General features: G+C 49.2%; 9 protein-coding genes across 13 annotated transcripts; 5 read left to right on the forward strand and 4 right to left on the reverse strand.

Moving 5' to 3' along the window:
- Positions 1–8,880: 8,880 nt before the first annotated feature.
- On the reverse strand, positions 8,881–18,511 carry GMFB (glia maturation factor beta). Its single transcript, XM_084270546.1, is given in 7 exon segments — positions 8,881–9,099; positions 11,512–11,585; positions 13,667–13,754; positions 14,705–14,755; positions 15,686–15,735; positions 16,290–16,386; positions 18,445–18,511. Coding segments are annotated over 7 exon segments (435 nt in total). The 5' UTR covers positions 18,448–18,511; the 3' UTR covers positions 8,881–9,027.
- Positions 18,512–20,834: 2,323 nt separating this feature from the next.
- CGRRF1 (cell growth regulator with ring finger domain 1) lies at positions 20,835–34,524 on the forward strand (the record flags this gene model as incomplete). Its single annotated transcript, XM_084270623.1, has 6 exons — positions 20,835–20,938; positions 26,046–26,185; positions 27,385–27,562; positions 27,755–27,902; positions 31,736–31,843; positions 33,180–34,524. 6 exons carry the CDS (start codon positions 20,835–20,837, stop codon positions 33,528–33,530), a joined length of 1,029 nt encoding a protein of 342 aa, XP_084126749.1. The 3' UTR covers positions 33,531–34,524.
- Positions 34,525–43,950: 9,426 nt separating this feature from the next.
- SAMD4A (sterile alpha motif domain containing 4A) lies at positions 43,951–139,364 on the forward strand. 5 transcript variants are annotated; one of them, XR_014617602.1, is made up of 13 exons: positions 43,951–44,068; positions 44,979–45,756; positions 102,823–103,341; positions 120,805–121,068; positions 126,608–126,717; positions 127,341–127,427; positions 128,642–128,939; positions 130,545–130,630; positions 132,498–132,616; positions 134,667–134,868; positions 135,163–135,289; positions 136,903–138,079; positions 139,125–139,364. XR_014617602.1 is itself a non-coding variant. In XM_084270406.1 (13 exons), the coding sequence occupies exons 2-13, from the start codon at positions 45,561–45,563 to the stop codon at positions 139,151–139,153; spliced, it is 2,121 nt and encodes a 706-aa protein (XP_084126532.1). In that variant the 5' UTR covers positions 43,951–44,068; positions 44,979–45,560; the 3' UTR covers positions 139,154–139,364. The 5 variants fall into 5 exon arrangements, 4 of the variants coding, with proteins under 4 accessions (XP_084126532.1, XP_084126534.1, XP_084126531.1 ...); XM_084270406.1 differs by having other exon boundaries at positions 136,903–136,986; XM_084270408.1 differs by lacking the exon at positions 120,805–121,068 and having other exon boundaries at positions 136,903–136,986.
- Positions 139,365–149,929: 10,565 nt separating this feature from the next.
- Positions 149,930–171,986, reverse strand: GCH1 (GTP cyclohydrolase 1). Its single transcript, XM_084270671.1, has 6 exons — positions 171,601–171,986; positions 159,284–159,393; positions 157,030–157,085; positions 153,989–154,020; positions 152,961–153,045; positions 149,930–152,401 (listed from the first exon to the last, which is right to left on the reverse strand). The coding sequence occupies exons 1-6, from the start codon at positions 171,911–171,913 to the stop codon at positions 152,275–152,277; spliced, it is 723 nt and encodes a 240-aa protein (XP_084126797.1). The 5' UTR covers positions 171,914–171,986; the 3' UTR covers positions 149,930–152,274.
- Positions 171,987–179,415: 7,429 nt separating this feature from the next.
- Positions 179,416–209,297, reverse strand: WDHD1 (WD repeat and HMG-box DNA binding protein 1; the record flags this gene model as incomplete). Its single annotated transcript, XM_084270642.1, has 25 exons — positions 179,416–179,616; positions 180,174–180,309; positions 181,409–181,542; positions 181,951–182,109; positions 182,258–182,301; positions 183,116–183,172; positions 183,971–184,101; positions 185,903–186,117; positions 186,464–186,595; positions 188,397–188,511; positions 190,246–190,402; positions 191,049–191,186; positions 191,767–192,008; positions 192,945–193,129; positions 193,728–193,921; positions 194,110–194,308; positions 194,472–194,607; positions 196,335–196,441; positions 197,274–197,366; positions 198,599–198,694; positions 200,384–200,434; positions 200,972–201,083; positions 203,321–203,472; positions 207,724–207,835; positions 209,221–209,297. 25 exons carry the CDS (start codon positions 209,295–209,297, stop codon positions 179,416–179,418), a joined length of 3,375 nt encoding a protein of 1,124 aa, XP_084126768.1.
- An 8,155-nt stretch (positions 209,298–217,452) lies between these two features.
- SOCS4 (suppressor of cytokine signaling 4) lies at positions 217,453–218,751 on the forward strand (the record flags this gene model as incomplete). Its single annotated transcript, XM_084270628.1, has 1 exon — positions 217,453–218,751. The coding sequence occupies one exon, from the start codon at positions 217,453–217,455 to the stop codon at positions 218,749–218,751; it is 1,299 nt and encodes a 432-aa protein (XP_084126754.1).
- Positions 218,752–236,675: 17,924 nt separating this feature from the next.
- On the forward strand, positions 236,676–248,755 carry MAPK1IP1L (mitogen-activated protein kinase 1 interacting protein 1 like). Its single transcript, XM_084270380.1, has 4 exons — positions 236,676–236,749; positions 244,305–244,332; positions 244,858–245,571; positions 246,052–248,755. The coding sequence occupies exons 2-4, from the start codon at positions 244,309–244,311 to the stop codon at positions 246,061–246,063; spliced, it is 750 nt and encodes a 249-aa protein (XP_084126506.1). The 5' UTR covers positions 236,676–236,749; positions 244,305–244,308; the 3' UTR covers positions 246,064–248,755.
- A 9,719-nt stretch (positions 248,756–258,474) lies between these two features.
- On the forward strand, positions 258,475–260,511 carry LGALS3 (galectin 3; the record flags this gene model as incomplete). Its single annotated transcript, XM_084270629.1, has 5 exons — positions 258,475–258,492; positions 258,745–259,104; positions 259,310–259,398; positions 259,672–259,840; positions 260,311–260,511. 5 exons carry the CDS (start codon positions 258,475–258,477, stop codon positions 260,464–260,466), a joined length of 792 nt encoding a protein of 263 aa, XP_084126755.1. The 3' UTR covers positions 260,467–260,511.
- A 2,068-nt stretch (positions 260,512–262,579) lies between these two features.
- On the reverse strand, positions 262,580–280,387 carry DLGAP5 (DLG associated protein 5; the record flags this gene model as incomplete). The annotated part of the gene is made up of 18 exons (XM_084270565.1): positions 262,580–262,702; positions 263,537–263,586; positions 263,971–264,139; positions 265,322–265,379; positions 265,747–265,996; positions 267,119–267,338; positions 268,498–268,590; positions 270,178–270,338; positions 271,188–271,273; positions 271,613–271,742; positions 271,838–271,959; positions 272,342–272,637; positions 274,174–274,244; positions 275,400–275,504; positions 277,573–277,657; positions 278,209–278,301; positions 278,761–278,969; positions 280,147–280,387. The coding sequence occupies 18 exons, from the start codon at positions 280,385–280,387 to the stop codon at positions 262,580–262,582; spliced, it is 2,562 nt and encodes an 853-aa protein (XP_084126691.1).
- Positions 280,388–283,471: the final 3,084 nt, after the last annotated feature.

The following is a 283,471-nucleotide window of genomic DNA, read 5'->3' on the forward strand; positions in this document are numbered from 1 at the left end:
TAAACAGCATATCCCTGGAAAAACAGTCATTTCAGTTCTAGGTATCAGGGAAGGGTCTCATACTACTGACCTCAGTAATAAAAACCCTGCTGACTTCAATAAAGACTTCACTCACTGGGTTTTCAGGAGAGGAAACCTGACTACAAATCAGAATAGACTCTCCAAGTGCCTCTTGTGTCATCCAGCAGACGTCACTTGCCACACACCTTTCAAGCACACGTTGGAAGCAGCAGACGCACACGCTCTCCTCTCCTGCTTACCTCCTTTATGAGCTCACTGCCATCAGGATGGAGGATGGCTGAGCAATCTTTGATCAGCAGGATGAAAAGATCCCTGGCCCTGTGACTGCACCAACTTCTCATCTTCACAATCCCTGTTTCGGCTCTATGTATGTGACCACATAAGTAATTTAATGTTATAAACTCCTTTGCACATGAAAGTCTGTCTCAGGAGAAACAAGAAGCTCATTTAAAACTCTGTTTCAAAACACAGGGGCTGCCAGGCATCTCACCACGTCTCATTATGGAATCCACTCGTGGCCTCAATCCCTCCAACATTTACTGTCAGATGGCAACAGTTTCCTTTTAATAGGCTGAACCCAATACTCAACCTGTCCTTTTAATACCAGGGCTTGTTTTTCTCTTGCTGTGTACAGCTCCTGTTGATGGCTGCCCATACAATCCCCAGCTTGTGACATCATACCAGTGTGTGATCTGGCAAAGGGACCAGTAATTGCTTTTTTCAAGAGCTACTTAAGAACAGGTTTCATTAACGAACTACGAGGAGTTTCCAAAACACTCTGCGATAGCCAAACTAGTGGTGATGACTCTGAAAATGCCAGCCTTAGTCCTTTGCTCTTCAAGGAATAACTGTAAATTCTGATCCAAACGTACACCAGAGTGGAGATACCAGCCTGAATAAACAGACTCACAGACTGGTTTGGGTGCGAAGGGACCTCAAACACCCCAATGCCACCCCTGCCACGGGCAGGGACACCCCAAGTCCAAGGCCACATCCAACCTGGCCTTGAATCCTGACAGGGATCCAGGACAGCCCCAGCTTCTCTGGAACCCCATGCCAGGGCCTCACCACCTCCCTGGGAAGGATTTCCCCTTGTCCCATCTCCTGTCCCCTGGCTGAAGAGACCATCGCCCACCTCTCTGCACCCTCCTGGCAGGGCAGGGGAGGTGGGGAGAAGGTCTCCCCTCAGCCTCCTCTTCTCCAGGCTCAACACCCCCAGCTCCCTCAGCTGCTCCTCAGAGGATTTGCCCTCCAGCCCCTTCCCCAGCCTGGTTGCCCTTCTCTGGACACACAGGGGCACAATCCCTGCCCTGGCCCTGCTGGCAGGCTGGGTCTGACACAAGCCAGGATGCCATTGGCCTCCTTGGCCACCTGGGCACACTGCTGGCTCACGTTCAGTCACACTAAGTAGGATTTCAAAAGTGTTCATCTGCCTCTAAATTCCTTCACGAATTTGGCTTTTGATCTCTGTGGACATATCTGTATCATCAAATCAGCTCAAGGCTCTACCAGTGCTAGAGATCCACCTCCCTGGATGTTCTGAAGATGTAAGTCCTGCCCCTCACTGGGTGCAGATCAATACCAGTTCCCCCAGTGATAAACCTCAGGCACAGGAGCAGGACACAGCATCTGGCTCACTCTCTGCAGCCACCTCTCCAGGCTACGTGGACAGTAGCTCCAAGACCTCAGGACTCAGCTGCAGCAAGGAGGGCAACAGCAGCATGGGCATAGGGTGTAAAGATGCAGAAGGTCTCTTCAGTGCTTCACCTCACAGACAGCAGCAGCCCACTTGCGTTAGGCTGAACTTACAGCCCTCAGAACGGGGCCAGCAAAGGAAAAAGGGGCTGTGGAGCTGGTGCATCTCTTTTCCTGAGTCTTCCAGTAGCACAGCTATATAATTTGTTTTGTACTTCAGAAGCAGGCGATTGCACACTCACAGTTGGAGGGAGGGTATGAATATTACTCCAGCTGATCCCTTGAGCCAGTCATCCTGGCTGAATTAATCACACTGGCGAATCAATCCAGGATTTGCTGCGGCGGCACAGATGGCCAGGCAGGCTGCCTCTGTGAGCAAGGCAGGAGCCTTCTCCTTCCAATTATCCAGCAGCATTTTCCAACGGCGGATATTCAAAACTAGACTCCCTTCTGAAGAAAGGCTCAATCTCTCTGGCCCCTGATTCAGCTCAGTAAGGGCACTGACCCCTAACTTTCTGCTCCACTTCTGCCCTGCGAGGCTGCAGGGAAAGCGTAGGATGGCTAATGCCCCTTTCCCTTTCAGTGGAACGTTTTCTGCCCCATTTTCTTCTGCAGAGAAGAGGTGACAACAGCAGATGCTGGTCAGCGTGGGGATTTCAGGGGTGCATTATATTAATTGTTGAGCTCAGTACTGCAGAAAGGGGAAGAGAAGCTGCATTCATGCAGGGAGCTGCCTGCTGCAGCTCGCAGTGGTTAACAGTGCCCCTTTCAAGGAGCCTTGCTGGGACTTCACCCGCTGCAGTAGTAAATTTGCCATGAAAGACAATCATACTGTTTTCCCAGCGTTCACATCTGTTCCCCATCCAGAGCCTTGCTGGCTGATAATCGCTCTCTTCTCCCCTCTGTCTCCTGCAGAGGAACTGCTGGAGCTGTCAGGGGAGTTTCAGCCCAGCTCCATAACATTCTGTGTGACACCATCTCGCCTCTGGCCACAGGTGAACCAGGTTAACCCAGAGTATGCTTTGCTGAAGGAACAAAACATGGCAAAACAGTCCAGAGACAACCCCCTCAACCTCTGCTGTGACAAAACGGACCACACTGATTAACTGCATCTATGCACATGTATTTAAAGCATCTGCTTTGCTTTATGGGCACATTAATGACATAATCAGCCCAAGGTGAGGCTGTACAAGAGGCCACACGTACACACTGTGGCTGTCAGACTGTTATCCTCACAAGATCATGTTATCTTAGGATCACCAAAAGGAACAGGAGACATAGAAGGCAGCCTGTGAGAGCTGGGAGGGGAACCGTGGCCAAGTTTACACAGATATGACTATAATTGTACATGGGAATAGTCACTGTTGAGCATTTCACTGTTGTCCTCTGCTGTTTCCCATAAAATGGAAATTTAATGCTAACAGAGGGAAGTGAGGTATGTGGCTGCTCAGCCTCGTGCTCAGCCTTTCAGTACAGAGCCCTAGAAACATCTATTAATTAGAGAAATGACAAGCTTGTGCTTCAGAATTGCTGTTCATTGCAACGTGGCTGGAAATGAAGCTCCCAGCAAGGCACACCCCAAACCAGTCCACTGCCTGGTACTGCTCAGAGGGAGGTTGCCAGTGCCCCCAGGTGCACTGCTGACCTGGAGAAGGATGGTTGAGAGCTACAGCTCCTTGCAAAGCACAGGAACCTATCTGCCTGTGTATCTGGCACTCCAAGATGGCTGTTTAGGAACAGCAGGGCATCCTCTCTCAGATCCCCACAAAACTCCCCCCTTCACAGTGGTTACAAGCACAACTCTGTGCCCAGATAAGCCCACAGGACCGATTCCCTGGGCTCAGCACCCTTCTGGAGGAGAAAGGGAAGCAGCAGTTATTCTACAGACCTGGTACCATCTCCACAGCTCTTCCTTTGCTGCTCAAGGCAGTTCCCTGCCCTAAGGGAAGCCCCTGCAGAGAATGACTATTACAAACTAGTCATACCTGTAGAAGCAAAATCCAAGAACTCCAGCAGTGCGACCTATAAACCCCTCTGCAGGGCCCTCCCACACGAAGTGCTTTGATCTTCCTAACCAGCCATGTTTTAGGACATGAAGTCTTGCTCTGTTTTCTACTGTAACACAGGAACAACCCTAGACCAGGCCAAAGGTTTGCTGGGTCTCTACAGCAGCCAACATGCCTGCAGCTATCAAGAGAGGTGCCTTAGCCAACACCCACAACATCCCCACACTGGAGAGGTCTCCCCTGCTGCTGCAGAAGGTGCAGGGGACATCACCAAAACTGCAGCTGATGTGACTGTGCAAACAAACAAGCACAGGGGATGACTCACTTGACACACACAAGGGCCACTTTAAATCATCCTTACCTTACAGGAACCTAGCAGGACAAACTACAACCACTCTTACACCCAGAGCCTTGGGTCTCTGTCCCACTGCCTCCCCACCAAAAGGCTGCTCACCATCCCCACCCTGCCTCTGAACAGCACAGTGTAACTGCCTTCCCTGCTCCTGCCTGACTTCTCCACCCTAACACACACCCAAACACAGCAGCACTTTCGGCTGTGAGGAGCAGGTAAGGAGCATGAGGGAGCCAACTTGTACTCCCCATGGGGGATAGAGCTACAGGCAGGCTCACCTAACCCTTGACTGGCATCCCCCTCCAGAGCCAACTCCAGTCCTCCTCTGCATCACCCCCAAGTCAAGGGCAAACGCCTCCAGCCCCAGGCAAGCTGCCTGTGCATACACCAGGAGGAGAAAGCTCCAGCTGTGTTACTCGGGCTACACACACCCCCACAGACACATGCTGCTGCACACAGGGTCTCAGTTTTGTTCCCCATTCCCTCCCCTAGCTCTAATGACCACTCAGCTGCCCTTTACATGACTATTACAAGCCAGTGACCTTTTCCGAGTGAAAGCAGCTGCCCTTCACAGCCCCAGATCTCCCTGCAATTCTCTTCAGCCAGCTCTTGGGTTTACTGTCCCCATGATCTAGCAGCAGTTAACAATGACCTCATTTGCTAGGTTAAGCACACTCAGTGAACAAGAGAATGCCACAGGACTCCACAGGGGACCTTCCTCTCTGATGTGAGAGCCATCCCTTCCTTCTTTCCCCTCTCCCTTTAGGCAGCTGTTCCCAAGAACCACTCTTCTCCCACAGCAGCTGAACTGGTTTGGATTTTTCCCCCCAGAGCTTGTGGCAACAGATTGTCACCACATACTCTGGGTGACCAAGACGCCATCCAAGAGCCAGATGTGCTGAAGCAGCTGTGCATTCTCTCCTTCACAGAGCCCCCTCACCTGAGGTGGGGGGGGTGGTGTTTACTTCATCCTGTCTAATCTGTGGCCCATTAATACCTCAGTTCAGCATTGTCAGAAACAAATCCTTGGATTATCTTTAGAAGGTTGGGGTTTTTTTCCCAACAATGTCGGAAAAAACATCTCCAAAGACCATGAAAGGAAGAAACACTCAGCAAGAATCAATGCACACTAGATGTGCTACTCTGCAATTAAAACAGGGCAACAGAACCTCTTAATTAAACGTTTTATTTAAACCAATACAAGCACCATGCTTAGCAAAAGAAAAAAGATTTGGTTTGAAGTAAACATGCAATGTGAACTAGCAGAGACTAAACAGCATGTGGAAGTTGGGCTGGTTACTGAGATTCTCATGGGATTGCCAAATTCTCAAAGCTGGTGGTGAAGCTCTGGCACCTTTTACCCCCCACAGCACCGGTGCCAAACCTGGTGTTACAAGACAGGTCACACCCAGTGTGGCTCATGTAACAGGAGCAAGAGCTTCACTGCACCCCTCTGGTGCCCCCTCACACTGCCAATTGGTCACTAGATGTACACACTGGAACAACAGTTGCACCACTCTTCCAGCTGCTAAGGCAAGGAACTCAACTCCCTTGGCTTTCCCATGGTTGGGTCAGACCCCATGCCAGTTTAACATTGTTTCTGCACTGTTTTACAGTTAAGGATAGAAAAAAATAAAGAATCCTGGTACAAACACATAAGATGTTCCTTTGGAGAAGTGAAAAGGTGTCAACACCTGCATTATTGCCTCCCAAAGATCAAATAGCATCCATGATACTAGCAACACTGAAACCCATCAAATACCAGTGTTCAGGCTTCTGTTAAAAACAGTCAAACAACACAAGTCCACTTTATGGGCTGATGTGCAGACTCATGCTTTAATTCAGCTTACCATCAATTAATAGGATGACAAGAACCATATCCCAGTCATTGATTCAATATTTAAAGCAAACCAGGTTAATTGTGGCACAAGTCTCCCTTTGAGACCTTAACTCCAGGCCAAGGTTTTTATGGCCAACTTACTAACTCCTGAAAAATAGGAGCTCCCAATGGAAAAAGCTGACTCAGACCTTTAGCTACAAAGGCTCCCATAAGCAGCATTCATTCGTTGAGTTTGAACCCTCTTTAGAGATCTGAAAACTCAAGACAAGTATGATGTACAGATGGGTAACTCACTAGGAAGCACAGTCAGAACATACTGGCCTTCTGGAGATGGATCTGCCTCCCACTGATCTTAAGAGGGCAGCAGCACAGAAAATACAGTTCTAAAGATAAGGTGGGGAAAGCACATTGTGAAAAGAAATCTTAGTTGTGCAGGAGATATTTTGACATAATTAACAGCATTGCTTGATCAAGTATTAGCACTACCTGTATCAAGGGCTGAGGACTGCAAGCAGCTGACAGTGATGTCAGAACTGCATTAAAACCAAGGAAACCACAAACAAGCAGAGAACAGCAAACATCCCCCACACATTCATTCTCCAGGTACCTGCAGCTGCTTCCTCACTTCCACAGCTCAGAGGGGGGAAGGAGGTACAGCTACCAAACAAAGCTGTTTGAAGGGTAATAATACTGGTGGGCTGAGCAGCATCCACATCACCTTTCACAAGGCAGTACGCTTTAGGGCTGTGAACCACATCAGGATCTGGTTGCTTGCTACAAGACCTGCAGGGCAGCACCAGAGGCAGCAGGTCCTTACATGGAAGCAACAACAGCATCCGGAGTGAACTGAACTCAGCCTGAAGATACAGCCACAAGTATTTTCTTGGCAGAAGGTGGAGTGATCCAGAGATGACAAATCAAAGGCAACCATCTGACTGCAGCAGCTCCTCCCCTGTCCTCCTGAGACAGGCAGGCCCTTTTTACAGCTATTTCTGTCAAGACCTGTGCAAGCAGCAGCTGGATGCTGGCAGCCCACCAGTGTACAAAGTACAGTGACAAAGATTAGTTATCCAGTTTCTCCCCACCACAAATCAAGCTGAGCTTTACAAGTGGCAGCTTCCCTCTGACCCAGGCTGTACTCTGACACACCTTACCTCTAGCACAACACCAACAAAACACGATCCACACTGTTTCAAGACTGATGCTTAGAATGAAACCGTTCTTTAGGCCAAAGTCTTATTTATGCATCATTTGTCACAAAAGACATTGTTTTTATTGATCTGTGGTACAGAACAATCAAGCAATAGTTTCATAATCCAAAGGGGTTTTTTTTGTCCAGGGAAATTAAATTGATTTTTCCAGTTCACTACGTTAACATAGAAATTTAATTTTAATTACAAACATTTCTTCCCCACACTGAGAGATCAATTTAATTGGATCATTCTAACATATATTCTGAAATGCTCCTCTCAAGACAGATTTGTATACAAATAAATGAGCAGTAACATCAAACTAAGAAGAGATTCACCAACACTGAGGACCTTTGCAAATGAATTCCTTGTGATCTTAGTGTTAAAACACTAATTCCTCTAACACAACGTATGTTTACAAATGAAACACAAACCTCCTTTCAGCAAAGGTTTCACAGCATGAAATACTGGCCTCCAAATTTAACACTGCATTCCTCCTTGTTAGGGCAGCTGCATTTTAAGGTACGTTATCAACAGGAAGCTGCTCTTACGCAGATACTTATTCAGCAGCACAGCAAACACTCATGGGTAAGATAATGAGATACCATCAATGAGCACTCCCTTTGCCACTGCATGGGCTGAACACGTCCCTTATCAGACAACTACTCTAGTCAATATAAAACAGACCTGTAAAAAGACTGGTCATTTATAAAAGTTAAATACTATTTTTCACATTAGAATATTTGCTGTTTCAAAGAGATGAACTGTAAGTAACTGAAAAAATCAAATTATCACTTATGCAAAAGCTTCATCTGGAATGTAATTTTGACCAACGAACAGTTAAGAAAGTTAAAGACTAATTAAAGTATTCAAAAGCTATGTGTGGCCAACTTTTATAACAAAAGATATAAATCATTCATCATCATGAAAAGCTTTAACCTCTTGACTCCTACAAATGGAGCAGGTGACTGGCATTTCAAAGAAAAGGAGGTTAGCCTCTTGTTTTTAAAGAGATGTCAACTGCAACACCAGGCACTAGGAAAAAGTGTCACGTGGATTCTTTAACAAAGTTTTTTTACCAAATTTGTAGTAAGTGGCAGTGTAAAATTCTCAAGTCTTTTTAAAGCTAACAAATTAAAGGCACACAGTATTAACAGGTGTTCATATAACAGGAAGTGAGCAGAGGTAAACTTCTTAACAGTGTAGTAAGTTATATACGCAAGACACCTGGTACGAGTAACCAGAGTTGTAATTCAGCCCTTAGTTATCATCTAGTTCCTGTAAGACTGTATTAGCATGAGAACAGACAGTCAAAGCTTTGCCCTGAAATTTAGTAAGACTGACTCAGTCATCTGAGGAATTACTGGAATGACAAAGATTAGTTTTAAGAATTTGAGGAAGTTCACACGGACTTGATGGGAAGATAAATGAATAGATCTGCTGTGCAAGGGGTTTGTCTTTGTAATACTAAGTGCTTCCAGGGAGCAGTTTTCAAAGTTGAGAAGATGTTTAAGTCAAAAAGTCTGAGGAGTAAGTGACAGTACGTTATTTCTGCATATAAATGGCTAGTATATGTCATAAGGATGCATTTGTAGCTCAGAAAAAGTTAGCATCAGCTTCCAAATTATGTTCATAGTTATAAATCCAGAACTGAACTAATTTAGTTATAGAAATATTAGTCACAAGAGTGCAAAAGGAGTCCCTGCAGAGGAGTATTCCCTTTTCAACAGGTACAAATAAGGAAACACCTGCAAAGATTTGTTACTTCGAGGAGACAGACCTGCTATTCTTTGCACAAACTTTGCACAAGAGATATACTGCAGGAAACAGATGTAAATACAGTGCATTCTTTCAGATGTAAGTATTCATGTCTGGTTCCAGTATTATCAGGATGGTACATAAATACTTGTCACAGAGGTTTTCTTAATGGAAGAAGCCCAGTTTCTCACGCAGCCATTCTTCAGTTAGGTCTTCTGTATTTCTTATTTCAAATACCTAAATAAAATTGCAGTGCATGAATTCTTGAGCTGACAGTACTTGCAAAGGTAAGCATACAATGCAGTCAATACCTTTCAATACAAGTAATCTGAGCTGTAACAACCCAGTATCCAACCTAGACCCTGAAATGATCATAGTCTAAAGAAACACCACTGGAAAATGCACAAGACTGAAGTGGTGAGGACTGTTACTAACTTGGTCAAGAAAGAACTCCCTAACTCCTATTTCTAGACTTCATTCTTCTTGAATAAAGAGAACAGCACAGGTACATTTTAAAGTTACTCCTAAATCAGCACCACCTCATGTGCATGATCTCAGCAAGAAGATCATCTATTTGAATACAAATTAATTTAAACCCTGGGCTGAATTAAGCCTGAAGTTCAAGAAGTTTTCCCAGCCCAAGACAGTTATTCCTTTGAACTGAAGCAAATTCATAGCATCTGGTGGCTTGTTTCTTACAAATGAAGAGCAACATGCCTGGGATACTTCAGAATAGAAAACTTGCCAAAAAAATTAATAATTAATAATCCCCAACCCAAAGCATTGCAGAAGCCTCAAACAAGCCCTTAACATAGCCTTGAGCCAGAAGACAAGACCAAAGAGAACATATTCTTTGCATTCCATATGGGCAAGTAACTCTTGGGTTTTTTTAAAAACCCTTGAAGAGGGACTAAGTTAATTCTGTATTGCTGACCACAGTCTCTGAGATGCCCACAAATGATCATCTGATCAGAAGCTGGGTAAATTTTACAAATCCACAGGCCAACAGAACAGATTTAGTAAGACCCACAGAACAAGCTTCTCAGTGAAACCACTCTTTGGAATGAACTTCCTATTTAGTGTTGTCCTCAGACATTTCAGCATTTTAATCTTCAGAAAACAATTCTTTAAGTTTTGTATCTTTCCTTCCTCACCTCCCACCTCTGGATTCTGCTGCTTGTATCCAGACAGCGATTCACTACTACCAACTAATCTTCATTTTTCTTTTTCAAGTAAAAATTTTCCAGGGAAAAGCAGAAAGCCAGCGTGATAAGAACAGAACAGCTTAGCAGAAGCCAAGCTAATACACAAGCTGCTTATAAAAAAAAAAAAAGACTCAGTTGAGTCACATGCAGAAAATGCACCAGGAGGAAGTCACAGCACAAGCTAAACCGAAACAGCTCAGTGAGTGGCAAGAATAAAGCACATCTGAAGAGCGAGTAAGCAACCTGAACTGGAGACAGGCTGTCTTCTCCAGCTTCAGAAGATGAACAAGGAACTCTATGTCCACACCTAGGCTTTCATTTCATTTCAGACTGAATTTCTCCTACTTGACAGGCGATAGTAACTCCAAGACATTACACAGGCTTTCACTTTCTCATCAACTCTTCTTCCACGCTTACTGCAAACTGCCTTCCCCAAGGAATTCTTCCTTCCTGACAAAGATTCTAGAGTGCTCAGGCCTCTAAGATGCAGATTGAACAGACCTCAAAACAGATTTCTTGGGGCTGTACTGATTGCTTCCACCATCTTATCTTCTGCTTTCCTCCTATTTACTCTTGTCAACTTGATGTCTAAATTAAAACAGAGAGGTCCTTTCTTACAGCTCGAAGAGGTAGAAGTTCACAGTTCTCTAACATCCCAGTGAAAAAGTGTGTCAGGCCAGTAAGAGTACTCAGAATAAGGAAGACCAAAAGGGAATGGTGCTCTCAGGAATGGGGAAGTTCCTGGGGACCGGGGGGGAGGCCCTGGCACAGGCTGCCCAGAGAAGCTGGGGCTGCTACTGGATGCCTGGCAGAGTTCAAGGCCAGGTTGGATGGGGCTTTGGGCACCCTGGACTGGTGGGGGATGTCCCTGCCCATGGCAGGGGTGGCACTGGGGGGCTTTAAGGTACCTTCCAAATAAAACCAGTGGCTATTTTAGCTTTACTGGTTGAAACTAAGCCTTTAAGAAATTTAAGTGCCAATTAAGCAGATATTTCAAAGGTCTCCAAAATGACAACTTTTTTCCCCCAACTGGTGCCTAGTGAATGCACCAACTTCTTCTAGTCTCAAGGAGGAAGCAAACACAGGAAGATTTAGAATTGTTCAGCATTTGGCACATACATTACTTAGTCTGAAGGCCACATTCTGCAATCATACACCACCATGCAGCAACACTAGTCTGCTCAACAAGACTTCAGTCGATTCTTCCCACCAATAAATTCATTCCCCAAAGTAAAGACATCCATCCTACTGATGGTAATTTAGAGAACACTGTTCTCCTTGTATCCTAAAACTCCAGAAATCTCTATATGGATCCCTCTCTTCAGCCTTCCTAAACCAGAATCTGCCCACTGCACCCTTCCTGCAATTGATGCAAGCACAACAAAACAGCTTCTGCAACCCAGTATTTAAGGAAGAGACAGTTATTTCAACTAGTGAATTATACCTTAGTGAGTTCAGCTGTCTGTACAAGCTTATTCTTGCTTCCAGCATACATCATCTGCTGTTCAGGCTTACATCCTGTAGTTGTGTGGGAAAAAAAAAAAAGAGGATTTGTTTAGTTATTTTGACTGCAACACTTCAAAAATAAGACTTTTTAAAAAAATAAGAATCCAAACTGAAAGCTGAAGTCTCCATTCAGAAAAGCGACCTATTTCTTTATGTACATTATCACCTTTGTTCTTACTCTCTTATCTAGTACCTGAAAAGCACTTCCAGAAGTAATAGTTGTGCAGCTTGAACTGGTGGTTTCAACATGCACCTCTTTCTGCTTAGAGCCAACATCCAGTGTTGCAAACTTGAATCACATCAGCCAACAACACAGAACCTCCCACCACTACAGCAGCGTGCTGATCACATTCACCTCTCTGCCCCTTGCTATTTCTGCAAGATCTCTGTGTCTTTGCTGCTTACACAGATCTTTACAGCATGTACCTTGGAGCTGGAGTGAAACTGAGAACAAGCCAAGCCAGTCTGAATTTGTCATTCTTTCTCCTAATCTCTCCCCAAATGAATTGGTAGCTCCAAATGAGTCCCTACCCCCAGTCCCAAACACAGAGCAACTTCAGTCCCAGTTGAAGTTAACTGCTGTTTAAAGTCACAGCTAATGGCTCATTGTTTCTGACTCCACTATCAGTCTAACCACTAACTCATGTCTGCAGAAATCCTCAAGAAAAAAGGGCTTTTGTTAAGAAGTTTCTAGATTGGAGTGTACTTTAAAATCTTACCAACCATGAAGAACGTTGTCTGACCTCTCTCCCCATCGAGTAGCACAAGTCTGCCTGCTTTGCTATTTCAAGGTCTCCCAGGAAGTTTGTTACTGCTGTTCTAACTCAGGAAATATCTAACCTTCCAGAAGAGGAGTAACACCCAGCACATTCATACAAAGATTTGCAGGCAACCACAGAAGAATATGCTTGCTAGTTGCTAAACAGTTTTGCCTACCTAGCTATTGTAGTTCTGAGCAATGGAGGGTAAAACAATGCTGTCAGTTTATCTTCTTCTAGAGGATAACAAGGATAATCCAGTAATACCAGCAAGCTACCCTATTACAACTCAGAACACAGATGGAAACCACAGAGGCAATTCAGCTCCCAGTCCAAATCAAGTCAGGTTATTTGCCTTCTAACAAAAATCACACAGCTCCCTGTGCAGGTATATTTATGGTGAGGGTTGCTGTGATACCAACAGAGGTAACCAGTGCTCTGCATAAACTTGAGATGGTCTCAGCCATTCTCCCTGAACATGCCTGTTCACCCAGCACTTTCACCTGCCCAGATCTGGGTGATGGAGTCCTTATTCCTCCTTTTCACTTGGAGTTGTGACAGCCCTTTAGACCTTCACAGCACTGTCTGGAGGCCAGACTCACTGCCCATTGCACACAGCCCCCCGGAAATCCCTCCTCTCTAACCCCATCCTAACCCTTCCATGGGTAGATATGGGTTCCCATGCCTCTCTGAGCAGGAGAGGAATTTCTCCCCACCCTTCACTAAGACCCTTGCTAGCAAGATGGGCAGAGGGGATCAGAACAGAGGTGGCACCTTCCAGCCTGCTCCTCCATCACTTCCTAAGCCTTACCTAAGTGCATTTTGAGGATTCCCTACGATCTGAAGAGGGTGACAGGAAACACATTTGGTTGAGCCTACAGGAATAGGTGCAGAGTGCTCCAGACCCCTTTCCTTTACAGGAGGGTGTTTCTGAGCACGCCACTGAGACATGGTGGGCAGGCACATTCAGAAAGATACACCTTTTGGCCAGCTGTGCAGGAAGCTAACACTTCTGTTCAACTTTCACAAACAGAATCTCTTTATCATACTTCCTAAGTGCTCTAAACATAAACCCCAGAGCAGGGAAAGCCTCCAGCAACTAGGGAGTGTTGACGTTTGTCACAAGCTGATGGCAAGGACAGAGCTAATACACTAGATTCCTCTCTGCCAAAGAAGGTGTCCAGATAATGCCACAGCTTTATAGTGGCATAAGCAAATCTATCCAGAAGCATCTGAAGTGCTATTTGAGCATTAAACATTCATGTCAGCTTCCACAGCAAAGAACATTCCCATATTTATAGCACATGCTAGCTACCATTCACAATGTTCACTCACCAACTGGACTGGAGAAGATAAAGCACAAGGGATAAGAAACTCTTCCATCATCGTGCTGATACTTGTAACTATACACAATAAATGTTTTTTCTGAGGTTAAAGAAGCAAAGAAATCAGTGATGTTGTTATGATCTAATCCTCAGTTATCAGAGGTTTATGCAGCCACAAATAAATCTTGCATTGTAGAAGATACTTTAGATTTACTAAGTCTCACTCTTTCCCTGTTTTCACTTCCATATTTGACTTTCAGAACCAACCCCTTGGGTCTACCAACCTCTACCACAGCTGGGTGTGACAGCTCAGCTGAAACATCACCTTTTCATCACAAAGATTCATAGAATCTCCTGAGTTGGAAGGGACCCATAAGGATCATCAAGTCCAACTCCACTCCCACCAAAATCTTTCTGGCTTAAGAGACACCTGCACTTCACTGTTGCAGATGTTTTGCTGAACTGAAGTTCCAACTAGCACTCCTGCTTTACAGCCTCCTACTGCACTAGGGTCACAAAAGGGAAGATTGGGAATGGCAGCTTTTGAGTACCCCTCTTATTTCACCTAAAGAACAATTTACTTCCCCTCTCTCCTTTTTAAATACAGGGATTCTTCCCTAGATCACATCTATACCACCCCCAGAACCAGTAACTGCAGCAAGACAGTGAGGGCCACATGCTGAGAAAGGACCAAAACAGACCCTAAGTTACACAGGCCCTTTTCCATATTTAGAAGCAGCCACATACAGTGTTGGTACATTTTACTCCTTTACATTAACAACATTGTGGCTTCACTTTACTTCCCCAAACATGATATAGTCTAAAAGGAAATGAAATCTCAGGAAAAGCTTAAACAGGGCAGTAATTTTTTCAACAAGCAGGACAACTGCTCATTGCACTGTGAGAACTGATCCCTAGGTTCTCTCACAAATAAAGTATCTGTAAAGTCACACAACAGGCAAGTATTGGCCTAAAAAGGTGAAGTCCAACTGTGAGCATTTGGAACAGCTTCCAGGAGTAAGAACAAACACCAGCAGCGAGAAGGATATCGAGGTTGTCTCTCGGGCAGCTCATCTTTTAGCTCATCAGGAGAAATACCCTGGTGACATTAAACACAAGGAATATTTGAACAAACCATCTCACACTTGAAGGCAATACTGTGAAGGCTAAAGCAGAAACAGCTCTAAGTCAGATGTACATCTACAGCTGAACTGAGAACAATCTCACAAATTACTAGAGTGGTTTAGGAAAACTTGTGTGCTAACAGATTCCAATGACTAAACACAGAATTAATGGTAGCATGAATAATCATCCCTATTTTAGGCATAATGAGCTTAGAAAACATGTCTGGCTCCAGTTGGATATGCTGGCAGCTACCATGCTTTTCTAACTCTACTACTAAACAGAATTAAGCAAGCACACACCAAAAAGCATGTTAAAATCAGCTACTCTTGAAAAGTTTAGTTCTTCCTCCTTGAGCATGCAGAAAAGAGAGTCCCCATTCCATTTGTTACATTAACTTCTACATTCTAGGGAATAAAACTACAGTCAATGCCCAAATCCTTGGGAAGGATTTAAGTTTTGCTCTATGTACCATTAAAGAGCCCTGCACACTGGGCTGACCTTGTTATGCCACCTATCAAATTTAGAGTCTGCAGAGGATTAGCAATCCTAGCTTCTAATTGATAGCAGATCAGCTCAGAGTCAAATATGCAGATCTACATGGAAACACAGCAGCAATCTCCTCCAAAAAGCCAGCAGGTGCCGAAGATGCATTGTACACAGCTGTATCATTAACAGCTTTAAACCAACTCTTTTTGGTGCAATTAATTAGTCAACTCAATTGCTTCTGCATAATTCCACTATTAATAGTGCTGCGCTTTACATGCAGAGTGACCATGCATTTAAATAAGCTCATGACCCAAATTAGATTAAGAGTTTGATAACAATTTGAAACTAAGGCAGTACCTTAGAGACAACAATACATTGCAGGCTGAAGATACTCTTATTTACAATTCATTTAACAAACCTCATGCTCCTCATCCAGCACCACCAGCTGCTTATCCTTGTCGATTTTCACTACAAATCAAAACAAGACACAGATCAATGGGTTTGGGGTTTTATTCCAATCAATGTACACAACGTATGCACAAAGCTTTTAAACATTTCCTCACAAGTATATTCCTTGTGCTTCCATTATGCTGCTTCAGTCTCTCTCATGACTTCACAAAGTCACTGAAGCCAGGAGAAGGCACAGTCCAAGTGCTGTCCACTGCAATACACTTTTCTCAATTTTCAAAGACAGGAACACCAAACTCCCCTATTTAAAGGCTACAAAACTTACAAACTCAAAATGACTGTGCCTTGACTTTTTTTTAACTATCATTTTACCAGCAGTGGTAAGGCTCTGAGCTGCAATTAAGTCTAAACACTCAAGAGCAGATGAAGCTTTGTATCATAAGAACAGCATTGCTTCACTGTTAAAATTACAGGTGGGATTAGAAGTGCTGAAGTTCATACCAGAAACAGCCTCCTGGCTCACATTTACCTGCCACAGCAGCAGCATTACATAGGAAAGGAGGAAAGATTTTCTGCAAGGCCTTGCAATTTGTCAGACATGTTTTAGAACTTACTTATAATGGCAGCATTGTTGGTTTCTTTACGAAACCGGAATTTTCTCAGTTTCTCCACCAGGTCTTCAGCAACATCACAAACCACCAGAGACTCACTCTGCAAAATGGGAAATGGCAGAGGGGAGGGAAAGATAAATCTTTCTAGTAAACCAGAAAAAAAACCCCACATCACACATGTACTCAAACTCTGCTAAAGTCCATACACACACACCAGAAAAGAAAGGAGGTTTTAAAAACAACTAAAAAGCCCTTATACCTATCAATGGAACACTATCCCTTTTATCATCCCTCCTCAAAGCCACAGTTAGCTGTAAGTATTCTATTAGCTCTTCCTGAAGTGGAATTATTCTCACACCTCTAAGTAGTAAACAAATTTTACAGTTCACTTGCCAAAACAAGTCCTACAGAGCAGCGGTAAACTGGCTAATTTAAGCATTTAAGATAACAGGAGCTACCACTAGTGTTTCAGAACAGAGGCAGTAATCACAGGTGCCTGTTTATTTTTACCCACAAAGGCATTAACTGAGCTTCTGATATTTAAACAGATTTTCATCATAAATCACATATCCTTTCCCCCAAGTGTTTCTAGATCACTAACTCCAACTTCTCAGAAGTGTCCAGATAGCATATTAGTCACTGCACTGAAGATGGGGAAGGAAATGATTATTTCACAAGCAGCCATGCAGGTTATCTTCCATTACACATTGAGTTTTCAAACTGTACCAAGCCAACCACTGCAACTTCCCGAGCAGCATTTTACACTCACAACCTCCACCACCACGGCTGAGAGGGACAAGCCAGCTAGAAGAAGCAAGTTTATTTTGCAGCTCCAGCTCATTCACATTACTGTGTTTGTCAGTTCCTGAGGCATCAAGGCTTTTGTACCAGAACAGCTGTATTTTAAGACTTCTTTAAAAGCAAATTTAGAAAATAGTTGCAAGACTACTTATTCCAAGCTTCACTAACAAGCTGTTCCATTGAGACAAATCACTGCCTACAAATATATAAACTCTGGGTTCTGTCTCCTCATGTTCAACACTGGCTCGTTTGTGAGATTCTCCTCAAAAAGCAGAGCAGTGTTTCTCCCTCTCTGCTTCCAAAATCACCTTGCAAATACCCTGTGTTTGTTGTTACTCCCAAAGAGATCTCCACCGTGACCAAACCCTGGCACGAAGCCTCGTGGCTCTGCTTCCTTTCAGCAGCTGGAGAGGCAGCCAGGCTCTGCGGTGACAGGACAGGTCAGGCACTGTGCGTGCAGCCTGCGCTGTTTTCCTTGTTTGCCCGATGCTTCAGTGACTGTTCCCGGCTCCCTTGGGTCCACAGACACTATCAACACCCACCCTCGTTATTTCAGGGGGTCTCTAGCTAGAAAAAAAATGAACCACCTGAAGGCTGGAATTCAGAGCTGCAGTTCCATTCCGTATCAGACGCTCTTTTAAGAGGGAAGCGTTCCCTCACAGCCCTCTGCCTGCTCGGGACGAGAGTCCAAGGCGGCTTCCTGCCGCCTCCCTGCTGAGTAAGCAGCGGTCTCGCTCACTCTCGGGCGGCCACACAAGTATGAGACCTACACGCTGACGGCTGCGGAACGCACGGCGGCGAGACGCAGCCCACCTGCCCGCGCTGAGCCGGCTCCCCAGTTTAATGAGAGCCCCAGAAAGCCAAAGCGAGAGGCGGGGGGAGCGCAGAGGCGGCGGGCAGCACCTGCCGAGCAGCGCAGCTGCCGCGGGCCGGCCCCAGCCCCAGCCCCAGCCCGCGCCACCCCGCGGGACCCCCAGAGCCATCCCGCCCGACGGCAGCGCAGCTCCCCTCCGAAACACCTGCCCCCTCGCCCAGCCGCCCAGCAGAACCCCCGGGGACAGCCCTGTCCCGGCGGGGCGGCGGGGGAGCCGCAGGAGCTCCTCACAGCCCAGGCAGCGCCGGGGAGCGCGGCGCCCACCCCCGCCCCTCCGCCTGCTCTCCCCTCAAACCTCCCCCCGAGCCCGGCCGCGCGGGGACACCGGCCTCCCGCCGCCCCTCCCGCCGCAACGGGGGAAGCCCCAAGCCGCGCAGGGGCGGCGGGACCCCGCCCGTACCCGCGGAGGCGGCCGAGCTCTCCCCAGCCCGGCGCGGCCCGGGCCCGACCCCCGCCCCCTCAGGCGGCGCGGGCTCCTCTCACCATCTTGCGCGCGCGCAACCGCCCAACCGCCGCCTCGCCGCTGCCGCCCGCCGCCTGCTCGCTGGGCTCCGCTCCGCACCCCACTGCGCCTGCGCGGCGGAGACCCCTTTTTTTTTTTCACCCCCCATCCCCGCCTTTTCCCCTCTGACCAATCAACAACACCGCCGGGCGGCATCACCCGCCTACGGGTAGCGAGGAGGATCAAGGGCCGCGGGGAACGGCTTCCACCCTCCCGCCTCCGCCCCCGCTCGCCGGGTGCGGCTCACGTGCCGGGGACGCCTGAGGGGAGGGCGGGCGGGAAGGAGGGCGCGTGCCGCGGCGTCACGTGACGCCCCCCGCCTCGCGCCGCGCTGTGCCCCGCCCAGCTGCCCTGACTCCCCCCCCCGAGGGGCGGGCGGGGCCGTGTGCAGAGGGGCGCGCGCGCTGCCTCAGGTACCGGCTGGCGGCCGTGGTGGAGGCGGGAGGGGGCCCCGGAGCCCGGGCGGGGGGGGGCTCTGTGTCCCTAGCGGGTGACATCCATTCAGAGTGGCAAGGGTTGGGGATAGGAAGCCCCGATCCGCCGGCCGTGCCCCTCCTGCCGAGGCCGGGCTGAGATATCAGCCCCTGGGCAGGGTCCGGACCAGAGCCGGGGAGGGTAAGGCCGGTAAGGCCTGTGGGTAACTGCATATCCTTGGCTAAAGCCCCTCAGACTACACGCAGTTGACAGTGAAAAAGGCCTCGGCTGGGACGTCTGCTCATTAAAGATGAGAAAACTGAAGTGTGAGACAGAAAGTGGGCTTAGTAAATCCTGCTGCACGTGGTACTACTTGTTCAAACAAGTTGAGTCTTCATGCTGGAAGTAAACCAGGATTCCGAGCTCACAGATCTCCTCTGTGAACAGCAGGCGTGAGGCAGGCGCTTCCTTTCCATAATAGGCTGTTGGTGGAGGGCTGCCTGGCTGCTGGGGGAACCGCCTGGCCTTTTTTGTGCTGCTGGGAATTCAACCTGCTCTAACAGAAAAGAAAGTGCCTTCCTGGCACTCCTGTACCAGTGAGCATTGAAAATACCATCGCTTTGCTCACTCACTGGAGGAAGGGATTGAATGTTCCCTCAGTAAGTTCACGGATGACACTAAGCTGGGAGGAAGTGTTGATATGCCTGAGGGTAGGGAGGATTGTCAAAGGGATCTGGGCAGGCTGGATCCATGGGCTGAGACCAACAGGGTGAGGTTCAACAAGGCTAAGTGCAGAGTCCTGAGCCTGGGACACAACAGTCCCATGCAGCGCTACAGGCTTGGGGCAGGGGGCTGGAAAGCTGCCTGGCAGAGAAGGACCTGGGGAGGTGGGTGTTGGTCTCTTTGTCCAAGCAACAGATGATGGGATGAGGGCAATGGGCTCAAGGTGCCCCAGGGCAGGTTCAGATCAGACATTAGGAAAAAGTTCCTCACTGAAAGGATTGTCGGGTGCTGGCACAGGCTGCCCAGGGAGGGGGCTGAGTCCCCACCCCTGGGTGTGTTTAACAGAGGGGAGATGAGGTGCTCAGGGATCTGGTTTAGCACAGGACAGGTACAGTTGGACTCGATGATCTCACAGGTCTTTTCCAACCTGCTGATTCTGTGATTCGAAGAGGAGGAAGCATAGAAGAAAACCTCCTGTCTCAGAGACAACATCTTGTGAATTAAAGACTTAAAATGCCAGATCCGTGAGAGAAAATTGCAGATCTCCAGCGAGAGCTTCGGCAAACACCGTGGGAGTGCAGGGCTGCCGGGCAGCTGCTGAAGCATCCCTTAGTCTCTGCGCGCTCAGGAGCGGTGCGGTGCCGCGTGGGTAGCTTGCTTGTGCATCTCCGGATGCAAAACGTGCTGGCGGCGTGCTCGATTGAGGCTGGAAGGTCACCCGGGGAATCTGGCAGCAGCCCGCCGTTACCCGAGGCCAGCTTTGCCGGGGCACGGTTGAGGCGCGGGGGTGCTCGGCGCGGGGGTGCTCGGTGGGGGGTGCTCGGTGCGGGGGTGCTCGGTGCGGGGGTGCTCGGTGCGGGGATGCTCGGCGCGGGGATGCTCGGTGCGGGGGTGCTCGGTGCGGGGATGCTCGGTGCGGGGGTGCTCGGTGCGGGGGTGCTCGGTGCGGGGGTGCTCGGCGCGGGGCTCGCCGCCGGGACGCAGCCGCGCCCCGCGTGACACCCGCGCTGCGTGCGAGCCCAGGCAGCGGGGAAACCCTCCGGCCGTCGCTAGGCAACACAGCCCCGCCCCCCCGTTCCCGGCACGCCCATCTCCGGGCAAGCTGAGGGCAGCGGCGTCACTCAGCTGCCGCGCATGCGTGTGGGGCCGGCAGCCGGTGTGTTGGGGGGGTTTGTGGTGGGGCGGGTGGCGCGGCCGGGCTCGGCCCCGCCGTGCGGCGGTGCGGGTCAGGCCCATGGCAGCCGTGTTTCTCGTGACGCTGTACGAGTACTCTCCGCTCTTCTACATCACCGTGGTGTTCGTCTGCTTCCTCGTCACGAGCGGCCTGGTGCTGGGCTGGTGAGTGCGGTGGGGCGGCCGGCGCCGGCTGCGAGGGGCAGGCGCGGGGTCGGCCGTGCCTGTGGAGCCCGGCGAGGGGCGATGGGCCTCGGCTGAGGGGCCTGGAGGCGTAGTGAGGCGGCACGGTGTGGGGACGGGGCAGTGAGGGCTGTCAGCCTGTTCCCGTCATCGAGAAGTGGTCTCTGGGGGGGTGGGCTGGGCCTGGGGTGGAACAACACCGGGGCTGGGTGTGCGAGGCCTGGCAGAAGCGTGATTGTGCTGGAGAGAGGAGGGTGAGAAGGGGCAGCGCTAGCGGGGGGGGAGAGGGGCTGCCCCCGGGGGAGGGTGAAAGCTGTGGAGGGAACGGTATTGTTGGAAGAGGGCCTGACCCTCGGTGGGGATGGGGTCAGGGAGGGCTGCTCCAAGGGACGAGTCTGGAATTGCTGGGTACAGGCGTTTCAGTGAGTAAGGGGCCTGTTGTTTGGCTGGGGAGCAGCTACATCAGCCAGGCTGAGTTATTACTGAGGTGTGAGACTACCCAGGACCACTGGTGGGGCACCAGTCTGTTCCGCTGATGAATCTCAGAGGAGAAAGGGGAGCTTCAGCTGAACCAAAGAGGGTGCTGGGGCTGGTGTGGGGAGAAACCTGAAGCAGCTGACCCCCTGAAGTGTCTATGGGGGTGACAAGCTGCTTTTTTCCTACCGACTCGGGAGTGTCTGTGAATGTAAATGCTGATACTTGCCAAGCAGAGAGCATTAATGAGCAATGAAAACATTTTACATAGAAATAGTGGATACACCACACTCATGTGGCTTCTGGGGAAAATGAAATTGAGTTATTGCATTTCATCCCATTGATGAAATTATTTAACACTAATATCTGTTGTGCTCTGTTTTTCCTTTGTCTTTGAATTACAGATGTTTCAGCTGTAGCTGTATGTTCTCATGGCAGTTTATAAATGCTTTGCTTGACTTTTCCTTTAGTGCAAAGTCTTCCCCTTGTCTACATCACTTTGTTAGCTGCCACTGGCTCACACATATGCCATCTATTGCTTTCAGTGGGCATGGAGCTATCTTTTGATCTTTCAGATAGGCTCTGTGGAAAGTTCTTGTTCTTGTTTTGCATTGCCTCCCCTAGCGCTGGGTAAGTGGTAGTGAAGGCAAGACTGGGTTTTGTTATCTTTCTGCTGGATGAAGCACCACCTTGTTATTTAGTTGGAGAGAGAGGTGGCAGAAGTCCTTTTTGTAATTCTCTCTGCCCCGTTGCACACTGGTGGTACTGAATTGCCATCGACTTCTCTCTGCTCTTCCTTGTTTGCTTCACTGGTTCTTTAACAAAAGCTTTACAAAAGACTATGCTCAAGTGTGATTCAAATAAATCTCCTGCATACATATCCCAAAGCAGTGATCCTCTATCAATTTAATGTTTTTTATCTGATTATGATACATGTTTTGCAATCCTTGTTGTCAAATGCCTGAAACAGGTGTTCCAGAAGATCCTCGTGGTTGCACATGTGTCCACTGATGGTTTCAGGGCTGCAGGCTGCGCAGAGGGATCTCCAGATGCATTTTTATTTCAGGATCAGAGATTCTAGGTGCCTCTGCACTAGATGTTATTGCAGTTTCTGTGAACATACACAAACTGTCTCTTTGAACCAGCTTAAGGAACTGTTAGTCAGGTGAAAACAATCACCAGGAGCTCAGTGCCTACAAGGACGTGAGCGTGTGTCCAGCTGCTCATAGGTATTCTCTGTTCCCTCTGAACTCTGCTGTGTCACCAAGAGCCCCCAAGCAACTTCAGTGTGTCTGCAACTGCAGTTACAATTGAAGTGCTCTTGAACTTACTCATGAAAACAACTTCACCCTTGATTTGCTCCACAGAGTACTCCACACGCACGTGGTGTCGTATGAGCACATAATACTTGATGTGTTGCTGCAATGACATTTTGGTTCTCCCATCATTTTCAGCATCAGCTGTCAGCTTGTTTTATGGGTGTGTGTACATCAGGGTGTCAGTCAGCCTGAAAAACACCAACTGTTTAGGAATGTTAATGTTTTCATTTTCCACAGTCATGCACTGATTTGATGAGCGTCTGTTTTTATGGCCAGCCCTGGACACCTGTGGCTCTGCTCAGAGACTCTAAGCAGGTTCCTGCCCAGGTAGCTTTCTAGAGCCAGCCCGTGAGGTGCCCTGGGCGTAGGAGTGAAGTGGAATTTAAATTAGCTGGATGTGTTCCTGTGCATCATCTATTTAGCTGGAGATGAATGTTTGTATTAGGAGGAGCTGTAGGCTCAGCATCTGTTTGAGGTCCAGACTGCTCTTTGAAGAAACTGTCTCATGAACAAAACCTTTGGAAAGTCCCACTGGACTGTTCTGAAGAAATTAATTCCCCCCTATATCAGCTGATAAGAATCACAAAATCAAAACTCTATCTTTATTCATCCTTCATACTCTGAATACCACTGTGCAGCTTCCAGATGCACTGTGCCTCCTTGTTGAACAGAAAGGCCTTTCTACCTCTGGCTGCTGCTAAAGCTGTACCAGTGGCATTCTTCTGTGCCTGCTTTTCATGGTGATTAATTACCCTGTTGCTTTTGACCAGCAAATAAAGTTTCCAAAGAACAGGGGGTTTCACTTTGGCATCGGCCAGATGGTGTAGAACAGGAGGCATCGTTATGTGTGGCTGCAGAGATTGGCTCTGCTGAGTTTTGGATACTGCATAAGTGAAACAGCTGCTGCACCTGGTTTCTTTGTAAGGTGCTCACTGGTGTACATCATTGCAGCCCTGGTGAAGTCAGCATGGCTGTGTTTACAGTAGGGGGAGGTATGTTCCTCCATGCCCACAGACTCTGCCTGAGTGTTCCATGGTATTGTATCATCCAAGAAATGCAAACATTTCCATCAAAGTCTAACAAACTGAAGAATTTTATCAAAGATGTAGTAATGAGTATAGAGCTTTTCCCACCAGATTAATCCCTCAGGCAGGCAGGGTGTTCGATGGTAAAGGCAAATACCTGTTAAAACCACCAGGAACAGGTTGTTGCTGTTGAGAAGGGCTTTGAGAATTGTTTTTTTTTTTTTCCTGAAGTAGTTTCCTCAACTTGAAAATCGCTTTTTCCCCCGATGTTTTCCCCTGTTGAACAGCACCCCTCCAACATGAATCAACAGAAAGGAGCCCAGTGTCAGTAGAAGCTCTCCTTTTAGTCTTCCTTTGACACACAGGAGTTGGGAAGGATTTTAAGAGCTGGAAAAAGTAGCAGTTAAGCCACTAAAATTGTCTGTTTGGCTCAGAGCTGTGAAATTGTATGTGAAATTACTTCAGCAATTTTCAACCTGATGTCACTGAAGTTGGAAGTGCCCTTCTCATCTGGAGTTATTGATACGAGACCCATCTCACTGTAGCAGCTGCGGTTTCAGCACACGGAATGGAAACGGTTGGTGCAGGGAAGAGCTGATGCTTCGTGCTGCTCAGAGTTTTCCAGCACCCAACATGCTGATGGCTGCATAAACCAAAATTCAAAGCCATTAACCAGGCCATCAGCTCCACAGTACGAGTGGCAGCGACCAAAGCACAAATTCAGGGGGATGCAGCCCGAGCCAATTAATAACTGTTCTCTCAAATGAGATTCCCACAGCCTCTCCCTGTGGCCTGACTGCTGAGAAAGGGCTGGATTAATGCAGCTAATAAAATCTCTTCAGTCTCTGAAGTAGTCTTCTAATTGTGTATCTGGGACAGTTTCTCTAATCAGCTTTTGGTTATTGAAAGTTATTGCTATCACCTTAAAAAGTGAATTATTTTTAGCCAAGTGTAAAAGGGAGGCTGTTGTGCAGCTTGCTTTGCAGATCCTCATCTTTGGTAGTGGTTCTTTTAAAAGCCCCAGGCAATATGAAAATCTTGGGGGGTTTAATTGGTGTAAGAAATTATCCCAAAATATTCTCCTTCCCTTTCTTTGATTTTTATTTTGATTCATAAAGAGTTTGAACTTCTAAGTCTTTGCTTCATTATCCTTTCAGGGTCAGTATCACTTGGAATAGCATGCTGGTTTTGGCTTTGAAGTGGTCTTAGTGTCTCAGCTTTGATTTTGAGTCTTGACTATTTTGCACTTGGTTTCTGTGTCAAGGCAGATGATTAAATATCAGGATATTATCATACTTGAGGTTTACATGGGAAATTGGGATCATATTCTCACATAAAAGCATCTTGTTGGTTCTTGTTACAGCTGGAACTATCCTAGGGCTGAATGATTTACTCCGAGGTCTTCCTCTGGAGCATGCAGCCCATTAAGGCTGATTCCATCTTTCCAAGCAGCGACTGGTTTATTTTTCAATATTATTTCATTAATTTTTGTCCTGTGGCAGGATGTGCAGAATGTCAGCAAGGATGAAGCTCTGGCTTAACCATTTACCACTAGAGGGCATTGACCATTCTCGTTAATTTTATCCTCCTGATAAAGTGCTCCCTTTTCCAGATCCTCCCTATCCCTGTGAAGATTTTACCTTATGCCATGGAAAGCTGGAGTCAGATTAGCAGGTTATATTTTGTATGCATCCTGCCAGATACTCTGCCCAGCCAAGCTGGCTCAGTGTGTTGTGCTGCTTGCTATTTAGAGCTGAATCCCAGACTGGTCTGGGTTGGGAGGGACCCCAAGGATCACAGAGCTCCAACCCCCTGCCACAGGCAGGGACACCAACCTCCAGGCCTGGAGCTACACAAGGTTGCCCAGGGCCACAGCCAACCTGGCCTTGAACACCCCCAGGGACGGGGCACCCACCCCCTCTCTGGGCAGCCCCTTCCAGCCCCTCACCACTCTCTCTGTAAAGAGCTTCCCCCTAATATCTCATCTCACCCTTCCCTCCTCCAGCTTCACTCCATCCCCCTTGTCCTGCCAGTCTCTGCCCTTTAACAAGCCCATTCCCCTCCTGTTCCTGGGGACTGGGAGGCTGCAGTGAGGTCCCCCCACAGCCTTCTCTTCTCCAGGCTGACCCAGCCCAGCTCCCTCAGCCTCTCTCCATAGGGGAGCTGCTCCAGCCCTCTGAGCATCTCCATGGCTCCTCTGAACCCTCTCCAAAACTTCAAACGTGTAAAGTCTAATGCTGAACCCACTTGTTCTTGTTTCTCCTCTCACAGGTTTGGGTTGGGTGTTCCTGTTATCCTGAGAAACTCGGAAGAAACAGAATCCAGCACAAGAGTGTTGAAAAAGCAGATGAGACAAGTGAAGAATCCTTTTGGCTTAGAAATCCCTCGACCCGATGCAGCTTCAGTAACAAGTCAGTGGATTGCTGATGTGCTTGATTTTTGTCAGTTTGGATTCCTGAACTTAGTAATTACTAACACTTTCTTGCTCTCACCCTTTTCCTTTATCAAAATCCCTTAGAAACATGAATAGTTTTTGCACAGCTTAAATACGTGGTGTTTTCAAAAGTGAAATGTTTGGGTATTTAAGTACAGTTTGATTCTTATTAATGAAACACTTACTGCTGTAACAGATTTTTAAGTAACAAAAACATTTGCAGATCACCAGCTACTGTGGGCGTTGTGGTAAACTTTACAGGGTGGTGGAATTCTATAGGATTCATTATAGAACATATGCCACCCACTTAAATCTAAGCCCAGATCTCCAGTGGTGATGGGAAGCACACTACTTCAAAAAAAATTTAAATCTTCCTCTTTGTGCTTCACTAGACACTGAATTTAAGTATCTGTTTGGATCAGAGTTCAGGTAGTTCCTAAGATACTTGAAATCATCCACACAGGAAGTGAAATTCATGCTCTTCTGCATCACTGGGGTGTGGTAAGCAAGGCTGAGCATCTTACCAACAGAGATATAGAGCCTTCCTGTGAATGAGGAAAGAGCTGCAGCAGTTTTGCACCTCCCCCAACATAAAAACAACCCCAAAACAAACCAATTAGTTGTCAGGTAGAATGGAGGTTTGAGCACTTTAATTTAGTGGGACTTTCAAAGTTCTGCTCCTGTTTGTGCAGTGAATGTTAGAAGCTGAGTAGCTGATTTTTAGAAAAGAAATGAAGCACATAGATCTTCCTATCCCCCCTGTGTGATCAGCAGGGCCTTATTCTTGAGACCAGAGAGGGTGTTGTAGGCCAATGACCAAATTAATACCATTATCTAAAGAGGGAATGGACTTTGGGCTAGGGGTTGTGCTCTTGGGTCTGCTGGTGAGTGTGTAAAATGTTACCAAAAGTTAAATTTCACCCTTCGTGAAGTGCACATGCTACTTCTGTTAGCTTAATCAGCCATTCTATCTCCTCTGCCCCACTCCCTCATCTCTGTTGACTTTCCTAAGCACTAAACCCAGTCTAAGTTCTTAGAAGATTTGATGCCAGTGATAAAAAAATTGGGAAACTGAAGTTGTTTTCTGCCAGTTGGCTTTTAAAGAACCTTCACTTAGCAGTTCCAGAACTCCTACGTGTGGGTGAGTTAATGAAATCCTTATCTTCTTTCTACCAGAGGGTGTAACGCTGACACCTGACTGCCTGGAAGACTGTCTGCTCACCTGCTACTGGGGCTGCAGTGTGCAAAAGCTCCACGAAGCCTTGCAGAAACATGTCTACTGCTTCAGAATAAAGACTCCTCAGGCCCTGGAGGACGCTCTGTACAGCGAATACCTCTATCGACAGCAGTACTCGTATCCTTTTTTAAACTGTTGTGACAAAATATGCTGATTTGTTGGCACGGGGAGAGCTCAGACTTGGGAACATTCAGCAGTTCTTGGCACGATGGATTTATGAACAAATAGGATGAAAAATACTCCTTGAGCAAACGTCACGTTTGTCTACAGTGGCACTGAGGCTGATTGTTTTCCTTGACACACAGAAAGCATTAAAAAAAATGACAAGGAGGAAAAATATTGCCAGTTACCAGAAGATGCTGGAGTGGTTGATTTTGGCCCAGTGCCCAGGTCTCGCTATCCCCTGATAGCATTGTTGACGTTAGCTGATGAAGAAGACAGAGAAATATATGACATTGTAAGTAAGAGAAGAATGTATTTTAGGGGTGTTGTATTTAAGGTCTGAATGTTTCAGAAGACAGGCTTGAATAAATGAGCTCCCTTTCCCTGTCCTCTAGAACGTGGTCCCTGATGACTAGAGGAGCACGGCAGGGTAATTGTTGCATAAAAATGATGCCTGCCATTCAACAGGTACCTGTGATTTCCACAGAGCTCCTGTCTGCAGAGGACTTTGTGCCAAGCCTTGTGGTCATAGAATCATAGGGTGGTCTGGGTTGGAAGGGATCCCAAGGATCACAGAGCTCCAACCTCCAGGGTTGGAGCTACACAAGGTTGCCCAGGGCCCCATCCAACCTGGCCTTGAACACCTCCAGGGATGGGGCACCCACCCCCTCTCTGGGCAGCCTGTTCCAGCCCCTCAGCACCCTATCCATAAAAAACTTCCCCCTAATATCTAATTTAAACCTTCCCTCCTTCAGCTTCACTCCATCCCCCTTGTCCTGCCATTATCTACCCTTTGAACAAGCTGATTCAGATCATCTTGGTCAGATGAACCAGGGTTGTGGCAGGTTAGTCAGGTATCACTCTGATTTTTCTGATCACATGAACCTGTGGTGGAGCTCTTGTGCTTTTATGGTCCTTTGGATTGCTGCTGGCAAGGTAGGAGGATATTCTTTTTAGTATCTGGCACAGATATTTGAGCTACTTGCTGACTTGAATGTTAGGAACATGGAAATTACCTTTCTGCAAGAGGTCTGAGTCTGTGTAATATGGTACATTGTGCCTCACAGCAGCCAACTCCAGGTCGTTTACAGGAAGGTGTGAAGGTCCTGCAGTAGAGTGATGAGAGATACTCAGACACTAGAGCATTTCCTCTTAATCTCTTACAGTTAAAGCAACTTCAGCCTTGTCCCATCCTTTTGAAATTCTTAACTCCTACTTTAAATTGACTGATACTTTTTGGAACAGCTTGGGACACGCTTTTATCTTCCGTCTCTTCATTTGTTTGATGATCTGATAGCTCTAACTGCTTGAACTATAATACAGGTAAACTCAGAAGCAAATTGTCTAAATCCACTCAATAGGAATGTTTCCTATACATCCATTTGGAAATGGTAATCACATCACTGCCTAAAAAATCTGCTCCCTTGTTCCCTTACCAAGTAATGCCTGTCCTCAGCTTCCTGTCACTTGACCTTAGGACTCCCTTCCTCCCTCCTGTCCCCACCTGAGATTCTGTTCCACCCCCCAGTTATTTTCCAGATCAGTACGTCTATGTATGTCTACAGCTCAGATTAGTTTAATATAAAGATACCGCAAATTTCATATTTAATGTGTTTGACATTAGCAGGGATGTGACTTAGAAACATCTCTCTTCTTCCTTAACACAGAAGAAAGGAATAGGAGAGTGGGGGAGGCATTTTTCCCTGGCTTTGGAGAAAGGAAATGCAACTGAAATCTCTTAATACAGTCAAAGGAGTAACTCCACCTGAACTCCTTGCCAGACAAATGTCAGAACAACTCCTGTTGTTGTTGAAATCAAACTTGTAAAATATAAGTGTAGTGTGGAAAGGGGTCTTTGCTACTGTGGCCAGCGGGTATTACCACCTTATCCTCACATCAGTGCATCAAGCTCCATCCTCAAGTATCTTTGTGTATGTGTGCATCCATCACTATGGGTGATGTTCCAGTATCTCTTTTCCAGGGAGCTCTAATTTTCATCTGAACTCTATTTGTGGCCAGATCATACCTATCTGGTTTTGCACCATAATTTTCCTCTCACTCCAGAAAATGATGACCCTGTGTAAGAGTTACAGAAATGGTTTGAAGACTGGCAGGGCTAAAGTGGAGGAAGAGCTAGACCTCAGGCCTGTGTATAGAACAGAAGGTTGAGACTTGATTATGGTATACATGTATTTACAGAGAGAGAAAATACCTGGTGCTCAAGGGAAAGGGATTCTGTAACCAAACAGCGTAACATTTCTGCTAGATAATAGCAGAATCTGTCTATTTCTGTACCACGGGAGAGCGTAACAGAGGAGACAACAGCTGGAAGATCAAGATGCTTGTGTGAGAAACTGGTCCTACTCAGAGTTTAAAAAATGTCTGAGCAAACTACAAATTGAGGACATGCATTGTCATTGAGAAAGCACTTACAGTGGGATGACATAATACAAACACACAGGAACCCATTAACTTTTAAACTGTTACTATCAGAACACAAAATCTGTCGTTTTAATGGAGATTTAATGGCTTTCACGTCCCAAACCAAAGTTAATAGTGGTGTGCAGTTGGGGATTTTTGTTGTTGTTTGGCTTTGGGTTTTTGAGGCATTGTGGTTTAGAGAAAAAACACCTTCTTGCCAAGGAATAGTAAGTTCAGTTAGTAGAAATGCATGTGTGTAGGTACCTGTGTATTTAAACTCTGCGTGTAATTATTCTTGTAGTGGATTTTGAAGTGCAAGTCTGATTTGCCTTTTACTCTTTTCTTTTTTAGAACAAATCAGCTTTCTTCTTTATTTCATTTCTCTTTTGACAATTTCTGGCAACTACAATAATATTGAATTTCACTTTCTTTTTTTCCCCCTGCTTTTTAGAGGCTATTACATAATTTGGAGAGGGTGAGGGGTATTAGGCACAGCATGCAAGCTTGGAGTGCTTTTATTTCCAGAGAAGTGACTCTGAAGTCAGCCCCTGGGCTCTTTTCATAATCCTTTCCAGTGAAATTTGTCTTTTGACTACTCTGTTTACAAGGCAATCAGCAACACTTCTAACTGCTTTTCAGAGTCTAAGAGTTGCAGTCTGTGTGTTTGTGAGGGAAGTGGAAGAAAGTAGAGAAGACTTTGCCTTTTGCATGTTCCCCTGTCGTTCTGCGCTCAGATTTCAGCTGACAGGCTCATTTCTCCTGCTGAAGACAGCCCAGGAAGCGGCTGCAGAAGTTGTGCAGGATGTGAGGACGTGAACTCTTGGGCCTCAGTTGCTGTATGAAACTCCTTATGGTTTGTCAACACCTAGGAGAAGCTCATCAGGAGTTAGTGGAGAGGAAGAAAGTGTGTAGGAGCTGCTGCTTCGGAGAAGAGGAGGCTGAGGGGAGACCTTCTCCCCACCTCCCCTGCCCTGTCAGGAAGGTGCAGAGAGGTGGGTGATGGTCTCTTCAGCCAGGGGACAGGAGATGGGACAAGGGGCAATGGGCTCAAGCTGCCCCAGGGCAGGGTCAGCTCAGCTGGGAGGGAAAAGTTCTTCCCTGGCAGAGTTGTCAGGGCCTGGCACAGGCTGCCCAGGGAGGGGGCTGAGTCCCCAGCCCTGGGTGTGTTTAACAGAGGGGAGATGAGGTGCTCAGGGATCTGGTTTAGCACAGGACAGGGACAGTTGGACCCAATGATCTTAAAGGGCTTTTCCAACCTGGTGATTCTGTCTGATCACTGTGCAGGTAGCCTCTCCGAGGCACACCCATGACTGCATATGTAAGCTCTACTTCATAAGCTGCACAAGCCCTTATTTAAGGGTTGACTGCACATATGTAGGTGCCTTTTTGATTCAGGACCTAATTCCATTAGGTGAGAGCAGATAAAGCAGGTCTCTGCTGTAAGCTGAGTGTGGAAGGGCTCCATGGAGAGCCAGGGCAGAAAGGTGTAATGCCACAAGGTGCTATTTTTGTGCCACATCTTGTTTTTACCTTGTCTGGCATATTTTTTGGATCTGTGCTTGAATTTAACATTGAAGTTCTGGCTGTCTAAGGAAATAAACAGGTCAGAGGTGGTAACAAAGCATTCAGTCTTTCAAACAAACTGTTCTACGTGAATCATATCATGAAAAGGAAAGTTATTAAACATAGTTTTGTTGTTGTTGTTAGATTTCAATGGTGGCTGTAATTCACATACCTGATGAGAGCTACAGACTTTCCTGCAGGGTATTGTATCAGTATCTACTTCTGGCTCAAGGTCAATACCATGATCTGAAGGTAAGCTACATACTGAGTCTTCTTTCACTTGGGTGACAGTGTTTAGTTTGTGTAGGCTTTCAGGAGCCTAAATTAGTATAAGACTGTTATTGTCATGCAGAGAACTGCACAATAGCTAGAATTAAGTAGCTCCAGCCAAAGTTAGTGTACAGAAATAATTTCTATTAAAATATTCAAGATTTTCTGGAGAAATTACTTGATTCTAGTCTAGGGAGCCTGGGTTCTGTCCACTTACTAGAGCAGGAGAAAGAAATTAACTATCTGTTGAGTGTTTCTTCTCTACAGAACATTTATTACCTCCTTGCTGGCCTCTTAAACCAGCACTTTCTCCTATCCTGCCCTTCAACTGGGAAAGCCTCAGAAGAAACTTCTAAAATTTATTTTTACTGCAGTACACACACAGAGGTTAGGAATCTGCCTAGCACATACCATTATAACTTAAACCAGTGCTCTCATTGCTCCATTCCAGTTTCCCTTACCTATGCATGTTGTGGGACCATCTTTGCCCTGTGTCTGTCAAGCAGTTGATGATGTGATTGTATGTGATTTGCTTCTCTATTGTTGTGATAATAATAACATATGGTATTGATAAACTAGAAACTGTGCCAAATTAATCCTGTTGACTCAGTGTTCATTCAGAAATAGATTTGTCCAAATAGATGTTTGTCCTGGCGATTTTTTGCTGACATAGCTGATCCAGGTAAACTTCCCTGTTGATCCCCTTCCTCTTCCTTTTAACGTATGGTTGCTGTTGTAAAACCACTGCTTAAACTGAGTGGAAATAACTGTGTGGCTGCATTTTGTGTAGTTGTGTGTTCTCTACAGGCATCTTTGGCTGCATGGTAGCTTACTGGCTTGGTTAAAAGATCATGCCCTGAAGAACTTGCACTTCACATAAAATAAGACAAAAAGGAGCAGGGGATTGTAATATGAGCAAGAGCAGAACAGGTTCAGTGAAGTAGATTTCACTGCTTGGTGGACACATGTTTGGTTGGAATGGATAGAAGCACCTCTAGACATGGAGAACAATACACCAGAAACAGAAACCAGAGTTGTTCAGAACCTGGGCAGTTCTGTTAAAGGTCCATGCATACACATTGATGTGATGCAGCTGGGACGTGACAGCTTATCCTGAATGCTTTCCCAATGCTCTCTGTAACTTCATGCTTCTGATCTACCTTTAACTGAAGGTCAGGCAGCTGTCGGGACTCAGACGAAGAACTGAGCCTGGCACTGTTCGACCCGGTGGAAACAAGTGAATCTGCATCACACGTGGGTGTGCTCAGGTATCAGGAGTTTGCTGACTTGTAAATGTTTGTGTACATGTGTATTTTAGCAACTCTTCATGTCTGCAAATAGTACTGCACCACCCTCAAGCGATACGTCCCCCGGTGAGAGAAGCGCCGACAGAAGCTTGCTAGAAAAGGCTGGGCTGGCTGAAGATGAACCAGAATTGCAGGAAGAGAACAGTAAAGACTGTGTTGTTTGCCAGAATGGCACGGTGAACTGGGTGCTCCTACCCTGCAGGCACGCATGCTTGTGTGATGGCTGCATTAAGTATTTCCAGCAGTGTCCCATGTGTAGGCAGTTTGTTCAAGAATCTTTCCCTCTCTGCAGTAAAAAGGAGCAAGATGAAGATGAAGCAACCCATGTCTTGCAAGACCTTCTTCCTGGAAGAGTTTTTTAATGGGGGGAAAAAACCCCTAAATAAATAGAACTGGGATGTATGCATCAAGACTAAATGCAGAAACCAGACTGTTTATGGGAGGATGTGTAGCATTAACTCATATGGTTTTGCTTTTTAATGTTAGGTAGTTCTCAGCTTCCTTATTTGTCTTCGCTCCATATGCTTGCAGGAACACTCTCTGTGCATGTGGACAGAAGAAGTGCGTAGGATATCTTTGAAGGATGTGATTTTATTTATAACTTCTCACTATTTTTTTGTGGAGTACTATTGGAGGCTATTTTGATTGCTAAAATTAGTTTGTCTACTAAAAAAAGAATAAAACTTGCAAGGGAAGTTGCACACAGCTCCTTCTATATTTATTGTATTTAAAATACTAGAGCAAAATACCATAACTCAATATAATTTAGAAACAGAGCACTTTACTGAGTGTATCAAATGAAGGGAAGTAAATATTCTTCGTTGTTAAACCCGTCTCTATTTATTTTGTAGATGAAGGTTACTCCATGGCAGGAGCTGGGAGTTGAAGGTGGGATTCAGGACACTGTTTCTGGCTGTTCTGAAAGATTTTTGTGTGTATGTGTGTGTGAAGGACTTTAGCCAGAGCCTCTTGGAATGGGTGGAAAGATCTTTGTTGATCATTATTGGCTTGAAAATGTTGCTGACACATTCAAGCTTGAGCCTCTGCTGTGTCGACTTGAGATACAGCTTCTCTGTCTTGTTAGCAATGGCTGTAAGAACTTGTTCTCCATGCAAATGTTCATTAATTACTTCACAGGGTGGTTATTTGGGCAGGTTTGTGGTGCCATTCTTATACAAGTAGCCTGCTCTGGGAAATTTCCAACTCTCTTTACTTGCATTGTCAGCTTGGATGCAAAGTTAGCCATTTACCTTTATCAGTAGTCCCAAGGAATTTACTTTTAATTAGGAAAGAAGCTAAAGAATAGCAGCAAATTATTTCTTTCTCCCTCCAGTGGTGTATTGTCAAAAGCAATAAAAATGGCTGTTGAGAAGAGAAAGTGTTGGTTTGCTTCTTCAGAGGGACAAAGTCTTCTAGAGACAGACAGGCAATGTTTCACATCTGCTCTTGTAAGAGAAGAATACAAATGCTCATTAGAACCTGCAGAAAACAGGGAGCAGCTGCTTTCTGTCCCTCTTGTTCCCTTGCAGCTTTGCCCCAGCCAGCTCCAGGACAGCTGCTCGGTCTCAGGGTGAGAAAGCCACACACCAAGCTCCTGGGGCAGCTTTAACAGTGCTGCTGGTACACGGTGCTGCACAGCTCCAAGCCAGGAAGGAAGCTTCCCCAGCTCAAAGGAATTCCATCTTTCTCTTTCCATCACTCGGTTGTGTGGGGTTTTATCTGTTTTGGCGTGACCCTGCTTCCAAACTCCTGGCAGTTACCTCTCAGGAAGAGATTTAGGTGGTGGAGGAAGAGTAATGCCTGATTGTGAAGACAGGTAGAGGTTGGGAATCGATGCACGTGGCCACGCGTTTCCAGCCAGTGATCGTTAGGCTGTTTGTACCTCAAGCTCTTTGGTTTACATAAAGTGACCTTCCTTTGCCAGGGACAACTTGAGGATAAACTGTGGGCCAAACCAGCCTTTCGTTTGCGCTGTGTATCCAACAGGAGTGAAATAGGTGTCTGCAGGGACTGATGAGAGCTTTGAAAGATGGATGGAAAGTCGTCATGGCAAAGAATGGTGACTGTGCTGCAATTCAGGAGGCTGGAAACAGCAGGAGGAGGGCAGAGAAGGATGCAACACCAGAAGGAGTGAGTGCTGGTGGCAGTGAAGCCCTGTAGCAGGTAAGAACACAGTGCAGACATGGAGCAACAACAGTGGGACACAACTCAAGCAGACACAGAGCTGCCAGTATTTGGAGAGATGATAAAGACTGTGAGTTTTGCGTGGTGGCTTCAGCACTCGGGATGAATCACAGAGGTGTGATGAGGACTTCTCCTTGGTGTCACCGGAGGCAGTCCTCACCGGGCCACTTGGACACATGTCTTGGTGCTAGTGACTGTGCAAGAATGAGCCCCAGGGCAGGGTCAGCTCAGCTGTGAGGGAAAAGTTCTTCCCTGGCAGAGTTGTGGGGCTGTGGCACAGGCTGCCCAGGGAGGGGCTGAGTCCCCACCCCTGGGTGTGTTTAACAGAGGGGAGATGAGGTGCTCAGGGAGCTGGTTTAGCACAGGACAGGGATGGTTGGACTCGATCTTAAAGGTCTTTTCCAGCCTGGTGATTCTGTGATTCCATGTGTCACTGTGGTGAAGCAGAGAGCTGATGTAAGTTGTTCTTATGCCTCTTTGGGCTCTTGGAAAAAGAAACCGCCTGAGCCATGACAGCAGTGGTTTTCACACGAACAGCTTGTCCCACCATCATGTGGGACAGTTGCTGTACAGGTTACTACTCCAGAGGAGCACGTTAATGCTGCCCTGGTTCTGGCCTGGAGTTGGGTACCACTTGTAAGTTAGCTGAGACCTGGCTTGTCCACACAGGTGACCGAGGAGGTGGTGAGTACCGCTTGGCCGCTGCAGTCCCCAGTGTTAAATCAATTAATTAATAGTTCCCAAAAAGATGGTGTGATCCAAGCCTGTGGGCTGGTTTAATCTCAAAGTGAAATGGTGTTCAAGTAAACCCCACAGAGAATTGCCTGGCCTGTCTCATCCTTCAACCAATCGATGCCAGTATTAAATAATAATGGCACACAGGATGTAGCTGTGCTGAGCTGCCAGGCTGGGTATTTACCATTAAGTCTGTCCCAGCTTTTCATTTGTTTCATGTTCTTTTAATAGCATTTTCCAGGGATGCTTAGTTGCTTTATCAGATCTAACAAGCTTCCTTGCTGGCCCAAATCAGAGACCAGAGTTATAAAAAGTACAGTAGCTGGATTATTGCATTTGCCCTTCTTCTAGAAGCCTCAAAATACAGGGGAGAAGTAAAAAGAGCAGCTCTGAAGTTGCCTTGTGTGTGCCTTGATTGTCTTAAAGCAGGGATTCCAGACTCAGAGAGAAGTAAAACCTTCCCATGACCCAAAAGAAGACAGTTTACTGTCAGTTGCTGTTTTGCTCTGTCATCCTGTATACAGGTAGTACAGCATTCCTCTTCCACTCATTGTAGATAAGGCCTATGGGTTTGGTGACATCTAGGAACATGTGAAGGTTTCTGGCAACACCACTTGCTTCCATTCAGCAGTGTTGGGGTATTAGGAATTGGTTTTGTCACAGGAGAGAGGTGGGAGGTACCTCACCACTTGATTTGGTTCATCAACTGTGATCAGAGCTGAGGCTTTGACACTAGTTGCTCAAGCTGAGTAGTGTTACTTAGGGATGTCCCAGGGTGCCTTTCTGAATCCTGATGGACTGAGAGGGACATCTTCCCTCTGCAGGGAAGGTTGTTCTGTTGGATCTTTCTCCCTTCCTCGCTGCCTCCTCCAAGTAGAGGGCAAGTCACAGAATGGTAGGGGTTGGAAGAGACCTTGAACAATCATCCTGCCAACCCCCCTGCCAGAGCAGGATCACCCAGACTGAATCCCACAGAACACATCCAGGCAGGTTTGGATGTCTCCAGAGAAGGAGACTCCATAGCCTCTCTGGGCAGCCTGTCCCAGGGCTCTGTCACCCTCACAGTGACAAAGTTCCTCCTGCCATTCCCATGGAGCTTCCTCTGCTCCAGCTGCACCCGCTGCCCCTTGTCCTGTCACTGCCATCCCTGAGCAGAGCCTGGCTCCAGCCTCCTGACTCTCACCCTTTACATATCTATAAACATTAATAAGGTCACCCCTCAGTCTCCTCTTCTCCAGGCTAAAGAGGCCCAGCTCCCTCAGCCTCTCCTCATAAGGAAGATGTTCCACTCCATCACCTTGATGGCCCTGCACTGGGCTCTTTCAAGCAGTTCTGTGTCCTCCTTAAGTGGTAGGAGGGAGAACAACTCAGGTCAATTCATCTTAAAACAGTCTTCCAATTTCCATAGGGAATTCAGAATTCCCGTGAGGCACTTTGAAAACTGGTAACATCAGCCCTGACCTCTCCTCCTCAGGGGCTGAAGTGGTGCTGTGTGCTGCTCCAGACCCTACAACGTCCCACCACCACAGTTAATGGTGACCATTGATGCTGATGCTGCCAGCCTGGCACAGTGCTGAACCCCATCAAGGAATGATGGGAGGGGGATTTCAGCACCTCGTGTTCTGGTGGGTCTGAGCAGCTGAGAGCTCATGTGCACCTTCTGTCCAGCTTTAAGACAAGCTTCTGTGTCAGTCACTGATTAAGGTGATTCATTTACTTGCCAACATCAAACTTATACTGTAAGTTGTGCTGTGGTAAAAGGAGTCAGGAACTGGAGTCTGGGTGTCTGGCAAGTCTACGTGTTGCTCCGTCCCACCCCCATGCTGGGTGAAGGAGGTCTGGGGCTGACCTGTGTGGCAGGGAGGTCCCTGCAGTGACTGGACACCCGTCCCAATTTACCCAGAGTAAACAAGGAGCAGCCTCTGTCGCTGCTGCGGACGTGCAGCCCCTGCGAGGCTGTCCCTGCTGTCCCTGCTGTCCCCACTGTCCCTGCTGCCCCTGCTGTCCCCACTGTCCCCACTGTCCCCGCTGTCCCCTGTGCTCACAGCTCCTGTAATTAACGCCAGGAATAGCTGGATTTTATCTGATCCAGCACAAGTCCTCTGAACTGAGCCGTGAGAAAGGCTGGGCTGGAATGTTGAACAGAAAACAAGGATTAGGGCTCTATTTCTGGATAAATTCACTATTCCTGACATTTTCACCTTTCTCTGACACGTGCTGACTTTGGGATGTGAACACAGACCCGAGCACAGCTCCCTGGCCATGGCCAGGCATCAGGAGTCCTGTGCTTTGCAGGGTCCTCCCCCAAAACCAGCCAGATCACGTTCCCTGCCTTGCCTCTGCTTTCCACAGCAGCTCTGGCCATGATCCCCTGGGATGTTTGCCCAGCTGGTGCCCACAGAGGAGCTCAGATAACCTCTGCTGCACAGCTCGGAGTCGCTCGGGCGGCTCTACATCTTGTTTCTGTATTGCTTTCACTTCCTCGTGTCTGTGAGCAATGTGGGGAGAGAGAGAGGAGCTTGCCCTGCTGTTAGACCTGTTACACCCCCTCTAAAAAGGGGCTTCTACAGGTCTGGTTCCATAAATTTGTTGGAATGTGCAACACCTACATAAAGGCACCTCTGTCCGGGTGCTGCTGCATCTGAGCTGGCAGAGTTCCTGCTTTAACTCTGTGTCCTGGGTTTCAGCTGGGATGGAGTTAATTTTTACATGGAGCTGGGAGGGGACACAGGACAGCTGCTCCAACCCAGCCCAAGGGATATTCCATACCATATAGCATCGTGCTCCATATGTAAGGGGGAGCTGGCTGGGTTGCTGCTCAACGTTGAGTGTCCCCCAAGGCTGGGCATGGGGTTCAGGCAGTGGGTTCGTTGCATTTTGTATCACCTGCTCTGTATATTCTAAATACTGTTGTTATGTCCCTCTCCTTTTGCTGTCTCCTTGTCCCAACCCACAGGTTTTACCTTTTCCTCCAGTTCTCTCCCCATCCCACCAGGGAGGAGGAATGAGTGAGCAGCTGCAGGGTGCTCAGCTGCCAGCTGGGGCAAACCCACAGTGTTATGCCACCTCATATTGGGAATGACTCAAACCAGTAAAAACACTGTGTGTGAACAGCATCTTAGGACTGACTAGATGAAGTCTAGTCCTAGAACTGGAGCACCTCTGCTGTGGAGCCAGGCTGAGAGTTGGGCTGGTTCAGCCTGGAGAAGAGAAGGCTCTGGGGGGACCTTATAGCCCCTTCCAGTCCCTGAAAGGTGCCTGTAGGAAGCTGGGGAAGAACTGTTCCTGAGGGCATGGAGTGATAAGATGAGGGGAAATGGTTTTAGAGTAGAAATGGGAGATTTAGGTTGGATATTAGGAAAAAGCTCTTCCCTCTGAGGGTGGTGGATCCCTGGCACAGGTTGCCCAGAGAGGTGGTGGAGGCCCCATCCCTGGAGACATCCAAGGTCAGGCTTGATGGGGCTCTGAGCGACCTGCTCTAGTGAAGATGTCCCTGCTCACTGCAGGGTGGGACTAGATGGGCTTTGAAGGTCCCTTCCCACCTAACACATCCTGTGATTCTATGACCTGGAGGACCTGAGTAGCTGTAGGAACCTCTTTGAACTGGGAGGTCCCAAAGTTTTTCTTTCCCGGTCTGAAACTGGGATATTGACAAGATATTCCTACTGAAGATGGAGGCTGCAGGCAGACCACTGAGCAGGATGATGCTATAAATTATGTGGACAGTTAGTTGCTACCTGTGTTTTATAGCCTCAGTCTGCAGCATCCTTCTATGAGCAGAAGACTTGTGCCTAGAAAGCTTTTGGAGGTTTCAGATGCCTTCTCCAGCTTTTTGTCTTCATCAAGTGAGGGGTTTTAGCAGCTCCTAGTATGTTTTTACTCCCCCATTACAGAGCCACTTCACATCTAATATTTCCTGGCAGATCGTTCAACAGTAGCTGTAGTCAGGGGACTGGTGAGAAGGCTCATGCATCACTTATCTCTCATGGTGCTATTTATTTTGGTGTCTATCAGCTCCTTGTGAGCAATATTTTAGCAAACAGGCTGCAGGGAGGCTCGTGAACTTGTGAATTATTTTGATAGTTGCTACTCTTGGGTTTCTTCTCTTCTCTGCAGCTGCTGTCGCGTTGGGAGGCAGCGAGACCCCTTGGATCCAGTGGGGTCATCACACATCAGTCTCCTGCCCCAGAACTGACTGTGAGACACAGATCACAGAATCACAGAACCACAGACTGGGCTGGGTTGGGAGGGACCCCAAGGGTCACAGAGCTCCAACCCCCTGCCACAGGCAGGGACACCAACCTCCAGCCTGGAGCTACACAAGGGTGCCCAGGGCCCCAGCCAACCTGGCCTTGAACACCCCCAGGGATGGGGCACCCACCCCCTCTCTGGGCAGCCCCTTCCAGCCCCTCACCACTCTCTCTGCAAAGAACTTCCCCCTAATATCTCATCTCACCCTTCCCTCCTCCAGCTTCACTCCATCCCCCTTGTCCTGCCAGTCTCTGCCCTTTAACAAGCTGATTCCCCTCCTGTTCCTCTGCTCCCTTCAGGGACGGGGAGGCTGCAGTGAGGTCCCCCCACAGCCTTCTCTTCTCCAGGCTGACCCAGCCCAGCTCCCTCAGCCTCTCTCCATGGGGAGCTGCTCCAGCCCCCTGAGCATCTTTGTGGCTCCTCTGACCCCTCTCCACCAGCCCCACATCTTCCTTGTGTTGGGACCCAGCATCATCCACACCCTCCTCTGCTGGGACAGCTTGCTCCAAGGCCACCCATTAGATGCTTTTTTCACAGCACCTCAGGGACTTGGGAGTCTCCAGGCTCTGCAGAGCTCTGCCCTCAGCAGTTCTCTGCCTCTCCTTTTGCTGGGCTTGACAGACAGGTCTCTGTTAGGCCACATTTCCAATAGTGTCTGAGCATGTTCCTGGTTGCTGCACATTGTTTTGGGAGCAAGCCCTGAGGGGAAGGACTTGGGGTGCTGGGAGATGAGAAGCTCAACGTGACCCAGCAACGTGCACTTGCAGCCCAGAAAGTCACCTGTGTCCTGGGCTGCATCCCCAGCAGTGGGACCAGCAGGTCAAGGGAGGGGATTCTGCCCCTCTGCTCCACTCTGGGGAGACCCCCCTGCAGTGCTGCATCCAGCTTGGGGGTCCCCAGGACAAGATGGACATAGAGCTGTTGGAATGAGTCCTGAGGAGGCCATACTGGTGCTAGAGCACCTCTGTTCTGGAGCCGGGCTGGGAGAGCTGGGCTGGCTCAGCCTGGAGAAGAGAAGCTGCTGCTGGGGAGAGCTCCAAGCCCCTTCCCATCCCTCAAGAGGCTCCAGGAGAGCTGGAGAGGGGCTGGTGCCCAGGGCAGGGAGGGCCAGGCCCAGGGGAACGGCCTCCAGCTGCAGGAGGGCAGCTGGAGAGGGGCTGGGAGGCAGAAATCCTTCCCAGGGAGGGGGGAGACCCTGGCACAGGGTGCCCAGAGAACCTGGGGCTGCCCCTGGATCCCTGGCAGGGCTCAAGGCCGGGTTGGATGGGGCTTGGGGCTGGTGGGGTGGTGTAGGGTGTCCCTGCCCACAGCAGTGGTGACAATGGTGAGGTCTGAGGTCCCTTCCCACCCAAACCAGTCTGTGATTCTGTGATTCTGTGATCTGCACTGGAACATAATGTATGATCTCGTATTTTAACTATGTGGTTGTCTCTGCTGCAGAGAGCAGGACCAATCCATACAAGGGCAAGGCAAACCCAAAGATGTATCCACTGATTCTTCATCAAGAGCCTTGTTTCTCCAAATGAGCCTCTGGCAGCACCAGGGTAGGAATAATTTGTGGTCTTCTGTATGTCTCTTCTTTGGAGGAACATAATCCCTTGTAGCAAGACTTGCAGAGTGACCTGGCAGGACTGAAAGTCTAGATGTGTAGGAGCTGCTGGAAGCCACTTAGTGATGCTCATCTCGTGGTCCTATCATAGAATCACAGAATGGTCAGGGCTGGAAGGGACCTTAAGGATCACCTAGTTCCAACCCCCTGCCATGGGCAGGGACACCTCTCACCAGCCCAAGCTGCTCAAGGCTCCATCCAAACTGACCTTGAACACCTCCAGGGAGGGGGCAGCCACTGCCCATCCTATCACTCCAGGCCCTTCTAAAAGTCCCTCCCCAGCTTTTCTGTAGATCCCCTTCAGGGACTGGAAGGCCATTATAAGGTCTCCTTGGAGCCTTCTCTTCTCCAGACTGAAGCAGTCCAACTCTCTCAGCGTGTCCTGCTGTGGGATCAATGCTCCTGCACATGGGACTGGGCATTCCCAATGCCTTCAGGCAGCCTTTACCTCCCCACTACATTTTGATCCCCCCAAAGGGCCGGGTTCAGCCACGTGTGATGGTTTTGAAGCAGAAGGGCTCACAAACCCAGAGCTTTCCTTTCTCCAGCACCTACCAGAGCACACAGTGGCTTTGGGAGGGGTTCAGCCCCTTGTTTGCCAGGATCCCATGGCATCTCCTGACCCCTCAGCACAGCTCTCCACTCCTCAGCGCGGTGGGGCCGGGGAAGCGCTGCAGAGGCGCCGGCGTCACTCACCCCCGGAGCACGAACTGCGCCCGGATCAGGCTCCGGACATCCTTCTCCCCAGGCAGAGATCACACATCTGACACCTTCTTGCTGTGCCACAGCGAGACACACACACACCACACCTTTCTCTGTGCTTTACAGAGCGTTACATTCCGCTGGTATTCGCTGTCTTCTGGCAAACACTCGTGCTTATGGGGTTCTCCCCCCTCCCTTCCCCCCATTTCCCTCCCTGGATGTACCTGTATCCCTGTATTGCTCTTTCCAGGAGTACCAGGGAAACAAACTCCTGCAGAGGAAAGCGATAGGCTGAAACAAACCTTGCCCAGCTTCACACCCTGCCAGTGCTCACAGGGTTCAATCCCCCCAGCCCTACCGACTGCAGGGCAGCATCAGCCCCTGAGTGTGCAAAATGCCCCTTCTCACCGACGTGGCTTTATCCGAGCAGAAAGTAGCAGCCCCCCGACCCAACCCAACCCCGACACAACCCCAACCCAACCCCAATCCAACCCTAACCCAACCCCAACCCCAACACAACCCCAACCCAACCCCAACCCAAATCCAACCCAATCCAACCCCAACCCACTCCAACCCCAACACAACCCCAACCCAAATCCAACCCAATCCAACCCCAACCCACTCCAACCCCAACACAACCCAATCCAACTCAATCCAACCCCAACCCAATCCAACCCCAACACAACCCAATCCAACCCCAATCCAACCCCAACCCACTCCAACCCCAACCCAACCCAATCTAACCCAACCCAACCCCAATCCAACCCAATCCAACCCCAACCCCAGCCCAACCCCAATCCAACCCCAACCCCAACCCCAATCCAACCCCAACCCCAATCCAACCCAACCCCAACCGCAGCGCTCCCCACCGCACCCCACTCCAGCGCACCCCGCCCCCAGCCCCTGCCATTACCCCGCAGACCACTAGATGGAGGTTTCCTCCAGCGGGAAACCCGCAGCTGGGGGCCGGGGGAGTGACTGCGGGGAACGGGCTCTGCTCCAGCTGCCGCGCCGCTCCCCGCACCGCAGCCGCACCCCGCCTTTCCCCGGGGGGCGCTGGGCACCGCGGGGAGGTACAGGGGGTTTGCGTGGCTCCGGGATCGGCGGGGGGAGAGAGGGAGGAGGAGGAGGAGGAGGCGGCGGAGGCGGCTCCCCCGGAGGCGCTTCCCCCCCCCTCCCGCCCGCCTCGCTTCCCCGCGCGCCCCGCCCCGCCCCCGCCCCCATGACGTCACCGCTATGCAAATGAGCGGCATGTGGGGAGCGGGGGCTCGGCGCGCCGCTGGGCTCAGTCTCGCGCCGCGGAGCCGCCGCCGCTGCTCGCGTCCCCCTTTCCCCCCCCCTCCCCTTGTCCCCGCCATGGCACGGCCCCCCCCGGCGCCGCGCCGCCCCCCCCCGCTCCCCGGGGCCGGTATGAGTCAGGTGAGTGTTTCAGTGCGGAGGGGGGGGGGGGGGTAACTTTTTTCGGGGGGAGGGGGAGGAATGTGGGGGGAAATACTTCACTCCCCTTCTCACCCCCCCCCCCCCCATCCCCCTTTAGCTTTGCTGCAGTGGGGGCACCCACCGGCTGCTGGATGCACTGGGGAGGGGGTTGCTTATCACCCCCCTAAATGGGGGTGTTGGGGCCATGGGGGTTGTTGATTAACGCCCCCCCCCCCTCCCCCCCATGCGGTTGTGGATGCATGGGGGGGAGTCGCTTATTTCGGGTGCTGGGCGCATTGCGGGGAGTTCCTTATCCCCCCCCACCCCCCCCCGGCGGCGCTGGATGCATGGGGGGTGCTTATCCCGAGGTGCTGGATGCATTGCGGGGGGTGCTGCATGTACAGAGGGGGGACTTTACCCCCCTGCCTGCGTGCCGGGGGTGGGGGGGAGTTCCCTCCCTCCCCCGGAGTGCGGGATTCATCGGGGTGCGGGGGGGCAGGTTGCTTATTCCCCCGCTATTGGGGTGCTCGATGCATTGGGGGGGGTGGTGTTGCTTGTGTCCCCTCCGGTGTGTGCTGCGTTGCATGGGGGCTGCTTCCATCCCCCGCGCTGCCGGGGGGTGCTGGGAGGGGTGCTCCCCCCCCCCTCCCGCGCTGGGTGCAGTGGGAAGGGGCGCTTCTCCCACCTCCCCAAACCGCGCTTGGAATGGGGGGGGGGGTGGGGGGAAGACTGCTCCCAGCGTGGAGGCTGCTGGCTCCAAGAGGAGGAGGAGGAGGAGGGGGAGGAAGGCAGCGGGGCTGCGGTGCCCGGGCCGCCGTTTGCCAAGGCCGAGGGCGAGCCTTCCCCCATCCCCTCCACCTCCTCCTCCCGCCCTCCTCGCCCCCCTGACGCCCCCCCCTCTCTCTTCCAGGTGTGAGGCCCCGGCGCCCCGCCGCGCCCCGCCGGGAGGAGGCAGCCCCCGCCGCTCCCGCCCGCCGCCGCCGCAGCCTCGCCGGGGGCAGCCCTGACGCTGGGGGGTTCCTTTTTTTTTCCTGTTTCTTTTTTTTTTTTTTCTTTTTTCCCTTTCTTGGGGGCTTTTTTCCCCTTTTTTTTGGCCGCCCCACATCCCCTTCTACCTCCCCCCTCTCCTTCCTTCCCTCCCTCCCTCCCGCGTCGCCGTCAGGGAATCCATCACCGCACCGAAAGCCAGAAGAGAGGGAGCAAAAAACGCCCAACCCCGGCCGAAAGCTGCGTCCAGAACCAAAACCCACCCTTTTTTGTTTTTTTTTCCTCGCGAAAGGAGTTCTTGTTTGGGTTTGTTCTGGGGTGGGTTTTTTTGTTGCTTTCCCCCCCACACCCCCCGGCCCCTTTTTAACGTTTTTTATCGTTATTATTATTATTTTTTAACCCCGACCCGAGCCGTAGGTGAGGAGGCAGCGTCGGGGCAGGGAGGCCGTCCCTGTTATTTATTCTCTCCCTCCGCAGAGGTGTCTCCTCCGGCCCCCAGCTCACCATGATGTTTCGAGACCAGGTCGGCGTGTTGGCCGGTTGGTTCAAGGGCTGGAACGAGTGTGAGCAGACTGTTGCGCTGCTCTCGCTGCTGAAGCGCGTCAGCCGGACCCAAGCTCGATTCCTCCAGCTCTGCCTGGAGCACTCCCTGGCAGACTGCACCGAGCTCCACATCCTCGAAGGGGAGGCCAACAACCCCGGTGAGTGGAGGGGTTTTTTTGGGCTGCTTTGCTTGCTTGGTTGGCGTTTTGGTGGGGGTTTTTTTGCTGCAACCCTCCTGGGACGATGCTCTAACGCAGGAAAAATTTAAAAAAATACAATAATCCTTAAAAAAAACATCAGAAAACCCCCAAAACAAGAGGGAGCCGAGGGGCTCCCCAGCCTGGTCGCGTTAACAGCTTCTGCTCTCATGTGTTACGTTTTTCCAAGGGGTGATGGCTTCTTGCAGTTGGATTTATTATTATTTTTTTCACAGCAAACTACTCGGGTCTGTGGCGTGGTGTAACTACGGTAGCAGGGATGATTGGTGGGTTTTTTCCTCTCCCCCCCTCCCCTTCTCCCCCCCTCCCTCCCCTTCCTCCTTCCATGCAGTTTCCTGTGAAATAAGTAAGTCAGGTCACGTAGAGTCTGGATTTTCTAGGCTTCTTTTGGCCAACGTGGCTCCCTTTGCTTTCTGCAACACACAGGAGAAGCCCATCGCTACCTTAGACGAACTGTTAATTTTCCAAAGGTCCGGCTGGCTGCATTAGCCTAATTATTTCCTTTATTATTTTCTTTATTATATATATATATATATATTTTAATGTGGCAATTCCTATTTCATCATTTGGATCCTGGTTGGATGCGTGTGTGTTTATTTTATTATTTATTTTCCCCCAGCCCTGTGGCTCTGAATTACCCCCTTGTGTTTCGGTGGGAGCTCGGAGAAAATCCGAGTGGGCTGCTTTATGTTACCAGGGGGAAAGAAAAAATGCCTGGGGCTGCAGGGAAAGGATGTTTTGGGTCCTGGTTTTATACCCGGGGTGCGAGTTCCCCGACTCCCCTGAAGTGAAGGGAGTTCTAGAGTGGCAGGGCGCAGATTGCGCTGCGGGCGTAACGTGTTTATTTGCGAACGGGATGTTCCTGAGCGTGGATGAGGCAGATGCGTGCAGGGATGCGGGGTGCTTTGAAGCAGAGTTTGTGTTTTTGCTTTGAAACGTGGAGTATGAGTAGGGGGAAGGCAAAATCTGGCTTTAATGTGGTTCTGTATCCCCAACCGCTCTAAAAAAAACCCCTAAATCAACCCCAAAACAGCAAATAACCTCCCCCCCAGCCGTTGCAGAGCATCCCTTTTGTTTTAAATGCTGGAGGGGGGTCCTGGGAGTGCTTGCTTTTTGGGCTGTGCCTGTTGGAGCGGTGCTGGCGAGCAACCATCCGTGTTTTGCGATGGGTGGAAGGGAAACCTCAGGGGCTTGGCGGCCGGATCCCGAACAGAGCCCCCAGTGTGGCCGGGGTGGGAGGAATGCGGGGCTCCTTTTCCAGCTGCTCCCTGTTAGAGCACCGAGCCGGCAGGCTTTGGCAGCTGCCATTTGATGACAAGGTCCAGCTCAACGTCGTCTACGACCCCGGGATGGATTTAAATCCTCCTGCAGGAAACTGGAGCTTGTTCCGCCGCGAAGGGATCGGGGCTGGCTATGGGGGAGCCAGGCCGGACTTGGCCCGTTCCCTTATATAGCTCGCGGGGACGAGAGGGAGGAATGCTGCCGAGTGCGCCCGGGTGCAACGCTGCTGGTTTTATAAACAGCTCAAGGGCTGAACCTCATCCATTTGGGTGGGGAGGCCCCAGGGTGGAGACACGGAGGGGGGGACGTGCTCTCTAAACTCGCCTGCCCCGGGATAAATGCGCAGCCTCTTCCCTGCCAGCTTTACCTCTGATGTGCTGCGGCCCTGGCTGTGAGTGAGCAATATATATATATGTATACTTTTATTATCATTTTTTATTTTATTTCTTTTTCTTTCTGCCCCCATTTGAATTGTGGGATTGGCAATCGTCACGTCCCCCCGCTCGGTGAGGTAATTAGAGGGGGTGATTTACCTCCAGGCAGCAGAAAAGGCGAATTCTGAAGGGAAACGGCGCTCGGACGTCTTCCCAGACACCAAGTCACGTCTGGCTGGCTGTGTGGTGGCATTCGCTCGGTGGAAGCTGGGGGTTGGATCCTTCCCATCTCCGCTCCTGTGAGCAATCCCTGCTCCGTCCCCGTTATCCCGCTGACCTTGCTTGGCGCAAGGATTTGTCCCGCGAGCGAAGCTCGGCATCCGTCCTCCTGCCCATCCCTCAGGCTGTCCCGCCTTAGGTGCTTTCCCTGCCATTCCTTCCCCAAACCAGCTGTTCCTCCAGGACCTGTGCAGTGCCCACAGCGAGCCCAGGACCCATTGAGTTCCTCTTCCTTACCCTTTGTAGAGCCTTTCCCATGGGATGGACGTCTCCGTGCGCCCCGTGGGGCATGACAAGTGTATTTTCCAAGGTGTTGTGGTGGAGGGAAGGGCACCTGAGGTTTGCGACCAAGGGCTGTTGAGACCCAGGTTTAGACTCTGGTGTTGACGCTGCCTCCTTTGTAAACCATCTCTGTGTCTTTGGTAGCTCTTCCTCGTTGCCTGGTTCACCCAGTTTGTCACTTGGCTGACTATGGAATTGCACCACGTTCTTCTGAAGAGCAGCAGCATCAGCTAACCTTGCATTACTCTCTTGTTGTTCGTTTCCCGTTGTTTGTACAGTTAATTTGGGCTTGGTTCCCTCCCAGGCTGGGAGGATGAGGTGACTCCTTGTATGTTTTCTTGGTGTTCTGTGACTTGGAGGTGGTGGCTCCTTGTTTGTAGGTGCCCCACTGGTATTCTCATGGATGTTGGGGATGTAGCGATGGTGATGTGCGTGGTTGAACGGGGTGTAGGGACTGGTTGTAAGATGTGGTGTGGTCACCTTCAGTGAAGCACAGGAGAAATCCTCTCTGTGGGGTAAAGGGGCGTTGCTGTGGCGTCAGCGACGTCAGTCTGAATGCAACAGGCTGATCTAACCTGAGGGACCAGCAAGTGTCCGAATTGACTTAAACGGTGGCTCCTCTTGGGAAGCAAGTTGTTCTGTACATGTGGGACCTGTTGCTTGCCCCAGACTCGTTGGGGAGATGGGAAGGCTTGATCGTGCCTCTAGCTCAGGATGGTTAGAAGGTCGTGGCAGCCCTGCTGCATTACCTGGTGGATGGGCACCGTTTTAGAGAATATAAGCACCAACAACTGAGATCAAGAGGGGGGCTCAAAGGGAGACCAGAGCACTAAATCCTCCTTGGCTGGTGCAGCTGGCTCATGAGCCCTTGGGCATGTGGATCAGGAACGGAGGAAAACCTCTTTCTACAGAGGTGTCCAGGTTGTTCCTTGCCTGGTAGGCTCCAAAAGAGATGTCTGCCAGGGAAACCTCAAGGAAGAAAAACACCTCCTTTATCTAGTTAATTGACATGGAGAAGCAAGTCTATTGATTTTGAAGGAGTTCTAGCTGATTTTTTTTTCCAAGTGTAAGGGTATTTTTGGTAGTGACAGCCAAGCCCTCCTCGTTAGGACTGCGAGCCCGATGTGCCTTTGCCGTGTAGAGCCACGGACAACCCTCAGAGCGGCTGGAGGAGCATTCTGCTTCTGTGGCTCTTTGGGGTACACAGGTGGAACGGTGGAGGGGCGGCTGTAGCCACATCAGGAGGTGTCTTGCGGGATGCTGTCACTGGGGCTGTGACTCCGTGTGGCACAGGGGCTGTGATCCATAGTGCACTTAAAGGTATGGCTTAATTATGCAGATGATGCAGGTAAAATGGAGGTGGGAAGCAATTTTACCTGTAGGCTTCTTCATTAGGTGAAGCATAGAGCTTGTGGATAGAGCTTGTGGCTATCCTGCGTGGAGGCTACGAGGAGCCTTGCTGAGCTTAAGTGGTTTAACTGGTGAAGAAGGTGGCTTTGAGTGCAGGTGGCTTGGGCTGCTGTGCACGGCGGAGAATATAGAAACCATGCTACCCGTGTGCAGGAATAGAAGGTTCAGGTATTCCGTGGGGCTATTTAAAAGCCTGCTATAACTTCCTTCCTTCCTTCCAGCCTGGCCTCGCTGGGCGGCTCTGGTCCCAGCTGCTCGGAGCCGTCAGGACGCGGTGACCTCCTCCGAGCCGCCAGTAAAGGTCAGGCAGGAGTGTAACGTGCCCGTGGAGGGAATGAGACCTGTGCTCCCCCTGTGCCTGCTGGTGGGGCTGAGGCACCCGGGGGTGCTGGGGGTAGCTGCTCTATGGGGTATAGACCCGGCGAGGCGATGCGATGCAGGCTGCTGTATCCGAAAACCTGATCCGTAGGCTTTTGGCGTGGAGCACAGGGAGTGCTCCTGGTCCCATCTGCTGGGGCATGCCCTCTCTGATGGCCAGGGGGTGTGGCAGGGCTTTTCTTAGGACTTCCTGCATCCCATCCCACTGTCTTCAGAGGTGCCAAGGTCCCCCCCTCCTGCTGTCTCTGTTGGCCGATGTAGGTGGCCGAAAGTCTCCCGTGGGTCCTCCAGGCATCCGCACCACCCTGATGGTGGCAGGGTGACACCTTTAAGCTCTTGGTTTTGAAGGGCAGCAAGTTTTCTTTGCCCTGTGTGCAGGACATTACCTGTTTCCCCTGTTAAGGCCAAAATCTTCCGTTCTGTTTTGCCAGGCTGCCAGGCATCACCACGGGAGCATCAAAGCGACCTCTGTTTCTCCTCCTGGGAAGGACTGGCTGGAGGGGAGACAGGGGTTGCAGCCACCAGTAGTGTCTTTAATTAGACCAAGTGATGCGGCTGGAAAAAATGGGCCAAGCACGAAGGTGCAGCAGCTCAAAGGAGGGCTTGTGTGGGTCAGGGTGGGGTTTTTTTCCCCTCCTCAACTGTACCAGCTGGTCTATTAAAAGGTATTACGTGTTCCTGCAGAGCTTGCTGCTGTGGCTCCAGCCCTGGGACTCCAGGCTGCTGCCTCACTGGGAAGCTGCTACCCCTCTGCTATGTGAATTTTCCAGTTTGCCTCCCACCCCCCAGTAACCCTTGCTGATGGGGAAACCACCTCAGCACCCCATGTGAAGCTGATTCTCTATTTTATTTTGGTTTGGTTGTCATTTTTCTTGTCATTTTCCCAAGCATCATGCTAGTGCAAGGGGTCTGCCCCCAAAGAGACTCTTCCATATTTTGCAAGGTCCTGTTGTCTGTCATGCAATGCTGATACCAGGGTGAATTCCCCCAGTGACTGCTGTTGGGGGAAAAATCTCACCATTGAAGCACACATGAGCGATGCAAAGCAGCATGTCATGCGTTACCACAGGCTTGAGTGGGAGTTTTCTGCCTGGACCAGACTCTTGTCCTTGGTTTCTATCCAAAGGCTGCCCTTCTGGGCCAGGTACCTTGCTTGGAAAAGTCCCTGAGAGTATGTTCTGCTGGGATGCTGCACGTGAAGGGACTGCACCATGCGGGGCATCGCTGATGGCGTACGGCGTCTTCAGCCCATCATGATGTGGATTGATGGGAGAGGCTGGGGATAGCTGTGGACAGGGAGCTGAGTAAGAACCAAGGGCAGAGCCATCAATTAAAATAATCTAGTTTGGGAATACACTTAGCCCTGAATGGGATTGCATGGGTGAATGGGGACAGCGCTCTGCTCGTAGCCTGCGCCGTCGCCAGTGGATGATCCTCAGTGCGGTTGCTGCGTCCTTTGGCGTGCGAGACCGCAGCCTCTGAGCAAAGACGCCACGTGCCTGTCCTGCTGCTTGTCCTACACACTGGAGGTTGGGCTGGCTGCTTTTAAAACAGTGGGTTCTCAGGTTGGCCAGAGTCTTCTGCAAACTTTCCCTGGGGCTGTTGGTGGAGGTTTCTTCGCACCAGGTGGGTCACGGTGTGAATTCCCACCTTCCTGCAGTCTTGCAAGCCCTGGTCTGTCGTCTTCTTGTCTTCCACCAAAACAAGTTATTACTATTTATTTAATTTGTGGCTTATAAAAGCAATTTTATTTTGCTTGCTTGGAGTTTTGCTTGCGATCGGCGTGAGTAACTAAAATAGCAATTAGTGTGGACGCCGCTTTATTTTAAGATGCGTCCGTCAGTGCTTCAGCTCTCTGGCTTCGTGCTCATGTCTAATGTTACCACAGATAACTGTATGGAGAAAGGGCAGCCCCGCTGCATCCCAACCCCAGCGTCAGAGCCGATGGCTCCTCAGGGCGTGGAGACATCAGAGGGTGCCCTTTGCCCCTTGGGTTTATTCAGTGAAAAGTAGAGAAAGCAAGAGCGTTACTCTCAGGTTTTTTGGTAACTCTTGGCTACACAAGAGTGGCCAAGGAACCTAAGAGATGCTGGGAGGCTGCAGGCCCTGATGCTGGGAGGCTGCAGGCCCTGATGCAGGGGATGCGCAGCCGGTCCCGCTCACGCCACGTTGGGTCCTAAGGAAGAGAGTCCCAGAGATGTGCGGAGGTCACCTCTGGGCCTGCCTGTGGGGTGGCAGGCAGCCAAGCCCTGGCTTTCCATGTGGCCCCAGTCATTACAAATAAAGTTGAGGTCGGAGCGAGCGGATCCGTTCCCGACTTTCCGCCTGCGCCGCTTCCTCTTCCGCAGCAGATGCGTTAAGTGGAGGGGCAGGATCTGGTCAAAACAAGGTGGGGATTGTTTCTTGGTCAGGGAACGTGGCGCTGGCATCTCTGCATCTCTGCAGAAGGGGTTCTGTGGGCAGGGAGTTGTGTTTCTGTGGGTTGGGGGGGTATTGCAAGGGGGGTGCCCTCTCCCTGAGCAGAGGGCTTGGGACAGTCGCCCATCATATGGTGACTGTGCGATTCGATCTGGTCTGATTTCTGTCTTCATGGGTACTGAGCAGAAAACGAGCCCTGTTGGGATGGAGGGGTGATGGGGACATGGTTTGCTTTGTGCTGGGTGAGGCTGGTGCATGGGCTTCCCACCCAGGAGGCAAACGTGTGGAAGGCATGAGGAGACACAAGCGAAGGCTTTTTCAGTGCAGGTTCACCCAGCTGATAACTGGTTCGCTGTGTGGCTGGTCTGTGTGCAGTGAAGGTGCCTGCAGTTTGCATATTTGAACATGGTGACTCCTGGATTTTTGGTGAAGGCGTCAGCGTTGTTGTGTGTTCAGCCCCGTCCTGGCGAGCTGTGCCAGGCTCTGGTGCAGCACCTCGTCTGAGGCTTCCCAGGCTGGTGTAAGACACAGCTCTGCTTCCTGATGCAGGCTGGAGGCTTCTGATCTCTGTTGTGGCCAGTGTGTGCAAGGAAGGGATTGTGCCCCTGCACTCAGCGTTGGTGAGGCTGCACCTCGAGTGCTGGGTCCAGTTCTGGGCCCCTCACTACAAGAAGGACATTGAGGTCCTGGAGTGTGTCCAGAGAAGGGCAACCAGGCTGGGGAAGGGGCTGGAGGGCAAATCCTCTGAGGAGCAGCTGAGGGAGCTGGGGGTGTTCAGCCTGGAGAAGAGGAGGCTGAGGGGAGACCTTCTCCCCACCTCCCCTGCCCTGCCAGGAGGGTGCAGGGAGGTGGGCGATGGTCTCTGCAGCCAGGGGACAGGAGATGGGACAAGGGGCAATGGGCTCAACTGCCCCAGGGCAGGGTCAGCTCAGCTGGGAGGGAAAAGTTCTTCCCTGGCAGAGTTGTCAGGGCCTGGCACAGGCTGCCCAGGGAGGGGGCTGAGTCCCCAGCCCTGGGTGTGTTTAACAGAGGGGAGATGAGGTGCTCAGGGATCTGGTTTAGCACAGGACAGGAATGGTTGGACTCGATGAGCTTAAAGGGCTTTTCCAACCTGGTGACTCTGTGAAACCGGGGTGGCAACCATGTACTTTGCTGCTGTTAATTCTGGCTCCTGCCCTGTGCTCACTTCTCAAAGGCATTTGTAGCACTTGAGCTGTAGCTCAAAAAACTTCCTTGTATCCTGTAAAAAACTAATCCCTGGGGCAGAACAAGCCTTTTCTCCCACGTGCACACCCGTGCTGGAACAAACTCACCGCCCTTGGGTGTCAGGAGCACGGGACTTTCCCTTGCTGAAGACAGGGGTGGCTGGTGCTGGTGGCTCTGTGCTGTGCCAGGGGCTGAGATACAAGCTCCCTGATGTTCACAGGGGCTGGATGAGGCCCAACCTGTTGAACTATCGTGCCCAAAGATGTTACTGAACTTCAGGTAACATTAATACCCTGAGTGTCATCTGTGGCTTTGCACTGCTCTTTGCTCACGAGCGAGGCAGCCCTGGGCTGGAAGCACTGGGCACTTTAAAAAGCTGCTTCCCTTTTTTCCTGTTACTGATCCCCGCGAGTAATTCACTCCAGATTTCAGGGGGTTTTGGTTTTTCTTTTCCTGGGTTTGTTTTTTTTCTTTTTTGGATGAAACCTATTTCAGACTGACTTTTAACCAGTTCTCCAGCCCCTTGCCTCTGCCGTTGCCTGGTGGGATATGGGTGCGTGTGGTGTTTGCAGTTTTAATTGTTCTTAGAAGTTGTTTGGCCTGGAGAAGAGAAGGCTGTGGGGGGACCTCACTGCAGCCTCCCAGTCCCTGAAGGGACCCCAGGAACAGGAGGGGAATCAGCTTGTTAAAGGGCAGAGACTGGCAGGACAAGGGGGATGGAGTGAAGCTGGAGGAGGGAAGGGGGAGATGAGATGTTAGGGGGAAGTTCTTTGCAGAGAGAGTGGTGAGGGGCTGGAAGGGGCTGCCCAGAGAGGGGGTGGGTGCCCCATCCCTGGGGGTGTTCAGGGCCAGGTTGGCTGTGGCCCTGGGCAACCTTGTGTAGCTCCAGGGCTGGAGGTTGGTGTCGCTGCCTGTGGCAGGGGGTTGGAGCTCTGGGATCCTTGGGGACTCTTCTAACCCAGACCAGTCTGGGATTCAAAGTAATTGATAAAATGGGGTTTGGCTTGAAATGTTTTAAAGCTCACTGTCCATGCCACTGTGGAGTTTTTTGGGGTATTTTTTCTTCTTTTCTGTCTTGTTTTTGTGTTTTGAAAGATGAAAAACTCCTGAGCATCCCAGCTGGGTTCCTCTAACCCTCGGGTTTTTATCCTTGCCCCCTTCTCTCTGTCTCACCCGCAGTGGGAAGTGAAGAAGGAAACGAAGTAGGAGAAATGCAGAGGGGAAAAATCCAGGACTCTTGTTGCAGCAAGACTTGGCTGCTCTGCCTTTTTGCAGGCAGAACACGGCGCTTCTGCAGCAGCTGTGCTTTACGGTCCTGCCTTTCCTGGGTTCTGTAGTTTTCCTGGTGGATATTCCCCTTGTTTCTCATGTGGCAAAAACATCAGTGTGTGATTTTTCTCTCTCTTTTTCTCTCTGTTCCCCTGTGTACTCAAAGTGCCCTCGGGTCAGCTTGGTAGTTTGCTGGGGTTTTTAAATCCTGGGATTTTTAAATCTCAGGGTTCCAGAGAAGTGGTTTATTACAAAAAAACCCAACAAAGTCCTCAGGCTGTTTCCCTCCAGATAATGTGGATGTAGATGAAAAGTTGAGTTATAACTACCTGAGTGACCTTTCAAGATAAGAATTGTTGTTGGCTTGCAGTATTATGTTAAACTGATAAGAATTCTTTTCAAAAGAGGAGGGGAAAAAGAAACCCAACCAACAAACCCTTTGGTGACCATAAAAACACGGGCAGCACATAGCTCCTCCCTGATGCTGGGGTCTCGAGGGCATCCCTGTGGGGATCCCATCCAGTATCCCTTTGGGGGGGCCTTGGGAAACTTTTCCAGGGCTTCAGGTTGGTGGTGTCAGGGATGCCCGAGGTCATTCAGCTGCTCATGTTGCTGCTGACCCCTGAATTTGCATCATCAGTAGGGAATTTCAGCCTGAGAGTTGTGCTGGGGGTTCGATTATGGTGGGATGGATGGGTGCTGGGAGCAGGGAGGATGCTTTTGGCGGTCATAGAATCATAGACTGGTCTGGGTTGGGAGGGACCCCAAGGATCACAGAGCTCCACCCCCCTGCCACAGGCAGGGACACCAACCTCCAGGCCTGTAGCTACACCAGGTTGCCCAGGGCCCCATCCAGCCTGGCCTTGAACCGAGCCTTGGTCCTCACCTTTGAACTGAGCATCCAGGCAGGAACGTCTCATCTTCCCCATTGCTGTGCTGGTGGACACACCGCGGCCCGTGGAGCCCCGTCGGGATCTGACCCCCATGTCTGCACCCCGGCAGAGGTACCAGCCCCTGGTTTGGGTTGTTAGAGCAGAATTAAGAGTCTGAAGACGTACTTATAGCCTTCCTTTTGCTGGGCTGGGCCCTGTTAGGTGTGTTTGCACGTGCTGCTCCTGGGGATGCTGTCGATTCAAAGCAGAAATCACTTCTGCCGTGGGCTCGGTTACCTCCTGCTGCCAGCGGCTGCCACTGAGACTGGTAGAGCTGAAGAGAGCCAACTGAGAGCGATTGATTCTCCTTAGGACCTGCTCTTTGCACACGTGTAACCCATGTGTCACAGGCTCCTGTGTCTCATGGGAAGCGTGTGTGCACGCTCATGGCCTGAAAAACTGGTGAGAGGCTCAGAAAGCACAGGGACCCAGGAGGTCTCAAAGGAGGTGGGATAGACCCAATAAAACAAACCCAAAAGGGACTCTAAATGCCTTAGAATTAGGTCTAAGGGGAAAAAAAATACCCCAACCACCAAACAATCTGTTTGAATCCATCCCAGCACCAAAGGTGTGCATGGATTCTGGTACCAGTAGCTCTTAAAGGTGTCTTTGCTCCCTGACCTTTCACACATGGTCCTGAAGCAGTTGGTTGGCTGCTGGATGCTTTTTGTAGCCGATGGTCAAATCTCAGTCAGCCAGAGAGCCTTTATAAACAAAGGTGTCTGCTTGTACTGGGATGTGTGTGGGTAAGAGCTGCTGTGGTTCAGCTGTCCATTTCAGCCACCCAGCTTCTATAACCCACCAACCAGAGAATCCACCAAGAAGGACTGTTGAGAGGGGTGGAGCAGGTAAAAGCAGGCTCAGTATGGATAAGCATAGCCTGTCCCTATCTGAGGACAGGTGCCTGGCGTCCCCGTCCTTCCACCACCGTCCCCAGTTTGTACTTTACACACAGTGAGTGTTGCATTAATAAAAGTTCCATGTTGTAGTTGCAGTGTGGGGCTTGGCATTGAGTTTTTTGCAAGCTGCACTCGAATCTTTTAGTTTGTCATCTCTTTTCTCCCTTTTTTTGTTCTTTTTTTTTTCTTATGGGCGCGGGGTGAGCACTCGGAGATCTCTCTGGACAAGCCCCAGCAGCTGGAGGATACTGCTTTCTCTATGGAGTGGAGGAATTTCATCAGAGGACCTATTGTTCAGCCGTGTTCTCAGCGTTTTGGCAACTGTTCTTTAGATTAACCCTACAGAAAAGGGGAGGGTGCTCTGAAATAATTGCAAAAATGTGGGCAGATGCTTTTGCATTGTTAGAAGTCGATACGGGCTGGTAGCAGGGAAGCGTGGTGTGGGATTAAGGAACCAAGGAGCCCGAGTTCTTTAAATCCCTCCTAAAGCCAAACTGGATGTTCAGCGTTCATGTTCAGTTGTTTTCTGGTTTTAAAATAGACATAGTTGATGTTTTCTACCCCCGTTGCTCATCTCAGTGTGTGATACCCAAGGAGGGGATGTGGAGCCTGGCTGATGCTGCAGCCTGACCCTGACACCCTGGATCTGGTGCTTTGGTGGTGTAACACCCCTGATTTTGGCAAATTCCCTCAGCAGAACGTGCCCCTTCTCTGGGGTGACTTGTGCTTGCTTGAAAAAGGCTTCTAAAGCTTTTCCCAGCAGACAGGCAGCACTTCTGGCCACTTCTGGTATTCCCAGGCTGTTGTCCCTGTCCTGGGTGGGAAAGCTGTCCCTGCACACGGCTGATGCTCGTGTTGGTTCCTTTTTGGTCGTCCCCAGCAGTGGTCAGGTTTGGACCTCTGTGCTGAACTGCAGTGTGAGCGAGTCCCACCTCAAGGATGGGAAGGAAGAAGGATGCAATCTGTGGCTTGAGGAACTGCCTTGTGATGCTCTCAGCTGGGCGAGCCCTGCTCACCAGTGAGTGGGTCAAAAATAGCTTCGCAGGGGGTAATTATGCTGAATTTATCCTGCTTATTTTGGCCCCTGGCACTGGTAAAACATGGGAACAACCTCCCTAATCCAGCTAGAGCCACCAAATCTGGCAGCAATCCCCCTGATCCACAGAAAACACTTTGCAATGCTGCTTGCCTTTCCACCAGCCACGTCAGGGTGTTCTGGAGTGAGGGAAGGGATGCTGGGGGCTCTGGAGACAGAGCTCCTCCCTGCAAACCTGCCTGCCTGCAGAAGCTCAGCACGTTCCCCTTCCTCCCCTGGACACGCAGCTCTTGGGCAGCCTGAGCTCCATAGAAATGGGGATGCCAGGCAGATGTCGAGCTCTGGATGGAGCTGCTGCCATACCTGGTCCTGCAGTGCTGGCTGTGAGCTGCACACTCAGGTTTGCTCCCCACCTCCCCATGCTCAGCCTGGTGTTTTGAAGGTGCCCACCTTAGCTGGGGGCGGGTTCCTGCGGTGGTCGGTGGCTCGTGATGAGTTCTGCTCTTTGAGTTGGTGGGTAGGGAAGGTTGGATGGGTGTGAGGATGCTGGTGGCTGGTTGTCCAGGGCAGTGAAATCTGGTGGTGGATTAGCAAAGAGCTGGTGCAGCGGGTTAGGAGGGGGCTCAGGATAGCTGGACAGGTGTAAATTTGGAGGGGTGAGTAGTTCCCATGCGCTGGGGGCCAACACGACGTCGCTGTGCACCAGCTGTTGCACAGCACCTGCTCGTGCTCTGCTCCGAGTGCAAGGACACGTCACCCACCCATGGTCTGGTGCAGTCCCTGGTAGGGGGCCTGGAGGAGAACTGGAGCCCGTGAGTGGTGGCTGAGGAGGGGGGACAGAGCTCCTTGCTCACCGTGAGCAGCTTCCTCCTCGGAAGGAGCCAACTCCAGCCCCCGGCTGTGCGAAACATAACTGAGGGTTTGGGGTTTGTTTAATCTGATGCAAATGTTTTGGTTCAGTTTACCTACACAATTACACTAATTTGCTTTATTATATGCAAAGAGATTAAAAAATTCATCTGGCAGAGAGGATTAAAAACTAGTAATAGCCCTGCTAACAAACAGGTGATGTTTTAGGATCTCCTTTCACCTGTGCCTAAGCAAATCCCAGCCTTTGTACTCCCAGTTTTCCTAGGGAGAGCTCATTAAATTTAGCCCCATTGTTCAAGTAAATGAGAAAGGAGCGAATTAGGAATGTAAGAGTAAATGCTACCACATTAAAGCAGCAGTCATGATTTAAGGGCTTGATTTGGGGCTTGATTTTTTTTGTTGTTGGTTGTTGTTGGTATGTGAACCTGGAGCAGTGGGGTTGCTTTACCCTTTAAAGGATTTAATGAGTTGCTCTAATTGTCTTTTAGCGTTGCAGTGCTTCAAAGCTACGCAAGGTCAGGCTGAGCATAACTAATTCCAGTGTGAAGGCAGAGAGCTGTCCGTTTCTCACCAGACTCACAATTAGTGTGGCAACCTCCTGCCTTTGAGAGGGATGTGGCAGGAAACGAGACCACTGGAATCTTGCTAAAGAAAAAAGCTTGGGAATTATTTTTTTCCTCTTTTTTTTTTTTTTAATAAGGGAACCTTGTAAGAGCCAAGGTTTCATTTAACTTCACTTGTGCTTTCTTGGGCACCTCTGGCTCAAGAGGACTCGGGCAGGAGGTCAAGACGTGGCAATGGTGTCCTTGCATCCTTTGTTGTGGGCTGGCAAACCCCTTCTAGGGTGCTGTCTTTTGAGTCCTCATTACTTGGTTTGTCTGGATTTACCCATAGCAGGGTGCCAGGGATGCTGAGAGGGGTTTTTTTCCTGGGGTCTGGTGCTGCTGTGGGAGCTCTGCAGTTTCATCCCAGCCAGGACCTGGGCTTTTGGGGGTGATCACCTTGCTATTTTGCAAAAATCTTCTCGTTGCACCGTTCAGGATTGTCATGATGAATATTGGCTTCATCATCTTGATGTCAAAACCCACCCCCTGGCCATTTTCACGTGCCTGTGCTCCCCGTTCTGACCTCTGCTCCCCGTTCTGACTTGTGTAGCAAGGAGCCCAAATCATCATCCCACTTCTCACAGCATGTCCTGCAGCGTGTGCGTGGCCAAAGCACATCTTCCTTCAGTCAGGTCATCTTTGGAGATCTGCAGCCTGTCCTGCTGCAGGGCTGCTCTGGTGGATGGGGGTAACAGCCAGTAGCTGTCAGTGTGGCACCTTGGTGTTGGGAGGTGATGCTCAGGACTCCCCACTGCCATCTTTACAGGACTGTTTTGCAGTCTGCCCCTCACTGCATGTGTTAATTTTGCTTTTGAGGTCCGGGCTGCTGCCACGACCCATGAGTGTCCCTTTCTTCCCTACATCGTGGTCTCCTGCCGTTGGCAGTGGCCGGGACCCTGGTGCCACCATGAGCGCAGATGGGAAAAGGGCAGCTCCTGTGCCCTCACTCCCACCTCCCTTGTCCAGAGAGCCTGTTACTATGATGTAGAGGTTGCTGGTGACTGCAGTGAGCTTTTGCTGCTGTGTGCCCAAGGGAGGACTCTGAGGCCACGTTCCACTTGCCACCAACCTTCCCACCGTGGCTGGGATGCAGATGCTGGTCCCTGGACTGCTCCGAGTTCCCAGCGTGGGATGCTGCCAGCAACCTCCCATCCCCTCGGTGCCAGCTGGAGCCCTGCCAGCTCCTCCAGACCTCTCTGGGCATCACCTTCCTGCTGGTGGAGAATGGCCAAATGAAAAACACTTCCTGTTCTCCATCGCCTACCTAAGCCTGACCACCCAGCCTCGGAGAAAGGAGATGGGGCACCTCTCCAGCCGTGCCTCAGTCTCTCCAGCCATGCCTCTGTCTGCTTTTATACCCTCTAAAATCTCTGCACACCCTGGTTTGCACATGCACCCAGGGCTGCCTGGCTCCCTTGAGGGTTTGGGGTTGGGTTTTTTGGTTTTCTTCTTTCTCTGTTACCTCCTGACGTGCCTCCAGCTGATAGAAGTTACCCCATTGCAGCAGAAATCCCAGCCTGTGCTCCGTGCTTCCTCTCCTCCTTTTCTTTTCCTGGAGCAAAGACCTCATGTCACAGCTCCCAGGAGAGAGGAAAACAGCCTTAACTCTTCATCTCTGTCCTTGCTGATTTAAGGAGTGAAAAAGTGGCCTGAGTCTGGGGGTTTTATTAACAACTAGCCAAGTCCTGGTAGTACCAGTGTCAGTACTGAAGGACTCAGTAAGCTGAGGCACGCAGCAATATCTGAAATGAAATCTGTTCTTAATTGCTGGGGTTATAAATGGCAGCATTTTCTCCAAATGGAATTAATTTATTATTTTTTTTTAAATTTCTGAAACAAGACTCAGCAGCATGAACACCCCCCCCCCACCCCCACCCCGTGCCATTAGTACAAAGCTTGGTAATCAGGCCCTTCCAAAAAGGTGCATTTGGCATTTGTACCACGTAATATCGTTGAACAAACCATAAACTATGTCAAAATACTGTTTGGGGTGGTAATTAAAGCTTTAAAAAAAAAAAAAAAGAAAGAGGGAGGAAAAAAAAAAGTAGAATAGATGAGTACATTCCAAATTGTGACTTTTCAATGAAGCTCTTTCATAAAAAACATTGTTTCTTGCCAAAACAAATTCAAAGGCATTTTTGTAATTTCTGTTGGGGGAAGGAGGAGTGTTTATCCAGCCTTTCGTGTTGGCTGGGCCTTTTCCCTTTGGAAAGAAAAGAAAAAAGTAAAAGCACTGCGAAAATGAGGTGTTTGGGGGAATGTGCAGTGAAGTGTCTTGCTCCTGTCCTCTCCAGTGTGATGTGCAGAGTGGGGTGAAGGCTGGTGGGGTTGGGGGTGCACCTTGGGGGGTTGTGGAGCCTTCCCTAGTGCCATAGACGAAATCTGGTGGTGATGGGATCCCCCTCCCACCCTCATGGTCACAGAATGACAAGGTTGGAAAAGACCTTTAAGCTCATCCAGTCCAACCATCCCTGTCCTGTGCTAAACCAGATCCCTGAGCACCTCATCTCCCCTCTGTTAAACACACCCAGGGCTGGGGACTCAGCCGCTCCCTGGGCAGCCTGTGCCAGGCCCTGACAACTCTTTCAGGTGTGGGGGGCCCGAAGTGGTTCCTAACAGCATGGGGGTGCCAGGGGTCCTGCCAGCATCAGTGGGTTGTGCTTTTGGAGCAGGAACACCCCCCCCCCCACCTCCATGGGTGCTCGGGATGGGGATGGGTTCCCCCCTTCACTTCCCAGGGCATCTTCTGCAGCAGCCGGCGTCCTCCCAGGGCACAAAGCAAAGCTGCTGGAGGTATTTATAGTTTTCCCTTCTGATTTATTTTCATGGGTTTTTTTTAATCCTTCCAATTTTGGATGTGTTTTTGACAGCTCTTACCTGCTGAGTCACCATTCATCCTCTTACATGGGAGCTACTCCTGCCATACTAATTCCCCAAGCAAGCTTGAGCAACCTCCAGTTAAAAATAACTCCTGTTGAGGAAGTGGGGGGTGGGTGGGGGTGTTCCCCCTCCCCCATTTTTTTTTCCCCACATCACCAACTGCTTTTCCTGCTGGGTGTTTGCTTCCTTACTGGAGATGGCTGGTTTGCAGGCGTGATGCCCTGGCGTTGCTGAGGAAGGCTTTGTGCTCTATCATGTCCCACCGCGGTGGGACCGTATGAGGAACTGTGTGTGGAAACCAGATAACGACACAGCTTCTGAAGATAACTCTATCTGATGCTGCACCAAGCCCTCTGCTTTTCCAAAGGTGGATTTTTAACCCCCCAACCCGGTCAGTAAACCACAATTTGGGCATAAACTGGTTGATTCTCATAGCTCTGTTTCATAAATAACTCCCCGTTGGCATCGTGTCGCCGTGGCCGTTGACTTCGGGTGGATGGGGGAGGTAAGGTTGGTTTTGCCAAGGGTAACTCTGATATCCAGGTCTGTTCTCCTTCCCACTTACCATGTTCAGGTGGCATGACCTGCAGTGCTTGCTTGCAGAGGGCCCGTTGGCAGCTGGACTGCAACAGCCTCTCTAGAAACCGCTCAGAAGGACTTCATAGAGTCAGCGGATGCATTAGGTGGGAAGGGACCTTCAGAGCCCGTCCAGTCCCACCCTGCAGTGAGCAGGGACATCACTAGATCAGGTCACTCAGAGCCCCATCAAGCCTGACCTTGGATGTCTCCAGGGATGGGGCCTCTACCACCTCTCTGGGCAACCTGTGCCAGTGTCTTACCACCCTCAGAGGGAAGAATTTCTTCCTAATGTCTCATCTAAACCTGCCCTGCTCTAGTTTAAACCATTGTGCCTCATCCTATCACTCCATGCCCTTACAAACAGTCCTTCCCAGCTTTTCTGTGGGTCCCTTGAGGGACTGGAAGGGGGTCAGAGGTCTCCCCACAGCCTTCTCTTCTCCAGGCTGAAGCAGCCCAGCTCTCTTAGTGTGTCTTCACAGGAGAGGTGCTCCAACCCTTGGATCATCTTTGTGGCCTCCTCTGGACCTGCTCCAAGAGGTCCATGTCCTTCTTGTGCTGAGGGCTCCAGAGCTGGACACAGCATTCCAGGTCAGGTCCCACCAGAGTGGAGCAGAGGGGCAGAATCCCCTCTCTTGTGGTGGCCACACTTGTGGTGATGCAGCCCAGGATGGGGTTGGCCGCCTGGGCTGCGAGTGCATGTTGCTGGTTCATGTCAGGCTTTGTGTCCATGGGTCCCTCCAAGCCCTTTTCCCAGGGCTGCTCTCCCATCACACCAGCCCAGCCTGTGTCGATAACACGGACTGTCCCGACCCAAGCGCAGCACCTGGTACTTGTCCTTGTGGAACTTGATGAGGTTTGCACAGACCCACCTCTCTATTGATTGCAGATACAGTGTTCATCAAGGATCCACCTTCCTTCCTGTTGCTTCAAGTGCTTTCTGCCCCTCCCAAAATTGATCTCAGATTTATTGTCTGTGGCTCTGCCCATCGGCTGGCACACGGCAGGAGGATTCTTTGCTCCTTCCTCTCTCTGCGTTCTCACCCGCTGCAGCCCAGGTGGCAGGTGAGGGGGGAAGGCTCTGTGCTGCGTGGCTGTTCTGCACCTTGTTTTGTGGGTGCTCCCATCTCCCTCCTTTTGGGGGAAAGCAATTAAATGTGTGGTCTGTGTATAAATCTCAGTCTGTCTATTAATCCATCGGTACGTCAATCATGGTTGAGTTCCACTGTCGTACAGCTGCCAGTGGGATGTTTGTCTGGTTTAGCTTCCTCCCAGCCTTTCAAAGCCTCCATAGGAGAATCAAGTTCTGATCTTGTACAACTAACCAGTACTTGACCATAAGGCATTGCAGTCTCTTGTGTTACAGCACTTGTCTTTGGAGAATTTAACTTCAAGCCCAGACACGTGGTGACACACTCCCAAGACTAGGAGCATGAAAAGTCTAAAAATGGCTTTTTGGGGGTTGGTTTGGGCTTTTTTTTTTTAAAGTTTCAAGGATGCTTTTGAGTACTTAGTGCTAGGAAGGAAGACAAAAAAGCCCACTGGCACCAAGAGTCTTCAGGAAAGGAGGTTTCTAATGAAGATTTTTTAAAAAGCATCTTCTTCTGGTGAGGAGATGCACAAACCTTGTCAACGTGGGTCACTCGGTTTTGGAAGGGCTTTGCTGAATTCTGGAAGGGCTTTGCTGAATTCTGGAAGGGTTTTTCAGTGCTGGGGAGTTTGTTGGGTTTGGAGGGTTTTTTAACAGTTGGGAAAAGCTCGTAAAAACGTGTGCAGTGATTTTCCCTCCTTTCTTTATCCCCCCTGCTTCTCACTGGGCTGTCCAGCTTGTGGGGATGCTCCAGCCCCCATCGCCTTTCTGGCCTTAGGTGCTTTAGGCTGGGTTGAAATGCTAAAGTTGCTGCTGGGATGGGGTTTTTGGGGGAAAGGGGGCTGTGATGGGTGAAAAAGGGGGTTTGATGGCAAGAAGAGAAACCCTTCGGTGCTGTGGGATGGTGCTGGGTGGTTGGGTTTGGATCTGGGGCTGCTGTGGTACTGCTCCCTCAGATCTCTCCTTCCCTGAAGGTTTCAGCTTCCTGATTCATATCAAAGGGCTGGTGAACAGGACCACACGGTATTGGAATTGGTTTGGGAAAAATTCAGTTGTTTTCCCCATTCTTCATCCCTCTGGCTGGTGATGTGCGATGAAGAGGAGAGGAAAAAGAAGGGAAAATCCCACTTAGGGATAAAGAAAAGGGGGGTTTGTGCCAGAGCCAGGCGGTGAAATGCAGGAAGGGCTCACGCAGGATTCGTTGCATCCACATTTCTCTGCTTCATCAAAGCAGAAGCTGCACAAATATCTCAATTTTTATTGTTGCTGTAACAGAGAAAGTGTTTTTCTGCCTGAAGTAATAGCTGTAGGAGATTTCTTGGGTGCTTTGGAGGAAGAGTGGGCCTTTTGACCCAAGCAGAGGCTGCAGGGGCTCTTGCAGTCACTGAGGAGGATGATGGTGTGATGGTGTGTTGTGAGGATGTCTGAACCTTGCTCAAGATGTGCTTGACTTTTGCGTGATTGTTCTTTTCATCTGGAGGCTCCCCACACAGCATTCCTTTTGCTCCCTTCTGTTTTCTTACATGGTTTGATCTGTGCTCAAGGTGAGAGACGATTCCTGGGGTAACATCCCTATCAGCATCCTGAGAGGAGCGGGATGCAGGCACACCAGTGCGGTGGGGTGCAGAGGGGATGCGTGGTGCCCTGTGTTTGAGGCACCCCTACCTCTCCTTCCCCTTGCACAGCAGAGTGGTCCTCTCTCCCTGTGCCCCAGACCCTCCCCCCAGGAAAGCATCACCCGGGGAGAGGTCGCGGGCTGGTGGGGATGGTCAGTTGGATGCCAGTTGCCATCCCTGGAGGTGTTTCAAGGCCATGTGGATGTGGTGCTTAGGGACATGCATTGGTGGTGGAGTTGGCACTGTTAGGCTTATGGTTGGACTTGGTGATTATAAAGGTGTTTTCCAACCTAAACAGATCTACAAATCCACTCTGGGAGGGGAGTGGATGGAAATCTGCCTGTGCCAGGGTGAGGGGTGCCCTGTGGTGGGAGCAAGGGGATCCTTTGGCTTCAGGGAAAACCCCTCCTTGGCTCCCATGGGCGGTGGGATGACTGTGAGAGCGATGCCCCTCATCCAGACCTCCTACAGCTGCCACTGTGCTGCTTTCGGCAGGGAGGCGGGAGAGGTGCGGGTACAGGCGCGGCATGGTGTGTGCCAGAGCTGCTCCCCCATCCGAGGCAGCCAGGTAAGCCGAAGGAAAGCGTGGGGAGGTGTTCCCTCCCTCCCTCCCTCCCTCCCTCCCTCCCTCCCTCCCTCCCTCCCTCCCTCCCTCCCTCCCTCCCTCCCTCCCTCCCTCCCTCCCTCCCTCCCTCCCTCCCTCCCCAGCACGCACCTAACCCCGAGGCTTGGCTGTTGTTTCAAAGCTGCTCTCTGGCAGGTTTGGGTTGAGCGCCAGCTCACGTAGGCACAGACTGCGCTGTGGGGCGGGATGGGGCGTCTGCAGTGACCGGAGCTGCTTCTCATCCTCTTTGCCGTTGGACCCGCCACCCTCCCTGGCCTAATCCAGTATCCCCACCTGCGACATCCCTCTCCCTGCTTCCCAGTTGAGTTACAGGGAACGAGGAGGCTTGGGAGGAGCTTTTGGTGTTGGGTGAAGAGAAGCGGTGGTGAGAGCAGCTCTGGGGGGGGTCTCGAGGTCTGTGCACCCACATCCCTGCCCCCCTGACATTCGACCTCATCCTGGAACTGCTGGGGCTGTGAAACACGCTCAGCTTGGCTGGAAACGCCGTGTTGGCTCGGACTTGCAGAGCACGCAAGCACGCAGCTCCTGCCTCTGCAGGCACGGATTGAGGTCGAAGTATCAACATCTGCCTTGAGGCTTGACCTTTTGTATGCTCTCTATTGCAAACACCCTTTTCTGTGTATTTTTTTTGGGGGGGGAATTAAAAATACATAAAGGTCTGTGCTAAAGGCAGTTCTGGTGGGATGGCTTCATCCCTGGTTTGTATCTTGGTGCTCTCCTCTCTCTGTGAGAGGGAGATAACTTACCTGGCAAGGGTACTGGGAGGCTAAATGAATTCACGCTGTGGTGAGCACAGAGCCTGGGTGTAGGCACGGGCTGTATCGCACTCGGAGGGCGCCCGTTAACGTACACATGGAAATGTGCTGATAGCTCTGAGTGGCCTAAAAAAACCCTGCCCCTACCATTCATGAAGCCTAAATATAGGAAGAATAATCAGCCCAGTGATGCTCTCCACAACCTCCAGCTTCTGAAGCAAAGCCTGATTTGTTTCCTTTCTCCCCCCAACCTTTATTTCTGTTCCTACATCCTCACCTTGCATCACAGGTCCCTGCTCAGGACCTTTATTGCAAGGGCTCTTTATTTTCCGCTGTCTGATGGGCATGGAGGGTTGCAGCTCTTCCTCAGGAGGCCAGAGTGTCCCCTCCTGGCATCAGGCAGTGTGGTGTAAATAAAGGAAGTTTTCTTTGGGTAGGGGAAAAAAAATAAATGAGCCTCCACCTGAATTTCCTGGGTTGGCTTTTTTGGTTTGTTTTTTTTTTTATTATTGTTATTAATTCAGTCAAGAATAGCCTGTAATGTTCCTTTCTAGAAACAAAGAAGAGCTGAGGTGTCTGGGCTGAGGATAATCATTTATCCTCATAGCCTTGTGATGCTTCATGTGAGTGAAGAGGGGAGAGATGGGGACGGGGGCTTCTGCTTTGTGAGGCAGTGTCTGCTTGTCTTCTGCTTGTCTTCTGCTTGGTGGTGGCCAAGAAGCATGTGGCCACATGCCACAACAACCTGTGAGATACCCCTCAGCCCCCATTCATGTGGCACACAAGGAGCATCGCCTTGCCCCATCACTTTGCCCCATCACCTTGCAGCAGGTGGGTAAAGGTGACGTTGCTCCACAAACCCCTCTGCTGCCCTTGCTCCGAGGTTTCCTTGCGTGAGGCTTGGTGGAGCTGCTCAGCAGAGCTGGGAGCTCACCTCTGATGGAATACAGGGCTTTCCTTAACAGAAGATCTCTGAAAATAAATAAGTACGAGTTTGGGTTTGGAAAATACTTTCAGATCCTTAGATCTTCCAGCCAGAAGGGAGCATGCTGATCCTCCGGTCTGGCCAGACAATTGCGCGCCGTCATTCCCTTAGCTGAGCTCCTGGCTTTTTGGGTGAGCTGGATTTGATTTCGGCATTTTCCATCATCCACTCTGCAAAATGGGGTCAGCTCTTGTTGCCTGTCACTCTCTCCAGCGGATGATGTGCTCCCCTGGCAGGAAATCCTCTGTCCCGTGCCTGCCCTTGCCGATGGTTCATGCCAGCACCATGTAGGGTGTTATATCGGGGGCCGAGAGTGGAGGGGAAGGTGGTTGATGTAGGTGCCCTCAATCGTCTCCTTGGGGTCTTAAAGCCCAGGCCGATGTTCTTGTAGTAACAGGGAAGCTTCTCCTTGCCGCCCTCACGCAGCAGCACCCGCTTCTTGTCCTGGAAGATGGTGGGCTGCTTCTGGTAGGCCCGGTCAGTCTGTGCGTCCGCCATCTTGGCCTCACGGCTCCTACGTGTTTGGCTCCCAAAATCCCTTCTTGTACCCTTGGAAGGGATGCGGATGGATAGCAGCATCCCTCCTCCTTGGCTTCCCCACTCTGATGAGTCCTACCTGTGCTGTGAGAGGCAAATAAAGCAGCCGGGAATGGCCCCGCTCGGAGTGACCGCCCGGCTCGCAGCCGATCGGATGCGCCAGTTGCACGGACGACTTCAGCCAGGGCCAGAGGGTTTTGGTCTGCCAGGAATAGCCAGGTCGAGCGATAAAGGCCCCCTTGTTAATGCCCATTGCCTCGAGCTATGTTTCCACAGCTTTCCCTCTGTTTACCAAGAGTATTCAGACATGTAATTCCACCGGATCTGGCTGCTTACGGAGAAGGCCGGATTATTTGTGTTTCATAAATAAGGCCAGAAAACGCAAAGCCCGGAGCACTGAAAGCCAGCTCTGCACCGCTCCGAATAGGGGTTCTTTTTTGGGTGCCTCTCTAATGCTTTTTGATGATTTTATAATATATTTTTTTAACCAGAGCCCCCCCTGCCCTCTAATCCATCCCACTGTTACCCACATTCTCTCCCAAAACTTAGCAAAACCCCACAAGCCAACTCTATTGCCACAGAAGGTGGGATTTCTATCCCCTTTGCACCCTTTCTGGCTTAGTCTCATGTGCTTTGAGCCCGGCAGGATGTGGCCCCCAGCACAGCGGAGCAAACCTGGCTGCTGGAAGGCTGGACTGGCTGGACTGGCGTGGGGCTGATTTTAGCATCAGTGTCAGCTCCTGCCTTCTGAAATGGTGTCTGGTTTGTGCCCCATCCGGAGGAGAGCCTTATATGGGCTCCCCTGTGTGACCAGAGGGGCTTTTTCTGGCTTAATCCTGGAAGGGTTTTGTTGTCGTTGTTGTTATTTGGTTGTTTGTCGTTGAGTTTGGGTTTTTTTCTGTACAGTAAAACTTTGTTTTGAGGAGCTAGGATCCTGTATGGTGAGACCTGGGTGCTCCTGGGGAAGGTAGGAGTGATCCATCAGGGTAAAACAGTCATGGTGCATCCCCTGACAAACCCCTTCCCAGAATGCTGGAGGGTTTGGCAGAGCTGCTGTTGCCTCCCTGAGCTTTTGTGCTCCCCACCGCTTCTTCCCACCTCTCCCAGTTGTCCTCCTGGTCATAAAACCAGCGAAGGGCAGAGGTTGGTTTACACCAGCCACCTGCATTTGCCGAGAGCTCTTGTGTCCATCTGCTTCCCCCACAGGGCACAGCATCCCTCTCTCCTCTCTCCAGTGGAGCCCATGGGGAGAGTGGGTTTGTAAAGGTAAACGAGCAGTTTGGTTAATTAGAGCTCTCTGGACCTTTTCCAGCTGGATGCCTGGCACCTGCACCACGGCTCTGGGGCTGGCACCTGGACCAGCGATGGTCAGGCTCTGCAGGGGTGGGATAAAAACCCATCGCTGAAGCGTATTTTCTTCTTTCATGAGAAGGTTTAGTGGTCCAGCCTGTCCTCAAAGCACCTTGTAGGAACGATGAAAGTAAAAGCAGTTCTGGTACAAACACAGCCATATGTTCATCAGAACAGGAGGGTGTCAGTTCAATTAGCAGAAGTATTTGGAGGAACATCTGTGAAGGGGTGGGAGAGATTTCCCATCCCGCCGGCCAGCACGGCAAGTCCTGTTCCTGTTGGACCCGTGCGTGGTCCCCAGAGCCGAGCCACGCTCCTCCCGTGAGACTGGCTGGCTGAGATGCTGCTGCCTCCCTCAAGAGAGAAAAATAGTATTCAAAAAATGGGTGGTTTTGCAATCTGTCCTTCTGCCTCAGCCTGAGGGAGCAGTTGGGCTGGGGACATACCGACGGGACATGTGGCTGAGCCCTGTTGGTGACTGATTTAGCATATGCTAAATCCCCCAGTAGCAAGGCCTAGAAAGTGATGTTCTCCCAGTATAAACTCTCATTTTCCAAAGCCCCAGTGTTTCTGGGACTGACTTAGGTTCCATCCAGACCCACTGGGCTGACATGTAAGTTTGGGAAACCAACCTGTAAGCGGTTGAGCAACAGGAAGTTGTTCTAGTTACTTCTTTCCTAATGGAAAACAGACTTAAGGGCTTTTTGGCTTCTTCTGGGGGAGGTAAATGAGGTTTTGAAGCTTTTCTCACCCACCATCGAACTCTTCAGCATAGTAATTAATATATTCCCCCACATTTGAAATGTATCCCCAGAGAAGAAGAGCATCCATGGTGTCAGACCGTTGATTTAGGGGTGGTGGATCATCATGACTGTAGGGGTTTTGGGATGACGCTGGTCAGGGCTGCAGCAGGGAGGAGATGCAGCTAATCAGTTTCATTGTCTAATACAAACAAAATAAGCTTCAAGCCCTCTGCTTCCCCTGTCTGTGCCAGAGCTACCTTGTCGTTCTGTTCTTCTCTGGAGTGAAGTTTAACACGTCGCTGGGAAGAATGAGCCTGTAGTAAATACAATGATTCATCATTCCCACCGTAGTGAAAGGAGGGAGGTGGAGAATGTCTGTCAAGTTCTCCTAAGTCCTCGAATTAAACCTGTAGGGATTTTGAATAACCTCCTGGTTAGCAAATAAATCCCTAATTTTAGCATCAGGATGATAGTTAATTGAAAAGCAACCGAAGGGACGTGCTCATTTTTAGGCAACCAACATAAACCAGTATAAATACAAAATACATTTTTCAAATAAAGGCATTGGAATTTAATTGAAATTTAATTTTAATTAGGTGCCCAGAATTGGGTCGTTTGGATCCCCGGGGGTCCAGTCTCTGTCTCATTCTTTTTTGATTTACTCCCCCCCTCCATAAGGCAAACGCCAATTAAGATTTTAAAAGTGCTTTAAATAACTTCATGCCTGCAACCTGTTGCAGGTCAGTGGGACTCAAATGTTCAGAGGTTTAGGAGCCTACGTGTGGTTGTAATTCTACAATACTTGTGAAGAGGAGAAGAAATCAGGTCTTGGATGTCTTTTATGGCCAGTTTTCCTTAAACGCAGCAGGAAAAAGCAAAAGCAGCAACAATTTTTGTTGTTCTGCTTTGAAATATCACATGTAAGTGGTTGTCTTCTCCTGGCTGGGGAGAAGAGGGTATGGTCTAGACCTCTTTGAGATGATCTGGCGTGTTTTTCTCTGGGGTACTAGATGTCTGGAGATGTGATGGCTTACTCTGCCTCTGGCTGCAGTAGTACCTTAAGGATGGGCAGTGGTACAGGATCCAGCCTTTGCCTTCAGTGGCTTGATTTCCATCTAGCTGGGGTCCTCCTGGACATCTAGCCAACCCTGATGTCCAAGGTGTCTCGCCAGGCACTGCCTGTCTGCAGAGAGCTCCCGGGGCTGGAGGAGATGCCTGAGCGTTTCCCTGCTGCTGTCTCTGTGGTCCAGGGAATGCAAGTGCCAAAACTTCTTCCTGAGGCATCATTGAGTTTCCTGGGAAGGTTGAGATGCTACTTCTGGCTGCCCTGAGGGATTTTTGCCATGCATCCTGTCCTTGAGAAGTGAGGACATCCGGGCTGGCAGTGGGGGTGAGGAATGTCCTCTGTTTAGATGGATGGGTCTCACTCAGGCAGAGCACGGTTTTGGGAACAGCCTCAGCGGCTCCCTTGGGGCAGGGCTCAGGTGCACCCAACCGCTGCTGGCTTTGCACCCATGGAGGGAAGGGATGCCCCTGGCTTATTTGGGCACCCCAGCAATGAGATGCTCCAAAAGATGAGCAGATCCCGGAGCTCTCCATTATGCTCAGGCCAAGCTGACCCCAGCTTTGGCATCCCCAGAGTGTTTTTGTTGGAGGAAGAAAGGCTAATGGGGCGCGGGCTGCAAGTCTGAGGGGTTTATCTGTGCTGGGTGCAGGGAGAGGGAATCATTCTGTGGGGAATACCTGCACCTTCTCCTTGTCAGGTACCTGTGGCTCAAGGGAGCTGGCGACACACTCTGCTTCCTCAGTGAGGATGTATCTTAATGCTCATCAACTCCAAGCACTGCAAAGCCCCTTGCTTTTGTGTGAAAAGAAGGGAAAATTCAAGAAAAGAAGGAAAACCAAGTTCCTTTGTCCTTGCATTGCATGTGCAGGACCGGAGCTGCTCTGCACGGCAGCCCGCGTGTGTCACGCGTGTGTGTGCCGGGGCGATGGGGACAGGGAACCATGGAGTGGGGCTCCGTCCCCCTCATCCAGGTGTTCTGGAGTTCACCCACTTGCCATGAGCCCCTGGAGTCGGTAGCGTTTCCTTCCTCCTCCAGCAGAGATGGGTTTTGCTCAGGAAGTCAGAGCGGCCGTGTTATTTATAGCAGAATTATTTGTTTGGACCCGAGTAACCTCGGCGGTTTGTTGGCAGCGAGGAGCAGATCAGCTTCCTCTTCCGCTGCCTCGCTGCACCTTTCCTGCCTGGGGAGACCCCAGGGATGCCGGGATCCCTCCCTGCCCATCCTGGGGTGTCCTCTCCACACTGGCCATCCCACACAGAATCACAGGGGTGGGAAGGGACCCCCAGAGCCCATCAGTCCAACCCCCTGCCCAAGCAGGGTCCCTGGGACAGGGCACACAGGTCGGTGTCCAGACGGGGCTGGAATCTCTCCAGAGAAGGAGACTCCACACCCCCTGGGCAGCCTGTCCCAGGGCTCCCTCACCCTCACTAGGGAAAAGTTCTTCCACATGTTGGTGTGGAACTCCCCGTGCTCCAACTTGCAGCCATCGCCCCTTGTCCTGTCCCCACAGACACTGAAAAGAGGCTGCCCATGTCCCCCTGCATCCCAAACTTCAGATATTTATAAACATTAATAAGGTCCCCCCCTTAGTCTTCTTTTCTGCAGGCTGAACAGTCCCACACCATCTGTGGTGATCCCTGATGGAAGTACATGGGCTGGCACAGAGCTCAGCAGTCCCCTTTAGAAGCGTCACAGGGAAATCTAGTCCATCTCCCCCCGCCTCCCCACCCAAAAAACCAGCTGTTAAACCCCGTTTTTCAGTGCAGGCTTAAGACATGAGCGTGTGTTTAGCTGCATCTTACTCATTTTGCTGGTTTCACCACTTCAGCTCTGAAGTGAAATCATCCTCCAGCCTCGAACTAATGGAAATTTGGTTTAGGTGCCAAGACAGAGGCACCAGAACCCAAAACTATTTTTCCAAAGCGCTGGAAACATTGTGCAGCGACGGCTACTATAGGGGAGGCAGGATGGAAACCCTCATGTCAGGTTTGGTACCTCTGATACCAGTTTTCCAGCAGTGATAAGGTTTAAGTCCCCTTGCATCGTTTGACAGTGAAGTGGATTTGTTTGTTGCTTTGATTATTTGGGGGTTTTGGGTTTAAGCTGAACTGTATTACTTTGGGTGGGCGAAGGACCATTGGGAGATGAGTGGATTCTTCTACCACGCTTCCCAGGGGCTCTTTTTCATCATCAGAGCAATGTAAGGACTCCTTGGAGTCATTTGGAATCTAGCCTTTTGTTTTCTTTTTCATAGACTGGTCTGGGTTGGGAGGGACCCCGAGGATCACAGAGCTCCAACCCCCTGCCACAGGCAGGGACACCAACCTCCAGGCCTGGAGCTACACAAGGCTGCCCAGGGCCCCAGCCAACCTGGCCTTTTATTATTTTCTTTAAAATTAGGGAAGAGGGCTCATTCCTCCTCTTCAGCCCTGAGTCCACGTGAAATAAAATCTCCCAGAGTGCGGTGTAGGGTTGAGTAATGTCATACGTAATGCTGACTCCAGCATCTGCCTCCCCTAACATGCGAATGGAGAAGAAAACACATCTATTTGCTTTTTTCTTTCCTTTTTTCCCCCTTTTTTTAAAAAAAAAGAAAAAAACACCGAGGTGTGTGGTTTGTTTGTGGAGGAGTTGGAAAAACCTCTGGAGCTCCTTTGGATGTATATGCAATCCTCAGGCATATTTGTCTTGCCTGTCCTAGCTGCTAATTTAAAGGTCAGAGTCTTGGAGGTTTCCCAGTGTATATCTTCTACCACGATTAGTTTTTCCATCTTAAAAAGAAAAAAAGATAAAAAAAATACAAAATTCCCCAGTAATGTTTAATTATTTTCCAATTAATTACTCACAGAGGGGTTTGTGTTTGGTACTGATGGGGTCTTGCCTGAGTGAGAGCCCTGCATGCTGCTGGATCTGCCTCCGGCGCGAGGGGAAGGGCGTTGATACTTTATTTTCTGATTTTATTTTGTTAATTCCCTAAACACGATTCGAATCTCAAGCACAAAAGTCAGATGAGGGGAAATACTGCACCAGAACATTTGCTTGTGGTTTTCACTCTTCTCTCCCTCCCTTTCCCTGTGCGTGCCTGCGAGAGAGGGAGAGCGAGGGTTTGTGCGGAGGGAGGGGGAGGCACCAGCCAAAACTTTCCAGTGGGGAAAGGCTGGGGCTTGGCACGCCCAGTGCGCCGGCTCCGTGTGAGGATATTTAGAGGGAGATGGAAGGGCTCAAACTGGGGTAACTGGGCTTTAACTTAACTGCTGTACAGACAGCAGCTTCTCAAGATGGGCGGCTCTCCCTGCCTCTTTTGTTCCCCTCGTTTTCCCTCTGCCCCCTTCTCTCCCCCCCATCAGCCTCTGTGCATTTAGGTTTGGTCCCCGATGGGTTTGTGTTTGGGACAGGTGAAGATGAAAAGGGATGAGGGAGTACACTGGCTCTGGGTGACAGCCCCCAGCTCCCAAGGTGGATGGTACTGCAGGCAGTTTAGCTGTGGCAAGATTGAAGGAGGGGCTGGTTATCTAATTACCCTGAAGGATAATTATAGCAAGGAGCAGAAGTTGAGGGAATGAACTTTTCTGGGTCTGACTCATCCACTTTGCTCCACTCTGGCCGAGCAGCGTGGGTGGGGATGTCCCCAGAGATGCTTCCCAAGCATCACGGATACGGGGTGATGGCTTCACCCGAGCTATCCGCCCCATCTCCAGCTATGGGACCCGTGGGGGTGTGGGTCCAAAGGGAGGCAGGGGCTTTGCCGGCGTGACCCCTCACGTACCGCAGAGCTGGAGATCTCTACTCTGCACTTCCCCAGCCCGTTCGAATTGGGCCATCTGCACCTAATTAGGGCAGAGTTTTCTTCCAAGAAACTGGTTCCTGAATGAACGATGTTGAGAGGTGCGTTCCTTACAGAAGTCCTCGTCCCCGCTCCTCCCGCGCCATCCGCGGGAAGAACAGGGGATGCCCCATCACCCGTGGGATCCTTTAATCTTTATTTCCTTCACTTATCCGCTGGGCTACACCTGCCTTCCCAGACCCTTTTGTTAAAAAGCCAGCTCCCCCCTCCCCAGCTCTGTCCCCAGCCTGGTTTCCGTTGCGTTGCCGTGCTCTATAACTGGCTAGGAGTGATGTACCCACGAAGGAATGCCGGGAACCGCTGCTGTTCGGGATCTTCTCCCCGGCCCACGGAAACTCCGCATTCTTCGGCCAGCCTGCGGCACGCCAGCGCATTCCTGTTCCATGAGGTGGAAGCAATACTGGTAGTGTGAGCTGTGATTTCTGTGGCCAGGGTGGGGAAGCGCCGCTTTAAAAAGCCTCTTAATTATATTCTTTCTCAGTGATGCATCAGCGCCGTTTTTAGCCCATTACGAACGCTGCGATTTTGTCTCTTAAATCACGCCTATTAGCTGATTGACCTAGTTCTTTTTCTTCCCTCTTTTTTCCTTCGTTTCCCATCACAAAATGTTCTATTTTCAGGCCCTTTACAGCCCTTGAAGAAGAAGGGGTGGGGTAGAGAGAAAATGAGGAGCCCGGCCGTGTTTTGTTCCCCGTCTCCTCCCTTGTCTGCTGATGGCAGCGTTGGGTTCTTCACCCTGTGCCGCCTGGGTGTCACTGCTCCTTCCTACTTCCTGATCCCTCAGTTTCCTCAGGCAGCGATGCCGCTGGCAGGATTTATCCCTAGTTGCTGTGTTTGTGTGCTGCATCCATCCCAGCGTCACAGCTGGGCTGCAGAGCAGCTCCTTTGCGGAAGGATGCTGCTCCCATCACCCAATGTGTAGGAAAAAGCAGGGAGACTGGGATGGGGAGGAGATCTGGGGGATGCTCATAGAAGCAGTGTGGGGCGATGTATAACCCTACACCAAAGGAGAAGAGTGGAAATGAATTTGCTGAGTGGGTGCAGAGGTGGGAGTGAGGCTTTTTTGCCTCTCCTCCTCGCAAGGTCTCCCTCCGCACCACTGCACCCTGCAGCTGTGGGTCATGTCTCCTCTGGGCTGCGTGGCTCAAGGAGGGAAGGATGGGAGAGCTCTTCACTCCAGTGTCTTCCAGTAAATTCCTTTGCAGCAAAACCAGGCTGGGGAAGGTGTGTTGGCTGCAGGCTAGGACAGGACTGTCTGCTGGAGACACTGATTGTGGAGTCAGATGCTTGTCGGGGTGATGGACCTGCTGGGTTTGCGATCAGTTTGGCTGAGAGAGTTGGGCTGGTTCAGCCTGGAGAAGAGAAGGCTCTGGGGGGACCTTATAGCAGCCTTCCAGTCCCTGAAAGGTGCCTATAGGAAAACTGGGGAAGAACCGTTCCTGAGGGCATGGAGCGATAGGGCGAGAAGGGATGGTTTAAAACTACAAAAAAGGAGATTTGGGTTGGATATTGAGAAAAGGCTCCTCAACGTGAGAGTAGTGGATCAGTGGCACGAGTTGCCCAGAGAGGTGGTGGAGGCCCCATCCCTGGAGACATCCAAGGTCAGGCTTGATGGGGCTCTGAGCAACCTGCTCTAGTGAAGATGTCCCTACTCACTGCAGGGTGGGACTGGATGGGCTTTGAAGGTCCCTTCCAACCTCACACATTCTATGACTCTATGACAATATGATGGAGATATTTATTACAACTCCTTCCCTTGTCCTTTGACCTGACAGGCTGGAGCCCTGCAGCGACCTGGCCTCATTTAAATGCTGATGAACTTGAACGGAAAGTTGGCTTGTCCCGTTTGCATATTAAACAGCGGGTCCTCCGAGGAAGCTGTTGAATGGAATTGTTACCAGCCAGGCGGGAGGTCGGGGCCTCTTGGGCCAGGGATAAATAAAGCCATGAATAAAAGATGCGCTGCCTGGGGGATAAATCTCTGTCTTAGTCCCGTGGCAGCAGATAGTGCACCTGGCTGAAGTATTTGTGGCAGCCGGTGATGGGGTGATGCTTAAGGAAACTCAGTCTATTTAGTTTATCCGGGAGGATGCGGAGGGTTGATCCCTCCGTGTGTAAATACCGACGCGGGCAGCGTCAGCGGCGGTTGGTAGCTGGTAGCAGAGGCTTGGAAGTGGATGCTGGAGACGGTCAGGATGGAGATGGGGGGTTGGGTTTTTAGCTCCTTGTGTAATTAACTTTTGCAGCAGCTTCACAGGAGCTCGGATGGATTCTGCCTGGGGTTCAGATTGGGGATGTCAGTTTCCTGCAGGGTAGCTGTGGAGATGCTGCTGGCCAAGGCGCAGGGCTCCCCAGCTGAAAAATTCCCTTTACTCCTTTATTTCAGCAAATCAGAGTAAATGACTGCAGTACAGCCCTTCCTGGCCCTCACATCAACCAGCTCAGCAGTCTGTGGCTAGCCTCGTAGCGTGTTTCTTGTTCGAGTTTCTCTCTTCAGGCTGGTGTGGGAGGTGTCTTTCCCCCACACCTGCTCCAGCCTTGTCTCAAAATCACAGAATCACAGAATTGTTGGAAGGGACCTCCAGAGATCATGGAGTCCAACCCCGTGCCCAAGCAGGGTCCCTAGAACAGGTCACACAGGTCGGTGTCCAGACGGGGCTGGAATATCTCCAGAGAAGGAGACTCCACACCCCCTGGGCAGCCTGTCCCAGGGCTCTGTCACTCTTGTGAAAACACTGGTGCCTTTCTAGGGAAAAGAGGGGATGCCATAACCTGGTGGCAGGCCCTTCGGTCACCCAGCAGCACCTCTGATCTCTCTTTTATTCTTCCCTACAAAGTTACCTTCCCACAGCCCCTGGCAGGACCTCTCTTCACTCTCTACATTCAGATGTGCATGCTCCAGACAGGTTTTACCTTCTTTTTCTGTGACAAGCAGATCAATGACTCTTTGCTTTCAGTCAGGTGTTTGATCCCTCTCTGACTCTGTTGCGAACTGGCTCCTCTCCCCGTGGGGAGAGCGACATCGCAGGAAACCTCCTGGCTGCAGCCACTGTGCTCAGTTTTCCTGTGCAAGGTGCCCCAAAGGAGCCTGATGCCCCAGGCAACCGGTCCCGCTGTGGGTGCTGAGGGGAAGCAGCAAGCTCATCCGGTGCTGCTGGCATCACCTCAGCGTTCTGTTCCCCAGGGGTTGCCCCGTGCGGATGATGGACGTCGCGCGGAGCCGAGCGCGTAGGTTCTTCGCACAGGGCTGGTCTTCTGCCTCTGGGAGGTGTGAAAAGAGAAAACAAAGAAAATCCTGTTGCAAGGGTTTCATCCACCCCTCCCCGGCCTATTCCTGGCCTCCTGCCATGCTGCAAATGTATTTTTAGATCTGCGGTCGCCTGTTTGCTGTATCTCGGGTGCTGCCGTGCCTCCTGCCCCGCCAGGCACAGCCGTGCGGGCTTCCCTCTCAGGTTGCTGGTCTTGGGGGTCCTTTCCCTGATCATGGATGGCTCATTAAAAAAAAAATTAATATATAAAAAAGCCTTAAAGGGCTCCTAGTGACCTGCAGAAATTTTTAATCGGCCTGTGAAGACCAAAAAATGCCATTTGTAATCATGCATCCTGTAGTAATGCATTGTAAGGGTCTGTTGCAGTACAGATGTGTGCTGGCTTTAGATGTTTAGAATGAGCTTTTCTTGGGAAATGTGCCTAATTTCCCAAATAATACATTTTTTTAATATATATACACATTCATTGGGACTTCACCTAGTGAACCTCTGTTTAACAATGTTGAGTCGTGGTGGTCTTGCATATTTACTCTGGCTATTCACAGATGACTGTCTGCCTGATGTAGCTATCAGAAAAAGGTATCCTTTTTATCCCTGTGCCCTGGAAACATGTGCTTTCCTTCCAAGGGTGCTGCCAATGGCAGCTCTGATTCCTTTCCCCTCGAATCCATGCAAATCCACTGAGGTGGGCACCCTTTTTTTACCTCCATGTAGGGTCTTAACCTGCAAGCTACCATCTTACCTGGGTGAACATGAAGATCTTAAGGGAAAGGGCAGTGTGATGCTAATAGTGTGTCAGTAAGATAGCTATAAACCAGAATGTATCTGCTCAGAGTGATGGGAAATCATTCATAAATCACCCAGGGGATCACACATGCTCCAGAGGAGCTGCTCTAGACAGGCTTCCCACATGCCAGACGGATAGATGGGAGTGTAACATTTGCTCAGGAATAAGAAATGGGGGAGAAAAAAAACCCCACCCAACCCCTCTCCCCAACCTTTTAATACTAACTCCTCTAAACCATGTTTTTATTGACTTGTTTAAAATCGGGCACAGGCGAAATCTGTTTCTCAAGAGCGACTTATGCTGGAGTTAAAAAACAGAAAGCAAATCTTGTCTGCCAGCCAAGTAAAACTTGGATTGGCTATTAAACCCAGGGTTCTGCTGGCTAGCCTTGGATCTGACTACATGAAAGTGTGGGAGCTAATGCTTTCTAAAGCTATTTTTCCAGCCTTTCAGATGTTCGGTCGTATCACCTACCGTAGCTGTTCAGCAAGACTCCCCTCCCCACCAACCCTGCGCCTTCTGCTCAGCCCACGTGCCTCGGGAAGCTCAGGAAAAGCACTTTTTGTCCTACATATTTATTTTTAAGTAAACGTAGCTGTCATTCCAGACAAAGGATCTTGAAAACAGTTTTGCTGAACTGCAAAGGAGGTGGAGAAGCGTGTTGGTTGTAACTATCCAGCCAGCTCACATGCTTTAACTTCCAGGGTTGAGAAACTCTCTCAGTGGGTGTAAATTACCCCATTTCTGTTGAACAATATAGAATCCCAGACTGGTCTGGGTTGGGAAGGACCCCAAGGGTCACAGAGCTCCAACCCCCCTGCCACAGGCAGGGACACCAACCTCCAGCCCTGGAGCTGCACAAGGTTGCCCAGGGCCCCATCCAACCTGGCCTTGAACACCCCCAGGGACGGGGCACCCACCCCCTCTCTGGGCAGCCCCTTCCAGCCCCTCACCACTCTCTCTGTAAGGAACTTCCCCCTAATATCTCATCTCACCCTTCCCTCCTCCAGCTTCACTCCATCCCCCTTGTCCTGCCATAATCTACCCTTTTAAACAGCTGGGTGGGGGGTCTTGGTGGAAGCATAGGTTTTGGTTGGCTACAGTACTGCAGTGAAGATGACAAAGGTGGTGTGATGCTTTGCTGGAGGACACCAGCATTCAAACGTCTGAGGTGGTGATAGCTGGGGAGGATGAGCAGATGAGCAGTTTGGGTTGATACTGTGAGTGTGCTGTTTATTTTAAGAAATTCAGTAGGAAGTTGAGATGCTTGATTACCCCCTTCATCCCTTGGGCTAGACTTTATGAAAAAGAGGTTTTATCAAAGAGATGCTCCAGGCATAACCTGAGATCAAAAGGAAGTTTCCGAATGCTGGTCGCTGAGGATATATGTGATCTTAGGCTGTGATGGAGGTATCTGCTGCCTTCTTCCCTGCTTCTTCCTCTGCTGGCACCAAGGGGATTGTTCAGCTCTGAATGCAGGAGATGTGACTCTCTGAGATGGAGCGAGGTTGGTGGCAAGTTTCTTTTAGTGTGACGTGTGTGGCCAGCATTGCCCAGGTCTAGATCTCAAGTGCCCCGCAGGACTCTGACCAGGGTTGAGGACCATGTGTTCTGGACTGAAAGGGTAACATTGACCTCCTGTTGGGCTTGGCTTGCACGTTCCTCAAGTAGGGGTCTATCAGATGGGTCCTGGCTCCCCACGTGGGCTTATCGAGCACAGCGTGTTGATAAGAACAGTGTATTTGAGGAGTGTACAGCATTGGGGCTCAGCTTCAAGCCTGCAGCGAGGTTGACTTTCCTGTTGATGGTTCTTGGATGAGGTCTTCTTTCTCCTTGGTGTTGGGAGTTTCAAGGGGGTTGGTGCCCACAGCTTTGATCTCTTCAATCATGCAGCCAGAGAGGGATTTTTTCCCTTCACCCCTTGTGCTGTGAAGGTGCCTGGGGCATAACAGTAGCTACAAAGCTTGTGAAATAGGCCAGGAAGAAATGACAAACATGTCATAGAATCATTGAATCATTTAGGTTGGAAAAAACCTTTTAAGAACATCAGCTCCAGACATTAACCTGGCACTGCCAAGCCCACTGCTAAACCGCGCCCTGAAGAGCCACATCTACACGGCTTTTGAATACCTTTAGGGATGGTGCCTCCACCACTTCCCTGGGCAGCCTGTTCCAGTGCTTGACAGCCCTGTCAGTGAAGAAATTTTTCCTAATCTCAAATCTAAACATCCCCTGGCCCAACTTGAGGCCTCTTGTCCTATTTCTTGTTATCTGGGAGAAGAGACCAACCCCCACCTAGCTACAAGCCCCTGGCAGGTGGTTGTAGAGGTTGATCAGGACTCCCCTCAGCCTCCTTTTCTCCAGGCTAAACACCCCCAGTTCCCTCAGCTGCTTCTCAGAAGACATGCTCTGTAGACTTTTCATGAGCTTCATTGCCCTTCTTTGGACATGCTCCAGCACCTCAGTGTCTTCCCTAGTCCTGCTGGCCACGCTGTGTCTGACACAAGCCAGGATGCCGTTGGCGTTCTTGGCCACCCAGGCACACTGCTGGCTCATGTTCAGCCGGCTGTCAACCAACACCCCCGGGTCCTTTTCCACCAGGCAACTTTCCAGCCATCTTCTCCAAGCCTGTAGTGTTGCCTGGGGTTGTTGTGGCCCAAGTGCAGGACCCAGCACCAAGCCTGGTTGAACCTCATAGACTTGGCCACACTCCATCCAGCCAGCCTGTCCAGATCCCTGTGTAGAGCCTTCGTATCCTGAAGCAGATCAGCTCTTCCACCCAACCTGGAGTCATCTGCAAACTTTGGAGGATGCACTCAATCCCCTCATGCAGATCACTGGTAATGTACTGAGCCCTGGGGAACATCACCTGTGACCAGCCACCAACTGGATTTATCTCCATTCACCACAACTCCAGCCAAGTTTTTTAGCCAGCAAAGCATACGCCATGAGCAGCCATTTTCAGGGAGTATAATGTGTGAAACAGTGTCAGAGGCTTTTTTTTTACTTTACTAAAGTCCAGATAGACATCCACAGCCCTTCCCTCACCCATCAAGAGGGTCACCTTGTCATAGGACATCAGGTTAGTCAAGCAGGTTTGGCCCAGAAAAACCATTAAGGAGGAGCCTGGAAGATACCCCCCCCCACTGTGAACATCCAGGCGACTTCTAAGAAAAGCTGTAGAGAAGTCCCAGACCCATTCATCTGGAGAATCCCAGAGAACTGAAACTGTCCTGTTCAGGAGAAGAACAGGCTGCCCTGAGAGGTGGTGGATGCCCCATCCCTGGGGGCGTTCAAGGCCAGGTTGGATGGGGCCCTGGGCAACCTTGTGTAGCTCCAGGGCTGGAGGTTGGTGTCCCTGCCTGTGGCAGGGGGTTGGAACTAGATGATCCTTGGGGTCCCTTCCAGCCCAGACCAGTCTGTGATTCTATTCTGTTCTATGATTCTGAGAAGATGGGTCTGAGCCTCCTTGTTCTGGCCTGGAGCCACCTGTTGTGGAGGGCCCTGCTAAAGGAAAGCCATTACAAGAGTAACTTCACATTGCAGATGAATAATGCAGAAACTCTGAACAAGCAATATGTGTACAGGAAGTATTTGGAAAGATGTTTTATCTTTAGAAGCAAGGATGCTTCATTAATCTCACTGAATAATGCCAGGTCATACATTATATTCATAACAGTCATATTTACATAATGAAAAGTGACTTCTCTTGGTGTTTGCATGGAGAGAGGTTAGAAACAACTGTGCTTTTCTTTGGATGCAGCCCCATCAGTCCATTAGAAATTGCGTGCTGAGAGGTCAGGTGATAGAAGGACCCTGCTGGTGTCAGAGATTCTCCAACAAAAGAAAGTGGTAGAAGGCTGAATGAAGTGGGGCTGTTCAGCCTGGAGAAAAGAAGCCTGAGAGGGGATCTGATCAATGGGGATCAATAGCTGAAGGGTGGGACACAGGGGGCCATGGGCAGCCTCTGCTCAGTGTCTGTGGGGACAGGACAAGGGGCAATGGGCTCAAGTTGGAGCACAGGGAGTTCCCCCCAATCTGGGGAAGAACTTCCTCCCAGTGAGGGTGAGGGAGCCCTGGGACAGGCTGCCCAGGGGGTGTGGAGTCTCCTTCTCTGGAGAGATTCCAGCCCCGTCTGGACACCAACCTGTGTGCCCTGTCCTAGGGACCCTGCTTGGGCAGGGGGTTGGACTGATGGGCTCTGGGGGTCCCTTCCCACCCCTGTGATTCTGTGAAGTGTTCTCAGAGGTTGGGTTGCTTCCCAACCCACCACTGTTTGAATGTTGTTTTCCTCTCTCAAAGCCCCAACCTCCCACATCCCCTTCCCACACTGGCAGTTCCACTCCTCTGGCAGGAGGGCAGGTGATTTTTAGGTCCCTGGCTGGAAGGGGTGAGTTGCCACAGGAGCATTTTTGGCTGATGGGCACCCTTGTTAACCTGTCAGGGAGGCTGCTTCCAATCCCATCAGCGTGCAGGGCCTGTGAACCACTCATGCTGTGTGATGCTGTGACTGGCGATGGTTGGGTCCTCCCAGATGTCACCCGTCCAGAGGCAGATCTGAGTCACAGGGAGATGATTCTCCACTCCCTTGTCAGGCTGTTACTAGCACTGGTGAACGGGATGGTTGAGGACAAGGGAATAGATTTTTAACCCAATTCTGCTCTTTTTTTTTGGTATAGTGATAAGTAAATGTGCTGGGGAGCAGTGGGAATGGCTCTGGGTGCTGAGGAGGACAGTGGGGGTTGAGGAGCTCTGACTTTGCCACTCATCTTCCATTGACACATCTCCTGTGCCACCACTCAAAGGCACAGGAAGCTTTAAACTCCTGTCAAAGTAGTTAAAAGAGAGGAAAGGCTGGGCTGAGGATGAAGGAGATGCTGGCAAGCTCTGGCCTTGCAGCTCCACAGCTTTCTGCAGGTACTTCCCCGAATGCTGATGAAGCAGCGAGATCAGTCCCTGTCAGCTCTTGCGAGCAGGAGCCCCCGCTGCTTGTGCCGGGCTCTCAGCGTGGTAGAGGGGAAAGGATGTTAGGAAGTCATGCAGGGGGAAAGTCCTGTGGGATCCCAAGTGGGAATAATCAATCTACTCTAGTTTACTGCACTCTGCTCTACTGTGCTCTGCTCTGCACTATCCTATCCTATCCTATCCTATCCTATCCTATCCTATCCTATCCTATCTTACCCTACTTCCAGCAGCCTGTTCCCATCCAGGTTGGAGTCAGCAACAGAGGTGTAGCAGAGGGGCAGCTGTTGAGGGGCAGGTAGTTCTGGAGCTGCAGTTCAGGCAGGTCTCTGGGTCCCAGGAGGAGCACTGAGGCACTTCTCCCATCCTTTGTGCCCCAAGACCTGATCAGGTTTCACTCCAAAATAACTTTCTTCTGCAATACTGGTGGCCATTGGAAGGGCTGAAACCTGAGTGTGGCCTCGTGTTGGTTGCTTTATCAAACCAAGGGTTTCTTGCAGGTGGTATCTCTCCCCAAAAACTGTTTTTCAGTGTTCCCCCAGTGATACTTGGTGGGACTGGGGAACCAGAGCTTCTCACCACCCTTCCCATCTCCTCCCTGTGCTGCTGCGGGCTGGTCCTGCTGAAGCTGGTGTGGTGTAATGCTCTGAACCAGTTGTCAGCATCTGATGGAGGAGCATCCCTGGGAACACCATTCCCTCCTGCTGCTTTTCCATATAAAGCTGCTCACTCCTTTGCAGCTTTTCCTAACACACTGCTTCATGTTGAGAGCTGCAGTTTGTTAGCTGGTGGCCATATGTGCATGCTCCACAGCAGCAAAGGGACCAAGGAAAGTGGCAGGTCAGGGAATTTGTTCCTGGTGTCCAATTTGCCGCCTTTAACAAGCCCCTTGCTGGGTTGCTGTGTGTGAAGTAGCCCAGAAAAGGAGCGGAGGCTGTGCAAGCATCACTCACCTGAGTGCTTTTCTTGATGGGCTTGCCAGTGTGCAGGAAAGCTGCGGCCTCCAATCCCACTCTGCTTAAGACATCTCTCCTCATGGAGTAAACCTGGGGTAGCCAGTGGAAGAGTGTTGTCAGCAGGCTTTAGTGAAGGGCTGCTGACTGCAAAAGCAGCCCTCAGCATGAAGTCCTGTACTGGGTTTATGGCAGCTGAGAAACACCACCTCCTTCTAGTACCAGGAGGAGACACCAGATGATAATGCAGAGTTGTATAAACCCCAGCCTGAAGTTTTATTAAGGGCATCAGCCACCTCTGTAGGAAGCCCCTTCCAGCATTTGAGCACCCTTCTGCTTCCTCACCCTGGCTCGTTTCTTCACACTGTTTGCAGGGACGTGGTTAGGGCTTGAGGTACCATGGCAGCAGCTTACAGTGACTGCCAGGAGTGGTGAGGCGCTGATTTACCCACCGCAGAAGCCCAGAGCCCGTTGTGTGTCTCTCCTGATGTTCTAGATACCTGTGTGCTTGTCCCAGCGTCACTGTAGATTACCTGGAGGAGCGTGGTTGCTGACCAGAAATGTAATCAATAGCCTAGAGGGTGAGAGAGGAGTCACTGGCTTCCAGAAGTCTTGTTGCTTCTCATGTTTGTCACCTCTGAGTAGTGTAGGTTGAACCTTTTGGGTTATTGCAGCGTGCTCTTCAGGGGAGAACAACAGGATGCAGGGGAGGGGATTTTTCCTCTGCTGGAAAAATCTGCTCCTCCTCTCCCTCCACAAAAATACCCACTTTCCATGTTGGTGGAAATTTGCTTCCCAAATATTACGGAATTCTGTTGAGAAAATGAAATCTCAAACACATCCTTGTGTTTCTGTGGTGGCTGGAAACAGATGTTTTCAGGGCGAGGAGGGAAGATACTGGTTTAACTGAGAACTTGGATTAACTGGTAAAAGCTTTGGAGGTTTCAGGCACTAAGATGTGTTGAAGTCATCGTTGCTTGGAGCTGGGAGAGCTGTTGGCTTTCTATGTTACCCTTAAGGCCCAAAAACGTGGGATTAAATGGCAAATTCACAGTCAAAGGGAGAGTGTTGTCCTGCCAGAGCCTTGCAGTACTTCCTGAGGTGTTCAAAGATGATCTTTGCTTTCTCTCCTCTTTTGCTGTCTGCCCTAATGCTGGGGGTCAGCATTGATAACACCAGTTGGAGCTACATCAGCTGCTGCCAAATGTCCCCAGTGTCCTTTAATACATAACAAGTGGCAAAATGGGGCTGTATATTTTTTGGGGAGGCTCCTTAATGTAATTTTGGGGGTTTCCATGGGTAGCAGCAGTTAGGGGAGAGGAACTGGTGCCTTCAGCACCGTGCATGGCCAAACCAACCAGCCAAGCAGTGGGAGTATGTAGTTTCAAGGACCAGCATTGCTTTTTTTGTTCTTTAACTCAAATGTCCACACTGACACAGAGAGAGTGGTGAGGGGCTGGAACAGGCTGCCCACAGAGGTGGTGGATGCCCCATCCCTGGAGTTGTTCAAGGCCAGGTTGGATGGGGCCCTGGGCAACCTTGTGTAGTGATTCAATGAAATGTAATCATGGTGAATAGGTTGATATAGGTGTAGCTTAAGAGACAATTAATATAACTCTAATATAAGAATTGTCATGGTTTTAAGAATAGATTAGTTTAAGAGAAAGCTGTAACTGTGTAAGCTGCTTGTGAGAGCAGCTGCAAAACTTAACCAGAACAATGCAATAGTAAAAGCCTTGAAGATAAAGAAGTAAGAATTTGTGTGTTTTTAGGAATAGATTAGTTTTGGATTTCAGCAGAATTTGGCTGTAATCACATAAGCTGTTTCACGAAAGCAGCGTAGCCACAATAGTGTAACAGCCTTGAAACTAGAGGAAGTAGAAGATAGGGGAGTCATAAATAATGAGACTAATGACCAATTAAGAGACAGAGTATATCTTGTTTTCAGTGAAAAACTAACTAGTTGGTGCAGGTATTCAGAGCCCAGATAACCATGGAGAAGAGACGTGGGGAGCGTGCGCTGAGAGCGAGGAGGAACACCAAGGGACCCCTGGGTGTCACTGGGCATGCCATACCTGTGGGGAACTAATATAAATGACTTCTTAGAAGCAATTTGCATAACTCTGCCTTTTCTTTGAAATGATAATGAATATGTATAGTTAATCTGTATCAATATGAGAAATTTGGCTTTAATGGGCACACACACTGGGAGGAGCGACCCCCTGTGTGCCCAGCGCTGCAACAAAGGATGTCTGCTTAAGAGTCACCAAGGCTGGTGAGTTTTGATTCCAGCTTCCCGAGGCATCAGTTTGGTGACCCAGATGGGACCCTCTCTGCTGGGCTGCAGGACCCGGTAAGGAACAGGACTCCCCAGGCGCGCCCCGGGATTTCCCGGAGGGACTCCTCGCCCTGCTTGGCTCACTGCGGCAGCAGACCAGGACCACCCTCCCACTGTTAAGGTATTCTTCTAGATTTATTTGAGCTCTTGGCTTGGTGGATACCTGTCTGTATCTGGTGTACTTGGGTATCTTGGTATTTGGTTTCTGGAGACCGGTCATTCCGGGATCATAGAATCATAGAATGGCATGGGTTGGGAGGGACCCCAGGGATCACAGAGTTCCAACTCCCCCTGCCACAGGCAGGGACACCAACCTCCAGCCTGGAGCTACACAAGGTTGCCCAGGGCCCCAGCCAACCTGGCGTTGAACACCCTCAGGATGGGGCATCCACCCCCTCTCTGGGCAGGCTGTTCCAGCCCCTCACCACTCTCTGTAAAGAACTTCCCCCTAATATCTCATCTAAACCTTCCTTCCTTTAGTTTTATTCCATTCCCCCTTGTCCTGCCATTGTCACCCTTTTAACAAGCTGATTCCCCTCCTGTTTCTCTGCTCCCTTTAGGGACTGGAAGGCTGCAGTGAGGTCCCCCCGCAGCCTTCTCAGTTAATATTGCAAGCTGCCTGGACTCATGTGCAGGCACAAATAAATGGGAGATCTTTGGACGGGCATGTAGATGACCATATTCCCCTCACAAATCCGTATTGGGAGCCAAGTACTACTAGAGATTATAAAAGACTAATACAATACTGAGAATGGATAAGGCTGGACATAGAGATTCCGGCTTTCTGGGGCATCAGTAGCTCCAGGCCTGGAGGTTGGTGGCCCTGCCTGTGGCAGGGGGGTTGGAGCTCTGTGATCCTTGGTGTCCTTTCCAACCCAGACCAGTCTGGGATTCTGTGATTCTATGAGCCATGTCATGTTGCATTCACGGTGTAAAGAGCATCACAGAACCCTCCTCAGTGAAACAGCTGTGATTGCGGCACCGCCGAGATCGTTTCATCTCCGTTGCCTTGCACAGCTCCTGGGATGTTTTCATGAAATACAAATGAAAAAAAAAACCTTGGGTGAACAGCAGTCTTCTTCTGAAAGGAACAATGTCGCTCTTTGTTTTGAAGTCCCGAAGCGTTTCGTGGGGATACGAGAAGCAAAGCGCGAAGCTGGTTATAAAGGGGAGACAAGCTGGCTGCCTTCACACGCCAGCGGCGGGCAGCTCTGCAACACAAGGAATTAATTCTCTGGTGAAAAGGTGTGTTTTAAGCCGGTGTTTCTGCCTTGCAAGTGCTTGTTACAGCTGGCAAAGATACAGGGAGTCAGCCAAGTGCTGGTACCGCTGCTCCGGTACAAGCTGTTAACTGGTGAGTCAGCTCTTCCAGGCTGCGTTGGGGTTGGGTTGGGTTTTTTTGGGGTTTGTAAAAAAAAAAAAAAAGAGGAGTCTTGCTTTGCTTTGAATGTGTCTCTTCTGGGTGCAGGGATCTTTCCTGTCCTCCCTGACTCAGCCCCCAGCTCCCTCCCTCTTTGACATGTTGGCAGTTCAGGACAGGATCAAAGTGGGTGAAATTAGAAAGTCTCCTCCTTACAGTGACTCATCCCTGGCTTTGGTCAAGGGCTTTGCTTTGCTGGGTGATGTGCATAGCAGAAAGGGGAAGGGATGGATGTCTGCGTTGCCTGGCTCTTCCTGGGGCTCCTGCATCCAGAGGGTACAGGCAGGGATGGAGCAGGGGACACACACATACCTGCTTGTCCTCACTTCACAGCCAAGCTATTGTTATTTTCTGAGCATCATACCTCAAAACCAAAGCCAAGTATGTCTGGTTTTACCCAGGGATGTTCAATCTGGGATCTGATCAGACCAATGAAGTTGGTTTTTGTTCGCTGCAAAGCATTTGAAGCAATGAGCAGCCAGGTGTTTCCCCAGGGCAGAGTTGGAGCCGGCCAAAGCCAGGGGTGGATTTTTACACCTTAAGCATTGCACACAGAACTTCTCTCATCCTGTATCCATTTCCCCTGGGAGGAGCTTGGTAGCATAGCAAGCTCTTGCTCTGCAGTGTGGGGGATACATCCAGCAAGAGGGGCTGCCCTGTATGCATGTTTTCTGGTGTCTAGTGCTGGTTTCCAGGAATAGACTCTGCCCCTGTAGCTCCTGAGGTTCGTAGGAGAGCTGAGAACCGAGCCAGATCTCAGACCAAACCACAACCTTCATCTTTTAAAAAAACCTGTGTTTGTGCAGGAAGCCAGTTTGTCATGGAAGGGATTAGCTGGAGGCCAGGATCACTCTTCCCACCAGCCCCAGATGCCTGCAAACATCTTATAACAAGAAAGGACAAGAATTATTTGAGGGTTGGCAGATGCACAAGTTCTGCCCACTACCCCACACTGACTTTAGTCCTCCTGAACAGTCCTGGGTGCTTTTGGCTGGGACACAGAGGAGGATCCAACCTTTGTCTCAAGAGGTGGGATGAACCCCCAGCATGGTGGGGGTTCCCCACTGCCTTGCTGTAATCTCAGGCTTTATCTGTGTGCAGTTGTGGTTTGGGGGGGGTCCATACAGTAGCCCCAACTAGGATTGTGTTGAGGCACACTCAGACCCATCTGAAGCTGAAGAAACCAAGCTGGAGCCACCAAGGAGGTTTCTTCCCCCCCACCTCGACTGCTGTCTGTTCCAGGGAGAAGTGGTGTTGGAAGGTGCACTCACCTGCTTCAGGTCCAAGATGCAGAGTTTTGAAACACCAGATTCAGAATCACAGACTCCTGGAACGTTATGAGTTGGAAGGGACCTCAAATGATCCTCTAGTCCAACCCCCTGCCAGAGCAGGATCACCCAGACTAAATCACATACGTGGGTTTGAATGTCTCCAGAGAAGGAGACTCCACAGCCTCTCTGGGCAGCCTGTCCCAGGGCTCTGGCACCCTCACAGTGGCACAGTTCCTCCTGACATTCCCATGGAGCTTCCTCTGCTCCCTGAAACCTCTGTTTTTCTCCAGGCTCATGTTTCCTCTTACTCCGTGGAAGTTCCGTGCTTCAGCCGGTGCAGTTCCAGGGCTTATTTTTATTTTGAGCATTTCCATGTCCACAGCAGGACAGGAAGGAACAGCAGCAGGTCCCAGAGATAGGAACCAGTTTGGTTTATCTTTACTTTGGCCGTGGGCAGGTTTGCTGAGCACGCCTAGGCCGAGCTGGGCCAAGCCCACCATATTCAGAGGGAAGTGTAGTAATTACTACTACGCGGTGGGAACGAAGAAGCTTTGGAGATAAATGACCCACACACTCCAGCAGCGTGCTTGAGATCGCTCGTTAGTGCTCATTGATGAGAAGACAGGACAAGACGCACCCCTGTTCCACACAGCGCCCGATTTGGACTTCCTTTAAGAAGGGAGTGGTGGAAAGGAGGGCTTAGCCAAAAATAAACGAGCATCTCAAAGGCAGATGGTCCTATTCACAGACCTAAAATTACACCAGCGCGGGGCCAGGCAGGATGAAAGGAATTAGCATCTGGTGGCGAAGGGACGGCAGTGTCACCGCGCGGGGTGGGTGGCCAGATGGCCTGGGCTCTGTCGGACGTCCTCTTGCCGGCAGTTTCAACCTTTCCCCCCTCTCCCCCTTGCAGACCTCTATATATTTATTTATTTATTTTTATCCCTGGGGAGGTGTGGATTCCTCTGGAGCAAATGTAGCCTCGCTGGCGGGAGGTTTGCAGCTCCCAGTTACCTTTTATGGACCTGTTAACACCCTGCTTCTGCAGCCACTTCAAGCTGGAGTGCCGAGGAGCCACTGGGCTCCGGCTGGGACCTTTCAGCAGCACGGCACTGCAGCTAACCCTGGGGATGGACACACCAACCTCAGTGGGGAGCAAACCCGTAAAGGTTCAAGCACCTGGGTTCTCCATAAACGTTCAGCCCCCATCACCTCGTTGCTGCAGGCTCCTTGTGTAACCCTGGCCGAAATTCAGTGCAGTGAGCTGGTGGTGGCGGCCACTCCTGATGCTTGGGGCACCGTCATCCTGCATCCCGGATGGATGCTCGCCTACTGTTCCCCAGAGCAGCATTTCGGGGTGCAGAGGGGTCAACACTTGCTTAAAGGATTGTTTTCCCTTAAAAGCCTTTTGTAGAGCCATGCTGTGAATCCCATCAGCAGCCTGATCTGGGTTAAAATGACCTTTTTTAGTTTATTACCCCCCTCTCCTCCCCCCCATCCCCCATGTTATTTTTAGCCTGGAGGAGGCCAATGACCTGGTTTGCTGCACAGCTGCATTTGGGGGTAGGGGCAGGTACCCAGGAACCCCTAGCACCCCATTCCCTGCCTTAACCCCATGCCACGAATGTGTTTCTACAGTGTGGCTTCAGATAATATCTGAAAACTCATAACATTTAAAAGCACTGTTGTGGCACAAGAGAAGAACTAAGATTTAAAACCCTCCCCCCTCCCCTTCCTCATGTATTTGGGGGATTTGGGGAGGGACTGGAGTCCGTCCAAGGTTTGTAAATGTTAATTCTACAGTATATCATCCCATTCTGCAGAGGATGGGGCAGAAATCTCTGGAAGAAGCTGCTGACTGGTGGGGGGTTTGCCTTCCTACGTAGCCACATTTATTTTTATTTTACTTTTGAGCTAGTATTCCAGGAAAGCCCATTAAAATCTGGCAGCCGCCTGCTAGCGAGCAGCTCGCTGGAGCTGAGCGCCGACGTGTGATGCCGGAGGAGCCGTGCCGACGGTTGGGGATGACTGATGGCTCGAGGTGTCGGTGGAAAGGAGGGGAAAAGGGGGATGTTCTCACTCTGCTGAACTTCCTTCCTTTGTGTTTCCTATTAAGCCAAGGGAACCGCGCTGATGCGGCTGCTTTTGCAGCCTTCCAAGCTCCGATCTAATTGTGGATGATTTCATCCTGGCCTTTTTTATGTTGAAGCCAGTGGCCTGCGTCATGCAGCAGTGAATTTAGGCAGATTTTATTTGCATGTGAGTCATTGAGCTTTTCCAGCTGAATGTCACCAACTTGGAATTTTTGGTCTGATTTTGTTGTTGTTTTTGTCTCTTGGTGTTTTTCCACCAGGCTTTTTCCCTACCCCTCGCTGCCAGCGCTCCCCCCCCATCCACATCCCTCTTCAATTCCCCACATCCCCCCAACTCCCCCCCCCCCCAAAAAAATAGGAAAAGGCTAAATGTGAGTTTGAGTCGGCAGCGTGAAAGGACGGGATTATGAATGTTGAAGGGGGTGATTGGGGCGGGGGGGGTTGGGAGGATGCTTTATGTCGCTGGGAGGGAAGGACCGAAGCCAAGTCAAATTGAGGGCTCTAATTTGGGAGTGGTGTTATTACAGGTCAGCGGGAGTCAGTTACTGGCTAAATTGGGAGAGCTGTCACATGCAGGAGCTGTAAATGCTGCTCACATGGCCGGGGCACACGGGCTGTCGGACGACTAACTCAGTTTGATTGGGTTGACAATGCTTTTAAAACAAAACCCCCAAAATAAAAAAAAAATTGAAAAAATTAAAATAACTAAAATCTGTTTATTTCCCCTCAAAATACAGGCTGCGTAGTAGTGACCCTCTGCCTCCTCTGCCTGCTCGTCCCAGCCCTCGCCTGCCCTTTGCACAGAGAAGTTTATAAATAGAGCAGCTCCTCCATTATGTGCAGCTTCAGTCTCTTTATTTTTATACTGGAATCTGTTCAATGATTAACAGTTTAAACCATGTGCTGTATATCAATACCTTACATACCCTTCATAACTTATTTTTAGGGGTTCTTCCCCCCCCATGACCCCCTTCTAAATCCTTTATCCATGTTAGGCAATGCAGTTATGACATTCAGAGCATTTTTTTATTAATTTCTTTTTATTCCTTCTTTTTTTTTTAAGCCTTTGAAGAAACTTGTTTGCATTTCAGGCGAGCTTTTGCTAAAAGCCTTTTTGCAGTGGAAATGAAGAAGGCAAAGAGCAGTGTTTCCTCCGTGCCTGTGGCTGTGCCTGGGGGTCTCCTCGCTGAAAGTGAGGGAGATTTGGGGTTTTTTTATGGATTAGGCACAAAGGAGATAGACTGGAATCGCATGGTTTATTTCTTTGGCTTCCTGTGTCCTAGGAAATTCCACCGAAAGCCTGGATTTGAGGGCGTGTGGAGGCCTATGAGCGATTTAACCCCAGCATAAGTGAAAGCAGGCAGGGAACTCGTTCCCCACCTGTATCCCGGTGTCCCAGTAGCAGCAAAACCAGCAGTGTTATGCTAAACTCCCAAAAAGTGATGGGATTAATCTGCAGTCCCCCCTTTTAATTCCACTTTTCATCCTGGCTGACCCGTCCCGCTGGTGTAGGCCAAGCCGCCTCTGCAGGCCTGCTCAGCTCGGCTAACTGCACAACAGCCAACAAAAGCCACCCGAGCCAGGACCTCGTCTGGATATCTTTGTCCCTTAGACCTGGCACGGCTGCTTCGGTATTTCTGTCTCTATGCAAGCACGAGGGCTGATGGATTCCCCTCTGCTCCTCCTGTTACGGCCCTGAGAGCGGCAGCAGTTTCCCCGGGGACAGCGTTTTGATGTCATTTCTGCAGCGATAGCTTTCTTCCACCCACCCTGTGTGAACGGCACTCCTGCTTTCTCCTGCTCTCCTGCACCAGTGAGTAGAGGCGGAGAAACACCTCACGTGGTGGTGTCCACACCATTGATGGTGCTTCTGTGGTTTTGTGTACTCTCTGTTATCTGGTGGGGCCCAGCTGCTGTTTTCTGGCACTGTTGAAAGATCATTCTCCCCATCTGAAGATGGGGAGCATGATACTCCTGATGCCCAGGAGCTTCTGTGCTCCAGCAAGTAAAGAGAAACTGGCTCTGTGCGTCCTTGCTTGATGTTAGAATCATAGAATGGTCTGGGTTGGGAGGGACCCCAAAGATCATCCAGTTCCAACCCCCCTGCCACAGGCAGGGCCACCAACCTCCAGACCTGGAGCTACACAAGGTTGCCCAGGGCCCCATCCAACCTGGCCTTGAACACCCCCAGGGATGGGGCACCCACCCCCTCTCTGGGCAGCCCCTTCCAGCCCCTCAGCACTCTCTCTATAAAGAACTTTCCCCTAACAATTGAAATCACTGAAGCAAATTCACCTTTCCCATGGTATTGTCCATGCCAGTGCCGGCCACCTCACGGCAAGAGCTCAGCCACCATCGCACATGCGCTGTAGGTTCCCTTGCACCTCGGAGGGGTTTTGATGAGGTCTCCCAGTCTTTGCTCTGAGTCAGCGAGATGCTCTCAAACATTGCAAAGCTCTGCACTCAATTAAAAGTCACGTTGCTAGGGAGTACTGGGATAATACATGGTATTATGCTCTGGAGCAAAAGTGTGCAACAGATCCAGCCTGGAAAACAAAGCCATAAAACCTCCCATCAGAAGCGTGGTATGAAAATTGAGTGTGCTTCAGCTTGGTATTAAATATGTCATGGAAAAAAGACTCCTGCTCCTTCTGAATTTCCTGAAAGTCTGCTTTGGGCTGAAAACCGTGGTGGCTGCAGCCAATTTAGAGAAGGAAAAATCCCAGCTCTTGTTGCTGTCTGCAGAAGCACGCTTAATGATCGTGCCATGCGATTCTCCAGTGCTAAAAATATATTGCTTCTGGGTTTGTACAAACAGCCTCCTAATAACTGGAGCTCTGGCAAGCTCATAAGGTAGAGGGGGAAATAGTGTCAAAAATGTGAAAATCCTTTTTCTACTCGCTCTGCAGCAGAGTCGAGATGGGTTCTTCTGTTCTTGTGGCTCTCGGCATGAATTAAGGGATGTTTTCATGAGGGATGTCCCGGTTTGTTCTGCTTTTTACCAAAATAATGAGTGTTTTGCCTCCTTTTGAGGATACAACTTGGATGGAGAGCGCTGAGGTGGCCCTGTTGCTCTATCTGCTAGTGGGGTTTCATCAGCCCATGTGGGGTGATGGGATGGGAAGAGCTGGGCAAGGGTTGTCTTTGAGGCTGCTGAAATTCCCAGCTCTTCCTGATGCTGTCCCCGCTCTGGGATCAAAAAATGTAGTCCCAGCTTGAGATGCTCAGCCTGAGGACATCCTTTTCAGTCATTTCTTCCACAGAAGAAAAGAGCTGATCATAGAGAACAGACCCGTGACGAGCCTGCCATTGTTTTGGAGACCTTGATGGAAAGGGGAGCTGCCAATAATAAACAGCTGAACTTGCTGCCCAAGGAGAACTGCCTTTAAAAGGGCAATGAGTTGAGTATGGCTCAGATCTTAACCCCTACAGATTGTTTTTTTTGTTGGGGAGAATGGCTTTTTATTCCCCCAGAAGCTACCCGTTGTGTGGTCACCTTCTCCTTAGCCTGGCTTCTCAAGAAGAGTTACAAGAAACTAGTTGTTCTTCAGAAGTGAAGTGCACTGAAGATGCAGCAGCCAGCTCCACAGGGCTCATCCACACCCCACCTGACCTCTGCATTGAGCTACCTTTGGTTCCAAGCGCTGCCCAGCAGGAACACACCTTGTATGAAGCACAGAAGATAAGGTCAGTGATGACCAACGTGGCTCTTGCAACCCAGCTGTGCCAGCAAACTGTCCATGCTGCCTTGGCAATGGGTGTTGAAGAACTTGCCCATTGCACACAGGAGGATGCTGGGAGCAGCAGCAGGAAGGTTGTGTCTTTCTGAAAGAATTGTTTTCAGTAACAAGTCAAAGGGATGTTGCCTGGTTAATTTACATGGAGCTTCTTCATTTTGGCCATTAAGGACAGACAGTATGCTCCTTTGTGAAGTCCTCAGAGCTGAATCCTGCAGTATAACCAGAAACACTTGGCTTCAGATGGCTGTGTGGCTCCTGCCTGTGTTTTTCCAAGGAACCCACAGTGAGGACTTCACTGGCCACCTCTTTTTGCTGTGCCTATTGCTCCATTTTTGTGGATCTGCACCAGTTTGTTCACCTCCACTCCATCTCAGAGCTTCTTTGTGGCAACCTCTTGGGTGGAAAAGAAACATTAGGAATGTACTTAAGGTATTTTTAGCCTCTTAGAATGTGATGTAGCTACTGGAAACACAGAGGAGAGCCAGCGCCGTGTGAATCGATAGGTTGCAATGCATCACCAGCAAGTTTTCCGTCTAGTGCTGGTAGTCCTTGTGGAGCAGGAGCATGAGGTGGGTCATGGGTGATGGAGAAGGGAGGTTCTGCAGGTGCCTTGCATGATACAAGGGTCAGATTGCCATCTGTCTGTCCTCTCCCTGCGGTTGCTGATGAATGAAAGGTCCTTCTGTCCTTCAAAGGGGTCATCTGCACTTCAATCAGCACAGAAGCCGACCAGTGAGGAATCAGGCCATCACCTTTTTATATCCTTTATGGTCTGAAGATGCTGGGGTAGCCCTGAGTCGTGCAACCACCTTGGAGCCAGAGATTCACAGCTGTTGGGGTGGGTGCACCAGAAGGGAAAACAGAGCGCTGATTGTCCCAAATATCAATCCTCAAACCCTCCTGGTGTCCAGGGCTTGTTTGCACATCTTCTGGATTTTCCCAGCTCCTAGCCAAGGCTTGTTATAGGGAAAGAGCTTGGCCACTACTCCTCAGAGTTCTCTCCAAGTCAAGCTGTCAGACCTACATGGGAGGGAGCAATAACAAAAAGCCACCTGAGAAGTTTTCATGGTTTTCCCTCTGTCAGACCCGGTGTTATCCACTGGGGTGAGTGGTTTTAGGGACCTGGGAAGAAGGCAGTCCCAGGATACAGAGCCTGGCCTCTCCCATCCACTGCAGCACAGAGATGCAGGAGATGCCAAGAAGCCACGGGTGCCAGGTCCAGCAGGCAGTGATGCTGTTTGGCATGGCTCCTGTTCCCTTCAGACGTATAGGATTGGGTCCTCCCACTCCGTGCTGAGGTCGGCTCTAGCACAGGCATAAATTCATACCCATTTGGGTGTAGCAGGGGGGGTAGCACACCGTGCTGCAGCCTCCCAGCCCGTTACCCATGCTTAGAGTCACCACTGATGTCTTCTTGGCTGCATTAGGTAGGGGGTTGGCATCGCTTTGGGTGAGATGGGGAGCGGGACTCAGGTTCACTGGCTTTTCAGCGTCAGCTCTCATCTCCCAGCTCGTGCAGTTGGCAGGTCTGCAGTAGCCTTTATCGTTGAGATTTTAATTTTATTCTCTTCTTTTAATTAGCATCAGTTGCAGTAACGGAGAGGCACATGCTGAAATCCTTCTGATTTGGCCTCTCATGGAAGGAGAAGGCTGCCAGGTTTAACGGTGAGGGTATTGAAGTGCTCTGGATGAGGTACAGAGAGGGTTTCCAACAGGGTTCCTTGCTTTGTTTTCTTTAAGGTGGGGTCTTTGTAAAATTCACCCAAACAAAAGCCTCCTGCAAAACCTTTCCCCAAACCCAGAAGTGGCCATGGCTTGCACGGCTCGCTTGAAGCAGCAGCCTAGGTGGGCACAAACTGTGTTTCTCTTCTGATGTTGGCCTCCAGAGGTACAAAAAACTCAACCTTGTCCATCCCTAGGAAGACTCGGTTGCTGGCCAGGAGCACACGATTCTTCCATCCCCAGTGCTGCACCATGTCACTTTGCAACATCAGGGGTCCCAGCCTAAATTTTTGGTACATATTCCTGGTGGTTTTTTCATCCCAGGTACATTTGAGGGTGCCAGCTCACCCAGCCCTGCTGTGGAGGTGCCGTTTGGTGGGTGCCTTGCAGATGCACACGTGATTTCTTGCTCAGTCAAATTATCTGAATGGGCTTTTGAGAAGTTTTTATGGGAAATGCTGTTAAACTGAAAACAGGGGCATGACAAACCAGTAATTTAAGATCAGTTTACTGACAACTGGAGCCCTTAAGTGCACTGACTGACCATTGTGGAGCAATGGTATCAAGCCTGCTATTTGAACGTACTCTTTGTCACTTGGAAAATCCTTGGGCCACGTTTAAAACACTCAGTCTTTAATTACTGTCCTTGTTACTCATCATAAGCTGTCGTCTGGTTCATGAATTACACATCATTCATCTCGCCCAGCTTCGTCAAAATCCCAATCAACGTATTTGTCTCCTTCACTCCTGAGAAGTCGTACGTGACAACAGGAGGATAACCCAGTTTCTGCTTTCAATGTAGAAAGGTTGAGCTGGGTGGGGGGTTGGGTGGTTTTGGGGTCTTCTTAAACACTTGAGAGGTATCCCACATGGCTGTTGTTCCTTGGAGACATCTCACCTGGTGGGGCACGTGCGTTCGGGTATGGGCAGGGGTGGTGATTCTGAGGTGAAGACCAGGGGTCTGCTGGCAGAAATCAAAAATAGTAGAAAACCCCAGGCAGTTAGCTACTTTGACATGTCTAAATGCAGACACTGGTGTGCTGCCTGCGGTGGTTTTTCCAGGCACCCACAGGAGCTGTGTGTATCCCTGCCTTTGTCCATGCAGGCTGGCTTTACCTTCGGAAAACTGCGACTGGTCTGGTTCCGTCATTCACAGGGTCAGGAGCTCCGCGTGCCTCGCTGCTGGTTGAAATAACCCAGTCATCTATCCGGTGGCATGTTCAAAGTCAAAGCAAGAAGGTCCTTCAAGGTGGATCCGTCACCACTGGACATAGAGGCAACTAACAGTTTGCAGGAATCCAGGAGAGATGAAGCAGATTTGTGACCCAGAAATCTGTTGGGTGCTTCATCTGTTGACTGACGTCTCCATCTCCTCTTTCTCAAGGCAGAAAGCCCCAGTTTCGGGGGTAGCACGGGACCTATTCATAGCACAAGCAGAGGCTTCAGCCTTGGAAGCAGGACCTGGCTATATTTGGTCCTGTATTTATATGCAGACACATGCATCAGCTGTGCTGTGTAGCAGCAAAATTAGGTAACCCTGCGTTAGAAAGTAGTTTCACGTCTCACCATCCTTCAGCTTCTCACCCAAGAAAGAAGCCTGGAATAAAAAACTGGGATTTTTCTGCTCCAAGGGTGCTGGCAGCTCCCATCCCTTCCCAGTACAGAGGGCACAGGGCTGGGACAGGAGCTGGCTGCTCAGGATGCTCATGGTCAGTTGTTACTTTAGCTTGTCTTCAAAAGGAGATGTTGGTGCCATGACAGCAGCGGCAGGACAGGGATTTGGGGGAGTTTCCAAGCACCAAGGTGGAGTTTCTAACTTTGGGACTTTCGCTGCACTCACATGTGCCCACTGTGGTCTTGCTGTCGAGCAGCAGCTGCCATGGGATGGAAAGCATCAGCCATCCTTGAAGCAGCACCCTGGGGGAACTAATGAGGCTGTAACATGATTAGTGCCTGTGCCCCCTGCACTGGGACCATGGGACATGGGAGCCCAAACCTGGGACATGTCCTAACTGTGGCTGACTGGGGTGGGGGGTGCTTGTTCTGGCAATAAAGGGGGAGACATCCCAGGTCTCCGGGAGTGCGTGGCAGTAGGTAGGGACCTGAAGTGGGGGCTCCAGTGTTTGGGGAGAGGGTAGAGAGGGGCTTGAGGGGTTTGCCAGCCCCTGTCTCCCTGCCCAGAGGCACCTCCAGCTTTCATCTTCGCGTGCCACCTGCTCCAGATCCTTGTGTCCCATCAGACAGGAATAAACCTGACCCCTTCTTTTCACAAATGGTACATACAATTAATTATTCTTTGAGAAGCAGCAGAGCTGCTCCATAATGTTTCCAGGTTCCTCCTGTCCAGAATGCACTCTGTGTAGAGCCTGGCTTGGGATGGAGAGGTTGTGTTTGCATCCCCTGAAGAGCAGCTTTGGCTCCACTGTGCTTGTGGCAAATAATGTTGGTGAGCTGGAAGGACTTGGGGTGGTGAATGATGACCCAAGGTAAAAGCTGCTGTGCATTGCATCAGAAGGTGTATGGCACGTACCTGCTGTGGAGAGGACCTTTCGTTCTGCTATACTCACATATTCTTTACAACTTCACTTAGGTTGAGTGTTGCTTTGCCAAGTCCCGTTCTTTAGAATCATGGAATCACAGAATGGTCTGGGTTGGACGGGACCCCAGGGATCTTAGAGTTACAACTCTATGTGCCAGCACCAAAACAACCTCCACAGCATCTCTGTGGGAATGGGAGCATAATCCAGCATGCTGAACCTCACTGCTGCTGCAGATGGAATGGTTCCTTCCCTACTAAAGGCGTGCCACGCCGTGTCCCCTCTGCCTCTCGGCTCGGGGACGCTGGCAGACGGGTCAGGAAAGAGCTCTGGAGGAGAGGTGGGTCTGCGGGGAAGTAAATACCTCCGCGGAAAGTTCCAGTGAGAGCCGTCGGCGTTTCCAGCAAGCCATCTAGTGGCTTCCTGCTAAAACGATTGCAAGCCTGAAAAGCAGGAAGGGGAAGCTGGAGAGGGGGTTGGGTTAGCTGCTGGACGGCAGCACGGGGCTTGCTGAGAGCGAACCTGATGGGTGATCTGGCAGATGGGTGTCCGGATCGTCATTTCACGGGTGTGGGTTGGTTACCCCAGCTCGAAAATATGATGATTTAATGCAGCTTCCTCTCCAGTATGGACAGGAGACAGTAGGCAAAGAGGGAGAAGGTAAGATTTGGGGGGTTTTTAGTGACGTGAGAACTCGGGGTGTTTCACTTGGTGAAGTTGTGGGCAGCATGTTGAAGGCAAATAGCAGAAGGTACTTTTTTCACCAGCCAGTTCGTTTGTGGCACCTTAGGCACAACCTGCTGTGGGGACTGGAAATTTGAAAGGTGTTTGGTGGGAACTGGAGAAGTGTATGACCTGGGCCTGCGAGCATCAGTCGGCTTGTGTAGGTAGACCCTGAGCTGTACTTGGCTGGTGTTTGTGTGAGCTGTGCAGAAAAACCTCCAGGGTTGGCAACGTCACAATGTCCAAAGGCGATCCCTCCCCGCATCACCTGTGGAACGTATTTGCTTCATGTCTGACCTCATTCAAACCTGTTACTACAGTGCCTGGGGAGACACAGAGAACAGCTTGTCCGCGTCAGTCTTCCACCTCGCAGACAGCCGGTGCCTGCCCAGTGCAGTTCCTCTGTGCCGTGTGGCATTTTGACTGATGTTCAGCCTGTGATGCTTCCTGACCCTGGGCACTTCTCCCCACGCTCCCTCCCCTCCTTCCCAGTTTGTTCCCACCTGCACACAGATGTTCACACCTCCTTCAGGTTGTTTTTTTTTCCCCTGGCTTTTCCTCAGGTTTCAACATCCTTTGACTTCTAATCCCATTTTTCTGGAGTGTTTTCATTTCTCCTTCCTTCATCCATCACATCACCCATATCACTGATGACATAGTGGGTAGCGTCACTGCCAGGACAGGTCTCCGTGCTCAGCACATCCTCCCAGTCTGGCTGTGAATCACCAGTAACGACTCTCTCCGTGTGGTTTTCCCCATGATTTGTGTGCCCACATCGGAGTAGTTTCGCCTGAGCATGTTTCTCTGGAAGCCCTGTGTGAGCACCTAATGAATATCAAGATATACAGCTCCGACCGCTCCTCCAGCTATTCACAGGCCGGTTGCTCTATCGCAGAGGGAAATTAAATTGCTCTTGACAAATCGGTGTCGGCAGTCACTTATCATCTTGTTATCTCCTAAGTGCTTTACAAATAGGTTGTTTCATTATTTGTTCCATCAGTTTTCCAGGAGTTTAAGGGACCAGTTTGTAATTCCCTGGCTTTTCCTTTCATGGTTTTTTAAAGCTAAATCTTATGTTTGCTTTGGGCTTTTTTGTTCCCTGGTCTTCTAAAACCTCTCATATCTACCCTGAGCTAACAGAGGAATGATGGCTCCATGGCTGAGCCCTTCCCTCAATGCCTTTGGGGCAGCGTATCCCTCCAGGTGGGTGGATCGACCAACACCCTGGTTTGGTTATCGTCCCCCCTCCTGAGATGTTTTCACAGAATCACAAGGTTGGAAAAGGCCTTTAAGATCATCAAGTCCAACCATTCCTGTCCTGTGCTAAACCAGATCCCTGAGCACCTCATCTCCCCTCTGTTAAACACACCTAGAATCAGTGACTCAATCTCCTCCCTGGGCAGCCTGTTCCAGGATTCTTCCCTTCCAGTTTTCTTCCCTTTGTCCTCTGTGGGTCCTGCTTGTGTTATCCCAGTTGAATCTTGACCTTTTCCAACCAGTGCTTTCAAAAGGGGGAATTTTTAAGAGGTGAAGTTTACCCACGTAGAGGTGTTGTGTCACGTTTTGGGTAACCCACAACAATACAGAAAATCTGGATGGAATCATGACCTTGGTTAACGTTAGGACAACAGCAGCAGAGCCACATGGCCAGAGAGGTGGTCATGATTGGCTTTTTGAGTGATTTTCAGGAGTGCTTGGCAACTCTTGGGTGTCCAATTCGGCACACCTTGCTGTGACCTGCGTTTCTGGAGATGCTCACACAGTGGCATCATGTGTGCAGGCATTCCTCTGGCATGTCATACCCTGTGAGAGCTTATTCCTTTCTTTATGCACTGTTTGCTGATTTCTCACTGATCTTTGTTTTGTTATCTATTCCTTCGACAGGAATCATTAACCAATGGCAACAGGAATCCAAGGATAAAGTGATTTCCCTATTGTTAACCCACCTGCCTTTACTGAAGCCCGGAAACATCGAGGCAAAAGTCGAATACATGAAACTCTTGCCTAAAATCCTGGCCCACTCGATCGAACACAACCAACACATCGAGGAGAGCAGGCAGCTGCTGTCCTACGCCTTGATACACCCTGCCACCTCCTTAGAGGACAGGAGCGCCCTGGCCATGTGGCTCAACCACCTGGAGGACCGTACGTCCGGCAGCTTCGGCAGCCAGAGCAGAGGACGCTCAGACTCGGTGGACTACGGGCAGACTCACTACTATCACCAAAGACAAAACTCCGACGACAAACTCAACGGATGGCAGAACTCTCGAGACTCGGGCATCAGTGTCAGCGCTTCCAGCTGGCAGGACAAAAACCTGGCGTGCGAGAACGGCCATCTGCCCCTCTACTCCTCCTCCTCCGTCCCCACAACCATCAACACCATCGGCACTAGCACAAGCACCAGTAAGTACCCACGGGGAGAGCTGGTGTCAGCCACCCATGGCCACTCTTCACGAGGTGTTCCCAGTATCCCACTAGGAAATACATAGCTGCTTTGCCGTGCTTGGCACCGGGGCTAGGATCATCTGGGCCATAAGAAAACTTCTAATTTTTAATTTTTTCCTTTTTTCTTTCTTTTTCTCTCCCTTCCCTGATTTTTTATTTCCTGACCACTTTCTTCTTTTATTAATTATTTATTTAATTTTTCCTCCCATCTGATGGGATTCTAACAACCTGGCAGCTGGAGAGGAGGGAAAAACAGCCGAGAAGCTGTAAGAACCAAAAAACATCTGTGAGTGGTAATCAGAGGCAGCCCCTTTCCTTTCACCTAGCTCCATCTAGATTTGTGGTTCGTTGTTTGGAAAGTTCCCAAAGCAAACGGGGAGCTGATGGCTTCACGTCCAAAAGTAAGCTGGGGGACTTGAGGCAAGTCCAGAAGTGACCTGGGGACTTTACTAGGAGGAACTGGGATTGGGGCCCCAAAGCACAGGCATTGTTTTTGGAAGCAGGGCGCTCGGATCCACAGTCTGCAGAGAGTATCTGAAAACGTTCCCTGCTTAGAGGTGTGAAGCTAATGGTGATCAGGGGGGTTGGATGGTCCTCAGTGTTCTCCAGGAGAGTTGGTAGCTCTTCCCCCATGGGGGTCCTGCCATGCTCTGATGGGGCATTGCCCAGCCCAAGGCTTGGACAGTCAGAGATACTGCAAAGCACCATGGCTGGAGGTTTATCACTGGTTTTGTGTGGAGGTGTAGTGCAGCTGTAACTGGTTTTTAAAGCAGCTGTTGATGCCTGTGAGGTGTCCTTGGGAGATGAGGAACAAAGCATCTTCCCAGCAGGGTTGGGGGCCCCCTCTGCCCACCCACTCCCTCCATGGAGGGCTATCACACCTGTCTTGCTGTCATCTTGGGTGACTGCCACCATCTCCCCTGCAAGGCTGGACGTCCTCCTTCGCTTTGGGGTGTCCAGAAGGTCTCTCAAAGATGTGTGGCATTTCCCTAGGCAGAAGGGTTGCAGAGAGCGCTTCGGGGAGGCGAGACATCTTGCGGCCGGGGTGCTGACTTCTCTATCAGCATGTGGGAAGCCACAATTAAGTAGCTGAAAGCTTTAAAATGGTCGTTTACGGCTTCTGGGGTTTTCCCTCTCCTGTAATAATCACTTGTTTTAGGTGATGTTTCAAAATGACAACAGTATGAAACGTGGCTCTGGGCTTATTGCTGTAGTGCCGTAGTCCCTGCCTCTCCGTTGTCCATCCTTGCAGGCAGTGCTGCCTGCACCGCTGCCTGGAGATTTCACAGGAGGGTCTTGGCTTCCCCATTGACTCCAAACACCATACCCATCCCTGTCCCCTGTCTGTGACGCTCCAGCTCCTGCTGCCGTGGGATTTTGTGAGGTTCAGCTTCTCCTAGAGCCAGGTCCTGTGGCGTTTGGGGTGACCACACTGTGTGGGAAGGGCTTCATGGGGATGTAGAGCAAGAAGAGTCACAAATGTATTTGCAATTGGTCTGTTAAAACTCTCCAGGGGTTGTTTGGGGGCGGGGCCCTTTGATGTGGTCTTTGCATGCCTGGCAGTTCAGAGGCTTTGCACGCCTCTTAGAAGGGAACTGCATCCTCACATCGAGAGGAGGAAGCAGGGAGGTGTGATGCGTGCAGCAGGTTGAGCATTGTCAGTGGCTGGAGCTCCACAAGAAGCACTGGGTCTTAAAGGATGCTTCTTACAAACCCCTTTGTGCCTCTTTGAGCCTTGTTTCATGGATTTCTCTCTTGGGAGAAGCAGTGACCCACTTCTCACCCAACAGGGCCCCTGAGTATTAGCACCAAACACCAGGCAACAGCCAAGTTACTCACCAGAGCTGCCACACCGAGGTTTTCCCTAACTTCTCCAGAATTAGGTGGGACAGCAGCAGTCACGGGGCCTACACTTTACCCTGGTCTTTTGCTGGAAGACCACATCCCTCCTTCATGCCACTCGCTTTGCCGCAGTGCTCCCTGCCTTAAGTCCCTGCACTGCAGCAGGGTCAGCTCCTACTTCTAAGGTGGAGGAGCTTTGCAGAGGCATCTGAACATAATCTTCAGCTTAGTCTGGTCCTAAATGTTAAGCTGTTGCAAATCTAATGGATGTATTTTGGTGGCAGCGTGTTCAAACTACCTGTGGGCTGAGCAGGGAGAATGTCTCCAGAGAAGGAGACTCCACAGCCTCTCTGGGCAGCCTGTCCCAGGGCTCTGTCACCCTCACAGTGAGAAAGTTCCTCCTGACATTGCCATGGAGCTTCCTCTGCTCCAGCTTGCACTGTTGAAGTGTTAGTTACCAGCTTCCTTAGGGTGGTGTTTGCTCGGACACGAGGCAGATGCTGAAAAATACACATGGCTGCCAGCCTTTGTCCCAGCCCCTCAAGTCAGTCAGTGTGTCCATCCACCTTTCCTTCCAGAGCCAAACCCTTGAACCGTTCCTGTTTAAGGTTTAGTTATTTTTAAATTCTCCCTGTTACTCAGAGGTGTTTATCTGGGAAGGGTTTTAATCCAGCATCACCCTGTGGGGCACGGCCTTCCCCAACCCACCCCCACTGCCTGTTCCTGACACCAAAATGGGGCAAAGTCTTTCCCAGAGGAGTAACATAGTGATCTTGCCCGAGGCACCTTCGTCTGGTTTGGTGGCATAATTAGGTGTAACACTGTTACAGCATCAGGTTAAATATGGGTGGCTGAAGCTCCCGTGACAGTTCCCAGTGTTGTGCTGTCCTTTGAGTCTTTGAAACTTGGTTCAGGCTTGGTTCACCTCCAGCTGGTGTCTTAACGGTGCTGGCTGGTGTTAGCCAAGGTTTGAGGAGATGTTGCTGGAGTTCTCCAGCCTGTACCCGCTGCCCCTGTGTCCTGTTGCTGGCCATCACTGAGAAGAGCCCAACTCCATAACTTTCCCCAGTTATGGACTCCCTAGGGAGAAAGCAGATGAAAACCATGGTGGAGTTCATCCCCATCAGGGGATGGAGGTGGAAGAAATGACACCAAGAAAGCACTTCTCATGGGCGGAGGATGAGTTTCCTGACTCTTCCTCCCCTACACTTGTGCCGTAGCTCACTGCCTACCACCGGAGACAACCCTGTCACTGTACCCACGAGCTTGGTAATGGGATAACTGTGTGTTTTCGTCCACGGGACCACCCTGATCTGTGCTGGGTGGGGTCAGCAAACATGCCATTTTGGGTGGTCAGAAATAAGGAGTGCAGAAAGTCTTAGTAAGGTTACAACCCTGCAGTAACCAAACATGCTGTTCTTGCTGGGGGATTAGGTCTGTACTCGGGAATTGCCTTCAGAACCTTGTTCGTGGTTGGATGTGCTGTGTACTGCGACTCTGCGCCCTGGCACTTGTCCTGCCAGCTGGAGACACCTCTGATGTTGTTTGCTTCTTCTCTGCTGATGGACTGAGAAAAGCTCACTGGCCTTTGTTACACTAGAGCTTCTCAGCCGCAGTAGACAGGGGCATGTGTTGTCTTGCTCATGCCCTCTAGTGTTGCACATAACTGTCAGAGGACATTTGGAGGGGTCACCCCCTTTGCCAGGGTCCCATCGCTACAGTATCTTGCTAGAATTCTGTAGAATCAAAAGATAACGTGTGAACAGAGTTGTTTCCTCAAATCCCCTCATAATATCCACAAATCCCACAACAGATGGTACCAGCAGTGAGGGCAACATTGAGTCATAGAATTATTTAGGTTGGAAAAGGCCTTTGAGATCATTGAGTCCAGCCATAATCTTCTACTCCAACTCTGATGTCCCTCAAAGCACTTGGTCCCTGGGAGATACAGTCTCCTTAGACCATCACTCAACAAGCAAGGAGATGAATGGTCACCTGCCCTCAGCCTGGAAGCCACGAAGCATTTGAGATGCTAGTGGCAGTGCAGGACAAGAGTGATGGCCTTTTGGGGTGGTCACCACAGAGCTGTGTTTTATAGCCAACAGTCCTTCCTGATGTTGAGGCTGGTCCGTGTCCTTCACCCTGTGGTTAGCAGGGAAGTGTCCAAAATCAAAACAGAGCAAGCTGTGCCCATTCTCCATGAGCTGGTGCTGGCCAGGATAGTTTTGGTTATTGGGCCAGCTACTTGTGCTCATCCCACCATCATCCCAGCTCCTGGTCTCCAAGCAGGGCAGCCAGATGAGTCATCCCACCTAGGGACCACATCAGACTCCCAAGGTGGGTGCAGGGAGGGAGACTGTTTCCCCTGGGTCTGTGGGATCCAGGTGTGCAGCAAGATACAGGCTGGGAAGATGGGTTTGTCCAAATGGAAGAGGTCAGGGCAGGTCCACCATAAGAGTCCAAGTGCCTGTGATGTGTTGAAGAAATGGCCTCAAGGTGCAGCAGGGGTTGTTTAGATCAGAGATTAGGGGAAAAATCGTCACTGAGAGTTGTCAGTCATTGGAACAGGCTGCCCAGAGAGGGGGTTGAGTCACCATCCCAGGAGGGACTTAAAAGGGTAGGTGTGGTGTTTGGGGATGTGGCTCAGTAGTAGGCTTGTTAGTTGTAGGTTTGTGGTTGGTGTTGATGAATGATTCTGTGATTGTGTGATCTCTGCTGGGTGCCTGCTCACAAGGGCTCAAGGTGAAGATGCTTTGAAGACATTTTGGGCAGGAAATCAGTCTTGCCCTACCTTGAGGTGCACAAGGTCCACCCTACACTTCAGCATCCACCTTGCTGTGTTCAGTGTTTCTCAACCCAGTGTACTGAAGTGTGCTGATGGACTCTGGTGCCTGGGCAGTGGTCAGAAACTGTTCTGTCCTTGAAACTTCAGGTTAGCTGCCCGAGAGCTTTTGGCACGGTCCCTTCACCTCTTTGCTCCCAGACAGTCTCTCTTCTCCATGTCTTTGGCCAAAGAGGGGGTGGCCAGTGGAGGACAACATGGTGCCAAGGTCCTACCTGCAAGACATGTCCGTGGGGGTCTTAGACTGACACTGAAGCTCATCAGCCTGCATCTTCCCTTGTATCACGCTCTGCACTGGAAGGTAAATAGGAGGGGATTCACGCCACATAACCCCTCAGCCCTTGCCGAGCACTTGGCTTTGGTCATTGTCCCTAGGCCAGCATTTGGGAGGGTGGCTCTCCAGTTCCCATTCAGCAGGGACTTGCTGGTCACAGGTAGCAACACTGTTGGGGGACACACAGCCACACAGCCTTTTGGGCAGAAGAAGAAGGTTCTTGCCTGTGGAGGATGGCTTGGGGGGGATGTGTTTGGCTGTGACAGCATGGTGATTGGCTTTGGGGAGACATGGTTGGCTTTGGGGAGACGGAGATTGGCTTTGAGGGGGATGTGGTTGTCTTCAGGGGGGACATGGTTGGCTTTGGGGGACACGTGGTTGGCAAGCAGGAGCTGTTGTGACACCAGGCATTGGACAGCACATAGACAAGAGACAGGGTCCTCCCCGCCGTGCCTGCTCTTGCTCTCACGTGGGAGATGGTGCTGACGGGGGGCATATGTGCAGCCCACAGTAGGCAGCGCTTTGGGCTGTGCGCCGATCCCGCTGTAGGCAGGGTGTCGAGCGAGTGATGGGTACCTGCTTGCCAAGCAGAGGGAGTAGGCAGGGAACCAAACATGTTTCCCACGGACATGCTGCAGCGAGTGGGCTTCCGCGTGGGCGGCGGGCTGGATCTTGTGGTCCTGCCTCTCTGCTCAGCCGCTCCTCAGCCACGATGCTCGGAGGTGAAGATGCTGCTGACAGCCGGGGAAGGGTCCTGCTGCGCTCCCAGGGGGAAAGAGAGGGGGTGACCTCGAGTCTGGGCTCAGCAGTGACTTGTACCTGAGTGTAAGTACGCGTGGATGTCACCGGTTGCTTTTGGCTGCTGGTAGATGCTCTTAAACCAGCCTTAGCATCACCAAACAGTGCTTTCGTTGTAAATACTCTGTGGAATCTGGCCTGCCACAGCCCTAGCGAACAGCTGTGTCCTTAGGGAAATGGTGAAGGGGTGATGGTTGGTCTGGGGGGGCGGTGAAGAGGAAGGGGAGCACTGGGCCATCCATCCCTGAAGAGGGCACGTCACATGTGCATCCTCTGGGACCGCTCCACTGCTTCCTCCAGACCTGGTCTGTGCACGGTTTGATCTTTGCATGTACCTACACACCTTCTTTACAGGTCACATTGCTCCACAGCTTCCCGGCTGCATTGAGGCCACCTAATTTGGGAACCTCTATTCCAGCAGCACCTGGGACACTCTCACCCTCTTGGCTTGTGAAATCCTGGTGCAGTCACCAGTGGTCAGTGCTCAGGGCAGACACTGCATGGTTTTGTACGGTGGTGGTCAGTTGGCATTGGAGGGGTTGGACACCATCCTTGAGTCAGGGTGGGGGAAGCTTGAAATTTGTGGCTCTATTACCACCTGCACTTCCCTTGCAGCAGCCTGGGTGTCTCAGGGAGGGATGTTAAGAAGCAGCAGTGATAGTTTTGTGCATTCTCCTGTGGTCCTTTGGATTCCTGTCATCCTGCTTCTGACCTGGAAGCGGTGCAGAAGCTGTCAGCGTGTCTGATTGATGCTCTCCAGGCTGTGGAGCAAAGTCAGACATCCCCAATAATTCTCTCAGACCCCTCTGCAGTCTTGCATGTCAGTTGGCTGGGAGGTTCTGTTGATGGATGGGCCTTCCTAGACCTGGATGTATTTCACCAGCTGTTCTGGTGCCTGTCAGATGCTGGCACAGACGACAGTAAGCTGTGGTTACTCATCACGTAGGAGCTTGTTACTCCCCTGAGGGAAGCTTTGCTTTTCATATTGCCCCATGAGTATCCTTGGGTCCCTGCCAGCAGCTTGCATCACCACCAAAGCCACCGGTGGTGTGTGGCTGGGGGTTCCAGCTGAGAGCTGGGTCCCCAAGGATGCTCCATTAACTTCTGTCCATACTATGCCTGGTGAATAGAGCCTCCAGCTAGGGATTGCTCTCACCAAATCACCCCTGGGCTCCTAGTTGCCTGAAGGCCCTTCTGGGGTGCCCAGCAGGCAGCTGCAGAAGAGGAGGAAAGATCTGTGCTGACAGAGGCATCCAGATGCCCCAAAACCCCCTGGTTTTGATCCACCACAACAGCCTCCCAAAAACACCTTCCTCCAGCCTTCTGCCATGTTTTCCTGAGCATCTTCACGGGGCGAGAAACCCATGGAGAGAATCACCTCTCCATCGCTCACCCTTCGAAACGGTGCCACTCCAGGCTTTGATGAGGAAAGAACCGGAGAGGGATGAGCTCCCCATCCCCCTGTGTCCTGGTTTAGGTCAGGATGGAGTTAACTTCTTTTGTAGCAGCGGATGGAATGCTGTGTTTGGGTGTTAAAATGAACGCAGTGCTGATAACACCCTGATGTTTTTAGTTGCTGTCAGACAGTCAAGGACTCTCTCACTTCTTCATATTTCTCTATTCATGAGAAAGGAGGGGCGAAGCCAGGACAGGTGACCCAAACAGGCCAAAGAGAGTATTCCATGCCAGTTACGTCCTGCCCAGTATAAAGGGGGCTGATGGGAGGAGGGGGCGGCGCTGGGACATGCGGTTCTTGGGGACGGTCGGGTTCCAGCCTGAGCTGTGGGTTCGGTGAGAAACTGCATTGTGTGTCAACACTTCCATGTATCTTTTGCTCTAAAGTCCTGTCAGCATTGTTATATTGTATCTTTCTGCTATTTTAGTCAACTATCCTTACCCCAACCCACGGGCTTTTGGTTTCTTGGTTTGGGGTTGTTATTTGCCCCCTCCTTTTCCCTTCCCTTGCCTCACCCCCCCTTCCCCTGCTCTTTGCCTTTAAGGAGCAGGCAGCTGCGTGGCTCTCGGCTCTCAGCCGGGGTAAACCCACGACACCCCGGCATCAAAGAGCAGCTGCAGAGGAATGGCAGGAGGACACTGCAGAGGGAAGGGAGCACTGGGGTTCGATTCATTCCGTCTGCTCTGCCCTCATGAGGCCCCAGCTGGAGTCCTGTGTCCAGATCTGGGGCCCCCATTACAAGAAAGATGTAGAACTGTTGGAGAGGGTTCAGAGGAGTCCACAAAGATGCTCGGAGGGCTGGAGCAGCAACTCTATGAAGAGAGGCTGAGGGAGCTGGGCTGGGTCAGCCTGGAGAAGAGAAGGCTGTGGGGGGACCTCACTGCAGCCTCCCAGTCCCTGAAGGGACCCCAGAATCAGGAGGGGAATCAGCTTGTTAAAGGGCAGAGACTGGCAGGACAAGGGGGCTGGAGTGAAGCTGGAGGAGGGAAGGGTGAGATGAGATATTAGGGGGAAGCTCTTTGCAGAGAGAGTGGTGAGGGGCTGGAAGGGGCTGCCCAGAGAGGGGGTGGGTGCCCCGTCCCTGGGGGTGTTCAAGGCCAGGTTGGATGGGGCCCTGGTCAACCTTGTGTAGCTCCAGGTCTGGAGGTTGGTGTCCCTGCCTGTGGCAGGGAGTTGGAGCTCTGTGACACTTGGGGTCCCTCCCAACCCAGACCATTCTATGATTCTATGATTCATCCAGAGCCACACCAGTCTCCCTCCCAACTGCTCTGTTCTCCTGACTCAGTAACATGCTGCTATTTAATTAACTTTTGACTTCTGGTTTAAAGGAGCAGCGCACAAAATAGTTATTTACTTCATTTGGAAATTCTTTTAATCGTTACCATAATTATAGCTTCCTCCTTTTTTTTTTTTCCTCTCTTTTTCTTTTTTTTTGGGGGGGATATTTTCCTCCTTGGCAGAGGAAGGGGAGGGAGGGGGAATATTTGCCTCTCTCCTTGTGGTTATCACATCCTTCAAATTACTAAAAGAGGCCGGGATAATAGGTCTGGTGATTATATATAGGCACCATCTGCTCCGTGGCTGCTTCCTATCAAAGTGCAGTTAGGAGGGTGCAAGAAGGATATCTTTTTTTTCCTCTCCAGCTATATTAAGACTCTGTTTCCATCTCGGCTCCCAAGCAAAGCTCTCCACATGCAAATGGATCTAAACGCGCTGTAATCAACGGCTCGGGTTTGGCAGCCTCCAAGCTGGTTTATTTATTCATATGATTTTGTTTCCCCTCAAGTTTGCTGTTCCCATTCCTTCTGCAATTTTATTCAAGGCTGGTTTCTTGTCACCAGAGCATGTCCCCATCCCCCTCCCTCCCAACTCCGTTGGGTGAGCAATAGAGTCTCGTGTCAGCCAGTGCGGAGATCTGTGCTGTAACTCGAATGCTGGGCAATATCTGAGCAATCAGGAACGGGTTTTGGAGGGTGCTGAGGGCAGATTTGTAGGATGGGTAAGCTGCCAGTGTGTAGAGGTGGTGGGAAGCTGAGCTGAGGTAATTTTGAACGGTGATGGAAGAGAATTGAGATGCGTTTTGCAGGAGCAGCTGTGGTTATCCCGTTCCTGCTCCAGGGAGTGTTGCAGAGCTCGGTATTTTGAGGAATATAAGGAGTCAGGAGGTGGTCGTGTTCAGCAGTCACCGTATCTTTTGCATATTCTCAATGGGGCACTGAGGGGCAGCAAGGGGACCTCACTGCAGCCTTCCAGTCCCTGAAGGGACCCCAGGAACAGGAGGGGAATCAGCTTGTTAAAGGGTAGATAATGTCAGGACAAGGGGGATGGAGTGAAGCTGGAGGAGGGAAGGGTGAGATGAGATATTAGGGGGAAGTTCTTTCCAGAGAGAGTGGTGAGGGGCTGGAAGGGGCTGCCCAGAGAGGGGGTGGATGCCCCATCCCTGGGGGTGTTCAAGGCCAGGTTGGCTGGGGCCCTGGGCAACCTTGTGTAGCTCCAGGTCTGGAGGTTGGTGTCCCTGCCTGTGGCAGGGGGTTGGAGCTCTGTGATCCTTGGGGTCCCTCCCAACCCAGACCAGTCTTGGATTCTGTGATTTACCCCTCAGAGACCCAACAGGCTTTTTCCTCCCTCACAGAGCTGGGGAGATTGTATATTCTTGGAAGAAGGTCGAGGAGAAGGAATAAGACATCCCCAGGCCAGAGGGAGGGTGCTGGGGATGGGGTGTGTGAGCCCACGGGGGCTGGAGGCCAGAAGAATTTGTCTTGCGAAATCCAGGCCAGGGTGCCTACAAGAGAGGAGGACTGAACAGCTTTTTTGAATGATCAAAAGTGGGTAAAAAGAGACGAGGGAGAAGAAAACCCCCAAATTAGGCGGTGAGGATGGACGAGGCTGCGGTGCTGCAGCAAAGTCCCATTTCTGGATGACATTTCCCTGGTGAAGACACTGTGGGACACCCAGCATGCCAGCTCTTTGTGCTCACTCCACAGCTTTGTAGTGCTTCAGTTGGATCGTGGGATCCTGATTTCTTGGAGCAGTTCTAGAGGTTTCACCCTTGACTGGCTTCAGAGCCTGATCTTTGCTCCCCCAGTTTCGCACGGGTTGCGTGTTGTTACGTAAAAGGATGATGTGCATCTTCCAGCTTGGCCTCCTGAAAGGATTGCAACTGACAGAGGGGCTTCTCCTTCTGAAACACAGCGTGGGGAAGAAGCTGATGCTGTTGGTGGTCTGGGCAGGCAGATGTTCCTCAGACCTTATTAGCATCTGGTGGAGGCGGTGAGGAGCGCGGGCTGGTGCTTGAGCAGAGCAGATGCTCTCGGACATCTCTTCTGGAAAAGGCCCCTAGGAAGGAGAGTTTCTGCATCCCATTTATCTGGCTTGATCCATGAGCAGGACAGGAATTTTCCCCCCACCCCTGGGAGCCCGTAGCAAAAAATCAGTGGATTCTGGGATGGTTCCAAGGGCTCAGTGCAGCACAGCAGCGTTGTTATTCGTGGACTGGGATTCCCCAGGGGTGAGCACTGTTTTTACTGTGGTTTGTGTATAAATGTGTGAGAGAAACCACATTAGTTGGCCCGGAGCTCAGGGTGTTGCGTTTATCTGGAGAGCAGCGTGGTTTAAGGAAGGTCCTAATCCTCCATCCCCAGTGCTGGAATTCCCACCTCCTGACCCGGATGCTGTTTTGTGTTGTCCTTTTGTCGGTGAGTTAGATCAGGGTTGGGCTTCACACCCAGTCTGTCTCGCTCCCACCTTGCCAGACGCTCCCAAGCTTCTGCTCCCCAGTAAGACGAGCCGGGCTTCCTTCCCAAACTGCATCCCATCGGATTGCTGAAGCCTTTACGTGTCTGTAGATACAGCCCCCCCCTTCCCCTTCCCATGCCACGCAGATGAGGAAATAACAACAGCGCTTCCCGCTGGGGCCAAACAGCGGATCCGCGCGTGCTCGTGCCACGCTGGGACCTCGAAACCGTCCCCGGCCTCGCATGCGGGGAGGGACATGAATAACAAATGGGTTATTGTTTCTCTGTACAGCTTCTTGAACAGGAAACCCTGTTTAAAAACATCTTTTTTCCTTTTTTTAAAAAAAAAAAGTTTGTTTGACAGGCTTTTCTGCAGCCTGGGCATCTTATTTCTCTGCTCGAGGCAGTGCTTCGCTTATATCTTCTATTTTTTTCACTAACACACACAGCTACCTGGTGGCTGCTTGCATTTTAAGACCCTTGGTTTCATCCACGCACACATCCTCCCCCATGACATATATAGCACCCTGTTCAGAAGCAAGGACATGGTTTATCCAGCATGGTACTAATGCAGTTAAAGTCACAGCCACAAAACCTGGGGAGAAAGAAAAAGAAAGCAAAAAACCCCAGAAAAAAACCCAAAAACAAACCAAAGAAAGAGGCATAAAGAAAAGGCTCCAAGGGTTAGGGGATGTTGAGCCGAAAAATGTTCCCTTGGTTTTTGCTTGGGCCACGCTGGAGCTGCCTGCAGCAGCATGGGGAGAGGGCGAATGAGGTGCCCAGGAAGGAGGCTGGGTGCCAGCCGGGCAGCGTGACCCACTGGCGGCTGTTTCCAAGGATCCTCTGCACAGAAATGCTGGAAGAGCCGTGGTGTGCCAGCACAGGGGGAGCTTTCCTGGAGGGGATGATGCTTCGTGACTGGGGTAGCAAGGGGGAGGCAGAGGAGAGGACTGAGCCAAACTTGGTGGTTGCTTTGTGAGGGGAGGTGGGATTGCTGGAGCTGCTCGGCAGTGTGGATTAAAACCATCCCTAAAGCTTCCTAGAGCAAATTGGGGTCACGCCGCTGCTCCAGGTGCCTACAGACCAGGAAAGGAATTGTACGTGATCAGACACTGCCCAAGGATGCTCCACAGCCAGCTTTGCAGCCAAGAAGTGCCATTTTTAGACTAAAATGAACAGGAAAATCATCTCCCAAATAGTTCAGCATGCACCTCGCGGTGCTTGTTCCTTTCTCCAGCCACAGAGGGGACATTATGCTGACATAGTATGATGCTGCATGGACTGAGCGCTGGTGCAAAGGGTTGTGAGGTTGTTGTAAAGGTCCTCTGGGTGCCTGGGACCGTTGCAGCGGTGCTGAGCACACCGGGATGGGTGACGGTCCGGATGCATGATGGATCTGCCTCTTGGTGGAAACAGGGCAGCCCTCTGTGTGTCTTGACAAGGACTTAGGCGGCACTTTAAGCCGGGTTTAGTGTGAGGGTGTGCTGGGGGCATCAGGACAGCCAGCGCTTCGTCGGCCGTCTCATGCCACTCAGAGGAAGGTCCGCCTGCAGAGCCCAATTCCTCGGCTCTAATTACAGGAATGGGTGGCTTTTTCCTTCTCAGGCTGAAAAGTTGGCCCAAAACCCCTGAGAAACCACAACACAAATGTCTGACGCTGTTCCACATGGCCTTCAAGCAAACAAAAACCCTCTTGAAATTAGCCCCTGCCTACCAAAATAGGCAACACCACTTCAAAGAGGAAGACAGAGGGAAAAAAAAAAACCAACAAACCCAAACAACGAAACTCAGGGCTTCGTGGGGAAAGCACTTGCAGCCTCAGAGTTCCTCTAAGCACGTCGCTATGCCTGCCAGTGTTTAGTCTGTGCTAAAGCTGGATTTGCCTGGGGAGGTAGTGACCCCACAGGGATGCTCCTTGCTGCTCCATCCCTGCAGCAGCGTGGTGTGCATCTTCCTCCTGTGTTAAGGAGCCCTGCACACTGGAATGGTTGTTGCATCATCACCATCACTTTTTTCCTTGGGAAAATTAAGCCAAGCTTGTTGTGAAGCCTGCGAGCACTTCGGCAGCACCTCATCTGAGACATCTCGGCACTGTTGGCTCCAGGTTATGTATCACTTCTTTTTCCCCAGGATGCAGAACATCCCAAGCTCATCTCCAGGTGTTATATTTAGCAGCATCTGCTGGGTTGCAGCTGACCCTGATATGAAGGCCACAAGCAGTTTTCTTGTGTGGGCTGAGCACAAGCCCTGCGGCTGTTCAGAGCCGTGGCAGAGGAGCAAAGAGGTGATCCCAGCCCACTTATCATGGGGAGGACCTTGACCTTCTCTGGCTCCATCCCTTTGGATACTGTGATGGGAGGAGCTGGACCAGGCAGTGCCTTTGAACTGGTGGGTCCCCGGGGAGCAAAAAGCTCTTGCAGCACCTAAGAAAGCCTGCAGCGTGCAGGAAAACACTTCTAAACCAGAAGTGGGACACACTTAGGAGTTGTAGGGGATCCGTGTGCCAGCGTGGCTTGCACTTCAGAGCCGGGGTTTCCTCTCTTTGTTCACCCAGCTCGCACCGCTGGTGCTCAGAAAGGCAGGCGTGCCTCTGGCCACCTCCTGGAAGCTTATCTTGCCCTAGAAAAATACATTAGATTTCCTTTCTTAAAGTAAAGCTGAATATTTTTATAATTAAAAAAAAAAAAAGAAAAGAAAAGGCTTTAGTTATAAACTCCCATTTGGATTTCTTCTACTAAAGCTAAAGCACCCATGGACCATTTATCACAGTGACTGGTCCCAGCTCGGACATCAACAGGATTGTCAAAAGCAGGGAAGGACCAGCATGAAGCCAACACTTAGGAAATCATTAGCTACATCCTCTGTTTCAAGAACCCTGAACACATGCAGCAGCACAAATAAATACATGCATTTATTAACCCCCTTCTGAGGCCTACGAATTAAAAGAGGGAGAGGTGTCTGCACGCTGGGCAGGTGCCATCCAGGTGTTCACAGCTGGAAACTGCCGAAAGGGTTTTACAAGAAAACTTGTTGCTCACTGGTGTCTGTTCCAGCCAGAAAGACTGAAACCGAGCCTGAAGTTAGGCTGGTGCTAAGAGCTCTTAAATATTCCATGTCCAGGGCCAAGAGTAGCTAGGGTGGCTTCAAAAAGCTGGTGACTTTTTGTGTTTGTAGCATCCTTTGCAGAGGAATTACCCAAGCTGTATCCTTTGCAGAGCAATTACCCTGCTGCATCCTTTGCAGAGGAATTATCCCCAGTGCATCCTTGCAAAGGAATTAGCCCACTGCATCCTTTGCAGAGGAATTATCTGAGCTGTATCCTTTGCAGAGGAATTACTCCACTGCATCCTTGGCAGAGGAATTACCTCGTGAAGTTGTGTGACTGGACTCACAGTTCAGTAAAAGTGCTCGGGGTTTAGTAAAACACAGTCTGTTGAGCTCCAGAGTTGTGTTATCTCAGGGAAAGAAGTGGAACTAATTTTTCTCTGTTGCGCTGGGTAATTTCTGATTGTTCCTGGCCATCCCGTGGAGTTCGTTATTTCTTCTCCAGCCGACACCGGCGTCTAATTAGGGGATGTAAAATTGAGATGGAAGAGGAGCAGTTTGCAAGGGTTTGTTGCTCAGGGACAAATGCAGGTTGGATTTAAACCAAAACCATCCTCTTGTTTGCAAGGGTTTTGGTTGGGGTTTTTTTAGAGGGCAGGAGTGGGTGGCTGAAATGCTGTGGGGCACAAGTTGCTGCCTATATCTTGTAAGAGGGAGGGTTCCTGTCCTCCTTCCCCATTCCCTTGTGTCCTTCAACAGACACAAATATTTCCTAAACCAGAGTAATTCCTACAAAAATTTGGGGGTGGCTTCTATTCCACCCTCCTCCCCAGGCTGTGCCAGCATGGTGGGGAGGCAGCAGGTGCAGAAGGGGCTCCGTGCAGTGCTACAGCCATGCTCAGTCCTGGTGATGCATTTCAATTGATTTCTCTTTTTCCTTTTTTTCCCCCCATACTTATTTTTTTTTAAATCCTGAATATTTTTTTCTCCTCAGGGGAGGGTGGTTTGACACCTGCAGAGCCCCATTATGATGCTGCTTTTGGGGTACAGAGCTAAAATAGCTTTGCCAGAACCTTCTTCAACCCATCAAATTCCCCATGGGGATTCATCCCACTTTAGGAAGCAGAACACTGCGTCCTCCCTGACATCCTTCTCTGCCAGGACACTTCTGGAAGACGTTTCTCTAGTTATTTCATGGGAAAGGAACAAATTCTTCAGCGTGAACCATCCCTTTGCTTCCCTGTGCCGCAGGGTCTTAGTGTTCCATGTGAAAATGCTTCCAGAGATAGGAACAATTTGGGCATTGCAGAAATCCACAGGTTTTGAGCCTCATCCATCAGCTGCCTGTGGCACGGGCTGCTTGTTACAGGTGTTTAATAAATGCAAACGAGCTCTGGTGTTTTCTTCTCCCCTCCCTTTAATAACCCCGCTACTTGCTCATTTTCATTCCACTCCCGGTCAGCAGAGATGGCTTAGATGGGGGGTTTTCACCTGGGCTTTGGCTGGGAATTAAACCTAGCTTAACTTTTACGGCATGGTACACCTGGCCAGGGAGTTTTACACCAAGGCTCGTTTGGATTAGGAATTAATAGCACATGGAGGAGCTGTGAGTGGTTTTGATTAACTCCTACCAGTGGAAAAAGGAGGTTTAGGGAGCGTCGTGGTGGAGTTTTAGGAGGAAAAGCTACAAAAAGTTGTCAATTTGCCTGGGATTTTTGTATAGATTTAAGAAATTTGATTTTGAGAGAAAGTTGAGGAAAGCTTTTTCTTCAGTCTTGTAAGGACTGGGAGGAGATTTTAACCCCTTTGCCCTCAGGTTTCCCTGGAACAGGAAATGCTCTTTGTATTGCATCTATCCCACAGTGAAGCTTAGAGCTGCTGGTTTTGAGAAGAGGATGTCTCTAGAAAACAGAGGGGACTAGAAAGTACTCCCTGTTAACAGGGGAGCACAGAGGTTTTGGAAGTCATCACTGTGTGAGCCCTGTGTCCTTACCCAGGGAGACGTTGAAAATAGCAGTGTCAGCTAGGGTTGGGTGCAAACCAGAAAGGACCTTCCCGGAGGAGGTCCAGAACTTGGCCCAGTTATCCCAGGTGGAGATGAGACAAAGGCTCAGCTGAGCAATGGCTAGATCCAGAGATATTTTGGGGGGGTCTCAGTTATCAGGAAAACCACTCCCCCCATGAAGTTCAACTAATTTCATAGAGAGTAACTGCAATAAAACGTTAAGAGAGTCTTTTACATCCTAAATCCATACATTAAAATACATAAACTGCATGTATGGTTTAACCAGGAGTTTCATGACTCCATGAATGATGGAATTTGAATTTTGTTAAGCCAACAGACAAATCTTTTCATTTATTTCCCATTATGGGAAACAAAGATAGTTTTTCCATAACCATCTTTACCTCTAAATACCATGTATTACCCCTGCTAACCAACAGACCTGAGGAAGAGATCTTTCAATCTTTAAGGAGATAGCTGAAAATGAACGAGGCAGTATGGAAGAAGCACAGTGAAAAATGGAAACCATACAGTAAAACTAGTATTTAAAAATCTATTTCAGTTGTAACACTTCCACGCTTCTTCGTCCTGGGTGTATTTTCACCCTTGCTGTGGGTGGTTTTTGTGGAGGATTGATGGGTAGCTGAGCTGGGATGCTCATGTGGTGATAGCTCAGCTAAGTGCAGGGTCTTAGTAGGGCTCAAGGCAGCGTAGACATTTCTGTGGATGAGAAGTACCTCTGCCATGACCTTAGGTAGGTGTGAAAGTGCTGTTGCTTCAGTACATAAGCCAAATCCTAACCCACAGGGAGAGACAAAGAAGCTTCCCTTGGGTGAAGGATATGCCCATCCTGGGGACTTTTATGCTTTTCCCACAGAGATACAGGTCCAGGTGGTTTCAGAGGAGGGATTTCATGGCCTCAGTGTAGTTGCTTGAGAATTCCTGTTCTCAGAGCAGCGGTGCCTTCCCTGCAAGGGAGACAACCCGGGCTCCGGGACTGGTGAGAAGCAACATCCAAGCACCCAGCACGGTCCCATGCTCAGGTCTCCTGTCGCTGTGGGACTCTGCACAGGTCAAAACTCCAGAGATGCTCCATTTTTACTTATTTTTCCTCTCCCCTGAGAGATACAATCCACACAAGGCCCTTCCTTAAGCAACCCAACATAGCTCCTGTAACCCCCCCATCTCCTTGCAGGTACTCCCATCGCCTTTGCTTCCCGGGAGGCAAAGCAGAGAGCCTAGGGTAGGGTTGAGGTCGCCGTGGGCACCGCAGAGCCAGCAGCGCCGTGGCCCACGACCACACATTTTATGATTTCATTTAATTTTGATTATTTTTTTAATTGATTTTTTTTATTACTTTTTGGGGGACTCTGCTGCATCCCGGGCCGCGAGGGGGGAATAACCTCTTTGATTTTATTTTTTTTTCAGTTCTCTCAGGCCAGACACACCACAGCCCTTTGAAACGCTCTGTGTCCCTTACCCCACCCATGAATGTGCCAAACCAACCTCTAGGACATGGATGGATGTCTCATGAGGACTTACGGGCTAGAGGACCCCAGTGCATCCCTTCCGATCATGCCCCCCTGTCTCCACAAAGCAGTGTAGCCTCTTCGGGAAGTGGTGGGAGTGAACATTTAGAAGATCAGCCTTCCGCTCGTAACACATTCCAGGAGGAAGGGAGTGGGATGAAAGGTGAGTGAATAAACAGACGTTTCCACCCCCCTCTCCCAGCCCCAGCACCCAGAGGCAGGAGGGGAAAAGGCGTTTTCCCAGCAGTGTGGGGCTCGGTTGGTGGTTTCGGGTGAGAGTCCTCCTAACTAAATGGGGCTTTTTGGGGGTTGGACTCGATGATCTCTTGAGGTCCCTTCCAACCCCTACAAGTTTGTGATTTTCAGCATTTATTCCCACCTTAGGATCTGAGGTTTAGGGAAATAAGTTAAGTTTTCTTTTAAGCAGCGACCGGTCTTTATCTGTCATCTTACAGCAGGGTGCTGCTGGGCTGGTTTTGTCTCAAAATCCTACAAGTTGCCAACTTTCCAAAAAGCCTGTGGCTTTTGGCTGCGAGTGCTGCTCCTTTCTTTTCCTTTTCACTTTCTAACTGTGGTGAAAAACAGCTTGGCATCAGTTTAGCAAACGTGTGAGCTCCCATTGCAGTGTTGGGTAACCCACCGAGTATTTGGGGAAGTTTGGGCTTAGGATGTGTGTTTGCAGTGAATTTATCCGGTGTGCTTTAGTTGGTTTCCCTGTTACACCCACATTTCATGGAGACTTTCAGCAATCAATAAATATATATGATCATGTAAACAAGGCAGGAATTAAACCCCCATGCTGCTGTCGCGATGGAGAGGGAACTTCAGGCTGTAGAGGAATAAATAGGTGAAAACTGGGCAAACAGACTGTGTATTGCTGTAAACGGGAAGAATGACTGCAGATGGAACATGCAGCTCTTGCAGACAGGGTTAAACAACTGTGGTTTTCCTTGGTGCGAAGCATCTCAGTGGTGTAAAAGCCCCAGGATGTTTTTACACAGCCACAAGGTCTGATTTGAGTCTTAATTACAGGTAAATCTAGATGCGCACACATCTCTGCCACAGGAAACTGAGTTTGACTTGGCACTGTGTGACCTCGATGCAGGAACAAACCCCCATGGGACAGCACCCCCCGGGGCTCAGCCCTCTCTCCCTGGATGGACTTTGCACCGTGACGTTTCCCTGGGGTGGGGGTGATGGGCTGTAGGTGTGACAGGGGAGTTTTCTGGGCACAATGGCTTTGTTTCTTAGCAGCTCCGCTCACTAACGAACACCTCATACCAGGTAGAGCATCCCAGGAGTGTTTCGTATCCAGTGGGGATGCAGGATCAGTGTCTACACATGGTCTTATGGTGGACCCACAGTCAGGCAGGCACTGTGAGCATGTTGAAGACGAACTTAGGATCAGCATGAAGAGGCCCCAGGGTTTTCCAAGGCTGGGGACAGATCCTGCAATCTGTCCCATTTTTGGGAGCAAGTGGAGCAAAGGGGTCTGTTTAACGCTGTTTCTCCTGGTTTCTGCTGGTGGAGCTCGGGAGGAGACCATGGGCAGCTTGGCTCCCTGTGATCCACAGCTGAAGGTCTGGGACCTGCATGGATAAAATTTTTCCAGTGTAATTAGCATGTAAGGCCAAATCTGTGCAACCCAAAGGCACTATTTCCAGGCTGTCCACAAGCAGTAATCCATTAAATAAACTCCACATATTCCAACAGCTGGTTGCTGCTGCACGCAGTGCCCCAGGGCACACACTGTCCTTCCCCGGGCCATCCCTTCCCAGGCATCCTCCTTCTCCCGAGAAAGGCCTGCAGGCATCTCATCTCCCCTCCCTGCTGCTGTGTCAGCTGGTTTGCTCTTGTCCCCCTGTCTGGGGACATCAGAAACAGATGTCTGCAGCCTCTGGTGTCTCTGACTGTCATGTGTCTCCCCTCTCCGCTGTATTTTCTTCTGATTGGACCAATCCAGTTTCTTCCCAGTTGGATTTTTTCCTAAGCTTGGGGTTGCTCCGTCGTCTCTCCGCTGGGTTTTTTCCTCAAAGTCTGTCTTTCATTGTAGGCGTGTTGCCCAAAAACGGGGCTCGGGAGCAGAGCAGAGACCTGCTCGCTATACAGACAGCGTTCCTGTGGCTGTCCAGCTCATCATTGTCCTCAAGTAACACACCGCTGCGGGCTGCATGTGACCCATTGTATCCCCACGGCTTTCCCTCAGGAAAACAAGGACTGCCCGTTCCCTGCCCTCGCTTCGTGCCGCTTCCCGTCCCTACAGAGGCGCGCAGCTCGGTGCATTTTGATTGGGCTGCGCCGTACTTCATCCAGGCCGCTGCTCCATTTGCCAAGCCCCTTCTCTGAATTGCAGCCACGTCTCTCCGGCAGGCGCTCGGGCCGTGGTGTCACTCGGGCCTGGGCTCGCATTGGTGCTTCTTTAACACTCTCTCAGCCACCCAGGAGGACAGTGGGGAAACCAGGCCTACAACAGGCCCCCACCCGATGCGGCCTAGCAGTTCACCTCCCTCTAACGTCACCCATTTTCTGTCTTCGTGCCAAAGGAAAAGTGCCTTTTGGCATTATCCCAGACCCTGGTTTCTCTGGGGGGGGAGATGTGGACTCTTTGCTCCCTGCAGAGCCTGTCCCTCTGTCCCTTCCCGGGGCACAGCTCAGAGCTCTCCGGGAGGAGGGGTTGGGCAGAGCTGTGGGTTTCTGCGGTGTGTGTGTCTGTGGCTTAGCATGGTGTGCTGGAAGGGCTGCAGGCTTCCTATGTATACTTTGTCCTGCATGGAGAGATAGATAGATATAGATATAGATATCTAGACAGAGATAGAGATATGGATATAGATGTAGATCAAGAATCACAAAATGGTAGTGGTTGGAAGGGACGTCCAGAGCCCATCAGTCCAGCCCCCTGCCAAAGCAGGGTCCCTAGGACAGGTCACACAGGGCAGTGTCCAGACAGGGCTGGAATCTCTCCAGAGAAGGAGACTCCACACCCCCTGGGCAGCCTGTCCCAGGGCTCCCTCACCCTCACTGGGAAGTTCTTCCCCAGATTGGTGGGGAACTCCCTGTGCTCCAACTTGAGCCCATCGCCCCTTGTCCTGTCCCCACAGACACTGAGAAGAGGCTGCCCATTTCCCCATGTCCCACACTTCATACATATTTATAAACATTAATAAGATCTCCTCTCAGTCTTCTTCTCTCCAGGCTGAACAGCCCCAGCTCACTCAGCCTTTCCTCACAGGGCAGATGCTCCAGTCCTTTAATCATCTCCATAGCCTCCGCTGGACTCTCTCCAGGAGATCCCTGGCTTTTTTGTACCAGGGAGACCTGAACTGGACACAATACCACAGGTGGGGCCTGACCATGGCAGAGTAGAGGGGGAGGATCACCTCCCTTGACCTGCTGGCCACGCTCCTTTTAGATATAGGTATAGATATATATGTCAGGGTGAGTTGATTTCCCTCTCAGTGTCTTCTCAGTTTCCACACCAGCATCCAGATAGACATGTGCTGGCTGAGCACCAGTGCTCAGTGCATATAGGGGACAGTGTATGTGAGCAGTGTGAAGCTCACTGGTCCCATCAGGTGCAGCGTTTCTGACAGCTGTGCTGCAGCTTCAGCGATTAGCTCCTGGTAATTGGTGATTTCAGGAGTAGCACCATGGGTGGGCAGCTCACTGCTCCATGGGGGGACCTCATGTGTGCTGGTTGCCTCTTCCATGGGAAGGGAGAGAGTTGTTCCTTCTTCCCAGCCTGTTCCCTGAATTGCCATCCCCGTTGGCAGGGAGCTCTGGCCCTGTCGTAGCTCCCCAAAATTAAGAGGGAAAGAAGAGGAAGACTGGCTTCTTCGCTCTGACCCTCTGCAAGGGTTGAAGATGGGTTTGCTGCAGGGTTTATTGTCTGTATGAGGTTTTATCTCTCTTCTGGAAGCATCCTTGTGGGCCTTGCCATTGGCGCAGGCGTACGCCAGGGATCAGGTGGGCTTTTAATATGTCACCAACTAACATGACATGGTTTTGTGTTGAAATCAAGTTGAGATTCAAGCCTGCCAGTCCTGTGCTGGAAACAGAGGGCTTTCTGCTAATTGCTTTTAGTGGCTTTAGACAGAAGATGGGTGTAAGAGGCCCCCAGCAGCTGGTTTTAGGAGTGTTGCCTGTTGGCACTTTTGGAAAGGGCAGAGTTCAGCCTGCCTGGCTCTGTAACTCCTTTGCAACCCCCATGGCTGGCGTGGGGTTGATCTCCTTCTGCGCAGCATCTGAGGAATTTCTGTGAAACACACACCCATATGGGTGCCAGAGGGAAGTTCCATGGGAATGTCAGGAGGAACTTTGTCACTGTGAGGGTGACAGAGTCCTGGGACAGGCTGCTCAGAGAGGCTGTGGAGTCTCCTTCTCTGGAGACATTCAAACCCACCTGGATGTGTTCTGTGGGATTTAGTCTGGGTGATCCTACTCAGGCAGGGGTGTTGGACTAGAGGATCTTCCAAGGTCCCTTCCAACTCCTGACGTTCTGTGATTCTGTGAGAAAATGGGTTTTCACTGTCCCTGTGCCCAGTGTGGAATGAGATGGTGCTCCCAGGTGTCTTGCTGGTGGGGAAGGGCACAAGGACTAATTGACAAGGGTGTTGCTGGGAGCAGGGTGCCTAAGCTATTGTCAGGTTGTAGGTGCTAAATAAAGCAGGTCCCAATTTGGCTCAGCACTTGAAGCCTTTGGGATGCAAAGCAAAAGCGTCATCACGGGCACGGTGATGTGCTGCAGCACCGACATCTGCAGGGTTCCCCTGCTCCCTTGTGGGGTGCCACAGTGGTTGCCCCAAACCTGCGAAAGCCCGAGTAGCTGCTGAGCAGGCTGAAGTGGGGAAGGCTCATTACCATTGTGGTCTCCATGGAGGACCCCCCATTGTGGGGTTTCACATGTTATGGAGGAAGGATTCCCCCTCCCAGGTCCTTCCCTGTGAAACCACATTGATGTCAGGAGGATAACAGTATGTTGGGGCACCCAGCCAGCCCAGCACAGAGGTCCTACACTGCAGATAGTGAGTGGGAAGGAAGAAGTCATTTGAATCGGTGCATTTTGAGGTTCAATTCACCCTTCTGAAGCAGGTTTTGGGACCATCTATGGTGGTGCATTGTTTTTCCATGCTCAAAACAATTCTGTCTCTATTTCTCTTTGAGCAGCCATTTAAATTTTCCACCCATACGCTCTTCCTTCATGCCATAAATCCCTGGCCACCACCTCCATAACAGCCATTCGCTCATCCTGAGCTCAGCCATGCTGTCAGTTTCAGTGGTTCCCAGGGAACCTGGCAAGGAGCTTGCCCATGCAGTGGCATGGCATGATGCTTGGCTCCCTGTGGGACAGTTCCTGGCATCTCAGCTGCAGAAACCCAACCTCTGAGGATATGTCCTCATCCAGGGGCTGGTTCCCTCTGCCATCCAGAGCCATAGCACCGTGTCATTATCCAGGGGCTGGTTCCTCCTGCCATCCATAGCCGTAGCACTGTGTCCTCATCCAGGGGCTGGTTCCTCCTGCCATCTGTACCCATAGCACAGTGACCTCCAAAAACTCCGTGAAGTTCAGTAAGGTGTCTGCAGCTCTGGTGGGATGGTGGATGGCACCTAATCATCTCCTTGTGTTGCGGTTGATGCTGTCGCGCACGGTTGAACGATGTCATGAGCTCCTCAAGAGCTCTCCTCTCCTTACCTTTGTGCTGCAGATGTCCCAGCCTGGCTGAAGAGCCTCCGGCTGCACAAGTACGCTGCCCTCTTCTCACAGATGACCTACGAGGAGATGATGGCCCTCACCGAATGCCAGCTCGAGGCACAAGTACGTCACGCGCCGGTCGTGACGGGATCAGCCACGGTCCCGACTCCCGTGCAGTTGGTAGATGAGACTTCTCCACTGTTTTGCCCACGGGTGGTTGGAAAGCAACCAGGGAAAGGAAAATTGAGTCTTGGGGAGTTCAAAAACCATGTTGCACCTGATAAAAGCCTTTTCCTAGTTTCCGTACTGGAGTCCCAGCATGAAAGTCCCATCACTGGGAGCTGCACTTGGGGCTTTTTCCAGAGGGGATTAAGTTCAGGGATTCCAGGGGTGCAGCGCACAGTACCCAACTCCTTTAAGGACAGCAGGCTTTTGGTGGCCAGTTGCCTTGTAAACCTCTGAAACATGTCCCCAGTTCCACCCTCCCCTCTGCGCTACCCTGGGGATGAAGAGGGCCAGGCAGCACCTTGGCTTTCACTGTGTGAGATGTCCCAGGGGGAGACAGACGAGCTGCAAATCTCTGCCTTCAGCAGGTCTCTAGGGGATTTTCTATGCCCCCCACTAATCTCCAAACTCAGAAATGTGATGAATTTGTAGAAGCCCTTTTCTTTTAGGGGAGGAAGGGTTTGGCTTGTCCTGTTTGTCCCATGGAAATGTTCACTCCAAGTTTTGTGTTGTTTTCACAGAACGTTACCAAAGGCGCAAGACACAAAATAGTCATCAGCATCCAAAAGCTAAAAGAAAGACAAAACCTGCTCAAGTCTTTAGAGAGGGTAAGTAATCACAGCCCCTTCTGTACTTCTTCTGTTTCAAGGAGCTGGGAATGAATTCTGGGGTGAAGCCCTCTGCGGTCACACACGTTGGTGGGATGGTTTGCAGAGAAACCTGTTCCTGGCTTGGCTGTGTCTGAATGATGCCTGAAGCACTTCTGTACCAGATGCAGGTTTTATCTGAGACTGCATTTTGCAGAGTGGGTCCTGATCCACATCCAGCACTCCCAGAGCTGGGATGGATGCATCCTGCAGCGCTGGTACAAGCTCCAAGGTGCTGGGAAGCACCTGAGCTCCAGGTGATGGAGGCCACCGCCCCAGTGACACTGATGGGAAGGTGGTCACCCATCTACTGAACCGTGGTGCAGGACCAGCTCTAGATGCACCACTTGCCATGGTCCTCTCTCCGTCTGGAGAACCAGCTGGGAGAAGGCTGCTGAAGCAGGGTCCCTAGGACAGGGCACACAGATCAGTGTCCAGACAGGGCTGGAATCTCTCCAGAGAAGGAGACTCCACACCCCCTGGGCAGCCTGTCCCAGGGCTCCCTCACCCTCACTGGGAAGAAGTTCTTCTCCAGATTGATGTGGAACTCCCTGTGCTCCAGCTGGAGACCATTGCCCCTTGTCAGGTCCCCACAGACCATTGAAAAGAGGCTGACTATTATACTAACTATTAAATCCAAGAGGCAACTATTAAACCCCCAGCTGATTGCACAGCCTCTTCCCTCGCTTCGCCGCCGGGGTTTTGAACTCTGGTATTGCCTGACTGTTGAACAGAATGGTTTGGGAGGGCTGTGAAATAGGGGGAGGCTTTTGAGCACTTGTGGGATGGGTTTGGGCTGTGGGATCACATCCCGCTTCACTGGGGCTCAGAGCTGCCTGTGAGCTGCTTTACTTGGGAAGAGTCATCTCTGGTTTTCCAGGCTTCCCACCCAATTTTATTTTACTTTAATTTGTGGCTAAACCAGAGCATGTGTGAGGCTGGATGCTTGATTCTTTTTTGGGGGGGGCAGTGTCTCACTGCAGAAGATCGCTGCTTTCTTGGAAGGAGCCAGTTAGCAGAGTGGGATGGGGGTTTGGGTTTTTTCCCCCAAAAATCACGCCCAGCAGGGTTCTGGAGCAGGAGTAAGGTGGGGATTTTGGAGGGGATCTGGTTCGTAGCAGATGTCCTGTTGTCCCTGCAGAGACAAACCCTCTTCTCTCCGCTTGAATCCTCAGGACATCCTGGAAGGTGGCAACTTGCGTGTCCCGCTGCAGGAACTACACCAAATGATCCTCACCCCTATCAAAGCCTACTCTTCCCAAAACTCGAGCACGGAGGAGCAGCACAGCCGGGATGCAGACTCGCATCACCCCCCGTCCCTGCTCGGCTCAGACAGCCAGGGCTCAGACTGCAAGGACTCTGCCGCGGGGGCGATGCAGCAGCACCATTTGCCGGGGTGCGAGGGCGAGTCGGGGGGGGCCCCTTTGCCCGAAGGTGACCTGCCTGGACAGTTCACCAGAGTGATGGGGAAAGGTGAGCAGCTGTGGGGTGTTACTGGTGTCCTGGTGAGGCAGAGCTCCTTTAGGACAGGGTGCACGGGCAGCAGCCTTCCCTGCACCCCTTGCAAACCGCGGTCTGGAGGGGGATGATGGTTTGTTGAGGCCCCGTCATGGTGTGGTAAGAGGTGAGAGCGTGGGTGGGGATTTTGGGGAGGAGGAGTGATGGGACAGGCTGCCTGCCCCAGGTCAGGGGTAGATAGCATCCTCCTCCTCCCCATTCAGAGCCCTGTGGGCATCCCGCTGGTCCAGAGGTGTTTTCAGCAGCATCCATCCCTTGGACTTGATCTGCTTGGGGGGGAGGAGAGGGTAGAGATGGGGTGGCCAGGGAGGGGATTGTCCCTCTCTGCTCTGCCCTCATGAGGCCCCAGCTGGAGTCCTGTGTCCAGATCTGAGGCCCCCATTACAAGAAAGATGTGGGACTGTTGGAGAGGGTTCAGAGGAGCCACAAAGATGCTCAGAGGGCTGGAGCAGCTCCTCTATGAAGAGGGGCTGAGGGAGCTGGGCTTGTTCAGCCTGGAGAAGAGAAGGCTGTGGGGGGACCTCACTGCAGCCTCCCCGTCCCTGAAGGGAGCAGAGGAACAGGAGGGGAATCGCTTGTTAAAAGGGTGACAATGGCAGGACAAGGGGGATGGATTAAAGCTAAAGGAGGGAAGATTTAAGTTAGATACTGGGGGAAGTTCTTTACAGAGAGAGTGGTGAGGTTGGGACTGACCTCCTGTGCCATACACGGGGCACATTGGGGCTTGGGTATGTCAGGGCATCTGGGGTGCCCGTGCTGGCTGCGTGGAGGGAGATGTGCCTGGGGAGGAGGGGAGAGGAGTCTCATCCCCAGGCTCACACAAGAGACCAAGAACAGAAACTCGGGATGCCATGAAGAAATACCAGTCCTGTCCCAATTTCAGACCTTTTCTGCCCTCCTCCACAAAAAAAAAGGGTGTTTTCTGTATAAAAACTTGGTGGAAAATTTCTTGACCAGCTGCACAGACGGGCACAGGGTTTGTGGCCCCGTTTTAAACCTGCTGATGAGTTCAGCCCGTGGCAAATGCGTCCGTCAGGCATGAAGCTGTACGTAGGACACGAGCCTTGCCTGCACGAGGTGTCTTCCTGGACTGCAGGGCATCCCTGCCTGGGGGCTGTGAGAGGAGAGACTCATTTCTCTGTGAGCTCATTTCCACTTGCTTTTAATTGCATTTGTCCTGAAAGAGGATAAAACCCACTGGGATCAGTGGGAAGCTGGTTGCAGCAGGGAGGGGAAATTTTGGCTGCAGGAGCAGGAGCTCTCCCAGCACCAGCTCTTGCCTAGGAAAAGGGAATAATCCCACACACCCCCCTTTGCTCAGGTCTAATTTTGGTGACTCCAACGGTGTTACTCTGGATTTACACCATCATAACAGAGAACAAAATCTGGCCCTAAATATAGGACGGCGCAGCAGGAATTGGGGAAGGGCCTTTTTTTTCTTGCTGATGAGAAGACTCACCCATGGGACAAGCGAAAGGGGACCTTGAAGGTGCTCATTGGACACCCCCAGGCTGCAGCTTGGTGTCCCCATCCCCATTTCTCTTCTCTTTTTTTTTCCAGTATGCACACAACTTTTAGTTTCCCGACCCGACGAAGAGAATATAAGTTCCTATTTACAGCTCATAGACAAATGTCTAATCCACGAGGTGAGTCGCGCCGGATCATCTGAAACTGTTGTTCTCATCACTTAGAGACTGTTTCCAAAGTGTCTGTTGATATAAACCTTTTGGGTTTCTAACACAAATGTTTTTGGGAGGGGTATTAATAGTAATTCAGACAGAACAGGGCTGGAGCGGGCGGTCGCTCCGATGCGGTGTGTGGAAATGCTGCTTCTCCCCCGCGCTCGCTTCACTGCCAAGACCTGGAGCTGGGAAACTCATCTGGCTCCTGACAACGGGATCAGCAGCTGGATGAACATACAGGCAGTTTATATCAGACCGACCCAGTAATCCCTTGGCCTTGTTGCCCCTTGTTTTTTGCACCACGGGGTCTTGGGATTTTTGGATCAGAGGAGGTGGGGGCAGGATCTGTTTCTGCTCCTGGTAGATCTGCCTTTGCCAGGTGATGGTTTGGGATGGCCAAGGGAATGCTCCTGCCCGGTGGCACGGAGGGATGGTTAGCATCCCTGGTATCCTGCAGCATTATGTACCCGTGCTGGCCACACCTGGAAGTACAAGCTGCCTCTCATCACCTGCCCATATGGGATCAGGGGGAGGTTGCATACCCTCTCATAGGAGCCACAGGCTTTGAACCTTCCTTGGTTACTTGTCCTCAAAAAAAAATACTCTGTCAAAGCAAAGAAAGATCTCCTCTGGAGGGGGCTGGGAGCTGCAGACCCTGGGATGTGCTGCGTGCCACGTGGAAGAGGAGCAAGGATGCTTGGAGCCCCTCGGCATGCAGCTGGCACCGGTGCCTGTGCCGTGCACATGCAGAGGTTTGGTCTGTGCATCTCTGCAGGGCCAAGTACAGTGGGGTCTTGGATCGGGGTGAAGAAGTTGGGGACTGGGCAAAACATGAGTACTTCAGTGTATTGGAAGCGCTGGACACCTCTGTTGGTCAGGGTGGGGATCTTGGCTGGAGAGCCAGGCCGGGAGCACATGGAGCTGCAGAGGTTCCTTTTGCTGGAGCACCCGGGATGGATGTGGTGACGTTGTGTCACCCCACCACTGCCAGCCTGCGTCCTGGGACCGCTGTCTGCCTCGGCTCCGGGGTAATCAGTGCTCTGAGAGCGCGGCTGCTCCGGAGGGTGGTTTGGAGCAATCAAGTCAGACGCTAATTTAGTCTCCAAATCGTCCTCCGGAGACATCCGCTCCTCTCTGTCGCCAGCACCGAGACACCGGGTGTCTAAAGTTAGCTGTGGTGGGCACGTGGGTGTCCCCGTAACCCACACCGGGGGTCTGGGGGGAGGGCTGTCCCCTGTCTGGATGACCTTCGCAGGGAGCCCGGGCATGTGGGGGGACTCACCTAGGGTGCTGTCCCGCAGAGGCTGGAGGTGCTGGGAGCAGAATGGAACTCTGCCCAGCCCTGAGAAGGAGGATTCCATGCAGCATTCCATGGAGCAGCTCTCCTTCCCAAATCCTTCTTCCCATGGCCGGCAGTGTTTTTTTGAGCCGCGTCCAGGTGACGAGTGTCAGCAGCCCTCAGACCCCGTGGTGAGCTATGCTCACCCCTGGCAGCAAGCGATGGGGCTGGGCAATGGGTCCTGGGGCCAGGAGGGGGAGCAGGGAGGCTTTGGGGAAGCCCTGCTGTGCCCAGCATGGGGACCAGCCTCCAGAGCAGAGCCAGCCCATCGCTCCAGGGAGCAGGAGATGCTGCCGGAGCATTTTCTCCACCAGAGATGAATAAATCCTTGAGAGGGACCAGGGTTTCCCTCTGGATTTGTCAGTGGGGTTCAACTCACGCCACCGCCCGCTCCAGCTGCTTTTCTTCACACTCACATGTATCCATCCCCTGTCACTTTGTCCAGAAAAACAGCCTCACATTTCCTATTTCTCTCTCTTTTGGGGGGCCCAGGCGTTTACAGAGATCCAGAAGAAGCGGCTGCTGTCATGGAAACAGCAGGTGCAGAAACTCTTTCGGTCTTTCCCTCGGAAATCCCTCCTGGAGCTGTCGGGCTATCGGCAGCAGAGGAGGTACGTGGGATTTTGGGATGGATACGGTGGCCGGAGGACTGGCAAGAGCATCTCGAGTGGGACTGGCATCTCCCAACAGGGAAGGGTGGATCCTGCCAGGTTCAGAGCTGAATTTTGGGAGGGAGGAGGGTTGGAAAAGCTCAACAATAAAACCCCAGGGCAGTAAGTTTGCTTGTGTGTGTGGTCGGCGCCTACCCCCACTGATTCCCACTGCGTCTTCCTGGCCTCCAACCCGGCACTTCCCAGCTGTGCAGCGTATCCCCAGCACTGGGCGGGCGGCTCTGCCCTTCCCACTGCCCTTTGTGAATTACATCAGTGCTGGAGTTCCACCAAAAAGCTGTCAAAGGAGCTTGCAGAGGGTGCAGAGCTGGGGGCCTGGGGTCGGGAAGCCGGGCAGGGCTGTGTTGTGAACGCCGTGTTTGCTCGCTACCGGGGTGATGCTGGACTGTGGGTGATCCTGGAGAGCTTTCTGGCAAGAACAGCTATTTTTAGGTCAGGTTTAATGACACCATCAGCCTTTTGGTTTGATCTGTTCAGTTGGTTTTGTTGCAGGCTTGTGCAAAGCTGGTGTGGGGGGGGGCTTTCCAAATGAAAGGGCTTCAGGGGTAACTGGGAGCATTCGGGTAGCCAAGGTAGAAGTTCAGAAGGAAAAAGAGCAGAACCAGGGTGTTCCCCAGTGCCATGAAATGAACTGGTTTGGAATGGTAAAAACAAGCTGCCAGGCCTGCTTTTTTCCTGGGGATTTAATGGCAAGAGCCGGTTGTTGGATGAGTGGATGAGGTTGAAAGAAACCTCGTCCTACTTCTGCCTAGAGGATTAATCCAGTTCTGGGGTCCCAGCATGTTGGTATCTGCAGAGAGCTCCTGGCCTCAGCCACGCTTAAACACCGTAAGGGTCTTGGGGCAGAGACACCAAGCTGGCATCACATGGTGAGGAGATAGGCACTGCGTGTCTTTCCAAGGCCTGTCTGATTACTTTTGTGTCCTTGGTTCTAAGTGGGAAAACCCAGGTGGGGAGGGAATGGCCGTGTGTGCTGCCCTCCCCAAGGAGCAGTAAAAGTGGTTTTGTGTCCTGAGGTGGATGTCTCAGGACATCTTTGGCCACGTGGTCTCAGGTCCGGTTTTGCCATGACTGCAGGGTGGTGGAGGAAGGTTTGTGGTGCAGAGACAGCAGTGGGTGCAGAGCCCTGCGTGCCTTTTGCTCAGCCCCTCCCTAGGAAATCCTGTCAGGGCATTTGAAACAGGTTTTACAGACCCTGAGAAGTCTTGAGAGAGGAGCGTGTTGGTAAAAATGAACCTCCTGGAAGGGCAGAAGGATCAACCTCCAGGTGTTCCCAGTAGAGAAAACCCAACCATGTGAGCTAAACCTTTTATCAGCCACTACAGAGTCCACTCACGAGAGATCTCTTTCATGCAGCTCAAAAGCACGAAGAATTTAAGCCAAAACCCAAGAAATCAGGTGCCTGGGGAATTCCCCCCTTACTTTAGCTTGCACTGAAGAACAGGCCCCTTTAGCAGGAGTGGCAAACATCAGTCTGGGGCTTGGGGTTGTGAATGTCAGTCCAGCGCTTGGGAGCAACACAGGGACACCCTTGGTATATTTGGCTGTTTTGGCTCTTCCTGGAGAAGAGGAGGCTGAGGGGAGACCTTATCACCGCCTACACCGACCTGCCAGGAGGGTGCAGAGAGGTGGGCGATGGTCTCTGCAGCCAGGGGACAGGAGATGGGACAAGGGGCAATGGGCTCAAGCTGCCCCAGGGCAGGGTCAGCTCAGCTGGGAGGGAAAAGTTCTTCCCTGGCAGAGCTGTCAGGGCCTGGCACAGGCTGCCCAGGGAGGGGCTGAGTCCCCAGCCCTGGGTGTGTTTAACAGAGGGGAGATGAGGTGCTCAGGGCTCTGGTTTAGCACAGGACAGGGACAGTTGGACTTGATGATCTCAAAGGACTTTTTCAACCTGGTGATTCTGTGACTCTGTTGGTCCCAGCACCCCCCACCAGCCGCTCGCCCCTCTGGGGAACCCATTTCTCACCCTCGGCGCTTTCTCTCTCCGCAGCCGAGGTTTTGGCCAGTCAAACTCCTTACCGACAGCCGGATCTGCAGGGGCCGGGCTGGGCCGGCGAAACCCCCGCCAGTTCCAGATCCCCTCCCGCAACCTCCCCACCGCCCGGCTGGGGCTGCTGGGTCCCAGTGGGCTGCTGGGCACCCCCCAGCGCAGCCCTGCCGCCAGCCCCGCCATCCTCAAGCAAGGCAGACAGGTCAGTCAGTGCTTGCCCAGCTTTTCCCTGCCTCCCCTACAAGCTTCCTTTGATTGATTCCTTTGTTTTTCCTCCTCCAACTTATCTGGAATTCCCATTTCCCACCCCCCTTTCAAGCAGCTTGCAGACATTGGGGTTGCGTTCTCCACACTGTGGGATACAGAAGGAGGACCAGTGGGACCAGGGGACAAACTGACAGATGGAGCGGGGAGAGGTGAACCCATGTGGGTTATAAATGCACAAAAAGACCTCTGTTTTACATCTTGCACCCTTTTTTTTGCTTGCTTCCCTCAGAACCTCTGGTTTGCCAACCCCGGGGGCAGCAACAGTATGCCCAGCCGGAGCCACAGCTCGGTGCAAAGGACGCGCTCGCTGCCGGTCCACACCTCCCCGCAGACCATGCTGATGTTTCAGCAGCCAGGTAGGAAGCAGACATTGGCTCTTTCGCTTACCCACAGCCCAACAAGACGAGGGGAGGCAGCATGACAGGAGCTGTGCTGGTCAGCTTCGCTGCTGGCACATCACCTGTGCCGGCGTTACACGCCTGGAGCGCCAGGGTGTCTGCCACTGGTTGGATTACTGGATTGATTGAGCCAGAGACATCACCGGAGGGATTTTTGACCCTGTACATACCACCCTGGCCCTGTATATGAGGGTGCTGATGAGGTTTTGTGCCAGGCAGCGAAGGCAGTTCCTTGTCCATCCACTTTCTCTGCTCACACGTGACACAGATACCTGGAGTGGGGGCACCAGCCATCATACGCTCAAGGGTGATTCTCCTTAGGACACATGTGGCAGTGTTCCCTTCCCAAACACTGGGAGAATGCTCCCATATATAACAGCATCCTCCAGTTGATGGGGGTTCCCTCCAAACCTGGAGCATCCATCCCATGAGGACCTCCATGCCTGTTTGCCTCTATATCCCTTCCCTTGCCTTTAAGCCTTATCAACACACCATAACAATTTATCCCATGGGATGGGGAGTTACACACACACACACCCCAAGTAAACTAAACCTCATCCATAAGCTTCTGCTGTGGTTTCAGCTTGGCAGCTGCCATCCCATCCCATCCCATCCCATCCCATCCCATCCCATCCCATCCCATCCCATCCCATCCCATCCCATCCCATCCCATCATTCAGGCAGCACATGTCCTGTGCAGCCAGAGCAGCGCCCGTTCACGGGTACTGATTAAACACTGGGACAAGGGCTCATTTTGGCAGGTGCTGAAGGAGAATAAACAGGTTCCTCTTTGGGTGTTAGTGTAGGAGGATTGGAGAGCCAAAAAATGGGACTTCAACCCTCCCAGCCCTCATCCCACATCCCACTGGCAGTGAGTGGGAGACGCCAGCCATGGGTAGAGAGTGCTGCTTTGTGCCGCGGAGGGGAGGGCGTTTTGGTGCTGTATGGATTGGGCCGGGGCGTTGCAGCACACTGGGCTTCATCCCACTCATTGTTTTGTGCACCTGTGTGGGTCTGTGCTGCCATCCCCTGTCCAGACACTAACCCTGCCCTGCACAGGCTGCTCTGGGACCTGCTGCTCCCCAGCACCACTCACATGCTGCACATGTGTCACTGTACATGTGTGTTCTATATGTGTTGCTGTACATGTATCACTGTACATGCACTGAAGATTTTTGCAGGGCATGAGCAAGGGGCAGACCCTCCCAGGGTCGGGGGGGGTCCCACTCTTGCCCCAGCTCCACCCCAGCACCTCTAGTAGGCCCCCCAACCCCTCATTTCCATCCCTGATGCCCTGGAGCCCCCCTGCATTTACCCCCCATCCATAACAAACATGAGCCGTGGCTGCTTTTGGTGACATCTCTTGCCAGAGGGGATCGCCCTGGGAAGTGAAGCGCTGACAGAGTCCGGCCACGTGGCCAGACCCTCCCAGGGCATCTTTTGGGTGGGTTCTTGCCCCACGCCCACCCCCTCAGACAGCTGCAGCGCAGGCAGGGGTGGGGGGCAGGTGGACAGGGTCCCCCCCCCATCACATCCCCTGACTGAGGTGTCCCATCCCTGTCTCCCCACAGAGTTCCAGGTGCCAGTGACTGAACCTGACATCAACAACAGGCTGGAGTCCTTGTGCCTGAGCATGACGGAGCACGCGCTCAGCGGTGAGCACTCCCTCCTCCTCGGGCTCTTCCAGCACGTCCACGCCGCCTCTGCAGAGCCCCCCCGCACCTGCCCCTGCCCCACCACCCCCAAAAGCTGGGACAGGCTGTGGCTGTGAGGGGACAGGATGGCGGCAGGGGATGCAGGGATGCACCTGGGGTGCTCCTGGGATGCTCCTGGGATGCTCCCGGGGGAGGTCAGCTGGGGATGTTGGCTTCTCCCAGCAAGGTCCACAGGGCAGAGGGGTAAAACCGGGCATGGGGATCTCACCCAGCACTGGTGGAGTCCACGCTTATTAGCCACTCGTTAGCTTGCTAATAATAATTAGTATTGGCTCACTAGTCTGTCATTAGCTCTCCATGAAGCCCTTGCCACCAGAGTGCTTGAATGGATCACGGGCTTTGGAGTGTTTTACCCTTCTGCCCCCAGTGTCCCCTCGTTTGGCCGGGGCGGGGGCCACGGAGCTAATACCCTGCTGTGGGCTGCAGGGCGCTGTGCTGGGTGCTGTGCCAGCGGCGCTGGTGGCTCCTCGCCCGCGGCTGTGGGTACCGGTCTGGGTGGGCAGGGGAGGGAGGAGGACAGAACGGGCAGGAAAGGTGGAAACAGCGGCGGCGGCAGCGTGACGGAGAGGCCCAGCACAGCCAAAAGCACCGGCACCAGCAGCGCCTGGTGCCCCGCACCGATGAGGGGCCCTCAAGCACCGGACCCTTCAAGCGCAAACGATGACTCCCCGGCGACGGGACGAGTGCGGCCGCCTGCGTTGCCCAGAGCATCCCAGTGAACCAGCTGGGGTCTGACTCCCAACAATCCCCGGACTGCATCGAACGGCTGAAACCCGGCAGCTCTCGGGGACAACGGTGCCACCAGGTTCCCACCACCAGCACAGCTCCTTGCACCGATGTGACAGCCCGTCCTGGGGGAGAGGGACATGAGAGCAAGGACTGTAAGAGACAGCCAGGCCCTGGCAGCGCCACGGCAGCATCCCCAGCCGGGAAAACAAGGACACTTCTGTCACCCGAAGCGTTGCGTGCCCAGGCGAGGCTTAGCTGTCTTGTTCCTCTGCAGGGTACTGTTCCTCCGAGTTATTTTTTCCAGGTCTGGTTCCCTGAGCCTCTCCAAACCGGTCGCGCTATAAATAGCTCTTAAAAAAATAAACCTTTCGGGGCAGAAAGAAAAAAAAAAAGGCCAAAAAAAGGCGTAACAAACCTGTTTGTTTTTAGTCATGAGGAGGGAGGTGGCTGGGATGCCAAACAGGGAGTGCTCTGTTTGGGGGTTGCACCCCCTTGGGAGCTAGCTCCCCTCCACCCCACCTCACCCACCGGCGCTCGCCATCCCGGGAATAGGGGGTTTGGGATGGGGGATGGGGTGGGCAGTTGGGGAAGGGGAGAGCTGGAGGGTTGGAAATGTTGTTGGGTGTTGATTTCTGAGCCCCTGCTTGTGCTGGCAGAGGGATGTGGGGGGGAGTGGTGGGCACTGTTGGCAGCGGGGTCGGTTGTGTGGCTTTGGGATGGGTTGTGGACCCTCGCTCCTGGGCTTGGGGCTGGGGCTGGATGTGTCCCTGCTGTCACAGGGTTCTGGGGAGAGGAAATGACTCCTGGGCCTTAATTTTGCATCCTCTGTGGTGCAGGGGGTTGCAGGGCTGGGTACACGGTGGGGGGGGCAAGGCAGCCCCTGGGGACAGCTCTGTCCCTGTCCCCCTGCTCCTTGGCAGTGGGTTGTGGTCCTTCTCTGTTGGGAGGGGGGGCTGTCCCAAACTGTCACCCACCATGCAGAGAGTCCCAGCTGCCCAGACCCCACCTCTGCTCCTGGGACGGGTGTCGTGGGGGACGCAGCAGGAGGTCTGGACCAACGTTGGGATTGAGGAGGGGGAGGTGGGGGCTGCCATGGATTGGAGACAGACAGTGGCACGGAGAAGCTGGCAGAGTGCTGACACCCCAAATCCCTTCTGTACCCCTTGGATGGGTGGGTGGGTGGGTGGGTGGGGGTGGCCTCATGGTGCCAGGGCTGTGGGTTGGGGATGCTCTGAGGGTGGGTCCATCTCCCCCCAGCTTGGGCAGGGGGGGTTGATGGGATGGGGCAGCAGGTACCACAAGCTGCTGCTCACCAGGGCTGCTCCTAACTCTCCTTTTCCCACTTGCAGATGGTGTCGACCGAACCTCCACGATCTAGAAGGCGTCGCGACGGGGACGCTGGCCGGGAGAACAACTGCTGCGGGTCCAGCGGCGAGGTCGGGGCTTGCAGGGAGCCTCAGCGATAGCTTGCATCCTTCCTCCCCTCTCTCCTCCTCTTCTCTCTCTCTCTCTCTCCTGTTTTAATTTTGTGAATGTGTAGATTGTCCTTGTGAACATATCATTAGACTTGGAATTTGTGTTGTCATTTATTACATCCATGCTGGGGGCTGGTGGGGGGGCATTGGGGAAGAAAAAGAAAGGCAAAAAATCAACCACAATGATGAAAAAGCATTGGGGGGGGTTGGGGGAGGGGACGCACACAGCAGGAGAGTGCTGACAACGGAGGGTTCACCAGAGCACCGTGGGCAAACCCCACTTCTGGAAGAGGATACAAATGAATATCACACGGGGATGGGTGACCAAAATCCCTTTGGGGAGGATGTGCCTGTCCCGCTGGGGCTTCGGGGACGGTGGTCCCTGTCCCTCGAGTTTCGCTGTGGCCCAGCGAGCCCAGATTATTATTACTATTATTTTTTTAAACAAAAATTAGCTAATAACCCCAAATTCCCTTTGAGTTTATCCAAGAGCATCCACAGTTTGGAGGCAGCATTGCGCAGAGGGTCAGCAGGCTCGGGTCTCCCCCCACCCCATCCCTGCAGCCCAAACATCGGTCAGGGTGCGGGGATGGTGCTGGGGGGGATGGTAGTGGGGGGGATGTCTTCCCCAGTGGAGGGTCCCAGGGCATGTCAGCGAATTTTGGGGTGGGGGGAGGATGCTGGGTGAGTTGCCTTGTCTCTTGCCTTTCCGGCGCGGGTACGGGGAAGATGCTGCATCCTGGCTTGACACATCTCCCCCAGCCTGCCCAAAGGCAGCGGTGAGGGGCTTTCCAGCCCTGGGGCAGCCAATGAGGGATGCTGGAGGCTTGGGAGTGAGCTTGCAGTTTTTATTTCACCAAATCAAACCCAGGCCCCAAAAGGGAACCAAAATTCATCTTCCCAGCCCCATTTTTCTTGGCATTAAACACGTGTCGGGGAGGAGACGGGGATGGCAGCAGCACAGCTGCCCCCTGCTTTGCTTTTGGTAACAGGGAACTAAATTGGGATAGTTAAACCCGCTGTGGCACTGCTCGAGCCTGTGCTCAATGCGAGGTGGCGCCCAGAAAGGCCATCGGTACCCGCAGCAAGGCCTGGCATTGCTCCTGCAGGTCCTGATGCTGCCCCCAGCCCTCTGATGGGATAACGATGCCTTTGCAATTAATTAATGAAGGAAGCAACAAGTGGGAGCAGCAGCCACAGGGAGTTGCAGCAATGCTTCCAAAAACGAGTTGGCTGTGAGCAGCGATGGGCAGTGGCGGGTGCTGGGACCAGCCGAGTACCAGAGCATCCGCTGGCTGAGGGAGCATCAATGGGGTGAGCAGGGATGGGAGATGTGTCAATCCATTTCTTGGGCAGCATTTTTAAGTTGGATTTTTTTTGTGTTTTTCCCCTTAAAAAAAGTGCCAAATGCAACGTTTTGTGTTTGCTGGTCCTTGGCACCCCGCTTCCTGCCAGGCAGGAGATGGGGAGGGTGTGAGAAGTGGGGGGGGAGGGGGGAGCAGAGAAGGGAAAACCCGAAAGGAGGGAGTTTGGGAAGAGGTGTGAGGAGGTGAAGGCAAAGAGGGGTCTGGGGGTGGGTGGTAAAATGAGCCACAGGGACCTGGGTCACCCCCCCACCCACCCCAAGCACCCAGGTTGTATGAAACCCGAGGCATGAACACAACCCGCTGTGTAGCAGGTGGATTTCTGGAGCTGAAATCCTATTTATTCCTTCAGTGACTGTAGGAACAGAGGTGATCTGATTGTTAAGAGAGATTATTTTGGCTATATTACCTATTAACTCGCTGTGGCTGGTAACCATGCTGATGTCTGTTATTAACAACCACCAGATAATTCAATTGTTTTCTTCCTTTTGTTAAAAAAAGGCAAAAAAAGAAAAAAAAAAAGAGCTTATTTTCCATCAACAGTGTATAGGTTAACAACTTCATTGTGTTTGCTGTTTCTTGGGGTTGGTTTTTTTTTTAAGTAAAAAAAGCAAAAAGAGAAAAAAAATGTAAAGAAGTGGCTTCAGCTGCGTTCGGGAAGCCCTGCCTGGCTCCAGGTGCCCGTGCTGCGTGCGGGCGGTGGAGCTCCAGTGAGAGAAGTTTCAAATAAGAGAAAAAATAAGACCAAAAAAAATACTCAAAAAAATTAAAAGGAAAAAAAAGGAAAAAAAAATACCCAAAACTCGAATCCTAAATGAAAAATTATCTATAAAAAGGGAAAAAAGAAAAAAAACAAAAAAAAAAACCCAAATCAAGACACCGACCCCAACCACCAGAGTTGGATGAGTGAGGCTGTGGAGCCCGACCTCCAGTAATAACGTGGCAGTGCCTTTCTTTTTTGTATTCACCCCATCACCCCTCACGTGCAGCTGGTTTGTACCCTGCGTGCGGCGTGGCCAGGGAGATGTTGCCACCACTGTGGGGACCCTCAGTGTCCGGTGGGCATCTCCCCTCTCCTTGCTCTCCCTGAGGTCACCCCTGGCACCTCCCAAAAAAGCGCCCGCTGGGGACCTTTTCCTGGTGCTGTTCCCCTGGCTGAGGCCGGCCAGCTCAGCGCCCAAGTGTCCTTGGGTCCGGCGGATGCTCCCCCGCGGCTGTGACACCCAGGGAGGGAAAAACACTAAATCAAAGCACCCCCCTTTCCCTCGAGGTGTCCCCCCCATCGCTGGGGACAAGCCCTGAGCTCAAATGGTCTTGAGCCGGGCTTTGCCAGGGACAAACCCTGAGCTCGACTGGACTTGAGCCAGGCTTTACCTCGGCTTGCTCAGCTCTCAATAAAAATTGGGAGAGGAAAGGGGGGGGGTGTGGGGGGGGGGGGTGAAACCCAGCCAGCATCCAGCAGGAAAACCCAAAACTGTGATTTCTTCTTCTGACACCCGCGAGCGGCGCGGGGCGAAGCTCAAGTAGAGTCAGCACTTAGGGGAAAACTCTGTTGTCACCTTTCTCCACATCAAGGTGGGTGGGGGTGCAGCCGCAGCCCCCCCCCCCCCCCCCCCCCCCCCAAATAAAGTTTGGCTTTCTGAATGTGCCTGATGGCAGGTGGGTCCTTGATTTGCACACAAGCAGCAGTTAGTGCTTAAAAAAGGGTTGAGAGTTCTTGTTTCTTTGTTTTTTTTTTTCTACGAGTCACCTGAGAGTTTGCAAAGTGAGTTTTATTTTTTTGGTATATTCCTTTATCTTTACTTAAAATAAGGTGAATGTGTATTCCTCTGGGAGGAACGGGAAGGAAAATGGAACAGAAATGAAAATAAAAACCACAAAAATATTAATAAAACCCAAAAAAAAAAAAAACCCCAACCAGGAATGTTAATATTAAACAGAATACTTCCTCCCTTATTAATATATATATATAAATATATATATATATAACCCTCCTGTATTTATGCATATTGTAAGCTTACTTTTAAAAACAAAGCTTCGACCTCTCTTCTGTTTGCATGCCGGTCCCGGGCAGCCTTTATTGTACGTGCATGCCTTTCAGTCCTGGTTTCTCTGTACAAAGTTAGTGCACAAAAGAACTATTTTTGCCTCCTGATGGTGCCGAGCGCTGCTTATTTTTAAACACAAAAAAAAAAACCAAACCCTGAAAAAAACCCTGAAAAAAAAACCAAACCAAAAATCCTCCACGTTTTGGTTTTGTTGGGGCACGGGGGGGGTGGTGTCATGTGTGGAAATAGCATGTTTGTGCCGTGTCAGAGCTTTCCCCAGTGTAAAGGGTTCGCACTCGTCCTTCGGAGATGCCGGTCGCTGCGAGTGTACGGGGGCTGTGTGGGTTCTCCTTTCCCCCCCCATGTTGTTCCTGGTGAAACCCCCTCGTGATCTCGACACTTGCTCCCCCCCCCCACACCCCCACCCCAAACCTCCCCCTCCCCCCCCGTATTTATTACTCATCCCCCTCCCGTGTAATTGGGAACCGCGGCTCTTCTTTTCCTACCCACGGGAGAGCGGAAAGGGAAGGGAGATGATTAATACAGAAGGTTTTGTAACACCGGGGTGTGGCGACTCCTTATTTACGCCGTTGGGCAGCAGGGGAAGGCGGGGGGGGGACAGACAGCCCTGAGGGGTGAGAGGGAAGGAGGGGGGGAACAGACAGTCCTGAGGGGGTGAGAGGGAGGGGGCGTTAATGTGGGTCTGCAGGGGGTTTAATGTCTTCATACACAGCCCATGAAGGGATCTTGGTGCTTGCAAAGACCCCATGCAGCCACTTTGCTGTCCCATCAGGGTGATTCGGGATTTGATCCCCATTCGATATGGGATTTTCCTTTGAAATGGGCAGGAATTTGGGGCCTGGAGCAGGCTGGAGGGTGAAGCTGTGGAGGAGCTGGCTTGGCTGAGAGCTTCAGCGTGTGTGTGGAGACATCTGGGTCAGGCTTTAAGGGCTGGGGTGATTCTGGGGTTAAAACAGGCGCCTTTCAAACCAGCCATGGGGCAGGGAAGGATGCTCTGAGATGGCCCTGAGGCCATTGCCTCTTGTGCCTCTTTATTATCCCACCACCCCATCTGACAGAAGATCCTCCTGAGCCTCCACTTCTCCCCTCCCTTGCCTGTGCCAGGACAACACCATGGGTGCTCTCCAGACCCCTCCTGGGTGGCCTGGACCCTGCTGTGGTGTCCCTCCAGCAGGCACTGGGGTGGCTAATGTCCCCCATGACAAGCAGAACTTGCCAACATGGTGTCCTTCAGGTTGCTTGAAAGCCTCATCTGCTGCTTCTCTTTGGAAGAGGCTCCCAACAAGCTCCCCAAGCACTGATCAGACCAAGCACCCCAAAAGCACGTCCTCAAGCCCCTTCTATTTAAAGCTATCCCAGAGCATCAATGGGCAGGGCCACCCCAGGGGTGAAAGATTCATTATGGTGAATGGAAAGAGGCTTAAAAAGGAAAATTGAGATTAAAACACATCCCCACCCCCCCACCCACCCCCCCACCATTCTGTGCTGTCAGGAGCCATGGGGTGACTCAGTACTGGTGACAAAGGGCTCTACCAGCCCGCACTCCCAGATTACTGCATGTCCAGCCCTGGGGACTCTGGTTCCTGTCCCCCTGTCCCATGGAGGCTGCAGACCACATCCAGCTGGGAGCAAAGACCAGAGCTGGTGGTTGCTGCAGCTTTTAGCTGCTGCCCTGCCTTCTGCAGCATCCCTGGCAGGTGTGGGGCAACCCCCGGTTGTCTTGGTAACGGGATCTTTCCTACATGCACCCTGAAGGGTGATGGAGAAGCAGCTGAAGGGTGATGACTAAGAGCTGATCGGGGCTCCCAGTGCCCCAGCGTGACACAGCCACCCAAGGTGCACCCTCCCCAGGGGTGCTCTTGTTCCCCCTGGCCCTAACCCTGGGGTACAAATGCTTCATCTTTAACAGTGAGGGGAACAGTCAGGGGAACAATTTCCCAGCAGCAGCAGGCAGGGATTTCCCATTACAGGGAAGTTTTTAATCAAGACAGAGAGGGCTTTACCAGGAGCACTCCTGGAGTTCAAGGAATAATTAATTCCCCGAGCCTGGCAGGCTGAGGCTGCGCAGGAGAAGCTGGATGGGAACAGTGGGCTCCCTGCCAGCTGGGGAGCTCCGGGAACCTGCCAAATTGCCACCCCTGTGCTGTTCCTCAGAGCCCTGGGCTGGCAAACCCATGCCAGCACCACAGGGCTTGGCACCGGCACCCGCTGCCACCCCCTCGTTGCAAGTGATGCCGCAAAACCCCCATGGAAAATATTCCTAGAGCTGATGCTGGCGACCCTGAGGCTGGGAGGGGCCAGGGGTTGGTGTCAGCAGCCTGACCCTGCAGAGGCAGATGTTTTTTTGGGAGTGAGTTCCCCATGGGGCCTGGCAGCAGTGCTGAGAGCTCCAGGGAGCTGATTTTAATTGGCATCTGCAAATAGCTCAGCAACGAACGCCTGGCACAGGCACCTCGGGGCCACAGCATCGCTCAGGCAGGGTGGGCACCTCATCATCTTCCAGCGAGCTGCCTGGTGATGATGGATGTTTAAATTAGTCAAGCAACAGCACCCATCCCTGTGCAATTTTGGGGTGTGCAGGGGAGAGGAGGGTCCCAGAGCTGCACTGGCTGCTATGGAGCTGCTGGAACCCCTGAAGGGAGCAGTCACAGCTTCAGCCCTGCTCAGGAAGGAGCTCAAAGCCCAGCACAGGCAGAGCCAGGCTGGCACCAGGGCAATCCATACCCCCCATGGGTGCCTGGCAGGGCGAAGCAGTGGGGGTTTTCCCCTCTTTTCCCCAAGAAAACTAAGCCTGGTCAGAGGAGAAATTGCCCAGCTCAGCCAGAATTCCCACTTTTCTACAGAAAATCAATTTTTGGCCAATTAGAAATAATAATAATAAACCACACACCCCCCACAACCCCCCCCCCACCCCGATGTCAGGCTGGCTGGGCAGCCCTGTTCTTTGGCAAAGCAGCACCATCCCCATCCCCGTGCCAGGGCAGCGGGTGGGCATTCGCTCCCCAGGGCAGCATCACGCAGCAGAGGGACCAGCTGCCTCTCTCTTACCTCCCGTGCACCCAGCCTGGGGTCAGGGTGACCCCCTAAGCATCCCCAAAACAGCACTTCCAGCCTCCCTGAACCTCTTGCTCCTCTCCTGCGGCGAGCAGAGCTCGGGGCCGGGCTCAGCAGAGGGAGCCACAGACTGTGCGTCCCTCTCTCCCCTCCTGCAGCATCACGGACCTTGAGCATCACCCAGCCGGAGCCAAGAGCTTTGCAGCCCCCAGCAGCTGTCCCTCCTGCTGCCGCTTCCCTACAAAAACCTTTGCCATCCCTCTCTCTCTCTCTCTCCTCCAGCTGCATCGGCTCCTTTTCCCTCCCCGTTTACCTACCTGGGTGATGAGCAAAGAGGTTGGAGAGTCACAGAATCCCAGAATGTTAGGAGTTGGAAGGGTCCTCCAAAGATCATCTAGTGCAACCCCCCTGCCAGAGCAGGATCACCCAGACTAAATCCCACAGGAACACATCCAGGCAGGTTTGGATGTCTCCAGAGAAGGAGACTCCACAGCCTCTCTGGGCAGCCTGTCCCAGGGCTCTGTCACCCTCACAGTGACAAAGTTCCTCCTGACATTCCCATGGAGCTTCCTCTGCTCCAGCTGCACCCGCTGCCCCTTGTCCTGTCGCTGCCACCCCTGAGCAGAGCCTGGCTCCAGCCTCCTGACTCACCCTTTACATATCTATAAACATTAATAAGGTCACCCCTCAGTCTCCTCCAGGCTAAAGCGCCCCAGCTCCCTCAGCCTCTCCTCATAAGGAAGGTGTTCCACTCCCTTCATCACCTTGGTGGCCCTGGCTGGGCTCTTTCAAGGAGTTCTGTGTCCTTCTTGAGCTGAGGGGCCCAGAACTGGACACAATATTCCAGGTGGGGTCTCACCAGGGCAGAGCAGAGGGAGAGCAGGACCTCTCTCCAGATGCCAGACCCTACACTTGCCCTTGCTACATCTTATTAAACTTCCCTCCAGAAGGAAGAGAGCTTGAGAAGGAGGGTGCAGACCCAAAGAGCACAGACCTGAGCCTGGCACCCCACGGCTGTGGGGCTTCGGGTCCCCATAGGAAGTGTTCCCGCCGCGGTGAGGGCTGGCACCCTGCACGGTGTGCAAAACCAGAGACCCTAAATGTATCCTGTGGGTACAACACAAAGGTGACACCAAAGGCACAGATGGGCTTTGTGTTCCAATGATTAACGTATCCACAGGCCTCAGGGCTAGAGCAGAAACCCCACGCGAAGGATGAGCCCTTCCTCCCTGTAGCAGGTAAATACAATAGGTGAAACCAAACTGACTGTTGTACCACAAGGATACTCTCTCACCTTGTGATCCTCTGGTCCTGATGCTGACATGACATTATTTATAGAGGAAACAGAAACGTTCCCTCTCTCCCACACATCGATCCCTGTGAGCGCTATGAAGTCTCCTCCTGCACCCACTGCTGCAGCTCTCCAGCAGGTCGGCATGTGGACAAGGGAACAGAAGCTGCACGGTGGAGATCCAGGTTCTCTGGGGAACAGTGGGGTGCTGAGGGGGGGTACAGGCACCCACAGTCAGGGCAGGATAGATTTGAGACTTCTGAGACATGAGCTTGCTCACATAGCACCTGCTAAGGGGTTCCCCAGGTCATAGGTGAAGGTTGGGTGGTGGGAACCCACCCGGGAACTGCCACCTTGGCTGTACCACAGAATCACCAGGTTGGAAAAGACCTTTAAGCTCATCAAGTCCAACCGTCCCTGCCCTGTGCTAAACCAGATCCCTGAGCACCTCATCTCCCCTCTGTTAAACACACCCAGGGCTGGGGACTCAGCCCCTCCCTGGGCAGCCTGTGCCAGGCCCTGACAGCTCTGCCAGGGAAGAACTTTTCCCTCCCAGCTGAGCTGACCCTGCCCTGGGGCAGCTTGAGCCCATTGCCCCTTGTCCCATCTCCTGTCCCCTGGCTGCAGAGACCATCGCCCACCTCTCTGCACCCTCCTGGCAGGGCAGGGGAGGTGGGGAGAAGGTCTCCCCTCAGCCTCCTCTTCTCCATGCTGAGTGTCTCCACACACTCCAGGTGAAAGCAGCACTCTGACAGTGCTTCACAGGCCCCTGCAGCTCATCCAGGCTCCTGGTGGAGTTTCAGCCTTTGCTTTGCTGTTGCAAGCTCGGGACGGAGCAGCAGAGCAAACAGAGAGGTGCCATGGGGTGGGCAGCTCTGCCAAACCCACCCCCACAAATCCCCAACACCAAAACCACGACTCAGAGCTCATTTGAAAAGGAAATAATAGTTAAAAAATAAATCCTCATGACAATATTCCTCAGCTACCTGAGCAAAACTCATTCCATCTCCCAGGGTTTTCTGAGCTGCAAACACTTCCCAGCTGAGGATTTTTTTCACCCCAATGAGAACAGACTTTCCCAGGATCACAGAACCAGAGAGGCTCCTTGCCAATCCCCACCTAAAAGAAGAGGGGATGGGGAACAGAAAAGCCCTCACAGAAGTGCTCCTTTTCCCACCACAACCACCAGCTTGAACACACAACTGTGGGAAACACAGGAGTAGCTCAGCTTTGTGACAAAAACAATTCCTAACAACGCTCCTGGAGTTTCCCAGGGGGTTCTTCCCAAATAGGGCAGACTGCTTGGAATAAAACAAAACCCCATGAAGGGCTGGAGGGGCCTTTCAGTCATCACCCCTTCTCCATTTCTGACTGCCACCCACAAAGCTCCACTGTACCAGCTGATGCCCCATCCCTGCACGCAGCCTAAAAAAACTTCCCAGCTTGCTGGGAGGCCAAATGAGCTGTGCTGGTTTATGCTGGGAGGGAGCTGATTTTCACCCAGGTATTCAGTATTTTCTCTTTCCCCTCCTTTTCTCATCCAGGCAGCTGAAAAGCTTGGGCCCACGCAGGCTGAGGAAGGCTGTGGACAGAGGTCAGCAGCTAACAGGAGGTCAGGCTCGTCTCTCCATGCAGCCACAGCTCCAACCGCAGCACAGACACTGCCTGCCCCTTGGAACTCCCCCCGAGACAGAAGAGCAAACATTCAGCACCAAAGGGCGACAGAGGGATGTCCCTGGAGCACACACAGCACAGCCTGCAGTCCCGTGTCCCTGGGGCACACAGCACAGCCTGCCATCCCATGTCCCATGTCCCTGGGGCACACAGCACAGCCTGCCATCCCATGTCCCTGGGGCACACAGCACAGCCTGCCATCCCATGTCCCCAGGGCACACAGCACAGCCTGCCATCCCATGTCCCTGGGGCACACAGCACAGCCTGTAGTCCCATGTCCCTGGGGCACACAGCACAGGCTGCTGTAGTGCGTGCAGCCCACTGGTGTACAAACACAGCCACACACAGCACCTCTCTGCCTCTGGCCCTCCAGTCCCTTCCAACCCAAGCCAGGATACGAGCAACCCCACATCTCATCACAGCGATTCTAAGAGCAACCCAAGACGACTTTGGGGTGCTGATGGATGGGAAGCTCATCACGAGCCAGCAGTGTGCCCTGGCAGCTCAGAAGGCCAACCATGTCCTGGGCTGCACCACAAAGAGCGTGGGCAGCAAGTCTGGGCACGAGATTCTGCCCCTCTGCTCTTGTGAGACCCCACCTGGAGTACTGTGTCCAGCTCTGGGGTCTCCAGGACAGGACAGACATGGAGCTGTTGGAGTGAGTCCAGAGGAGACCACAAAGATGATCAAGGGACTGGAGCACCTTTCCCATGAAGAAAGGCTGAGAGAGTTGGGCTTGTTCGGCCTGGAGGAGGCTCTGGGGAGACCTAGTTGTGGCATACCAGTACTTAAAGGGGTCCTACAGGAAAGAGGGAGAGGGGCTGTTCCCCAGGGAGTGCAGGGACAGGACAAGGGGCGATGGCTTCAAGCTGGCAGAGGGCAGGGTTAGGTGAGATGTTGGGAAGAAATTCTTCACTCTGAGGGTGGGGAGGCCCTGGCACAGGGTGCACAGAGAGGGGGTGGAAGCCCCAGCCCTGGAGGGGTCCAAGGCCAGGTTGGATGGGGCTTTGGGCAACCTGATCCAGTGAGGGTGTCCCTGCCCATGGCAGGGTGTTGGAACTAGATGGTCTTTGAGGTCCTTTCCAACCTAAAGCATTCTATGATCTCATCACAGTGATCCAAAGAGCACCCCAACATCTCACCAAAAGCTCCGAGAAGCTGCGAGTGCAGGAGGTGGGGGGTTTGTGCCACATCAGTCACCACACAGTCACCAAGGACATGCCCACGCCGAGGGGTAATACTGTGCTTTAATGGTTTAGGGACAACAGGCTTTCACATGGTACAACAGCAGGCTGTACGTACTATACATATATACACACTGGCTGCAGTTAAAGCTTGTGGATTAGAACAACACTGACGTGTCCCCCCCAAAAAAATAAATGCACTAAGTTTTTCAACAACAAAAATGGGAACAAAATCCAAGGCCACAGGTAGAGAGAGGTACGGTGTAAGGACTACAGGTCACCTGGAAATAAAAACCCAGAGGTGGTGCAACACGAACTTTATCCTGCAGAGAGATAAGTGGTTAAAAGGCAACTCTGGGTTACCTCAGGAGCAGGACAGTGCTTTGTGGAGACTTCATTTCCCAACTAAAGCAAGCAAAGAGGAGCAGATGTACCAGCACGTGCCTGCTTTGGTCCTCAAAGTCTGTTTTACTCTGAATTTCAGGCAAGAAAGATTTAAGGCTTTTCAGCTGGATGCACACTGAGCTGAGAAGTGGCAATATCTGCTCTCTGTGATGTAAGGAAAACCAACACCAGAGAGTAAGGGTACTTCACACACGTCACACACACCTTGTTCACACCAGCAGACAAACACTTCTATAGCACCGAACTCCACAGAATGCAGGACACAGGGTATGACAAAAGGGTTTTTCCAATAATGCTGTGATGGTCACCAAGGTAAGATTAGTGTAATTAAATGCATGAGGTTGTTTCTGAAAGTTCCTTAGGCCCAACGGAAACTTGATGGGACAGGAGTTGTCACGTCATTTCTAACACAGGCTGGAGGAAGAGACAGGAATGTTGGTAAGATCAAGCATGCCAGACCTGGAACTTTACTGAGAGGGGGGTCAGGTGCTGACACAGGCTCCCCAGGGAAGGGGTCACAGCCCTGAGCTTGGCTGAGGTAAAGAAGCATCTGGACAATGTGCTCAGTCACGTGCTCTGACTTGGCTGGGCCTGTGTGGAGCCAGGGGTTGGGACTTGATGGTCCTTATGGGTCCCATCCAGCTCAGAAGAATTTATGATGGAGCTGCCTTTTTGCTCAGCATACAGAACATCTTGGATTCATACTCAGCAAAGCAGCTACAGAACTATGGGAACCTGCATCATGGGCATCCGACACCCTGGCTGACATTTGGGATTTCAAGCTTTGTCCCCCACACACACTCAGTTTGAGCAGGGTGGTTTTCATTTGGCCTCATCTTTTCCCAATAAGAGTTACAAAACACCCATTAAAATCGAAACAAAGAAGTTCAGCCAAACCCAGCGGCCTGAAACCTTTTGTACCAGTACTGCCACACGCAGATGTTGCCACATCCACAGAAAAATGGGGTTTAATTCATGCTGATGGCCCTGGAAATGCTTTTTCTCAATTGCTCTTGTGAAACAAGCTGTTGTCATTTCAGGTTACTTTGCCCTGAAATGACCTGCCATCAAGGCAGGAGAGGATTTCAGTGCTCATCTTCCTTCCAATGCTTTGGAGATGTGAGTCTTGAAGTATTTGGAAAGAAATCTTCATTTTCAGACTATCAGGCTAGATTTAACTTCTCTGCTAAACAATAACCCATAGAAATCCAAGAAGGAAAGCTCAAGATATAAATATCATTAAAAACCTCTCTGGGTGTCCTAGCACTTTGGAGACAGACTATGAGGGTTGAGTTGTTTTCCTCCCCTCTGTTAAAGTTTGCTTAAAAATAGTAAGAAACCAACAGTTAAGTGGTCAGGCTGTAAGTGTGGTTTGGATTTATCAAAAAAAAATTAGGAAAAACCACCCTGAAAACAAAAAGAGGAGGGTTACCGGTAGCAAGGGCATAAAGCACCACCAGAGGTAACATCCCAACGAGGTATAAACGTACACACCCAGATAGTGAAACAGCCACTGCAGGACTTGTGATAAAACACGAGTCAGAGATGACTCAGGACCATCCTTTTCAGCAGAGGTACAGGGATTGCAGCATGAGTGGTCCTACACAGATCCCCAGCCTTTCGATCGGTTCCTGCGCTGCTCCACCTTGGTGCTACCACACACAACCATTTCATAAACAGCCATTTCCCTCCCCAGCCCCACTGGTCTCACCAGCAGTGGGTTCTGCACTCTAGAAGGCAAAATCATTTCCAAACCCCTGTTTGTAGCTTGCAGTGCCGTGACATCAGCATCATTGGAAGTCCAGGAGGAGCCCACCTCAGCGATACGTTTTTCCTTTGCCATCAGAAGTCTTTCACTGCACAAAGACTACAACAACAATTCACAACGATTTACTTTCAAAGTGAGACGTAGGAACAAGTAAGAACAGACAGTGACACTGGACAGAACAATCTCCAGAGTGCAGTTAAGAGGATAACACAGCTTCAGCTCCTGATGAGCGTCAGGAATTCTTCGCGGGTCTTTGGATCTTCCCGGAACACCCCCAACATTGTGCTGGTTACTGTTTTACTGTTCATTTTCTGTACCCCACGCATTACCATGCACATATGCCTAGAAGAAATGAGAAGGGAATCAATAAATCAGGCAGACTTGAAAGAAATAATCCTTTCTTTCTTACAGTCACCTTAAGTTCTGGGGAAGTGGCAAACCCCTTCCTATCCAGCTCAGACAACTGGCAACAGCACCTTTGCTCTCCATTATGGAAAAGAAAGTCAAATTCCCAGCCCTCTGCCTGCTCTCCTCAGAGATGATCTCCCAGGAAGATCCCACCTTTCCGAGGTGCATTCTGATCATGGGGACGTGCCTGTTGCTAGTCCCAAGCTTTGCTTTCCCGGAGGAAGCAGAAGGTGCGCTGAGGCAGAGCACAGACCCAGCACAAATGGGACGGGTGACCACACTGCCACATCTCCACGGGGGGATTCGGAGCCCCCACTTTAAATGTCTCCAACCCACCAGGCCGTTTCCCCAAGCCAGGATCACTCCCTCCTGCCCACACTCTGCCTCAGGCTGTGGCAGCCATGCAAAGAGGCGACACACAACAGCTCTGCAGCACACAGCCGGCGTCAGGCGCGGCCCACACGCTGCCAGGGAGCAGCCCAGAGTCACTTACGTAGCTTCGATAACCACTCCGACTCCGGCGGGCTGTAAGGCTTCTGTGATGGCTATTGCAATCTGCTTGGTAAGGCGCTCCTGGACTGAAAGAACAGCGAGGAGTTCAGGGGCAGGGCTGACATCCCATCAGCATCACCCCATGGCCGCTATCTGCACGCCTCAGAAAGGACTGCAACACCGCGGCCTTGCGTCCAAGGCCTGGTCGGCGCCGCCACCAAGCTCTGCCCTTCCTACATGAGCTTCACGAGCACCAAACCCTCCCTGTGCTTGTTTTTCCTGGGAAGCACTTCGCACTGCCTCTGACAGGAACTGCATCACCAGGGCTCGGTGCCACAGCTCTCACACTGCCTATCGTGCAGTCAGATTGTCTTGGCACTCTGTTTTCTTCCTGATTTTGTGGATTTGTTAAGGGGTTTTACTGCTGCCTTATTCATTCCCCACACAGAGTTTCACTTTTTAAGAGAGGAAACCAGAGATTAAAACCAAGCAAATTAAAGAGAGCCTGTTGTCCTGCAAAGCTTTATTTCCTGCAGCCCTAACACCCTCTACTCACCACTCTGAAACTAATGGTCACTAAGCCTTCTGCTGCCCAGAACAGACCGAATTTAACCGTGGTACAGAGACCTGGCTGAGCCCAACCCAAGGCCTCAGCCCCTGCAGCCTCCTCCACTTCTCAGGGGTAAGAGGCAGGCAGCCCGTAACACAGCAGCTCTCACGTCATCTCTTCAGATAAGAATTCTTGAAGGCACCTCTCTCAAACCATCAGCAGGAGACGACTTCTCCAGTATCACCCAACTACTTGAGTTGTTCCTGGCAGCTCTATCTTGCAGCACATTTATCCTCCACACCTGTTTCCCTCACTGGACACGGAGGGGCCGTGCTGACAGATGAGAAAACCCCTATTCAAGATCACAGCAGTTCTCTCCACACCAAGATCTGCACCACTCTCACCCCTGTACAACCATCAGCACCCTGAGCTGGCCAGCAAAGGGGCACACACACAAAACCAGAAGTTCAGCCAGTTACCTTGTAATCTTCTACTGTATATTTCCACGATCCTAAGGGAGAAAGGAGAAAGATGATGTTATACTTCTTCCTATTTAACCGTTTCCTGCTCTTCACAATTAGCTTGGTGCTGCCAAACAAGGCTACGTGTGCCTCCTGGAAATCCAGATGACATCACGCCACAGCCCAGCCCCTGGCTGGCACTGCTGAAGGACCTCCCTCAGCACAGCACTGTGTTCAGTGGCAGGTTCCCACCACCCCAGAGAGTATATCAGGAGCAACCTACCCCTCCTTCTTCGAGCATCTTCCATTGGCTGTCAGTTCAAGTTACTTGTACCACCACCCACCTGCATCATCCCCTTGCAAGGGAACTGATGCCCAAAGACTCCCTGGAAGCTGAACTTTGACCCGAGGTCAGATTCCCTCCTTTTGCTCCAATCTGAACCAAACACTGGTTTAAGGACAACTGGGATATCAGGATTCCCAGAAAACTACTGAAGTTAAGCAAGAGATGTTTCACATTCTTGCATTTAACCACAGATTTAACTAAGAACAATGAGACAGAATTGGTTTTATTGAAAACAGATGCTCTCCACCCATATATCACACCATCCTTCACAGTTCAGGGCAGGGATCACCTTAGCACTACTCTCTAACACGGTTTCAAATCGAAGCCATTCATGGAGCAACACAAGTGATCCAGCCATCATTGAACACCACTGTACTAGATCCCACACATTAAAAATAATAATAATAAACTCTTACAACTGCTCTGCAACTGGATGGGTTATTCATACCAACCTCAGATGCTTAATTACACGTCAAAGAGCCATGCAAAGAAGTTGCTACAGAACGCTGGGATGCCTGTCTGGTCAGAGGAGACACAAGCCAGACACTGGCTGGCAGCCTGAGGCACCAGTTAGAAGAAACGTGTCTGACAATGAGACTTGCCTGCTGTTTTGCAGAGAGAACTACAGGCAGAAAATCCCCTCCAGAAATTAAATGGTCATGCTACAGCTACTCTAAGCTAAGCAACATGATATTTAAATTAAATATATGGATAGGAAACAAAAGCTGATGCTGAGATATTTTCATACTGGTATTGTACAGGAGGAGCCCTATAAGCACATGTAGGTAAAACCCAGCTGTTTTCATTAGCATTTCCAAGCCTGAGCTCAAACACCCAAGGCAAGATGCTTGTTTACCGTATACAGGTCATCCACAACTACAGAAACTCACCACATGAGACTAATCCTATTATGAAAGATTAGGCCTCCAGTACCAACACAGGCTCACAAATCTTTGTTTGAACACTGGCTGCATTATATAGGGCAGGAAAGGGAAGCGCTGCTTGGCCCACCAGCCCTTGCATGGTAAGCACTCAAAAGCAAGCGAGGACTTGAGAACATTTTGTTATACAAGAATCTAATCTTTTCATTATTGCAGAACAGGGAGAGTTTTAGTCTGACTTGAAAAAAAGGCAAGATTTAACCTTTCAAGCAGAGCGCAGGAAGCTCTGAGCATATTTGGGTGTGTTTCTGTACTGGGAATTAAATAGTAGGAAAAGCAGACACTCCAGCACCAGGTTGAAACTCAGGGAAGATGGGTTTGAGCTCCTTTGTACATCTGCAGTTCGGAGGTAACTAGAGATCAGGGTGAGCACCACTCCACTGATGCAGACTTCACATGCGATCCTTAATCCAGCATTCAAGCCCTGCAGAAATGAAAGCAAGGGCTAAAGGACTGAGGAAGGATGCTTGCCTTCAGAAAGCCAACTCAAAAAGCCCCTTCATCACTTCGGATGGAGCCGCTGGAGTGCTGGCCAGCACACAGCACGAGCCATGGACGGCCACAAAGACATCCCTGAGTGTACCAGCTAGAGAAGGTAGAGTCTTTCTACTTGAAACTGCAGTGCTCCAGCTCAGAACCTCATCCTACAGCTTCAGCACCAAGGAACAGCCACATGTGTGAGAACATGAAAGGTTGAACCGCCTGTTTCTTAAAGTCCACTCCTACAAGCAGTGCCAGAACACACCAGGATGGTCTCCCTGAAATATGAGGCCACGTTGGCAGACACCACCTCCAAGGGCCCTTCAAACCACGTTCACTGTTGGGCAAGCAGGGCACAGAACAGAGCTGACAGCCCTTAAAGCACTTTAGTGTCATATCCTACACGGCACTTACCTGCTAAGACAACCCAGCAGGCACGCAGATTTAGGAGGCTAATTCTCATTAGTGTTATTGGAACGACAGCAAGATGAACAGACGTGCCAGGGAAAAGCATCAGCAAAACCTACGTGGTCTTTCTGAACTGCAGCCAGATTTTCAGATTGGTTACTATTGAGACCCTTCCACTCCAGCCCCTGACAACCTGCTCATCGAAGGGATCTACCATCCCCTTCCTCACCAGAACAAGAACGCCTCACTTTACAAGAAGATTCAGTGCAACAACTGACCCAAGGGCACTTGCTGAGGAAAAAGCTATTTTACATAGCAAATGGATTTCTGAAGTGCATCATAATTGCTTTGTTTCTTTGCTGCACCTTATCTATATAAAATCTACCCCACGGTGCTCTCAGCAGGTGTGGAGTGCCAGAGAAATGCCAGGTTTATCCTAAGAGTCAGCTAACAGATGAAAAAGCTTTACATTTCTATCCACAGAATGTGTTCATTTACAGTTGGGGATCTTTGTTCTTATCCATCAATAAGCAGTAAATAGCTAGAGATCCCCACTGGTTTTGGTGGCCTGCCTTAGAACACAACCAAATTCCCTGTTGCTCTTTCTCCCATGCTCCCTGCAGACATCCCTGCTGTGGGTGGACATACAGAAGTGTTAGGGCTCTGCGACAGTCGAGTGATGTGAATTAACACAGAGCTCTAAGACTTATCTCTCCTCTCCACAAAGAGAACAACATAATGCTGAGGACTGGGCTCAATCCAAATCCAGGACACAAAGTGAGCTGAGCTTTAGAGGGGGGACCAGATTAGAAAGATTAGCACAGTTAGCACAGCTTGGAATCCTTTTTACAAATTAGCATCACTTTCATTACATTAACACTTACCTAGCGAGCTTGCTGAGGCCCAGCACTTGTTTGTTGGGAAGATAGCCAATATGTACCTAGACAGAGGAGAGCAGGCCATTAACATACAAAAACCACACTCCCAAATCCATATGAAACTCATGCATAAAGAATGAGATGTGCAATTGCCCCAGAACTAGCTCTGGAACAGTCCAGAAGTCCGAGCATGTGGGAGAAACATGCCACCATGCAAGCCTGAGAAACTGTGGAGCTAACAGAGACTGTAAATGCCTGGTGAGGTCAGTGTCCTGGTGAAGAACAGGTAAGTTTTCTGAGAGGGAGAAAAATCACAACTATTCAAGAGTCAAGGCTTATGTTCCAAGTCTCAGGAATGCTACAGAGTACTACTACATTAGGGGTACAACAAGCAGTCTGTTACCCAGCACAGCACTGGTCAGCTAAAATAAACACGCTTTTCTTTCAACACCTAAAATGGATTTAGGGAGGGAGGAGGACTGTATTTAGCTTCCAGTGAAAGTTCTGATGACAAGAAGCCACCCAAATCAGGCTGCACTTACTGATTATTTTTTGCCCTGCTTTGGTAGCCCCACAGATCACTGTATGATTGTCAACTTCCATCCTGCTTGAATGCTCACAGCGAACGTGCAGTGGCACTGAGCTGCAATGAGTTCTTCAGCCAAAAAGAGCTTGGATACAAAGCTGGGGGAAAGGCATTTAGCTCCTTGTTTTAAGAAAGCCCCATAGGCTACTGAATCCAAATGGGTCTGAAGTTCTAGCACCTGAACAACCAGCATTTGTGTCACTGTACCAGAGACTTGAAAAATTAGCCAAGATACAGCAGGGATCAGTGTAGGATTCTGTCTTAGCCCTTTGCCTGGAGACCCCATCTCAGAATCCTGTATTGCCATACCTGCAGTCACAGGTACCACAGTGCACCTAATTACCTGGCTAACTCGCTCATTCCTATCACTTCTGTTGGCTAATCAACCCACTGACACCTGAAAAGAGATGAAACAGTTCAGACAAAGTGAGAGACATAAGAAGTAAACGCTGAATCCTGTTCCCCACAGAGGATTTTTGTGAATTTCTTATTTTATCTAAGATAGGACTGAAAACACAAGACCGACCGGTCGGTACTGCAGCCTGGCTGATGTACCCAGCAGGAGAATGGTTAGTCTGAGAACATTTAGAGGCATACCAAGTCATTTAGCAGACCATTATAGGAGCAGGACCAACTCAGTGTTTGCAAGGAGATTTCTCCAAATCACACAGGCTAAACAGGTAGATGTAAAAAAAAACCCGATGTGTTGCCACAGGAGTAATGGAGAGAACAGGCACAGTATGTGTAACCACGAGTAACAGGCAAAGCAGAAAGCTTGCAAGGAAAATAGAAGTTACCTTGTTCTCCAGTACAAAATACTAATGATGAGAAAGGAAAGCAGGTGACATTGAGTTGACTCCACTAAACAAATGGCTGGTTTCTGTTCAGGTGTTTTATTTTTGGGAGACAGTCTGCTTGGAATGTATGTGGCAATGACCAAATTTTAGAGACCACAGAAGCACTTGGTACTCCTCTGGCCTGTGAGTACTTTCTGGCAGGACAGATGCCATAAGCTCCACACCTCTGTGTTGTCACGGGAGCAGAGGGGCTGAGAGGTGCAGAATGGACTTGCCTGCTCTGAACTCTTCCAGTGGTTAATTTGAGATTTTTATCATTTAGTTTTTAAAGTTGTGGCCATCAGAGTTTCAATGTCATCTGAAACACCAGATTTTCATGGGAGTCCCAACCTAAGCAGCCTCCCTTCAGCCAATTCTAACCACCCCTCCCTGCCTGGGCTTAAGACAGGGCTGCTCATTGCCAGCTTGTTCTGCTCAGGAGGGGTTCCCCAGATGAACGGGCACTAGATAGCTCTGAGGCAGCAGCTAAATCCGTGACAGAGCCAGTGTGCAGGGTGAACTGGTTTAATATCAAGATGCCTGCCCTCCAGGCTTGCTGCTGCTGCACGGTGAGCTTTGATATGAAATGTCAGAAACCATTAGATTACTTAGACTAGGAAAGGTTGAGCGTTGTATTTTAGGAGCTTAAATCCAAATAAAACTCATATTAAGGAGGTCTTCCTTATTTGTATTCTGAAGATTAACTTCTAGAATCATAGCCGTGAGCAGTAAATACTTCCAGCTTTAAAAGCTTTGTGGTTACAACTACAAAGTCGTTTACATGTATTTTTGGTCTTTTATTGTGTATCCCCAGGTTTGTTTTGTGAGGGAGAGTTACCTTTCCAACAAATGGAACGAGGTGATGCTCACACAATGAGAACATGTCTATGTCCTTCACAATTACCATCTCATCGTGGTCTTCATCAAAGATGGCATCATTCAGAACATCTGAAAGTAAACATTGGCGTTAAGAGAAAATAAGTGCACAAGGGTGGAAGGTTCTTTGGCCAGTGAAAAAAAAAAAGCTGGAAGTGAAAAGGCTTGTAGCAAGAACAGAGCAGGCTCAGAAAGACATATTTTAGGGTTAAGGTATGGGAGGCAAGTAAAGAGTAACAGCCCGAGTACGCTTGGGTTCGCATACGCTCACAGAGTTGCCACCACACTGTCACACTTCTTGTGTGCTACACCAGAATCATAGGATGGGCTGGGCTGGGAGGGACCCCAAGGATCCCAGAGCTCCAATCCCCTGCCACAGGCAGGGACACCAACCTCCAGGCCTGGAGCTACACAAGGTTGCCCAGGGCCCCATCCAACCTGGCCTTGAACACCTCCAGGGATGGGGCACCCACCCCCTCTCTGGGCAGCCTGGTCCAGCCCCTCACCACTCTCTCTGGAAAGAACTTCCCCCTAACATCTCCTCTCACCCTTCCCTTCATCCCCTTGTCCTGCCAGTCTCTGCCCTTTAACAAGCTGATTCCCCTCCTGTTCCTCTGCTCCCTTCAGGGACGGGGAGGCTGCAATGAGGTCCCCCCGCAGCCTTCTCGTCTCCAGGCTGACCCAGCCCAGAAGACAGCCTATAGTGTTTTATTTAAATAAGAGTTTCAGCCCAGGTTAATCTTTGCATCTTAAGAGCAATTAAGATTGCCCCTGATAAAGTCAGTGCTGAGGAGGGGAGGACTCTCAAAGCAACTTTCCATTAGCACTTTCATGAAGTGCCACAAGCAAAACTGAGCCTGAGGGTTGAGAAAAGTGAAGCCATCACAGGGGTTTCTTCAAGCACCTCAACACCAGCATCACTATCTTCAAGGAGGTTTTGCACACAAATAAGATACACTTCTACTTCATCCCAAGGCATGCTGGACAGCAGGTGTTTAGGCACACACAGACAGACCTGTGTCCACAGCCAGGGGAGAGATTTGCTGTCCCAAACTGAAAGCAGACTCGCTTATCCTAATTCTGCACCTCAGAGTTAACAGAGAACTCAGGTGGAGAGACCCACAAAGACAGAAGGACCGAGAGACAGCTCAGTATGGAAAGGAACACACACTGTGACACTCTGCTAGTGTCAGAGCTCAGAAGAACAGATCCTCCATTGATTTTCCAGACTCAGCAGTCCCCCCACACATCCTCAAGCAACCCTGATGCAGGTTGCAGCACATCGCTGTAGTTGCCACAAAGCAGGCAGCTGGACCATACTTGGAGAGTCTAAAAGCAGAAGAGCCTTTTGAAAGACAGGAGAGAAGACAGAGACAAGAGAGCTACGTGTACAGAGGGCTGAGAAGCAGGACAAGGAACTCTGCAAACAAGCTAGCTCAAAGCCACGCTATTTGGAGTTACTTCCAGGAACCAGAGTCACATACACCACGGCCAGAAGAGGAACCAGGGTGCTCAGGGACCACCCTGCTTCACCCACGCCAGAGCTTAGTGCCTGAGGCGGAGATGACACAAACCTAACAGTGGTGTCTGCTCTGGCTGCCTTCATGCCTTCCCCTGACACGCACGTACACCTACCGGCCACCATCTGCTGTCGATAACGTCTCAGTGGCGTGGAGCCTTTTAATTTCCTGCCTGCTATCAGCACTGCACAGGTAACCCTGGAAACTGTGCGCAGGATGCTCTGCCTGCCACGCACGTCCTCTCTGAGAAGGGCTGAGCAACCTGCAAGACAGCCAGGCTGAACCCCAGGCAGCCTGTGATCAGGTCAGAGAGCAGGAGAAGGGGGCACCAGGAGGGGCCAGGAAGGAGCTGTGTGAAGGCACCTAGCTTCCTTCTCCAAATTTCAGAGTCTGGTTTGCTCCAGACACCACTGGAGAGGATTTTGATCACCCGGGGAGCACCACGCATGGAATAACCACGAACTCAGCCCGAATCCAGACCACAGCCGGCTCACAGGAGGGGAAGGCAGACACTGGGTGCTCAGCTCCCTCCCGCAGCACTCGGCGGACGTGCCATTTCTCCAGCAGAAAGGCAAACACAGGCTGCTGCTGCGCCCAGCGTTATTAAACCAAAATCCAAACAGAGCCAGGCAGCATCTCCAGGGCAGCCGCTGCTGTGATCAGCCCACCCGCCCCGGCTCGGACCAGCACAGGCAGGGGCGTACCCGGGCCCGATGGCAGATAGGGACTTAGGTCAGCACACTCCACACAGACTGGCCAGAACCATCAAGAACAGCCACGTTCTCATTAAGTCGGGGTGACACCAGGTACGTCAGCTGTGAAGTCTCTATGCCTGTACCTGTGTGCACAGGCACACTCAGGCATGTGCAATATGTACACTGATAGAGCCTCCTGAGCTTCATCTGAGGCCCCCACGTCTGCTGGGGGAGTGCTGAGCAGCCACGCTGTGTCACGGAGACAGCTGGTAGCCCTGCTTTAAAGCGGGAAAAAAGCAGCTTAAGTGACCTGTGAGGCATCACACAGGCAACTTGAGGGACAACAGACATCCTTCTGGTGGCTAAAGCAATCAAAGGGGAACACAAAGGTCATCCATCCCCTGCATAATCCCCTCCTCAGCTTCAGCAGTGCTTCTTCTCATCAGCCAAGGGAGCTTCAGAGGTGTGTAAAGCAAATGGATCCATGCATCAGGAATATACCCACAGGGCTTTGGGATGTTTCATGCTCCTCATTTACACAGGCCTTGCCAATTTTGCACCTTTGCTTTATTTAACATCAGCAGCAGGTTGCAGCCAGATCACAGGTGATACCTGCTCAGCTGCCCAACTTCACAGCAAGGGGTGACAATCTTAAGTCAGCACCCGTTCCTCCTTGAGCAGGGCCAGAGCCATTAAGGAAGGAATCAGCTCAGTGTCAGCCCCTCCAGTATCCCCCTTCACAACTCCCAGGTGATACAGGGGTGCAAGGTAAAACAAAATGTGAGACCAAAGGCCACTCACTGCCTGAGTAAACAGGCATGGTGTCAGCAGAGCCCCGGGCACCCAGTCCTACTCCAGTCCCTCCTGCTCACACTCCACAAGTCTGTTCTGCCAAAAATAAGCATAGCTTGAAGCCCCCCTATCCCTGTACTTCCCCATTTGTAATCCAAGCCTTGTGTTGGCAAAAGAGGAGGGAAGGGTTAGATGAGATATTAGCGGGAAGTTCTTTGCAGAGAGAGTGGTGAGGGGCTGGAAGGGGCTTCCCAGAGAGGGGGTGGGTGCCCCATCCCTGGGGGTGTTCAGGGCCAGGTTGGATGAGGTCCTGGGCAACCTTGTGTGGATCATGCCTGGAGGTTGGTGTCCCTGCCTATGGCAGGGGGGTTGGAGCTCTGTGATCCTTGGGGTCCCTCCCAACCCAGACCAGTCTATGATTCTATGAAAGAGGAGTTAGGTAAGAGTAGCTGTGAGAAGATGCTGTACCATGTCCCACTGCAGCACTTGTTTTCAGTAATTACACAGCAGAGAGTTGTTTGGCAGAGACTGAAACGTTTTATTGCCTCCTTCTTGGAGGCAACACCATTTTATCTAACTTTGCATTTCATTATTTTCCTTTTTTTAGCCATTCAATTTGCAACAGCATCAAAGAGGACCCAGCAAACTCATCCTGCAGCACGTGCTCTGGAGGACTTAACAGAGATGAAAGGACTGAAGGGGAAACAGGGCTCCAGATTAACCAGGCCAGTAGCAAAGCTGGGGACAAATCTGCACCTTTTCTCCTGTTCTCACATTCTACCTGTTGGGGCACACTGCCTAATCCCTAGCTTGATTCCACTTTCATGTCCCTCCCCATGCCTGTCCCAACTCCCCCAGAGCTGTTACACTTGCTGCATCTCACCCACCTTCCAAACACAACTACATCTTTTCCATCCCTTCCTCCTGCAGCCCCAGGATCTTCAAAGGGAAACTACAGAGGCCAACAGGGCTTTTGGTGGGAAGGAGGGCTAGAAGTAAGCACAGCTGCTGGCTTGGTTTCCTGACAAAGCAAGGCACAGGCAGCTCAGATGGGCTCCTCTTCCTTAACATGGAAAAGAAACCATCCTCCACTGAAGCAGTGCTTCTGCTCCCTCCAAGTACTACCTATGTAATCACTGCCATCAGTAGGATCTGATGAGATGGGCACGTTCATACATCATCCCATGGCCTCTCAGTCACACCTCCCCTCACCCTGCTTTTGTCAGTCACAGCAGCACCTGAGTGCTGCAACCGAGCCCTGCCTGTACCCCAAAAGAGCCCATCAACACCACCATGTGCCCTCTTCACCTCCCCAGAAAAGCAATGGGAATTTACAGCCTAAACCCTTTAGCCTGGACACACCATGTTAACAGAAAGCCAAGATCCAAATTAAATTAGGTAGCCTGGAGGAGAGGAAGAACAAGAGCCATTTTGTGTACAGTACAGATTATTCCAGCTGATTTCTCCCCTCAATCTAGAGCTCCAGTCCCGGTGTAGAAACTTCAGTGAGCTCTTTCCACAGACCAGCCGCCAGGTCCCTCCAAACAGAGCAGAACTCATTTCCCCCCCTTTGTCTTCGAGGGGAGTTGATAACAGCAGAAAGCAGCCCGGGATGCAGACAGACCACGAAAGACCTTTGGGGATCTGCGTCAGAGCCAGCAGAAAGACCTGTTGCTATAGAAACTATTTGCATGGCTTTAATGTGACACAGGAAAGCGAGAGCACCTCTGGCGAGCGGAGAAGCCGGAGCCCACCCAGCAGCCGGCTCGGTCGAGGAAGGGAATGAGGGATGGCAGCACTCTGAGCAGCACCTCAGAGGTCCCATTTTTACTCTGCCCAGGGGACTGAGGGATGGAGTTGTTCTCACTGCGAGTTTAAGTACTTCCCTGCAGTGCTGCTTCACTGCGCCACTTCAGAGAAGAGTCGGACTGAGCAGCAGCAGGGGTGAAGGTGGCCTCAGAGATTCCCCACCACTCTTCTTGGGCTCAGCCATCCTGGCAGAGACATAAGGCAGGTGGTTCTCTTCACAGCCAGGACACAGCTCCAGACCCCCCCCCACTGACAGCCCCCCACAAGCGCTGTGAGCTGCAGCAGGCGGCTGAGGCCAGTGTAGGAGCGGGTTCAGGCTGAGGAGGCCGGTGTCCTGCGAGGGTGGTGGGGTGGTCACATCACACCGATGCACAGTAGTGTGTTCAAACTACAGCCAGGTACCTTCTGCTCTTCCCAAAGCAGAGAGTTACACCAAAACTCACATGAACTAGGTGTGGAGGATACTCCCCGACAGCAGTGCCATAAGCCAGAGACCAAAGGCTAATCACTGATCAGTTAATCAGCTGGGGCACACAGGCAGATCCTTTGCCTGCCGTTCTCTAGAAGTTCATCTGAGGACAGATGTAGCTGATAGAGCAGAGGGGACAAGGTGATAGCTAAAACCAGCTGACTACAGGGTCAGAGTTACATCTGGAAGGGAACTGCTGTAAACACTTCTTACCCAGCAGCAACTGAAAGGTAAGGTGTGGAGTCAAAACTGATTTCATTCATTCACATGATGGCACCACAGGGAGCTGTAGTTTTGAGAAAATACTCCAGACAAGAAACAAAATTGTTGGAGTCTTTCAGTATTAAAAGGTACCCAGAATTTATTATGTGAACAGAGAAGAGAATCAGGCTACAAAAACACTCATTCATATAGAGAGTTTGTACTGCCACAGAAAGTTAATGACTTCAGGTTCCTAAGAAAGGGGGGATCTGGATGTGACATCTGCTTCAGAAAAAAAAAAATCTTAAAGAGCTCTTTGGCTATGTATGGCTCCTTCTAAATAGTAAAGTGGCATCTAAATAGGCAATAGAGTTCAAAAGCTGCAGAGACAATTAAGTAAGCACAAAGTGGCTTCCTCACCATAACATACCTAACAGGAACCAAAAGAAACCTCAGACACAGAAGAATTTACAAGTTTATGACTAATTTCAGATTTCATCACTGCCACACCAATGGCCTAGAGAGGGATGTTTGGCTTCAGACAGGAACACTGGCTTCAGAAGCAAAGCTTAACTCTTCAGTTACCAAAGAGAGGTGAACCATGTGTGTGATGTAAGGCACCTTTCACAGAAGCAAAGATGGAAGCAAAGCATTATTGCTGTTCAACTAATTCCAGGCACCATTTGTACAGGTTTGTTTTCCTGTAAGAAGTTTTCCATATTGCCATGAGACTCAGGTCTGTTCATAAGAGATCGGTTATTGCAGGTTCCCAGGCAAAGCTGAGATTAGGTTCTGGAAGTTGCCCTCTGCCAAGAGGTTTATTAGTATGAGGGAAAGCAGGGTGATGGAGATGCTCATTAAAATGTATCAGGATTTTCAATGCCCATTTCAGAGCCTCATGTCATAGGAGGTCTGACAGTCCCCTCATCCATGCTTCCTTCTGGAACCGAAGTGAAAACTCAGGGAAGATGAACCACCACTTTAGAGAAGGAACATGAAGAGACCAGAAACCCTTGATAGTTAAGATTCAAGGGGTTAAGACTTTTAATAAATTCCCAACAAAACTCCAAACAAACTCGGTGTTACTTGAGCATTGAGGAGAAGGAGAGATCGTCCTGGGAGGTCCTGCAGCTGTAGCCCCCAGCCCAAGTTCCATCATGGGAAGCTTCATTCATCCAGAGGTGGAAGCTGAGGAAAGAAAACCTCCAAGGACCTTAATCTGAACAACCCCCATATCTCCCACGCTCCAGCATACGAGAGTCAAGCCACAGCCACACCACTGCCATGCTGCTGTTCAGGTTAAGAGATCAGACCGTTCCTTCTAGCAGTAGCCAGAGACCCAGGGGCACCCTGTTTCCAGAAGGGAACCGAGTGACTCGCAGTCCCTCGCAAAGGGCAGCGCTGCTGATCAAACAGCCCTGTTTGTTTAAGGCACAGCCTGCCTGGCTTCACACAGCCACGCTCAGCACCTCTCAGCTGCAGCACACTGAGCAGCCTGGCAGAAAAATTATGGGTTTACACTATTGTTGTCATCTGTCAAAGTACCAGATTCACACAGGCAAGAGGAGGAAGAGCGTTAAGGCTGCATTTTTTCACCCTTCACCATGGGAAAAAAAGCACAGAAACTAATGAGAGGAAGAGAAACATATACCCAGTTCTGCAGGTGTTCAGCTGCTGTAGGACAGCTAACTAGCCCCCTGCTTTAGAATAAAAGCTGCACAGGAGAGTCACTTCACCTCCAGGCAAGTCAAGCACACATCCTGAACCACTGAGGTTCAGAAAGCAGTTATCCTCTCCAGCATTCCTCACTCTCAGCTCCCTGGAAGGACAGCTGAACCTGGAACGTGCTTGAGAGGTAACAAACTTACCCAAAAAGTCCTCCAGCTTTTATTCACATAACCATTACCAGCAACTACACTGTTTAACACACACACCACTTAGTGCTTATGGATGATGGAAGCTGGTTAACATCCTCCAGCAGATGCAGGTGGCTCACTCAGCCCCGTGCCTAATGTTTCCCACAGGATTACACAAAGAGAACCAGCTACCCTTGGCAGCTAGCATCCTTGAGACTCGCTGCAACTGACACTGTTTCTGTCTCTTACTAGTCAGCTCTGCTTAGCAAGAGTGATGCTGAAGGCTTGAGTTGTAAGTTTGCACTGTCTGTGATCTTGTATTTGTTTATTCACTCCTTTGCACGCACTTGTGCCTCCTGGTGTTTGTATACACACACTCACAGGGTGCACCTCTGGCTGTGACTTTAAGCCTTTAGTAAAAGGAGGGATGGATCTCTCCACGTTCAATCTTTGGCAGGCAATTGCCTGAACCAAATATAAGAAAGTTACAGGCAACCAACTGTCAGCAGCCCAGCTCACCTTTATTTATCATTTACTCCTAGAAGCATGAGGCTGACAGACCTGAACCCAGGCAAGAAAACACATCCTTGGATGCTCATGCAGAAGCACTGTGTGCTGTTCTCACTACAGAAAGGACATTGAGGTCCTGGAGTGCATCCACGGAAGAGCAACCAGGCTGGGGAAGGGGCTGGAGGGCAAATCCTCTGAGAAGCAGCTGAGGCAGCTGGGGGTGTTCAGCCTGGAGAAGAGGAGGCTGAGGGGAGACCTTCTCCCCACCTCCCCTGCCCTGCCAGGAGGGTGCAGAGAGGTGGGCGATGGTCTCTGCAGCCAGGGGACAGGAGATGGGACAAGGGGCAATGGGCTCAAGCTGCCCCAGGGCAGGGTCAGCTCAGCTGGGAGGGAAAAGTTCTTCCCTGGCAGAGTTGTCAGGGCCTGGCACAGGCTGCCCAGGGAGGGGCTGAGTCCCCAGCCCTGGGGGTGTTTAACAGAGGGGAGATGAGGTGCTCAGGGATCTGGTTTAGCACAGGACAGGGACGGTTGGACTTGATGATCTTAAAGGGCTTTTCCAGCCTTGTGATTCTGTGTGAAATCAATAAGTAAAGCTTTGCTATGGTGCCTGCTCTGCCACCCCCACAGACACATTAAGAGGTTTCTGTGGCAGTGGCTGTTAGTCTGCAGAGGTGCCCAAGTGAGACCTGCCAGCATTTTTGAATCTGGACCCCACATGGATATTATTTGACATCACTGGAAGCATTCTTGCCACTCACATGAAATTGGATGACTGGCACTATAAAAGCAGGATCACTGCATTTGAATGTGTTCTGACAAAGAGCAAGACCTGCAGTAAAGGCAGCATTAATAAGGGAAGAGACATAACCTAGGAAGAACAGGAAGAGCCAGATTTAGACATTTAGTGAGTAAACTCTGCTAAAGGCTCCAAAATACAATAATGGCCAGCTGCAGAACACAGATAGCACAGATGAATGAGGGGTGAAGCAGGACTGCTCTTGCTCTGAAAGTGAGCTGGGAAACACACACAGCGGGAGCTGGAAAGCAGCATCAGCTTCTCTGCAGCTCACAGAAATCTGAATGGAGAGAAGGGACAGAATTGAGATGTAATCTTCCCTACAACACTACCAAGTTAAGCTATGGAAAGTACAAAGCCACAAATACAGGAAGGTGTCATGGAAGCAAAGTGACAACACCCAGGGAAGGAGACCGAAGGTCCAGCGTATTAATCGTGCCCCAAGTGTTCAGTAACCAAACTGACCAGGGAAACAGTTTGCTCTGAAGGGTGAACCATCAATCAAGGCTGAAAGAGAAAAAACAGTACCTATTCACTGATTTTGTTGAAGCCACACATTAGCTCAGCAGCTCCCAAAAGCTTCAGGGGTTCCTTGAACCAAGCTCCCCACTCACACCGTTTGGTCCTCTCCGGTGGCATCAGAGTCGGCGGGTTGCTGCAGGGCAGGTTGGGCCATCACCCCACACCATACCCAAGAGTTTCCAGCACCCTGACCTCATTCAGTGACAAGAGCCAGGCTCCACTCAAATCCCTCACCCTGAGCAGCAGGCAGCATCCCAGGCAGTCAGGTACTTCAGTTTTGTCATCAGCCACAAAACCCCCACGTTCTCACTTCCAGCCCACGAGGCTTGAGAGGAGCACACTGAACACCCAAGCCCTCCTGCAGCATGCCTGTAGCTTCACACTCTCCAGCCTTGGCTGTTTCATGATTTGGGAATACACCTATTACACTGGGTTTGTGTTCCCATATGGAAAATGGAAACACCATCAGAAATTAATCTATTTTCTCCTGCCTACCCCAAGGCAGACACTCAAGCAGACAGAAGGCTGATTTTAAAGCCCATGGCTGTACTTACACTCACCACCTTGGTTCATCTTTGTCAATTCTTCTATCTGTACAGCCTGGCAAGGTTTCCACAAGCCAGCCAGGGCCCTGCTGAAGGCAAGAGCCTGTTGCAACACACTTTGCTCCCAGGCACGTGTTTGTACAGTCACCACCACAGGGCTTTCACCTGAGGAATCTTTTGTGAAAAGACCAATGGTAACCACCAGTGGCATTCCACATGTTGGGGGGAAACGTGGACACACTCAACACACACCCCACAAAGCACAGCTTTAACCTCTGCTTGTCCCAGCACTTCCACATACAGAGCTGAGTAAGCTGAGAAACCTGAGCAAACAAGGGGTCAGGGCTGGTTTTCACTGAGGTCTGGGGTGGATGGTTTGTGGGGGAATTGTTTGAGCTAGGGGGTGAGGTGTTTTTTGTTTTGTGTTCCTTCTTTTACAAGCCAGTTCCTGGCCTGGCTGTGCAGATTGTATTAGCACAAGCAAGTGAGCAGCACATCCAGACACTGCCACAGAGCCACAGCAATCCCACAGCAAGTCCTGCTCCCACAGACTCTGTAGTTGTCAGCTCCAGGTTTCATGATGTATTTTAAACTCTCCCAAGTGGAAGTTACTTCCATATCAACTCTCCCAGCCAACTCCTCACCCACAGTTTTGCCAGCTGCTGGGGACTTCAGCTACAGCTCTTGCTGTGTCTGGCTAGTAAGAGTGGGAAGACTGGAAGCTGGGCGTTGTGCAAAAGGTGAGTAGCTGGAAAGTAAAAGGATTCCCCATCTGGCATCAGAAGGAACACTAATATCACAGCTTTATCTCCTAGAAAGAAAAGGGAAAAGCAGACCAAGTACAGCACCCAGTAGTGACACTTTTACTCATGGATATAACACAGCTCTCCCAGGTTTGCAGACTCAGGGGAGGAGACAGCCAGAACTGCTCTGCTTTGTGAGCTCTAAGTGAGAGATTAGGACCGACAATTCAGGTCCTGGAGACTCCCCATATCAGTAGGAAAAAAGCTATTAAAAACTCTAAAGCTTAGGAGAATGTAGGGCCCTGCACACAAAAGTGGCAGCAAGATAAGAGAGGACTTAAGACGGGCAGCAGCCTCATCATCCAGGCTGAGCACAGAAATTCATCCTCAGAAACTACCACTAAAAAACCCCTTCTGCTAGAGACTGGCAGGATGACTGAGACATCTGCGACTTACAGCAGCAGAGACACACACAGAGAGTCCCCAAACGAGGAAAATCATTCCCAGCAGACAAAGGATTATTCTGGAAGACCCTGGGAAACCTCACCTCAAACACACGGTGCAGCAGGACTAAAGGGAGAGAAGTGAGGATGGCAGCTACAGCCCGCAGCCTGTTTCCAGACGCAGACCTGAGAGCCTGGTGGGATCAGGCAGGCAAAGCAGAGATCCAGGCAGAAACGCTGCTCCTGGGGGAAGCCAGGACACGGCACCGGCACTTGGGTAAGTTAACTGCTGCAATCTGATTTCCTAAGAGCCAACAGCTGAGAAGTGAAAAAGAAACTAGAGACAAAAGCCGACCTCTCTCAGCTGAAGCCCGGGGCACTGGGAAGGACTCTGGTGCGTCCGCGGGAAGCTCCCCGATGCCTGATGGGCACGGTTCCCATCCAGCTGCAACACCCTGATGCCGTTCTGGGGCTCTGGGAACACCAGTGCCGTACCCACAGAGCAGGATGTGCTGGAGTCGGTTCCGATTCGCGTTCGGAGTCCACGCTGACACAGCCACCATCCCTTACTCACTAACAGGAACTTGCTTTTCACTGCAAGGAGAAATCCCCCGGACTGCCAAGCCCTGTTTTACCATCAGTGCAGGGGGCACTCCTCAGTGGGAAGGCTGAGGAGAGGAAACCCCATGTAAACTCTACATTTTCACACAGGATTTACCCTGCACTGGAACCAAGGGACAACTTTGGAGCTGCTGGTGAGGAGGACAACACATCCCACCCAGTTCAAGGAGAGGCCACAGTTGGGAAGCGGACAGGTCGCTCACCTGGGGCAGGGATGCGAACCTGGGGTACCTCCCCACACCTCCACTCGCTGTCGGGACCCCGAGATGGACCTGGAATCTCCCCGACCTCCTCCTTCCTTAAGCTTCATTCCCAGCTCTGAAAAGCCTCACCTGCTCAAAGCATGGGCAGAACAGGACTCTTCCCGTGGCAATTCAAGCAGCTTATGCCTGCAAACAGAAGCCAAGTGCTCCTTCCCCTCCTGAGCACAGCCCAGCTAAGGATGGGGAGGAGAAGTGCAATCAACAGGTTCCTACGCCAGAGCTTGAGAAGTTTACACCAGAAAAGGACAAACAGAAGCACCAGAAGTTTACGACAGACGCCAGCGAGGAGCTCAGCGGGGTAAACAGGGCACAGGAAGGGACGGGGAGCCCCCGAGGTACGGGCGTTCCCACCACGCGCTGCTGGGGACTCGCGGACCAGGGGCAGCGGGCGAAGCTTCGCTCCAAGAGACAGCGCAGGGACGGCAGCAGCGCGGCCGGGACCGGGCTCTCCGGCCCGGGCTGAGCGAGACCCGCCCGCGGGGAGCGCTCCCTACCCGAGATGGTCTCCTGGTAGCCCTTGGTGAAGAACTGCATGGCGGTGGCCGCCCTCCAGGGCGTCTTCAGCAGCCCCTGCCGCTCGGGGTCCTCGCCCAGCGAGCGCAGGATGGTGGTGTAGGCAGCGGCCAGGCTGGGCAGGCTCAGCTCGTTGTCCTCCTCGCTGCGGGGCCGCTCGCCCCTCCAGCCATCCCCGCTCCCGCCGCCGCTCCCGGGGGGGACGCGCGGCTTCTCGGCGCCCGTCGAAGGGGAAGCGGCCGGCGGCGGCTTCTCCTGCCGCGCGTACCCGTTACAGCTCCGCGCCGCCTCCATGGGCCCCCGCAGGGCCCGGCCGCGGGCAGCGCGCTGTGGCGGAGCCCGGTGCCCTCGGCGCTCCCTTCCTCCTGCCCTCCCGCCGTCCCACCGGCCCCCCACCCGCCGCCACCTCTGCACGGCCGGTCGGCCCCGCAGCCGCCCGCTTTATACCGCCCGCGCCGCCGCCATTGGCCGCCGCCGCCGTGACGTCACCCGCGGTGTGATGAGCCGGACGGTCTCAGCCCGTCACAGCGGGGGCGGGATGAGCGGGGCGGCGGTGGGGGGGAATCCCCGGGCTGGAGGTGTGGGGATCTGTCCCCCTGAGCTACGGTGGGTGCCCATTGCCCCATAGTGGGGAACGTCTAGGGGAGCCCAGGGCAGGCAGCAAGGTGGCTTCGGCTGGGGATGGATGGGGAGGGTCCTGCTGGGACCTGGGTCCTTGCCCTGAGCAGCAGCTCCCCCCTTTACAGCCTCCCAAAATTCACAGAACTGTAGGGGTTGGAAGGGACTTCAAGAGACCATTGAGTCCAACCCCCTGAATTGGATTGCTGGTCCTTTTCCCACCAGGATGATGCTGGTGCATCCCCCTCGGTAGCTCCCTGGTGCTGCTGGAGCCATGCTGGGGCACCCTGAGATGCTGGCCAGGGGGATGCAGCCACCAGGAAGACCCCACACATGGATGTATCCTCCTTCATGACCATGCCTAACACATAACCATGGCTGGGGTCCAGTCCACCTGAACTACTGAGCCCTGCAGACCCCTTCCTGCTGCAGGGTTAATGTGCCCTGATGTTTTCGTGTTCCCACCCCTGGCTCTGGAAATGTGCCAGCTCTGATGACTGGTTTTTGGGGTCTCTGGCAGGGGGACCAGGCTGGGATGTCAGCTCTGCCCGCAGTCTGAGCATCCTGCATCCTCCACGGCGCGTGTTCGCAAGCGGGAGCTTTCAGGCTGTTCTGCCCTGGCCTCACGTTGGGTTCACATGTCAGCAAACCAATGAATGCTGGGACGGGTGGTTTGGGAGGTTCCCTCTGGCCAAAGCTATTCTGGGACTTGATGAGATAGAAACTGAGTCATAAGGTTCAGCTGAGCGTAGGGCACATGCTCCATCACCCGTCACCCCAACCGTGAGCCAGGTAACCAGTATTTTTCAGACTGCCACTGCAATGAATGGCTGAGAAGCTGAAGGATGCAGCCAAGCCCTCACTTTTTACACCTGATCTGTCTGGAAGGCAGCAGGGACAACTTCTGCTCCCTCATGCTTAGGAAATGGTAAATTACCAGGGAGATAAATGGGGGGAAGGAGCTGGCAGAGGGAGGGACGGGGTGCAGAGTGTGACTCACTGGCTTTCCTGTCTGCTGGCACAAGAGCCAAGACAAGCAAGAAAAAAAGGGAAAAAAAGGGGGGGAAAAAAGGGAAAATTAAAAACCCCAGCAGCAGAAACACCCTCCCTGTTGCTGATTCGGTTTCCAGTCACAGGTTTTACCAGAAGAGAGCGAGCCAGGATGACTCAGGTGAAATGAAGGGCCGGGCGCTGGCCTGCAGCCAGTCAGGCTGTACCGGCTGTATTGCCCCGGGCGCCCTCAGGAACAGAAACTGCTGCAGCAGAGGATTAGGAAGCCCTGAGCTCCAGCCTTGCTCCTCCCCAGACACCCGGGTACCTGGCAGCATCTGGGGATCTCCAAGTCCTCCGTATAAGGCTGGACGGGTTCCCGTACCCAGCAAAAGTGACTCCCACTTCCCTTTGGAACCAGCCCAAGCTGACATGGTTCAAAGGGCTGGGTAGCATTTCCTAGGAGCCACAAACCACTGAGACCTGATCATCCGTGTGAAGAAGGGCTTAGCAAAGGGCATCCCTGTATCTTGGCACTCCCTGGTCTTTGCTACCTTTATTCTCTTGGGAAAGAAGATAAGCTCCCTCTGGAGTCACGCTGGGCTTTACAAAGCTCTGAACTCAGCAGCTCTGGGAGCTGCTTGTAATTTTTATATTTCTAGGGGGGAGAAGGACACTTTCCACCTTATTTACTAGCGGGAGTAGTGTGGAGAGGCAGAAACCCACACTTTCTGGGTGTGTTTGAGCACACACAGGAGCCAATGCCAGCAGCTCTGGCCCCAGCACTCACAAACGTGGCACTACTGGGGTTAGGTAGATATGCATCAGGATGTTACAACACGGCTGTTTCCAGCCATGAAGAAGTCCCCTCTCTCTGAAGGAAGGTTTAGATTAGATATTAGGGGGAAGTTCTTTCCAGAGAGAGTGGTGAGGGGCTGGAAGGGGCTGCCCAGAGAGGGGGTGGGTGCCCCATCCCTGGGGGTGTTCAAGGCAAGGTTGGCTGGGGCCCTGGGCAACCTTGTGTAGCTCCAGGCCTGGAGGTTGTTGTCCCTGCCTGTGGCAGGGGGTTGGAGCTCTGTGATCCTTGGGACACATCCCAGACCAGTCTGGGATTCTATGATTCCAAAACACAAACCCACACTGGCCAGGCAAATCATAGAATCATAGTGGTTGGAAGGGACCCCCAGAGCCCATCAGTCCAACCCCCTGCCCAAGCAGGGTCCCTGGGACAGGTCACACAGGTCGGTGTCCAGACGGGGCTGGAATCTCTCCAGAGAAGGAGACTCCACACCCCCTGGGCAGCCTGTCCCAGGGCTCCCTCACCCTCACTGGGGAGAAGTTCTTCCCCATGTTGTTGCAGAACTTCCTATACTCCAATTTGCAGCCATTGCCCCTTGTCCTGTCCCAACAGACACTGAGAAGGGGCTGCCCATTTCCCCCTGCATCCCATACTTAAGGTATTTATAAACATTAATAAGGTCCCCCCTTAGTCTTCTTTTCTCCAGGCTGAACAGCCCCAGCTCACTCAGTCTTTCCTCACAGGGGAGATGCTCCAGGCCCTTAATCATCTTTGTAGACCTTCTCTGGACTCTGCCCAGGAGATCCCTGTCTTTTTTGTACCAGGGAGCTCCTCAGGGTTTGAAGAACAAGCTTTCCAAAGAAACCAAGCTGGCTGAGGATGAAGAGACCCAGGCAGCCTTCCCGAGGTTCGATTCAGTCCTCTAAAAAGTATTTCAAGTGCAATTTCCACACTGACAGCTGCTAAAATGCACAGAAGATGCCTATTTGTCCCTCCATTGACTGTAAAGCGGAAGTGTTTGAGACTGGGCTCAGAGCTTCAAGTGAGAGATGATGAATTCCACCTTCTCAAACCATCTGCGTCGACCCAGCGTATCATTAACAGCTCGAGCAGGAGAAGAGCAACGAGCATCGATCCTGCTATTAACATCAAGCTGCAGCGCGACCCAAACGTGATCCTTAAATAATAGCTGAGCCCAGAGCGGCGATGGATGGCAACGTGGCAGCCTCCTGCCATCCTTCCCATGCCCTGGAAATAGGGCTTGGGATTTATCAGCCCCTGGAATCACAGTGCGTCAGTTTAAAGAGTGAATCACGAGCAATTTAATTCCATTACCCAGAATAACCAGCAAAATTGATTACAGGCTCCTAAAATACTAATCGCTCACAGGGGGGAGTTGTTGCTCTGGAAGGACAGAGGATCCCCAAGGTTTGAGGGGGTAGTTATCAGCTGCTTTAAATTCCCTGCTGAGGGAGGAGCTGAAGTTCCCTGCATTTTAGAGCTGAAACTGGAAGGAGAGGCAGCAGTTTTGCCCTGCCCCTGCTCTCCTTTCATGCCCTCACAGAGGAAGGCCACAGGATCTCAGTGGCTCCCCAAAATCTGGTAAACTTCAGAGGGAGGCCCATGGGCAGGCTGTGGGAAGCAAATACATATTTCATTTTAAGAAAACAGCCGTCTAACACATGTCTGCAGGGCCCTGTGGACCCGTACCTCGTTTCTGACAGGAGCTCTCCATCACCTGGGGTGATCTCTAAGCCCCTCCAGCCCATTCCTAAATCAAGGGCGGCTTTTGATTCAGGCACCGGGCAGAGGGGAAGAGCAGCTGAGTCCCCCATCGCTTCTCACCCGGAGATCAATAATGTGATTTGTAGACCGGGCTGTTCCCTGGCAACACGCAGCTCAAACTATCCCTGCACATTCCCTCTGCCGTTCACATCCAATTGAGTCCAGCATCAAGTGGCCGTTTTCACAGCCCAGGGAAGGTGTTTGTGTCTGTCTGCCCTTAAGCCAATGAGTTATTGCTTTGATACGGCAGCGCAGCAGCCGGAGGAGAAAGTGGCAGCCAGGACCAGCTTCTTTCTTCCCTGGCAGAGTTGTCAGGGCCTGGCACAGGCTGCCCAGGGAGGGGGCTGAGTCCCCAGCCCTGGGTGTGTTTAACAGAGGGGAGATGAGGTGCTCAGGGAGCTGGTTTAGCACAGGACAGGGACGGTTGGACTCGATGAGCTTAAAGGTCTTTTCCAACCTCGTGATTCTGTGATACTTAAACACACCAAAACCAGTCCCAAACTGATGGGCAGGATCTGATGGCTTTTCATGGGGGATATAACCCAGTGTAGCACACTCACCTCCCTTGTTCTGCAGCTGAGAGGGCATCTCAAGCCATTTACCTTATACAAACCTCCATACATCACTGTGTGTGCAGCAATGTTGTTAACCTGTTGGACCCCAAAGCGACCGCCGCACCCACAGGAAGCTCAGCATTTATCCAGATAAAGAACATCTGCACTACAAAGAAACAGATTGTGACCCCAAGGCTGCAGATGTCAGGTCTGATGAAACCTGCAAGCATTATACAGCAAAAGCAAAGCCAGGAGAACAGCAAACGGGAACCAGGGATGTGCAGGGTGGTGCCTGACACCCCCAGTGGTTTCCATGAAACCATCCACTAAAATCCAGGAGCCTCCCCTTGAAACAGACCTTTGGCTTGTTAGTTCAGCAGAGCCACGCGATTGCAAACGTCCAGCTCTCAGAAAACTCTCATGGGAGTTTACTTTGGAAGTTTCCTCCTTCCTAGAGAAGCCAAAAGGACTGTGGACACTCTGTGGGGCCAGCTGTTCGCAGCAGTGGACTCCTACCTGCCTCTGGTATAGAACGGGAATGGTACCAGGTTTGTGGCTGGAGTCTGAAGCAAAGCACAGCTGGTGCAACAGGGCAGGAGCTTTACAGACAGACCCAACCACCAGAAGCACAACTGGAGAGAAGGACCTGGGAGTCCTCGTGGATGACAGGGTGGCCATGAGCCAGCAGTGTGCCCTGGTGGCTAAGAGAGCCAGTGGGATCCTGGGGTGCATTAGAAGCAGTATGGCCAGCAGGTCACAGGAGGGGATCCTCCCCCTCTGCTCTGCCCTGGTCAGACCCCACCTGGAGTGTTGTGTCCAGTGCTGGGCTCCCTGGGTTAAAAAAGACAGGGATCTCCTGGAGAGAGTCCAGAGGAGGCTGCGAAGGTGATTAAAGGCCTGGAGCATCTCCCCTGTGAGGAAAGGCTGAGTGAGCTGGGGCTGTTCAGCCTGGAGAAGCCTGAGAGGGGATCTGATCAATGGGTATCAATATCTGAAGTGTGGGACACAGGGGACATGGGCAGCCCCTTCACAAGGGGCAATGGCCTCAAGTTGGAGCACAGGGAGTTCCCACCAATCTGGGGAAGAACTTCTTCCCAGTGAGGGTGAGGGAGCCCTGGGACAGGCTGCCCAGGGGCTGTGGAGTCTCCTTCTCTGGAGAGATTCCAGCCCCGTCTGGACACCAACCTGTGTGCCCTGTCCTAGGGACCCTGCTTTGGCAGGGGGTTGGACTGATGGGCTCTGGAGGTCCCTTCCAACCCCTACAGCTCTGTGATTCAACGTCCTGAGGTGTAAATATCTTGCTTGAATAATTTTATGCACCCTTTACATATATAGGAGCCCTGAGGAGTTGCTCAAAGTTTGCTTACTTACTGCAGAGGGTGACTGGACTTCCCTGGTAGGGTAAGAGCGGCCGAGGGGCAGCTCCTTTCCATACAGATTATGGGGATGCAGGTGAAAAGGAAAACCACCCGCCCATCTCCCTGCACCATGGTCAAGATGCTCAAGTCACCAGGTAGCCAGGCAGAAAGAACACACACAGCTCACCAAGCTCACAGTCATTGCTCTATCAGGGTATTTTCTCTTACACATCTAACCCCATTTGTCTCCGATACACTCAAATGTGGAAATACACTTTACTGCCTATTCCAGTCTCTGATACAATCATTTCTTCCCCAAGAATGTAGAAAAAGTCACTGTAATATCCCACTACTCTTCTGAATTTCCTGCATTATGTCAATACCAAAAGTTATTACTTATGTTAATTATTACTTGCTGTCTATTCTTAGCATTAAACAAATAAAATGCAAACAACACAAGAACTATGGATTAAAAAAAAGAATTTTAAATGACAGGACTTTAGATCTTTCTCTGTTTGTATTTCCTATCCCTGGTTGACATCCTGCCCCTGGTTTGTCTGTTACATGGAGCAAAAACAGTATCTGTTTTCTCTAAAATAACCTACAATTGCTAAAAACAGCCTAGCAAAACACATCTTGCACTAAGATTTAGTGGCTTTTACAGAAGTCTCTCTCAATTGCCAATCTACAGACTTCTCAGACAGCCATTTGCCTTTTCAGTAGTAAGGTAAAAATGAATAAAGAATGAAGAAAACAATGAAAGAATGTGCAAAACCAGAGGGGAGGAAAAAACCCAAACCTAAGTTAAAACTCTTTGGGCTCACTTGTTACGCTAAATTATTTTACCTTGTCCTTAAAAAGCTTCAAACCTTGAGTTTGCTTCAAATACTTTTCTTAGATGTACTGCCTCCTCTCCAGAGAAGGTAAATACAACTGCCTTATGACCTGTAAGTAGAAGTCTGTGTATTTATAAGAACTGCATCGACAATCACCGCCTTAAAACAAAGAAACAGTCACATTTTATTTTAAAGAATACAGAGATTTTTTTCAAGTTCTGAGCACTTTCTGGACCCTGCACAGATTGGGAAAGTACATTTGCACTGTATGATGTGGCTCATTTCAGCACCCTGGACTTTTAACTCGGCTCCTGTCCAGGTTTTCTCCCCCTGCTCACACCAGGCTGCTCTCCACCACTGTCACAGCCACCCACAAGTGTTGAATCTGCACATCAGGACTGTGACAAGCTACTTTCCCCTCACCCCCCTTTTCTTTGGGTGCCTTTCTCTTACAAGTGTTTGCAGCTGGCAAAAGGACTGGTATAGCTGTTCCTTTGCCTCTCTAAAACCACTGGACAGTTTTTGGACAAAGTTTACCCTCCCCAGAACACCTGACCTGTAATTAGCATCAATCACCACAAGCACCAAGGAACACAAGCCTGTGGGGAATGGTGCTTCTACATACCAGGTCCATTAAGGTTAGTTTTGCTATCAAGGTTTATACTAGTAACTGGCAAAAGACTGAGAGCACAGATTCAACGTTTCCCTCAAGAACTGATACTAAAATACTTCCTAGAAGGTTATTTGGAGTGAAGGCACTCTTTCTGCTAGTCCTCCTGGAGCCCAGCAGCGGGTTTCTCAATACAGAGCTGCCTCATCTTGTCAGAAAACAGGCACCAAGCCGGTGCCACGTTCCTTAGCTTTGCTTGAAGGCAAAAGCTGACAGTCTGGCATTTGTAGACTGATCTAAAGGTTTTGGTTTTTTGGATAAATTTGAGTCCTCTGCTTCTTGCTCCTGGTTCTTTTTCACTTCATCTTCACCAGCAGCCGGACGCTTTCGCTTTTTATCATCTGTTGAATCAGGAACTGCTCCTCCTTTTGCTTTCTCAGTCCACACCTTTGCAGAGAGCACATCATTAAACACAAAGCCACAAATCAGACCAGAAAACTTTCCAATTACTTTCTCTGATTATAGTGTTTCTCTGCTGTCATTCCTGCTTCAGAACAAATTTCCTCACTATTTTCTTGTTTTAAACAAAAGTCTCCTTCAAAACTGTACTTCATTTGAGCTTGTCTATGAAATAGAAGCTCTTATTTGTCTTTCTGGACAAGTAAGAGACCCAGAAGGCCTTAGAACAAAGTGAAACCCCAGTGAATTAACCTTGGCTACGTCACTTTTAAACTCTTTCCCTTCTCTTTTGTAATTTCTTCATCAATTATGTTTCTGTTATGCCCACTTTGGAAAAGCTCCTTTCTGCTATTACTTTTTATTGAGATAGTTTGTGTTTTCATAAAGTATATCTCATAGATTACATCCCAATTCCAAGTCAAAGTCCATGGAGATGGAGAACAGTGGAGTTTAAAGAAAAAAAATCCAATTAAAATAACCAAAGGGATTCAGTGTGTGCCTGGGGACAATTCTCAAAGAAACAGAATTAAAGGCTGTTTTCTTACCATTCTTTCTTCCGACGACAGCATTCTAAATCGATTCATACCTTCTTTTATCACTTCTGCTTCATCCAAATCAGGATTATCTGTCAAAATGTTTGCTCTGTTCTCTTCTAGCCACATCTGGAATCCTGTCTTTGGTCTAAAAGAAGCACACAAAAATTGTCTGTTGAAGATGTTTATAGAAAACCTCATATTCCTCCCCAAAAATACATTCCTAAATAACCTAACTGCACTTTTTTTTTTGTTCTTGGAAAGACATACATACAGTCAGCAATTTGCTTTCTCCTACTGCAGTATGCTTAAAAAGAATGTGCTGACAAGGCAAGACTAAGTCAAGCACTTTTATTAAATCTTGTGATATATATGGAGATTAACATTTCAGTTTTAGAATGACAAAGCATAATGATTCTCTTCCTTTCTGACAGGGTCCCATCAGCCTAAAAATAGAGCACAGAGATTAGCATGTTTCAGCTAATCCTCCTCACAATTTGCCTTGCTGCTTGTTTTAGAACATTATCTGTAAAAGGTTAATGAAAAGAATGCCAGTTCAAATGAATAATAATTACCTTCATCTACCTCAGTTAAATGAAGTCTCAATCAAACATGATTACAATACTGCAAGTTTCACCAGGACTGGGACTGCTAGAAATTCCATCTTGGGAGTCTTAGCTAGGAAAAGATGTGCCCTTTCACTGATGTACAGTTTCAGTTTGTTTTCTTTTTTGAAAAAACACTAAAATGAAGCTTTTATGCTTTCACATAACCTTCTTTGCTTTTACACCTCCTCTGAGATTTGCTAGAGATGTTGAAGTATTTCCTACACTTGGAACTGACAGAGCAGCATGGTTTCATTTATCATTCAAAGGTTGTTATCAGATGCCTAAGTAGCATCAAGGCAAAAATCACTGCTTAGAGCCCCAAAATTATGCCTTGCATCATCTGTTTGTTACTCACTCACACACATATTTGTTTCTGGATGATTCAAAACCTCTACTTCATGCACACTAGGAAAGATGAGTTCAGGATGAGCTTCCCTGTTCCTTGCTTGCTGCAGGTTGGTTTGATAACATGCACAGCAGAAGGAGCAGCTAAGTGACCTCACAAGCATGACAGCTTGTGACCTAACACTTTAATCATGATGTTACACCACTTCAGAGAACATCTTCAGGAAGAAAATAGAGTATTTTAGACTTCTATCAAACCTGGAATGTGGTACTGAGATGCAAGTGTCCACTCACCTTTTGTTTTCAATGCTCTCCTGTGCAGGGACTTTGACTTCCTGGGACTCATTCCCAGCTTTTTCTTCTCTTTCTTCCACTGGTTTTTCACTCAGGTTTGGTGTACGAGCCTGGAAGAAGGAGACTGCTGAAGCCTATAGAAATTGAAATTAAAAAGAAAAAAAATAAGAGGTAAGAACATTTCAGTCCTCTCAGACAGCACACACCCATGTAGCCTAACAAAACCCAAGCCTTTCCTAAAGGCACAATAACCACTTGTGTTAATATGGCATTTAATCCATCCAATTTCAGCCCAGCAGATGGTTGGTTAACACTATTTAAAATAAAAGCACAAGATGCAGCACAGAATGTAATTTCTACAACTGATTATATTTTTTTTCCTGATTTATGTCCTTTTATAGATTCTGCAGCATGCTTAAAGAAACTTTGCCATCTAGGATGCTTTACTCAACGGACAGGGTTTCATACTTCATAAAAACTGGTCTAATTCAATGTAGTGTTCTTTACTCACTAAGACAATGTAACAAGACTAGAAACATTACCTGCTTGGTCTTGGGTTTGGGAATCAGAGGCTTTATAACAGGAGAGTCCTGCTTGTTTGTGGCTCGACTGCTAGACAAAGAAGTTTTCTTTGAGTATTTGCTCATATTGTCTAGGACATTTGTTGAGGGGGTCATTGGCTCCTTTTTGTTAGATGACACCTAGCAAAACAAATAAATAGACATTTTATTGTCCATCCTATTCCCTTCCTCTGTCCCTCCAGGATACCTGTCATAGTTTCATTGCAAACTTCAGATACAATAATCTGTTGCCATTTCCAGAACACCAAGCCACTTGCAAAACTCTTACCTTAAAGGGATTCACTCGTCCTTGGCTGCTTGATGCAATTACAGCTGTTTAATAAAGAGAAAAGGAATGTAAAAATGCATGTGTGTGTATGCCCAAGTTTATATAAAATCTATGCAGCAATCATTTTAAATGAGCAGATGAAACATGAGCTTCATTTCCCAAGAATAAGGCTAACACTGATTTTGTGTGCTTCTGTTCATTGAAAATTGAAGAGGAGAACTAAATCAAAGGCATCAGCTATTCCACACCAAGGAAAAGAAGTTCCCACTGGGCTTGAAAGTGGTTGCCTAAAGAAAAAGACACTTTAATAACCCCATGAAGATCATACTATATGCACTTGGCTGTTATTAGTCATCAGAAATACAAATCCACAGGAAGACCTAGTACTTCCTCCACTCCCAAATCCGTTTCCACTCCTATTATTCTTGCTAGAGGGTTGGCAGAAGGGAAGAAACAAGAAGTCACAGTCTGCCCCTGCCTGCTCAGACTCACACTTCTACATCAGGTTTATTAACTCTGCCTTGTAAGAGGAACCAATAAACGTGCCTGTGATTAGTAATACTAATCAACTGATGATTGTTCTCATTTTTCCCTGCCCCAAGGAATGCCTTCATGACACAGCCAGGCAGAGAACGGACTCGGCACGTGGCACAGCTAAGGCAATCAGCACATCAGTAGGTCATGAAGAAATCAACAGGAACAGGGAATCTCCTACAACTGGGAGAACAACAATCCAGGCAACTTTCCACTGGACAACACTAAATTTTGGTAGCAATGGGAGAGCAGAGGATACAAAGAGGGGCAGGTATTGGGAAGCGTGACAAGTTCTCAGCTCAGAATAAATGGAGATTTACTCACCAGACTTTGGAGTAGTCACCTCTGCTGAAGAGACACCTCTGGAGAAAGGCTTTGGCCCTTCAGAACAAGGAAAGGGGTACATATTTAAGTGCAAGAAAGCACAATAACATAATTTTTAAAAAAACAACCCCCCAAACACACAAGCACTAGTAAAGCAACCTGTATTTTAAAGCACAATTCTCATTTTCACATTGTACACACACTTTCACAAAACCAGCTGTTAGCTTTTCCTAGATTTTAAGTTAAAGAGTTGCAGACTTAATTCCCTAAACCTTAAACTTTAAGGAATAAGTGTGCCCAGCAAACTACTTGTCTATCAACTAAACTCCTGCAAGATCTGAACTGGAACCAAAGTCACAGCTTCCCAAGGTGATGAAGTCCATTAGAAATGCTATTAGACAACAGAAATACTCCCAAAGGTCCCTCAGTTTCTAAGGACAAGCTGCCATGGAGCAGATGACATACACTAACTGTTTCTCTGCAGCGACTGTGGGCACAGGCTGGAGTATCTACCTGCTCTAACTAGGTAGTGGAAAAAAATAGTCCCTGCAAAAGTTGCAGTTTTAGAACTCAGTGGAACAAATGAGATTGTTTTCTATTTACATAAACAGCTTCTAAATCAAACCTCCTGTATTCCCCTTGTGGTGCTCCTTGATGGGCACTGTGCCTGTCTTTCCTAAATTCTACGTCAAAAGAACAAAACAATAGGCAGAAAACCCTGTTGTTTGCACAATCCTACAGTCTGCTGAGTTATTTAAAGTACAAATTATCTGGGAATTTTCCAGAATTCCTTATTAATTCCACAAAAGACATCTAGCTAACTTCCAGCATATATAGAGAATATACTTTTCTTACTCTGTTTATGTACTTCTGGCGTTTCTTCTACTTCCTCCTGGGCATCAGCCTCCTCAGCATCTTCCACTTCTTGGTCCTGCTGAACATTTCTGACCCGCTGCCGACTCCACTCCGTGGCAGAGCTGCTGTAACTAGATGGGAGGAATTCCATCAGAAAGGAAGCACTCACCACATTCCAAAGGAAAAACAGAACAAAGGAAGCCTAACTTATCTAATTGAGGAAACAGGAACAATAACATTCAGCACTTTACTTGCATTATACCTCTGTTTGAACTGTGATGATTACTAAAAATAAAACAGAAGTTCGTTAACCACTTCGGTTCACCCTGAAACATCAAAGGCCGTTGCTTGAGGCAGTACTCATGTAGCTTTAAGACAAGACCACACACAGCTATGAAACTGCCTGAAGTCTGGGCTCAGGTGGAAGTACAGGCACTGGCCAAACAGCTCCACACACAAGAGCGAGCACCCAAACAGCAAGGGCAGCCTCTCGCCACCTTCAGAGTGCAACCCTCTTGTTGCCAGAAGGTATGACAAACACTGAATTGCTTTTCTGCATACTTGAATAAACACATGGCTGGTAACATGGATGCATATTTTTAGCCTGAAGCTTAGGGAGTGAGTTTTAAGGCTTAACCTGACTATTCTCCAAATTCCCAGTGTACATTTCTTGGATCTCCCTCCTAATCATCACTGATCATTAAAACCTACAGATTCATAGAATCCCAGACTGACCTGGGTTGGAAGGGACCCCAAGGGTCCCAGAGCTCCAACCCCCTGCCACAGGCAGGGACACCAACCTCCAGGCCTGGAGCTACACAAGGTTGCCCAGGGCCCCATCCAACCTCGCCTGGAACACCCCCAGAGACGAGGCACCCACCCCCTCTCTGGGCAGCCCCTTCCAGACCCTCACCACTCTCTCTGTATACATATTCATAAACAACAGGTTCATTTCTTTCCACCAGAATCACGTGGCACTAAGAACACCACAGAGTTTGTGAGGAATTTCAACCCTTGGAGTGGAAGAGGTCCCAGGTGTGGGATTACAGCTCCCATGCCTGAGCCAGAAGAACAAGGAAGAGCATTTAGAAAGGAGTTTTAGAGTGCAGCTTCACACACATGAATAAAGGAAAGGCTACAGATAAGTTAAGGAACTTATCACTTCCTTAGCTTAAATAAGCTCCAAACTTCATACATAAAATTGCTATAGGAAGTCATTGTTTCTGACAAAGCGCTATGACATTCTTCCTGTGCTATCAGGCTGGTGGTTTGCAACTCTTCCTTACAGCTCTACCATTCAGAGGCCAAGCAAGAAGAAAGCTCTCCTGTCTGGTTTGTATCTTAAAGTGTACATATTTTGTCTCATTGTGCTTTACAAAGAAACAGGTAGGAGAGGAAAGGTAGCACAGATACACAGGGGAAAAAATGTCAGGCAAACCTGTAGTTTTGAAGAGCTGGAATTAATTAGGAGGGAAAAAGAGAATAAATAGGATATGCTGAAATGGGATACTGAAGGAGGGGAGGGCTGGAGGATGATAGAAGAACTTTAAGATAGGTGTGGAATGAAGTGAGATGGATAGACTGTGACAAAGAGAGGAAAAAAATAGATTATAGTCAAATAACCAAACCCACCCAAGCTTGGGGAAGGGGTAACAACTTGGCATTGAGCCTCCTTTGCCTCTGAAGCTGTTGAACATACATACAGTAAGCAAGGAGTAGAGATATTTCCCTTTTATATCCCAGTACTAATGAGTCCTCACAAGTGATCAACAAGAATGTATCATTTTATATGTAGAACCATAAGAAAAGCAACACAAACTGTTACGGGATGACAAACACACTGCAAACTGTGGTCCAGAAAAGCGCATCAACTGGACCAAAATGTCAAGAGATCAGTAAAAACTGGTTTTTATTCACAGCAATTTGTGTTACCCAGCATTCAAGTGCTTTTGGAAATCCTCCTCCTCCTCCTCTTCCCCTTCCGTCGCCAGCTCGCTCGCCTTCTCCACAGCCATCTCGCTGAGTCGCTGGGCTAAATTCAGCCTTCGAGAGCGAGACGCGTACTTGATCGCCAAATTCACCACCTTCTGTGTCATGAGGTCAGCAAGTTCCACGCAGCGAAATTCACGCTCCAGTTTACAAGACAGCTGGAAGAAGAGAAGCCTTGTGAGCTACACATTTCAGTACCAAGGCTCTGGCTGGACTCTAAGACCAGAACGTTATGGTCTTGGTGGAATGAATGAATGAAGACAAAGCACCAGCAATCATGAGCTGTGTAGCAAAGATAAAGCTCTTGGGTTTTTAATAAATTCTTCCTCTTGCCCTTCATACTGATAAGCAATAACCATATTAACTGCAGTCCTCCCCTTATCATAGTCTACGAACTATAAGAACTTGGAGAGACTTCTACTAAGAGGAATCACATCAACATTTACAAACACCATCAATTCAAGTCTCAGGGATCCTTTCTGTTTTCTCTTGATTCACACTTACAGCAAACAGCTTCATTAGAAGTTCTTGCTGTTCTTTCACTGACTGACTTGTAGCAGTTTCATCAAATTCATAGCCGTTTTTTGATAAGTAATCCACGTGGTTGTGAAAGACAACAGAACGCCAGTACTGCTCCTGAAAAGGGGAGAAAGATGCACACTGGAGGTCAGAGGGGAGATAAAACAAACAGCCCATAACTTCATGCCTAACAATTTGCAATGTATTTTATCACCTTATTCTTAAATGTTTATATTAGGAGGGTGAGGAATAGACAATTCTCTTTAAAAGTCAGTGCTTACCCAAGTGAAAAGAGAGTACATCAACAACCATCTGTATACAAACTGATCCAAACAGTCACCATGTATGTTAAATTCCATCCATATCACAGGCTTTCAGCAGGATCACAGAATCACAGAAGGTCAGGAGTTGGAAGGGACCTCAAATGATCATCTAGTCCAACCCCCCTGCCAGAGCAGGATCACCCAGACTAAATCCCACAGAACACATCCAGGCAGGTTTGAATGTCTCCAGAGAAGGAGACTCCACAGCCTCTCTGGGCAGCCTGTCCCAGGGCTCTGTCACCCTCACAGTGACAAAGTTCCTCCTGACATTCCCATGGAGCTTCCTCTGCTCCAGCTGCACCCACTGACCCTTGTCCTGTCGCTGCCATCCCTGAGCAGAGCCTGGCTCCAGCCTCCTGACTCTCACCCTTTACATATCTATAAACATGAATAAGGTCACCCCTCAGTCTCCTCTTCTCCAGGCTAAAGAGGCCCAGCTCCCTCAGCCTCTCCTCATAAGGAAAGGGTTCCACTCCATCATCTTGGTGGCCTTCTTTCAAGGAGTTCTATGTGTTCTATTTATGAGACAAAAAACGTTCACCAGTTTGCTACCAGGACAGACAATTCCAAAACAAGTTGGTTGTTCTTATCTTTGAGCTTCTGTCTCACAGCAAACTGGAAGTATTCCAGAATAACTCAGTAACTGTAGAATAATCATCATCTGTGAGACAGGTAAACAGAAAAGCTAACTCTTGTTGTTCAGGGAAACACTAGTATGGCCATTAGATCCAGCTACATCTATCCCAAAGTAATTATGAACTTATTTAAAACATACAGGTTTGATCAGATGTACTGGAATAATCTGCTGCTTTACCTATGCAGAAGTACATATGCCCTCAAGCTAAATTAACAGTTCCCTTCTATTATCTGGGTGTGCAGGTGCAAATCATAAAGATTTGAGCTGAATGAAGAATTCATTAAAAACCACAAAGTTCATCAGTGCACACTTTACACTTCTATCAAAGAGAATAAATTTCTAACTGTCCCTAAGGGTGAGGTTTCTACTTTGTGCACCACAGCTGAAATATTTAAACCTATTAAAAAGTTGAAGAAGAAATACAGATATTCCTCTAGAAGTTCTCCACAGGTACATCTTGCTTCAACCAGCCTCTCCCTTAAAAAAATAAATGAAGCCTGAAGGGCTGATTTTAGAGGGTTGATTTCAATTGGAGCAGTTGGTAAGTCTTAAAAACAAACAAACAAAAAAAAGGTCTGCCAGGAATATTGTTATGCCTGAAGTAGTAAAAACCAGGCACCTTTAGGAGGGTCTGGATTTGGATCCCAAAATGTGGCGCTTCCTGGAACGTTAATCACCACCCACTAAAAAGACTGCATTGGCAAGAAATAGACTGTGTCTAAATATAACCTTGCATCAGCTCTTAACAGCTTTATTTTGTATTCTTCTAGAAACAGTTGTGAACCAAACGGGAAAAGCTCTCCAAAACACTGAACCCAAATAACCTCCTCAGCCAGGCATCTTACTCAGAGTTTGTACTACCCTCTTTCTCAGGAGAGATGATTAATAGGAATCTTGTCTAATCCCCACTATGGGGACATCTGAGACTCTCAGCTGTGGACTCACCACCGTTCCATACCTCCATCTGTCCTTTTTCTGTTGTAACTTGACAGTAAGGAAGTTGAAATGGCAATATTACTACAGCAGGCCGTGGCAGCGTAGGAGGGAACCGGGCTCCTTTACAAGGGATACACCTGCACAAGGGAAACAAAACCCACACACAATCCTCATCACCTACAGCCACCAGTTGTTCTACATCTAAATCACATCTCCTAAGGAGGAAGATACTTTAAGAGGATTTGTTCCTTAAAAAAGTAGTAATTAAATTACAGACTTAAACACAGCAAGATTGCACTATAAAGGGTTACTTGGACACTGCAACCAGTACAAGGTTTTAAAACCAGGAAAGCACATGCTATCCTTGTTCACACCAGCAATTCCAAACCAGAAGCAAACCAGCCACAGATCTCTATCTCACACAACACACAACTTAATACCAATTACAAAATGTAAATGCAATTTGTTACACTCAGACACTGCTGCACCACTGAAGGCCCCTGGAACAAGAGCAGGCACGTCTACCATTTATTTTGATGAGGGGTTTTGGACTTCACAAGGAGAGCACTGTGTTCAGAGAAGGGTGAAAGTACATCCTAAAAGCACAGGCTTACTGTTTCATTGTATTTAAAACAGTACTTTCTGGAAACCAAACATTGATTGGGGAAGAGCTGTATTTCCAGCAGCATCAATGCAGCACTGAGGAAAATATCTGTTTTTTCTAAGCTCTTGTTTCAGACCCCGGGAAAAAAAAAGGACAGGAAGCATTAGTGTCCTGGCTCTCTGTGTTAATTGAGGCCTGTGGTGTTTCTACAACAACCCTCCCCCCTTTTTATCTTGCATATGCTAGTGGCTCTGGATAAAACGTTCTTTTCGACTTGGAGAGCAGCACTCCTCCTTGGAGTAGGACAGAAGCCACGATGAGACACTCGCAGGTGACCATCCCATCAGTGTGATGTGTCCTGCACATTTCTGGTGTATTTTCTGGAGGCCAATGTTACTTAATGATTTAGAGGAAGAAACAGACAGTGAATTGATATTAACCAGCGATAGCAAATTATTCCCCTTATCACAAAACCCAGAACATCATGTAAAATGAAATAAAATGTGCACGACTAGCCAAGTAAAAGAGCTTAAATTTCAGTAAAATACCGTGAGCTGACTGATTCTGTCCTGGTTTGAAAAGGACACAGGTCACCAAACAAAGAGGACCACAAGGCTTAGCAGATGAAGATGTAGGATGCTTGTTACAATAAAGGGAAACAAGAAGTTCTTTATAGAACATGACAGTGGTAACACCTAAAGCAATGGCTAACCCTCACCTAAACAGGCATTTGAGCAATTTTGCACAATTGTTCTTCATGGCCACAGTTTAAATGTTAATATAACAACACACAGTTGATTTATCTAATGAAGTTGAGTAGTTACAGGATTGGATTATTCTCAAAGTGACAAAAGGGGAAAACATAGCTAAGGAGAAAAACCAACCCAAACCAAACACCAAAACCCTGAAAAGCATCAAGAGCAGAAGCAGGATCCCTACAGCAGCCATTACCTTTCAGCAGCTTTCTCTAGCAAAAAGCACGAACATGCCTGCATCAGAGATGTGTAATTTCATAAAGTGCACGCTCCTTTCAGCCAAGGCAAAAAAGCCACAATTAGTTACTAATTATAAAACTCTAATGAGTTTATTCAAAACCAATTTAGCAATGGAACATCCACACAGAGTTACAATTATAAACTGGATCATTTACTACGGGCACTTACTCGCCACCTGTTTTAGTAAAATCCTGATTCCAGTTTCTCTCCTTACCAAGTGCTGGGTAAATAAACCCAAGAGAAACAAAGCAGTTCCCTGTGAAATATCCCACCTGAGCTGCTGGGGGTTTTCATGGATGCCAACCACCCAGTAATGATCAGATTTGCCTTTGCAATGCTCTCTTGTGTTGCACACAGGAATCCAAGTGTTCCCAAGTCCTCGGTTCAGCATCCGCACAACCCCCTCGGAATCCACGTAACACGGGGTACCTGTTGGGTACAGGTGAACAGAGTCAATCTGACAGGCAATTAAGTAGAACACGAGCAAGCCTGAACGGGTGGATGCTGCTGGGAACTGACAGTTTAGGTGTCTGTAACATGACATCCTCTCTCCCAAACTGTACAACCTAGCTGGGGAAAAACTAGTTTCCTTAGAAGGATGCGCCACCTTCTGACAGTCAACACTACTGCAGGTTAACCCACAAGCTCCAACTTAAGAACATTTAATGAAGCAATCAAGTTCATCCCACTTGGGTGGATTCCCAAAGAAAATCAGCTATTTTACTATGAATTTTTCTGGTTATCTTAAAAACTCCTCTCAAGCTACCAACTTGGGGTGTGGGGGAAGGCTTTTGCTGAGAGCTGAATGGGCCTATTTTGGTGGAACTGATCAGGAAAACAAGTTCTGAAAAGATTCACCTGTATTCTCTTCACAGTAGAAACATACTAAACATTTCTGAGAGATATATTGAAAGAATAGAAAAACAGGTGTTTTCCTTTTAGCACTGAGGAGTCTGAAAAAAGCCAAAGTCCCACAATCACCATTACTAAAAGGGCATTAATTAGCCAAGCTCTCCTCTAAAATACCCCAACAGGGTCAAGATTTCTCAAAGTCACTTATGCAGCAGTTTCATACCTTCTGCAGAGAATCCAACCCACACCAAATAGGACTTCTTCGTAAGAGAAAGAGGGTCTCCATGCAAAATTTGTTTTTTCTTCTTTCCCAGCTCCATCAGCTGTACTCCAAGGCACTGGTCCCCATCAAAACCAGTACCTAGGCAGAAGTTGATCAATGGCTGTGTTAGATTTGGGCAAGAGACAAGACAATGCTTTTTTTTAAGTTTTGAATTAAAACCTCTTTCTATTGCAGGGTTACGTATGAATACTGCTGTCAGACAAGCAGCTATTTGTCATTTTGGACATACAAAACATGCATAACAAGTACTTCTTTAATTTCCTATAGCAATTCATCCTGGCATATCTGAAACCCAAGTTTAATCTAGTAATGTCACCCTTATAAAATCCTCCCCTTTCCCACAGGTTAACCTCAGCATCCCCATATAAAATGTAGGCTTTGCTGTCAGAAATCTGCGGGTTCTGACAGCAAAAGCTTCATCAAGAAGAAAGATAAACATCGTTGAGAAGAAGATAATACTTCTGGTAATTACATACAAATTAACCAGTGTATGAATCACAGAATCATAGGGGTTGGAAGGGACCTGCAGAGCTCATCGAGTCCAACCCCCCTGCCAAAGCAGGGTCCCTGGGACAGGTCACACAGGTCAGCATCCAGGCCAGTCACTGACTGAAAACATAAACCCAGTTCAAAACGGACAGAAGGGAGAGAAAACTACCTCTGTGATAAATAATCATCAGCTGCTCTCCATGTCCTGCCATAGATACCACTGGACCTGGGAGACTGAAGATTTCTTTCTGGACTCCTCCGACTGTAAACACACGCACTAGCAAGGCGCTTGTGGCACAAGCGGCCCAGCCCTGACCCAGACAGATGGCCTCAATGTCTTCATCCTTCGGCATATCTACCGTCCACTCCTTGTTTGCATCCCAGGAGCTAAAATGAATGCAGTGGAGCTTGCTAAAGCAAAGACAAAGAACAACAGTCAGGTATCTCAACATGAAGAAAGAGATGGTATCTTAGGTTTTTATTAGCAACCTAGAATCTGGGACAGTCACAGACAGGAACTATAAATCACAAGCAGTTGTTTGCAAAGGTGTAACTCTGACTATTTAAGAGCTGAAGAGCCAACACTGTAGAATTAGTCCCTCTCAACTGTGAGGCAGAGACAGACTGGAGGTCTGAGGGAAGAATTATTTGTTAGGTGGAAATAGGTAAGCATCCTGCTTGATTAACAATAGTAAAAACTGAAGGTGCTCAGCACCCCAGAATATCATACAACCAATGCATACAAATAATACTTCCAAATTTTTAACTTATCACAACCCCATATGTGTGAAAATAAAGTGGTTTTTTCTTTCCTTTCTTCAAGATATTTCCACAGAAACTGACAATAAAATACCATTGCTACTGTTCTTAAATGCAAAAAGAGAATCTAGCTGGCCCCGCTGCTTAAATCTTCCTGTGGTCTTCATAAACTTGAGTTCTTCATATTTATAATTCTTTGGGAATCTCCAAACATGTCTCCTTAGCAACAGTGGGAAAAGAAATAGCATAGCCCTTTATTTATTTTTGATCTGAGTAGACTGAAGAAACATTGTTCATGTTTACGATTTCCTTTGAGCTAGCAATGCACAAAGTTTCCAGTGTGTATATATACATATCTGAGAAAAGGGATTAAAAAAAGAACTCTCAGGAACCAAAATACATGTTCCAATATTCTTGAAGTCTTTAAGTAGGTGGAGATGTGAAAACCCTCCTCAAAAGCAGTCCCATAAATAAAAAACACGACCAAAAGCCAAAAATCTCCAAAAAAAGCAATAAAAGCTGAAAACTCAGAAAGCAGCTGAGTATAATTCCACAGTCTGGGTTTTGCAGAGCAAGGCTGTGACTTACCTTGCAAGTTCCTCTGTACTCTCACAGGCCAGTAAGATGGCTTCAGGAGAGAGGTCGGCCATGGTGTGGTTCAGAGAGTTGGGCAGGTGCGTGGCGTGGTGGACGGAGGTGTCGTGCAACTCGATGTCTATCGCATTGTCCTGCTCATCGTTGTAGCAGCGAATGATGCCAACAGAATTCCACACCTGTGAAAAAAGAAGAGCCCACCCAAAATCACACAACCAAATCAAGCACACTGCCCTGAAACAGCTTGCTCTAACTTTCACATCAGAGACAACAGGAGGTAGGAGGAAGACTGAAGATTTGTGCAGTCAGGACTGTAGCTTCTAAACCAGCTGAACTAGGCAGGAACCAGTTTGATCATCGTTGTTTAGCCATCTTTCTCCATATAAAATCCAGCCTGAAGAACTTGCCTTCAGAAAGAAATAGTGGGCAACTAAGGTACAAGTCTTCACAGCACAAATCACAACTTCTAGCAAAAAAAAAAAATTTCTAAAAAGATTTGTTAGGATTTTATAGCACAGGTATAAACTCTACAGCTTGCTTTGGTCTTAAAGCCAAGCAGTTATTTCTACATCTAAAGCAACCAAAATATAGTGTAACATCATGTGGTCTTTGCATTAACACAAAGACACTTTCAACCATTTAGCTTCACACTGTGAATTTATTAAAACAAAATCTAACATTTTCCAAGATTTTTGATTAAGAGATAGAAAGAACCAGACAATATTCAATAGTAACAAAGCATCTAGATCTATGTTACCACACAGCAGTGAGATTTACCATGAAACGATGCATGAGATGTGCAGGAGTGGAGCCAGACTGGAATGGCTTTTGCTTGGGGGTTGGCATTGGCCCGTCGTAGAAAGGCTGTTGTGTAGATGATGGTGGCAAAGCTGGTATGCCACCAGTTTGATCATCATCATCACCATCCTCCTTTGCAAGAAGATTAGAAGTGGCTTTTATCATCCCAATATCTACAAGTTTAAAAAGAAGATAAATTATATCTTACATGTATTATTATGTCAGAATATAGGTTTAAAGATAATTAAACCAGTCTAGATTTCTCTGAAAAAGTAAGGCAGGCTGTATCTGAGCAAAGGATGCCAAGAGACTGTCCCAATAACAGCACTAAAGAGCTCTGGAAAAGTAGTTCATTCTGTACCTAGCGAGTTATCATCATCATCATCAATGATCGCCCGTCTCAGATGGCCTGAAGTTGGCATAGGGTGATCATCATCACCATCATCTTCATTAGGTCCAGTCTTGGGGGAAGACTGTGGTTCAATCATATCTCCATTTAAATAGTCGTCGTCGTCTCCATCAAAGAGATCGTCGTAGCCTTTCGTGGCTGTACTGGCAACCTAAAACCAGGTTAACAAAGACCACAAAGTTCCCTTTGGGTGTGAAATTCAAAGAATGATTTAACACACAAGAGGGAACTTTCAACACCCAATGCAGAACGTTCAACACAATTTGGTAACTTAAACCATTATGTTAATTTAAGAAATAACCAGTACTGATCACCTTGTCATTTGGCTTCTTTCCATCACCAATGTTTTCCAGCAAACCCAGATTTCCTTCAGTATCTGTATAAGCCATTTGTCTGTGCTTGGGGTGCCATGCCAGTCCACAGACACAGTATTTTTTCTCATGCTTCATCCTAAAAACAACATAAAATAATGTATTTTTAGTAAGCTTCTCAGGGCAGAAACGTCCACAGGAGTTACTGTAAAAGCACTAACATTTACTAGTATTAGAAAGTGATGTTACACTTAATAAAATAATTAATAGGTTACTTTTAGCATAAACAGCTACTATTAAAAATACAGCAGGTCTTCCTTTTCTGTGGAGGAAACCACTTATGCTTTAAAAACCAAACAGATTCATATTCTTAAAACAACAGCTTCCTGACAGATGTAGAAAAGACAAGGTAATTCCCCATCAGTCATACATTCCAGACCCATCCAGTTATAAAAAGAACATTTAGTTTTTCTTTTTAACTGATGAGTTAATCCTGTATCTTTTCCACCTTTTTTCTTGCAAAAAGTCCTCCCATTAATTATTTACATCATCTGTCTTTAATTCTTAACAGAGGTGTTACAGTAACAATCACGTTTCTTACCCAAAATATTCAGGCAGATAAATCATCCCTTCTCTTCTTTTCTACCTCACTTAATCATTCCTTCTCCCCATCCCCCCTTTTTTTTTAAAGGGATGCTTTAAAAAGCTACAGTGCAGTTTCACATAATCACAGAATTATAGGGGTTGGAAGGGACCTCCAGAGATCATCAGGTTCAGAGATCACCAATTTGTTGGTTTGCCCTTTTTCATCTACAGGTGAGGAAGGCTACATCCTCCAGCCAGTCACCTTGGGGTTTGGCATATGAAGAACATCACCATCCATCAAAACTATCCTTTAACCAATTATTAGATTAAAAAGTAATAAAAGCTACTTGCACACAGAAAACTAGACTATGAGATCTGAATAAAATCCAGTCACATCCCCTCCCTATTCTATTTCTAGGAATGTCACGTTTCCAGAGCCTTCCAGCTATGCAGAAAGGAAAAGGGTACTTCATCCAAATCAGGCCACACTCAAAGGTTTAAATTAGATATTAGGGAGAAGTTCTTTCCGGAGAGAGTGGTGAGGGGCTGGAAGGGGCTGCCCAGAGAGGGGGTGGGTGCCCCATCCCTGGGGGTGTTCCAGGCCAGGTTGGCTGGGGCCCTGGGCAACCTTGTGTAGCTCCAGGCCTGGAGGTTGGTGTCCCTGCCTGTGGCAGGGGGTTGGAGCTCTGTGATCCTTGGGGTCCATCCCAGCCCAGACCAGTCTGTGATTCTATGATTCTGTGCACACTGGATGTGGTGGTGGGGGAAGGCATTAACATCACCACCAAGAGTGATATGCTGTGAAAGCTGCTTCCCTGTAGAACACAGAAATGATACAGCAGCCCTGGAATTCCCTTCAGCACAGGACGTGCTGTTTTAGTGTATCCCATGGTGCACAAGAGCTCCCATTGCTGAAGCCTAGCCTGACTGGTGGCTCTGCCTCTCAGCATCACCCAGAGCTGACATGGCTCTTTTAGCCTGGTGCTTTGGCTCTTTCAGGATGCACTCCGGGCTCTACTACCAGCTGGGAGACCGTCGGTGAGACCAGGTACATGGTGTTCTTCAATCTGAGCCCTCACACACTGTCTCCTGGCGTGCTTGTTTTCAGTGAAACATTAACAGAAAACCTACAGAACTGCCCTGTAAACCTCATTAAGGGATTTCAAAAGGCAGAGTCCTACATTTGCTTAAAAGAAGTTTTACAGAAAAGATACCAAAATTCTATTTCAAAGGGGAAAAAAAACCCACATGCTGAGGGATTTATGGAACAACCCTGAATACCTCTCTATGCACTCCTGGGTTGCCACATTCCACACCACTATACTCCCATCCACACTTCCAGCTGCCAGATACTGCCCACAAGGAGACCAGGCCACAACGTTCAATGGCTAAGGAAAAAAAAATAATCAAGAATAGAAAGAAATTACTACCAATGAACACATAGCATTTATATTCTGGAGCTTATTCTGGAAGAAAAGAAAGAATAATAGTGATCTTTAGCAGATGACATCCACTCTCCTGTACTAGAGCCGGCTCTAGGCAGATACCTGCAAGAACTGAACTTTAAACAATCTTTAAAGACTCTTTATAGTGGGGTTTTTTTGAGAATATCCATCCTCTGTCATAAAATGCTGCCATGAGGTCAAACAAAACCCAATTCTAGACATGCAGACAGAAGCATAGTACATTCTGCAAACTCAGCACAAAGCACAGCTTTGCTTATTTTGAACTTCATACAGCTTCATAAATTAAAATGCAAGACTCTGTGTTCTGTATCTTAAGAACACTAGGAAAGCGGTCCTCTTCTACACAAAGTTTCTAAGTACATCACAAGGTCAAAATAAAAAGGAAGATGGCACAGTTAGGGCTAAGATGTAGTTAAATTTCAGCTTAATAAACAACTGATATCTCTGCTTTGTACAGAAAGAACACGCTCAACAGATATTCTTCAACTGCAGCTGGTGATTCACAGTAGACCTTAGAGATCCAGTGGGTCTCTCTAAATGAAGGAGAGGAACCACAGCCACATGTGTCTTGATGCTCATCTAGTGTCTCCTGCCTTGTTTTCCAACATAAAGTGACAGGATCAGAAAGAAAAGAGAAAATATGAGCAATTGCTACCAAGAGGGGGGGGGGGGGAAAGAAAAACAGTGTACAATTCCTAGCAGAATAATGGTTTAATTACAGAAGATTTAGTAAGCATCTCGTTTATGGACCTACCTGTGTGATGAACGTATCTGACAGATCAAACTGACTGTCCCAGGTTTCCCTTCTGTACAGTTTAACAACTTTATCCACAGGAACTGCCAGCAACTGTTAAAAGGAAACAGGAACTGGAGAATTTAGAATGAGTTACCTTCCAAACAGGACATTTAAATAGCACAGGTCCTTCATTCAGGAGGATTACAGTTGTGGCTGCTTCAGTATTTAATGGCTCTCTAGCATCCTAGCAATGTTATCAGAGAAAATAAAGGAAGATGAAATAATTTGAATTATGAGGTTCTTTAATGCTTTCCACATGCAACACAGCACAGCATGCTTGGTTTTATTTTAATCTTCATTCCTTTCTGGCAGAAAACTGAAGATAATGACAGCTGCACTGTAAGGTTAGAAGTTCTTATTTATGAAACACAATATAAATAGTTTCCAATGCTCGGAGCACAGGCTTATGTTCTCCTTCTCCCTCCTTCCCCAAACCTCTTTCGATCAGGTTACAATGTCTCAGTAAATCTTCTTTGAATAGCTGATTCTTGCAATCACTCATTTCATCTTTCACAGAACTACATAAACATTACCTGTCAGTTTTTTTAAGATCTGGGGTTTTTAAAGACTTCTAACAATTCACTTCATAAGAGAACCAAGACAACTGCTTACATACCTGTGTGTGTACGTGAAGAATGAGCTTAAAAACTGAAATTATTTGGGTTTAGCATCCATATTGCATAAACAATTTGTACTACAAGTGACATTCTCTCATCCACCTTCCTCCTCTCCAGATGTTGTGGAGATGTTCTAGGTTACATGAAACAGACACCCCTCTATAACTATACTCACTCATTTTCATTAGCAATCCATAATTACTACTACTGCAGCGGCACATACATACTACAGGTTTAGTGTGTTGTGTATCGGCTTCACTCTTCAGGTGAAAAGAAAGGGAACAACTTACTGAGGAAATATTTACAGAGCAAGATTACTGATAGGGCAAAATTCACTCCAAGCAGAGAAAGACTGAACCCCTTTGATGCTCTTGTTGCAAGCAATTTGATTATTTCCCTGGTGTACAATGTTCCTTCCTGTTTGGCACAACACAACTGTTTAACGTTGGTTTGGGCTGACAGCTGAACTGCTGCCAAACACAGTTAGAGCTTGAACAAGTAACCATTTCCAGGTTTTTCTTTCTCCTAAAAACAAAACGTTTTCCTTATTCCCAAGAGTTGGAATTTGGTTTTGCCTGGGTTAAATTCTACTGTTGGGTAGAAAAGGAGGATGGGTTCCCAAAAGGAAAAGGAGGATTAGGATGTGGCTAAAACAACATCACTTACCTTCCCACTGCCAGGTTGCCAGCCAAGCCTGCATATGGATTTAGCATTTATCACATCGTTACATTTCTGCAGCAGCTGCCAGCTTGTTGTGCATGCCTGAGAACAAAGTATTAAAAAAAAAATGAATCTTCTAGCTCTGAAAATCTAGCATACAGTAAAAATTCTTAAAAGAAAGTAGTGTGGAAAAAAGCTAAAAGTAAAAAAAAAAAGATAAACCATTTTTGGAACTGAAATCACCTCTTTCATACAATGGTATGTACTGCCTTAAAACAGAGAAACACACTTTGCCAATACAGACCTGAGACTATTTGAAAGGCAATACAACTACTTGTAACAGAAATAAGATCACAGGACAAGTGGTTTTAATTAAGTGCAGAGCAAATGAGATCACATGTTTTTAGCTTACAGAGAAACCTGACCAAAATTAATTTGTCAAACCCACATCAGCTGCAACAAGGTGGCAGGCATCTGCCTGCATCTCAGTGCAGCAGTGTGAAGAATGAACAGCTACAGTCTCAAACTCCAGCATATATGTGCATCAGACTGCCATGATGCTGGGACACTGTTAGTGTAATTGTCCCCAAAGGCACTTGCTGTCAGCCTGGAACATGACATTTCCCATTAGAAGTATGCTTTTGGTTTAAAAAAGTAGCAATCCACAAATGCACAGGGTTATTTTCGACTGTATTTAGAGGAATAATTCCAGACAATGGCATTCAGCAAAAATAACCCATGAAATGTATGGTTATCATCAGGGGAATCATCTCACTGAGCCTGACGTGAGAAATTGGTTGTCTCTTCCTAATCTGAGGTCAAAGCAATCATGTTCCTAATGAGATTAACCAACTACTTATAAAAGAAGATCACAGAATCATAGATGTAAAGTTGGAAGGGACCTTGAGAGGTCATCTAGTCCATCCTCCCTGCAGTGAGCAGGGACATCTTCACTAGATCAGGTTGCTCAGAGTCAGAATCACGAGGTTGGAAAAGACCTTTAAGATCATCGAATCCAACCGTTCCTGTCCTGTGCTAAACCAGCTCCCTGAGCACCTCATCTCCCCTCTGTTAAACACACCCAGGGGTGGGGACTCAGCCCCCTCCCTGGGCAGCCTGTGCCAGGCCCTGACAACTCTTTCAGGGAAATATTTTCTCCTAACATCTAATCTGAACCTCCCATCAAGCCCCATCAAGCCTGATCTTGAATATCTCCAGGGATGGGGCCTCCACCACCTCTCTGGGCAACCTGTGTCAGTTACCCACCACCCTCAAAGTGAAGAACTTTTTCCTAACATCCAACCTAAATCTACTGTGTAGCATCTCAGAGCCTTATTCCACCTTCACCAGTCAGCCTACAATCCCAAAATTTCTTCTTTATTTCATAGGAATCTTGAAAAAAATAAAACCAGAATACACCTAATGGTGGTTCATTAGAATAAAAATCTTCTCTTAACCCTGAGAGCAACGAGCTGAAATTCTGAAATAAGGAATCTGCTGTCAATTGTTGTCTTTGCACAGCAGCATTGTCCTGTGCAAAGGACAAAATACACTGTGGTGGCCAATGAAGACACAAACAGAAGATACCAGGGATTCCACAAAGAGGAAGAACAACCAACAGCTACCCAGGCAACATTTCATAATCAAGCTTTGGAATGTCTCCCAGAAGGAGATAAAAAGTATTCTGTAACATGTAGTTGGGTTATTTCAGTCCAGCTCTTCTTGCTGTCTGTGAAATCCTGGGTTTCTCACAAAAGATTTAACTCTGAGAGGCAATTTTTTTCTCCTTACCTGATCTGCAATTGTCCATACCCTGACAGAGCCATCGCAGCTCGCCGATGCCTGTGTAAGGGATTTTTACAAACAATAATTAAAGACATGGAGAAATTAATGCTACAAAACTGAAAAAAAATCCCTGTAACCAATGCTACAACACATAAAAAATAGGCAGTTTTAAAAAGAAAGCCTCCCCATTTAAACCATTTTAAGACTTAAAACTTTCCCATACTGTCATCTTGACAATTGTACTTGACTCCAAAGCTATTGCAATTACAAACCCTCCTTGTACTTCAAGCAAGCTGCTTACTCACAAAAGAGGCTCAAAATTAATATTACATTTCTTTAGTGAAACATCTTTTCCTCTCTGAAATCAGATCAGCATTAGATTCCAAAAGAACAGAGCCAGTAATTGAGTAGTGAAGCAAAGATGGAGCTCTCCTGGGAGGGAACAAGTTGTCACACATTCCATCATCACTAAGGTCAGCTGAAATGAAGTAATTTCATGTGCTCAGTGACTGGTTTATTGGTTTAGGGTTTTTTTTTTTTTTTCTCAAGAAAAAGGAGATTCCAAGTAGAAAGTAAACAAGAAAACGTTTTTACCAGGTAAACATCCCTAGGGTCGAAAGACAGGCTTAGAACAGGAGCATCGTGTCCTCGGAATGTTTTCTGCTTGCTGCTATCAGCCACCTCCACAACTTTGACCATGAAGTCACTGTAGATCCCAACACCACACACATGAAAGCATTAACATTGGCATTAACAACGACAGTCTATTCCTCTATGGCAATAAAAACTGAATTGGGCACTACCTTTCAGGGAAGCTATGGCTTCAGAAACTATCAGAAAGTAATTTTTGGTCATATCTAAGTTCATAAAATATGGTTGCTCTTTGAAAAGCATCTTATGTACACACAGACCATATACCTGTTTAATACCATGTTCTATATGAGCTGTTAAAAACCTCTGCTTAGGTATGAGGGAGCTGAGAAGAACTACCTGTTGAATGGGACAGATAGTCATTACTTTAATTATTTGGTCATATGTATTTAAAAATAAAATAAAATAGAGCAAGTAGGGTTCTTGTGACCTTTTTAACAGGGCTTTTAAGACCATCTAACATATTATTAGAAACACTAACATTTTTTACAACTTTATTCCTTCCTCCAAAATTACAGACATTACCCCAGTTTAAGTCAAACTATCAATCCTAACTCCTAAGCCAAAAAGCTCCTGTGACAATCTTTCAGCACCTTTCCCTCTCATACTTCATTGTAACACCCTCAGAGAGATATTTAATTTTAGGACCTAACTGTGTAGGTTACTTTAACTAAATTCAGAACACAACTTCAGCTGTATCTGTGGCTAACCAAACAGTCATAAAAGGAAGTCTGTCAGCTATACAGCAAGACAGCTGAAATGTTAGCTCTCTTCAACACTGCAAGACAACTTTAAAGGAAAAACAAAAATCAAAACAAACCAGGCAACAGGATATTTTTGTTTATCTAAGAAGACACACAACTATTTTTGAAATAACTCATGTGAACTTTCATAGCCAGTTGGATGTCAGATGTATATAAAACTGAAGTTGGCAGACTTCATGTAAAAAGGGGAGCAATCTGGGATAACTAAAAGCAATTCTTCTTAACTGCATTCCCTCATTTCATGGCTGTCGCCTCCTCCTTCCGTGCGTTACAGGAGACCCCACCGAGGGGAGCCCTCACAGTCCTCTGAGCTTTGTTCCCTAACGTCAGAGCCCTGGCCAGGCTGCAGAAATACCAAGGTTTTGTAAGTTTTAGAAACAGAAAAGGGTTTGTCATGTGCCTAATCTCTCTAATCAAAGTCAGATCCTGGGGCAGAGCTGTTCCCTCAGGAAAAAGAACTGGCAAAGGGCCCCAACTCATGATCCCTGTCAGATTTAGATATTAGAGTGGTTACTGCCCCCAGCTGTCCAGCCTTCTAGTTTTGGTGGAGCTGGTGCATCTGCTCCACAGCTGCCAGAGTTCACAGTCCAGCATATTCATCCAAACTGCCTTCTCATTCAATTCACACTTACAGGAGCCAGGAAGCAGAAACAACCTTGTGCCACCTCTACTGCGGAGAACAAATTCCAGTAGAGGAGCAAACACACAGCCTGGGTTACCAACAGCTGCCCTAAGAGTTCAAGAAACCCAGTTAAGAATCGCCTGAGCCTTAAATAAGAGAAAAGGCATCTTGCCTGCTTGCTGTTTTGCCATGTCTGTTAAAGGACTGGCTTACACTGCGTACAAGCAAACACGCTGCCCTAAGAAATTACCCCAACTGCACGTTTAGTTTCCTTCAGCCAAGTCTTGCAACTGTGACTGGTTATCATCTGGCAGGACAGCGATGCTCCTTACGCCAGAGAACGACCCAAAGCTCTCACATAAATTCAAACCCATCTAACTATTGCATGTGCACATACAGCTGCAGCACCGTGAGCCTGAGCAGCCAGGACGTTATCTTTAATGCACAGTAACAAACCCCTTGATGCTGCAATGAGATCCACATGGGCAAACACTTACACTTACACATTGTAAGCCTGAAAGCTGAAAACACTCCAGTCTCCTCAAGAAAAGGAATTATTTCACAACACTGGAATTCCACTTAAAATTATTTAGTGGATCAAGTGTCTCTTGGAGCACTGTTTCAGAGAAACACAGAATGTCTGGGGTTGGAAGGGACCTTGAAAGATCATCCAGTCCAACCCCTCTGCCAGAGCAGGTCACTAAAGAGCATGTCTCCAGAGGAGACTCCACAACCTCTCAGGGCAGCCCGTTCCAGTGCTCTCCACAAGTCCTTTTCATTTCTTTGCAATACTTTAAAACCCTCAGAGCTCTGTGGATTAATGACCTCATTGGTAAAAATCACCATGCAAGGAAGTTGCCAGATTTTAGAGAACAGGAACACTTTTCCTTATCACACACAGATTACCTGGATCCAGCAGCAATTTTGGTCCCATCACTATTAAAGGTGACGTGGTTTGCGTTCATGGTGAAACGAGTTAGGATGCCATCTGGAGCTCCTTCAGGAAACGTGTGCATCTGAACAGTGTTGTTCGACACTGCTGTGACCAGTCTTCCATTCTACAAACAAAATTCATCTTTAAAATTGTTAGCTCCGCCCACAGAGCCAAAAAAAATTGCTCTGGTGTTCCAAATCAGAGATCCAAAGGAGATCTGACAGTAAGAGCATCAGGGGATATACTCTTTAAACTTTTATTTCTTCCCCAAAAAGCACAGACAAGCACAGTAACTTTAAATACCTTACCACTTTAACTGAACTATTGAAAACTGGAAAAATTATGTTCTTAATTTCAATCCTGTAGAAACACACAGCTAGATTTGAGACCAGAACTCCAGTTGCTTAAGCAGACTTAAAATTCATTATGCTAATATGGCAAATTACTGCATTGAGACCTTCCCAGTTTGGATCTTTACCAAAATAAAGAATGCTTCAAGTCACTAATGAATTTCTGTCCTTGTTTGGGGTAGGATAGAGTTAATTTTCTTTCTAGCAGCTGTGTTTGGGAGTTAGGATGAGAGCAGTGCTGATAACACATGATGTTTTAGTTGCTGCCAAGAGGTCAAGGACTTTTCAGTTGTTCATATTGCCCTGCTAGTGAGAAGGCAGGGGGCACCCAGGAAGCTGGACACAGACAGGATAGGTGACACAAAGTGGCCAAAGAGGGTATTCCATGCCAATTACATCACGCTCAGAAGAAGGGAGAGGGGAGTGTGTTTTGCTGGGACTTGCTCCAACGCAGGTCACACGCCTTCCATATGTCTCCACCTGCTCCAGGCCTCCATGTGCCTCCACCTGCTCCAGCGTGGGGCCCCTCCATGGGAACAGCTGGGGTCTCTGCTCCCCATCCCCTTCCACGTGCTGAAGGGGAATTTTCCTCTCCAGTACCTGCAGTGCCTCCTCCCCACCTTCACTGGCCTTGGTGTCTCCACAGCTCCTTACATCTTCTCACTCCCTTCTCTGGGGGCAAAAAGCAGCCACTTGTGGGTTTTTTCCTCTTAAATGCAATCCCCAGAGGCTCTGTGACCATCGCTGATGGGCTCAGCCTCGGTCAGCCACTCCAGCCTTGAGTCAGCTGGTGTTTGCTGTGTGGGGCCTGCAGAGAGCTTCTGGCTGCTTCTTGCAGAAGCTACCCCTGCAGCCCCCCTGCTCCACCAGAACCCAGCCACACAGAACCACAACATTTTCAAAGAGAACTATCCAATCTTCTTCTGGTGGATGGAAAATTCACTCCTTTTACTCTGACAAGAAAGCTCCTGGAACAGGAAGAATCTTGCATCTTAGATTAATATGCTGCAGTATCAGGAGAGGGCACCCTCGGACCGAACTTCTCACTTAAATGCCAGCAGGGAAAGATGAGAAGTTCATGAACTATAGCTTAGTTCTTTTCTGAAAACAGAGGGCAGATGTTTACTAAAAATTACTCCAGATTAAAAGGGCAAAACAAAAGACATTATCCTATACTTACAAAAGTAGTATCTCTTCTTCAAGTGACAATACTTACTATTCTTCAGTTGTATGTATAAGCAAGCTTTTGAAATATAAAAATAAATTAATGTCTCATTTCCATGAAGTGGTTGGGTTTTTTTTTTTGAGTTGGGTTTGTTTTAAGTTGCCTAAAGCTTTTGTACAAATCCTCAAGACACAAAGCAGCAACCAGTACTAAGTAACCTAGCTAACCAAGAGAGGAGATTTATTACCTAGATTACATCAACATCTCAGATCAGTTCCTCATGGCATTTAAATTAATGAAGAAAAATTTTTGGAATAAGATTTCCTGAAGTTAAGCCTCATGACACACTCCTAATCTCACTGTTTAAAATTGTTTTAAAGAAACAAGCCAAACCCTCAAAACTAAAAGAACTTTACAATAAACATAAGAGCACAGGATTTTTCCTACTTGTATAAAAAAATTAAAACCTGGATTTTCCCTCCTCTATTCATCAACTTTTAGCAATTTTTGGCTCTGCCACTGACTTGCTAAGAGAACTCATTCAAGTCACCTCACTTGGTTTGTGGAAGGGTAAGTAATGCAGTGAAAATCAACAGGAAAATACCCTAAAACGAGATCTCGAGCCCCCAACACAAGGAAGATGTGGGGCTGTTGGAGAGGGGTCAGAGGAGCCACGGGGATGCTCAGAGGGCTGGAGCAGCTCCCCTACGGAGAGAGACTGAGGGAGCTGGGCTGGGTCAGCCTGGAGAAGAGAAGGCTGTGGGGGGACCTCACCGCAGCCTCCCCGTCCCTGAAGGGACCCCAGAATCAGGAGGGGAATCAGCTTGTTAAAGGGCAGAGACTGGCAGGACAAGGGGGATGGAGTGAAGCTGGAGGAGGGAAGGGTTAGATGAGATATTAGGGGGAAGTTCTGTACAGAGAGAGTGGTGAGGGGCTGGAACAGGCTGCCCAGAGAGGGGGTGGGTGCCCCGTCCCTGGGGGTGTTCAAGGCCAGGTTGGATGGGGCCCTGGGCAACCTTGTGTAGCTCCAGGCCTGGAGGTTGGTGTCCCTGCCTGTGGCAGGGGGTTGGAGCTCTGTGATCCTTGGGGTCCCTTCCAACCCAGACCAGTCTGTGATCCTATGATTCTATGAAAATAGATTGTATGGGTACTGAGGAACAGATACAGGAGTATATTATAAGGGACGTAAGAAAGAAGTTTCACTTTAGGCAGTAGTTCTGAAGAAGGTTTTGAATTATTATTTTTTCAAATATAATACATATATGTTAATTCTCATTTATTTCCTCTCTAAAATCAGAAATAGTTGAAGCAATATCTTGATTTTTGTTTTCCTTTACGATTGCAAAGGAAATACACAGCATCTGAAGAACTGATGGAGACTTCTGGAATTCTTCAACTACCACAAAGATGACATTTTTTACCTTCTATTACTATTGTAATACAACAATTGCATGTGAATGGAACACTGTAAGAGTTCTCAAGCTAAATACACAAAGATCCATAGGAAAAAGAATCATCCTGTATTATACAACTTCCTATAGGGAACTTATCTGCCTTGTTATTTACAAATAATGACTCCTGCAAGATACAGCAAAAGGAACTGCCTGGCCATTGAAACAAACAGAGCAGGTTATGCTTTAGACCTCAGACACTCAGACTACAGAACTGCCTCTGGTTGGCATCCTCACAAATTCTTACAACTTACACAAGCAAGAACCCTGTTCTCTTCCAGCTTTGGGGATGGTGGGTCAGAGGCATCTTTGGGCCAAACAACAATTTTGAGAGTGAAATGTCAACCAATTATAAAAAAAAATTATAAAATATTACCAAAGGATTACCAGATGCTGATGCTGTAGAAGTAATTTTTGATTAAGATAGATTATCATTTCTTGGACCTTAAAGCAGGAGCATATGAAACAACCTCTTGGCTCTTTTTCCTAATACTTGATGATCACATTTTATGCTGGGAAACTTTTTCCAACTCAAATTGTGAGAAAACACTGAAACAGCCTAGAAAGTTCACTGCATAATTAGCTTAATCTGCTGGGTTTGTTTCTCAGAAGGGAGATCAAAGTCAGAAATTCATATAACTGAATGAGAAGGAAAGGAGGAAAAAATATTCCAGGGGCTTAGTAAAAGGAATTGTTCCTTTACAGTCCTCAGTGAGGTAAAATGAATTGTCAGAAGTATTCCTGGTTTACATAAAATACTTAATTTACTTAAAATATTCAAAAAGTCTATAGAGACAGTTAATCAACTAAATTTCTGTGTACTTCTGAATATTACATTTTCAAGATAGCTTTAATATTTTAACCTGGACATAGAGGTAGAATACATCCCTATGCTCAAAGTTAATACCTGCCACTCGTTTAACTGCATTCAATTTATTTTTTCCATACATTAATCTGAAGACAAAGAACTACATATTTAACATACAGCAGACAAAGACCATAGTTTGAGTTAGAGGGGATCTGGACACCCCCACCAGCCCAGAGTACCCAAAGCCCCATCCAAGCTGTCCCTGGGGCAGCCCCAGCTTCTCTGGGCACCCTGTGCCAGGGCCTCCCCCCTCCCTGGGAAGGATTTCTGCCTCCCAGCCCCTCTCCAGCTGCCCTCCTGCAGCTGAAGGCCATTCCCCCTGTCCTATCCCTCCCTGCCTTTGTCCATCTCAAGAGCTACATATTCACCATCAATCAGACTGAAATGTGCTACACACAGTATTATTCCTGCTTTTTCCTGTATATTATACCAGTATGTTACCCACACAAGCAGCATCCCTGAACTTACAGTCCAGCATCTGTAGAGTAACACAGCAACACCAGCATGACACAATTCAGAGGAGTTCTGTTAACAACTATACCTTTAGGGCACACGAATAGGCCTTTTGTCCCACATTAATGGACTTTGGATCATCATCATCCAGGTTTTCCCAAATCCTAACGTCTCCATCTCTGCCACAAGTTACAATGCAGCTGTGGAAAGACACAGGACCTGTTATCATTCAGGAACAGACAGGACAGCCACCATGACTTTCAATCTCCAAATGAAAGTGTTACTAAAGCGATTTTTTTAACTGAAACATAATTCATACTATGTGATGCAGCAAATATCTACACTTGTTATGTCTAATTTATTAAGCATGGGGGAAAAAAGTCTCATCTGGTATCATAACACAGTACCCTGAGCCTCTGGTAACTACCTATGCCTGGCACTCATCTGAACCAGCCCTTAGATATTACATGTCAACCCAGGACCTAGAGCAAATTTTAATGAGCACTGATTTCTCTAAGAACTGGGCATGTAATTCCTTCTTAAGACTTTGGAAACTTACCTTACAGCTGATTACAAAGTTGAGGGAAAACTAAGAGTGTTAATACAGACTTGTCTGAAGTTTAATGAATTTAATACTGTTCCAGGCCTACAGGACCTATAAAAACTAGTCAATATGGAATTCAAGTTTGCTGGAGTTAACTGTTACAATTTTAATGTGATAAACAAGAACCTGAAGTCACAGAGCAAATATAGAGAAGTTTGTATGGGATTTTTTTAACTAAAGACACCGTGAATCTACAACCAAGCCTCAGGTCCTTTCTTGTTTTCTAAAGTTGTCTACACTATGTTGACCTTGAATACATTGACGCCAGTGAGTCCAGCAGTAGTGCACCAGTGGTGTCTGGCAGAGGTATCTGCACCCTCTTTTAAACATTTGCATTGTAATGGCAAACAAGGCTTGTTTTGGTTTCAAAGGATTGTTATTAGGCAAAGTCTAATGAGCTAAATAAAGGAATAAGAGAAGATGGACTTAAACTACACTCAGTATGTATGATTTAACCCCTGAGATTATTTTGAGTGGGCTTGGCTGCTGGTTTACCATTTCTTTTCATTCAATGAAAAGGTAACAGCAAATACTTTATATTTATACAGACAAGAAATAGCACAAGAATAGCAAGATAGCAAGCCCAATATTGGATTTCTGCAGCTGTATTTTTAATGTCTTAGTGCATCTATGAACGTACTCAGTCCCACACTAAATTGATTTCTGCTAGATTCCACAAAGTCACTCTTATAAAAAGCATGTATGTAGGTTTATATATATATATATGTATATGTTTAGATTTAAGTTATAAATCACCCACTTTAAAACTCAAGGCATCAAAATATGTTCTATAGCCAGTTCTCAACACTGGCAAACCCCAAAGGATTTCCCAGACCAAGCCAGGCCATAAACCCATCGCCCTACCCCCACCCCAGCAGCTGCTGGTACAGAAACTCCAGGGAAAGCAAGAGACGGGAGCAAGACCATCCCTCCCCTGGGTTCCACTTCTCCCTGGGCTCTAGGAATAAAGCAATTAATTACCTCCCCGTGTCATCGAAGCAGACGTCAGTGTGGCCCTCGGTGTGGCCATACCGCATCGGCTTTTGCACTGATGGCATCTTCACCTTCACCTGTTTATTTACAGGGGACAAAAGCAGGGAGAAATAAAATCAATTTAGAAGGAAAATCCACTGGAAACAAGAGTCTCAGGCAACAGGGCAAGGTCGGAGATGCTGAGATACCCACCCACCCACCCACGGGTCCACCAGCCTGGCCTGAGGGGCCCGAGGCCGGGCAGATGTCAGACGCGGCGCCTACACCCCCTCGCGTGGGACGGGGCTGGGCGTGGGAGGGACCCAAGAGAGAAGAGGGTGGGGGGAAACGGGTTACCGGCTGCCGGAGGGCGCCTCAGTGCCCGAGGCAGACCGGGCCGGGGCAGACCGGGCCGGGCCAAGGCCCCCGCTGGTCCCTAAGAAAGCCGTCCCCCCTGCCCCCGCTCCCCGTCCCAGGCCGCGACCCCGCTCCGGGCCGGGAAAGGGGCCCCCCCCGCCCGGCGATGCGAGGGGGAAGCCCGGGCCCACACCGGCTCACCGCACGGGCCCCGCCGTCCGCTTCGAACCTTCCCGCGCTCAGCGCCTCCGCAGCTGGCCCCGCCGCCCAGCCCGCCCCGAGGGCCGGGCCTGCTCCGTCAGGGCCCGGGGCGGGGCTGCGCGCAGGCGGGGCTGGGGCCGGCCCCGGCCGGCCGGGAGATCGAGGATGGCGGCGCCAGGCGCGGCGGGGGCCGCTTCACAGCGTCTCCGCTTGGGCGGGTGAGGGGAGCCGGGCCCCGCGCCGCCCTGCACCGGCTGCCGTCGCATCGCGCTTGCCGCCGCCCGCGGGAGCCCGCACACCGGCGGCCGCGGAGGTACCGGTGGCCTTCCTCCGAGTCCTCCTCTTCCTCCTGCCGTCACCCCCTGCGCCTCGCCCGTGGCGGGTCAGGCCGCCCAGCCCGGCTTGAAGGAGCGAGTCGGGCGGCGAGCGGCTTCCCCGGGGAGGGCAGCGCGCTCGGCCCGCTGCCTCGGGCCGGGAGGTGAGTTGGGGCCGGGAGGTGCCGGGCCGGCGGGCGATGCCTGAGGCGGGCGCTGTCAGCTGCCGGGCTCCGCGCCCCTGTCACCGGGGTGGTCTCGGTCCTCGGTGCGCGTTCGCTTTTCCCGTGGAAAAATACCGCGTGTGGGCGCATTGTACCCTCCGGTACAAAGTGCCTGCGGGTTTAGTGCGTGCACTTAGGCGTCTGTACCTAATGGCAGACCCTCGAGCAGCTCGGGAATGGCGAGGCAAGCCCCAGACGAGCGGCAGTGCCTTAGCTTAGCCCAAATCCCCGCCTCAGCCAAGCGCTGCGGAGAGGCAGGGCAGTGCTGGCACCCCAGCGAAGGTGCAGGATCAAACCCCCTCGGAGGTCGTCACGGTGGTCATGGGGTTACTCGGTGATTCCAGCCCCCCAAGCCGGTGCTGTGCGGGGTTCGGTTGACAGCGGTTGTAGCGGGGCAGGTAGCGATTGCACTGCAGAAAGCATTGAGCTGCCATGTGCTGGAACGTAGTGGTTTGGGTCTTGAAGGGCAACAAATGTTAGTGTTCGGTGTATATGGAATAAGGGGGGAGCAGGGGGGAAACCCCAGCCCCAGCCCTCTGTTCTTCCTTTATGTAGCTTTAATGATCTGGCCCAGTTTATTCCTGCTTCTAAGAAAAAATTGCTTCCAGGCAAAAAAAAAACCCTCTTTTTTATCTTCAGTTTTGCTCAGGAGCGGAGTTACCGGTGACTGGGGTGAGCAGAGTGATTTATTTCTATTGGAAATGTGGCCGGGCTCTCTGTAGCAGTCACACTGTTGGTACTTTCATGAATGAGTAAGTGGCAGGATTACAGAGTAGGCATGCTTTAAAAAAAAATAAATCATTATTAGACCTCGTGGAAGCTGTGCAGAGACATGCTTTCCATGGGTGTCTGCTGACATATTTCAGTAAATCATGATTCCTGGGGAGGATAACGTGTTCTGGAGAAATGGTTTGAGCTGAACCGCTCATCAGCTGAGTGGGAAGACGGAGCTATTCTTACAGCAGCCTGACTGCAAGCCGGGGAGGGAGACTAATGCCTGACGACTGGATTGATTTCTCTGGATTATTTTAATTTGTGGAAACTCTCTTATAAAATATTTTTCGGTATGAAAGCTGGTTTAAGCTCAGTTCTGTGTAACAAAATGAGCTGTCTGGAGGTGCTGCCTGGTAGATGACTTTGAATGGGCATCGGGAGACTGGGGAGAGGTTTCTCGGAGGGGGGGATCCCATGGTCACTCGGCCAAGGGACTGTAGGCCCAGTGGCTTTGTCACATCGGAAGTGGCACGGCATCAAATTGAAGGTGATCCTGTAATAAATCCAGCCAGGAACTCAACCTGCTGCTGAGTTGATTAATAGGTGGAAGTGGCTGGGAGCGGAGCGGCGGGACGGGAGCCGGGGAGGCACGGGAAGCACGCTGCTCTCCTCTTCGGTTCCTGGGTGGAGCACGAAGTGTTGGTCATGGACCATAAAGCTTCTGATGATTTAGTGCTGCTGTGGTTTGCCAGGCTCTGCGTGCCTCTCTCCTTCAGCGCTAGAGCAGAGTTATGCTAAAGCAGTAGATACAAGCAGCCCTCACCTCTGGCACCTATGTCCAGGTCACTTCTACCTTCTGGGTGAGAATAAAATAGCCCCAGTGTTTGGGTTAGGGGGGCATGGCCATGCACCCCCCTCCTCCTAGAGTTCCAAAACAAATCAAGGGTATTTCCAAGTAAGAAGTGCTGTAAGTTACCGTTGGTATCTTTAGAGAGTGATTTTCTTTTGTGTATGTCTGATTATTGCTTTAATTTGATGGCGAGGCCTCTGGAGTCAAGCTTAGGTGTTTTTGGATGATACCATAAATCAAGTTAAACGTAGTGAAAACTGAGGAAAAAATACGTTAAGGCAGAGAAATTGAGACTTGATGTTATCCTTAATAGTTTGGGCTTTTTTCCAAAATAAGTCAATAACGGCTCAACTTCACTGGAAGGTCAGGTTTTAAAATGCAGTCTTGTGGCCAAAATCTAATTGGGTGAAATTCATGAAAAGAGCATGAGATGGGTGAGAATGTTTTTAAACAACTTTTATGTAAGTTGAAAGAAGAAAGGGAAAAAAATCTCCAATTCATTACAGCTTGCTCTTCTCTCTCAGGATTTGATCAGCTCTAGAAGAATACCAGCTTACAGAATCGATTTATTTTGCTTTGTGTGAGTTTCCTTTTCTTATTTAATTAGAGGTGACACTTTGATTTTGTGGACAGAAAACTTTTTGAAGTACTTCCCTAGAAGGGTCGTGCAGTGTGGGAGCACTGAAGAGATGGTAGGAGCTCCATCCTCAGAGGTTTTCAGGACAGGGCCGTAGCTCTCCTGAGAATGGTCCTGTAGTGAGCAGGAGGGTTGGCTAGAGACCCCCCTGCCACCCACTTCACCTGGTGCTTTGTTGATCTTACAGTGTTACACTGAAAGGGAAGCAGCTTCATGAAGAGGACCTGGAAGTACTAGGCTAGAGGCAAGGATCCAGTGGCTCAGGACATAAATGTCTAGTGAAAGCAACTCAGTATTTATTGAATAAATAAAAAAGGTCTCTACGCTTCGGGGTTTAATTCTCCTGTTGGGGTTACTGAGTATGTGCTGCTGATTTAATCAGGCACACAGCGATGCTGCAACTGCCTTATCACAGTTGTTGCTTGCAGCCTGCCTCTGGCTAGGAGGTAATACTGTTACTGCCTCCACATAGCTCCTAGGTATGGCTTTTAGCTTGGGCTGGAAGTTTCAGCGTTGAGGCATCAGTGCTTGAAAGAAAAAGCATCTCGTGCTGCCCTGCACCCCCTGTGCTTGTGAAGGAGGGAGCTGGGCACACTGTAAAAACAACAACAGAACCCACCCAGCTCTCAGCTTGTCCTCAGGGACTGTGACAGCGTTGGGTAACCTTGAACTGCAGGCTGGGTGCTGTGGCCCGAAGTGAACTCTGCCTTTCCCTGCATGTTGCTTTGCCCTGGCTGTTTGCTTAGGCAGAAGAGTTTTGGGTATAAGGGTTTTGTCAGATGTGATGCCTAAGGTATCCCCTCTTGGAAGGCATCTTTTGTAGGCAGGAGACTAATTCTGTCTACGGAGGCTCTCAGAACTGATACCTGAAAGCTGCACAGAGCTGGGCTCCTCCATTTAACCTTGCCCTGTGGGGAAAACTACACTCCCTGCTCTCTTTTATCCTCGGCCTCCTCTCCTGCTCTTTCAGTTGTGCTCCAGCCGTTAATGGATGTACAGTACACAGCGTTTCCCTCAGACCTTTGCAGAGAAAGGAGGAGCTGGTTTAGGTGGATGGCTTTGAGTGGTAACACAGCACTGAACTCTTCACTGCTCCTTATGCCTTTTTCTTTCCCACACCCAAATTATTTTTTGCTCCCCATTTAATTGTTGGGGCTGTGAATCAGGGATTGGGCAGGGTGTGAAGGCGTGATCCCTCATTTTAAAGCAGAAGGGGGATTTGGGCACCTTGTGGCTGCTGCGTGTTTCAGAAGGCACCTTGCCTCAACACACCGACGTTTGTAATTAATTTGGAAAGCTAGGTTTGGTCTCTTCCTTTGCAAGGTCAAGCTCAAACCTGGCTTTAGCAGGATGACATCCCTTTTCCTTCATTTATTCCCTGCTCTTTTCATGGGCTGAGTGTTTTCTGATTAGCAATTACTGCTCTGACGTGGCAGAACTGGCAGGTCGGTGCCAGCAGCCTTCAGACCCCGGGGAAGCAGCTCTCTGGGCTGGCTAATGGTCCGTGTCTTACAGCATCACGTGCTGTTTCTCCAGTTGAAGTTTCAGAGCTCGGGGGCCACTAATGAATCGTGATAGAACACTGGTACAAAGCAGAAGGGGCTTTTACAGTTAAAAACAGTAACAACAACCTAGAAATGACATAACCCCCTGAAATGATTTCAAGGGCAAGGCTGAAGGTAGGAGATAAAGGGCCTTTCCAGCCCTTCGGCGCTGTGTATGTTTTGCAGTTTTTAATTAAAAGCCTGTATTCTGCGTGTTCTTACTCCTTATATGGGCTGGATATGCAGAATGAGGTAATTGGAAGGTTTCAAAAGCAATTACAAACTGTCATATCCTAATTTTAAGTATTCAACTTTGTAACCTCAGTGATACCTCTCGGTCCAGTTAAAAATCCCATATACAGAGACTCAACGTATTTTACCACAAGATGAATCATGGACTCTCAGACTGGTTTGGGGTGGAAGGGACCTCAAAGCCCCCCCAGTGCCACCCCTGCCAAGGGTGGGACACCCCCCACCAGCCCAGGGTGCCCCAAGCCCCATCCAACCCGGCCTTGAACCCTGCCAGGGATACAGGGGCAGCCCCAGCTTCTCTGGGCACCCTGTGCCAGGGCCTCCCCCCTCCCCAGGAAGAATTTCTGCCTCCCAGCCCCTCCTGCAGCTGAAGGCCATTCCCCTGGGCCTGGCCCTCCCTGCCCTTGGCACCAGCCCCTCTAGAATAAACTTTTGTCTTCTGCAGTTAGGTCAGATTATCACCAGGGTAAATGAGATTGCTTTTTTTTTTTCTTCCTCTTTTTTAATGGTGGAGAAAATTCAGTGTTCAGCTTTGTTTCAGGATCAAAGATGTTAGGAAAGCAATCAATGAGTCTTGGTCTAAACAAAAGCATCGTATACAAATGTTGCCTTTCTGCTATTTGTGTGGCATCATGCAGTGTTTTCACTGAAAAAAAGGTTTGCAAAATCTTGACAGGAGAAAAATAAACATTTTTTTTTTCACAGAATCACAAGGTTGGAAAAGACCTTTGAGATCATTCACTCCAACCATTCCTGTCCTGTGCTAAACCAGATCCCTGAGCACCTCATCTCCCCTCTGTTAAACACACCCGGGGTGGGGACTCAAGACCCTCCCAGGACAACTTGTTCCAGTGCCCAACAACCTTTTTGGTGAGGAACTTTCTCCTAATGTCTGAGCTGACCCTGTCCTGGGGCAGCTTGAGCCCATTGCCCCTTGTCCCATCTCCTGTCCCCTGGCTGCAGAGACCATCGCCCACCTCTCTGCATCCTCCTGGCAGGGCAGGGGAGGTGGGGAGAAGGTCTCCCCTCAGCCTCCTCTTCTCCAGGCTGAACACCCCCAGCTCCCTCAGCTGCTTCTCAGAGGATTTGCCCTCCAGCCCCTTCCCCAGCCTGGCTGCCCTTCTCTGGACTCGCTCCAGGACCTCAATGTCCTTCTGATGGTGAGGAGCCCAGAACTGGACCCAGCACTCGAGGTGTAGCCTCACCAATGCCCAGTACAGGGGCACAATCCCCTCCCCAGACCTACTGGCCACACTGTGTCTGATACAAGCCAGGGTGTTGTTGGTCTTCTTGGCCACCTGGGCACACTGCTGGCTCATGTTCAGGTTAGTGATAAAAATGTTGAACAGGACCAAGCCCTTGGGGACACACTTGTGACTGGCCTCCAGCAGGATTTAGCTCCATTTACAACTCTCTGGACCCGGCCATCAAGCCAGTTTTTTGCCCAGCAATTCTCAGTCTCTGATTGGTATTTGGTGGGATATGGGCCCCACTCTCCGATTCTCCTTAGTGCCACTGGGGCACTGTTCATGTAGGTTGCTCTAATGCCATTTCTCTCCCCACATATTTGCAGTGTTTTACCTATCTCACCCTTGTTCCACGTTTCTGTGTCTCCCTTTCCCCCTGGTTTCCTTTCCCCCACATCTCCCAGGTTTGTGGGTTGTCAATCAGGAATGCAATGTCCAAAATTCTGGGGTGAAAGTTCCATCTGGGATGCATTTGGCCCACAGATCCCCTGGAAGCCTTTTGGCACGCCAGCCTTATTCTTTTACTGAAAGCAGAAGCTAGAGCTCAGCCTGCACAGCCCCGGGGGACAGCAGAGAGGTTGTGTCATGCTGGCTAATCCTGATGATGAGAATGGATTGAATGGGGAGAGGAAGTGGATGCCCTTTTCTTTTCCTGCTTAATATTTACCATGGCAATTAGTTGGGGTTTTTTTTTTATACAAAAACCCAACAAAACAGCAGGACAAAAAAAAAAAACCCAGCCAAAAATACAAACCCCAGGAGCTGAACATCATCGTGGTGCAAAAGCATCGTGGTACATGATGGGGAATATTTCTGTGCTCTGCCATGCTTCAGGAGAGTATGGGATGCATAAGGTCCTGCTGCCAGTGCACCTTGGAAAAATTCCTCTCTGCTTTCAGCTTGAGGAATTGAAGGAAGATTTTTTTTTTTTTTTCAGTTTTCTTTTTCAAAGCCCAACATTCAGAAGGAAACCTCTTATCTGTTGGAGAATTCAATACACTTTTGGAAACAATAGAGAATGAAATCAGACACCGTAGGTCTCAGAGCAGCGCTGATTTTAATAATGTAAACTTTCTTCTCTAATGAGTAATAAGCAGTTCCATCTTTCATGGCCTTTTAAAATTGCTTTTAGTAAGGGACTGGATTTGTTTTAATCCTTTTCAGTATGTAAAGCCCCAGATATTTCAATCCCTTAGGGGCTCAGTATTTCCTAGCTTCATTTGAAAAGGCAGAGGAAAACAGCTTTCAGAAACCGACAGAATCTGCCACTGATATCATTTAATTTTTAATTTTTTTTTTTAAATCCAGAAAGTGACCTAAAAGTGTCAGTTAAGAAAAAGATCTCTGGCATCCCACCCTGTGGATTAGTAGCAAACAGGCATATCATCTAGGTACAGTAGCTCTTTGTACTCTGACCTAGTTGCTTCTGTTCTGGCTTGTTCCTTCATGAAAGGTTATTTGGAAGAGATGGGGAATTTGCTCAGTAAACAGCATCACCTGCCACGTGAAGGGCTTCCCCTTAACATGGACCTGAGCACGACAGGACTGCCAGCACCTCAAGCTCCCTGCTCTGATGCCTAGTCAGAGTGGATACCCTAAAAGCACCCAAGGTGGTTTGTTCTGGTGGATGCTTTTCCCAAGGAAAGGTTAAGAGAGCCTTGTCCAGCATCAGGCTGGTATTTGTGGGGTGCACCAGCTGATTTAGCTGGAATTCAGCTTATTTTTACATGGCTAGCAATTAATTGTCACCCTTGTCCTGCTCTGGTCTGGTGGGGTGTGTGCACACACAACTATTAACAGAGCTGTTTTCTTTCTCCTTAGATATTTCCAGGAGGTGCCTCAAGGAAGCTTCCTTATGTAGAAAATCCCTTTCTGGCAGCTCGGGAAGCAACGCTACTGACATGGCAGAAAATAAGGACACCAACATTAAAAACTCCGATGTGAGACCCAAAAGCAGCCGGAGCAGAAGCGCAGACAGAAAGGATGGGTACGTCTGGAGCGGGAAGAAACTCTCCTGGTCTAAAAAGAGTGAGCACTGTTCTGAGGCTGAAACAGCAAGCGCTGCTGGAAAACCAGGGACTAATTTAAGGAGCCAGGAGAGGAAGTACAGCTGCTCCTCCATCGAGCTGGATCTAGACCGCTCGTGCGGTCACAGGTTTTTAGGCCGGTCTCTCAAGCAGAAGCTGCAAGATGCTGTGGGTCAGTGCTTCCCCATAAAGCACTGCAGCAGTCGGCACGCCTCGGGGCTGCCGTCGAAGAGGAAAATTCATATCAGCGAGTTAATGCTTGATAAGTGCCCTTTCCCCCCGCGCTCGGAGCTGGCTTTTCGGTGGCACTTGATCAAAAGACATACGGCCCCTGTAAGTCCAAAAGCAGAAGACTGGATAATTGCTGATTTATCCCAGCATGAGGAAAGGGAGGATCAGCTGCGAGACGATGAGATTGCCAACGGGGGAGCGGACTCTCCCTCCCAGTCCTGCGACTTCAGCGACAGCGGTTCCTCGAGGGCCGAGTCGGTGACAGGTAAGGTGGTAAGGAGCAGTAAAGATGAGAGCGATATGGACTCTGATGATGAAGTTATAACACTGTGCACAAGTTCTAGAAAAAGAAACAAGCCCAGATGGGAAACGGACGATGAGCTGCTACGGATGGAAACACCCCCAAAATACCACACGCAGATTGATTACGTCCACTGTCTAGTCCCGGACCTCCTCCAGATCAATAACAATCCCTGCTACTGGGGAGTCATGGATAAATACGCGGCTGAGGCGCTGCTGGAAGGGAAGCCAGAGGGAACGTTTTTGTTACGAGATTCTGCCCAAGAAGACTATTTGTTTTCCGTGAGCTTCAGGCGCTACAGTCGCTCCCTCCACGCGCGGATAGAGCAGTGGAATCACAACTTCAGCTTTGACGCCCACGACCCCTGCGTCTTCCATTCTCCTGACATCACAGGACTCCTGGAGCACTACAAAGATCCAAGTTCCTGTATGTTCTTTGAGCCGCTTTTATCCACTCCACTAAACAGGACCTTCCCCTTTTCTCTTCAACACATATGTAGAACGGTTATTTGCAACTGTACGACCTATGACGGTATTGATGCCCTTCCCATTCCTCCCTCGGTGAAGCTGTATCTGAAGGAATATCATTATAAATCAAAAGTTAGAGTGCTCAGGATTGATGTGCCAGAGCAGCAAAGTTAGGCAATATTTTTATGAAAGAATGAAACCGTGTTTATTGAATAGGATGTTTGGTCTTTCTTCCTTCTAGCGTTGTTTTTAATAGCAGTCTGATTTATTATTTTATTTCCACAGATTATTTACCACCCAAACTAGCCTCTGTCTAAGGCTTTTTTATCCAGATGTACTTTGAGTCTTCCCAGCTCTCTTTTTTAGAACTTAGGGGCTTTTGGTACTGTTCCCAAACTAGAGTTTTATGGAATTTCAGGTAGGCTTTCTGGTATTTCTATAGATGGATAGTCTTTAGATCTAAACCCCCTAAAAATCGGTTTCAAACTTGATCTGTCTTTTATATTGTAATTTACATATGTTTGAAATCACATGTTTAGTGTTAACTAAACACATGTTAACACCTGTTTAGTGTTAACTAAAGATCCAGTCGTCTGTATTTCCTGCATTTCTTTTAAAATGAGTGCTCTAGGCTCTGTGTGTGTGTGTACGTCCCTCCACATCTAGGAAATTCATGGGTCTATTTCTAACATCACTAGTCCTAGCAAAATGAAGTTTGAAAGAGGATATGAGCCTTCTATAAATACATCAGGGGACTAAACACCAGGGAGAGGGGAAAAAAACAATTCAAGTTAAGGACAACACTGTGTACAGGAATAAACTGCTCACGGAAAAGGTTGGGGTTGGAAAAAAGCAAGACTTATAACTGTCAGAGCTGCAGGGTTCTGGAACAGCTTTTTGCTTTGTGTGATAGCAGTAGAAAGCAAACTGCTCTTCAGCTGGGATTTGATCAGTGTGGAGAAGGGATAATGATACAGCTACTTGTGATAGAGGGGACTTGGACTTGGTAACTCCATTTCTCTGTTACTGTTTCATTATATGAAATATCTGGGTTTCACTGTGGGAGCTGCTGCTTCCCAACTGCTGAGGTGGAGCAGGGGGCTGGGAAGGAAGATGTTTCCTTAAAAATCTGCATATTAAACTGGGTGGTCTTGCATGGCTGATCTTGAGGTGATAACAAATAACTTATTTTGTTGGTAGGAGGGTTGGGGTTTTTTTAGTAAGTCTAGTTTAATAAATTTAAAATAAAAAAGCCTGCAGATTTTTCTTGCAATGCGAAGCATTTGGTGAGATGGCCTCCTGCCAAATTCCATGTACGGGAAAGCCATGCCTGGATAATGCTCCTAAAAGCATTACTTACATTACATGGATAGGCAGGTCTGCTGCTGAATTATTGGTGAAATCCCAGCGAGACTCAGTGGGTCTGGGCTGAGGCAGGAAGCCCTATTGCTCTCCAGGCTGGCCTCAGGACGCAGCTCCAGGAGGTGCTGGAGTGATGGGCAGTTCTGTTGTCTTCACCTGTATGTGCTTTATTCCCTCTCACCAAACTGTGCCCATACCAAAAGTATGTGAGATGGTGCAGTTGTAACCACAGCCACCAGAGTTTCCTCTCAATTTGATCACAGGGAGTGTTTGTATCCTCTCAAAATGTTGTTGAAACTGACCTCCAAGCCTGAAGAAGGATGGATGTGTTTAATTTCACTCATGCAAAAGATCTGCTCAGAAACCAGCAATGACCCCTGCGTGTGCCCAAGGTTGGGTACACCTGCAGGCTGGGAGCAGCAGAGCACCGTGCCAGAGTCTCACTCCCAGATCGTAGACTAAGCAATATTTCTATTTGAGTCTTTTCCTTTCACTTCATACAGCATCCTATGGATTTGTAGGCATCAAATCCATCCAGTGAGCTGGGTACTCAGGACTTACCAAGGAGGCTTTACTCCACCCAGGACCTGCTACCCAGCCCTCGCTCCCCCCCCAACAGAGAATACCCTTTCCACTAAACTGCTGTCACTGTGATGATGTAAACAGAGTTCCAGGGACATCTGCTTAGAGACCAGCCCGTTTGTTTGCACTGGGTTTTAAATAGGTTTAGAACCAGAGTCTCCAGGGAGAAAATGCTAACACATCAATCTATCGCATCGCACACGGGTGAATACGCTACGGGACAAACTCTCAGCTGCTGTAAATCAGCACAGCTTTATTGATACATGTGCAACAGCTCTGACCAGCTGAGATTCTCCATATGCAAAACTTAATTGTATGACTGATGCCAGAAAAACTGCCCTTAATTTTCTGCCACCTTTTCCTCGTGCTGCTTCCATTCAACTAACGTGGCCTTTTGCATAAACTGTTTTATCAAGGACAGCTTCATGCTGGTAAATCTGGTTTTCCCCTCTGTCTCTCACTGCCATCTTCCAAACACAAAGAGAGCGAGCAGCAGGGACGGCTGTTGCACTGCTCTTCTACACTGTGCCCATCACCATCACAGTGTCACCATCGCAGTGTCACCACCTGTGACTTGTGTGGCTGCCGTAGAGTCAGGGTCAAAGTCTGACTTCATGGAGTGACATCAGAGATACTTGCAGCCTTCTTGGTGAATGTTCTTTCAGAAACTCAAAAAGCACCTCATTTTAGATAGAGGTGACCATTATTATTGTTATTATCACATATTTCAACCAAAAGTTGTCCTTTGGAAGTCAGCAAAGGCCACCTGTCTTTTAGAATCAGCAAAGCTTTTGTCCCCTCAAACCGAAAGGCTGTGAAAGAACCTTTTTTGGGGTGTAGTTCCATGACATACTGCATTCTCAGTGTTGTTCTGTAGGCAGCCTACATTGCTTTGACCTTAGCTGATGCCTTGCATACCCCAGAACAGTCCAATTTTAGGAGAACTATATAATCCAGCACTTGGGGGAAGAAGGTGCGGCACATAAAAATAGCTCCTTTGGACTGTGGGCCAGTTAATGGCATTTATTTAGAGAAATCCTAGGTGGAAAACATTGAAGAATGGGGGTTTTGTGGAAGTTCACCCTGTTTTTTTCCTGGCTTATTTGTCCAGATCGTACTTATGTGACATTGGTACCTCATGCCATCGAGTCATGTGGTCTGTTGAAAGATCCATTTCATGAAGCATACATCTTTTTAATCCCACATGAGGACTCAAAAGGTCTATTTTGCTTAAATCCATGTACCTTGTTTGTTTTTTTTTTTTAATAAGCTTTGTAGAAATTAACTGGTTTTACAGTATGCCAAGAATTGTCATCCTAAAGCTTTCCTCCTCCTGCTGGCATTTATAGTCTCACCCATGCTGCTAACTCTTTGTAACACCCCACGTCTGAAGTAGGACCCAAAGATAACCAAGTCCTGAAGATCAGTGTTGAATCCCTCTGAAAATTTAACCTAGGAAACACAGCAAGAACTTCCATTTTCTCAGCCCAAACTCTTGCAAGACAAAGATCCCAAGTTCTTCGGGATGAAGATTAAATGTTGAACAAGGACAGGTATGGGGATGTGAGGAAAAGCACGTGTTGAAGGCTACACAGCAAGTCAGAGCCCAAGCAAGGACAGAATCCAGAGGTTGACCCCGTTTTGGGGCACAGACCTCTTGTTTTGGGGCACCCAGCCAGCTTTGCATGGGGAATGGTGGCGGCATGATGCGGGTTGTATTGTTTTGAAGATGGTTCCATAGGAGGACAGCAGAAACTCCGCACATATAAAGAGTGAACAGCTTCTGGTAAGAAACAAAGCTCCAATTTTGATAAATTATTTTGCTAAAAGGGGGGGAGAAGAGGCCAGCCTCTCGATGCGCGCGGGGCAAACAACATATACAAGCTATTTTTACAGGATGGTTGAAAAAAGAAACTAATTAAACACTCTTTCCATTAATTATGTTCTCTGGAGTTTGCTTTTGCCTGAAGTGACTTTTTGCAGCTCTGTAGCAGTGTCAGTTGTTGGCCCGGTGCCGTCAGTACAGAACAACCCCATCAGCATCACTGATGGATTTGGGGCAGTTTGTCTGTCTGGTAACTGGGAGTATATGAATCTTCTCGATTTTCCTACTCCCAGCCCTTGCCTTGAGGCAATCCAGAGCACGTTTGGAGCGGGGTACATGTATCTGTAGTAGCATACCCAAATTAAAATTAAAAAAAACCCAACTGACAATCATCATTTAAATGCTTTCCTTTTAAAGATGCCATTGTGTTTCCAATCTAAAGAAGAAATCCCTGTATGATGTGGTCATACGTGGCCTTCCTGTAAAATTGACATGCTCTTAAATAATTAAAAAGGGGGATACTTTAATTTTGAAAAAAGGATGCAGGAGGAAGGAGGTTAAAGGAAGCTTTTAGTCAGCTCTAAGGTTAGATTTATTGATCTAGTGATCAATCCCTTTCTCTTTCCTGAATTTAAAGCTAATGGGAGACTGCGGTCAGAGATGAGTGGCTTTTAGTTAGGGTTTTTGACTCTTATAAATAATACAACAAATGTCCTAGTAAGTAATAAGAAATAAGATACTCACTCATTCTTTTTAAATAGAACAAATGTGGCAAACAAGACTCGGCTGTAATTTCTGAAGTCATTTATTAGACAAATTGCTCTTCTCTACTTCTTTTACAAGAGAGACATAAACCATTATATTATTTATTCATGAATCATAGCCATTAAGATGATAAATCAAATTATCAGCTTCCTGTCTCTCTTCAGTTTTAATCATTTTTTATAGTCCATGCAATATAAAGACAGCTTCCTTCCTATGAAACAAGAGACCTTCAGAGACCTTTTTATTGTAAACGTACATTTCCTTCCCATTTTTAAGTAGATCCCAGCGATTTTCTCCGTCAGTTTTATCTGCAATAAAACTCCAATAAGGAACTTGTACATTGATTCAGTATAGCAAAGTTAGCTATGAAGTAAGTGATTTTGGTTCACCTCTGAAGGAACACGGTGCTGGAAAGCGCAGTTAAAGGATTACTCCTGCCACCCCTAAAATGTGCACGGTGGTATCATAATGCTGAGAAACCCTGACACGAGCTCATGCTGGCAGCAGGACCTTTCTCAAAGGGTTCCATACTCTTCTGACTTCTTTTACACTGTTCTACAAAGATGATTAAGGTCCTGGAGCATCCCCCCTCTGAGGAAAGGCTGAGTGAGCTGGGGCTGTTCAGCCTGGAGAAAAGAAGACTAAGGGGGGGACCTTATTAATGTTTATAAATATCTTAATTATGGGATGCAGTGGAAATGGGCAGCCCCTTTTCAGTGTCTGTGGGGACAGGACAAGGGGCGATGGGCTCAAGTTGGAGCACAGGGAGTTCCCCCCCAATCTGGGGAAGAACTTCTTCCCAGTGAGACTGAGGGAGCCCTGGGACAGGCTGTCCAGGGGGTGTGGAGTCTCCATCTCTGGAGAGATTCCAGCCCTGTCTGGATGCTTCCCTGTGCAATATGAGCTGGGGAGCTGCTTTGGCAGGGGGGTTGGACCCAATGATCTCTTGAGGTCCCTTCCCCCCTATGATTCTATGATCAGAGCTTTTCCTGCTACATTCACTTAGCCAGGATGTCTTTGCCTCTTCCCATGCGGTGGGAGAGGTGGGGTTATTCCAGGAGCTGAGATCATTTCATGCATCCTTGCCTCTGCCTGGTTCAGCATCTAAAACGATCCTGTGGTGTGGGTGGGGGAAGTTGTCCATTCAGAAAGAAACAGGCATTGATTTCCATTCCAAACAGAGGCAGCTAACTGGTTTTAAACTTGATCGTCCTTGTTAAATACTCCTCACAGGAAGCAGGGATGAGGTCAGAGTGACTGAGGGTGGAAGAGGAGCCTGTCTGCATTGTTAGAAATATTCATCTGGGCTACAGTGTAAAAATCAATACTTGTTTACTCAACTCGATGAATAATAGAGTTTTGGATGTAAATATATAATTTATGCAGCTAAAATCTATAGCATGGAGCTGACGTGAGCTGCAATAACGTCCCTCTTCCTACATCCATTTTAAAATTCCCCAGGGTGTCTGGGTGATGCGTTATCTGGCCCAAAGGCATCCTCAGCCCAGCTGCCCACAGGCAGGTCTGCAGGAACACCCAGGTCATTAGCCATTCCTTCCTGGGGGGTGTCCAGACATCCTGCAGAGATAGAAAAGACTGACAAGTGCCCCAAGGATGTCCTCCTGCTGGTATTCCGGTTACATTATTGCTTGGAAGAATCCCTGGAACAAACGCCGTGATTTTGGGACAGGTCAGAAGGATCTCTGGATGGGGAAGCATAGTTCAAAGCCACAGCAGGTTCATTAGCATGTTCAGGGTGTCTGGCCACTGTAGGGCTGGCCCTTGTGAGCACCGGTCCCTCTTCCTCCCTGGGAGCAGAGATAGGAGGATGACTGTCACGCGAGAGAGGCGTGATCTCCAAACTCCCACCATGGTGGGATGCCTTTTGGCAAAGAGCACATCCCATAAAGTCCAAAGATGTTCATCTCCATCTCCTCGTTTCCTTGTGGCTCTTGCATATCAAAGTGATGCAGCAGGAAACATGCTGGGCCTGTGTTATGTACTGGAATCCAACAGCACAAAGCCAGTGCCAGAAAGAGCGCGTGGTAAGAAGGGTTTGTATCCAGTTTTAAGGTAGGAGGCCCTGTGGGCTATCTATCTGGGAGCTCTTCCATCTTATTTTCCTTATTTTTAGTTCTATGAGGGGGGAAATCTTAGACACTTATTTAAGTGTCATGTTCACCAACTAGCCAAGAGCATCTCTGAGTTTGTCTCCATGGTCTGGGTTCATTGCCCAACCTTTGTTCTTTTCAATGCACCTCAACTGGAAGAGGGAATAGACAACAGTCCATGGCTTGTCCTAATGTGGGTCTTTTTGTGTAAGGAAAAGGCTGGGTTTGTATTTCTAGGTCAGCTCTTTATGTGCAGTCACATGAAGTTTCAATCTGGACAAAAACACCCAGTAAGGGTCTCGATGCTTGATGCTGTTATGATTAGAAAGTTGTCTAATCAAATTTTGTTTCCAATTAAAAAAAAAATTGGATTAGCTCTCAGACCGAGACTTTCACTGTTATTTTTAGTCTACAACTAATGAACCCCTGAAAATAGAGTGTATAATGAAAATACCGTGATTGGTTCTGCTGGGATGGTTGGGAAAATACATTAGCAGATCAGAAAGGGTAATAAATCTTCTGTCACAACCTTCCTCATTAAACTAGATAATTCGAAATTGCCTCTAGTGTATTAAACAGTTCATTATTTTGTAGGGGAGCAACACACAAGACAAAAGAGTAGTGTTCTTTTAATTGATATCCAAAGCCTGAAAAAGGAAAGATCAAGCAAATTTAGTCAAGACAAATCAATCTGAGCACTGGCTGTGTTGCCATAAAACTTGCTGGGAGCTGTATGAAACTTCACATCCTCCAACTCAGGGGAAGGAGGAAGGTCTCTAGGTGATCCCTGGGGAAAGAGGGACAAGGGGAAGAGACTAAATCTGACTTTTGGTGGTTTTCTCCACCTATGCAATTGCAAAATTGGATCATTTCAGGTTTGTGGATATTTTTCTCGTGGTTTTAATACATTAGAAATAAAGAGACACACACACACACTTCCTTTCTTCAACTGTACCTTAGAGGCATCTAATGCTTCCAGCCAGCAAAGGGTGTCAGCCTGAGGGAAGGGTGTCTGCAGGAGCACGGAGCAGAACCTGAGTGAGAAAGTGTGGAGAGAAAGGGGAATTTGGGGCAACAGCTAGGCTGAGGAAGGACACCAGTGCCCGGGTGCAAGGGAGACCTCTCTCTGCGTGACTGCCTCCCACCTCTCAGCAGCAGGAATGGGAAAGCTCCACCCTGGTGTTTCTGGCAAGGAATATCTCTGCGTGATCTTCAGCCTCCCTGGAAATGCCTCATTTTTCAGAACACCTTTGACCTGGCAAGCTGGCGTCTGAGGGCAAGCTGAAGGCTTTTCTCCTCTGTCAGAAGATGCCTGAGATCTCACTGCCATCAAGGTAACACAGGGTTGGCGAGGGAGGCATCCTGTCATTTTTATGCTCTCTGAGCCAAATTGTATCTTGGTGTGAGGCTGCTGGCTCTGGCATCCTCATGCACAAGGAATGTTGGTCCCGTGCCCAAAAGAGAGGGCAAATGCAAAGGGGAAGTGGATTTTATTGGGGAAGATATATTCAAAGGTGGCACTGAGTGGGAGTTTGAGTACGCCAGCTGGATGAGGAGGCACTTGCCCTTTGTTGATTCACTCAGAACACTGGCATTTATGCAGATAAGCAAAAAAAAAATAAACCCCAGACATTCTCTGTTTGAGCAAATGCCTCTTCCCATGTCCCACTCTCCTCCAAGTGATTAAAAAAAAAAACATCTCTCTGGATATTCCCTCCTGACAGGATCTTCTGCTACCACAGGTACTATCTGTTGGTACAAATTACCTGAGTGGGTGGCAGATTCTTGGCTAGACAAAAGACTAACCCTGGAATAAAAGGATCCTTTCTTTCACATAAGCCAGGGGGATGCTCTGAGTACTTTGATATTGTGCTTCGTTTAATAGCAAAAGCACCTAAATAATCCCTTGCTTTATCCCAGGATCTCCTTTATTGTGATTCCAGGCAGACAGGATTATTGAGGGGGAAGAGAAGGGGGAGGATGGAGAAACTGGGGAAACTGGGAAACTAGGGAACTGGAGTCGCCTGTTTCCAAGCGGTTCCCAAGCCAAGTGTTGTGCTCTTTAATCTATTGTCCTTCTTCCTCCCAGCTGTAGTCTTAACTGCTCAGATACCCACACTCTGTAATCAAACAGCACTCCTGAAAGGGTATTTTGGAACCCTCTTTGTGAAATGTTTGGCCACATTAGGGTAGGAGTTATTCCAGATACATTCTGTCAACGCTTTATAAGCTAAAAATGGCATGTTTGTTATCACACAAATAACATATGGCATTAGCAAATGAAACTTAATGTTGGGCAGCTGAAATCACACCTGCAGCTTATCCACCTGAACCTGAGATGCACCACGGGAGGAAGCAAAGGGAAACGATGTACCCCCCTCCCTCCATCCCACTAGGACTGAGGCGCTGTCACGAGCAGCCAAAACTCTTTGCTGCCTCTGCCAGCTTCACCTTCATTGTATTTGGACTCCAGCACCCTGGCCGATATACCTATAAGAGGTGAATGGCCGTGCCAGGCTGGGCCAGAAGTCCACTGAGGCGCAGTTCCACGGTGGGATGGGGGCTTTGCTTGTCTCACAATCAGGTAAGCGTCACTAGGGTTGAAGATGCTAAAAGGTTCTTTCCAATGAGGGGTTAAATGGCTGCACGCTGGTGGGTTTGCAGTCTAAGTGTGAACACGGGTCTTCATTTCTCCTGGCAGTGAGATTCTTGCGAATGACTGACTGCAAATCCGAATCACACAAGATTGGAAAAGACCTTTAAGACCATTTAAGACCTTTAAGAGTCAAACCATTCCTGTCCTATGCTAAACCATCTCTCTAAGTACCTCACCTACTCATCTGTTAAACACACCCAGGGTCAGTGACTCAGCCCCCTCCCTGGGCAGCCTGTGCCAGGCCCTGACAACTCTGCCAGGGAAGAACTTTTCCCTCCCAGCTGAGCTGACCCTGCCCTGGGGCAGCTTGAGCCTGTTTCCCTTTGTCCCATCTCCTGGTACTTGGAATGAATGAGAGCAGATCCCCATGGATGTATACATAGATACGTTTGTCAACTGCGACTCATTTCTAATTGTGAAATTACATTTTAGCAAGTACTATCTTTTGTCTCAAAGAGAAGCAATTCCCAGCAGTGTCAGAGCTAACTACAGCGCTGGCTCTTAAATCTTTGCTGAGAGGGAAAGAGCCCATTCACTTCAGCATAATCGTTCTTGAGTCTGATCCTGCAATCCTTGCTGCTCCTTCCCACACGCTCTTTGGAAACAATTTGTGTGATTAGGAGCTATTCATAACTTTAAAGAGCAGCGAACTTGTTGTTCTTACCTCCTGTTACTTCGTTAAACCTGCTGTTGAGCTAGGGGGGCTGAGGGAAGGCCTCCTGTTTGGGGAGTTGGTTCTTTTCTGCTATTTTGGCAGCACATCTTGTTGTTTTCCCAGAATGTGTTTAGCTTAAGTAGTGCCGAGGCAGGAGTGTGACACGGTTCAGAGCAAGACTGGTTTTCTCAGGTCACCAACCGGTCTGGACCCTGTGGGCTGAAAAATTACTGAGGAAGTGTTATTCCTCTTGGTTATTTGTATTGCAACATTAGCTCGACACTGCTAACCTCAAACCTACACCAAGGTGGTGCTTCATCTCCCAACCAGCCTCAAGCCCAAGCATAAAATAGGAAACTATGTATGAATATAGGGGAGGTGGTGGGAAGGGGGTTCTGCAGCCCTGGTACAAAACAGACAGGGATCTCCTGGAAGGAGTTTAGTGAAGGGCCACAAAGATGCTGAAGGGCTGGAGCATCTCCCCTGTGAGGAAAGGCTGAGTGAGCTGGGGCTGTTCAGCCTGGAGAGAAGAGCCTGAGAGGGGATCTGATCAATGGGGATCAGTATCTGAAGGGTGGGACACAGGGGCCATGGGCAGCCTCTGCTCAGTGTCTGTGGGGACAGGACAAGGGGCGATGGGCTCAAGTTGGAGCACAGGGAGTTCCCCCCAATCTGGGGAAGAACTTCTTCCCAGTGAGGGAGCCCTGGGACAGGCTGCCCAGGGGGTATGGAGTCTCCTTCTCTGGAGAGATTCCAGCCCCGTCTGGACACCGACCTGTGTGCCCTGTCCCAGGGACCCTGCTTGGGCAGGGGGTTGGACTGATGGGCTCTGGAGGTCCCTTCCAACCCCTGTGATTCCGTGATTCTGTGAATCAAAGGGTGGGAATTTCCCAGAAGGAGGAGGAAGAAGAGGAGGAGGAGAAGGAGTCCCTGCCAAGCCGAGCAAAGGCAAGGGGACCTGGGAAAGCAGGCAGTGGGTAGCAGATTTTGCAGGAGGCAGTTTTCAAGTGCCCATTCTGTAAACTGCCTCCAGCACCGCCCTGGGGAGCACAGAATAACAAGGCAATTATGTCCTCAGATCCCTGCGGTCAGAGGGAGCCCAGCATGTTTTGCAATGTACTTCATCACAATAGCCAGCTCCTTCTCTTTCTAAAGGGCTGTATACCAGGAGTATTTCTGCTCATTAACTAGGATGCCTTCACCCCAGCGGGGATTCCAACTCTGTTTCTTGAGACAATATTAGAAACTTCCAGCCCGGAGTTGTATGACCCCGGCCTGGCAGCCAGGAGAGTGGCCTGGCTGCTGGGAAGACTCAGGATGAAGTTTGGATGTCGAACTTCCATGAAAAAAATAACTAATAGTGCTGGATTAAACTTATTTTCTCTTTATTTTCCTTTCTTTTTTCTTTTTTTTGCACTGCTTCAAGGAGAATTCCCCAGGGTAAATCTGCACAAAGAGAAACCTGTCACCCAAACTCAGCTGGGCTGAGACTTTCTCAGCTCAAAACCTCAGACAAAAAGCCCCGAAATCAAAGAGGAAGCTTTGAAATGAACTTCGGATCAGGCTCATTCCCAACCTTCTGTTATCTCACTTCCAATTTATCACTGAAATGTCTGTAATTCTCCCCAGGGAGACTTTCTAGTATTTAAACAGCTACTACCCTGCATAATTTCTTCCTGTTTTCATAAGAGAGAAGAGGAACTGAGAACATTATGCTAAATGCCTCAAGAGTCCAAAGAATAGAGATTTTCATGGAATTTTCTGAATTTATTATCATTGCTAGGGATGTGGCTGGAAAACAACCCCAAGGTTAAAAAGTTCAAATGTTTGTTTTCTTTTCTTTTTTCTTTTTTTAAATGACTCTTGCTTGAAATGATCTTGACTTCAGTTAATTCCAGCTGCATTTGCACTTTAAAGGAGCTCTGTCAGACAGATATTAAAGAGTCTCATTTATTTATAGGAATCCTTCATCCTTGGGTGACTATTGACTTGACAAATCCATTTGACCTAAAATATGACTAAGAAGTGCATTTGTGGTTATGTTTATGAGTCCAGCAAAAGTCTTTCCCGGGCTAATCTTTTCTGGCTGGACTCTTCCAACAGGCTGATGGAAAAAATAAGACCCAAAGAAGGAAGCGACTTCTTAACTGTGATCATGAAAACTCCTTTATTCTCAGGGAGTTTTTTGCATGGCATTAGTGACTAAAAGGCACTGGCACTTATGTGCTGAATTAGAGCTTGAACGCTGAGGAGAAGGATGAAGAACGACAGAGGTGTTATTCCCACAGATTTACTCAGAGTATTAAATGACTGTGAGGTGAGGGGACAAGAATTTGGCATATTAAAGTTGCAGTGGGTGAAATAGGTGCTCTTTTGATGGGGTTAAAAGTGAGGAGGTGATTGCAGCAATCAAATCCCTGCCTAGAGCAGGGAGAGTAAAGGCAAGATAGGAAAATTAGTCCTGGAATGGAATAAACTCCCTCAGCTGCACTAGGTACGCAGTAAATGCCCATCCTGGTTCAGCACAGAAATGTTGGGGGAAAACAGCCCCACTCCAATATATTCCTAAAACTACTGAAATTAACAGGTGAGCATCGACTTGGTCTTCATCTGGAGGATTTTGACCCAGATGGACAGCTCTGCTCAGCTGCCTATGGACCTCCCAGCCATGCAAGTAAGACAAGAGTCCCCTGGAGCCAGGCTCTCCACCAAACGTTGTGCAAGCCGGTAAGGAAGCTCAGCCCACACTACCACACACTCCTGGATCAGGGCTGGGTGTCAGCGCTCCACACAGCATTTTATACTGGATACTCAGGTCAGTAATTCATCACATGCCGTTCAGTAGCACCTTTGTCGTGTCAGTGACTTACAGATCCTTCCCGACCTCAAAACAGTCCCTAGGTGCATCATTTCCTGAATTACTACAAGCCATTTGACTGCAAATGTGTTCTCTGGCACCCATCAGCGGATGGTTGACCTTAGCAGTATGGCTACACCATCCATACACATCTGAAGTAGAGACAAGAGCAACCTGGTATCACAATTAACTTCACATATAGAAACAGAAGCTTTTTAGTCTGGAGAACAGGAGGCTGAGGCTCCCAGACCTTATCACTCTCAACCTGCAAGGTGGTTGCAGAGGTGTCGGGGTTGGTCTCTTCTCTCAGGTGACAAGGGATAGGAAGAGAGGAAAGGGCTTAAAATTGTCCAGGGGAGATTTAGGTCAGAGATCAGGAAGAATTTCTGTACAATGACGTGGTGAAGGGGCTGGCCAACAAGTCTGATAGGAACAGCTGAGGGAGCTGGGGGTGTTTGGTCTGGAGGCTGAGGGGAGACCTGACACTGTATCCACATCAGGTTGGTCTCTTCTCCTAAGTAACAGGGGGAAATGGCCTCAAGTTTGCCCAGGGGAGGTTTGGATTGGATGTTAGGGAAAATTTCCTCACAAAAAGGGTTATCAATCATCAGAGCAGGCGGCCCAGGGAAGAGGTTGAGGCACCATCCCTGGAGGTATTTAAAAGACATGCAGATGTGGCTCTTCAGGACATGCTTTAGTGGTGGACTTGGCAGTGCTGGGTTTGTGGATGGACTTGATGATCTTAAAAGGTCTTTTCCAACCTAAATGGTTTGATGATTCCATAATCCTAAATAGTGTCATAGGCAGTGACTTAAAACAGAGTGATAGAGATTTGGCAATCTGGGCACATTCTTCCTGCTGGGAGCTGCTCACAGGATCACAGAGATGACCAACCAACAGCCTGTGGCACGAACAACAGCATCACACAGTACTGACCTCACTTTTGGTGGGTCTTCAGCTGTTGCTGGTGTGAGTGTAACCCCAGACTGCCGATTGTTAGGGCTTCTCGGGCTTTCTGGGGCAAGAATCATTCCACATTTCCTGCCTGTCTTCTTCTCCCAAGTATCTGATGTTGCCCACAGTCAACAGGGGACTCGAGGCCAGAGTGTCCCACTGTGACTATTGTTAAGTTTCTCCATCAGGGCTGTGTTCATGCTTGTGTGTTCATATCTGTTAGGGAATCTGGGCTACAGGATAATCAACTCTGCCCTCCCTGCCAGGCCAAAGCATCCCCAAGCCAGCTACTCCTCACCTCCTTCTCCCTCACCAGAAAAAGATCTTAATTTACAATTACAAAATTAATAGAAAATAAAATAAGGGGTCATTTCAGTTGCCTTTTGCTCTTCAAGCTTTTGAAGGAAAAGAAGTTTTCTAGTTTGTCCCTGCAGCAACAAGCACTTAAATGACCCTTCAGAGAACGAAGAGCCATAATTTCATGTTATCATCAACCTGGCTGTAAGCCAAAGAGCAAATGTCACAAAGCTCATCAAGACTCTGCAAGGGTTGCAACACCACACTGGGAACTGCAGTTTGGGATTGGGCATCCTGAGGGAGGGAGAAGGGCAGAGCCGGGACCAATAAAGGTTTGGATCCCTCCAGAAACTGTGGTTCTCTCCTCAGGGATGAGGACAGGAGATCTGTCCTATCTGAGAGGACAGATTATTTGGTGGTGCCACACAGAGAGGAATTTTCTACTTCTTATTCCATAAAGAAGTGGAGAGAGCGCTGTCTTCTGCTGCCAGACAAAATCACCAGCTCCAAAATCTGAAAACAAACTTGTCCGTTGGCTTGACACGTGAACAAGGGTCTACATATCCACCACTGTGGAAAGCAAAGGCACCCAAAAAACTCAGCCCCTGCCACAGCAAACACATGTGTTAGTACCTAAACGACTGTCAAAGTGTCTTTAATTACGGTTCACTTGCTCATAATTTCAGAAGCAGCCAGCCACGCTTCCTTTCCAGTTCACTCCAGTTTATCTCACCCCCTCAATAGGGTGCATTTGCCATCCCAACGCACTTTGAACCAGTTTTATGATTTTATCTTCATGGCAACAAGCCTCTGCCTTGAGAAAGAGCACTTATTAACTAGAGCCGGCGTCGTTCTCCAAGTGATTTGTTTTATGAGGGTTTTGAAATAAATTATCAGGCAGTGATTGGCCATAGGGGAAAAGCATGTAAAAGCTTACCACATGCATTGAACATACCATCTGGTATCCTTTAAAATCTAGCTTCAGGGTGGCTCAGCTAATTCTTCGGAGCACTCAACGTTCACAGCACACAGTGAAGCATGAATACAAAAGCCCAGTGACATCTCCCAGTAAGAATCGAGGCTGTAACTGAAGCTTAGTGTCTTCTATCTCACTGTTCCAGCCCGTCCTCAGAGACTGGCATTTTCTTAACTAAAACTGACGTTACAGTCTGTAATTTTAATCTTGTCTTTAAAAGAACCCAATAAAAAAAAGTGCAAATCCTTTTGTTTTCTGGCTGGATAGAAAAGGGGTGCCTCTGCTGGATCTTGAACTTCCTCCGCCTTCTGACTAGCTGATGGAAAAGCAGGAGGTATGAAAAAGATAGTTATTGTTCCTCTGGATTTGTCTGTGGCGTGCACAGCCCTCTGGGTGCGATAAACTTTCCCGACTCTGATGCTTGTCACATTTCAAGATCTGTGTATTGTCTCTGAGAAGCACTAAATCAGGCAGTTTGAGTATTGTCTGTCAGTCCTTTACTCCAAAATAAAGGCTAAGGCAGGCAATTACACACAATTTTGCCACTGGAAGACAAGAGATGGTTGAGTGGGGGGGCAGAGCATATGACATAGGAAGAGAGGTTGTGGAAATTGTATTTTTGAGCTAGGAGAGAGGAGAAGAGAGATCTCACTGCAGCTTCCAGACACCTGGAGCCAAGTTAGGGAGCAGGCAGATGCTTCTCAGAGGTGGGTGGCAAAAGGACACGCAACAGCCACAAGTGGCAGCGAGGGAAAGTGTGATGAGGTGTGAGGAATAATGGTACCATTCACAGTGCTGGTATTTAGGGACTGGGCTGAACGTCCAGAGAGGTTGTGCAATCTCTGTCTCTGGAGACACTGGAAATGCAGCCGCGCAAGGTTCAAAGCTGGCTTTGTTTTGAGCCAGAGCTTTGAGCAGAGCCTCTTCCCAACCCAAATATTTCTACAACACTGAAGAAAAAACAAAGTTGCCTGTACTTGTAACACAGGCAACAGCACCGGTGCTGCAATGTGGAGATGTGGACCTGTAACAAAGAACTGCCTTCTCATTATCACACCAAACAAACAGCCTTGCTGTATAATTTAAATAACACCTTGGCAGGTCCTACCATGGGGGCATGGAAAACAATTCCTTTTACTGATTGGGAGGCAAATTTCTTTCACGTGGCTTCCACTGTCTTCTTCAAGACTCACATGCAAGCTCTAATTTGCAATTGCATCCCCACTTTTTTTTTTCCCATTACATTATTTAGAGTGCAAAGTCATGTCTTCCAACAGGATGTGGCTAGGGTTCGGTGTTAGGCCCACCCCACCAGTCTTATTCCTGGCACTAAGATGGATCAACTACATACAAATAATGTAAACCTTGCAGTTCTTTTTACAACAGCATATATACACACACAGACAAAGAGCTACACTTCCCTAAAGCAGGGGAAAGCTGTGTATGCAAATAAATATTTGTAAAAAAAAATCATCATCCTTTGTGCTTCTGCAGAAAAGGGGAGGTGTGTTTATTTAAATATCAGGCGATCCTAACTGCAAGGTTGGTGAGGTTGGCTGGTGAGGTGCTGTCGCAGTCTGGGTTTGCTATTTAAGGTGAGACATCATCTCCATCATCAGCCACATGCATGTCCATTAATTAAGGCTTCTAATGAGGAGATTGCTCAGGAAGAAACATCGTAGTCTGGGGAAACATTCTGCCCAAGGGAGTTGTGGAGTCTCCTTCTCTGGAGATATTCAAGACTCATCTGGACGCTGACCTGTGCGGCCTGTCCTAGGGAACCTGCTTTGGCAGGGGGTTGGACTCGATGGTGTCTGGAGGTGCCTTCCAACCCCTGCAAATCTGTGACTCTGTGACTCCTCTTGTCAATGCCAGCAGTCCAGGACATGGCAGCAACTGCTCCCAGTGAGGCCTTTTGGGAGTGGAAAAGCAAAGGTGAGGTGAATGCAGCAGGGAGGAAGTTTGATTCCACTCTTATTTGCTCTTATTTACTTCTGTCCATGCCAGAAGTGCTGTTTACATACAAACTCCCAGGCACTACTGGATGTGGAATGGCAATTGCACAAGAACTGCGAAGTTGGCCTGGATATTCCACGGCATTTAATGAAATTCTGAGTGAGCGGATGAGCCGACCGCAGCGAATGGCCTTCCAGTTTAGGTGGCGATGACTTATAAAAATAAATCGTCGAAAATGCCATGTTTTCATGCCTGTCGCAGCTACCACAGCACCTGCGGCCTCCTCCCGGCTGCTGCTTTTCCCCAGTTGCCTCAGAAATAGCCAGGGAATGACCTTGAGAAGCACAAATAGATGTGCAGCCGCCAGAGGAAGAGCCCCAGCACACGGGACATGACCCTCAGCACAGGCTCCACGCTTCTGCCGAGCTTGGGGGAATTAGCTGTGCATGGGAAGGGATCAGCACCACAGCTCAGGGGGGCCGGGCTGCAGAATGGCACTATGTGTTTAGTCCTCATTATGAGGGTCTGGGGCTGCAAAAGGTGTTTATGAGAAAACCCGCCAAGCTTTTCAGGTCTGCCGTCTGTCCTTTGGGCCTGAAATGTGAGAGCTGGGCGCTTTGGGTCACTTCTAAGTTAAATGCGGTGGGGTTTAGTGCTTGCTGAGGGAAAACCACACTGCCAAGGCGGCAAAGGGCTACAGGTCACCATCCTTCCGCTGAGAACACCCTGGGCGGGGCAGTGGAATGAAGGTTGCTAAGCGTTCCTGCCTCACGGCGCCCTGAAGCCGCTACCCGGCGGGGGAGAAGCGGGGCGGCGGCGTGAGGCGGCGGGAGGCGTGAGGCGATGGGCGGGTCGCGTCAGCGCCTCAGCCGCCCCTCCGCGCGTGTGGGCGGGAAAGCACCACGTGACCCCGAGGCCGCGCGCGCGGGGTGACGGCGGGCGGGCGGGGTGGCGGTGCGTGTGTCACGTGGCTCACGGCGACGCGGCGGGCGGGAGGAAGGGAGGAGGGGGCGCGGCGCCGCGACTCTGGCGGGCGGGGCGAAGTCGGTGACCTTCCGGGAGGCGGGCGCGGGCGTGACGCAGTTCCGCTTCCGCCTGGGCGTCGGGGTGGCGGAGGGACTGCGGGCCGCCGCCTGCCGCCTCGCTCCTGGCCTGCGCTGCGCTCCTCCCGCACAGGTACGCGCCGCGGCGCGCAGGCCGGGCCGCCGCCGCTGGGAGGGCGGGAGGGCCTGACCGAGGTGGGGGGGGGGGGAGAGCGAAGGGAGGGGGCTCCATCCCGCAGCGGCCCGGCCGCCCCCGGGGACCGCTGGGCCGCAGCTGGCTCTTCCTTCCCCCGTTAGCCCCTCGGGAGAGGCGGGCGGGGAGGTGCCGCCGCCGCCTCCTCTCCCGAGGGCGGTAGCGGGAGTCGCTGGCTTCGAGTGAGTGGCAGAAGCCAGCCTCCCCCACCCGGAGACCCGCCGCCTGGGCCGGGCGTATCGCTCCGGGTCGCCGGTCACGGCCTGATGGCCGCTGCCGCCTTCGCTTGCGCGGGGCTGGCTTGGCCGGGCTGCGCAGAGCGCAGCGGGGCCGCTCGCAGCGGGGCCCGGCTCACCCTGTCGCGGCGGGAGCTGCCGTGCCTTGCCGGGGTAACACGCCCTGCCGGCACGGGTGCGTGCCGCGGTCTGTACGCGGCTCTTCAGCGAGGGGGGATCGCGTGCCAGTGCCAGTGAAGGCCCTTTCCTAAGGGAGGGCTTGGGCAGGCCAGGCTTCTGAAGTCGATTCATTTTATTCAGGTGTTCATATTCTGAAGGTAGCTGACTGGGAAAGCTGGCTGTGTGGCACAGAGCTGCTCACCTGCACGTCTTGTCCTGGAGAGATCTTGTTTCTGGGGGAATTCACTGGAAAACAATGTTGCTCTGATGCCTTGTTCAGCCTTAGTATCAGTCGGTGATGTAAGAGCAAAGGTAGTTCTGGTTGGCTTAATTTTTTTAAAAAGCAATCCAGACACACCCTGAAACTACCTTCCCCAAGCCCTCTGGAGAGAAGCAGCTTCTGCAGAAAAATGGTGGCAGGTATCAGAGCTGGAGAGGACTTCAGATACTCTGAAACTTGAGTTCGTTCAAGTACCTCTTCACCGTGTCAGGTCAAGATGTGAAAGATGCCATGTGCATCCATGTGGTGAGACTGTATCCTGGAAAGCAGTTATCCTGGGAAAGAACCTTTTGTTGAGGAGTGGAAAGTTGTGTGGCTTTTGTTTGTCACCAGTGAGCCTAGAACTGGAATATGACAGGCAGTTTTGATGCCTTTATGGCAGAGGAGGAGATAAATAACCCTCCAGTGAAGGTGTTTGGTAGTCACTCACAGTTGGGGTCAGTGTTATTTCATCCACACCAATTAAAACTATTTAAACTGATAATTCCTGGGTAGTTTTGGTAGGAGGAGAATGCAGGCTGTCTTTTAAATAGATTTTTACAGCTAGTTGAGGAAGGCTTCTGAAGGATTAATAGCTGAAAACTAAAGCTATAAATGAGAAACAAAGCACCTATTTAAAGTTAAATGAGGATAAGATGCTGAGAATGGGCTCGTAGCTCACTAGTAAGTTTAGACTATTGAAGATATGTTTTAATTATTCTGAGAGGTCTTTTGCAAGATATGCAGGGTAGTGCAGACAGGAGTGATGTTTGGCAGTGGAGACTTGTCTCCACTGGTTTTGTATGTCAGCTGGTGCACAAAGAAGCTGCCTCAGAAGTGATAGATGGTTTGCTGGGTTTAGAATCATCTGCTTGTGATGTGGTGACCATCTGAAGCGATGGGGTCTGCTCTTGGTGGGGAGGCAGCTGTGAAAATGGTGGAAAACTAGAACAGATTATGGTTCCTTACAGCATTATGTTTTAGAGGTCATGGAAACTGATAAGACCTCTTGTTTTGACTAGTTGGGTGTTTTTTTCCTGGCAGTTGATAGTTGATGGCAGAGGCACTAACATGCATCACTTTAGTTGTCACTCTTAATTAAATCTGTCCAGAAAATGTGAAAACTAAAAAAATTTCATTTTACCTCCTCCTTTTTGATCCAGGCAGATAGGGGAAGGGGTGAAAGGATACCAAGTAGCTACTAATGAGGTAACTGTAGGCGTGGTTTTTCTCTCCCTGCCAGTCTGTTTACTGGTTGTTTTTGTTCTCCCAGGCTGCAGATCAGACTAAACAATCCCTTGGTACCGAGTGCTCTGCTGAGAAAGCTTACAGATAAGGAGAGGCCAGCTCTAAAACGTTGCTGCTTAATGCCTGGAGGTAGAAGCTGCAGAAATTTGCATATTTTAGAAAACATTTAGAAGCTGTCAAAGATTTGGTGTCTCTTCCATTTTATCTGTGGAGCTATGTTGGGTAGCTCTACTTATGTGGGCAGAAATCTTGTTGTAGATGAGGTTGTGCTGGTAGGTATTAGTCATGTTCCAGTGACAAAAGCACCTCTTTGCTGACAGAGCCATGCCACCCAGTGGAAATGCAACGGAGCCTGTTGCATCTAGAGAGGGGTGGGGTGTTTTTTTTTTCCTTTTCTGTGTTGGAAAGATGATCTTGGAGACAGGAACTAAATCTGGCACACTGAGTGTTTGAAAAATGTCATACAACTCCCCCCAAAAAAAAAGAAGAAAGAGAAAAGCAACTAGCAGTGGATGCTTAGTTTTGGAGAGCTTTAGTCAAGGAAAGGAAAAGTGGGTTGGGCAGCTCTTTCTAACATGGGTCTTCAGAGACTAGTGCTGGATAAAAGCCAGGAAGGGTGAGAGCATGGGAAAAAATACTACTACATCCATCACTTTGGGCTGGGTGTGATCAGGGAGGGTTTAGAGCTTAAAAAACCCACAGTGGAGCAGTTCTGTGGTGGCAGCTGCTGGGCTTAGTGTGCCACACGTAGTGCCACGCTCCCAGGAACGGGCTTTTCATGACCCTTCTTGAAAATCACCACTTGGTCCTCAATGCTGCTGTGAGAATCAGCCTCCTGTTTCTGTGTCAGAGCTTCTCAGCCTCCTTGCTCAGCTCCCCTCCCTGCTGTTAACTCCCAGTGGGTGTCTGGGAGGTCTTGGACTCTGCTCTGGAGGGTTTTGCTGTGTGTGGTTTCGGCTTCACGCCCTCCTGTCAATCACCCTTCAGCATAAAGGATGAGGAAGATGCTGCAGTCACATTCTTTGCAGGCGTTGGGCATCTCTTTCCCTCGTTTTAGCTTTGTGCTTCTGGCTGGATGTGGCCTCAGGTGGCTGAGACGTGGAGCCCTGACCAGCAGAGCTGGGGCTGGCAGGCTCGGTGCCTCTGGAAAGCAGGGGATGCGCCTTGGGGCGGCCTTGGGAAAACAAAGGAAATCTTATCTTGCAGCACAATGGGTGCAAGCAGGGCTTCAGATGGAATGCTGTCGGCTCTGTAGTCTTTCTACTCCCTGCCAAATCACCTCAGCTCCTGAATCTTCCTCCTTCCACTCGCTCTTTCTTCCCCCCCCCCCCCCCCCCCCCCCCCCCACTCCAGGAAGGAATAATTTGAAGTAACATTTAAATGTAGCTAAACTGTTACAGCAATTGGCTTTTCTCTGCTTGCATCAGTGCTTGTGCAGTGCTCTTCTAGGGAAGCTTCAAGAGACGATGAGAATCCATTTGTTAACTCTACCAAGCCTAAAAATCAAGTTTTTCTGAAGCCTTGAGCCCACATGTGCCCGGTGGGGACTTGAAAATGGAGTTGTGTGACACACTTCTGTCTGACAGTGTCTCTGAGTTGAATTTGTGAGCATGTGACTGCCTCGGGCAAGACTTTTTTATGAATATAATTGATACATCTGTAAGGTTTTGATTGAACTTCTTTCAGCTAGGTTTGAACAACTGGATGGAATATGGGTTCTAGATTTAAGTACAAATTAGTTTCTCTGTTGTCTGGATGTGTCTAATGGGTAATTTCAGTTTCCTTTTTATTAAACGAGGGTGGCAGTGCCCAGATTTAACTGTATGTTTAAAAACCCTCCCTGAAGTAGGCCATCCTGTCTGCAAGAGGATCCTTGACATGCTTGGCATTGACTCAGTTACGCCAAATGTTGCCAACAAATGTTGCTTCAGTCTGCTTGCCAAAGTAAAAAAGCCACTAAATCTCATTATCAGCTGCACTTAACTACACTTTTATATACATATATATACACAAATCATGCAGCAGAATTGTTTCCTTAGTTTTCATGGCATGGAAATATATGTGAAATTATCTGCTAACAAATATTGGGGATGTTTTGTGAGCCAGCTGTTTCATCCACCACTTTTGACTTGAGTTTACTACTCCTTTGTGGCAGATCATGAGATTTTCTTCTGAGTGTTCCTTTAGGTTTATTTCCTCCCTTCCTTCTCTCTGTTGCAGCATATGTTTTAACTTCTTCTGTGGGCTTATTTCAGTCTCTTGTAGATCTGTTTTTCGCTTGGTCTTATCCCATCTGTCTGCCTAAAGGAGGGATCATTCTCCTGGCCTGTTTTGGTGTTGCTTTTTGCTGGCCTGGGGTGTGGGGTTTTTGTTAGAAATACATGTTCACTTGTGTAAAAAGTTACTGTTGTGTTGTCTCTCTGTTGGTTCTCTTATATTGTGTGGGGTATGTTGAATAGCTTCTGTGTCTAAGTAAACTGAACTACTGTGCCACTAAAAAGCAGATACTGACCTCTGATTATTATTGAGCATGGTTCATTGCAAAAACTATCAAACTTTTAATATAAGAGGCTCCTACTGACAAGGAACTGAGCTTTTTTGGGTAGGTACCTCTCAAACAGCTGAGCCATTAATAGTGGGAGCAGAAACCACTTTCCTGATGCAGTTCAGTTGGTTTCTCAGCATGAAACAAATACCAGTGTACCTCATCCAATACAAAGATTCGGGTATTTGTACCTACTTGAAGGAACTACTGTTGTTATAAGCTCATTGGAGCTTTAACAAACCTCCAGATTCATGCCATTAGGCACTGGTTTCTACCAGGGCACTAACTTTCTGGATATGTATTTCCTAAAAGGTTTATTTAGATAATTAGGTGTTTAAGAGGTTTATTTAAATTACTAAGTGTAACTTGAAGTTTGTTGTGTTTCCACAGGGGTTTGGGATGCTTAATGTGGTCATAAATAACTTGGGAAGTGAGATGAGCAGCGTCTTGCTGATGTGAAGCCATTCAGGAAAGTAAAGGTTTAGGGAATAAATGGCAGAGAATTCAGTGTCGATAAATCTGATGTAATTCAGAGTAGATAAATGTAGAGTGGTGTGTATAATTTCATCTATAAAATGATGGGGTAACCCTTAACACTGAGGAATGAAATACTGCTGCAGAAGCACCAGTTCAGCGGTGGTCAGAAAGCAGATGAAATGTTAAGAAGTATTAGGAAGGAAATAAAGGACAAACCAGAACATAATTATGGAACTGTATAAATCAATGGTTATCCTGCATCTCACATTCTGTGTGGTTCCTTCTTGTCATTCATCTCAAAAGCCACAAAAGAACTGGAGCAGCCTCAAAGAGAAGCGCTGAGGATAATCAAAGGTATGAAACAGCTCCTGTGTGAGGGTCAGTGAAAGAAGCTGGAGCTCAGCCTGGAGAAGGAATAGCTGAAAGAAAATGGTAAAAAAAATATCTGTAGAATAATGAGCAGCACGAGCACAGTGGATAAGAATAGACTTCCTTGGCTGCAAGAATGAAGGAGCAACAGCTGAAACTAGTAAGAACCAGGTTTGGAACAAAAGAGGAGCTTTTTCTGTAACAAATCCTTGCCAGCTGATGTAGGAACAAGGGAGGAAACTAGACATGTTTGTGGAAGAGAAATTATTGGAGGGTTCTTATTCCATAGAAGTTGTCTACAACTTAGGAAGTCTCTGAGCTTGGAATCATTGAGGTTTTGGAGTCATCTCTGTTCTTGTTCTTCCCCATTGTCATTGCTAAAGATAAAATAGGATGTGGAGCTAAACAGCCCCCTGTTCTCATCCTGTACTGTTTTAAGATTAGGAAATTGTCTAGATTGTTATAAATTTTACCATACAGTTTCAGGGAAGACTCTAGTTTATGTGTGCATTATGTAATTGGAGCTTTTAAACCTGTTTGTCAGAAGTTCTCTGTATAAATCTCCAGCCCTAGTCTCTGTGTTTTAGGGCTTCACCATCAGCAATGGAAAACAAGGATTGTTTTCCTGGGGCTCTGCTTGGCAGTAGTATTTGCAGTCATATTTTGTTCTTTTTTGTTCTGCTTCATCCTTCTCCATCTCATATGCTCTTCCCTAGAACTTTCTGCCCATGCTGGGTCATGTCCACCTACTCTACCTGCTCTTGGTCATCCTTTCAAGAGGTCTTCACCTCCAGTCAGTATTTATGGTCAGTCAAACTGAATGACTTCAGGCTTGTGACAGCTGCCCTTTTGTATGGCTAAAATAAGATGGACAAAGTCAGTTGGTTTTCGTTGTGGTGGAGCTCAGGAAAGCTCAGAGTTCAGCACTTGGTTTCAGAAAAGATAAGGAGCAATGAATCAGATACTGTGTTCAGTGTTTCTTCCAAGTGTTGAAAGGTCAGACGTTAGGTATGGCAAGAAGGCCAATGGCATCCTGGCTTGTGTCAGACCCAGTGTGGCAGCAGGGCCAGGGAAATGGTTGTGCCCCTGTACTGGGCACTGGTGAGGCTGCACCTCGAGTGCTGGGTCCAGTTCTGGGCCCCTCACTACAAGAAGGACATTGAGGTCCTGGAGTGTGTCCAGGGAAGGGCAGCCAGGCTGGGGAAGGGGCTGGAGGGCAAATCCTCTGAGGAGCAGCTGAGGGAGCTGGGGGTGTTGAGCCTGGAGAAGAGGAGGCTGAGGGGAGCCCTTCTCCCCACCTCCCCTGCCCTGCCAGGAGGGTGCAGAGAGGTGGGCGATGGTCTCTGCAGCCAGGGGACAGGAGATGGGACAAGGGGCAATGGGCTCAAGCTGCCCCAGGGCAGGGTCAGCTCAGCTGGGAGGGAAAAGTTCTTCCCTGGCAGAATTGTCAGGGCCTGGCACAGGCTGCCCAGGGAGGGGGCTGAGTCCCCACCGCTGGGTGTATTTAAAAGATGAGCAGATGAGGTACGTAGAGGTACAGATTGGCACAGGACAGGGATGGTTGGACTCGATCTCAAAGGTCTTTTCCAGCCTTGTGGTTCTGTGGCCCTGGCCATGGCTGCCTTCACAGCTGACTGGCTGGAGTCAGTGAGTATAAGCAAGAGCATCCACTGCCGTTAGTATGCCCGGAAATCATTGGAGGATGAAGTATCACCAAGCTGCAGCTCTTTGATTTCTGGCAGTAAGATCTGTGTGGGGATTTAATGGTGCTTTGGCTCAGGTGCATTAACTTCACCTGCTCGCAGCCTGCCGAGGCTCGGCCCAGCCCCAGTTGAGAAGAGACCCTGGAGCGCTTCCCAGGCATCGCTGTCTGGGTCGGCTGCCTACTCACCAGGAATAGCTAAAGTGTCTTTTTTCTGAGCGTAATGTGACCCATTTACATGGTGTGTCGGTCCTGTCTGGGATGAGGCAGGTAGAAGCTGAAGACTTTTCCATTTCATGAGACCTTGATCAAGAGGAAAGAGTTTGGGTAGCACTTACCTGTGCGGGCCAGCGTCGTGAAAGCCACCGCCCAGGAGCGGGGCCAGGTCATCGTTTACTGTGGTTTGAATGAGACAGATGTAGCGTTTGTCTCATGAACTCTTGCTTGAAATACTTCTATTATTTTCAACAAATTTCACTTTATCTTACCTTACTTTTCAGCAAAATGTCTGGAACTGATGATTTTTCGGTAAGTAACAGTTTTTCTTTCCTGAAGATCAGCCAGTTGTCTTACTTCATTCTAAAAGTTGACGTGCTTTTTTGAGAAGGGGAGCTTTACAGTTGAGAGCTGATTTCCTCTGTATTGCAGTGGTGGTGTTTTCCTTTTGGGCAGATGTAGCAATGTGTGGACTGAACCTAGGAAGCTGCTAGGTGCCTTGTAGGGTCTCTTCTGCTGCGATGCTAACAAAGGAGTTGTGCTTTAGTACTGCCAGAGTAGTTAGAATGGAAGTCTCTGAAAACCTCTCCTTGGATTTGTGCTGAAATTGCTTATTGCAGTGTGTGGTAGGTCGCCTTTTACCTTTGGTTTTCAAACTGCAGCAAGTCAGAATGCCTCTTCTACCTTAATGATAGGAGCTGCACCAAAATGAATGTAATCATCTCTGTGCGGCCACAAAGGGCTCTTCTCCTCAGGCATATACACGTAGTAGGTGAATGTCTGCAACTAGGAAGCCCAGGAGGCGTTTTACATTCTCACTGACCCTTTATCTTTTAGTTGGCAGATGCTTTACCAGATCAGTCGCCTGCTAAAACCTCCAAAGTGAGCAGTACAAAGCCTGGTCAGCAGCCTGGTCAGCCACCGCAGGCTTGGCCGGCTTCCAACCCTTGGAACAACCCGAGCGCTCCGCCCGCGGCGCCGGCCGGACTGCCACCAAACACGTCTGCGTCCAGCGTGCCCTTCGGCCCTCCGCCCACAGGAATGTATCCTTCAATGCCCCCTGGACCACCTGCTCCATTTCCTCCTCCTCCTACCGGACCCTCTTGCCCTCCTCCCGGTGGGCCATATCCACCCCCAACTGTGCCAGGCCCAGTCCCGCCAGGGCAATATCCTCCACCAAATATGCCCTTTCCAGAGCTTCCAAGACCTTACGGTGGTCCGACAGAGCCAGCTGCACCTCCTGCTCCTGTTGGGCCATGGGGATCCATGCCCTCTGGAGCATGGGGACCAACAATGGGAGGGCAGTATCCTGCACCTAGCATGCCATATCCACCCCCAGGGCCATATTCCGCTCCTACCCAGACTCCAGGGGCCGCGCCAACAGTACCATGGGGTACAGTTCCACCTGGAACATGGGGACCTTCACCGCCAGGTCCATTTCCTCCACCCACAGGATCATATCCGGCTCCAGGACTATACCCTACGCCCCCTAATCCTTTTCAAGTGTCATCTGGTCCTGCTGGTGCTCCATCAATGCCTGGTGGTCCCCATGTGAGTATTTGACATTTGGTCTTGAATTACTCTAAAATGTTACACATTTTAAGTGTGGAAATTCAGTAGCATAACACCTAGTAGTGCAGGTAAGGCATCTCAGCAGCTTCATCTTAATTCTGTCATCACCAGAATGATAGCCAGCTTCTTAAATGCTACTTTAAACATTCTAGAATGGTGACATTAGGATGGAGTGTACCTAAGCGTCACGTTAGAGTGGGCTTCCACCACTTGGAAAGCCTTCTCTAAAAGGCAAAATAAAAAAGGGGGTGAGGGGTGGGGAGGGAAAGATGGTTGTGATCACTTCCAAAAGAGAAAATATTCTTGTCTCTGTAGTCTAGAGAGAGAGCTTCTAGAGCATGTGGGGATGGAGTAGCAAATTAGAAGGATCAATTTGTTTTCAAGTAAGAATTTCTCTACCTATGAATGAAATGCTTCATGAAAAGCCTGTATTGACCATGAATTTCTTGTCTCTTGCAGCCTTACCGCTGAACACATTCTGGGCAACAAAATACTGTAGCTTTCCACCTTCATCCACTACTTACAGAGATTTTTACAGTTTTTGTTTCAGTAATGTTTGGGGCTATGAAGAGTACTCGCCTCTTGTATGTGCATTTGAGGTATGAAGGAGCAGTTTGCCTAAATTTACCTTGCTCATATGCTGGCATAATCAGTTTAATAAAATGAATTGTGAAGAGCAGAATTAAAACTTAACACCTGTGGCTCTTATGTTGGCAAGGATTCTTTGGAAAAACGGGAGTTGCCAAGTAAGGATTAGAAAGAGTCAGGCTCAAGGACTTCAAAAATGTTAATTCTTAAATTTCCATGAGTGCTTTAAGTTTTGTTGCCAGATATTGTGCTGGTCACTGAATGGATGGATAGTCATATTTTGTCTATTTTCAGGTTATTCTAAAATGTCAATAAAAAGTGTTTCAAGATTTTTTTTTTGGTTTTGGTCAAGAAATCTTAACTTTTGAACGTGCTACAGTAACTGAAACTAAAGAGATGGGACATGTGAAGGTTTTCTCAGCGTTTTGTATATACTCAAAAACCCGATCGGTCTGGGACTGCTGCAGTGAAGATGTGCATCTGAGATACAAGCTCTGACTTGTCAGCACCCTGTTCCTGGTCACAGGCAGGTGTTTCTCTGCAAATTCAATAACCTGGATGTGCAGTTAACTTTTGAATCAACAAAATGTGAGTTTTATGCATGCAAATGAGGACATCCTTTTGCCAGTTCTCATTCTGTGGTGGTTGGAAGTTTGGCTTTGGTCTGTGTAAAAAGAAACTGAATTCCCACTTAGGTACTTCCCTATTTCTCACCTGGGTTCCAGTCATTTAAACATTTGGCTTTGGTGAGTTGCCTAAACTCAGCGGAGTCTTTGAGTCCCTGGAAACTGAACTTGAGCTTAAAAGATCAAAACCCCCAATCTGACAATTCCCTTCCAGGTGGCTTTTGGCACGGTGTTTAGTTCTGTTGGCTACAAAGATCTTCACTGCCACAATTGAGGAGGAGGAGGAGGTCTTGCTGGGGTTCAGCTGTGATTGTTTTGGGGAGGAGCCCTCTGTTCCCAGCTAGGTGTCTGCACACCTCACCGAGCGAGTGTAATCACGAGGAGCTGGATGTCTAGAAGCCTGTGTGCTGCTGTGTAGCTGTTTCCCCCCCTCCAAGGGGCTTTGGAGTAAGTTCTCCTGTTGCCATATCTGTACAAAGCGCATGCAAGGGGTTTGCTGCGATCAGAGACGCGCAGCCACGTGTCAGCACAGAGTTCTGGCACTCTTTGTGGTACTTCCTAGCCTAGGTTTTGCCTATGGACAGTTTGTTTCACCGCCCCCCTGGCTGGGGATGTCCTAACTTAGCCTCTGTAGGTAGAATTAGGAACAGATCTTGCTTAACATCGTTGCTCATTAAGGAGTCTTTGTATCCTGGAACTGTGAAAACGAGTTCATTCTCTTCCAGTACCTTATTGTGGCTTCCTGCATGCATGTGGTGAACTTCTTAAAAACAAATGGGGTGACCTGGTGGTGATGCTTGGCACTAGTCTTGGCCTTTATGGCAAAGCCCTGAGAGAGTTTTGCAGAAGAAAGTGGTCAGCTTAGCTGTGGCTCTTTAAATCTGATGTCATAAAGCAAAAGTACAAGGTGGGTTGGTTGTTTTTCTTTCATTTCAGGAAGGCAACACTGGAGCTGAACGAACCCCCTTAGCATTTCAGCTTAAGACCTGGCACCTGTAACCCTAGAAATAAGAACCCAAAGTGCAAGTCTTCACTAACCTCAAACAAACCCCAGTTGCAACCCCCTCCCTGCCCCAAGCAACAGGCTTGGTTCAGGTCTCAACAAAACTGATCAAAAATAACCATCAGAACATCGACTACATTTGCTCAAGTGCTTTTTTTTTTCCATACCTGCAGCCTTAGATGAGAAATGGTTGTAATGAGAATAAAGCATTTATTCCAAATGAATGGATCAGGCACTCCAGTTTGAAATGGCCCTGGCCCTGTGTCTCTGCAGGGAGTGGGAAGAGGTAGGAAAGGATAAAAGCAGACTTAGCAAGTAATGTTGGTTAGGCTTGTGGGGGTTTATTTTGGAAGGGGGTGGTGTGGTTGTAAAAGTAACTAGACTTCTAGCTTCTTCCTGAAATAGGCAGGATTTGTTACTGGAACATTTAGGCTAAAATTCAGTATATATGGGATGTTTTTTCAATGTATATTCGTATTTCTTGAGGTCATGGAAACTGTTTCATAACCCCTTTGTTTTTGTGAGCAAAGTTCTTTGCATAACAGTGAAAAGGGTATACCTGTTAATCTATTGTGTAAAAAAACCTCTCCAGTTGTCACTATATACCGTGTAGTAACTTTATCACATGTTCTGTCAAGTGTGAGCAACTTCTGGCCTGAAGCTTCTGCAATGGAATCTGTACATTTCTATGCATCGTTTGAGTTCTGACTTGCTGAGAAGTTCATTTTGACTTGTGCTTTGAGATCGACATACCGCATCTGTTTACAATAAGAACTACAAGCAATCACATCCTTCAAAGTATAGATTATCACCTGCTGCTGTATTTTCTTTAGATGAAACAAATATTGCTGTATGATAGTGAGAAGCTATAAATACAGGATTTGATATTTTTTTGAAAATGCTGTCACTTTTGTATAAGATTAGACATTAAACGTATTTTCAAGACCGTCGTGTTTACTGTTTTTCAATGACTGCTTTTGACATGCCTCTGTAGCCTTTTTTTGCCTTGAATGAATAGTAAAAAATAGGACATCCTGGATTTGCAAAGACTGAATATAAAATCAGAATGACTTGACTTCTGTGAGTGGTTTTTCCTCTTCCTTCTGTGACCTCTTGGTTCTTTGCAGCCTGTGCACAAGGCGTACGGAGGGTGGATGCGACTCTTGCTGTGTCATGGCACGTCAGCTTCAGGTATTGCTTGCTCACAAACTGCCTTGGGAACTAAGAGGGGGATAAAAACCCCATAAACAACCTGATCCTGCCTGTTCTAGAGGAGGAATGGGATTTATTTTTCACCCCTGAAGTGTGCTGTGCTGTTTTCTTTGAGTTTTTCCCTGGCTCTGAATAATTTCTCTGCTATATTGACACATCTGGATGTGGTAAGTGACCAGTGAACCAATGGTCTGATGTGCTTACTGGGACTTTGGTGGGACAGGGTGGGTAATGCTGAGAAACTCCAGGCTTGGCAGCAGCTTGAACTACAAAGTTTGGGCATCACTTTGTACCTCATGGCTTGCAGAATGGTTCACGCTGAGCTGACAGGTGCTGCTACCTTCGTTCACACCTCCACCCTTTCCAGAAGGTAAAAAAGCAGCTGTGAGTGGAGAAGGGCAGCAACAAAAATGCTTATTCCCTTTAAGGCTCAGAAAATAACCTCCCCTTAGGGCACCTAACTGGTAAGAGAGACATTCCTCAAATGAATTGTCTCTTGCAGTGGTAGAGATGAGGACATGGGTGTGCAGATCCACTGCTGTTCATTCCTTACTGCCCTGAAGCCCAAGTTTTGGGTGGTACTTACCTATAGCCTTCTCCACATCTCCCAGTTGTGCCTTTCCTAAAAACCCCCAAACCCCACCACGATTAAAATGCAATGCTGTATCCTCAGGCACCTGGTAGTCCCCAGGGATGCACAGATGAATCTGGCAAAGCAAGAGCTGCAAGCTGCAACTTGTAATATTAATCCCTTCTCAATTAGTACATGCCACAGGATTTCTCTGTGGGTGCTCTGTGTGGTGCCCCAGGACAGTCAAACAGCCATCTCCACTGTGCTTGGGTGGGAGCTGTGCTGTGTGTGGAAGGGTGTAGGTGCTTGTGAGCTTGGGGGTACATAGGTGTACCCCTCTTGTGCGTGGGCAGGGGCTGTGAGCCGAAGAGGGGCAATGATGGATGTGATGTTCACAGGCTTTGCTTCCTCAGGGCCTGAATTTTTCAGGTGGCTGTAGTGGGAGGAGCAGCTCTGGCTTTGCCTGGCAGTTCAGTGGAGTTTGGCTGAAAGCAGCTACAGCCATTGGAGATCTCCTGAGGGCTGAAGTCTGCCTGTTCCATGACTGCAGACAGGAGGGAGGAGGACTTTGGGACTTTGTTCCCCTGCCCAGCAGACAGGGAGTTCCAGGTTACACCTTGATACAGGAGAGTGTGATGGTACAGATGTGTCAGCTCTGCAGTGTCACTCCCTGAGGGTACCTTCCCTGCCTGAGGGGTACCTCCTGTCCAGTGCTGCTTCCCCTCCCTTCTGCCCTCCCCCTTTCTCACGCCTCTGGCAGGGCAGTGCTCTGTGCTCTGGTCCATGCCACACCTCTGGCTTTCACTTCCAGCTCTGTGCCTGCACCAGGTCTTGCCTCCTCACACAGTCATCCAGTTCCTGCGGTGCATGTGGGGAGGGAATGCTCCTGGCACTTGGCCCCTAAACTCATTGATCACCTTGGCAGTAAGGGTGGTGTAAGGTACATCTCCCTCTCCCCACCCTGGTATCTTTAAGCTGGTTCCTTCTCTGATACAACCTCACTTACATCCTGCCTGCAGCCTCCTCTGTGGTGTAAATGGTTCCACTGCCTCGGTGAGGAGACACTTGCCTTAGGCTGCTTGTCCCTGGGAGAACCTCAGCCAGAACCAGAGCTGGAGCTCGTGTCTGCTGTGAGCACTGAGTGTCCTGCTCTGCAGAGGAGCTCGTGTCGTTCCCGGGGATGAGCTGTTTGAGTTACTGAAGACTCAATCGTGGGGAGCATCTGGGTCGAAGTCAGGGACCCTGCCCAGCCTTATCCTGGTTCTGGCTGTTTCTGAGAGATGTTGAGGCTGGAGCTGGCACCTTCAGCCTGCAGTGGGGGAACTATTCATTGCCCAGGTCTAAAGAGGAGAGCTTCCTGCTGGGGACACACACCCCGGGCTCTGCAAACACCGAAACACCAGCTCCTGCTGCTGCGAAACCACCCGCTGGTGGGTGTTCAGGTGTCAGACCAGGGAACAAGGAGAAGCTTTGTCTCTGTGTGGACAGTTGAGCTGCTGCAGTCTCAGTCTGTGGAGACTGGCCTGGCTAAAGCCCTGGGCTGGCCTGGGAGCTGGCTGTGTTCCCAGCAGGGACTAGGAACCTCCTCCTGTCCCTTCCCACCAGCATCACCCCACGTCTTTTGGGAGTTCTGCTGCTCCATGTCCCAGTAAAAGCAAACATGGCATTTACCCCTCCTTGAGCAACCTCCAAAGGTGACTAGTGCCTGCAGCTGCCATGTGTGCTTTCTTGACCTTCCTCTGGCTCACTAGGGCCCTGTGGGTTTGGGGTGGGTCCCTGGTGGGAACCTGGCAAGGAGTGATGTGTCAGGATACTCTGCTTCCCAAAGCTGTGAAGGGATAATGACCACTCCAACTCATTATCCTGTGTCTTTTCACAAGGATGTGCTGAGCGATGAGTGATGTGCAAAGCTCAGTAGAGCCCTTCCTGCTCTAGGGCTGGCTTGGAGGGGTTTGGGCTCTGCTGCCTTTGGTCACAGAGTGGCACCGTCCAGCACTGTGAAGGGGCAGGAAATCCTGGGTTAAGTTTGCTTAGAGATGGGGAGAGTTAACACCTCAGTATCCCGGTGCCACTTCTTGCTGGGCATCAGGCTGCATAAAACTGGTTTCTATTGGTGTTCCTCGAGGGCAGGGAGCTGATGATCATAGAATCATAGAATGGTCTGGGTTGGGAGGGACCCCAGGGGTCACAAAGCTCCAACCCCCTGCCACAGGCAGGGACACCAACCTCCAGGCCTGGAGCTACACAAGGTTGCCCAGGGCCCCATCCAACCTGGCCTGGAACACCCCCAGGGATGGGGCACCCACCCCCTCTCTGGGCAGGATTCTCCTGCAGGAAGTTGATTATCCAGGCACTTTGAGCAGCTTCCACTTCACATGTTCAACCCTGATGCTGTCCCTGATTTCCCACTGGGAATGCAGAGCTTGAGCAGCACTGTGTAACTGGGAATGTGGGATGATGCATCTGTAGGTCGGAGTGACCTCTGCCATCATCATCTTCATCTTGATGCCTGTCTCCACGTGCTGTCTGTCAGAGTCAGTTGTTGCTAAAAAGAAACCGGCTGTGGGGTGATGTCAAGCTGAAACCTTGGCTCTGAGTGGGGCAAAGAAAAGTCGCTGCAACCCTGGGCAGCACCACAGGCTTGGGGCAGTGTCAGGCAGAGAAGGACCTGGGGGTGTTGGGTGACTGCAGACTGAATGTGAGCCAGCAGTGTGCTCAGGTGGCCAAGAAGGCCAATGGCATCCTGGCTTGTGTCAGACACAGTGTGGCCAGTAGGTCCAGGGCAGGGACTGTGCCCCTGGGGCATTGGTGAGGCTGCAGCTTGAGTGCTGGGTCCAGTTCTGGGCTCCTCACTACAAGAAGGACATTGAGGTCCTGGAGTGTGTCCAGAGAAGGGCAGCCAGGCTGGGGAAGGGGCTGGAGGGCAAATCCTCTGAGGAGCAGCTGAGGGAGCTGGGGGTGTTGAGCCTGGAGAAGAGGAGGCTGAGGGGAGACCTTCTCCCCACCTCCCCTGCCCTGCCAGGAGGGTGCAGAGAGGTGGGCGATGGTCTCTGCAGCCAGGGGACAGGAGATGGGACAAGGGGCAATGGGCTCAAGCTGCCCCAGGGCAGGGTCAGCTCAGCTGGGAGGGAAAAGTTCTTCCCTGGCAGAGTTGTCAGGGCCTGGCACAGGCTGCCCAGGGAGGGGCTGAGTCCCCAGCCCTGGGTGTGTTTAACAGAGGGGAGATGAGGTGCTCAGGGAGCTGGTTTAGCACAGGACAGGGACGGTTGGACTTGATAATCTTAAAGGTCTTTCCCATCCTCGTGATTCTGTGAAAGGTTTGACACAGGAGCCGGTGACCGGTGTGAGGTGCGATGTGACCCCTCCGGGAGCTGCTGCTGCGCATCCCGGGCCTGGTGCCGTCAGAGGGCGGGGCGGCTGCTCCCCGCCGGTCCCCGCTCCCCGCCCGCTCCCCGCTCCCGGGAAGGCTGCGTCTGCTGTTCGGTTTTAATAATAAATGGGCTTTAAAAACACGGGGAGGGCCGGGGCGGGGTGCTGGGCTGGGGCAGCTCCGGCGGGGCAGCGCCTTGCGGTGCCGTTCGGGAGACGCGTTACCACTCGCAGCTCCAGTTTGCTGCGAAACTCGCCCAGCGCCCAGGACACCCCCCAGCGCTCACCCTTCGCCTCCGTTCCTCTCCAGTGCCACCCAAGCTCCCAGCTCTAGCGAGGTTGTGCTGGGCGAAGGCGTGTGAAGCTCTCCGGGGATGGACGCGCCCTTGTCCTGCCCCTGGCAGAGCCGGAGGGAGCCGGGGGGGCTGTGCCCTCCCAGCAGGGCACCAAGGACGCTGCAAAGGCAGGAGTTTTGCTCTGTGCTTTAGAAAGAGAGAATAAAAGGAAGCTGCTGGGGGGACAGGAGCAAGCCTGGGCTTGGCTGGACACACCGAGGTAGGTGTGAGCAGTGGGGACGATGCCATGAGTGCTGTCGCCCTTTGTCAGCTCCCTCTGCTTGCTCTGCCCTCAAACCTGAGTGACTCAACCCTCCCCTGCCTGGCATTTGTCTCTGGAGCGTGGTGATGTTGGAGGGGGGGGGGGAGCGATGAGGGGGCTGAGGGAGCTCTTTGAGCCACCTCCCCCAAAAGGGCTGTCAGCTTCTCAGCAGGAGGCTGTTTGCTGGGTCCTCCCAGGGCTTTGGGATGAACCAGGCAGGTGATGGAGGAGCAGCCCGTGGTGTGCTTATGGAGCAGGGAGAGCTGGGGGTGAGAGCTGGTGGTGTGCTGGGCCCAAACGGAGGTGACACCCTGGGGCTGGTGCAGTGTGTGGCACCCCAAAGGTGCTGGGCACAGCCTCAGTGGTACATCAGCCCCCAAACGTTGTGTGATGGCTGGAGCTGACTCCACACACCAGTCAGGCCCCAGGAATTGTGAGGTGGGTGTGCGGTGGGCTGCTGGGTAAGGGGCACTGGGTCTCTGTGCCATTGAGCTTTTGCCCCCTGCATTAATTTCCTTCCCACCAGTTCACCGCTAAGAAGACAAGGGAGAAGCATCTTCCTGGTCATGAATTTCCCATTAGCAATTTAAATTAATTCATGGGAAGATACTTAACGTTTCAGAGACAGCTCTGCCTGGGGCTGGAGCCTTTTGAACTGAAGGTGCAGGAGAAGACACGAACTCCTGACAGAGGTCAGCGTGGAGCGAGGGGTACTGGGACCCAGTAAAGGGCTGGGAATCCCCAGCTGTAACTGCAAAACCTCTTTTGTGGGCATGTGCACATGCTCTGCATGCACGGGGCTCTCAGCACCCGCCCCACGAACGCTGAAGGGATGCTCGCTCGGCATCCTCGCTGCTGCTTGGCTTATTTAAGTGAAGGAATCAGATGCTGATTTGCATTTTCCCTTTTAATTAAGTTTGGGGGTTTTTTTTAATGCTCTGTGTACCTGTTGTGTAGCTGGGGGCGCAGAGTTTACAGCATTGGAACTGGGAAAAACCAGGTGAACAAACCTCACTGGAGCCTTTGAGTGACCTCCAGGACCCCAATGTCCTTCTGATGGTGAGGAGCCCAGAACTGGACCCAGCACTCGAGGTGCAGCCTCACTGTACAACGGAACAATCACCTATTCCTGCTGGTCACACCATTCCTGACACAGGCCAGGATGCTGTTGGCCACCCAGGCACACTGCTGGCTCACGTTCAGTCTGCAGTCACCCCACACCCCCAGGTCCTTCTCCCCCAGGGACCTCTCCAGCCCCCTGCCCCAAGCCCGGAGCGCTGCCTCACAGACATCACCTTGGGGTTCCCATTGGCCCGAGTGGAGCATCCCGTGGGGGTTGTGCCCTCAGGTGTCCCCAGCATCCCTCTCACCAGCTTTATGGGGGTTTCATCCCTGCAAGTTGTGTCCAGATCCCTGTGATACCACACAAAGGTGAAGGGTGCTGAACTCCAGGCCGGTGGAAGAAGTTACACTAAAATTCATCAAACCCAAGAGCTTTCTGCCTGGTTTTATTTTGGTACCAGCTGCCCTACCAGCGAAGCCATATAGTTCAGCCACTGCCTTAAAGAAGTAGTCTCTGTGTCTTTAATGACGCCAATTAAAGCGTGCTAATAACATGCTCTGACTTTTGGTTGGCTGTGGGGACTGGGGGATGGCTGGACATAGCGGTGCTTTTCCTCAGGTGTTCAGACATCTCCAGCACCACAAACTGAATGTCAACAGATCTTTATTACCCTTAATTGCTGTCTATTAATTCCTCCCAACCACCTGCGGTTCCCTGGAGACACCTGACTGTAATTCAAGCCTGAGAAGCACACAGTGTCCCTTCTAGGTATTATATGGTGGTTGTTTTGAGCTTATAACCCCCCCTGGTGATGTCCCAGGTAGGTGTGTACGGTCTGCAGTGTGGGGTTAACCAGTATCAAAAGGCATCCGGAGCCAAACCGAGTCCTGGTTTTATGTGAGGGGGGGTGTTTCCTTCCCCCTCTCCCCCAGCACATCAGCATTTCAGCCTTGAAAACCCCTTTTTTGGGGGCTTTTTTGGGGAGGGGTGTGCTTTATTTTCTTTCACCTGTGGTAAAATCGTGCCCCCAGCAGCCATCCTCGACCAGTTTTGGGTGAGAACAAAGTGGTTTGGGCTCTTTTTTGAAGCTTGAAAGACAATCTGTGTCTTCCCGAGGAGGATGAAACCCTCTGGCGGGTGGGAACAACCCCCCCTCGAGAAGCCCAAATTTTTCCCTGTGTCACTTTGCCTGAGGGGGGAGTGGGAGGGGGGGGTGGGGAAGTGTCATCGCTTAATAAAGGGAAATTAAACGATGGTTCTGGGAGTGACTCTCCCCGCCCCGGCCCCGCCCCGAGCAGGCGGGGTGTCCCCGTCCGTGTCCCCCCGGGAGCCCAGCCCAGCCCAGGAGCCTCAGCCGGGAGCTGCCGCACGCACGGTGAGTGGGTGCACCGATCCCTTGGGCCCCCGAGGGCGAGCAGCAGCGGGGCTAAGGCAGGGAAAGGGTTGATTGCGGAGCCGGGACAGCGGTGCGTGGCCGGGCGGCTGGAGCCCGCGGTTAACCGCAGCGGCCGGAGAGGACAGGCGGGTCTGGCCGCCTTTGGGGCTGCCTGGGGTAGCTGCGGGGTGGTGGGTGTTGAGCAGCTCGGAGGGTGTCTGCAGCCCGTGGGGTGCTGGGGTAGCCCAAAAACCAGGCGGAGGGGTGGGGGTGGGGGGAGTGTCGCTGTGCGGGAGGCCGGAGAGATCCCAGAAGCCGCGGCAGGAGCAGCGCCGGGGGGGAGAAACCCGGTTTCTCTCCCAAACTGAAGTTTTTCCGCTTTGGAGTGGAAATACCGGGGGTGTCTGGGGATGTCTGTGCCGGGACACCCCCCCTACGGCTGATTTCCCCTCGGCGGGTCGGGGCTCGGCGAGGTTTGGCAGCCCCAAACCGTGGGGCTCAGCTCGGCTCTGCCCCGGGGCAGCGGGCACGGACCCCTCGGGGGCGGGAGAGGACGGGGCGACCAACGGGCCCCGGGGATTTGCAAGACCATCCCGGTCCCGGCGGGGGACACAGGAGACCCTGCACAGCATCTGTCACAGGCAGTCAGCTCGCTTCTCCCCGAGGTACCGCAGGGAGGAGGAAGGGGGGAGCAGGGGGACCCCTCGCCAGAGCAGCCAGGACCTGGGGCTCGCCCAAACCTGCCAGGACCCAGGGGAGGGTCTCCTGGAGCCTCAGTAAAGAAACAGCGAACCCCACAGAGCGAAGGGCCGGGCGCCGTCCCAACAGTTCAGGCTTCTGGGTGCGAAACCACAGGGGCTGGGGGAAGGGGGGGAACGTTTCGCAGGGAAAGGAGGGGGTGGGGGGTGTATTTACCAGCTGTAAAAAACTCGGGGGGGGGTGAGGGGGGTGAGGGGGGGAGTGTTGTCCCTGCTAGGGCAGGGCGGGCAGGTTTGCCGTGACCTTCATGTGCCTGAGTGTTCTCACAGAAAGAATTCCCCTCCTCTGCAGTGTGGATTTTTCCCTTTCCTTGCCCCGTTTCTGCCTCTCCCTTTGCTTTTCCCCCCTTTTCCTCCTCCCAGTGCCCTTTGCCGGGAGGAATCCGGCTCAGGCCAGGCTGTTCCTGCGCGCTGCAGGTACCTGTCTGGCTGTGCTGCAGCTCCCTGCACCTCAAACAGCTTCTATCTGCTGGCTGGGAGCACACGTGTTCTTCTTGGGGGGTCCCTCACATGCTGCCCTGGTCTGGTCCCCCTGTACCCACCCTGTGGTTGCAGCTCCAGCCCCCCAGGGACTCTGTTTGGGCTGTCTCATGGAGATGCCACGGGACGGGGAAGTGAGTAACGCGGCGGCTGCGGCCACGGGACACGGGTGGGCGATGCCCACGTTACTCATCCCATGGAGGAGCTCTGCTGCAGACTGTGCCTTTGGGGTTTTTCCATTATTAAAAGGGTTTTGAGGCTGGAGTAAGTGTTCCTGATGGGTAGGAGCGGCAGCCCTGGGGCCTTTTTGGGTAGAACAAGTGCAGAGCTCCAGGTTCCTGGAGGACAGAATCACAGACTCATAGAATGTGATAGGTGGGAAGGGACCTTCAAAGCCCATCTAGTCCCACCCTGCAGTGAGCAGGGACATCTTCACTAGAGCAGGTCGCTCAGAGCCCCATCAAGCCTGATCTTGAATGTCTCCAGGGATGGGGCCTCCACCACCTCTCTGGGCAACCTGTGCCAGGGATCCACCACCCTTTTCCTAATAGCCAACCTAAATCTCCCTTTTCTGCTCTAAAACTATCCCCCCTCATCCTGTTGCTCCATGCCCTCAGGAACAGTCCCTCCTCCCCAGCTTTCCTGTAGCCCCTTCAGGCACTGGGAGGCAGCTATAAGCTCCCCCTGGAGCTTTCACTTCTCCAGGCTGAACCAGCCCAGGTCTCTCAGCCTGGATTCATAGTAGAGGTGCTCCAGCCCTGGGATCCTTTCTGTGGCCTCCTCTGGATGTGCTACAACAGGTTCATGTCCTTCTTCTGATGAGAGTGCTCATGCGGCTCAGGACACCGTGTGTGGTTCTTCCCAAGTAGCAAAGACCAAAAACCACATGAAAACACATGGAGAGCCGGGAGGGACCCCAGAGCTCCTGGGACAGAGCAGCACCAGGTCCCTGCAGCCTGGTTTTCCCTCTCCACTTGACACCAGCAGCGTTGGAAGCTCAACCACAGCCTTGCAGCAACACCAAGCCCACCGATCCATCCACCCCCGGAGCTGCTCAGGCTGGTGACCCTCCCTCTCTCCCCCAGGTATCAGCCCAGGGTTTGTTCTGAGGTGCAGGAGCTGTCGGCTCTGCCAGGCAGGTAACGCAGGGGGGGCTGAGACTCTCCTCAAACACCTCTGGGTTGGGGTAGGGGATGTTAACACTGACTTAAGCCTCGTTTTCCTCCTTGTTTCAGGAACGATGTCGGACCCTTTCTCTGTGAGTATGGCTTGCTTGGGAAATACTAAAAGCTGGGCTGGGACCAGTTTGCTTCCTTGAAGCGGGGACCTTTGGTGGGCCTGGGGCCAGACCTGCTGGAAACCCCAGCTCTGCTGGAAACCCCAGCCCAGGCGCTCCCCCCCAGCCCCCCAAACTGAGCTGTAGGCTCCAGCTGGAAAGGTGTGTGCTGGGGGACTCAACTGTGGGATGACCGTCACCCACTAACCCTCCTCCCTCTCCCTCTGTCCCCAGTTATCTGATGCTTTGTCCACTGGCAACAACCCCAACCCCAACGCCCCCCCACCCCAAGGCTGGCCCTCCTGGGGGAACCAGCCACAGGCTCCTGGGGGGTTCCCAGCGTACCCCAGCCCTCCGGGGACCTATCCCGGCTCACCAGCAGCACCAGGAGCATATCCTGGAGCCCCGGGGCCGTATCCTGGAGCACCAGGGCCATATCCTGGAGGACCAGCAGGACCAGGATCGTATCCAGGAGCACCAGGAGCCTTCCCTGGAGCACCAGCCGGACCAGGGCCGTATTCTGCCCCCGGACAACCACCCAGCGGTCCTGGATTTGGGCCCTCCCCTCCGCAAGGGGGTCCAGCTCCTCCCCTGGTAATGGCTCCATCAGGTTTTACAGGTTTCTGTCTCCCTTGTGGGATTTTGACTGGTCAGGGGAGGGACCCTGGGGGCTGGCTGTCCCCGGGGGGGGGGGGGGGGGGGGGGTGTGTGTGGCATGGCTGGGCACAGCAAGCCCCCAGCCCACGTGCGAGGTGTTGATGTGCTTTTTTGGTAACTCTAAATCCCTGCTGTCTCACAGAAAATCCCCTACGAGCTGCCCCTGCAGGCAGGACTCGTCCCTCGAATGCTCATAACCATCACCGGGACCGTCAACCCCAACCCTAGCAGGTACCAGGGCATCCAGCACTGAGGGCAGGCTGCGTGTCCGTGGGGTGCTGCCAGATGGAGCCAGGGGCTGGAATGTGCTTTGAGTAACACCCATTCAGTCTAAAATCAACTGTTCTGTTAAATAAATACGGAGAAGCTGCCAGAAATGCCCTGTCATTGCTCAGCAGGGGGTGAGGGGGGGTTCCACCCACTTGCTGCTACTTTTGGCAGACCCCATCAGACCCCCAGGGCTTTTGGAGAAACATCCCAGTGATTCTGGTACTGTCTCTGCAGGTTTTCCCTGGATTTCAAGAGGGGGAATGACATCGCCTTCCACTTCAATCCCCGCTTCAATGAAGACAACAGGAGAGTCATCGTCTGCAATTCCATGTTCCAGAATAACTGGGGGAAGGAGGACAGGACAGCTCCTAGGTTTCCATTTGAAGCTGGAAAACCCTTCAAGGTAGCTAATAACCAGCCAAGGGCCCTTCCTTGGCTGTCTGTCTCCCCTTCCTACCCCCTCCTCCAGGTCCAGCAGCCCAGGGGGGGTTTCTCCCCACTTCTGTTATTCCCATTTAGTGTTGAATCCTCCTCCTGCAGCCATTTGGGTCAGTTTCTGTAAAAGATTTCCCCCAGGAGCAGCCAAACTCTCTCCATGAGCTTTTTCTCCTCCAAAACATGCCCACAGTTGGTGACACCATAGGGTCATTCAGAAGGAGACACAAACTGTGGGCTAAAACAGAGGAGGAGGAGGACAGCAGAGCTTCAGGGAAGGCAAAGGGCACCAGTGTTTCATCACCTGGGAGGTGCCTGTGGGTCGGACTCAGCCGGCACCTTTAGGTGGTACCAACCCACTCAAGTCTGTGGTGTGAAACCCTGTTGTAGGACAAATCTGGTGGTTATTTTTTGAGTGATTTTGGGTTTTTGTTGCAGCTCCAGATCCTTTGTGAGATGGATCACTTCAAGGTGGCAGTCAACGATGCTCACTTGCTGCAGTACAACTTCCGCGAGAAGAGGCTGAACGAGATCACCAGGCTGTGCATCGCTGGGGACATCACCCTCAGCAGCGTTACACCCAGCATGATCTAATCATGGTGGCATCATTGTACCCTTACTCAGTGCTCCTAACCTGGCTGTAACACAAGGGCCTCCTTACACAAAGGTGTTGGGGTAATAAAGCATATGTTCACTGGTAAGAATTGGTTTCAGTGAGCTCTCAAAAGCCATGGCATCCTCCAGCGAGCCGTGTTCAAGTGTGGAAGTATCCAAATTCTTGCTGTAGAGATGGAGAACCTCAGTTGCTCTGCAAAGCAGAGTAGTTACTCCTTTTGCACTGAAGGAATGGGAACAGAACTCCTTCGTTGCGCTTGTTTCCCTCCCAGGGGAGTTGCACAATCCGGCTTCAAAGAGGTAAGTTGGAGTTGTCCTCTAGGAAACACGGAATACGTGAGAGCCTCTGAGTATTCCTTCAAGAGGGGGAAATATCTGCCCTAAATTTTAGCTGGAGGAAGCAAAGCCTCTCCCCTAGGCCATGTCCAGAAGAGTTATCCCTCATTCTCTTCAAAGTCCCATCCCTGGCAGCCTAAATCAGCGTGTCCTGAGCAGAGATCCAGCTTGCACAAGCGTTACGTACTCCCCGCAACGGGTCACAAGCCTCATCTTTCTGCGTGAGCCGAGACCGGTTTCAAGGGTGGGGTGGGGTGGTTTATTGGCAAGTCCACCTCATGAGTCAGAAAAATATGTTCCCTTTGCCATGAGTCATTCCTCTGGGCTCGCCTGCAAAACAAGAACCCCGCAAGGGCCGCTGCCAGGGTTCTCAAGGATCCCTTTGACATGTCTCAGAACAGTCACTTCATTTATACCCTGAGATGCCAAGTTACAACAAGCCAAGCAGTGAAATTTCCAGCAGATGCAGCAGCCCAGCCCAGTGGGCCAACTCTGGCTGAAGCATGTAGAGCTGTCAGGAATCCCTCATTAACCATTATTCATTACACAGCCTTAACGACAGAACAGAGCAGGCAAGTCATGGAGAGCTATTTTGGGTTGAAACCAGCCCTGTAGCTGGAGGTTAGTAATGAAGAAAGCCCAGTGTGGTAACACCAACTCACATTAGCTTCCTCTGTTTATTTCAGTGCAATGAGTGCACAGCTTCCAGGTCACAACGTTGGTGGGATGAGGTTCCCCAGCTGTAGCAGGAATGGTTCCTGCCCCAGGGTTTGTGTTCCGTCCCTTGGGTTAACATAAAGGCCAGTGGGGAGCGTGTGTGTATCGCACTGGGGTCACCCTCACAACCAGCAGCCCAGTCAGGTATTTGTATGGTGTAACAACTGGAGGCACTCTAATGCTCCTCCTCAAATGTAGAGTACATACAACTGGCATACTCCTTACATGTAAATATACTGCAGTCCAGGTAACAGAACGAGTAAGATGTGAGCAGAGCCTGAGCTTAACATGTCAAGGGCTCAGAGAAAGAGGTTCAGAGGTTTTTCACATAAAAACACGCAGAACAGGGTTTGGCTCCAAGGTATTTAAAGATATTCAACAGATAACTGCATCCTAAAGGAAATCCTAATCAATGCCTATTTTAATACACTGCCAGGAGGAGACACTACCTGACTTTGAAATCCTTGTACTGAGAGTTTCTACTCTTACAAAGTGGTTGTTAAACTGCCAGGAAGATTCTTGCAGGAAAGTGTGACACACACCAACCCTGTGGCATCTGCTGATCAGAGCTGTTAGTGCAGGCAGCACCGAGCCTGAGGGTGCAGCAGTACCCTCACCGCAGCACGGAGTAGGAAACAGAGCTTTTGGGGGTGCAACAGGCTGGGTCTTACCCCCAGCAGCTGCCCTCATGTCTTATAATTCACAAGGTAAGCAAGGTCAGGACAGAAAAAGCTTAAAGATGAATAGTTTTATGACTTGAAGTAAACAGGAAATACAGGGAGTTACACAAATTAAAATAGTCACTGGGTACAGCGGGTCCAGCCAGCGAACACCCTGTGCTAACACAGGGCTGGCACTTAGGGGGTGTAAGGACTGCCCCATAAAACATTACTAAATTTTTTCACAAGTTGCATTACAAAATATTACAGGTATCCATTCACTCAGAACACAGGGAAGCAGAGGGTGTTTCAGGTATCTTCCATGGGTTTGGGAAGGGGGGTTGGTTAATACAATTTACATGTTTTGAGTGTCAAGTCACTCACTTCTTCCCAGAGGGAGAAAGGGGAGAAAATACAATAAGGTCGCTGAATGATTCCCTTGCTGCAAACATCTGGGCTTTGCTCTTGACTGGGGTGAAGGGCAGCTCAGCATCCAGCATGGGCTGTGGGAGAAACCAGAGAGTGAAGTTAAGCACCAGAGGGTCAGGTACCTGTTCCGCACAGCGGCGCTGCAGTGACACACTGAAGCAGCTAAGAGTCAATTCTCTTTTCTCTGAGGACATCTGGATGAACACCAGGCCAACAGCAATTCCCATCAGGGGAGGTTTGGTGCCTGCTTTGGAGGCCTCTTAGACATTGTGGGGCAGCAAATGCTTTTGCCAAAGGAAGGGGAGAAGCACACACTTCTCTGGACTCTCATTTCCACAGGCACAGCACAGCTTTGGAGTAGCAAAGGCTGGATCAGCCAGACAGATGTGAAACCTGCTTAAGTATACTACAGATCATAGAATCATAGAATGATCTGGGTTGGAAGGGACTCCAAGGATCACAGAGTTCCAACCCCCTGCCACAGGCAGGGCCACCAACCCCCAGGCCTGGAGCTATACAAGGTTGTCCAGGGCCCCATCCAACCTGGCCTTGACTATACTCTAGATATACTCTAAAAGTTAAAAGCTATAAAAAAATGGGATGGGACAGAGCTGGAAAATTCTGACAGTGGAGGAAAAATGCCAAACTGTTTGTTATGTTAGTAAATATTTACAAAGAAATAAAATTTAAAGGATGGATCTGATAAGAATATCTCAGTTCATCCCACATTGATCATGTGCAATAGTGAGCCCAAGCAGGGAGGCAGGGATGGAGGCTCCTCCTGAGGGTGAGCTGAACTGGCCTGGTGTCACAGCATTTAACGTTGTGATAACAGATTCTGCAGGCAAGGGAAACAGTACTGGAGCATGCAGGTTGGTGTAGTCAAGTAAAACTGAAGGTCAGCTTACCATATCAAAAGGATTTCTGCCCAGGGATGTTAAATCACTACAGGAAAAGTCTGAAAAATAAGAACATTTCATTTAAAAATAAAAAAAGGTAAAAAGTTTTAAGTCTGATGCTACCAAAGGTGTTTTCTGCATTTTCTGGGGGGGTTAAACCACCATGAAGCCCCCCACCAAAACTGTCTGTATTTACTTCAACCCTTTTCTATCAGCTTTCTCCTCCCCATATCACATGGAAAAAGCTGAGGCATGGTGTTTGCTCATGTGCAAGGCACATTGAAGCCATTCTAGCTAAAGGAGGCTTTGCTATCAGCACACAAAGATTAACCAAGCTACAGGGAGGGCCATTTCCAAGAGTAATATTTAGGCTACCCTAAAACTTTGGAATAAAAAGCCCCAGCAATACCACACACTGTGTGAAACAGCTTTAAGATACACACCTGCTTGGTGTGGGTTTGGTTCTTCAGGCTGAGCCAAGTCAGGCCTCACACAGGTCACCTCCTCTGGACTGCACACAACGGTATCTTGTCCTTGTTGCTCTGCAGCAGACAGCTCCATCTCTTCCACACCATCCAGTACCTTTAATTCACTGCTAGGATTTTCCAGCACCTGAAACCAAAGGATTTTGATTGTTCCTTGCCCCCAAAGAGGCTGAGATGTCTGCAGTCATTGTATCTGCCTCCTTGAGGGGCAAGGGGAAAGCATCAGTGAAAGCAGGGAGGGATGAGTTTACAGAAGCCTGTGCAAGCCTGTCACGTTAAGCCCAGGCCATACATCCGATCTGCAGATTTCAGAGAGCCAGGAGAGATGGGATTTTAACTCCAGACCCTGTACAACACACAGGCAGGACAATGCTGCCACCCATCTCACACAAAATGTTTCCCCCTGGAAGCTTGATAATCACTTTATGTAAAGGAAGTTCTCCCATGGGACAGGTTTTGAACTCGAACATCCTCAGAATGTTTTTTGGCACTTCTCTAGTGAGACTTCACCCAGAGCAAAACCTATCAGCACCACCACAAGTTAAAGCTTTCCCCAGAGAGCCACATCGCCAACCAGCAGCAAGTTCTCATTTGACAGGGAAAGAAGGAAGTAAAAGGCCTAAGAACAAATTAGTAACCAAGGTTATTATATAAAATTAAGACACTCCATTGCCAATGAATGGTACTAAAGGATGAGTAACCACAGAGCTCTGACTTTCGCTGAGTAGAGCAGCATCACTATTTAAACTACAGAGGCCACATTCCTGCTGGGGTTTTTTTTGTTTGTTTTGGGGTTTGGTTATTCTTTTATTTAAGGCTGCTCAAATGTAGGTGTGTCACCAAGCCTGCAGACATTTCAGGGCCTGGGTTTACATCAGCAACACTGCTCTTGCTATACCTTCACGTAGCGTAACAGCCCGATCTCTGCTCTGGCAGCACGAGGACCCAGACAGCTAAATATCACTTGTTGTCTTTAGTCAGGGTCCCCAAATGGAAAAGTAATTAAAATTCACACCAGAAAAGGGGTATTTGACTTCAAAGGAACATTGCCTGCCCAAGCAACAAGTTGTCATCAGAGCAGCCAACAAGACAGCGAGCTCCCCAAGAGCAAAACAAGGTCCCCAAATTGCAGCAGGTCCTTATCCATGTCCATACTGAGAAGGAAAAGCACCAGCCTGCAGATCACAGGAGATATCCTGATGAGGAATCAATCAGAAATCCAAACATCTGGGACTAATAAAGAGAACTTTAATTTTTGCTAATGATAATAAAGTCTTTAACACACATACATGAGCAATGCCTGAGTTACCTTAGTTCCCTCTGCTGTGCCAGCAACAGGACAGTGTTCTTCTGGGACTAGGGAAATGCTGAAAGAGAAACCAAGATGTTTTCATTCTTCTCAGTCACCTCCATCAATCACATTCAATCATCTCTTGACCTAGCCAGCTGATCTTACAATTTAATGGGAAGTTATGCTTGGTTGTTGTATCACATTCTCTGGGCTGTATCATATTCTCTGGGCAATAAAAGAAAACTCCTACCCCAAGAATAAAATTAAAATTGGGCAAAGCTCTTAATATTTGCCCAAGGGAAGGAAAAGACACATGTACTTTGCAACCTTTATCACTGTCAAGTTGAAAGGTAATATTTAATGGGTATTAATGTTAATTATTTCAGTTAAAACTATAAAATTATTTGTAGGAATTAAACTAAAAGCTGCCTTAACATGTCTACCTTTGGTCAAGAAAATCACCGGGGAGTTTATCCAGCAGGGAAGGTCTCCCAGTGGGAAACTGGTGTGTTTTTAAATGCTGTGCTGGTTGGAAGCCTGTGAGCACCGGCGTGGTTTGGCTTGCAGTTGGATCCTCTGGGTTATGGAGAGCAGGAGGAACACTCTGAAGCAGAGCTCTACTGGATGACCTGGGAGTTGCCAGTTTTTGGGAAGCCCGCTGGGAAGATCTGCGAGGTGACTTTGACAGCAAGCCTGAAAAAGGGTGTTTAATGTGTTTAATAGCTAAGGTAGTTTCCAGAAGATTAAATTAACTGTTTGTCTGGATTCTGGCTAGGAACACTATTACTTTCTGCTTGCTGGATTGTCTTATGCAAATGTTGCATTGAAATCTTATGTACACTGCAAGGAGAAGCTGAAAAAAAGGTGACAAGAGCAGGTCAATTAGTTACAAAACCACCTTAACACCAGCTAAGCAATTTAGTAACCTCTTCACAAAGAACCTGAAACATTTAAACAGTCCATCTGGTGAAGGTTGTCATTAATTCCCAGCTTTCAAATTAGGTAATTTTAATACAACTTAAAAGACACAGCTTTAAAATTGCTTCTTATAACGGCTCCTCTGCTAGAGCTTGCTTAAACCAGTGCTGCTCAAAGCTTTTCAGAAGGTCTGCTCTTAGTAGTGAGCAAGAAGCACACAAAGAAATTCCTGGTCTTGTGATGAGAGAAGAGATCTACACAAATAAACAAACTGGGAAATGCAAAGTCATCTTGTGAGCTAGAAATGGGAAAACAAACAAGTCCCAAAGGATCAAGGATTACTGAAAACACTGGCTTCAAGTAGATTGTAACAAGAAAGTCCTTGAAAATAAAGATGCATTTTAAGCATTTGCTCAAAAAATGCTATTAAACAGCTTTTATAGCAGACTGGAACCATACTATGGATTTGTTGAAGGTGAATGCAGGTTACAGGGGTACTCTATTCACAGTTTTGATGACAGCACAGCAAGAGATTTAAAACAAATCCCAATTCCAGTCTTGCAAGTAGAGGGCATAACCCTGCATTGTCTTTGAAGAACAGGCTTGCTGGCTAAGTCTAGGAGTTAAGTCTTCATTGTTAAACATGCTGAAAAACTATGAACCAGCTGCTTTTACCTCTCAAAGTAGAGATTTCATGTTGCCATAATCACTCAGATCAGTACATTCCTGTAGAACAAGTTTACTTTGGATCCCTGTGTAATTAACCACTGGTTGAAATATTAATTGTGTCCAGTACAGGAGTTGTATCCATTACAAACAGAAAAACTTCTCTCCCCAGTGAGACTGGTTAATAAGCTCTCCTCAAGGTCACAGAAATCACAATGAAGTGTCACCCACCTGGAAAGGTTTTCACAGGGCTTTCAATTCTGAAAAATCCTCCTTCAAAAACCACTTTTTCTACTTCTGGCAGTTTCTCCTGTTGTGTACAATCAAGAGCTCTGTCGTGCTTCATCTTATCCCTCATCACTGCCTTTATAGCAGCAAGGCGGCTTCGGGCAGCAGCTCTGCCAGCTGCTCCCAGCTTTGGTTTAGACACTCCATTCAGGACAGTCTTTTTCTGAAATGGTAAGGAAGCCTCAAGTCACATCTGGAAGCTTTGGACAGAAGGAGTTGCACACAGACACATGGCTGATGGCCACACAGAGACATGCTGGAGGTCTCAGCTCACCTCCAGAATCTCTTGGACTACTATGGATCGTTTGTGCTGACAGTATTAAGGGTTGTTTGTACTGAGCCAGCAGTTCAGAACTACTCAGCACAACTTTTTTTTTTTCCCCTAACAAATCCAGCGAGCATTTTTTAAAAAAGTGGGATACAGGGACTCCTAGTGGCAGGGAGATCAAGTAACCGCAGGACAGAGAGCAGCCAGCCAGCGTGAGCTCCCGGAATTCACATTTTCAAAGGCAGTTTTGTGTCTTGCACCATCTGTAGGCTTCCCTGACATTTACAGGCAGCTCACACAGACCTCATTCCCTCCAGCTTTCAGTGCCTGGAGTTTCTTACCGACCTTCAGATTGCTGTTATGGCTAGTTGAGCAGCCTCAAGGAACTGGATAGTTTAGGCAGTGTAAGTGAAATTCATTATTCAGTCATTAGGAGCAATTCTATATTCCAAACCAAAGAGTAGATAGAATGGCTTACATTAAAGCTTATTTTGCAATAAGCAATAACTTATTTTGGACAGAACCATTAGTGGCATAATGCTACTAGTGGTGCTGTATTAATGGGACATCATTATAATTTAGCACTCTCAGCTCAAACCCAGCAGCCAGTCACTGCCACATGCCCATGTGGTTTCCTCTTCAGCTTGGAAACAATACCGGTGGTCCAGAGAAAGCTGAACCTTCAGTTCTACATCTGAAGCATAAATTTCTGTTCTAAATTTAAACAGACTTACTAGTCTTCCTAGCAGAGTCCCCAAGAGTCATAATTCTTAGTGCTAATCTTCCTAGCCAAGAGAGACAACTATCGTTGCAAACACCAACTCGTGCAAGTGCACCCAGGAGGTGCAAGGCAGAAGGGTGCATCTTCAGAGGAACTGCACTGAATTTTTAACCATTAACATCTAAAGAAGCCAGATCAGTAAGGCTTTAGAAGAAACCTCCATTTAAGAAGAGCATTCATTGCTGCAATAGCAGCTTGCTAGTTGTTTTAGGTACCTCACCACACTGTCGCATCTTGACACCGTAGGGGACATGCTTTAGGGGCTATTCATACCTTGACAACTGCTTGGCTTGACACATCAAGTGGTTGCCAGTTATTGTCTTGAAGCTTCCTCAGATCATCAAATTTTTTATTCACATCTTCTATCTATTGGATAATCCCAGAAAAGCCCAGGTTTAGTTTCCAAGTCTTCTCAAGATTCACAACAGAACAGTGTTTCACAAAAAGCAGGTAACAAATTTAAGCACAGTCATGCACCCAGGTACTTGAACGCATGTCAAGCATTGAACAATCCCACATGACATGAAGGTTATGCCAACATACACAAGCTTCAGACTATAGATTACAAGGCTGGTGTCATTTCTGCAGTTTAAAGGTAAGGGAAGGATAAGATTATTCTGTAAGATCTACATCTAAATGAAAGAGCTGTTTCATGACCTGTTCTCCTACTGAACTTAAAAGCACTTTGACCATGGCTGCATTTAAGGAATGCAGAACAGCACAATGCACAATAGTCTTTATCCAAACACACACACACGAGTCTCCCATTATGTAGGAAACATGCCATGCAAGCCTGTTGGCCCTTCCAAACTGCTGGCCCAAGAGCTTCATGACACAGTCTGTGCTCCTTCATGACAAATTAGCTCTGCAGCATCACCTCCTCCCTGCCCCACACTCAGTGTGACAGCCTTGTCCTCCTTAGGCTCTGTCACAGAGACGCTTGTCTCATCTCCTAGCAAGGCCACATGAGGCAGAGCTATCACTGAAGTGACAAGTCCTTTACATCCTCCCTGAAACTCAGAGGACACAAACAGGAAAAGGAATGTAAAAAGGGACAGGGTTAGCAGTTCTGTGACTCCAAGTGTGTCTGAGGGAAAAGGTGGGGATGCTCAGGAGAAACCTGAGCTGCTCCTGGTACATGGGGAGTGTAGGGAACCCTGTGTTCAAAGGGCAGCAAAGTTCCCCTCAAATCTGACATATGAGCAGGTCAAACCCTTACACTTTCTGGAGGGAATTAAAGACCTACAACTAGAACCTCAACAATAAATCCATCTTTGCATTTAACTAGTTACAAGTTCCTTTGCTGAATGCTGATTTACAAATACCATTGAGAGCTGTTTTGATCCTAATTCTTGAATATTATATTTCATTCTGAAACCAACAGAAGCATCAAGAGAAATAGAGATGAAGGCTTCCTACCACCCAAGCTCACCCTAAATAAGGGCATTGTAGTTTCTGTGTGATTTTCAGAGTGAAGCACAGAACTACTACTTCTCATGAACTCCAGGAATCACAGAACTATAGGGGTTGGAAGGGACCTCAAGAGATCATTGGGACCAACCCCCCTGCCAAAGCAGGGTCCCTAGGACAGGTCACACAAGTAGGTGTCCCAATGGGTCAAAGTTTCCCAAAGCTCCTAGCTTTCGGTCCAGGTCGACACTGTGACTGTATCCTCACTCCAAACCAGAGTAAGACTTGACTACACGCCTTCATTCCAGTGAAAAACAAGAGAGACAGGCCACAAGAAGACACAACAGATGAACAGGTCCACGAATTATAAATTGTAGCCTATCAGGGGGCACTTTTCACCATCAGAAAGCATTGAACAAGGACCAGTGTTTTTATATTTAAAAATAATCAGAATCTGACTATTCAAAACCCAAGAGAATAGTTTGAGTCCATTGCTTGTTAATAACCCCACCAACTTTAGCAGGTTAACATGCAAGTACCTACCTGAAAAGTAACCATGTCCCAAAATCCATCTAAGTCTGTACACATCGTTTCTTTTTCTCCCTGTTTAAATTCACAGTTATCCACCAGCCCTTCAAACTGTTTAAACCTTTCTGCTATGAGCAGTCTTGTCTGGCCAAGCGTGGTGCGAATGAGATCTTTAGCTATAGCAACAAGAAAACAAGAAAGAAAGTACATCTTAGAATGATCCCTCATGTCACAACTGGTTTAATTAAGTATTTGAAGAGCCTGGAATATGTTTCTTGCTGGAACTATGCTCATCTTAATACAGAGCTGCAATACAATTCAGCTGGAGCACACCTATGGACTGAACTGCTCTCATCTTGCTTCTTTAAAAAAAAAAATGTTGCTGCCTGTAGGAGAAGTCATCTTCATTTTCCCAAGTAAGGACACTTATGTTACATTAAATCTTAATTTTATTTAAAAAAAAACCCTCTTAAAGTTGGTACATTTAAATATACTTAAAAATGACAACAGAAAAACCACCCTGGTATGCACTGTGTTCACTCTGGTGAACTATCATGCCAAGTACATGTAAGTTTTAGCACTAGGAGACAGACTCGCCGAATGTGTGAGGTTGGAAGGGACCTTCAAAGCCCATCTAGTCCCACCTCTGCAGTGAGCAGGGACATCTTCACTAGAGCAGGTCGCTCAGAGCCCCATCAAGCCTGACCTTGGATGTCTCCAGGGATGGGGCCTCCACCACCTCTCTGGGCAACCTGTGCCAGTGATCCATTACGTCAGAGTGAAGAATTTTCTCCTAATATCCACCCTAAATCTCCCTTTTCTACTCTAAAACCATCACCCCTCACCCTACTGCTACATACAATACAAAAAAGCATGCCTCAGAGCAGGTACAGCTCTAAACTTTATCTAGTGCAGCTTTCACTACAACTTTCTCCTTTGCAGATATGCTAGGGTACACATATTCCCCTCTGTCAACTTCAGTGACTGCAGTACCCCCACTAACACCTACTGCATTTTGGTCTTACCGTCCTCTGGAATGTCCAGCTCAAATTTGCCATCCCACAGGTGGCACTGAGACATCAGCCTTTCTGTCTCGGACCGAAGAATGTTTCTAAAATAAAGAGATAATGGGAAAAATCAGGTTTTGGAGAATTCTCCAACTGCTGTCACTACTTGTGACTGTGAATGGTTCCTCTCCTGCTTTCACAGAGGATACACTCTCTCTGAGCAGAAGGCATTTGACTGTTTTTAGTTCTCTGACTGGCTGAGATAAAATGTCTTTTCTAGTGGCTTCAAGCTTGTGTTCCTTAGGAAAACACAAGGAGGCAGGAACGTGTGCCTACTCAGGTCACTGCTGACAGACCATAAGCAAACCTTCACAAGATGTCTTATTACTCATCTTGAAGACCTCAGAACAGACAACAGGGAAGCAAAACAACTGAAGACAAACCTGAAATAGGGCACGTCGTGCTCTTGCTCTCTTATGTCATCTGACTTCATGTCAAGTGCTGTTGTATCTGTAGAGACAGGAATTGTTTCATCTGCTGGCTGAATGGAAGCTCTCTCATCTGATTCACTCACTGAAAAATACAAAAGGCATTTTTGTTCAAAACCTGGTGGGGAAAAAACCAACCCCAACATCAGTAGGACAATAAACTAAATGTGAACTTCATACCTTTTTCTCCTTTCAAACTGGTAATGATTTGCTGTTCCTGAGTGCCTTTACCAGCAGGTGAAATCTGACTTTTTAAAGGAGGCTCCTGTGGCTTAGTTTCACTGGGTTTTGCAACTATAGGGCTAGAAACAGTGACCAAAAAGAAAAGAAAAAAAAAAAAAAGAGTTGAGATACATTGAAAAATTGATATCAAATATTGCCAAATACACAAACCCACCCCATTTGGCAGCCTGTCTTAGAGGTGACACTAGACAATGCAAGCAACCCTCATTAAAATTAATAAACCCCTGTATATTCCCTGACACTGCTTTACTTTAAAAGATTATAGAGCTTTGTGTTAAGTTCACATCTGATTAACCAGCAGTAACGACCATGATGATCAGGTATTTCAACAACACAACAGCTTGTTACACAGGGAATATCTCTCTAGAAAGCTGATGGGTTTTGTAGAAAGCATCCCAGAGTTTCACTTGCATTTGAGGCCATTAGAAGGAAGAATCTTACACTGGAGATGTTGAAAAATCCCAGAAAGCATCAGGTGTCAAAAATGCATTTGCCCTAGAAGGAGTCATGGGTGTAACTTTGTAGGTTGCCAATCCACTCAGTGGCTGAAACACAAAGTTCTGAGGTGCAAAGGAGCGCTTTGCATGTCTCCCTGGTGTAGGATTTGGTATGTTTTCCACTGAGGTCTGTCCCTGTTGAAGTTCCATTGACACTGTGTGTTCAGAATCAGCTGCTGAATCTTTCACTGCTGCGTCTGGTTGAGCATTTTTACCCACTTCATGTTTAGAAGGAATTACCTGGAACAGCACAAACAGACAAACTATGTTATTCAGTCAATAAAGTGTTTAGTATAGGTGTGGGCTGAATGATAACACAACTGTCTGGAAGCCATCAGGAAGGGAACAGCTTCAGGTAAGTCACTTTCTGCAATAGCACACATGTACAGATACCATGATTTACCAATAGGCCCAACTGGCTTTAACACCTGTAAATCACTCTAGCAACAGGGGCAGCATTTCCCTATGAGGAATGCAAACAATCTGCTGAAGGGGCTAAGGTAGCAGAACACCCTTGCTGCCAAAACAGTAATTAAAATTAGCAAACACTTGCTCCCACTCCTAGAAAAAGCCCACACCTTTAAGGTGATAAGCTCCTCAAGAGCAGAATTTCTGGCTCCAAATCCAACTAGGCCTGTTGAATAATCACAGTTTATTCACTTACTCTAGTACAAAGAACAAGCTAAAATAAGATGATGGCTGAGGAATGCAGACCAAGACCACAGAATGCCATTAAAAGAGAATAAGAAGTTAATGAGTTGAATCCACGTTCCTATGAGCTGAGCAACCACATGTCATACAGGATGCATTTGAGATACCTACGCTGAGATATTGGCTCAAACCAGCCCTTGTTAGGCTTAAAACTTAGAAGATATCGTTGGCTCAAAACTTGGAATGTTCTTCCAGAAAATAAGCTGCTTCAACCTACTGAAAGCCCTGTTATACTTTGATACCCTTGCTTGGAATGTGAGCCTCAAATCTGACTTTTAATGCACTTCTTGTAATGAGATGACCCAGGTTACAGCAAGAGCTTCCCAAGTAGCAGCACAAAGCAGCTCCTGCCTGTGAAGAGGTACTTATCCAGAAGAAGATATAAGTGCCTCTTAACCTCCTGTCAACGTTTGTGCACAACTGCATCAGGTTTATGAGCACACTAGAGCAGGGATGGAGATGGGAGGCATGAGGGGGACACTGGGTTGAGAGGGAATGGTGGAGAGCAGAGATGGAGAAAGGGCACTGATGGTTCTCACACAGGACTGTCAGCATGTGAATGCTCAATGACTGCTTTTAATTAGGATGTGGCCACCTTGAAGAGAATAAATTTTCCAGCTTTATTGTTTCATGGTTTGAAACCTAAACAGGTTTATTTCTCAGCTCCTGAGGTCTCATGTCAGCAGGAAAAGGAAACGTTCAGTGTATGTTTCAAAAAGGAACAAACTGCCCAAGATTTACAAGTGCCAGATAAAAGCAGCAAACAGGTCATTTTTACTAGTTAAAACAAGACAATTGAGATGTCATGTAAGAGTGTCTTGTCTAACTTAAATTATTGTCCAGATCTTGATTGCCAATCAAGTCAACCATATAAGCAAACTACATCTGATCTTCATTTTAAAAATATAGCAATACAACTGCATACAGCTTCTTCCAAAAATCAATGTTATTAGTGAACTTATTACTTCTCTGCTTGAACACAAGTATATTTGACATACAGTTCCACTGTTACTGACTCTTAAATCAGTTTTATTGCTTTTCCATTTCCAATAATAAATGACCTACCTCCTTGATGTCAGGTTTGACTGCTTTCTTCTGCTTTCCTACATTCGCCGTCTTTCTTTGTGACTGGTTACCTAAAATGAGAGGAACTCCCAAAGGTCAAGAAGGCATCTGATTAAGGCAATCTTTCACCAAAAGATTGCTGTAAAAGTCCCAGCAGCTAGAGACAGGGAGAGACTGGTTTATTTATTGAGTGGGAGGGGCTAGAGGGCAGACAACTAATTGCAAAGGTTCACTGAAAAGAAAACCTGCTCTAGGATTTAACAGCCTATTAGGAGATGGATCAGCAAAAAAGGAAAACAGATTCATTGTCTTTACATGATGTCAGGTACTACAAATAGAAGTCACCTTATTTCCTTAAAGGCTGAAGAGATGGTGTCAAGTCATTTGACTGCAGATTTTTTGTTTCTACATGGTATAGGATTTCTGTTGGTGAATTGAAACTGATGCTATCAAAGCTGTGCTATCAGCTAGGGGTTAATGTTTGTCCTGCATAGTACAAGGGACACTGCAGAGCATTCTGGAGAATTTCCTGAGAATAGAATATATGCTCATCATTTTGCCTTCAGCGATCATGAAGCTCCCTTATTCTAGTAAGGGGACAAACATGGACAAAGAGAAATCCCTGACCTGAAGAACACCCGCTCTCATCTCTTCCAGAGGGGTCTGTTCCTGATCACAGACTTAATAATCATACGTCCTTAAAACAGTGATCCAACAAACTGGCAAATCTTTACCAGTTCTGGTTTTGTTCTATCAGTTTATAATTACTATTTGGATACTGATGCTCCACACTGATGGGTTTTGAGGGAAATTGTCCAACATGTGTTTCAACATCTTGCTTTAAACATTGCTACAGAGCTCCAGATGAGAGTCTAAGCAATCAAGTATTTAGTCCTTTCCTAAGGATGTGACAGCTTGGCATGATCTGCATACAGTCTGTCTATTCAAAGGAGATAGTTACACAACAGAACATAACGTCTTGAGACAGCTTAGAACAAGCTGAACAGCACAACAGGGTGTCTGAGACACAAGCAAGATCCTAAAGACAACAGACCTTAATATATCATTTGACAAGGAGCCTAACAGCAGCATATAGATGTACATGTGGTGTTTCCAGTGTTCCCTTACCCAGTATTAGATGGTATCTCTTTACAGCACTCTATTCCAAATACTTAGAGATGAGGCTTAAGCTACACAAGCAGGACTACATTCACTGCCTCACTTACCAGGAGCAACAGGAGCTGATGTTGTTTTCAGCATCTGCCTTGCTGCAGAGGCTGCTGCTCTGGTGATTCTTACATTGGAGGTTGTCTGGGTCACAGTCTGCAACACTGCAAGAAAGGGTCATTTCAGTTTTCAAAGCTGAATAAAGAGCTGTACTCAAGTAATATAACCAAAAGTACTGCTTTCTCCAAAACCTGGAAAGTGCACTAGTGATTATCAGTTGCATTAGTTTGCCAGAATCAAACTGATAAAGTTTGGTGGGTTTGGGTTGTTTTTTTTGTCAGTTCAGTGCAAGCAGTGCTAAACACAGACAGCACAGCTCTGCCTCTAGGCAATGCTCTCAAGGATCTCAAAGAAGTTTTTACTGGACAGTGGGACTCCAGGACCATCCAGGTATCAGTGTACTGGATGACATGTAGAAAGCTTATGGAAACCTTCTCAATGTCCCCTGCGATCAGAATCACACAATCATAGGGGTTGGAAGTGACCTCCAGAGAGCATCGGGTCCAACACCCAATCCTCATCACCATTCCATTTTACAGATAAAGATTTCTAGAGTAATTACTGGCCATGGTTATTTTCACAGCTGGAAGATTAAGCAAACTGTCCATGTAACAAAGTGATGTCCTAGTCATCATATGAAAGTATTCCAAGGTCTCAATTTAGCTAATCTAACAAAGCATTCTTAAGATGAATTACCTCCAAAATATTTTACAAAATATGACAAGTTCATGCACTGCATTACCCATTACCATTAATAGTTTTCAGCTTTGTATTTTAGTACTGTTTCTGATATCTTCCACAATTAACAGCACTCTCCTGCACAGAGGAATTTAACAGGAGGGGTTTTTTTTCATACCTTCCCTTTCTAGATTTGCCTGAAATCTAGTAGCCCCACTTGATTACCATTAATGCTACTCGTGTTTTTAATGTCAGCTGCAATTCTGTGAGCACTAGAATAACAAGTTGTGAAAAAAAATACTAGATAAATCACTGCAATATTTGATTAATCCAAACATTCACTTCCCTGACATTCTTATACTAGTGGTTAAATACATATAATGCATAGTCTTGATTCAGCAGAAACAGCATAATGAAGTCAAGTGGATGATTTTTCAGAAAGTAACTGCTTTAATTGCTATATCAACCACTGATAATAGATCTTCTCAGCATTCACTAATGGCACTACTGAAATGTATTTAAATAAAGGTCTTCTGCTTGCTAATTAAATTAGCGATGTGAAAGCCATTTCACTCTAAGTTATCAAATATCTTGCACTGACATTGATATTTCACATGACTTAGTTGTATCTAGTTAGGCATGGACTAGAAATTCTTCCTGATGTCCAAAGTATCCCACAGCGTTAAAGGTGGGGTGGGTTGTGGGGGTTTGTGTCATTGTCGTCTTAAGAAACGTTACTGTCACATAGGAAGTGACAGACACAGAAGGGGCTGCTGTAAGTTATGAATACCCGAGATTGTAGTTGTCATTTATTAAAGATGACAATCAGACATTTATCCAGTTGTGCTGGTGCACATCAGAAGCTTGGGCTCCTGTCTCCAATGTTATCTGCTAAGAAGCCTTGCCAGTAGGCTCCCTCTTCCAAAGCTTTTCCTGTGCTGAGTTACACAAGTGGTTGCATGCAGAGATCACAGATGGACATTTACACCTCACACAATCAGCTATTTTTCAGGCCACCTACCATACCAAGGAAAATTTGTATTTTACCCATATCAGCTATTCTTCATCTTTCCAGGTGAAGTCACTTCTGTAACAGCAGCAGCTACTACACAAGACAAAGCTCTGTGCAGCTCCAGATCCTAAGGCAGCCAGCAATCACATAATTCTGCCTACTGACCTTTTTCTTTTCCCTTTCCTAGGGTGATTAATGAGCATGCAGGACAACTAGTGTCCCACAGTCCATTTCCTCACAGAGGTAATAAGTACATGTGAAACCTCAAGCCATGCACTTGATGATCTGCCACCCTTGTCCTGGTCAGTAAGAACAGCCATCCCAAAACCTCCTCATTTCCTGCACCAAAAAACATACTGCTGATCTCCCCCAGAGAGGTTCTTTGCCTCCCTCCCATAATGTCCCAACTACTGACTGGGAAAACAAACAAGCAAGCAGCATCCTTTCAGGATCAGATGCAGGGAATCCTACTCCTTTCATACCTTTTTCTTTTTCAGCTGCTTTGTCTGTACTCATCTGTTTACATCCTGCTTGCGTAGGGTGCCTGCTATGCCTGTCGGCACAGACCTACAAGAGAAGATGCATTTCATGAAGTATAAGATTTCCAGAAATGAAGCAGCCTAATTTCTTTATTTATCTTTCTATCCCAGGCTCCAGGAGAACAAATGGTCAAAGAATATGGCACAAAGGGCTTTAAAAAGTAGAGAGAAATTAAGGATAAGCATTAAGGCTTATAGTATAGAAAACGGTATGGAAAACACCAGGTAAAGAAAACCTCCTGCTGATAGAATTCCCCAACAAAATAAAGGCATATTCAAACTGGTAAATTCAGATATGTGAAATGAAACATTTTTACAGTTTAAAACATAAATATCATTTTAACTTTATGACATAAAGCTGCTGAATTAGCAAAATAAATAGTATTCTAACAGCTACGTGCACTGGATGTGTCATTATATAGGCTCCAAGAAGTCAGAGTAGTACCACAGTTGGGCTAACTCAATCCTTTCTCTTTAAACGGGTAGATAAAAATGCTGCCTTCACCTCAGTCTTTAACAGCCAGACCAGTTGCATCCCTCTTTCTAAATCTACTTGCTGAAGTTTATATAAAAACAAACCGTAGAGTGCTTTGATGCAGTTGGTATCATGATTTTTTCTTCTTGGACCTTGGCCTTTGATCGAGTCATCCTCCCAGAGAAAGCAGGAGCTGCCTGGAAACATCCCCAAGGAAACAAGAGTTAACACAACATATTCCCTCCATCACTGCTAGAGTGGGCTAGAAGCCTAAGCCTGAAAAGCAGCAAACTCATGCAAAATGGGTCAAGCGAGTAAAGCTGAAAAACTTCCAAAGTTTTGACTAAATAGGAACAAGTTCCCAGTTCTAAAATAACTTTGCTGTTTCATTTGGACATGAATCATTCCAGCTTTTGAACTGAGAACAGTCTCATAAGTCTAAAAATCAACATCTCACTAGTACGATTTCCAGCTCTGTTGTTTAAAAAATAAGGCAATTTACTCCTTTGTTGTTCCCTATTATAAAGTAATTATTTCTGAAGTAGTTAAAAATAAACTGTTTGGCATAACATACACATCATTTTGTATACAAATAGCAATTTTAATATAGCATACTAGACACATGTCAGTTAGATATTGAATACTACATTTATTACCTTCTCTTTTGGCTTTGCTATCACTGGCTCTTCAGGTACAAGTGACAGAAATCCAGGTGCAGTTGGTCTGTACAGCCCAACTTTAAACACACCCTTTTTTGCTTTCTCTCTTTGCTCTCTCAGCTTCCTAAGTTCCTTTTCTTCCTTATAGCGCTGGAGCATCTCCTTGCGCTCGTTGATCCTCTTGGTGGCTGCATCTGTAGGTTGCTCTGAGGACAGACATGTCATAACATCTTGAAGACATTTTTCAGCCAACAAATAAGCCAACAAAATCTCACAAAACTCTTCCAAGATAGAAGAGGGACATACCAAGCCAAAGAGAAGACGACTGGCTGGAATCTGTGCTTGCAAATTTCACTTAAAGCCTTACAATGCAAACACGTGTGATCTATCAGCTTGCTGAAAGCTTAAATTCTCTTAATTGTTTGAACCCTTCCCACTACAAGAATATTAAGCAGCAAATCTCAACTTGCAAATATCCCTCCCCAAATCTGCACTTGAGAAATATTGTAAATTCATATTAATTTCTCTTCCTGCAAGGTAATTAATATTAAAGTTAACGCTTTAACTACTTAGTTTATTTGTATGAGTTTTTCTGTTCAAACACCTGAAATGTCATTGAAAACTGAAGATTTGGTCACCTTTAGATATCAAGTCTGTCTCAAGCTGAGAATAAATAAGGCAGAAGATGATGCCAAACTTGAATTACAAGCCTATCTGAAAAAAACCCCAGTACCTACTTTAAATTTATTGATGATAATCAAGATATTACTTAAATTTCATGTCAATCAGAGCAGAATCACACTCCCTCCTCCAATAATATTCTGCTATCAAAATACCAAGGGGGAAAACATTTCTACAGAAAACTGTTAACATTTTAAAATATTAACTTAATTCCCTACGCCCTAAGATTCCATGATCCAGGGAAACAGAATGCAATACATAACACAGGTCCTATTTTCTGTGAGGAAAGATAAGTCACCAAAAACTAGCAGCTTAGAAAATCAAATTACACCATGCATTTACCCATTTATAAGTATATAATATTCAATTACCCACTTCTAACCATGCTATAAGCACATGACAGACACCAGTTATATGTTAGATGATGTTTTAGATCAGGTTTTTTCACTTATTGAACTTCCCAGCTGCTGCAGACATATCAGAGCAAAGCTTCCACCACACCAGGAGAGCAGTGAGGAGGATAAAGGAGTATTAAAACTTTATTTCCTTGATTTTCTTAACAGAAGAGCTGGTAATTATTGTTTGTTTAATATTAAAAGCTTTTCTTCAAATTAAGATGTCGACCACTGTTGGGGTCCTGTGATAGTGTTACTAAATCTACTTGAAGACAGTTTTAGAGATTTAACACAAGTCTTCACTTACTCTGTTTCACACTGCTGTTCTCCTGAAAGCACACTTCACCCATCCCATTTCGTTGGGAGATTCCCCTCTCCCTTGAGAGCTGAACATTGACATCTGCCAATCCAAACTTTCTGCCCTTTTCAAACAGCTTGTGCCTGTTCTCCTTCTGAAGCATGGATTTTCTTCGGGCAACTTTTGTTCTGAGGGCTTCTGTACTCAAATCCCTTTTGTATCGACTGGCAAACTGGGAGGGAGCAGCCATCTTGATGACCCTAGACAAAAAATGATGGTGGTTAGGAAATAAAGCTGTCCTGTTCTGTGTGCCCCTTTTCATTGGGGTTTACATGTCACAGAGTAAGCTGCAGGTTCTTCGTTTCTGTTTGTGTACCAAAGAAAATGGAAATGACAACTGCAGTAATGACCCTTCTTTGTTCATCATTACTGATTTAAGGGGTTAGTTAGTTTGTTAAGCACTCAACAACTCACACATGGAATTAGTAAGGGACGCTGTGTCCCCAGGGATTGTCCTGCTGGTCTGCATTCACCAGATGTTTTTCATGTTGAGGAGACAAGTAAGTAAATGATAAGGTTGTTGGACAATACTTGGAAGCAACACTGCCACTGAGCATTGAGACTGTACCCTATCTGATGGCAAAGGCAGTTTTGTGGGACATCAGAGTACTTGGCACTGTTTCCCAACACAGCTTCCAGGATGCAACCACAATACAATAGTGTTTATTCCAAGCAGGATTCCTCCTTAGTTTTTTAACCTGAGGAAGGCTTGATGGAAATATCAGTTGGCCTGTGCATGCTGCAAAAAATCCTCCCCTGCTGCCCACTGAAATCTGTCCTATTGATGGGTTTTCTCAGAGAGAGGTCAGGACCAGTTCTTGTAATCGATCTCATCTGCCACCTCAACCAGGGTCTTTTAGAAATCCCATCTTCCACTCCTGACAGAAAAACACTTTACAGTAAGGAGGGTGGTAGAGCTCAACTCAATAACCAGTTACTCCTTTTTTACCAGTATCTCAAGCCAAAACCAACGCCAACAGCCTGACTGAAAACCCCAAACGTCAGGAGAGATCTAAAATAAACAGCAAGAGCACAGAAATAAACAACAATGTACTTCCAAACTGTATATCCTTAAGGGGAAAGCAAGCAAGGAGCGATCTTAAAAAGGAATACTGGCAAAGTCTGCTCAGACAGCAGCACTGCTGGTGGTGGCAGCTCCTTGTGCCCCACTTCATGGCAGTATTCATGGAGCAAGTAACTTGCAAAGCACCAGCAGTACCTGCACAACCATCTGGAAGGGCTCGGAATAGATACTGGAGGTAAGGTATGAGTCACAACTCTAAATGTGTTTGGTGCTGCAGAAGAAAATGGAGAATAGAAATAAAACTGAGCAAGCTGGAATATGAAGCAAAACTCTGCTTAAAGCACTCAAATCAGAGGATGGATCGCTTGAACATAAGGCTGGAAGAGCTGGTGCACATCAGTGCCACCTGACTGATGAATATCTTAATTTCCTCCTGCATCTTACATTCCAACTTCCAGAAATCAGTTAAAGGTGCCAGTTAATTAATAATGATAAAAAATCATCAGATTGACTCCACTGTAGTTCATAAGTCATATTTGCCTTGCTTTATATCCAAGTGATGAAGGAAAGTTAGTTCATAAGCATCTCCAATAATATTTGGATTGATCTTGTTGGTTACTCTGACTGTGTTAGGGAAAAACATGAAGAAAACAGTTAGGGGATAACATGGCCCTACTATCTCCCTCCGAGAAGCAGCTGGCTTTTTGAGCCCAGTGGATGAAAATAATCTCTAACAGCAGCAGCTACCATCAGGTGTCTGCCCTCTTTCTCTGTGGACTTGCAGGACAAATTCCCTGAGCCTAGGACTCCTTTCACAGGCTCTTTAAATACAGCCACAGGCCTTTCAGAGTGCATACACAAGTCTTAATCCAGACTTAATGGAAAGTAACAGAATATAAGTTATCTATGACACAATCTTATGGAAAGCTGCATTTGCCTTAAATGCTGATAAATATTTAACACATTTAAAGGATTTCTAGGCTCTACCTTCTACTTTGAACAGTATTTTCCTAGTTATTGCAGTGTAAGTCCACTTAAAGCCTTCTCTTGTAAATAAGCCTCAGGAGCAAGCGATCTGTTTCAGCAAGTAATCCGGCAGAAAAATTCCTCTGAAACTTGAATTCAGCAAATATAAGCAGAGATACAGAGGGAGGTTCCCACAAGTGTACTACCAACTCCCATCTCTGGTCAGGAAAAGCAAGGGGACAGATTAGTTATGATGCAGGGCCACCAAGATGATGGAGTGGAACTCCTTCCTTATGAGGAGAGGCTGAGGGAGCTGGGGCGCTTTAGCCTGGAGAAGAGGAGACTGAGGGGTGACCTTACTAATGTTTATAAATATGTAAAGGGTGAGAGTCAGGAGGCTGGAGCCAGGCTCTGCTCAGGGATGGCAGCGACAGGACAAGGGGCAGCGGGTGCAGCTGGAGCAGAGGAAGCTCCATGGGGATGTCAGGAGGAACTTTGTCACTGTGAGGGTGCCAGAGCCCTGGGACAAGCTGCCCAGAGAGGCTGGTGAGTCTCCTTCTCTGGAGACATCCAAACCCACCTGGATGTGTTCTGTGTGATTTAGTCTGGGTGATTCTGCTCTGGCAGGGGGTTGGACTAGATGAGCTTTCAAGGCCCCTTCCAACTCCTGACCTTCTGTGATTCTGTGATCTCTTTAGGCTCATTAAAAATGCACAGCATGCTCGATGGTCTAAATACCTCATTAGAACAAGAAAATAAAATACCTGTCTCCTCCTCCTTTCCAGATTTCTGAGTAAAACCTTGTCCCAGCAGGAATCTAGATGAACTGGAATTTAAACCGACATGAATTCAAGTAAGGGCTCGGAGCAGGAAAGGGACAGAGAGCTTACAAGGAATAGAAGGCTCGGGGCTGCCCAGCGCACGCTGCCGAAATAAAAGCTCACTGGATTAACGGAACACCTGGGGAAAAGAACCGTTTCTGACCAGCGGCGCCAGGAGAAGCAAACAACGGGCAGGGAAAACCCTCGGGCGGGCCGAGCAACGACCAAGCAGCGCAGGAGCTCCCGGCCGTTGCTGCCTGCAGAGGGGCTCGCCAGGTTCAGGGCCGTGTAAGGCCGGTCACGGCGAAGGGAACGGCACTGCCCGGCGTCCCACTCCCCACCGCGCCTCTGGGGCTCGCCTCAGGTTCGGCCCCTCCAGCCCCTTCCCCGCCGCCGCCTCGCCACGCTTTCAGGCCAGCTCGGGGAGAAGCCACCACTGCCGCGACCGCGGGACGAGACCCGC

Source organism: Gallinula chloropus (genome assembly GCF_964237585.1).
Source record: "Gallinula chloropus genome assembly, chromosome: 14".
NCBI classification, from domain to species: Eukaryota; Metazoa; Chordata; class Aves; order Gruiformes; family Rallidae; genus Gallinula; species Gallinula chloropus.

Bases quoted from the DNA above. Each gene is read 5' to 3' on its own strand.
- SAMD4A (XM_084270405.1), top strand. From the start codon at position 45,561: ATGATGTTTCGAGACCAGGTCGGCGTGTTGGCCGGTTGGTTCAAGGGC. The intron at 45,757-102,822 runs GTGAGTGGAGGG...TTCCTTCGACAG, and splicing joins AGGGGAGGCCAACAACCCCG to GAATCATTAACCAATGGCAA. The intron at 130,631-132,497 runs GTGAGTCGCGCC...TGGGGGGCCCAG, and splicing joins ACAAATGTCTAATCCACGAG to GCGTTTACAGAGATCCAGAA.
- GCH1 (XM_084270671.1), bottom strand. From the start codon at position 171,913: ATGGAGGCGGCGCGGAGCTGTAACGGGTACGCGCGGCAGGAGAAGCCG. The intron at 157,086-159,283 runs GTAACTCTCCCT...TCCTCTGTCTAG, and splicing joins TCGTTCCATTTGTTGGAAAG to GTACATATTGGCTATCTTCC. The intron at 152,402-152,960 runs GTAAGTGACTCT...CATTTCTTCTAG, and splicing joins GGAGTGGTTATCGAAGCTAC to GCATATGTGCATGGTAATGC.
- MAPK1IP1L (XM_084270380.1), top strand. From the start codon at position 244,309: ATGTCTGGAACTGATGATTTTTCG. The intron at 244,333-244,857 runs GTAAGTAACAGT...TTTATCTTTTAG, and splicing joins CTGGAACTGATGATTTTTCG to TTGGCAGATGCTTTACCAGA.